This window comes from Ovis aries, chromosome 3, assembly GCF_016772045.2.
Source record: "Ovis aries strain OAR_USU_Benz2616 breed Rambouillet chromosome 3, ARS-UI_Ramb_v3.0, whole genome shotgun sequence".
Taxonomy (NCBI): Eukaryota; Metazoa; Chordata; class Mammalia; order Artiodactyla; family Bovidae; genus Ovis; species Ovis aries.
This window is the reverse complement of record NC_056056.1, coordinates 148038682-148327039: the sequence shown is the minus strand read 5'-3', so window position 1 is coordinate 148327039 and position 288358 is coordinate 148038682. Positions and strand designations below refer to the sequence as shown.

The following is a 288358-nucleotide window of genomic DNA, read 5'->3' as shown; positions in this document are numbered from 1 at the left end:
CCATTCAGGTATGACCGTAATCAAATCCCTTATGATTATACAGTGGAAATGAGAAACATATTTAATGGCCTAGATCTGATAGATAGACTGCCTGATGAACTATGGAATGAGGTTCATGACATTGTACAGGAGACAGGGATTAAGACCATCCCCACGGAAAAGAAATGCAAAAAAGCAAAATGATTGTCTGGGGAGGCCTTACAAATAGCTGTGACAAGAAGAGAGGCTAAAAGCAAAGAAGAAAAGGAAATATATAAGCATCTGAATTCAGAGTTCCAAAGAATAGCAAGAAGAGATAAGAAAGCATTCTTCAGAGATCAATGCAAAGAAATAGAGGGGAAAAACAGAATGGGAAAGACTAGAGGTCTCTTCAAGAAAATTAGAGATGCCAAGGGAACATTTCATGCAAAGATAGGCTCAATAAAGGACAGAAATGGTATGGACCTAACAGAAGCAGAAGATAGTAAGAAGAGATGGCAAGAATACACAGAAGGGCTGCACAAAAAAAGATCTTCATGACCCAGATAATCACGATGGTGTGATCACTCACCTAGAGCCAGACATCCTAGAATGTGAAGTCAAGTGGGCTTTAGAAAGCATGACTATGAACAAAGCTAGTGGAGGTGATGGAATTCCAGTTGAGCTATTTCAAATCCTGAAAGATGATGCTGTGAAAGTGCTGCACTCAATATGCCAACAAATTTGGAAAACTCAGCAGTGGCCACAGGACTGGAAAAGGTCAGTTTTCATTCCAATCCTAAAGAAAGGCAATGCCAAAGAATGCTGAAACTACAGCACAATTGCACTTATCTCACATACTAGTAAAGTAATGCTCAAAATTCTCCAAGACAGGCTTCAGCAATACATGAACCATGAACTTCCTGATGTTCAAGCTGGTTTTAGAAAAGGCAGAGGAACCAGAGATCAAATTGCCAACATCTGCTGGATCATGGAAAAAGCAAGAGAGTTCCAGAAGAACATCTATTTTTGCTCTATTGACTATGCCAAAGCCTTTGACTGTGTGGATCACAATAAACTGTGGAAAATTCTGAGAGCGATGGGAATACCAGACCACCTGCCCTGCCTCTTGAGAAATCTGTATGCATGTCAGGAAGTGCTGGGGTCCAGCCCCAGTGGATCCAGGGTGATTCGAAGGTGGGGTCGGAGTCGGTGTCCTGGAAAAAACTTATTTAATTACAGATATAGAGGGAGATTAGAAATGGATAGTGTAGTAGGAAGATTAGTGGAGAAAAAGAGGCTGAATAACTTGGATTACGTGGAATAGCATCCATGCTCCAGATGGGAATTCAGCCAGAAAAACGGGAGCAAGAAAGAAGCGACATGGGGGAATCAGTCTTTCTGGAAACTGATCCGATTTCTTTATTTTTAGGTTTGCTTATATACCTTTTGTTACACATAGGGATGAATACAGAGTCACGGGGGGGTGGGGGGTCAGCAGTCCTGACCTTTATCAAAATCAGGTGCTTCACATAAAAAGGTCTTAGGGATTTTATGATCCTTTCTTTCTGATAACCAAAAAACTTATTTTTTCCAAGGGTGTTTTTTCTTAAACCAGGCACCACCCTCCAAATAAAGTTACATTCCTATAGGGTGAGGGTGTAGTGAGTTACAATCAAGAAAGGAATTTATTTAACCCAAGGTTAACATGATTAGTCTTAAAGGTTAATACTTATTTCTCCTATATGTTAGTTATATTCATTATAAGGGTAGGAAACATGGAGATTTAGCAGCAAACATCAGCCCAACAAATGAAAATCCTTTCACCAATGTTCCCCTTAAGATCTATTTAGTCTTAAGATATGATAAAGTTACCTTTTTACATAGCAAGGACACAGTGATTTATAACAAAGCACAGTGATCTATTATAAAAGAGAAAATCCATTAACTCAAAAAGTCTAGTATTGCTAACATCAAACTACTATATTTCCTTTGCTATATTCCAAATACATTAATTAATATATTTCCAGGTGCCTAAGGATATGGAGGCCTGGTGGCAATCATTGACTCAACAAGAAGAAAAAGCCCTATGCTAATTAAGACTCTCAAAATACTCCAAAACTCTCTGTGCTGTTTATGGTTGAGAGGTAGTAAACAATCATGTGGCAGGAGTATGGATAATCCTGTCACACAAGCTAGTCTGTCAGCAGAGAGGTTTGACCTGAGACATCCTTGTCCCACCCAGAGCAGGGAATTAGCAGCGATTATTGACACAACAAATGAAAAACCCTTCACCAATATAATTCCTAACCAACCCATTATACTAATAATTTCTAACTCCCCAAAAGAATTTACCTTTAGTAAGTCTAAAACATCTCTGTGCCTCTCAGATTGGGAGGCTGTAAACAATCACATGTGGCCGGATGAACCTATACAGGCGGGCTAGATAACCTTCAGAGGAGTCCATAAGCTGAAACACTCTTGTCACGCCCAGGAATTTTTATTGCCTTGGAGCTACAGGTTTACTCCTTCTCCGAGAGAAACGGTTATGGGGGAGAGCCCCCCGTAAAGTCAGAGGTGTAGGTGAGAGCATAAAACAGACTCTGGTTTGGGGGTAGATGCTCAGGAACAGGGGGTTTCCTGAGGCTTGATCATGCCTTTGCGTATGCCAAGCCTCGTTCCTCATGACCTTTGCCATGGGCGGAGTTCCTCACGCTGGTTCCCGGCAAGGAAGCAATAGTTAGAACTGGACATGGAACAACAGACTAGTTCCAAATAGGGAAAGGAGTATGTCAAGGCTGTATACTGTCACCCTGCTTATTTAACTTCTAGGCAGAGAACCTCATGAAAAACCCTGGACTGGAAGAAACACAAGCTGGAATCAAGATTGCCAGGAGAAATATCAATAGCCTCAGATATGCAGATGACACCACCCTTATGGCAGAAAGTGAAGAGGAACTAACAAGTTTCTTGATGAAAGTGAAAGAGGAGAGTGAAAAAGTTGGCTTAAAGCTCAACATTCAGAAAACCAAGATTATGGCATCTGGTCCCATGACTTCATGAGAAACAGATGAGGAAACAGTGGAAACAGTGTCAGACATTTTTTGGGGGGGCTCCAAAATTACTGCAGATGGTGATTTGCAGCCATGAAATTAAAAGAGGCTTACTCCTTGGAAGAAAAGTTATGACCAACCTAGATAGCATATTCAAAAGCAGAGACATTACTTTGCCGACTAAGGTCTGTCTAGTCAAGGCTATGGTTTTTCCTGTGGTCATGTATGGATGTGCGAGTTGGACTGTGAAGAAGGCTGAGTGCCGAAGAATTGATGCTTTTGAACTGTGGTGTTGGAGAAGACTCTTGAGAGTCCCTTGGACTGCAAGGAGATCCAACCAGTCCATTCTGAAGGAGATCAACCCTGGGATTTCTTTGGAAGTAATGATGCTAAAGCTGAAGTTCCAGTACTTTGGCCACCTCATGTGAAGAGTTGACTGATTGGAAAAGACTCTGATGCTGGGAGGGATTGGGGGCAGGAGGAGAAGGGGATGACCAAGGATGAGATGGCTGGATGGCATCACTGATTTGATGGACGTGAATCTGAGTGAACTCCGGGAGTTGATGATGGACAGGGAGGCCTGGCGTGCTGCAATTCATGGGGTCGCAAAGAGTTGGACACGACTGAGCGACTGAACTGAACTGAACTTACCAGGTTTTTCATGACATCTAAAGCAGCTGAAACATTGCCAGATAAATCAGAAATATATACACAACATTCAACTTTAAATATAGCACAGGTTCCTCCTTGAGCAGCTGTGAGCATGTCCAAAACCATTCTATTTTGAATTACCGCTTTTGTTTCTATGAAACTGGTATTTACATATTATGTAACCCCATGACCTGAGTCTATTGACTGTAGGTCTGTCTTACACCAAGAGAGCAGGGAGAGATTATGACTGACAAGAGAAAGGAAAGTCCTAGAAAAGAGCAGAGTGGTTTAAAATCTCCTTGGCAGAGCGATGACACACGCCAGCAAAGTCCATCCATCATAGACAGAGGCACTGCGCCACATACACAAGAGATTGAGGTGTTGTGGAAGTTGGGTAGGAATGTGCATGTCAAAGAGGTCAAGCAGCAGGAGTTGATTATGCGGTTTCATCCTGAAGGGGCTCATCCGGGATCTTCTTTTCCTTCTTCTTAAGGATGGTCTTAGTCTCTTAAGGGTCAGTGGGGTCCCTCTGGGCAGTTCACTCAACAGTTTCTGGGTCTGTGTGGTATGATCTTTTCACCCTCATATAATGGATCCCAGGAGCAATACCTGCAACTTTAACTGCAGTAGGGGTAGTTAGAATAACAGTATAAGGGCCCTTCCACTGAGGGGCTAGTGAATCATGTTTCCAATCTTTGACCTATACTTGATCACCAGGCGTAAACTCTTGAATCTGTTCCCCAACGGGGAATGGCACCCTGTCTTGTACAAACTTGTTCACCTGATTTATTACCTTACCCAGTTCCATATGCTGAGAAATCCTATCTCCCCTTACCTGAGACAAATTTGTTGACACCTGTTTTATTATGGGAGAGGGCCTCCCATGCACAATTTCATATGGAGAATAGCCTTGGGACCGTGGAGTCATCCTGAGTCTGAGCAGAGCTGTCAGAAGCAAGTCCACCCAGGAGCAGTCAGTCTCTATTAAACACTTAGACAGTGTCTCTTTAAGTGTCTGGTTTTTTGTTCTGCCATCTCAGAACTCTGGGGCCTATATGCAATGTGCGGTTTCCATTTGATATTTAAATGGTAGTGTCAGTGAGGTTTCATTTCAGTGAAGTCCACTTCCAGGTGTTCAAAGGGCAGTGTGCCTTTCAGCTGAATCCCCAGAGGTTTTTGTCTGTGCTGAGAGGCAGCATTAACCTGTGAGCAGGCAGTGCAGTTCTGAGATTCTATCCTGCATAGGGAAGAGAAGCGGAGAACCGAGAAATATTTTTGAATTAGCTCTTTCAGTTTATCATTGCCTAGGTGGGTCACTTGGTGTGTTTGGCTTACCAGAGTGGATGCCAGCTCCTCCGGTACCAATAATTTGCCACTTGGCAATTCCCACAATCCCTTTTTAGTCTTGATGGCCCCTTCCATTTTGGCTAGTTGGTTTTGGGCTTCATTGTATTTTGGAGACTCCAGCATTGGTTCAGGCAGCTCCACCAATATGAGAGCTTTAATAGGGGCTTCACTGGTCACCCCCAAGCCCTTGGCTGCTTGTTTAGTGGTTTTATCTGCCAGTCTGTTTCCCAAGCCTGGGGAGTATCCTTTTTTTTTTTTTTTTATGTCCTCGGCAGTGTATGACTGCAACCCTTTCTGGTTCCCAGACAGCATCTAATAGGGTCAGAATTTCTTCTTTATTTTTAATGTCCTTTCTGTTGGCTGTCAGAAGACCTCTCTCTTTACATAAAGCCCCATGTACATGTAAAGTAGCAACAGCATACCTGGAGTCTGTGTAAATGCTTGTCTTCTTACCTTTTAACAGCGGGAGGACCCGGATTAGAGCATGTTTGACCTGTTGAGTGGACCAGTGTGATGGCAGAGAGCTAGCTTCAACAATGGTTACTTCCATGACTACTGCATATCCTGACAGTCGTTGTCCTTTTACCAGGCTGGTGCCACCGGCGTATTGGACCCAATCTGGGTCCGGGATTGGCTGGTCTCTCAAGTCAGGTTTGCTGGCATAAACTTCTTCTAGGATTTCCTTGCAATCATGTGAGGGCCCACCTTCTCCCACGGGAAGGAGAGTGGCCAGATTCAGGGCTTGACGAGGCTCAATAATAACATGGGGGTTCTCACATAACAGTCCCTGGTATTGAGTAATCTGGGATGTTGACAGCCATTTATGGGGTCCCCTCGCAGGAGAGTGTTAACTTCATGCAAGACTTTTATGATCAAATCTTAGCCCAAAATCAGCTTGCTTGCCTCCCAGACCAGTAAGGCAACAGCAGCAACTGCCCATAAGCATCCCAGCCTCTCAGTGGCAACATTGTCCAGCCATTTCAGGAGATAAGCCACGAGTCTGTCCCATGTCCCCATAGTCTGGGACAACACTCCCATAGCTACCTTGTCCTTTTCAGTCATGTAAAGAGTAAATGACTTAGCAGGGTCTGGCAGGCCCAAGGTGGGTGCTGACATAATTGTACTGGGTTTGAGTTCTATTACCACTGGGACCTGTTTTGCAAGCCTGGGAGGGATGTCTTCTGCCCAGATCTCAGGGAATTGTTGAGTTAACTCTCTCTCTCTCTCTCTCTCTCTCTCTCTCTCTCTCTCTCTCTCTCTCTCTCTCTCAACTGTTTAGCCCATCTGGTTTCCCTTCCAGGAGCTCGTGCTACCTCCTCATACTTAAGGAAGTGGTTGAGCCCACTCAAAAAGTGGTCTTTCACGGGGAGGGGTTGGGGAAGGTCACTTGTGCCCCCAATTTAGACAGCAAGTCTCTTCCCAACAAAGGTACTGGGCATTCAGGGATGTATAAAAATTCATGAGTCATTTGGTGTCCCCCTGTCTGACATTTTCAGGGTAGGCTTGAAACACAAAGGCTGCATTTATCACCATCTGAGACTCAGCAGCTTCTGGATCTATTGGCGTATAGAGTATACAGTCCTCATACAGTCTTTCATAGAACTCAAAGGGTGATTTGCTTTCCCTTTGAATCAATTCGGAGGGTATTGCCCTACTTATAGGTTTTTTTGGGTCCCCCCCTTGAGACCTTGTAAAATTGCTGCCTGATATCTCTCCAGGTGGCCTCTCTCTTCCTCTGTGTTACAGTCCCAGTTGGGCCTCTCATCGGGGGTGGCTGGTTCCGCCCACCGCTGCAGGTTTGCAGTACCCTCAGGTGCCATTTCTCTTAACCATTTTCTGGCCTCAGGATCCTGTGTCTGTCCGCAGTGCTGAAGAGGGAAACTAGAAGTTGGATTATGTCATCCATGTAAGGCAGTGGGTTCAAAAAATAGTCTCCATTAGCCTAATCTGGTAATAATAGGCTACAGGGGACTGATGGTAGCAGCCGTCTGCCCCCTGAACCGGAAGCTGCTATAACTCTCTGAGGGGCATTTGTAGCGGGTCCTTTCCTCTGGCTCCTTAGTGGAGTGTAGCCTCTGTTTGATTCTGGTGTCTCCTTTCCCCTTCCTGTCAGAACTCACCAGGAGAGGCAGGTATAGCTTGGGTGGTTTGGCTGGAGCCAGATCCTGGAAGTGTTGGCCAGAGGCTTCTGCCACTGGGATTGACACCTGCCAAAGTCGCGGCTCTATGACCTCCGAGAGAGCTGGCAGAGGAGCAGTGGCTGCTGCAGGAACTTCACCTGGCCCTGGATCGAGCATTGAGGCAGCCTCCGGTCCTGGTGGAGCACTGGGTGGTGGGTGCATCATCATCCAGTATGGGGCAGGGGCAGGTCATCCTTGTCCAAGTCCTGTCAGATCCCAGAGGGAGAAGGGGGATTGGTGTGTCTTCACCCGTGGGGCAGCACTGCTGAACCAGAGCACCACGTGGTCCAATACTGTTTCTCCCTTAAAGTCCGTTCTGCCTTGGTGGGCTTGATTAGGTGCAGATGAAAACACAGATGGGTTAAATATCCCACGTCCAGGCCTTCTCTGGAAAAGCCAATTCGTACTCACTTATGTATCCCCCTCCTTCTAGCCTGACAGTTCTGAGGGGGTCAAGAACGTCACAGCAGACAGGATACCTAGGGGAGGGTAGAATACGAGCACACAAGGACCAAGTTTCGTGTAAATCCCCTGGTGACTGCTTGGTAATAACTCCCCAAGATGGCATGGACACGCCTCCTAAATGACCTTCACAAATTTCCTTCCTAAGCCCTAACACACTCGTCGACCTACATACCAAGCAATCACTGCCACCTTCCTATTCCAGGCTCCTGTGGGTCCGTGCCCCTTCTAGTCCCTCCCAGGGGGTTGATCAGGCTGTAAGGCATAGTTCAGGCCAAGGCAGAAAAAAGAAAGGTGACTTCAACAGAAGTAGGTTACCTTTATTCACGCAAGGAGGGGTGACAGTCAGCCTAATGATTAGGCTTAGTGTGGAGAGGGATCAGGGAGGCTCCATATTTATAGGGAGGTTTGTGGAAGTGATAAGGAAAACGTTAATCAGGCGGGATGTTTTGGGTATTCCTTAGTTGAGATGGCATTTGTAGTTGGGCAGGGGGTGGTAAGTCTTCTGGGCAAGTGTAGCGGGTGGAAGGTTTCTGGACAGGGGGTGATAAGTCCCAGATAGATGCAACTGGCTTGGAGCCTCAGGGAAGAACCTAAAGTTCTGTTTTGTTTTCTCCGAAGTTAGATGATTCAGCAAGGGCCTTTGAGACTGTTGTTTTCTTTTCTAGGCCCAAAAGACTTCTTCATTCCAGACCCTGAAATCGTAAAAAAAAATGGGGAAAAGGGCGCCATATCTCTTCTGGCTACTTCCTGCTGGATAGGGGCGACGATTTGGGGTCTGGAATGGAGGATCGTCCTAGGGGCCAGGGTCTCCTTTTTCTGAGCTTGAGGTGAGGCCCTCAAGAAGAAGAATGGTCTTGACCTGATCTTGAGAGATGGCCCAAATCCGTTCTTGGAGAAACCTTTGAAAGACATTGAAGAGACAGGGTCCAAATAAGAGGAATAGAATGATAAGTACCAATGGTACCAGGAAAGGGAGCAACCAAGGGAGGACCTGTTGGAACAGGTTTTGGGGACTGTAAAGGTTTTGTAACTCTTTTCTGCAGCATTCAATTCTGTCTCTAAGTTCTTTGACTCTGCCTTGGACTATCCCCGTTTCATTAACAAAATAGCAGCAGTCCTCTCCCAGGAAAAGGCAGGTCCCTCCCTTTTCTGCGGTGAGAAGGTCCAGGGCTCGCCTATTTTGTGGGGCCACAGAAGCTAATGAGTTAATTTGTCTTTGGATTGAAACTAAGGACTCCACTACCTGCTCCATGTCTTCATTAAGTTCTTGGGACAGCTTACAGTAGAAATGGGCAGAGGTCGAGATGCCCCCAATCCTGGTACCTAGGGCTGCTGCTATGCCAGTCCCAATCAGGAGGGGGGCTATGACAGCTCGTCTTTTCCTATGCAAATGTTCCCCTTGGGAGTAGACTATTTGTTCTACCTCTTCTTCTTTGAGGAATGTTAGGCCCGGGGTCAGGAAGACCAAGATGCAAGGTCCAAGGGAGTCCAAGGGGAGACATGAATATGCACAGGTCCCACAGAAAATGAAGATTCCCGGATTGGTACAATTATTTGTGCTGTTCCAGAGAACCCAAGTGGAACAGAAGGAGGGAGCTGAGTTTGTAAGACCAGTGTAGTTGAGACTAGAGTAGTTAATACAGATTAGGTTTGAACAGGCTGAGAGTAGGACATTGTCAGATACAGGCCCAAAGAGTTGTGCAGTTTTTTGTTGGGAAGGGGAGGTATAGTTGCCCTGTAACAGCCAGGTTGAAGGTAAAGGAATTGCTTTGTGTGGTGAGGGAGACAGTGACATGCATATTCAACACTGGGATGTGTGTTGTGTGTACTGGAAGAATTGGAAGGAAGAGTTGAGAAGGCGGGTGAGGTGTTGGTTGCCAGAGGGAGGTTTTAGGAGAGGCCATAATTGGGAAAGGAGATCTAGGCTTTTACAAGGCTCAGGGGTCACCTATAACCAGGAAATTATGTTCTTTATGACTTGTTCTTGTTTCTTTCTCCAATTTTGATCTAGTACCCCACCCCCATCTGAGTACCCCCACTGGGTAATGGGATAGAAACATATGTCTCTTCCATTTGACTTATGGCAAGTACTCATGAAACTCCCTCTCTTTTGTACTTTAACAGTGAGTAGGGATTTGAACTTCCCGCCCCCACGGTTCATTGTGCATGGTTTTGGAGCTGTATTAAAACACGAGGAATGTACATAGGAATAAATGTCAGAGCAGGGGCAGGGAGTAACCAGAAGGCCGGGGAGTGCAGCAAGGATAAAGAACAGAGGAGTCATGGGGCTGTTAGTTAGGCAGTGCAGAGGAAATAGCACCCTAGGAGTAGAACCCAGCTAGCAATGTAGCCAATACCCATGCAAAGATGAAGGATAGGTGGCCAGTCCTGAGGGAAGACAGTTACTAGGCCTATAGCAAGGGTTAAGATTAAGAGTGCTATTATAGTTAGAGAGACAAGGAGAGGCTGGTCAGGGCGAGGGGGAAAAGGCCCCATGTTGGTGGTTGTTTGAATCTGAGGAGGAACAGTGTTCATTAGGATGTAGAATGATGTAGAGAATGAGAGTAAAGAAACCAACTTCTTCTGCAGCCAGGTTGTAGAAGGTTCCCTGGAGCCACGGTGGAGACACCAGTGTAGTCAGGTCTTTGAAGGAGGTTCCTGTAGGGGCGCTGGTCCAGAGGTCTTATAGTAGTTGGGTCAGGAACAGTTGTAGGTTGAAGAGAGTCCAGGCCATTCAGTGTCTTCTTGGATAGTTGACAGAGGTTGTCGCCAGGTGAATTTTAAGGAGGTGGGTCCTGTGAGGGAGACATGATAGGTGTCAGTTAAGGAGGGCAGCACAGAATTGGAGGTGACCCGTTTTAGGTGAGAAAGGTGTACCCAGGAGGTGACCTTCTCGAGTTTAGCTGCAGTTGGGTAAGGAGGATGATTTTGAATGGTCCCTGCCACTTTGGGGTCGGCTTTGGGGTCAGGGGCAGGCAAGTTGTGGTTGACGTATTTCCAGATGCATTGTGGAGTTCTACCAGCAGAGGAGAGTGTAAGAAGCTTGGTATGGGAGGAGGTTCAGGGAGGAGTCCAGGAGGGAGCATGGGCCTTCCATACATCACCTCAAAGGTGCTCAGCCCCAGGGCCTTTCTGGACAAAGCCCGTATTCTGAGGAGAACAATTGGCAAAAGTATAGTCCAATCCAGATGTACTTCGAGGGTTAGTTTGGTAAGGGTTTCTTTGATTATTTTATTCATTCTTTCTACCTTTCCCGAGGACTGAGGATGGTATGGAATGTGAAATTTCCAGGGTATCTGTAAGAACTGGACAAGCTGTTGGGTGACCTTGGACGTAAATTCTGGGCCATTATCAGACTGTAGGGATGAAGGTAGACCAAACCTGGGGATAATTTCTGTGAGGAGGATTTGGGCCACGGTGTGGGTTCTTGTTTGTAGTGGGAAACCCATCCCGAAAAGGTGTCCACAAGGACCAGGAAGTATCTGACTCTCTGGACTGGGGGCATAAGTCTATCTGCCAGTCCTGTGCTGGGAGGCTGCCTCGCATTTGATGGGTTGGAAAGGATGTCGGTTTAAGGTTGGAATTGGGGTTAGTACGTTGACATGTTTGACAGGAGTGGGTAAGGTTATCTAAATATTGTTGATCAGCATTGGATATGGGGAAGTGGTTGTGGAGGAACTGTTGGAGTGTCTTGGAGAAGGGATGAAAAAGTGAGTGTAGATAAGAGAGGATTTCTCTGGTATTGGGAGGGTAGGATGGAGTCAGAGCTAAAATGACAGGGGACTGGAGGGAAGGATGGGACAGTGCTATCTCCTTTGCCTTCTGGTCTGCAGCATTGTTGTAGGCTAATATGAGACTTCCCTTGGGATGTCCCCTACAGTGGAGGATGGCGGCTTTGTTTGGTAAGGATGCTGCCTCTAGAAGTTTGTGGATCAGGTCTGAATTAATAATGGGGGATCCTCTTTGGGTTAGGAACCCTCTTTCTCTCCATATTAGGATGCTTGAGTGAAGCATGTTATAGGCATATTTGGAGTCTGTGTGGATGTTAACCCTTAGATTTTTAGCCAGAGTTAAAGCTCTGGTGAGAGATATCAGTTCTGCCTGTTGGGAGGTCGTGTCAGGTGGCAGAGATGAAGCTTCAATTGTCTGGGTTCCGTGACTGTGACAAAATCCCCCTGGATGATGGCATATCCTGCTGCAAAGGGTGGGGAGTTTTGAGAGCTGTGTGGGGTGTCTGGGTCTAGGATGGGCTGATCTGTTAAATGTTGGAAGGAGTTTGGGGTAAGATCTACTGTTCAGTTCAGTTCAGTTCAGTTCAGTCGCTCAGTCATGTCCAACTCTTTGCAACCCCATGAATTGCAGCACGCCAGGCCTCCCTGTCCATCACCAACTCCCGGAGTTCACTCAGACTCACATCCATCGAGTCAGTGACGCCATCCAGCCATCTCATCCTCTGTCGTCCCCTTCTCCTCCTGCCCCCACTCCCTCCCAGCATCAGAGTCTTTTCCAATGAGTCAACTCTTTGCATGAGGTGGCCAAAGTATTGGAGTTTCAGCTTTAGCATCATTCCTTCCAAAGAAATCCCAGGGTTGATCTCCTTCAGAACGGACTGGTTGGATCTCCTTGCAGTCCAAGGGACTCTCAAGAGTCTTCTCCAACACCACAGTTCAAAAGCATCAATTCTTCAGCGCTCAGCCTTCTTCACAGTCCAACTCTCACATCCATACATGACTGTTAGGCTGCAGCCATTTAGGAGGGAGTCTGTTGTAGAGGACATGGGTAATAAGCTGGCGGGGTTAAGGGGAGAGCAGGGGGAGAATGAGAGCTGAGGGTTGAGGAGAAAGGCATGTAGGACCTATACCCTGGAAGGGGGAAGGGAGAGGAAAGCCTGATGTGATAGTAAGTCTCAGAGGGTGTGTGGAGAACAGACTGTTAAAGGGGCATGTCTAGAGAGTTTATTTGCTTCAAGTACAAGGGCTGTGATAGCAGCCATGGCCTGTATACAGGGAGGCCACCCCTTGGTCACCATGTCAAGCTGTTTTGATGGATAAGCTATGGGAGCCCAGGTGTCTCTGGCCCACTGACACAGAAGTCCCAGGGCCTGTCCTTCGTTGAAATGTGCAAAAAGAAAGAATGGTCTGGTGTGATCTGGCAGGTGGAGAGCTGGCACTTGGAGGAGGCTCTGGGTGAGCTGGCAAAGAGGATTGGCAAGTGAGGAGGAATTAAAGAGGGGCTCACCCAAACATCCTTTAGTTGCCTCATAGAGTGACTTTGCAATGAGGGAGAAGTTAGGGATCCAGATATGGAAAAAGTTTAGGAGGCCGAGGATAAACAGTTCTCTTTTCGTTTTTGGAAGTGGACAGTTAATTAAGGCCTGGATTCTATCTGGAGAAATAGTTCTTTGTTGATGGAATATGGAGAGCCCCAGATAGGTGACATTTGTCTGGGCTATTTGGGCCTTAGATTGGGATACCAAATAACCCCAGGATCCTAGGGCTCCAAGGAGTTTGGCAGTATGTTGGAGGCAGAGTTTTTGGGTTGGGCTACAAAGGAGGAGGTCATCTACATATTGGAGGAGATGACTTGGGGCTAGGTCGAATGTCTATAGGTCTGTTTGTAAAGCCTGTCCAAAAAAAATGGGGACTGTCTCTGAACCCCTGGGGGAGAACTGTCCATGTTAGTTGTTGGGAAATGTGAGTCTCAGGGTCTTTCCAGGTGAGGGCGAAAAGGGATTGGGAGGGGGGTAGAGGAGGATGGTGAAAAAGGCGTCTTTGAGATCAAATAACGTGAAGTGGGTTGCAGTTGGGGTTATGGTAGACAGAAGGGTGTAAGGGTTAGGGATTATTGGGAATGTCGATGTGAAGGCCTCATTGACTTTTCGCAGATCCTGGACCAGTCTCCAAGAGTTTGGTCCCTTCTTTACTGCCAGAATAGAGGTGTTGTGTGGTGAATGGGTAAGAATTAGGATAGAGGCTTGAAGACGGTCTATGGTAGGCTTAAGACCCTTGTGGGCCTCTGGGGTGAGAGAGTACTATTGTTGGGTGATTATAATCGAGGGGTCTTTTAGGGTAATGTGGACTGGGGGATGATATTTGGCTATGGATGGGTGATCAGTGTCCCAGACTTGGGGGTCTTAGGCAGGTAGATACAAGGGAAGGTCAGGGGTAAGGGATAGGGACCATCCAGGTGCCATCTGCATGCAAAATATAGAGACTGTACTGAAGAGGGGGTATGGTAATAAAGACTCCCAATTTGGATAACAAATGTCTCCCTAGGAGTGCCATCAGAGAAGGCAATGGCACCCAACTCCAGTACTCTTGCCTGAAAATTCCCATGGGTGGAGGAGCCTGGTAGGCTGCAGTCCATGGGGTCGCTAAGAGTCGGATACGACTGAGTGACTTGACTTTCGCTTTTCACTTGCATGCACTGGAGAAGGAAATGGCAACCCACTCCAGTGTTCTTGCCTGGAGAATCCCAGGGACGGGGGAGCCTGGTGGGCTGTGGTCTATGGGATCACACAGAGTCAGACACGACTGAAGTGACTTAGCAGCAGCAGCAGCAGGAGTGCCATCAGGCATTGAGGCTTTATGAGGAAGGAGTGTATAAGGGTCGATTTTCCAAATTGACAGAGTAATGGAGGGCTGATTTTTGGCCTTAGGGAAACTTCAGAGACCCCCTTGATTGTGAGTTTTGAGTCTTGAGTTGAGCCAGAGTAGGAAGTTAAGAGAGAGAAAGTGGCTCCAGTGTCTACTATAAAAGAGGTCTTTTTTCCAGCCACTACCCCATCTACCCTAAGTTCTGAGCTCGTGTTCAGGACACCAGCTGGGGGGCTGGAACCCGGGCCCCATCATTGGAACAACTCTTGTAGGGTTGGACTGGGGTTCTGGTGAGAAGGGGGAGTTCCCCCAGAGGCACCACGGCATCCCTGTGGACATTCTACTCTCCAGGTCTGGGAGGTGGGGATGTCCCCAGGGGTGCCAGAATGTCCCTGGGGACAGTCCATCTTCCAGTGTCCCCACTGGCCAAAAGTTGGGCATGCTTTTGTGATGGCTTGTGGGTTTGGGCATGCCTTTGCCCAGTGTCCTGACTGGTTGCATCGGAAGCAGGGTCCGGGGTGGTATTAAGCCCCGTTCTGGGATGACTTGGGCCAGGCTGATCTCATCCCTTAATTGCTGCCACCAAAAAGGCATATTTAGCTTTTCTCTCACGTTCTTTTTCTCTCTTAGCCTCCTCCTCTCTATTATTGAACACCTTGAAGGCTACTTCTAGAAGATCTCTTTGAGGGGTCTCAGGGCCCTTTTCTAGTTGTTGAAGCTTGTGTCTGATGTTAGAGGCGGACTGGCTGATGAATCGAATGTGAAGGTAGAGTGAGCCAGCAGGGGTGGTGATATCTAGGTTGGTATGCTTCTGGATTGCCTCTGTGAGGCGTGCCAAGAATAAGGCTGGATTTTCGTCTGCTCCTTGGGTGATTTCTCTGACTTTATCATAACTGACATGGATATGAGTATTTTTCTGCACTCCTTCTAGAATGCAGGTAATCATATTATTGAGTCTCCTGATACCTGGGTCACCAGGCTGGTAAGTCCAGTGGGGATCTAGCTGAGGCACTGCCTCATCAGCACCTGGGCTATCCTGGTCTTGGTTATGTAAATGATCAGCATGGGCTTTTGCCACTTGCTAGATATGGTCTTTTTCATCAGGGGTGAGAGTGGCATTTAGGGTATAATATACATCCTTCCATGTGAGGTTATAGGCCCGGGAGAGTCTCAGGAATACTTTTCTGTATCTGGTAGGATTTTCAGAAAATGATCCCAACTTTTCTTCTATCTGGCTTATATCTGACAATGAAAATGGCACATGGACTCGGGTGGGGCCCTCTGGTCTTGCCACCTCTCTCAGGCGAAACGTGTTGGGTATGTGACCATGTGGCAGGAGGGGAAGGAAGTGGGGAGGGGGAGTCGGGGAGATGGGGTAGCGAGGTCGAGGGGGAGTCAGGAGAGGTTTCTGGGCCAGTAGGTGAGTTGGATGAACAGGAAAGAGAGGATTGGTGGGGTGGGAGGTAGGAAGGGGCTCGTCCACGGGGTCGAACTCTGGGGGTGCAGAAGGTCGCGGTCTGCGGTCAGTTGAGGAAGAAGAGCCCTTTTGATTGGGAGGCAAGATGCATAGAAGGACCTCGTGGGTGGAGCAGGCCTTGCATAGCGAGGGCCTGCTCTGAAGGGCCCAAAAGGCTTGGGCATATGGGAGCTCCGACCACTTGCCATTCCATTTAAGGAAGTCGGTGAGATTTTGAAGAATGTTAAAGTCAAATGTGCCGCTTTAGGCTAGCAGTCTTGATTATCTAATTGGTATTGAGGCCAAATCTGTATACAGAGTTGTTTTAAACGGTTAGCTTTGAGTTCAGTGAATGGGAGTGGTTTGAGATTTTTGAGAACACAGATCAGAAGGGAATCTTTTGGGACAGATTGGCCAGATTCCATAATTGAAAGGCAAGCAGAGGCTCCTTTTGAGAGCTAGACTCATCACCCATAGTTGCAATAGGAGTTATGAGAAGAGAGCTCTGTGTTGAGGTGGAGCATCCCCCACCATTGCTTACAGAGTGGCCCTGGCCAGGGGGTCCCCAGGACCCAGAGAGGACTGAGTTCTAGGGTGCCTCTAGAACACCGTCCAGATCTTACCTAAATCTAGGGGCCAGCTTGAGTGGAGTGTTGCATGTAGAGCAGTAGAATGGCAAGAGTTCCCTATTCCGGGGGTCGTCAGAGAGAGAGGGAGGGAAAGCGGATTGAGCCTAGGCCTGGGGGTATGCAAAGCACCAATAAAGCCTTAGCACAAAGCTTGCACCTCACGAAGGCACTGGGCATCCCCGAGGGGAACTTGAGCCCTGGCAGAAAAGTGAGCTCAGGGGATGTTCCTGCTCCCAGACTCTGGGGAAAAGAGAAAATAATGAGAGAGAGGGAGAGTGAGAGACAGTGTGCCGAGTGCCTCACCTCTTCCTGGGTTTTGGCACCAAGAATATAAGGTATAGTTCAGGCTGAGGCAGAAAGAGGAAAGATGACCTCAACAGAAGTTCAGTTCAGTTTAGTACAGTCGCTCAGTCGTGTCCAACTCTTTGCAACCCCATGAATAGCAGCACACCAGGCCTCTCTGTCCATCACCAACTCCCAGAGCTCACTCAGACTCAATAAATAGAGTCAGTGATGTCATCCAGCCATCTCATCCTCTGTCGTCCCCTTCTCCTCCTGTCCCCAATCCCTCCCAGCATCAGAGTCTTTTCCAATGAGTCAACACTTTGCATGAGGTGGCCAAAGTACTGGAGTTTCAGCTTTAGCATCATTCCTTCCAAAGAAAGCCCAGGCTTGATCTCCTTCAGAATGGATGGGTTGGATGTCCTTGCAGTCGAAGGGACTCTCAAGAGTCTTCGCCAACACCACAGTTCAAAAGCATCAATTATTCGGCGCTCAGCCTTCTTCATAGTCCAACGCTCACATCCATACACGACCACTGGAAAAACCATACCTTTGACTAGATGGACCTTAGTCAGCAAAGTAATGTCTCTGCTTTTGAATATACTATCTAGGTTGGTCATAACTTTCCTTCCAAGGAGTAAGCATCTTTTAAATCCATGGCTGCAATCACCATCTGCAGTGATTTTGGAGCCCCCGCCCCAAATAAAGTCTGACACTGTTTCCACTGTTTCCCCATCTATTTCCCATGAAGTGATGGGACCGGATGCATGATCTTCGTTTTCTGAATGTTGAGCTATAAGCCAACTTTTTCACTCTCCTCTTTCACTTTCATCAAGAGGCTTTTTTAGTTTCTCTTCACTTTCTGCCATAAGGGTGGTGTCATCTGCATGTCTGAGGTTATTGATATCTCCCAGCATTCTTGATTCCAGCTTGTGCTTCTTCCAGCCCAGCATTTCTCATGATATACTCTGCATAGAAGTTAAATAAGTAGGGTGACAATACACAGCCTTGAGGTACTCCTTTTCCTATTTGGAACCAGTCTGCTGTTCCATGTCCAGTTCTAACTGTTGCTTCCTGACCTAAAACAGATTTCTCAAGAGGCAGGTCAGGTGATCAGGTATTCCCATCTCTTTCAGAATTTTCCACAGTTTCTTGTGATCCACACAGGCAAAGGCTTTGGCATAGTCAATAAAGCAGAAATAGATGTTTTTCTGGAAGTCCCTTGCCTTTTCCATGATCCAGCAGATGTTGGCAATTTGATCTCTGGTTCCTCAGCCTTTTCTAAAACCAGCTTGAACATCAGGGAGTTCACGGTTCATATATTGCTGAAGCCAGGCTTGGAGAATTTTGAGCATTACTTTACTAGCATGTGAGATGAGTGCAATTGTGCAGTAGTTTGAGCATTCTTTGGCATTCCCATTCTCTGGGATTGGAATGAAAACTGACCTTTTCCAGTCCTGTGGCCACTGCTGAGTTTTCCAAATTTGCTGGCATAATGAGTGCAGCACTTTCACAGCATCATCTTTCCTTGAGAACCCCATGAACAGCATGAAAACACAAAATGATAGGATACTAAAAGAGGAACTCCCCAGGTCAGTAGGTGCCCAATATGCTACTGAAGGTCAGTGGAGAAATAACTCCAGAAAGAATGAAGGGATGGAGCCAAAGCAAAAACAATACCCAGCTGTGGATGTGACTGGTGATAGAAGCAAGGTCTGATGCTGTAAAGAGCAATATTGCATAGGAACCTGGAATGTCAGGTCCATGAATCAAGGCAAATTGGAAGTGGTCAAACAGGAGATGGCAAGAGTGAATGTTGACGTTCTAGGAATCAGCGAACTAAAATGGACTGGAATGGGTTAATTTAACTCAGATGACCATTACATTGACTACTGCGGGCAGGAATCCCTCAGAAGAAATGGAGTAGCCATCATGGTCAACAAAAGAGTCCAAAATACAGTACTTGGATGCAGTCCCCAAAACGACAGAATGAACTCTGTTCATCTCCAAGGCAAACCATTCAATATCACAGTTATCCAAGTCTATGCGCCAACCAGTAATGCTGAAGAAGCTGAAATTGAATGATTCTATGAAGACCTATAAGACCTTGTAGAACTAACATCCCAAAAAGATGTCCTTTTCATTATAGGGGACTGGAATGCAAAAGTAGGAAGTCAAGAAACACCTGGAGTAACAGGCAAATTTAGCCTTGGAATGCAGAATGAAGCAGGGCAAAGACTAATGGAGTTTTGCCAAGAAAATGCACTGGTCATAGCAAACACCCTCTTCCAACAATACAAGAGAAGACTCTACACATGGACATCACCAGATGGTCAACACCGAAATCAGATTGATTATATTCTTTGCAGCCAAAGATGGAGAAGCTCTATACAGTCAGTAAAAACAAGACCAGGAGGTGACTGTGGCTCAGATCATGAACTCCTTATTGCCAAATTCAGACTGAAATTGAAGAAAGTAGGGAAAACCGCTAGACCATTTAGGTATGACCTAAATCAAATCCCTTATGATTATACAGTGGAAGTGAGAAATAGATTTAAGGGCCTAGATCTGATAGATAGAGTGCCTGATGAACTATGGAATGAAGTTTGTGACATTGTACAGGAGACAGAGATCAAGACCATCCCCATGGAAAAGAAATGCAGAAAAGCAAAATGGCTGTCTGGGGAGACCTTACAAGTAGCTATGAAAAGAAGAGAGGCAAAAATCAAAGGAGAAAAGGAAAGATATAAGCATCTGAAGGCAGAGTTCCAGATAATAGCAAGAAGAGATAAGAAAGCCTTCTTCAGCGATCAATGCAAAGTAATAGAGGAAAAGAACAGAATGGGAAAGACTAGAGATCTCTTCAAGAAAATTAGAGATGCCAAGGGAACATTTCATGCAAAGATGGGCTCGATAAAGGACAGAAATGGTATGGCCCTAACAGAAGCAGAAGATATTAAGAAGAGGTGGCAAGAATACACGGAAGAACTGTACAGAAAAGATCTTCACGACCCGGATAATCACAATGGTGTGATCACTCATCTAGAGCCAGACATCCTGGAATGTGAAGTCAACTGAGCCTTAGAAAGCATCACTACGAACAAAGGTAGTGGAGGTGATGGAATTCCAGTTAAGTTGTTTCAAATGGACCGAAGTAGGTTATCTTTATTCCGGCAAGGAGGGGTGACTGTCAGCCTAATGATCGAGCTTAGTGTGGAGAGGGATCAGGGAGGCTCCATATTTATAGGGAGGTTTGTAAACTTTAACCAGGTGGGATATTTGGGGTATTCTTTAGTTGAGATGGCATTTGTAGTTGGGCAGCGGGTGATAAGTCTTCTGGGCAGGTGTAGGGGTGGAAGGTTTCTGGACAGGGAGTGATAAGTCCCAGATAGATGCAATTGGCCTAGAGCATCAGGGCAGGACCTAAAGTTCTGTTTTGTTTTCTCCGAAGTTAAATGATTCAACAAGGGCCTTTGAGACTGTTGTTTTCTTTTCTAGGCCCAAAAGACTCCTTTGTAGGCCCCCTCTTCTATTCTACCAGGTGGGTTTCTCCTCACCTGAGTGCTCAGTTCCCCTGCTTCTGTTCCCTACCTGCTAATGTGAAAGGTCTGGGCGTTCAGAAGCAGAATCCTTCCAGAAGAGCGAAAGGCCTTCCCCCCGTCTAGAAGATTCAAGCTGCAAGGCCTTGGAGTAGTCCTAAATGGGACTTGTCTCCTCAAAGTGAGGAGTTTCCTGGCCAAGGCACCAAGTGTTGTAGCCACACGTTCTGGCAAACCAACTCACTCAGAAGGGCAATGCAGATAGTGAAGTGCAGTTTATTACACTGGCTGGCCCAAGGCAAAGTCTCCTCTTAGCCAAGGACCCCAACCAGTTTTTGTGAAAACCGTATATACCCTAAGTGTATGTATTCAAACCCACCTCCCCAAATTCTCTGAAACTAGTTTGAACAAAGGAAAAGAAAGATACAATTAAAGTTAACCTGTGTTTCATATGCCTTAAACCTGTAATTCATATGCCTTAAACCTAGGTAGTTTACAGCGGACAATTATCAATAGGCCTGTGGTCATACCACAATAAGCATAATAGAATTTATGATTCTATTCAGTTACACAGATAATTAGGGTATTCTTTTAGGTGAAGGTATGAGCCCTGGGGCTCTTCCATCTAGGGGGTCTGGTGTTCCAGTTGGTATATCCTTTCCATAGATACTGGGCACATAGCTCAAAGCCTGCAGCATGGCCCAAGATAGAGTCCTGCTTTCAAGATAGAGCCTGTTCTGTATGTCTCCTCCTTCACCTGGATATATGTAAGTAGTGGTGTCTAAAGGGAGGGTTTTTAATGTTGAGTTGGAAATAAGAATAGGATTCTTGCATTTTTATTGTGAAACTTGAGACAGTATATTAATGGAAAAGTCTTGAAATAATTATGGAAAATATAGCTTTTTTGTCTTTTATGGTGTAGTAGAAAGTATTAAATTATTTCCATGTGATAAACTTTGAAATACATAAAATCATTTCACCCTAAAATAAAATTGAGAAGTCTTTTTCTTTGTGCAGCATTTTTGTTTTTATTAGTATGAATATTTGGTCAAAGTTTGCAATCATTCTTTCCAGATAAATCAAAGCCAAATAAGTGAAAAATTAAAATGTAATACTGTTCAAAAATTTAATGGTGTAACGCAGGAGGGCCTAGAGAAGCTATCCCACGTTGAAGGTCAGGAAGGGTGGCAGTGAGGAGATACCCTTCCTCCAAGGTAACGAGCAGTGGCTGCGCTTTGCTGGAGCAGCCGTGAAGAGATACTCCACGCCCAAGGTAAGAGAAACCCAAGTAAGACGGTAGGTGTTGCAAGAGGGCATCAGAGGGCAGACACACTGAAAACATACTCACAGAAAACTAGTCAATCTAATCACACTAGGACCACAGCCTTGTCTGACTCAATGAAACCAAGCCATGCCTGAGGGGCAACCCAAGACGGGTGGGTCATGGTGGAGAGGTCTGACAGAATGTGGTCCACTGGAGAAGGGAATGGCAAACCACTTCGGTATTCTTGACTTGAGAACCCCATGAACAGTATGAAAAGGCAAAATAATAGGATACTGAATGAGGAACTCCCCAGGTCAGTAGGTGTCCAATATGCTACTGGAGGTCAGTGGAGAAATAACTCCAGAAGAAAGAAAGGATGGAGGCAAAGCAAAAACAATACCCAGCTATGGATGTGATTGGTGATAGAAACAAAGTCTGATGCTGTAAAGAGCACTACTGCATAGGAACCTGCCTCCATAAATGAAGGCAAATTGCAAGTGGTCAAACAAAAGATGGAAAGAGTGAATGTCGACATTCTAGGAATCAGCGAACTAAAATGGACTGGAATGGGTTAATTTAACTCAGATGACCATTCCATTGACTACTGTAGGCAGGAATCCCTCAAAAGAAATGGAGTAGCCATCATGGTCAACAAAAGAGTCCAAAACACAGTACTTGGATGCAATCTCAAAAACGACAGAATGAACTCTCTTCGTCTCCAAGGCAAACCATTCAATATCACCATAATACAAGTCTATGCCTCAACCAGTAATGCTGAAGAAGCTGAAGTTGAACGGTTCTGTGAAGACCTACAAGATCTTGTAGAACTAACACCCCCAAAAGATGTCCTTTTCATTATAGGGGACTGGAATGCAAAAGTAGGAAGTCAAGAAACACCTGGAGTAACAGGCAAATTTGGCCTTGGAATGCGGAATGAAGCAGGGCAAAGACTAATGGAGTTTTGCCAAGAAAATGCACTGGTCATAGCAAACACCCGCTTCAACAACACAAGAGAAGACTCTACACATGGACATCACCAGATGGTCAACACCAAAATCAGATTGATTATATCCTTTGCAGTCAAAGATGGAGAAGTTCTATACAGTCAGCAAAAACAAGACCAGAAGCTGACTGTGGCTCAGATCATGAACTCCTTATTGCCAAATTCAGACTGAAATTGAAGAAAGTAGGGAAAACCGCTAGACCATTTAGGTATGACCTAAATCAAGTCCATTATGATTATACAGTGGGAGTGAGAAATAGATTTAAGGGCCTAGATCTGATAGATAGAGTGCCTGATGAACTATGGACCGAGGTTTGTGACATTGTACAGGAGACAGGGATCAAGACCATCCCCATGGAAAAGAAATGCAGAAAAGCAAAATGACTGTCTGAGGAGGCCTTACAAATAGCTGTGAAAAGAAGAGAGGCAAAAATCAAAGGAGAAAAGGAAAGATATAAGCATCTGAATGCAGAGTTCCAAAGAACAGCAAGAAGAGATAAGAAAGCCTTCTTCAGCGATCAATGCAAAGAAATAGAGGAAAAGAACAGAATGGGAAAAACTAGAGATCTCTTCAAGAAAATTAGAGATGCCAAAGGAACATTTCATGCAAAGATGGGCTCGATAAAGGACAGAAAAGGTATGGACCTAACAGAAGCAGACGATATTAAGAAGAGGTGGCAAGAATACATGGAAGAACTATACAAAAAAGATCTTCACGACCCGGATAATCACAATGGTGTGATCACTCATCCAGAGCCAGACATCCTGGAATGTGAAGTCAACTGAGCCTTAGAAAGCATCACTACGAACAAAGCTAGTGGAAGTGATGAAATTCCATCCAGTAGAGCTGTTTCAAATCCTGAAAGATGATGCTGTGAAAGTGCTGCACTCATTATGCCAGCAAATTTGGAAAACTCAGCAGTGGCCACAGGACTGGAAAAGGTCCATTTTCATTCCAATCCCTAAGAAAGGCAATGCCAAAGAATGCTCAAACTACTGCACAATTGCACTCATCTCACATGCTAGTAAAGTAATGCTCAAAATTCTCCAAGCCAAGCTTCAACAATATGTGAACCGTGAACTTCCTGATATTCAAGCTGGTTTTAGAAAAGGCAGAGGAACCAGAGATCAAATTGCCAACATCTGCTGGATCATGGAAAAAGCAAGAGAGTTCCAGAAAAACATCTATTTCTGCTTTATTGACTATGCCAAAGCCTTTGCCTGTGTGGATCACAAGAAACTGTGGAATGTTCTGAAAGAGATGGGAATACAGACCACCTGACCTGCCTCTTGAGAAATCTGTATGCAGGTCAGGAAGCAACAGTTAGAACTGGACATGGAACAACAGACTGGTTCCAAATAGGAAAAGGAGTACCTCAAGGCTGTGTATTGTCACCCTACTTATTTAACTTCTATGCAGAGTACATCATGAGAAACACTGGACTGGAAGAAACACAAGCTGGAATCAAGATTGCTGGGAGAAATATCAATAACCTTAGATATGCAGATGACACCACCCTTATGGCAGAAAGTGAAGAGGAACTCCAAAGCCTCTTGATGAAAGTGAAAGAGGAGAGTGAAAAAGTTGGCTTAAAACTCAACATTCAGAAAACGAAGATATTGGCATCCAGTCCTATCACTTCATGGGAAATAGATGGGGAAACAGTGGAAACAGTGTCAGATTTTATTTTGGGGGGCTCCAAAATCACTGCAGATGGTGATTGCAGCCATGAAATTAAAGGACGCTTACTCCTTGGGGAAAGTTATGACCAACCTAGATAGCATATTCAAAAGCAGAGACTTTACTTTGCCAACAAAGGTCCGTCTAGTCAAGGCTTTGGTTTTTCCAGGGGTCATGTATGGATGTGTGAGTTGGACTGTGAAGAAGGCTGAGCACCAAAGAATTGATGCTGTTGAACTGTGGTGTTGGAGAAGACTCTTGAGAGTCCCTTGGACTCCAAAGAGATCCAACCAGTCCATTCTGCAGGAGATCAGCCCTGGGATTTCTTTTGGAAGGAATGAGGCTAAAGCTGAAACTCCAGTACTTTGGCCACCTCATGAGAAGTGTTGACTCATTAGAAAAGACTCTGATGCTGGGAGTGGTTGGGGGCAGGAGGAGAAGGGGACGACAGAGGATGAGATGGCTGGATGGCATCACTGACTTGATGGACATGAGTCTGTGTGAACTCTGGGAGTTGGTGATGGCCAGGGAGGCCTGGCGTGCTGCAATTCATGAGGTCGCAAAGAGTCAGACTTGACTGAGCGAATGAACTAAACTGATTTGAAGCAGCATCAATTTCCTTAATCATGTTCCAAGCTCTATTTCTCTTTCATTTTGATTACAAAGAATAAATATATGAAATTCTCCAAACATATAGCTCTTGATAATGATTATACACAAAAGTCATTATAGAAAAATGAATTCTAATTTGTATGCCCCAAAGTCACTTTCATCTTAATTACTACAACTAACTAATGTGACTCCAGGATCAATTTTTGTAGTTCTTCCCTATCAAAATGAAAATATCTGAATCTATCAACCACTTATCAACCATGTTATTGTACCCAGCTAGAGAAACTTCCTTTTCCCCCATTTGATCCCCATATTCCTTACAGGAGATTAGAAATTTATCACCATGTCCAGGGACTCCAGGCAGCATTTATGACTGAAGTGGGGTGACAAGATGAAAAACAGGAAATGGAATGAGTATTTCCACCGTAAACAGTGAATATTTCAGCCTCCTTCTCACACCTGTTCCCAGAAAACTGTAAACATGTGCATGAGCCGGATTCATTCTTTCAGAAACTGAACTACCTCAGACACTTAGTAGTTCCCCAAGGCTGGCAAGTTGCTTGACCTTCCTGCAATGAAGCCCACTTGTAGATCATAGATCTTTCATTGTATTTTCTGGTACTTCACTCTTAAGAAGGAGAAAAAGGGAACCTAAAGGATAGAGTGCCTGAAGAAATATGGATGGAGGTTTGTAACATTGTACAGGAGGTTATCATCAAAACCATCATCCTCAAGAAGAATAAATGTAAAATAGAAAAAATGATTCTCTGAGGAAGCCTTCCAAAGAGCTGAGAAAAGAAGACAAGCAAAAGGCAAAAGAAAAAAGGAAAGATATACTAATCTGAATACAGAGTTTCAAAGAATAGCAAGGAGAGATAAGAAAGCCTTCCTAAATGATCAATGCAAACAAATAGAGAAAAACAATAGAATGGAAAAACTAGAGATCTCTTCAAGAAAATTAGAGAAACCAAGAGAACATTTCATGTAAAGATGGGTGCAATAAAAGACAGAAATAGTTTGGTTCTAACAGAAGCAGAAGATATTAAGAGGTGACAAGAATACGCAGAAAAACTATACAAAAAAGATCTTAATGACCCAGATAACCATGATGTTGTGATCACTCGCCTAGAGCCAGACAGCCTGGAGTACATAGTCAAGTGGGCCTAATGAAGTATCACCATGAAGGAACCTAACGGAGGTGATGGAATTCCAGCTGAGCTATTTCAAACCCTAAAAGATGATGCTGTGAAAGTGCTGCAATCAATATGCTGGAAAATTTGGAAAACTTAGCAGAGGCCGCAGGACTGGAAAAGATCAGTTTTCATTCAATCCCAAAGAAAGGCAATGCCAAAGAATGTTCAAACTACGGCACAATCGCATTCATCTCACACGCTAGCAAAATAATGCTCAAAATTCTCCAAACTAGGCTTCATCAGTATGTGAACCGATAATTTCCAGATGTTTAATCTGGATTTTAGAAAAGGCAGAAGAACCAGGGATCAAATTGCCAACATCCATTGCATCATAGAAAAAGCAAGAGAATTCCAAAAAAAATATCTACCTTTTCTTCATTGACTATGCTAAAGTCTTTGACTGTGTGGATCACAACAAACTGGAAAATTGTTAAAGAGATGGTAATACCAAACCACCTTACCTGCCTCCTGAGAAATCTGCATGCAGGTCAAGAAGCAACAGCTAGAACCAGACTGTTTCCACATTGGGAAAGGAATATGTATCAATATAATCTATATTAGTGAGTTTCAGAGGGGCTTTTTTTTTTAACTATAGATTTTCTTTTTCTCAATAAAATCTTACTCTGGGCTTCCCTAATGCCTCAAATGGTAAAGAATCTGCCTGCAATGCAGGAGACCCAGGTTCAATCATTAGGTGGGGAAGATCCCCTGGAGAACAGAATGGCAACCTGCAAATACAAATGGTATTCTTGCCTGGAGAAGTCCATGGACAGAGAAGCCTGGCAGACCACAGTCCATGGGTTTGCAAAAAATTGGATATGACTAAGCGACTAACACACATAGTCTAAAGAATATTCACATAGAACTCAATGCATTCCTCACTAACAAGTACATGATTGTGAAGGCTGATATAACCAAAATCATTCCATTTACATTAGACCTAATAGGTCCCAGAATTTTGCAACTTATCTAGGCTGTGTTTATTGATGATGAAATATACTCTAGTCACCACCAAGGAAAATGCCAATATATGATTTAGTGTTCCAAACAAGGCTAAAATAATCACTGAAATGCTCAAGATCTGAAGGGTAGTAAAATACTGACTGATTACTATAAGGACAATCTTCCTTCATAATCATGTCCTTGTTAGTGAGGAATGCATTGAGTTCTATGTGAATATTCTTTAGACTATGTGTGTTTGTCGCTTAGTCATATCCAATTTTTTGCAAACCCATGGACTGTGGTCTGCCAGTCTTCTCTGTCCATAGAATTCTCCAGGCAAGTTGGCTCCTTGAGTTACCACAAAAATAATTATTTAGGAAAACATTTTATCATTCTTCATTCAACTTTAGAGATGTGTCATTATTTTTTGAAAATTTCTCTTTTCTGTGCCTGAAGTTATATTATACCTAGTGCTAAGCCAAGTGCACCATGTTTACCAAGTGTTATATGACTAGGATATATGTGTCTGTCATTTTTTTCCTGAAATATTTGAGTGAAGGATAGTATTAAAAAGAAGTTTTTCATTTGTCAGGGGAAAATATACTTGTGTGTTAAATAGAAGATAGGCATACTTTAATTGTATAAGAGTTGTCTGCCCATATCTGTTGGATTTTACAACACCCACATTTTGCTGAGATTGCAACACAAATTCCAGCTATGGATCCTGTCTCCTATCCCCAGATTAGATTTCTAGATATTGAGTTGACACGTATTTTGACTGTAGGATGTATGAGGTACTCTGGACTCAGACTTGGATTTAAATCTAAGCTTTGCAATGAAGAATTTATGGGACCTTATTCTTTATGATATTTTATATCTCATGCTTAAGATGGAGTTTAAGAGGGCCTTTTCAATAGGAATCATGAGAGTACTTGATGGTACAATAAATAAAAAGCACTGAGCATGATGCCTGGTAAGGTCAACAAAGAGATGGATTTTCCTGCCCAGTTTATACTATGAGTGTCAGGCTCAGCCATCCATTAGGACTCTGGCTTTGTCCTTCAGTTTGCCTGACACCCTGGATCCTGCCCACTCACATTTCAAAGCAAAGATGGTGATTGCATTTAGTTAGAAAAATGTCATGACCTACTATTGAGAGAAAAGCAATTTAGAAAAACATATAAACTACACAATGTGCTGGTACTTCCATGAGGTGGAATCCCAAGTTAGGGAATCATTCTGTTTTTGAAGAAATGGTTTGAAGAAACACTTTATCAAAATGACAGGATCCTAGATGGTAATAGTCAGAGTTCTTTGTAATTGGATAAAGCAAAATGGGCACACAGCAGAAGAGAGGGAGTCATACTGTTTTAGGAGATGAAATGTTTTAAGCCCTCTGTTAAGCCCAAAGTAAAAGATAGACATGCCATCTCTGCCCTTCTCTGAATACAGTTGTTACCACAGCACAGGGAAAAATACCTTCTTCATATACGTTATAACTCTTCTAACACATTTATTATAATATGTGGCACTTATTTGCTGTTTAATGATTTTGGTAAGCTCCTTGAGAATGTGGGGTCAGATGCTCCTTCTTTCCCTCTCCACTTCCTGAACTTATTACAGTGGTAAACATGCAAAACAAAGATACTTACCAAGTTGAACATGAAGTTATTTAAATTCAGACATGAATTATGTTCCACTGTGGATTTTGTTCATAGGTAATAATACCTATTAATCCTGAAATAAAAACCTACCAAAGCCTTTTGTGGATGGTATAAAATCTGAATTGTGAAGTAGGAGGAAACACACCAGAAGATAATGTATTATAAGATAATGTATTATAATCAGACACATGTAAGTCCAGAAATCTTTATGTAGTAGAAGAACAGAAATGGTCAAGCATAGAAATGTTATTTCCAGGTCTATTTTGACTCTTTCATTGGTCAAAGTTTACACCCAGGGCCAATTCCACAGCTGTCAAAATGATGCTGATTCTGGGAAGCTGTGGGACTGGTTTATCATGCTGATGCTTTAGGAAAATCATAAAAATTCAAAATTACACACACATGCAGATCAAATCATTTTCCGCAGCACTTAGGAACTTGATATGCCAACTCCTTTTAAAATAGATTTTTTAAAAGAATCTAATTAGTAACTGGAATTTATGCATTCCCACAGGTTCTTTTTTATCTGTCTCTTTTGTCCTCTCTAGACAAGTGGTTCTCAATTCTGGTTGCATATTAGCAATTACTGGGAAACTTTTAACATACCAGTATGGGAGTGCAAACCCAGGAGATGGCCTGAGTTAATTGGTCTAGGATAGAATCTAAGGTTCAGAATTTTTCCAAACTCCCTAAGTTACTCTAATGTGCAATCAAGTGTGGAGGAATACTCATCCAGCAATCTTATTGTTACCTAGAGCTTCAATTACTATTTATACTGAATCCAAAATTAGATCGTTGGTCCATCCTTGCTTCTAATCTCCTGATCTAATATTTGTTGACATATCTCTTTTGTCCTGCTAGACTATAGAGTTCATGAGGATGAGAAGCATGTTGATTTGCTGCTGTTCATTTTATCCCAATATCGTTCATAATTCTTGCCACATAGGAAAAATTTGTTTAATTTTTTAAATTACTTAATTTACCATTTTGGCCATCTTGCAGAATCAAGGCAGTTAATGTCTTTCAGGGAAAAAAATATCTCATTTTTAGCTGAACCAATAGCCTTCATTGGCAGGAGAGCAAGATAACTAGAAAGATCTAGGGCATCTAAGTCTAGTCTGGTAAATTTTCTCTCTTTTATTATATGTATTCAAACTTGAGATAATGATGGCATTTCCCTAGTTGCATTCTAGGGAAGTTTTGGGGGTAAATCATCCCATTTATTCAAAAATTGCTCTGAATTACTTACAAAAGCAGGAATAAAGTGAAAAAATGATAATTCTACTTGATTATTTATGAAGAAAATGAGTTACTCTAAGATTTTTAGAAGTTAATTCGGAAAAATTTAAATTTGACCTATTGCCAGTTAGTTTTCAAAACTGTCCTCTCAAAACAGAAATAAAATATAATGAAATGGTTAAATTTTTATGTATTAAACAGCTCTTTAACACATTATCATGTATATCTTCTTGACTAAAATTTTCATCTGGTCATGAAATCTTCAACTCAAGTTAAAACCACTTGAAGGATGTGCCTAGAAATGGAAAACAATGGCAGAGTAATCTGGACATTTTGTATTAATGTTCTACCCCCTGCAAAAAAAAAAAAAAAAAAAAGGAATTGGCCTTGTCATTTTTGTGACAGTGAAAAATAGCCTTGAGAATCTGGAAACTTCTATTGTTTCCCTGAATTTTTATTCTCAGCATGTTAGCATGAAAAGTCTATTCTACCTTAAACACTTGATAAGTGACTGAAACAAAAACCCAATTCAAGCATGTTTGTCTCCAAAACCTGTGCTTTTTCCCTTATTCCACATTACCACTATAAATGTCATCTTGATGGCATTAAGAGCCTGCTTTCCATCCTCTTACTAGAAGCTCCCTCTTAGAAGAATGATTGGATATCACTGGTGAGTGATCTGGTGAGTCTTCTTCAGCTCCCAGCTCCCAGTAGCTTTAAGCACATTGCTTTAGATGGCTAAGCTGACTTTCCATCTCTCTTGGTCCTCACTTTCCTCTATTGAGGAAAGCACAGGGTAGCTTTCATATCCCATTTCCTGTTTCTTTGTATCATCTAATGAGGAGAGATGAAGATCCTTTTATCTCCAAAAGCCTGAGAGAAATATAGTAACATCATTTTTAGACTTTTAGTTTTGTTCTTTCAGTTTTGCTTTCCTTTTTATCATGATTCAGTGGGAACTGAATCACAGCACTTGTGAATTTCTATAGTTGCTGAGGAAATGTAAGCAAAGAGCTATAATCACTCAAAAGAAATAGTGGAAAACAATTTCACAAGGAGAAACCTTTATTTACCTAAAAGTTTATTATTCTATTGATGACCGCAGTATATATATTATAGTAACTATCACTGAATTTGATTAGTTGTGAAAAAAGAAAAATTTGGAGAAATAAGAAGTTTAAGAGACCTAATAGCTAATCAAGAAAGCTTAATAATCTCAGAGTCATCTGTAATATATCTACCCTCTTAGAAAAAGATTCTCAGGACTTGCTGAATCAGAAACTCTGAAGATGAGCCTATCATTCTGTTTTTATAATAACAAGCAATACACATAATGCTGAAGCACCCAAAATTTGAAAATTACTGTGATAGAATAGTCTGTGGCTCATCCAGGTGTAGATTATAGGAATTCATTGGAAATATTAATAAAGGGTTACAGTTCTGGACTAGGCTTTGGTTGGCCTTGTCTTATTCACCTCTCTAAAAATAGAATAATTCCTTAGCTGAAAGATACGTATTGGGGCATACCCACCATGAATAAATCAAATGAAGTACAGATAAAGCATTTGGAATTTTTCTTGAAAAATTAGCAGATAATGGCTATAACTTCAATATTGGAGTTACACCACTCTAAATTACAGCAGTAAATTGTTTGCTTAGGACCTAGAATGCAAGGCTAGGGCCTCTCATGGTAAGCAATTAGGGCAATGATTCGGAAGAAATGGACTCTAACTTTGAAAAAGTTTTAGGAATACCAATTTATTTCATTCATGGTTTCCATTGCTGTTGCACAACATAATGTATGACCAAAAAAGTATAAATAAGCCTAGAAAATACAATTTCAATAAGTACAAAGTGCTAGTTCTAATAAATAAGAAGGTATTGTGATAGGGATTAATTGACACATTTGTTTTGCCATTAATGGTACATAAAAATAAAGATGCATGTTACAATTAATGAAATTTTAATTCTGATGAAACATGATTATCAGAGGGTCTCAGTTCAGTTCAGTTCAGACGCTTAGTCATTTCCGACTCTTTGCGACCCCATGAATCGCAGCACTCCAGGCCTCCCTGTCCATCACTAACTCCCGGAGTTCACTCAAACTCATGTCCATCGAGTCAGTGATACTCTCCAGCCATCTCATCCTCTGTTGTCCCCTTCTCCTCCTGCCCGCAATCCCTCCCAGCATCGGAGTCTTTTCCAATGAGCCAACTCTTCGCATGAGGTGGCCAAAGTGCTGGAGTTTCAGCTTCAGCATCATTCCCTCCAAAGAAATCCCAGGGCTGATCTCCTTTAGGATGGACTGGTTGGATCTCCTTGCAGTCCAAGGGACTCTCAAGAGTCTTCTCCAACACCACAGTTCAAAAGCATCAATACTTCGGTGCTCAGCCTACTTTGCAGTTCAACTCTCGCATCCATACATGGCCACTGGAAAAACCATGGCCTTTACTAGATGGACCTTTGCTGGCAAAGTAATGTCTCTGCTTTTGAATATGCTATCTAGGTTAGTCATAACTTTCCTTCCAAGGAGTAAGCATCTTTTAATTTCATGGCTGCAGCTACCATCTGCAGTGATTTTGGAGCCCCCCCAAAAATAAAGTCTGACACTGTTTCTACTGTTTCCCCATCTATTTCCCATAAAGTGATGGGACCAGATGCCATAATCTTCGTTTCCTGAATGTTGAGCTTTCAGCCAACTTTTTCACTCTCCTCTTTCACTTTCATCAAGAGGCTTTTTAGCTCCTCTTCACTTTCTTCCATAAGGGTGGTGTCATCTGCATATCTGAGGTTATTGATATTTCTCCTGGCAATCTTGAGTCCAGCTTGTGCTTCTTCCAGCCCAGCGTTTCTCATGATGTACTCTGCATAGAAGTTAAATAATCAGGGTGACAATATACAGCCTTGATGCACTCCTTTTCCTATTTCAAACCAGTCTGTTGTTCCATGTCCAGTTCTAACTGTTGCTTCCTGACCTGTGTATAGGTTTCTCAAGAGGTAGGTCAGGTGATCTGGTATTCCCATCTCTTTCAGAATTTTCCACAGTTTATTGTGATCCACACAGGCAAAGGCTTTGGCATAGTCAATAAAGTAGAAATAGACGTTTTTTCTGGAACTCTCTTGCTTTTTCCATGATCCAGCACATGTTGGCAATTTGATCTCTGGTTCCTCTGCCTTTTCTAAAACCAGCTTGAACATCTGGAAGTTCATGGTTCATGTATTGCTGAAGCCTGGCTTGGAGAATTTTGAGCATCACTTTACTAGCGTGTGAGATGAGTGCAATTGTGTGGTAGTTTGAGCATTCCTTGGCATTGCCTTTCTTAGGGATTGGAATGAAAACTGACCTTTTCCAGTCCTATGGCCACTGGTGAGTTTTCCAAATTTGCTGGCATGTTGAATGCAAAAAATATCACTTTATAAAGTTCTTCACTTTATTTTTTTTTAAACAGTACACCTTTCAGATTTCTCCATTTTTAACTTCATTATTTCAAATAGCTCCAAAATAGGACATTTTTTGAATTGATGCAAATTTTGGCTTTTCTTTTGAATTGATGCAAATTTTCAATTTAGTCTATTTTACCTGAATCTGTACTACTCAAAGTGTGTTCCATGAACTAGAGATATCAGTAACACCTGGAAATTTGTTAGAAATGCAGAATCTGCATTTTAATAAGATTCTGAGATGATTCTTATGAAAATTAAGGTTTGAGAAGAACTGATGTAAATAACAATAGAACATGCTCAGTGATCTCACTTGAAATAATCTAAAATATTTATATTGTATATAGATATAGAAACTTTAAAATTTATTTTTAAAGTAAAATTTTTTGCATAACTAAAAAAAGTTACTAAAGTGTAATAAGCATATCTCATAATTAGAGATTAAACACTAGAGGAGTAGAAAATGATTAAGAGATAATTAACAGATGTTTTCACAGTTGTCTTATTCTCTACTTAGTCTATTTGATGGCTTAGCAGTTTCAGAAAACTAATAAATAATAGTTTAGCTTTAGAAGGGTTTTGAATACTACCATAAAGACAAAACAAACCAACAAAACTCAGCTTGAAAAGTAACAGTTCAGTTCAGTTGCTCAGTCTTGTCCGACTCTGCAACCCCATGGACTGCAGCATGCCAGGCTTCCCTGTCCATCACCAGCTCTCAGAGCTTGCTCAAACTCATGTCCATCAAGTCGGTGATGCCATCCAACCACTTCATCCTCTGTTATCCCCTTCAATCCTTCCTGCCTTCAATCTTTCCCAGAATCAGAATCTTTTCCGATGAGTCAGTTCTTCGCATCAGGTAGACAAAGTATTGGAACTTCAGACTCAGCATCAGTCCTTCCAATGAATATTCAGGACTGATTTCCTTTAGGATTGACTGGTTGGATCTCCTTGCAGTTCAAGGGACTTTCAAGAGGATTCTCCAATGCCACAGTTCAAAAGCATCAATTCTTAGTTCTCAGCTTTATTTATAATCTAACTCTCACATCTATAAATGACTACTAGAAAAAACATAGCTTTAACTAGATAGCTTTGACCTTACCAACTAGCTCTGTTGGTAAAGTATTGTCTCTGCTTTTTAATATGCTGTCTAGGTTGGTGATAGCTTATCTTCCAAGGAGCAAGCATCTTTTAATTTCATGGCTGCAGTCACCATCTGCAGTGATTTTGGAGCCCCAGAAAAATAGTCTGTCAATGTTTCCATTGTTTCCCCATCTATTTGTCATGAAGTGATGGGACTGGATGCCAAGATCTTCATTTTTTGAATGTTGAGTTTTAGGACAGTTTTTTCACTCTCCTCTTTACTTCTTCTTCACTTTCTTCCATAACGGTGGTGTCATCTGTGTATCTGAGGTTATTGATATTTCTCCCGGCAATCTTGATTCCAGGTTGTGGTTCTTACAGCTCAGCGTTTCTCACGATGTACTCTGCATAGAAGTTAAATAAGCAGGGTGACAATATACAGCCTTGACGTATTCTTTTCCCAATTTGGAACCATCCCATTGTCCCATGTCCAGCTTTAACTGTTGCTTCTTGATCGGCATACAGGTTTCTCAGGAGGTGGTCTGGTATTCCCATCTCTTTCAGAATTTTCCAGTTTGTTGTGACCCACACAGTCAAAGGCTTTGACATAGTCAATAAATGAGAAGTAGATGTTTTTCTGGAACTCTCTTGCTTTTTTTATGATCCAGCGGATGTTGGCAATTCGATCTCTGGTTCTTCTGTCTTTTCTAAATCCAGCTTGAACATCTGGAATTTCACAGCTCAGGTACTGTTGAAGCCTGGCTTGGAGAATTTTGAGCATTACTTTGCTACTGTATGAGATGAGTACAAATGTGCAGTAGTTTGAACATTCTTTGGCATTGCCTTTCTTTGGGATTGGAATGAACACTGACCTTTTCCAATCCTGTGGCCACTGGAAATGGTTAGTTATACTAACCATTGTTTTAATTTGCTCTTTGTTTCCGAAGTATTCATGCTTTGTGTTTCTTCTGCTGACTATGACTTTATTAATACTACTAGCTATATTACTTATATCCTGTATATTTTATTTGTTGTCTCTTAAGTTGTCCTATGTATAAGCAGGCCTCCACAAAATTAGTGATGGCTTAATATCTTGAGGAAATAGATCACATTTATAACTCTACACAGAATAATTGTTTCACATTTATAACACTACACAGAATAATTGTTAAAGTGTGATTCTATGTGTGGGAAAAAGCAACAAGGAAAACATTTACTGAATCTTAACAAACTACCAAGACAGGAGATCCAGAGAACCTTAAATTATCAATCAGATCTAACCCAGAAATGAACACTTTGAGTGGCATATCAACAGAGTCTTTGACTAATCTAGGAATGAAATTTCTTAGCACCATGTGACAAAAATTGATCATGAAATGTTTCCAAAAGTGAAAATGAAGTCGCTCAGTTGTGTCTGACTCTACGACCCCATGGAGTGTAGCCTACCATGCTTCTCCATCCATGGGATTTTGTTTCCCAAATAGTGGTCAAATTTATAACCAAATTAAGGAACTGTAAATGGAAAAATGTTGCCTATATCAGTTAACAAAGGATGTTGCAGCTGTCAAGCCATCACATTACAGCCATCCTTAACAGTGAGCCCTGAGGAAACTCAGGATGGAAACAGGATGACCACCATCAAGCAGTTGGCATTGGAGCCATCCCCAAAGACACATTCTGAGGAGACTTAGGAAGAGAAAACATGGTCTTCAACAGCCCTAGATGGCTGAGGTGCATATCAAAGAAATGATTTGAGTAAGCCCAGACCCTATATCTTCTCATACATAGGAAAGGGTTAAATTCATTAACTTGAAATGTCTCATTTTCTTAAATTAGTAGTAATCTTTTGATGTTTTGACTACCTGGTTTTTGTTACAAAACTCCTACATATCAAGGCTCCTTCCTTACCTCTTTGGAGTAGTCTTTCAGAACTATCTGAGAGACTGTGCCCTCAGTTTTGACCACCAAATAAAACATAGTTCTCAATTTTTAGGTTGTGCATTTTTTTTAGTCAACACTATGCTTAATGAACCATTAGACCATTCAGGTATGACCTAAATCAAATCCATTATGATTATACAGTGGAAGTGAGAAGTAGATTTAAGGGCCTAGATCTGATAGAGTGCCTGATGAACTATGGAATGAGGTTCATGACATTGTACAGGAGACAAGGTTCAAGACCATCCCTATGGAAAAGAAATGCAAAAAAGCAAATTGGCTGTCTGGGGAGGCCTTACAAATAGCTATGAAAAGAAGAGAAGCAAAAAGCAAAGGAGAAAAGGAAAGATATAAGCATCTGAATGCAGAGTTCCAAAGAATAGAAAGGAGAGATAAGAAAGCCTTCTTCAGCAATCAATGCAAAGAAATAGAGGAAAACAACAGAATGGGAAAGACTAGAGATCTCTTCAAGAAAATTAGAGATCCCAAGGGAACATTTTATGCAAAGATGGGGCTCAATAAAGGACAGAAATGATAAAGGACAGAAAATGACATAACAGAAGCAGAAGATATTAAGGAAAGGTGACAAGAATACACAGAACTATACAAAAAAGATCTTCATGACCAAGATAATCGTGATGGTGTGATCACTCACCACCAGACATCCGGGAATGTGAAGTCAAGTGGGCTTTAGAAAGCATCACTATGAACAAAGCTAGTGGAGGTGATGGAATTACAGTGGAGCTATTTCAAATCCTGAAAGATGATGCTGTGAAAGTGCTGCACTCAGTATGCCAGCAAATTTGGAAAACTCAGCAGTGGTCACAGGACTGGAAAAGGTCCATTTTCATTCCAATCCCAAAGAAAGGGAATACCAAAGCATGCTCAAACTACCACACAATTGCACTCATCTCACATGCTAGTAAAGTGATGCTCAAAATTCTCCAAGCCAGGCTTCAGCAGTACGTGAACTGTGAACTTCCTGATGTTCAAGCTGGTTTTAGAAAAGGCAGAGGAACCAGAGATCAAATTGCCAACATGTGCTGGATCATGGAAAAAGCAAGAGCGTTCCAGAAAAACATCTATTTCTACTTTATTGACTATGCCAAAGCCTTTGCCTGTGTGGATCACAATAAACTGTGGAAAATTCTGAGAGAGATGGGAATACCAGGCCACCTGATCTGCCTCTTGAGAAACCTATATGCAGGTCAGGAAGCAACAGTTAGAACTGGACATGGAACAACAGACTGGTTTGAAATAGGAAAAGGAGTGCATCAAGGCTGTATATTGTCACCCTGGTTATTTAACTTCTATGCAGAGTACATCATGAGAAATGCTGGGCTGGATGAAGCACAAGCTGGACTTAAGATTGCTGGGAGAAATATCAATAACCTCAGATATGCAGATGACACCACCCTTATGGAAGAAAGTGAGGAGGAACTAAAAAGCCTCTTAATGAAAGTGAAAGAGGAGAGCGAAAAAGTTGGCTTAAAGCTCAACATTCAGAAAACGAAGATCATGGCATCTGGTCCCATCACTTCATGGGAAATAGATGGGAAACAGTGGAAACAGTGTCAGACTTTATTTTTGGGGGCTCCAAAATCACTGCAGATGGTGACTGCAGCCATGAAATTAAAAGACGCTTACTCTTTGGAAGGAAAGTTATGACCAACCTAGATAGCATATTGGAAAGCAGAGGTATTACTTTGCCAACAAAGGTCCATCTAGTCAAGGTCATGGTTTTTCCTGTGGTCATGTATGGATGCGAGAGTTGGACTGTGAAGGCTGAGCGCCAAAGAATTCATACTTTTTTCTGTGATGCTGAAGACTCTTGAGAGTCCCTTGGACTGCAAGGAGATCCAACCAGTCCATTCTGAAGGAAATCAGCCCTGGGATTTCTTTGGAAGGAATGATGCTAAAGCTGAAACTCCAGTACTGTGGCCACCTGATGTGAAGAGTTGACTCATTGGAAAAGACTGTGATGCTGGGAGGGATTGGGGGCAGGAGGAGAAGGGGACGACCGAGGATGAGATGGCTGGATGGCATCACGAACTCGATGGTCGTGAGTCTGTGTGTACTCCGGGAGTTGGTGATGGACAGGGAGGCCTGGCGTCCTGCGATTCATGGGGTCGCAAAGAGTCGAACATGACTGAGCGACTGAACTGAACTGAACTCTTATCTTCTGTTGGAATTCAGTTCCAAATCCACCCTAATGTTCATGGGCAGTCAGATTTAATCAGTTTTTCCCAGTCACACCATCTTCAAGTCAGAGATAAGTAAATATTGCTCTTCACCCATAATCACCAAATTTTAGAGGACATCGCTGCCCCCTGGTGGAAAAACTAAAATCTGTTTCTGAGACTGTTCTCATAAAGTTCAAAATCTAAGGACAAAAACTGCACGCTCAACAGGAAAAAACAAAAACAAAAACTAACCCGTTAGAAACCTACAAGTTAAAAAGGTTATAGGAGCTTAGTCACTATTATTCGATTTCTTTTTTTCCCCTCACCTACCTTTCAACCACTGATTTAGCCTCTGTGCTCTGCGTTGTCATTCAGTCGTGTCCAACTCTTTGCAGCCCCACGGACTGCAGCCAATCAAGTTCCTTAGGAGACCCTGGTTCGATTCCTGGGTTTGGAAGATATCATGGAGTCGGAATAGGCTACCACTCCAGTATTCTTGGGCTTTCCATGTGGCTCAGACAGTAAAGAATCTGCTTGCAATGTGAGTGACCAGGATTCCATCCCTACATTGGGAAGATCCCTTGGAGGAGGGCATGGCAACCCACTCCAGGTATTCTTGCCTGGGGAATCATACATTGCATCTATTTTGATTTAGCCTCAGTCACCTTAATTAATTCATCTTCAAATGGTTTCTACAATAAAAACCAAAAAAAAAAAAATTTTAGTGTCTGAAAATGAAAATTTAGTGTCTGAATTGAGATGTGCTATCAGTGTTAAATTACCCTAGGTTTACAAAAACAGTGAAAAAATAATATAAAATATCTCATCAATTTTTATTTTGATTTTATGCTGAGATAATATTTTGGATTCAGTTCAGTTCAGTCGCTCAGTTGTGTCCGACTCTTTGCGACCCCATGAATCACAGCACGCCAGGCCACCCTGTCCATCACCAACTCCCGGAGTACACACAGACTCACGTCCATTGAGTCAGTGATGCCATCCAGCCATCTCATCCTCTGTCATCACCTTCTCTTCCTGCCCTCAATCCCTCCCAGCATCAAAGTCTTTTCCAATGAGTCAACTCTTCGCATGAGGTGGCCAAGGTATTGGAGTTTCAGCCTCAGCATCAGTCCTTCCAATGAACACAGAGGACTGGTTTCCTTCAGAATGGACTGGTTGGATCTCCTTGCAGTCCAAGGGACTCTCAAGAGTCTTCTCCAACACCACAGTTCAAAAGCATCAATTCTTCAGCACTCAGCCTTCTTCACAGTCCAACTCTCGCATCCATACATGACCACTGGAAAAACCATAGCCTTGACTAGACGAACCTTAGTCGGCAAAGTAATGTCTCTGCTTTTGAATATGCTATCTAGGTTGGTCATAACTTTCCTTCCAAGGAGTAAGTGTCTTTTAATTTCATGGCTGCAATCATCATCTACAGTGATTTTGGAGCCCAGAAAAATAAAGCCTGACACTGTTTCCCCATCTATTTCCCATGAAGTTATGGGACCAGATGCTATGATCTTAGTTTTCTGAATTTTGAGCTTTAAACCAACTTTTTCGCTCTCCTCTTTCACTTTCATCAAGAGGCTTTTTAGTTCCTCTTCACTTTCTGCCATAAGAGTGGTGTCATCTGCGTATCTGAGGTGATTAATATTTCTCCCGGCAATCTTGATTCCAGCTTGTGCTTCTTCCAGCCCAGCATTTCTCATGATGTACTCTGCATATAAGTTAAATAAGCAGGGTGACGATAGACAGCCTTGACATACTCCTTTTCCTATTTGGAACCAGAACAACCATCCATTGTTTTTCCATGGATAGATTATGCTAAATAAAATATAATATTAAAAACAATTTACCAAGACGTCCCTGCTGATCCAGTGGTTAAGACTCTGCCTTGCAGTGTGGGGGATGGCGTGCCACGATGAAAGATCCTGCATGACACGATGAAGATCCTTCATGCTGCAACTAAGACCCAACAGAGCCAAATAAATTTGTTTTTTTTTTTTTAATTAATTTCACTTATCCTTTTTACTTTATTTTAATCTAACTGCTAAAAATTTTTTAATTATGTATGTTGCTCACATCATATTTCTATTAGAGAACACTGACTTACAAGAATTCTCCATAAAATGAATGAGTTGAAACCCTGCTCACATTTCACGTACTTCCTCATCTGACTCTAACCCAGCAGGAGACCTCTCCATGCAAAGGTCAGATCTGTATTTGATGTTTCCCATCAGTGTCATGGGGTTCTCCTAATATGTTTACACTTACAATTAAGATTATCATCTGATATAAGTAGCAAGGCTACAAAAGGGAAAAGATGCCTCAAATAGATTATCTCTGAAAAATGTGCCTTGTCATAGTTCCCACAGATACAATAATACAATGTCTAAATTATCCTAGCAGCAGAATTTAATAAGCAAATCCTGGGTGTTCTCAAATAATAACATAAATAAAAGAATACACAAACCCAAAATTAATAATAGTGTTTGTCCTCTATACAGAGGCGCCACTGTATCACTCTAGTTATCTTGTGTCATAATCTTTATTCAGCAGCAAAACACCAGCATTCTTTCTTGTGTTAAATAACTACAAAATAGATGTAATTGGTATCTTTTCCTATGGAGCTATTTGGTTTCAATAAAATGACAAATTGATAGGAATATATATTCTTTTCTGTGCTAGACAATTGTCAAGAGTATCAAAATTCACAGGTGAATGTCAAGTGTTATCTAGGCAACATTAATAGAGTATGACATTGATAATTTCCTTGCATGGTGACATTTTAATATTTTGAAGATTTCATGAATCTAAGTTTTATTGTTTTCAATTCTGAATAGGCTTCTTGATGTACATGACAAGATTGTAAATTAAGAAATTATTTAAAATTTTTTGTTTAATCAGAGCATTCTCTTTACTGCCCAGTGGCACAGATATTATATGACTTTGTGTTTGTGTTATCATTCGTGGTGATTATAGTAGGAAAATCCTATAAGAGAAGGAAGTCTCAAGTCAGCTCCACAGATATGGAAGTGACTCTTGACTAAGGATCTTCTCTAAGCCAGATAGCTGAAAAACTTAATATCATCAGATGTATCATCAGTAATTTCTCTGATTAGGTTTCCTCTTGTCCCAGGTAGTTTGATCTCTGTCTTAGTTTAATTCACAGTATCCACTTGCCCAGAGTTTGACAAAAATTTTGATCATGACCCACTGTAAGAAATACCTTGAACATGTCACCTCGACTCAGAGGCAAAAAAACAAATACGTACTTCACCAAAAATATTACCCTTACCAATAAAGATATTTTCATGTTTTCTATACTACTATTTGTTATTCATTTAAAAAATAGTAAATTGGTTTCAAGCCACTGAACTTATGTCAGAACACACTAAATGTTGGAACCCACTGTTAGAAAAACACAACCTTAGTTTCCTTTGAACATGGGAGGAACAGAGCTCTTCAAAGAATATTTTTTTAAAAACACCTTGTTCAGTCTTTGATACTATAATTGATCTTTCAATCAATGAAAATTTAAAATTTACATCATAACTTCATGATCAGTTCAGTTCAGTTCAGTTCAGTTCAGTCGGTCAGTCATGTCCGACTCTTTGCAACCCCATGAATCACAGCACGCCAGGCCTCCCTGTTCATCACCATCTCCTGGAGTTAACTCAGACTCACATCCATTGAGTCCGTGATGCCATCCAGCCATCTCATCCTCTGTCGTCCCCTTCTCTTCCTGCCCCCAATCCCTCCCAGCATCAGAGTCTTATCCAATAAGTCAACCCTTCTCATGAGGTGGCCAAATTACTGGAGTTTCAGCTTTAGCATCATTCCTTCCAAAGAAATCCCAGGGCTGATCTCCTTCAGAATGGACTGGTTGGATCTCCTTACTGTCCAAGGGACTCTCAAGAGTCTTCTCCAACACCACAGTTCAAAAGCATCAATTCTTCGGCACTCAGCCTTCTTCACAGTCCAACTCTCACATCCATACATGACCACTGGAAAAACCATAGCCTTGACTCGACGGACCTTAGTCAGCAAAGTAATGTCTCTGCTTTTGAATATACTATCTAGGTTGGTCATAACTTTCCTTCCAAGGAGTAAGCCTCTTTTAATTTCATGGCTGCAATCACCATCTGCAGTGATTTTGGAGCCCCCCAAAATAAAGTCGGACACTGTTTCCACTGTTCCCCCATCTATTTCCCATGAAGTGATGGGACCAGATGCCATGATCTTCGTTTTCTGAATGTTGAGCTTTAAGCCAACTTTTTCGCTCTCCTCTTTCACTTTCATCAAGAGGCTTTTTAGCTCCTCTTCACTTTCTTCCATAAGGGTGGTGTCATCTGCATATCTAAGGTTATTGATATTTCTCCCAGCAATCTTGAGTCCAGCTTGTGCTTCTTCCAGCCCAGCGTTTCTCATGATGTACTCTGCATAGAAATTAAATAAGCAGGGTGACAATATACAGCCTTGACGTACTCCTTTTTCTATTTAGAACCAATCTGTTGTTCCTTGTCCAGTTCTAGCTGTTGCTTCCTGACCTGCATACAGATTTCTCAAGAGGCAGGTCAGGTGCTCTGGTATTCCCATCTCTTTCAGAATTTTCCACAGTTTATTGTGATCCACACAGGCAAAGGCTTTGGCATAGTCAGTAAAGTAGAAATAGATGTTTTTCTGGAACTCTCTTGCTTTTCCATGATCCAGTGGATGTTGGCAATTTGATCTCTGGTTCCTCTGCCTTTCTAAAACCAGCTTGAACATCAGGGAGTTCACGGTTCATGTATTGCTGAAGCTTGGCTTGGAGAATTTTGAGCATCACTTTACTAGCATGTGAGATGAGTGCAATTGTGTGGTAGTTTGATCATTCTTTTGCATTGCCTTTCTTTGGAATTGGAATGAAAACTGACCTTTTCCAGTCCTGTGACCACTGCTGAGTTTTCCAAATTTGCTGGCATATTGAATGAAGCAGTTTCATAGCATCATCTTTCAGGATTTGAAACAGCTCAACTGGAATTCCATCACCTCCACTAGCTTTGTTCATAGTGATGCTTTCTAGGGCCCATTTGACTTCACTTTCCAAGATGTCTGGCTCTAGATTAGTGATCACATCCTCATGATTATCTTTGTCTTGAAGATCTTTTTTGTACAGTTCTTCCATGTATTCTTGCCACCTCTTCTTAATATCTTCTGCTTATGTTAGGGCCATACCATTTCTGTCCTTTATCGAGCCCATCTTCGCATGAAATGTTCCCTTGGGATCTCTAATTTTCTTGAAGAGATCTCTAGTCTTTCCCATTCTGTTCTTTTCCTCTATTTCTTTGCACTGATCACTGAAGAAAGCTTTCTTATTTCTTCTTGCTATTCTCTGGAACTCTGCATTCAGATGCTTATATCTTTCCTTTCTCCTTTGCTTTTTGCCTCTCTTCTTTTCACAGCTATTCATAAGGCCTCCCCAGACAGCCATTTTGCTTTTTTGCCTTTCTTTTCCATGGGGATGATCTTGATCTCTGTCTCCTGTACAACGTCACAAACTCCATTCCATAGTTCATCAGGCACTCTATCTATCAGATCTAGGCCATTAAATCTATTTCTCACTTCCACTGTATAATCATAAGGAATTTGATTTAGGTTATACCTGAATGATCCAGCGGTTTTCCCTACTTTCTTAAATTTGAGTCTGAATTTGGTAATAAGGAGTTCAGGATTTGAGCCACAGTCAGCTCCTGGTCTTGTTTTTGTTGACTGTATAGAGCTTCTCCATCGTTGGCTGCAAAGAATATAATCCATCTGATTTCGGTGTTGACCATCTGGTGATGTCCATGTGTAGAGTCTTCTCTTGTGTTGTTGGAAGAGGGTGTTTGCTATGACCAGTGCATTTTCTTGGCAAAACTCCGTTAGTCTTTGCCCTGCTTCATTCTGTATTCCAAGGCCAAATTTGCCTGTTACTCCAGGTGTTTCTTGAACTCCTACTTTTGCATTCCAGTCCCCTATAATGAAAAGGACATCTTTTTTGGGTGTCAGTTGTAATAGGTCTTGTAGGTCTTCATAAAACCGTTCGACTTCAGTTTCTTCAGCATTACTGGTTGGGGCATAGACTTGGATAACTGTGGTATTGAATGGTTTGCCTTGGAGACAAACAGAGATCATTCTGTCATTTTTGAGATTGCATCCAAGTACTGCATTTCGGACTCTTTTGTTGACCATGTACTCCATTTGTACTCCATTTCTTTTGAGGGATTCCTGCCCACAGTAGTAGCAAACTAAAACTAAAATGGACTGTAATGGGTGAATTTAACCTCATGATATGGCAACTATTTTTCAGATATATTTAAAAATTTAAATGAGTTTTTTTCTAAAGCTGCAAAGAAAAGAAATCAATCATGTTAAAGTGAAGGGTAAATAACAGGGAGGGAACACAGCCCCCCGCCCCCAGCCGCCCCATCAACAGAAAATTAGATTAAAGATTTACTGAACATGGCCCCGCCCATCAGAACAAGACCCAGTTTCCCCCTCAGTCAGTCTCTCCCATGAGGAAGCTTCCATAAGCCTCATCCTTCTCCATCAGAGTGAAAACCACAATCACAGGAAACTAACCAATCTGATCACATGGACCACAGCCTTGTCTAACTCAATGAAACTATGAGCCATGCCATGTAGGGCCATCCAAGACCCTCTGGACTGTAGCCCTGTGGCCTCCTCAGTCCATGGGATTCTCCAGGCAAGAATACTGGAGTGGGTTGCCATTTCCTTCTCCAGGGGACCTTCCTGACCCAGGGATGGGACCAGTGTCTCTTATGTCTCCTGCATTGGCAGGCAGATTCTTTACCACTAGCATCGCTGGTGGGGTTGGCTGGTAATGGGGAAAAGTCTCTTTAATAAATGGTGCTGGGAAAACTGGACTTCTACATGCAAAAGAATTAAACTGGACCACTCTCTCACATCATGTGCAAAAATAAATTCAGAATGAAATGAGACTTAAATGTAAGGCTTGAAACTATAAAACTTCTAAAAGAAAACAGGAAGTATATTTTTGACATCAATCTTGGATGTTTCCTCAGACAAAGGAAGCAAAAACTAAAATTAAAAAAATGGGAATACATCAAACAAAAAATGTTTTTCATAGCAAAGGGAACTATCAACTAAATGAAAAGACCTCTTACTGAATGTGAGAAGATATTTACAAACAATATGTCTGATAAAGAGTTGATATCCAAAAAAATACAAAAATTTTTATATTATTCAATATCACCAAAACAAATAACTTGATTAATAAATGGGTAAAGGATCTAAGAGACATTTTTGTGAAGAAGAAATACAGATGGGCACATGAAAAGATACTCAGCATCAATAATCATCAGATAAGTGTAAAGTAAAATCTGCAATATGATATCTCACACCTGTCAGAATGACTGTTGTCAAAAAGATAACAAGTAAAAAGTGTTAGTTGGTGAGGATGTGGGAAAAAGGGAATGCTTGGTCATAATGTAAATTTATGTAGCCACTATGGAAAATAGTATGGAAGGTGCTCAAAAAATTAAAAATAAGACTACCATATCATGCCACAATTCTACTGGGTATTTATCTAGATAATGAAAATATTAATTGGAAAGTTTATATGCCCACTGATTTTCATTGCAGCACTATATACAGTAACCAAGATATGAAAGCAACTGTAGTGCCCATTGATAAATGAATGAGTAAAGAAGACATGGCATTTGAGTGTCTGTATACATATACACTCGCCACATAAAAGAGTGAAACCTTGCCACTTGGAAGAACTTCAGTGGACCTAGAAGGCATTATGCTAAGAGAAATAAGTCAAACAGAGAAAGACAAGTACTGTATGATTTTGCTTACATGGCATACCTAAAAGACAAACAAATGAGCAAGCAAAACAAATCAGAAACAGCTGCAGGTATATAGAAGAAAAACGCAGTTGCCAGAGGGCAGGTGGATCAGGGAGGAAAGAAATAGGTGATGGAGATATAAGAGGTATAATCTTCCAATTTCAAATTAATTTCAAATAATATCAATTAATATTTCAAATTAATTTGAAATCAATAATTTCAAATAATAATATAGGGGACTTGATGAAAGTGAAAGAGGAGAGTGAAAAAGTTGGCTTAAAGCTCAACATTCAGAAAATGAAGATTATGGCATCTGGTCCCATCACTTCATGGGAAATAGATGGGGAAACAGTGTCAGACTTTATCTTTTGGGGCTCCAAAATCACTGCAGATGGTGACTGCAGCCATGAAATTAAAAGACACTTACTCCTTGGAAGGAAAGTTATGACCAACCTAGACAGCATATTCAAAAGCAGAGACATTACTTTGCCGACTAAGGTCCGTCTAGTCAAGGCTATGGTTTTTCCAGTAGTCGTGTATGGATGTGAGAGTTGGACTGTGAAGAAAGCTGAGCACTGAAGAATTGATGCTTTTGAACTGTGATGTTGGAGAAGACTCTTGAGAGTCCCTTGGACTGCAGGGAGATCCAACCAGTCCATTCTGAAGGAGATCAGCCCTGGGATTCCTTTGGAAGGAATGATGCTAAAGCTGAAACTCCAGTACTTTGGCCACCTCATGCGAAGAGTTGACTCATTGGAAAAGACTCTGATGCTGGAAGGGATTGAGGGTAGGAGAAGGGGATGACAGAGGATGAGATGGCTGGATGGCATCACCGACTCAATGAACATGAGTTTGAGTGAACTCCAGGAGTTGGTGATGGACAGGGAGGCCTAGTGTGCTGTGATTCATGGGGTCGCAAAGAGTCGGACATGACTGAGCGACTGAACTGAACTGAACTGATAGTCAATAATTATGTAATATCTTAGTGTGATGACAGATTGCAACTAGACATATCACGGTGATCATTCTGAAGTATATACAAATATGAAATCACTATATTGTGTAATAGGAACTAGTACAGTATTGTAGGGGCTTCCCTGGTGGTGCTAGTGGTAAAGAACCTGCCTGTCAAGCAGGTTATTTAGGAGACTCAGGTTTGATCTCTGGGTCCGGAAGATATCCTGGAGGAGGGCATGGCAACCCACTCCAATATTCTTGCCTGGAGAATTCCCATGGGCGGAGGGGCCTGACAGATTCTACAGTCCATGGGGTCACAAAGAGCTGGGACATGACTGATGCGACTTAGCACGCACACACCCATAGTGTTGTAGGTCAATTATATTCCCCATGAAACAAACAATGGAAAAGAGATCAGATCTGTGATTATTAGAGGTGGGGTTAGGGAGAGGAGGAATTGGATACAGTTATGAGATAAATAAAGACTAGGGATGTAATGTACAACTGATAGTTAAAACTGCTATATGCTATGTATGAAAATTGTTAAGAGAGCAAATCCTAAGAGTTCTCATCACAAGGAAAACATTTTTTCTTTTTATTTAATTTCGTATCTATATGAAATTGTGGATGATGCTCATTAAACTGTCATAACCACTCCATGATATATAAAACTCAAATCATTATGCTTACATCTTAAACTTATACAGTGCTAAATGTCAATTATATCTCAGTTAAACTGCAAGAATGAAAAAACAGTGGTAACTACTAGATCCAGACTTAGGATCCTTTATGTGTTTATACTCAGCTTTTACTTTCCTTTTGGCCTTTAGGTATGTATGGAGGAGGCAAGCAAGTACAAAAGTTACACTGTCCAAGTGCACATTTGCGGACTTTTTAGCGTCTTAGTGGAGATGATAGAAAGCAAGTGCAGCAAGTGTCCTGCCCAGTGGCTGCCATGCCACCACGTGGGATCCAGAGACAACATAAAACCTGTATTAAATAAAATTCTGATCAAAAATATCAGTTATTCACAGAACGATTGGTTACTAGCCACAGATAAACTATTAGTATGCCATCTCATCCAAATCTTTCCTTTCAAATAGTTATTTTTATCATTTTTAAAAAAGGTGTGAGAAGGAAAATATTGTGGTACTTAAAATTTTGATTTTTTAATGAAAAATTACATGAAGCCAGTTTCCTGAGCTACTAATAATTTTTAAGGAAAGAAATTCATTATTTTTTTAGTGGCCTTACATAACAAGGAATGGACATCAAAGGGCACTAGGCCATAGGCACCCCTTGTTCAAATTAGAAAAAGATGCCTTTCTTATCATAGTTTTTCTTCCATATGCTGAAGTTATCATTGTATTCTTCTACTTTTAATAACAAGTGACTTAATGTCATGTAAACTTTTAACAAATGTATAAATTGATCATTTCTAAAAGTGAATGGTATCTCTTTAGTTGTGCATTGCACAATCTGTGTAACCATGTTTGGTAGCCCTGAGACACTCCCTCTGTGCAGAAAACCTTTTCTAGAGCTTATTTTTTTAAAGTTCTATGTAGCTATATGTGTAACTCTATGTGTTATTGGTTGGACTGCTTTAACAAAGGATCTTAAAATTCAGTGACTCAAAAAAGATACAATTTATCTTTCTCTGCTATAACAGTTAAGCAAATTACAGCCTATGAGCCAAATTTGGTGCCCAGCCTCTTTTTGCATGGTCCTCAAGCTAAGAATTTTACATATTTAAATGACTGGTAAAGAAACAAATAATAAAAAATCAAATGTATGACAGGAGAAACATATGGCCTACAAAACCTGAAATATTTATTATTTGGCCTTTTACAGAAAAAAAATTTGCTGTCCCTAGTATATTGTCACCCTGCTTATTTAAATTATACGCAGAGTATATCATGAGAAACGCTGGGCTGGGAGAAGCACAAGCTGGAATCAAGATTGCTGGGAGAAATATCAAGAACCTCAGATATGCAGATGACACCACCCTTATGGCAGAAAGTGAAGAGGAACTAAAAGCCTCTTGATGAAAGTGAAAGAGGAGAGCGAAAAAGTTGGCTTAAAGCTCAACATTCAGAAAACAAAGATCATGGCATCTGGTCCCATCACTTCATGGGAAATAGATGGGAAACAGTGGAAACAGTGTCAGACTTTTTTTTTTTTTTTTTTTTTGGCTCCAAAATCACTGCAGATGGTGACTGCAGCCATGAAATTAAAAGACGCTTACTCCTTGGAAGGAAAGTTATGACCGACCTAGATAGCATATTCAAAAGCAGAGACATTAGTTTGCCAACAAAGGTCCGTCTAGTCAAGGCTATGTTGTTTCAGTTGTCATGTATGGATGTGAGAGTTGGACTGTGAAGAAAACTGAGCACTGAAGAACTGATGCTTTTAAACTGTGGTGTTGGAGAAGACTCTTGAGAGTCCCTTGGACTGCAAGGAGATCCAACCAGTCCATTCTAAAGGAGATCAGCCTTGGGATTTCTTTGGAAGGAATGATGCTAAAGCTGAAAGTCCAGTACTTTGGCCACCTTATGCTAAGAGTTGACTCACTGGAAAAGACTCTGATGCTGGGAGGGATTGGGGGCAGGAGGAGAAGGGGACGACAGAGGATGAGATGGCTGGATGGCCTCACCAACTCGATGGACTTAACTCCGGGAGTTGGTGATGGACAGGGAGGCCTGGCGTGCTACAATCCATGGGGTCACAAAGAGTTGAACAGGACTGAGCGACTGAACTGAACTGCAGCATAAAGGCTGTTGGATGCTCCAAACGAGAAAGAAGCCCTGTGCCACAAGGTCACTCCTCAGATTTATTCTATCATGTTGTTCTACTACCCCTCACCAGGATGTCATCTTCATCTGTATGGTCAAGGTTGGTACATTACCACTATTTCCACATCCTAGTCACTGCAAAGGGTGCAGTTAGAGTAAATGTCAAGCACTTCGTTTTTTAAAAGAAGACCAGACGTTTCATGTATCACACCCTCTTGAATCACATGGCCAGAAACATGGCGTTTTGCCATGGTGAACTACGAGGTTAGGGGGAAATGTAATCTGTCTGCACAGCCATGTGCTCAGCAAAAATCCTCAGACTTCTATTACTAAAAAGTAAGAGAGGCAATAACTGGTAGTGGGTAACTACCCATTAAGTTGGACATAATTTAACACCTGAACCACCATCACCATATCCCTCTACACTCCTAGCTCACCTCCTGCAATACCTGCCTTACATTTCCTCTCCAAGTAACCAAGGTTGCTATTATCCTGATCATTATGGGAATATTTTTATTTGTTTAATCATCTATGTTCAAATCCCTGTACTATATAGTTTAATTCCTTTAAATAGTAAGTTTCCTTGGTTCCTCCAGATTAGGTTATGGTTTACACTTTTCAAGAATATTTCACATCTTGTGTGTGTTAGTCATTCAGTTATGTCTAACACTTTGTGACCCCATGGACTGTAGCCCACGAAGCTCCTCTGTCCATGGAATTCTCCAGGCAAGAATACTAGAGTGGGTAACCATTCCCTTCTCCAGGAGATCTTCCTGACCTAAGGGTCAAAGCCAGGTCTCCTGCACTTCAGGTGGGTTTTTTAATAGTGAGCAAAAAAAAAAAAAAAAAAAGGAATGCATATGTAATGCTGAATAACAAAAAGATGCCTTTCTTTAAATCACACAGATAAAATAAACTTTTACAAACACTGCCCATTTTCATACTATTAGGAAAAGAACAAAAGAATAAAAATTATTCATAGCAACATGTTTATTTAAGCCCTAGCAAAGTTTTCATTTACAAGCAAATATTTTGGGGGGAAAGATCACAAGACAATATTTTCAAGTGTCATGTCACTCACATAAAAATTAAACTTGCAGAATTTACAAATTAATATTCTGAGCAGACATAAATTATACATCCTTTTGCAAAATCCAATCTACAGCATTTAAAATTCATAGTTACAACATAAGACATTCTTTCTTTACAGTCTACCTATTTACATAGCTTTTCCCACTGCAGATGATAAAGTTCTCATCATAGCTACCAAGGTTTGCAAACACAGTATAATTAAAATATATTTAGCAGCATATAAAAATTAGATTAAAAGGGAAAGAAATACTACTATTAAATAAAAATGAAATTAAAAGGTGAATAATAGAAACAACTCCATAGGAAAATAGATCAAAATGTATTTCTGTTAGGACATCAAAAATGTTTCCCATCACAGAATGTATGCACAGCACTAATAAAATAATTTAACAGCATTTAGTCCTGAGCACACAAAATAGCACTGCAAAACTTTGGTCAATACAAGTAAATGTCAAAATCTAACACAATCTGTTTAACATTCTTTGTTAGTAGATAAAAGTCAAATCCATTTTATGAAAAATCACTGTCAATAATATTCTCACATCTTTTTCATTACATTAAAAGAGCTTTTAAATTTGGGAACCCTCTGTAGACTGACATAAATACCAGACAAACCAATGTTTGACTAACATTCCCATATGATTTAAATATGTAAATCAGCTGAACAGACTACATGAATGAGATAACAGTGGGTGGCATTATATTCTAAGTGTATTTTCTGTCACAAAAGCAGACATTTTGCATTTCAGATAATTTGAAGATTTTTTTTATAGATAGGAACAAAAATCCAGCCATGGTAAAAGTGAGAATCAAGCAGTGTATCAATTATAGGTTATATATGCATTGGTAGATATTAAAATTTAGCACAGAGTACACAATTTCATTAGAATACCATTTATATTCAGTAGTTGGATTCATATATATCTTCCAGTTAACTCCATTCACAAGTTTTCGCCTAATAAATTCAGGACAACATTTTCCATAAAGAAGATAAAGTATCACAGTATTCAGTTTCTGACTATCTTCATTCATGTTTAATTACTGGCAATATCTTCCCCCAAATCTCCTGTGTCAGAGATTTGACCATCTTGCAAATTTCGAGTCTTCCAAATTCTTACAGTTCGATCACTACAAAATAATAAATTAAAAATGAATATGTGAAAACAGGTAGAAAGATACTGTTCTTAGAAATACTTATCAAGAAACATTTACAGAAAAGGTATTTAATAGATATAGATAAAAATATACATTTTCCCATAGGTATATCAAATAGGTACCCATAATAATGAAATTAAAAATAGTTTATATTATCAAAGAGTTACTATGTGCCAGGTGTTGTTACTATGTTCCCCTCACACCATTAATGCATTTTATTCTCTTTACCTACCATGAGATATAGATAATGCTATTATACCCTATTTATGATGAGCAAATTGGGGTCCAAAGAAGTTAACTAATTTGCCCAAGATCAAGCTTCCCTGGTGGTCCAGTAGTTAAGACTTCGCCCTTCCACTATGTATGCTGCACAGTGCAGCCAAAAAAAAAAAAAATCTGCCCAAGATCACAAAGTGACAGCACCAAGATTTGAAACCAGGCAGATTGACTCCAAGGCCCCATCTCTTAAGGCTATATTGATATAGTCCGTATATATGGTCAGAGGTCTTCAGGCATAAAAGCCCAGAGTAAGATCACAGTGAGGAGGCCTGGGCAGGGATTTCAGAGAGTTGGTGAATCTGTCAATATTCAGGAAGAATTATATTCAGGTGAAATCAGCATAAGCCCACAGAAAAAGCAGGCAGCTACTAGGAATCAGAGAAACACTCTACCTGTCATAGAACATAGACGATTCAATGCATTTCTGAGAAAACACTTTTATTCACCTAACATGTGGGTTCTGGGTACTAGTCATTAGACAGTTACATTTCTCCTGGCTCTAGAAAGACAGTGTTGCTTTTCTCCAATTTCTGAATAAACCCAAAGCCAAAAGAAAGAGTTGCCATGAAACTGTATAGTTTAAAAGCATTTCAAAGATTATGTAGCATATTTTAAGGATATAGAAAGTTTAGTGACTTGTCATTGTAACATTACAGAAGACAGAGTTGAGCCTAGAATCCAGGCTTTCTAGTGTGTAATCAATAATCTCCTCACCCCTAATTCTTACCACATGGGGGAAAAAAATCACATTTTTTTCTATTTTTAAAATCTACATGAGATGATGGATATTAACTAAGCTTACCACAGTAATCATTTCATTATATGTGTAAGTCAAGTCATTCTACTATTATACCTTAAACAGTGTTATATGTCAATTATATCTCAATAAAACTGGGGGAAATAATAATCTTTCACCAGCCCACACAGCACAGATAATTGAAAATAGCAAGGGGATATGTTCACTTGTCCACCCATTTATCCATTCCATTTATTCATTCAACCATCCATTCAACAAATATTTATTGGGAACTTGCAGTGTCCCAGGCATTATTCTAGGTGCTTGGGATCAATTAAAAATAAATAAATAAATAACAGAATCCTATGCCTTTGTAGATCATATATTCTAGCAAAAGGAGACAGACAATAAAACATGATAAAAATTATTAGTTTATTAGAAAGTAATAAATGTGACAGAAAAATTAAGGCATATGGCAAAGGGGATCAGGATAAGGAGTGGTAGGTGATAGGAGAGATTAAATTTTAAATAAAATCACAGGGTTATTCTTACTGAGAAAGAAAAATGTTAGAAGATCAGGATCTCTGAAGGCACTTTGGGCATGTGTCTTAAGGCTGGAATAAGCCTGATATGTTCAAGTCCAGCAAAGATATTATCAATGCTGTAAGAGAAGGAACATGCCAGAGGGTATTAGAAGGTTAAGATGAGAGATGACAAATGCTCAAAGGGTTTAGATCAAGTACAGCTCCTACTTTAGATAAAATGGATGACCAATACAAGTTTTTGAGCAGAGAAAGAACAAGATGATCATAATTTTTAAAAATTTTTAAAAATTACTCTGGCGTCCGTGTTGAGAATAGACTACATATGGGCAAGGGACCTTGCTTGTTTAGGAGGCTATTGTAGTAATCCAAGAGCTGATGGTAACTAGGGTCAGTGAGGTAACAAAAGGCAGGGTGAGAAGTAGTCAGATTCTAGATATAATGTAAAGGTAGAATACCAACATAGTTTGCTCATGAATTGGATATGGAGTATGAAAGAAAGGGAGGAATGAAGGTGTCTGTACTGAGCAACAGAAAAAAAAAAAGAGAAGCCTTCAGCTGACACGGAAAAGGGCATAGGATGAGCAGGTTTCTCAGGAAGGCTGGGGGTTTAGTTTTGGACATACAAAATCTAAGATGTGCAAACTTCCACTACTAGTCATGACGGAGTAACCTATGCCAGGTTAACACTTCTGTGAGTTAACACAAAGTGAAAACTTGACAAAATACATGGAACAACTATTTTCAGAAACTGGGGGATGGGTACTTTAGGCCTGTAATTCTTGAGAAAAGGGAAACAGAAAGTGAGCTATGTGACAGCCCTGGCTTTCCGTCTGGAGGCACTTGCCACACTACAGCAAGCAAGAGGGGAAATAAACAGAAGACCACAGGATCAGAGTTGAAAAGACAGTAATAAAAATCTGGGAAGTGTGAAATAGCTGTAATTTGTAAAACCAAATAGAGAAGAGGGGAGAGCTATGCAAAAAGGACTATGGAGTTATAGGGAAAAACATTCCACCAATCTACATACATAGGGGCCCCCTAATGGCTTTGACTGAAGGCTAAGCTGCACATGAGTAGAGTCAGACTACACGGCCAGACCAAAACACAGCTGTGAGAGTCAAGTTCTGACCAGTGAAGTAGAGAATAGCATCAAACATTCAAAACATTCAGTAAAAACCCAAGAGTTGAAGTCTCAAAAAGATGAGCTGAACCACAAGTAACTTACATAACTTTAAGTAAAACCCACTGTCTTTAAATGAATAAAACAAAATCCAGATACTCAAAACACAACACTACAATGTTCAGCATTCAATAAAATATATGACATAAAATCAGAAAAGAATAAGACCTATATCATAAGAAAAATCAATCAATGCAACAGATTCAGAAATCATATATGACAGAATTACTTATACAAGGACTGTGAATTACAAAGTACCTCAGTCTTCCCACCTATAAAATAGGGATTACAATAATAACTTTCTAGAGTTCTTATGAAGACTAAATGAGTTAATGCCTGAAAACACTTAGAACAATGTCTGGTAGATACGAAGCCCCATATAAATATTTGTTAGGTAATGAATAAGTAGAACTAATTTGAAAACAGGCCTTCTGATTTTATTGGTTATTTTCCTGATTTTATGTTACATGGTAAATACATCTGCATCTCATGCACCGTGGGTAAACTGAGGACATTTTCAGTTTCTCAAAAATAAAACTGTATCATGGAAGAAAAATATTACATCATACCTCAGTGATCAGACCTCAGTGAATCATAATAATTTTATAGTGTCCCACAGCTATAAGGGGTATTATTTCCCATAAATGGTCAAGGACAAATAAGTTTCAAAGGGAATAAACAAAAGTGATGAAACTTAAGAAAGTAATGTATCTCGGAAATAGCATCAATGCTATTTGCTATTTATGCAATAGCATAAGTGCTGTCGAAGCATTTAAGATAAGCATGTTAGAAAAACACAAAGGAAATCTTTGATGCATTTTAGAGATGACAGAAAGTAAATTTAAATGAGACGAGGGATTCAGTGGAAACAGCACAAATAAAAAGAGACACCACAGAAATTTAGCAGAAGTTTCAAAATAAAATCAGGGTAATTGTGTATTTAGGACAGATGAATCAAGAAGTGGCTCGGAGTGGGGAAAGATGGCGGAGTAATAGGACGGGAAGATCACGTTCTCCCTCACAAACTCCTCAAAAGAACATTTCAACGCCGAGCAAACTCCACAAAACAACTTCTGTAGGCTGGCAGAGGACATCAGGCAACCAGAAAAGCAGACCATTGTCTTCAAAAACAGGTAGGAAAAAATATAAAAGACGAAAAAGGAGACAAAAGAGGTGGGGAGGGAGCTCCGTCCCGGGAAGGGAAGCCCGTCCCGGGAAGGGAATTTTAAGAAGAGAGGTTTCCAAACACCAGGAAACACTCTCCCTGCCGAGTCTGTGGCGAGCCTTGGAAACACAGAGGGCAACATAACAGGAAGGAAAAATAGATAAATAATTAAAACGAACAGATTACAAGCCCACCAGTAACTCCCCCAGCGGAAAAGCAGCACAGACGCCTGCATCCGCCATTGGGAAGTGGGTGCAGGGCAGGGACGCGCGGGAGGCGCGGGCTGCAGTGCTTTGTAAGAATCGGGCAGGAACGCCCCACGCGCAACCAGAACGACCTAACTTGGGCTAGCAAACCAGACTGTGGGATAGCTACCACGCGAAAAGCTCGAACATAAGACACCGCCAGGACCGAGCACAGAACAAAGGACGGAACGGAAAAAGCCGGCTGCAGACCATCCCCCGCCGGGGACAGGCAGCCAGAGCCGTAAGGACTGGAAAGGGGCAATTGCAGACCCGGAGAGACTTTACTTACCTAACTGGAAGCAGGCTCCTTTGCTAAGACTCCTGGGGGTGCTGGACAGTCACAGTCTGCCTCACGGGCTGCGCCAGCGGTCCACCCAGAGAGCTGAGCGGCAGCGGCGGAAAAGGTGACAAGCCGCGGCGATCGCGCTCGCCAAACTCCTGAGCTACTCGGACCTGGGAAGGGCACAAAGTGCAGTCCCAGCCGCATTTGTGCCTCTGAGGGCTGCCTGAGGGCCGAACCTGAGCGGCTTGGACCGGGGAAGTGCACGCAGCCTAGGGCCGCCCCCAGACGGTTCCCGGCTGAGCATCGTAGAGCCAGAGCGGTTTGTGCGCCGCGAGAAAGGACAGGTCAAGCGGGGCAGAGATACTGTGTACACACGAGAGTGCTATTTGTTTGCAGCATCCCCCCTCCCCACAGCGCGACTGAACTAGTGAGCCTAAAAACCAGCAAACAGAAGAAGTTAAACAGAGGGAACCACCTTGGAAGTGAGCCCACACGGCCCATAACATCAGAGAAGAGCCAGATATATTTTTAATTTTTTAATATTTTTAAAATCATTCTTTTTTTTTTTTTTGCTTTTTGCTTTTTTTTTCCTTTTTTCCGAGCTTTTTTTAATTGTTAAGTCTTCTATTTCTCCTCTAATTTTTATTTCTATAACCTAGTATTACTATTTAAAAAAAAAAAGACTTTTTTTTTTAAGGCAAACACCATATATACTCTTTGGATGGTTGTTGGTGTTTTGTTTTTTTTTTTGTTTGTTTGTTTGTTTGTTTTTAATAATTCTTTTTTTCTTTCTTCCTTTTCCTTCTGCTTTTCTTTAATATTGTATCTTTGAAAATCCAACCTCTACTCCAGATTTTTAATCTTTGCTCTTAGGTTTTGTTGTCAATTTTGTACATTTAAAAACCCAAACTTCACTACCCAAGTTTACCTGAGAGCGAGATTACTGGCTTGACCACTCTCTCCTCCTCTGGACTCTCCTTTTCTCCACCAGGTGGCCTCTGTCTCTTTTCCCCCCATCTCTTCTCTATCCAACTCTGTGAATCTCTGTGTGTTCCAGACGGTAGAGAACACCTAAGGAACTGGTTACTGGCAGGATTTGTCTCTCTCCTACTCATTCCTCTCTCTTATCCTCCTGGTCACCTCTGTCTACTTCCTCCCTCTCCTCTTCCCCGTATAACTCTGTAAATACCTCTGAGCGGTCCAGACTATAGAGCGCACATAAGGAAGTGACTACTGGCTAGCTTGCTCTCTCCTCTCTTGATCTCACTGCATCTCATTCCAGTTACATCTAACTACCCCTCCATCTTCTCTTCTCCTTGTAACTCAGTGAACCTCTCTGAGTGTCCCTCAATGTGGAGAAACTGTTCATCTTTAACCTAGATGTTTTATCATCGGTGCTGTATAGATGGAGAAGTCTAGAGGCTACTGTAAAAATAAAACTGAAAACCAGAAGCAGGAAGCTTAAACCCAAAGCCTGAAAACATTAGAGAACTCTTGAATTCAGGAACATTAAGCAATAGGAGCTCATCAAATGCCTTCATACCTACACCGAAACCAAGCTCCACCCAAGGGCCAACAAGTTCCAAAACAAGACATACCACCCAAATTCTCCAACAACACAGGAACACTCCCTGAGCCTCAATATACAGGCAGCTCAAAATTATCCCAAAACCTTTGATGTCTCATAACCCATTACGGGTCACTCCACTGCACTCCAGAGAGAAGAAACCCAGCTCCACCGACCAAAACTCCAACACAAGCCTCCCTAACCAGGAAACCTTGACAAGCCACTGATAGAACCCCACCCAAAGTGAGGAAGCACCATAATAAAGAGAACTCCACAAATTATCAGAATATAAAAGGCCACCCCAAACACAGCAATATAACCAAGATGAAGAGACAGAGGAATACTCAGCAGGTAAAGCAACAGGAGAGTTGCCCACCAAACCAAACAAAAGAGGAAGAAGTAGGGAATCTACCAGAGAAGGAATTCGAATATTGATAGTGAAAATGATCCAAAATCTTGAAATCAAAATGGAAACACAGATAAATAGCCTAGAGACAAGGATTGAGAAGATGCAAGAAAGGTTTAACAAGGACCTAGAAGAAATAAAAAGAGTCAAAATATAATGAATAACACAATAAATGAGATCAGAAACTCTCTGGAGGCAACAAATAGTAGAATAACGGAGGCAGAAGATAGGATTAGTGAAATAGAAGATAGAATGGTAGAAATAAATGAATCAGAGAGGAAACAAGAAAAACGAATTAAAAGAAACGAGGACAATCTCAGAGACCTCCAGGACAATATGAAACGCTCCAACATTCGAATTATAGGAGTCCCAGAAGAAGAAGACAGAAAGAAAGATCATGAGAAAATCCTTGAGGAGATAATAGTTGAAAACTTCCCTAAAATGGGGAAGGAAATAATCACCCAAGTCCAAGAAACACAGAGAGTCCCAAATAGGATAAACCCAAGGCGAAACACCCCAAGACACATATTAATCAAATTAACAAAGATCAAACACAAAGAACAAATATTAAAAGCAGCAAGGGAAAAACAACAAATAACACACAAGGGGATTCCCATAAGGATAACAGCTGATCTGTCAATAGAAACTCTTCAGGCCAGGAGGGAATGGCAAGACATACTTAAAGTGATGAAAGACAATAACCTACAGCCCAGATTACTGTACCCAGCAAGGATCTCATTCAAATGCGAAGGAGAAATCAAAAGCTTTACAGACAAGCAAAAGCTGAGAGAATTCAGCACCACCAAACCAGCTCTCCAACAAATTCTAAAGGATATCCTCTAGACAGGAAACACGAAAGGGTGTATAAACCCGAACCCAAAACAATAAAGTAAATGGCAACGGGATCATACTTATCAATAATTACCTTAAACGTAAATGGGTTGAACGCCCCAACCAAAAGACAAAGACTGGCCGAATGGATACAAAACAAGACCCCTCTATATGCTGCTTACAAGAGACCCACCTCAAAACAAGGGACACATACAGACTGAAAGTGAAGGGCTGGAAAAAGATATACCACGCGAATAGAGACCAAAAGAAAGCAGGAGTGGCAATACTCATATCCGATAAAATAGACTTTAAAACAAAGGCTGTGAAAAGAGACAAAGAAGGCCACTACATAATGATCAAAGGAACAATCCAAGAAGAAGATATAACAATTATAAATATATATGCACCCAATATAGGAGCACCGCAATATGTAAGACAAATGCTAACAAGTATGAAAGGGAAATCAACAATAACACAATAATAGTGGGAGACTTTAATACCCCACTCACACCTATGGACAGATCAACTAAACAGAAAATTAACAAAGAAACGCAAACTTTAAATGATACATTAGATCAGTTAGACCTAATTGATATCTATAGGACATTTCACCCCAAAACAATGAATTTCACCTTTTTTCAAGTGCTCATGGAACCTTCTCCAGGATAGATCACATCCTGGGCCATAAATCTAAACTTGATAAATTCAAGAAAATGGAAATCATTCCAAGCATCTTTTCTGACCATAATGCATTAAGATTAGATCTCAATTACAGGAGAAAAACTATTAAAAATTCCAACATATGGAGGTTGAACAACACACTTCTGAATAACCAACAAATCACAGAAGAAATCAAAAAAGAAATCAAAATATGCATAGAAACGAATGAAAATGAAAACACAACAACCCAAAACCTGTGGGACACTATAAAAGCAGTGCTAAGAGGAAAGTTCATAGCAATACAGGCATACCTCAAGAAACAAGAAAAAGTCAAATAAATAACCTAACTCTACAACTAAAGCAACTAGAAAAGGAAGAGTTGGAGAACCCCAGAGTTAGTAGAAGGAAAGAAATCTTAAAAATTAGGGCAGAAATAAATGCAAAAGAAACAAAAGAGACCATAGCAAAAATCAACAAAGCCAAAAGCTGGTTCTTTGAAAGGATAAATAAAATTGACAAACCATTAGCCAGACTCATCAAGAAGCAAAGAGAGAAAAATCAAATCAATAAAATTAGAAATGAAAATGGAGAGATCACAACAGACAACACAGAAATACAAAGGATCATAAGAGACTACTATCAGCAGTTGTATGCCAATAAAATGGACAACGTGGAAGAAATGGACAAATTCTTAGAAAAGTACAATTTTCCAAAACTGAACCGGGAAGAAATAGAAAATCTTAACAGACCCATCACAAGCACGGAAATTGATACTGTAATCAGAAATCTTCCAGCAAACAAAAGCCCAGGTCCAGATGGCTTCACAGCTGAATTCTACCAAAAATTTCGAGAAGAGCTAACACCTATCCTCCTCAAACTCTTCCAGAAAATTGCAGAGGAAGGTAAACTTCCAAATTCATTCTATGAGGCCACCATCACCCTAATACCAAAACCTGACAAAGATGTCACAAAAAAGAAAACTACAGGCCAATATCTCTGATGAACATAGATGCAAAAATCCTCAACAAAATTCTAGCAATCAGAATCCAACAACACATTAAAAAGATCATACACCATGACCAAGTGGGCTTTATCCCAGGGATGCAAGGATTCTTCAATATCCGCAAATCAATCAATGTAATTCACCACATTAACAAATTGAAAATAAAAACCATATGATTATCTCAATAGATGCAGAGAAGGCCTTTGACAAAATTCAACATCCATTTATGATAAAAACTCTCCAGAAAGCAGGAATAGAAGGAACATACCTCAACATAATAAAAGCTATCTATGACAAACCCACAGCAAACATTATCCTCAATGGTGAAAAATTGAAAGCATTTCCCCTAAAGTCAGGAACAAGACAAGGGTGTCCACTTTCACCGCTACTATTCAACATAGTTCTGGAAGTTTTGGCCACAGCAATCAGAGCAGAAAAAGAAATAAAAGGAATCCAAATTGGAAAAGAAGAAGTAAACTGTCACTGTTTGCAGATGACATGATCCTCTACATGGAAAACCCTAAAGACTCCACCAGAAAATTACTAGAGCTCATCAGTGAATATAGTAAAGTTGCAGGATATAAAATCAACACACAGAAATCCCTTGCATTCCTATACACGAATAATGAGAAAGTAGAAAAGAAATTAAGGAAACAATTCCATTCACCATTGCAACGAAAAGAATAAAATACTTAGGAATATATCTACCTAAAGAAACTAAAGACCTATATATAGAAAACTATAAAACACTGATGAAAGAAATCAAAGAGGACACTAATAGATGGAGAAATATACCATGTTCATGGATTGGAAGAATCAATATAGTGAAAATGAGTATACTACCCAAAGCAATTTACAAATTCAATGCAATCCCTATCAAGCTACCAGCCACATTTTTCACAGAACTAGAACAAATAATTTCAAGATTTGTATGGAAATACAAAAACCTCGAATAGCCAAAGCAATCTTGAGAAAGAAGAATGGAACTGGAGGAATCAACTTGCCTGACTTCAGGCTCTACTACAAAGCCACAGTCATCAAGACAGTATGGTACTGGCACAAAGACAGACATATAGATCAATGGAACAAAATAGAAAGCCCAGAGATAAATCCACACACATATGGACACCTTATCTTTGACAAAGGAGGCAAGAATATACAATGGAGTAAAGACAATCTCTTTAACAAGTGGTGCTGGAAAAACTGGGCAACCACTTGTAAAAGAATGAAACTAGATCACTTTCTAACACCGCACACAAAAATAAACTCAAAATGGATTAAAGATCTAAGTGTAAGATCAGAAACTATAAAACTCCTAGAGGAGAACATAGGCAAAACACTCTCAGACATAAATCACAGCAGGATCCTCTATGATCCACCTCCCAGAATTCTGGAAATAAAAGCAAAAATAAACAAATGGGATCTAATTAAAATTAAAAGCTTCTGCACAACAAAGGAAAATATAAGCAAGGTGAAAAGACAGCCTTCTGAATGGGAGAAAATAATAGCAAATGAAGCAACTGACAAACAACTAATCTCAAAAATATACAAGCAACTTATGCAGCTCAATTCCAGAAAAATAAACGACCCAATCAAAAAATGGGCCAAAGAACTAAAGAGACATTTCTCCAAAGAAGACATACGGATGGCTAACAAACACATGAAAAGATGCTCAACATCACTCATTATTAGAGAAATGCAAATCAAAACCACAATGAGATACCACTTCACACCAGTCAGAATGGCTGCAATCCAAAAATCTGCAAGCAATAAATGCTGGCGAGGGTGTGGAGAAAAGGGAACCCTCCTACACTGTTGGTGGGAATGCAAACTAGTACAGCCACTATGGAGAACAGTGTGGAGATTCCTTAAAAATTGCAAATAGAACTACCTTATGACCCAGCAATCCCACTTCTGGGCATACACACCGAGAAACCAGAATTGAAAGAGACACATGTACCCCAATGTTCATCGCAGCACTGTTTATAATAGCCAGGACATGGAAACAACCTAGATGTCCATCAGCAGATGAATGGATAAGAAAGCTGTGGTACATATACACAATGGAGTATTACTCAGCAGTTAAAAAGAATTCATTTGAATCAGTTCTGATGAGATGGATGAAACTGGAGCCGATTATACAGAGTGAAGTAAGCCAGAAAGAAAAACACCAATACAGTATACTAACACATATATATGGAATTTAGGAAGATGGCAATGACGACCCTGTATGCAAGACAGGGAAAGAGACACAGATGTGTATAACGGACTTTTGGACTCAGAGGGAGAGGGAGAGGGTGGGATGATTTGGGAGAATGACATTCTAACATGTATACTATCAAGTGAATTGAATCGCCAGTCTATGTCTGACGCAGGATGCAGCATGCTTGGGGCTGGTGCATGGGGATGACCCAGAAAGATGTTATGGGGAGGGAGGTGGGAGGGGGGTTCATGTTTGGGAATGCATGTAAGAATTAAAGATTTTAAAATTTAAAAAATAAAAAACTAAAATTAAAAAAAAAAATAAACCCAAAAAAAAAATAAAATAAAAAAAAAAAAAAGAAGTGGCTCAATAAATTAAGTAACATAATCGGTAAACAAATGACATAAGGAGATTTTCATGAGAAATTACGTTTTGAATGAGATGAACACCTCACATTATCGTACATATGATTTCCTTTCCAAAAGTACTTATACATAATGTATTATGATATAATACATATTATGTCATTTTTATGGTCACATCTCTACACCTTCTTCAAGCATCTTCTTAAATGTCACTTTCTCAGTAAGATCTTCATTGTCCATTCTATTGTGCAACCCCAGTTCCTAGCGATGCTCTCATCTCCCCTCCCTGCTTGCTTTTTCTCCATAGTATCTCTTACCATGTAACACATTTTACTTGTTCATTTTTTCTTCTCCTTAGAATGAAATTAGGATTTATGTCTGTTTTGTTCAATTCTCTATTCCCAAGATTTTGGAACAGTGCCTGGCACACAGGAGATTCATAATGATGAGCAAATGAGCAAATAAATTAATCAATTCAGTCATTCTAAGGAAGAGGGAGTATATATTATTATTATGTACTTAGATTTTAAAGGAGGTGGAAGAGGCATAAAAGAGGTGTTTTTTTTTTTTTTTATGACTTGGTCTAAATGTGACGAATGAGGCAAGTTTTATACCTTTTCTGGAAAGACAATTTAGAAATTAATCACTTCTGAATGATTTTTTAAAAATTAAAACTGCTACAGGAAGATCTGGTAGCAGACTTCCTAGTCTAAGCAGAGAGCTGATACAGCAGTTACACTATTATCATATAACCTGGGGAGCCCAAACTCCGTGACCACAGTGCATCTCAGAAAATATAAATAAAATATCATAAATTGACCTGGAATGGCTGTAATAAAAGAAAGATTTCATATGTTCTACATTTCCAAATATTTACAACCTACATTATTTATTAAATCTGAACACAAGTAACCAATAGGAAAAACTTACTCAGCTGCAGTAAAAATGTGGGTGGAATTAACACATATGGCATTGATAGGACTCTCATGGCCTTTCATCTCTCCAACAGGCACAAAGGTGTCTATGTTCCAGAGTTTCAAAATGCCCCCTCTGCAGCCACTGAGCAAAACTGGGTGGCCTGGTACCACTGCCAGGGCACAGACCCAATCCTTATGTGCATTTGGAACTTGCTGAGAGAAAAAAGAAAAATTAGCAGCTTAAGGGAAGCCTTTCAAACTGACATTTTTGCACCAAAATAAGTTACCAAAGTTTTTATTGACAAATTCAAATTTTGGAACACTGAATTGGTCTGGAAACCATAAAAATTATTTTCTATTAAGTAACTCTTAGAGATTTAAACAGATAATCTGTAATTTGCTCCTCAATTTAATTCTCTAGTTATCATCAGTGTCATCAGTATTAAAGGCCTACAATGTTAAAAACTCTATAGAATCTAAAACACATGGCAAGTATACTGAAATTTTCAAACACCACTTCCTCTTCAAAGGAGTAAATATCTCACCTTTCTAGAAAACGTATCTCACACAACAAGTTTGAAAACTACACGTGGTATATAGAATATAAGGATTGTCTCCTAAAATTGCTGCCTTAAATTTTGCAAGAGAACATAGAGGCCTAAAGCTTTTCGAAGAAGGCTGGAGCTAACCCACATGTTTCACAATGTGTAAACAATACTTATGGGCTTTCCTGGTGGCTCAGTGGTAAAGAATCCACATGCCAATCCAGGAGACTCAGGTTTGATTCTTGGGTTAGAGAGACCCTCTGGAGAAGGAAATGGCAACCCACTCCAGTATTCCTGCCTGGGATATTCCATGAACAGAGGAGCCTGGCAGGCTACAGTCCACAGGGTCGCAAAGGAGTCAGACACAACTTAGCGACTAAACAACAACAAACAATAGTTATAAGCTCAGACTATATGACCACATTTTATGCACATATATATTCATATATATAATATAAAAGACATCCTAGAATGTATATCTATAAAAGAAAAGCTTTTGAGTGCAATGTATGTGCCTGTTGCCAGTTTTTTCTATTAACATTCATGCTACTTGTTCATTTTTTTTTTCATCTGATTGTAAGCAGGAAAGTGTGAGCAACTGCAATACATACATACACACTCATACATTTATAAGAAAAAGCCTGAAATTGAGAACAAGTCTTCTGGGAATTAGGAAAAGCTACTGATATTTGATTATACTGAAAAAACACTTCAACCCAACTATCATTCTATAGGAAATGAGAGAACCACCATTCTTGGATGTATGAAAATGAGATGAAGAATCATTTAGACTGCTTTGTCCTTAGCAAAACTTGGTACTCTGTGGAATATGTGTGAAAGTATTGAAGCATTAGTTGTTCAGTCATGTCCAACTCTTTGCAATCCCATGGAAAGTAGCCCACCAGGCTTCTCTGTCCATGGAATTCTCCAGGCCAAGAATACTAGTGTGGGTTGCCATTCCCTTCTCCAGGGGATCTTCACAACCCAGGGATCAAACTTGGATCTCCTGCATTGAAGGCAGATTCTCTACCATCTGAGCCACCAGGGAAGCCCTTGGAATATGTGTACATAAAAACAAAACAAAATGAGAAACTGACTTCTTCACTTCAGGCCTGTATTTAGTAAACACATGCACAGGGCATGGAGGCCTGGCGTGCTGCGATTCATGGGGTCGCGAAGTCAGACACGACTGAGCGACTGAACTGAACTGAACTGAACTGATGCACAGGGCAATCCCAGAGCTTCCAATTCTTATCAGAGTCTATTCTTCTCTTATCTACGAGATATCACTAAAGGTCTAATGTTGCCCTTTTCATAATTACTAACTCCGTTAGGTGATAATGAAACACTTTTTAAGAGAAAGCCCTGATTGATACCATCCCTAAATGCTGAAAATCTACATAGAGACTCTTTGTGTTTTTATTAGAATACTGATGACTTTGAAGTACCCACTCCATCTCATGAAAAGGTTTTGAATTACCTGTAGAAGATCTTTTTGAGCTAAATCCCATTTCTTGATTCCATTATCTCTGGACCCACTAAATAGGTTATCCCCATGTATGGTTAATGCTTCAATGCCATCATAATGAGGGGGCTCAAAATTGTGGGTGGGACTCACAGTTCCAAGGGCCCCTTCAGTTACATCAAACATCTAAATAAAAGCAAAATGAAAGTAGTCATCCTATTTAACTTACAAATAAGCACCTTAGGTATTCATTCATAGAAACATGTACACATGTATATTAACCAAATGTGACTTGTTATAAATATTTTACTAACAAAAATGACTTGCTTTGAGTGACTCAGGATGAACCTGAGCCCTAATTTTCACATGTCACATGCTTACATGTTTGTAACCTCTTAAGAAAGACAACCAATTTTTTCATGTGTAAGTGCACAAATGATATGTTAAACAATAAAAAGGTTACATATAACAATCCAGTTGAAACTCAGATAAATGATATGATTGTTATTTAAACACAGTCAGGCAGCTCTGCAATCTTGGTGGTCATCACAAATTCTCCAAAGCTGCTATGCGATTTCACTCTGCTCAGTTGCCCTCATTTCTCTTAACTACTGAACTTGTGAGTTTTTAAAAAGCCTAGTATAACCAAAAATAGACTTTCTGGACCATCCCTTCCCCTCACAGTTACAAAAGTTTCCTTTTATTCTCAAGCATTCTCTTATCCTTCCCTTCTTTTCAAGATACTAAAGTGTACTTACTTTCTCTCAAGGTACACATCTTTGATCTGATCTGATTCTTTTTTGATCTGATTCACCAATTACTACTACTTCACTCTTCACACTTTCCCTCTCCACTAAGCCCATTTTCTAACCATATAAACATGCTCAAGTCTACCAATACAAAACCCTCTTGCATTAACCATTCCATTTTCAAGTCATTAACCCACTTCTCATCGTAACAAAACTTTCTAAAAGAAGATTACTTACAGTCTTTCTGTCTCTTTTTATTACTATATTCTCTTTTTGTTTCTGTTGGTCCTTACAGGATTCCCCAAGGCTGAGTCATATCAATCTCTCTCCTTTGGCCATATCAACTACTCCTTAAACATCTGCTTCTATTTGAATGGCTCTGAAACATATGTGTCTAGTCATAACTTATCATGGACTTTGTACTTGCCTTTCAAATGGCATACTGGCTTACATGAAGAGGTCCTCTATTAGTATTTCAAATTTAACATCGCCAGAATCAAACTTTTCATCTGTCCTCATCTTATCTGCTACTGGCATAAAACAAACATGAAGACCATAATACGCTCAGTATAAAAGATGGGGGATCGTGACGATGAGCTTTAAGCATTAGTTGGATGACTGAGGTAAAAAACGTCTTTAAAATCCCTCCCAACCTATCCTCTATGAAAAAGTGAGAATACATTTTTAAATAAGATAACAAAATCAGGAACTGAGTGAGGAAAAGATCAGGAAGAAAAAGTAAAGTCTAGAAATGAGAAAAAAGGACTGATTAAGAGAAAAGCATCCTAGGTACATCTGAATACTTCAAACTTATCATTTAATAGGAGAATATAATTCAACAGCTTTATTATACACACTTTGATGTAATGATCCTTGGAGCCAGTGATGATTAGATCTTGTCCATTAGAAATCCGATCTACAGTAAGACACATAACAGGGCCTAGATGTCCTGTTAACTTTCCTGTGGACTGAAACCTTTAAAAAGAAAGAAAAATAATTTTGTTTAAAAATATTTCTTAGTATGCTGAGGCTAAGTCTCAACAAAAATAACAGTCTTTGCTAAAACTGTTCTTTTTTGATTTAACTCCACCTCTATGCAACTATCCTCAAATTAAGAGTCAAAAAATAGCCAAACTAATTGATTCTCTGATGGAAGTTTAGGAATCCTAAATAAGTTATTCCAAAGTGACTGATGTCATTCAGATAGTAAAAAAAAAAAAAAGCATCAAAAGTCCAAAAACTTGCTTAGGGTTAATTTTAACTCCAACCTAAGTCCAGATAAACCTTAATCTGTTAAATGTCTCAACATGTTATAGACATATGATTGATTTATTAGCATCAATTTTAAATTTGACTAAAACAACTATGTCACTGATATAATTAGAAAATAACAATTTGAAGAAAGTAAGATTATTTTATTACACACACATATAGTATCATATATATACATATATGTATATACATATATATATGCACACGTACATCATAAGTACACATGTATTACACATATAGTATACATATAGTATACAGAAAGTATACATATAGTATACATATAGTATACAGAAAATATAGTCCATTTCATCAGTTATTACAAAGGTATTAAAATGGCCAGGAATATATATGACTGGTAGAAAAGTGTGATGTCCGTTGTCAGGAGGTGGCAATGAACCTTTGTTTCATAATCCTACCTCAAATCAAGCTGCTGTAATACAGAGATATATCTGGCTTCTAGAATATTACTATTTCTTGTAACTCTTTTTTATAGTTAATTTGTTGAGATGAATCTGTACTTAATTATGTTGCTGAAAGCAAGCAAGTTTCAAAGGATCTAACTTTTCAGCAGATAAGAAAGTGTAGAAATTTTTAGAAGCTGGAATCTTTTCTGCCTCATGTCATGATGCTGAGTATCTTCTTCCATGGTACTCTGAATACAAGTCAAGTTTAATATCTTTAAGAATAAACCTGGTTCTCATCACATTCCAAATTTTCTTAAACAAGCACTGTTTTCAATTTTCTATTTTTTATCTCTAAAACGGTAGTCATGACTATGTTTCTTCTTTCTCATTTATTTATCTATAAATTATGCTTATTATACTTTTTCAGCCAACCATTAAAATATTACAAGTAATAAATAGTTACCCTCAAAATTTCTAAAATAAATTTCCCTTTGATTTACCACTGACAAAGTGAAGTGAAAGTGAAGTCGCTCAATCGTGTCCGACTCTTTGCGACCCCATGGACTGTAGCCTATCAGTCTCCTCCGTCCATGGGATTTTCCAGGCAAGAGTGCTGGAGTGGATTGCCATTTCCTTCTCCAGGGGATCTTCCCGACCCAGGAATCGAACCCAGGTCTCCCGCATTGCAGGCAGATGCTTTACCACCTGAGCCACCAGGGAAGCCCACTGACAAAACCCTTCTTAATGGGATTATTACCTGAATTACCAACTTTACTCAGAATCTTGTAATTGCCTATTTAGTGGCCTTTATTATCCATTACAAGATGAGTTCTAAGAAGGCGGACATCAAATTTGTCTTGTGCAATCTATATCTCCAGTATCTACCGTAGCGTTGGTATAATACCTGCCACAGTTGATGCTGAATAAATATTTGTTAACTAATAAATAAATATTCCCTTGTTGCCAACATTTTAATAACTAGAAAAGAATCTAAAATAAACACTCAAATGAAGGATGAAAGCTCCTACTTCATGGCAAATAAAAATCAAATCAAAGATGTAATGCATGGTATTCTTTTTACTCACTTCATCTTCTTAATACTTCATCATATATACATATATAATTTTATATTCATAAAAATCCTGTGAAGATTTATGATCAAACTTTTAAGGTTTATAAATTGAAAATTTTGAAATATAAGATATATAAGTGATGTTACAAAAAAATAATTCTTTCAAAGTTACTGATGTAACTAGCATGAGAATCTTGTTCTCTTCTTAGTAAACAATACAACTTATTGACAAATATTAATAAAGTCTATTTTGTTTTTTTCCCCCAGCAATGGAGATTAAAAGAAAGAAAAATGTTGAGTGTGCTAATGAGGACAGAGAAGACATTTAGGGATGCTGAATCAAACAGAAAAATCTAGGATTTTATATCAACTTCTGGGGTTATATAAATTAGATTGCACCAGCACTAATATCAATGTGTGAAAATTGCATTTGCCATATACAGGAAATACATTTTCTTTAAAACTCTACCTTTTAAGATCCCACATTCTGACAGCATTTCCAGAGGCTGCATAGAGGAAAGTCCCAGTTGGGTTTAACGAAATTTGATTGATCTGGTTTTCCCCAGAAGGAATAGCAACTGTTCGGCTAGTACTTGCAGAACAAGCATCTCCAAGAGTAACCTGACCTGAAGACCTTAACAGAGACGAAACAAAGTAAGTCACAATTCTGGACAAGAGTTAGTCATAGAATTCCTTAAATGCCCAGGAAACGGACTGTAGGCAACATCCGTGTTCTTCACTGTATGCACTACATCTAGCATAGCACTTCACATGCACGTAGGTGGCACTAATAAATGAAAGTGCCACCTTTGTGCCACCTTTCATTTATCTTCATTGACAGATAAGTGAAAAAAAAAATGAATGAAGAAAATAAGATGACATGGCTTAAAACTCTTACTTTGCAAGTTATAACACTAGGAATTTGGGGCTATATTAGTCACTGTGTCATGCTCAGTCATGTTCGACTCTTTGCTACCCTATGGACGGTAGCCCGCCAGGTTCCTCTGTCCATAGAATTTTCCAGGCAAGAATACTGGAGTGGGTTGCCATTTCTTACTCCAGGGGATCTTCCCAACCCAGGGACTGAACCCACGTCTCCTGCATCTCCTGCACCGAAAGACAGACTCTTTATCACAAAGCTACCTGGGTATCCAGGCTCTGGGCTCTACTAGAGATGACTTAAACATGATTCAGAAAAGACTAGATGACAAAGATAACAAAACTCAACAAATGATGTGTGAATGTGCTCAGTTGCTCAGTTATGTCCAACTCTTTGTGACCCCACGGACTGTAGCCCACCAGGCTCAACAAATGATACAGTGCCACAAAGTTAATTCATTTCCCTGCAGCTTGCAGAAGTCCACTGAGGAACAAACCAATATTTCTTTCATATATAAGATATGACCTTTTGAATAAGAGTTTTTGTATACTTTAACCCAATCATATATGGACTGTTCACTATGTGGAAAAGACTTAAACATGATTTATTTCCTCAGCTAAATTCTAAATAGCAAATATATTTTTCAATTTTGAATCATTTTATTAGCTAACTTCTAAAAAATCAAGTTAAAATTAACATTTTCCAATGATTTTAATGAGTCAACTGGATTGGTAAATTTCTAAGATAGTGTTTTTTCCTATAAAATTTCCCTCAAGAGACCTGTATTTAGCATAGTAAATACTTAGTAGTCTCAACATATAAAATAGCATTTAAGTGTTAATAATCTTCACTCTACAAATTAGTAAAAATTAACCATCCTTAAGCTCCTTTCTCTTATTTAAACCAATAGAATTCACCTTTTATTTAAAATTTTAATTATGTGAAATAGTTCATTAATCTTATGGGAAAAAGAATCATTTGCTGTACGTTTTAAAGACATATATAATAAACAGATGCAGAAAATAAACTCATTTTCCAATTGTCCAATCTACAATTATGAAACACAGGCTAACATCAAATCAGTGTGTCTTAAGAAAAACACTCCTCAATTATTTAATTATTTAATAGATGTTAAGGGAACTTTGCAAGTACTTCCTAATGGTCTATAATGGTGATTTCAGCCATTTTCCAAGGAGTGGCATTCATTTGAAACAAGTAATGCAAATCATTTTACTACATCAAGTAATAATGAAAATTCAACTCCTTAGTTTTGGGGAGGAAGGAAATATGAAATGTGTATTGAGTCACAGATTAAATATGACTTCTCCTTTTCTGTTTAATATTAAACTATTATATTTTATTTTCTCAATATTTTTTCACCTTATGTTATATACATTCTTATTGTAAGCATTTTAATATTCTTTGCAAGTTGGCAGGTATAAATAAACAAAAATGCATATATAGACCTATCTTTTCTTATATTTTATAAACAAGAACTATTTGCCCCTTATGGTATTTGTCTCTAAGTTACTTACGTCAGCGTTCGAACACACTTTGCTGAATCTCTGATATCCCACACCTTAATATAAGATGTTGACACAGTGAAGACCAAACTGGTATAATTACAATATTTTACAGATACTACATTGTTGGGATGACCTCCCAGTGACATTATCTCCTGCCCAGTCACCAGATTCCATACTTTACAAGTACGATCTAAAAGCAAATAAAAAAGAGGAAATATTGTCAATAAGAACTAAAATAGATTCTCTCAGCAATAACAATTTCTCTCCTATGAGAAAAAATGAGATAAGAAAATGGTAATTATTTAATTAACTTGCAATAGCATCCCAACTCTATCCTTGATACTTTGCAGCAGGTTCAAAGGCAAAGTAGGTATAAGGATTAGATGAAAGCTAGGATATCTGGTGTATGTATCAAGTGGTATTAAAGAATAATTATACAAAATTTTTTAATAGACATATTGATAGTCTTATTTCAAATTGTCCCTGAGTTTAAAATGGCCATTCCAAATCAGCCTCTTCAAAATATTTTGTTTTGATACTCTCTTCCCTTCTCATAACACTCCACATGCAGAACTACATACACATTTCTTTTCCAGAGATCACTAATTGACTTCATTAACACAATCATACACATGATCATTAAACTATTCTGTTCAAGACTTTGCCTTTCTGACATAAGTATCTAATTATCCTGGAGAAATAAATTTAATTTGAGTTATTGGAAAATTATACTTTAACAGAGCAATTTTTTTTTTAAATTGGGGAATTGCTTGCTATTATTTACAAGTGCTGACAAGATTTTTCCCTTTATCTTGTAATATCCTTAAGTGCTAAAAGGCTTTAACTAGCTTCCCAAATTCCTGCACATGTTTCCTTCTCATCTTTCCAGCCTCATTATCCACTACTACTACATATATTCTACTTTTCAAGCCAACTGGATTTAGTTTCCAAAACCATCTACCTCCATGTCTCTGCTTACACTGCTCTCTAATCTTGGTTGCCAATTTTTATTTGCCAATATCCAAACAATCCCAGTAAGGTTCACCCTAAGTGCCTCCTCATCAAAGCCTTCCTTCACAGTTTAGCATAATCTCTTTCTCTTCTGAAACCCCAAATATTTAGGTATAACTCTTTAAATCATTTATAGTTAATTTCTAGTTGCCTGCAAGTGCAGGTTTGGTGATGTGCTGACCTAGGTTTCTAATCCTGGCTCTTCCACTTATTAGCTAAGCTTTTCTGGAAAAATCATTTAATTCCTGGAATTTTCAGCTTCTTGATCTGTAAAATGAGGATGCAACATTGGCGTTGTTGTGAGAATTAAATGAGGTAAAATTTACACAGTGGCTAGTATAGTTTCAGACACTTATTAAGTGCTCAAGAAATGGTGGTTGCTACCCATTTTATTCTTTTACCACACTGTACATTGTAATGGCCTTTTATGGATTTTTATACAGCCTGCGTTACTAAGCTCAGGGCTTTGCATGCATTAGGTGCTCAATTACCAAATCGAGATGTATTCCTTCACCATTCTATTCACATAAAATCAACAGAGATTTTACTTTCTTCTCAACTATGTAATGATTTTATATTTTATATAATTCAGCAGTTGAACAATATCATCTTTCAGATTCTTATGAGTCTTAAGCAGCTTGAAATTTTTCAAAACCTGTTAAATGTAATCATTAAAAAGATCTGCTAAATAATCACATGACACAACGATTAGCACCTTTTGATCCAGTGAAAAGAAGATCATCAGTAGAATCCACACAGAGCACAGCTTTTGTATGCCCTTCAGCTATATGAACACACTGAAGTGGAGAAGTTCTGATTCCTTTTGAAGCTGGAAACGGGTTGATTATGCCCCTGAGGTGGGGGAAAAATAAGATTTTTTTCAGTAGCTATATCATGAAACTATTTTTTATTTCTCTGACTTTAAGAAGTTGTTCTAAATAATTGGTACTATATAAAAACCAGAGTCAGACACGACTGAGCAACTAAACTGAACTGAAAAACCAGATTGCTCCTTGTCTTTTTTTAAAGCAAAGGGACAAAGTGTGAAATTATAATAGTAGTGATGAAGTACATCAACTATTTAGGAATCTTCTAGCAGCTGTATTCTGCAAAGAGCGAAGTCAACAATACCTTTGAATTTTCTCACTAACAATTTTATCCCTTCAAAGTTTAGTGAAGTAATATTGGGAGCTATTCAAATATAGTAAATTATGAAAAAGAAGATGTATTAATGATGGAAAATTGGAAGATGTAACTATCACACTGGAATTCTATGTCAAAAAAAGACATTTTAAGGACGGTATAATACATACTACCTAAAATACTAAGAAAGCAGATTTCAAACAAATTTGAAGAAATACAAAAATGATTGCATAAATTGAAATCTAAAGGGACAATGGCTCAAAAATTAAAAAAAGCTTTTAAAATTCTAACAATCTCAAAGAAGATTTTTTAAAAAAGCATAAGATATTAAAAGAATAGTGATGCTCTTTGGAGCTTTCTCCTGTTTAACATTTTTTGAATTTCTGCTTTATGCCAGTGGACTATGAACTGTGGAAATGTAAAGTTTATCCAAACACTGTCCCTATCTTAAAGGAGTTTAAGACAGAATCTGAATTGAAATAATTGTATTGGAAAGACTAAAAATGAGAGTGAATTAAGGAAAAAAATATATATATATAAGTTAGACATATCTTTGCTCAGAGCAGGAAGAAAAGTTATGCTGAAATATGTCCATTTTATGGGCTTCCCAGGAGGCATCAGCAGTAAAGAACCTGCCAATTCAGGATATATGAGAGATACGAGTTCAATCCTTGGGTCAGGAAGATCTCTGGAGGAGGGCATGACAACCCCCTCCAGTATTCTTGCCTGGATAATCCCACGGACAGAGAAGCCTGGAAAGCTACAGTCCATAAGGTCACAAAGAGTCAGACACGACTGAAGTGACTTAGCACACATGCACGTGTGTCCATTATGTAAGACAGATGGCCTAATATTAGAACAGATTCAGAGATAAAGCTGTCTGTATCCACATTCTTGATGAATGAGAACAACTTTTAAGATGCCAGGGACAGAAATAATTCAGAAGAAATGTGAGCCCAACATAAGTTAGAACTGACAATGGACATTCAATGAGTTCAAGTATTTCTATTTTTAAATTATTATATCACAAGATTTTGAAAGTATATACCATTGTGGAGGCAAAAATCATTGTTGGTATGCTAAGAGAATCAGTAAAAGGGAGAAAATATGTAGATCCAATATTCCAGAAAGGAGAAAAAAAAAAAGTGGATTTCAGAAATTACAGATGGGTAAAACTTGTTGAGTTTCATAGAGGGAACCGTCAGTTCATGGGAAATAGATGGGGAAACAGTGGAAACAGTGTCAGACTTTATTTTGGGGGGCTCCAAAATCACTGCAGATGGTGACTACAGCCATGAAATTAAAAGATGCTTACTCCTTGGAAGGAAAGTTATGACCAACCTAGATAGCATATTCAAAAGCAGAAACATTACTTTGCTGACTAAGGTCCACCTAGTCAAGGCTATGGTTTTTCCTGTGGTCATGTATGGATGTGAGAGTTGCACTGTGAAGAAGGCTGAGCACCGAAGAATTGATGCTTTTGAACTGTGGTGTTGGAGAAGACTCTTGAGAGTCCCTTGGACTACAAGGAGATCCAACCAGTCCATTCTGAAGGAGATCAGCCCTGGGATTTCTTTGGAACGAATGATGCTAAAGCTGAAACTCCAGTACTTTGGCCACCTGATGCCAAGAGTTGACTCATTGGAAAAGACTCTAATGCTGGGAGGGATTGGGGGCAGGAGAAGGGGACGACAGAGGATGAGATGGCTGGATGGCATCACTGACTCGATGGATGTGAATCTGAGTGAACTCCGGGAGTTGGTGATGGACAGAGAGGCCTGGCGTGCTGCGATTCATGGGGTTGCAAAGAGTCGGACATGACTGAGCGACTGAACTGAACTGAACTGAACTGACTATTAAATACATAATTACAAAAACTACAAACACCTAACTGCTCATGAGTAAGCGATAGCATCTCATGAGGAGTTTTTTTTTTTTAATTAATAGGCAGCAAACTAGGGTAATGTCATATTCATAATGTATATCGACTCCAATAAAGTCCATACAAAAAGCTTTTCAAGTGATATCCCTACATTCATGGTGGGTGAGTTTGAAATTGTTGTAGTAAGGTAGTTCCATCAGTGGCGGTAAAATTACCCCTAGAATCAATGTTCCTCTCAATCTGGAAAAAGGTCTTCAATATCTAGTCAGTCTTTCCACTGAACTGAAGACAGATATGGCATGCTTTCTAAATTGACATATTAACGAGCTATAATGTCTACAAAATTATTCCCAAAATCTGTTTAAGTATGTACTTAGCACTAAAACATTCACTGGATAAAATTTAAACATGAAATTTAAGTTGAAGATAGAACAGAATGCTCCAAGTAGGAAAGGGGCTTAATTAGATTTTAAAAGCTAAAGAAATTTGTTTATTGAATATAAGATTAACGGATCAACAATGTATGATTCCTCTAACACTATTTTCAGTAACTTCTGAAATATAAGTAAATATTTCAGGAGAAAGAAATCAATAGAACTACTATACTCTGCCAAGGCTACATCTAGAATGAAGTGGAATTCTAGAGGCCACATTTTAAAAAGAGCTTTGAAAACCTGGAAATTTTCCAAAACAGTAGAAACAAGAAGGATCTGCAGACTATACCACATTAGAAACAGATTAAATTTATTGAGCTGATAAAAGAACTTTCATTGGAGAGACCATACAAAAGTACTAAATATTTAAAGAACTGTCATATGCATGCAGAAAAGATGTACTGGATTAATGCTAGTATAGCTCAAGAGGGTTGATGACAGACCAATGAACAAACTATTTAAAGAGCTAATAAATTAGGTTCAGGATTAAGAAATATTTATTTTTAGGATTTAGGTTATAATGATTTCAAAAAGTAAAGGGAGTTTCTCAGCAGAAATAAGACCAGGAACATGGATGGATCACATAGATCATCCATCACATGGATGAATAACTACAAAATCCAAAGCATTATTTGTATATACACATTAATTTGAGATCCTTGAAATTAATGCTCAGTAATTTGTGGGTTATCTAGAAATTTAACAGATTGAAATAGAAATGGTAGCAAAACCTCCTCCAAAGTCTAAAATTGGATTTTGAAATCCTATTATGTGGAGTTTATAGTTATGACCTGAAGCCATCAAATTTTAACTGTTGCTTCAGATGTTGAAAAGTTATGATCTAATGCATAGTCTATTACTATAATACTTACTTCCAAAACACTACATATATATGTATGTATATTTTAACAAGCTGATTATAAATAAAAGAATTCATTTTAACACTCTTAGAGCTGCTTTGATCTGTGCAAATGCAGACTAAATGACACAAATCATCCTAAGAAAAAAGTTAAAACAGTATCCTTGGTTATTTAACACTATGTCTCCAAAGATTTCCTTCCTTAAAATTACTATCTTTATCCTAAGAATCTGCTAATGTTCCCTTGATGACATAACATTCAACTCAATTCTGCCATATGAAAGGTTGTAAAATTACAAAGGTAAGTATCTACTTTCAATAACGTATGTATGGCATGCCTTAGAGACCAGGATGTCTCTTTTTCATTCTTATGTATTTTATTTATTCAGACTTCTGAAGAAAATAATTTCAACATTAAATATAATATTATATTCATTAGATACTGAAAAATACTCTCAAATATTCAGAATATTGGGGTTAATTTTTATAGCCTTAACCTGATACAAAAGATAATATTAATAGAAAAAAATATAGTAATTGGAAACATAAGTCAAAGGTATTTATTAAAAACCTATTTACATTATGAAATATATAACTCAACTTTAATATTGCAAACTTATACAACAGATCTGATGTCAAAGGGAAAAAAATGCTTTTTGGTCCATGAAAAACCAGTAAAGTCTTGTAATACTGTGAATGATATTGATTTCCTCTCCCTTCCCCTGCCTACCTTCTGGAGGATCTACTGATGATCAGGAAAATGGTCATGAAACATGGGAAAGTAGTGCAAAGAGAAAGAAGGAGACAATTGATTAGTAAGGACAGGAAATGAAAGGAAAAAAAGAGAAGTTAAGGGTCCAAAAAATCCATAACATGAAAAAATGCAACATTATTTTAAAAACAGCATCTAAAATGCTTAAAATATTATGTTTTAAAAATTCTTTACTTTCTATATTTTATGTACCACAGTATACTTTTTTCCCCTGGCATACCTTTTGTTTTAAAATCACAGAGCTTGCCATAAAATTTTATTTAAAATCAATAAATCAACATGAAAAAATACCTTATTCACTTCCTACAGTTTGGGGTGGAAAAAATGTCTGATGAAGAGCAAACCTTGACATTAATTTTCATAAAACTTCATTTCTTTTAAATAAAAGTTTTAGATTATAGACAGAATATGAATGGCACAAGTTTTTATACTATTATATTAAAAAAGCTTGCCATTACCTTGAAAGCTATGACTTCATAAAAGTATATTAAAATTAATGTTTAAAAATATTAGTGCATTTTTATGGCTTACAAGTTATGAGTGCAACAAAAATGAGACTTGTTTAAAGTTTCTTGGAGGGCATTTTAGAACATCAATGAAATGCCAGAACGTAGGAAAGATAGAAAGTACCTGTGTACCTCCGACAGAGAGGAATCACTTTCATCAGACCTACAGTGAAAGAGTTAGAATTATGAGGAAAAAGAAAACAGATGTCAACAGGTAGACACTGAGACTGAACGGATTCAGTACTATGAATAACAGAAATACAGCAAACATTTCCTTTATAGTGCATTCCTTTTCTATCTGCGCAGAATGTCAGCAAATTCATTGATAGCCAAATAAGTTAAAATTTTGTGCTTATGTTTTCTTCCAAAATTTTTTTTGGTGGGGACTTTCTATTACTGATCCACAGAACCTAATCTACTCTCACTTTCTAAAATACAGGCCCTGAAAAGGAACAGCATCAAGCTAGTGAAATACATCACCTCAAGACTCTAATTTGACTAGTACTAGAAACCTTTTCTGTCTCAATAGTCATTAATGAATTTTATTCCTCTTGATAATTACTTTATATTTAGACTCTTCATGTGGAAGTTGCACAAATACATCATATGTATATATGGAAAGCAAATCATTCAAAATTTAATAACCTTGGATTTTAATTCATCTCAAAAACATGGAGTTCTTCTGACTAGGCAGTCCCTTAGTAATAGTTAGGAGGTTTTACTGGAATTTAAAAATAGATGAGCTACTCTTGTCAGCCTTAACCTGAAACCTCCAGGACTGACAATAAGTCTAGTTACTATGAAAATCTATTTAGCTTGTATTATTATATAATATCTTGGGTTGACCACCAAGTTGATTTGGGCTTTCCCATAACGTCTTATGAAAAATCCCCAAACAAACTTTTTGGTCATTCTAATACTTGGGAAGAATGATGATAAAGTGATTACATAATACTGCATAGTATGTAATCAGAAACAATGTGTAGGACCTAATTCTATCTGGTAAAATATGCTAGTCTCAAAAAGGAGCCCAAAGAAAGTGATTCAAAAGTTAGGTGAGATTTTTGAAAGTGTAGTCAGTTATTCTAAATTTTACTTTATAGAGATGACAACAGAGTCAAATGATTGGTAGCTCATAAACAATTTCAGAAAATATGGAACTATGATTAGATTGTAAAGATTATCAAAAGACTGACACAAAAATTTTATGACTTTGAATGCAAGGGAGAGTAATTCTTCATATTGCTTGTGAAAATGGACTTCCTAAAGACATTCTTAATGTTCTACTCTTTCTCAATTAAATAAGAGATAGGATTTAACAATAACAATGTTCTCTTTTAAATATTTTTTTAAAAAACCAGCTAGATCATTTTAAAGGACATGGCTGTATCTACTGCTAAAACTATATTAAAATCTAATAAAAATGTATCCATAAATTAAGTAGATTAAACAATCTTTCAAAATGATGATGTGCTTACACATAGAGCCATTTAGCATGACCTAAACACGCCAGATGGATCTTAAACAATACCTTATAAATTTCAGAAACTGATATATACAGGGAGATTATACCATAAAAGACAAAGAACTGGTGTGGGATACTGAATATCTAGTATGTATATTATCCACAATGTTATCATTCAAACTCAAAGCAGAGAAGTCAGTTAATAAATACCTTACGGCAACACTGTTAGTAGGAAATTCTTGCAAAAGAGATTCTGGCTCAATGTGGGGATATTTTTTCACTTTAAATTTAATGAAAATTATATTTTCCATCCCTCTCCAACTTCTCTTCCCCAACAACCCAGAGTTCTATGTTCTCCACCCGCCAAAGTACTCTTTTACCCATACACTTATGACAATGGTTTTAGAAGATGATACATGCACCAAAAGTAAAATAATTTGTCTCTTTTCAGTGCAGGCTATCTGGATTAGAGGCTTTTATGGACTCAATAAAGCTGAAGAATCCCAAGAAATTTAAACTTCAAGTGATCTCAAAGATTTTCAATTCTAATTTACTTGTTAAAAAAAAAAAAAAAAAGCAAGACAAATGTGGAAGTACAGCAATGCAAATCAATAGCAGGGAATAATGTTCAGCAGGAAAATAAATTTCTCTAATTTTGTCTGTATGGTTCATTTTCCATTAGAAAAATACATGAAATATGGGAAGAGTTTACAAGTCAGACTCCATCTCCAACATAGAGAGAGGCTAAATGTTTTTTTGCAGACTGTATTGAAAGGTTCAGAATATTATAACAAATAATTGGGGCTCTTTTACTTAATGACTTACTTATCCTGCTGAACTGATGTGTTTCCCTGAGAAACAGTAAGACGATTAAAAACATTCAGCTCATTACGGGGCCGGCTTGGTGGGGAAGGAGGAGGTGAAAGACTAGCCTCTGAGGTTCCAGAATCTGAGCTACAAGAAAAAAAGAACATTACATAGGTGGCTTTAATTGGCTTTAATTTGTTAGAAATGTTATAAGAAACATGCTTTTATTTTTTAAAAAAGCTTTTCATTATAGAATTCCTTCCTTTCATCCTCTCTTCCTTCTCCAAACAATTTCATTGAAATTTTTTTCCACTGAATGTTGTCGCATTGGCCACATGATGGCACTAAATAAAATGTCTGCTAAAATCTGAAGTCAGTATAAATACAGCAAACCAAATTTAAAATTATACTATTTGAGAGTTGAGACCAAGTTGTTCACTTTACAGTTGGGGAAACAGACCCTGAGAGTTTAAGAAGAATTTGTCTATTCAGCTGATATATTCATTTATTTTTAAATTACATACTTGTCCTATCCCCTACCTCCTGCTTATAATTACGACATTCAATTCAGTAGAAACAGGTAAATTTCATCTCTAAATACAGGAAGAAGGTTAATTCGAAGAGTAATTTCCATGATCTTCAAGTCAGCTAAACCAGTGGCCAAAGTAGAGAGTGTACATGTTGGTACAAGGGAGAAGGAAGGTATAAGATCATCTTTGCAGGTACAGAAAATATATGAAAGCTTCTTTTTATAATTATTTTTATGTTAAAGAAATTTGCTTTACCAGTACTTAACTCTAGATTAGCATTGATATTCCTACTCAAGACATATGTCAGGGATCTACCTGCCATATGTAGCTCCTGAGGTGGCCTAAGGGAGCTCTCACTATGCCATAGAGTAGAAAGGTGACAGTGGTTCTAACCCATTTAAAACTTTCTGTCTGTTGTGTTACTGTGATTTACAAATATCCAAGTAAGTGGATCATCAGATTATACTCTGTACTGTTAAGTAAGCTAACCCTTACGAAACATACAAATAGCTATTAAAATAGTTTAACAAAAAAAACTGAGGATAGTTATCAATTTAAACATAAAAGAACAGAAATAAAATGGCACAATGGCACATATCTTCTAATACTAGATTTTTGTTAATCACTTTAAAGAGGTGAAATCAATGCCAGTTTTATCAAATAACAGTCAAAATTAATTTCAAACTTTTCTATAAGACCAAGTCACAATCCCAGAGTAAGCCTGAAAATAATTTCACCATTGTCCCTTAGCATCTAAGGGCAACAGACATTTCACATAATCTAGTAGATAAAGAGCGTGAATAGCTTACTGCTTATGTTCCTTTGCCTTTGATTTTTCTGCTTTCTCATATGCCTTTCTCCTTGTTATAGGGGAAGGCTCTGGTAGCTTTTTCTCTGACATGGATGACTGCCTGGAACTAAGAGAGAAGAAGACTCTTCAACTGTCTAATTTTAAATACATATACATAATTTTGGCAGATATTCAATTTTTAATAGATTAACACCTGGAATTTGAGAAAGATTATTTGGAAATGAAACAGAACTAGGATAGGAAAATATCACAAATTTTTAATTAATGGGATCTTGACAATTGTATATTTTAATTTTTAAATTGGTAATCTTGTCAAATATACATGACCATTATCTTTGAATGTAAACATCAATGCTATATTGCCAAATAGCTAAAATAATATTTTTCACTTTAAATACAAGTGTTTAAAAACATATGTGTATAAGTTTACTTAGAATTGCTTCAGTTGAGGGAAAATTGTCTTTACAGTTTTGCAAGAACAAAAATATTAGAATATCAGAGTATGAGAAACAATGAGATTCAATGAATTAATATTTACACACTCACAAAAGAATACTACAGGTAATCACAAAGAACCCACAATTATTTTAGTTAACTAGTATTTAAGCATTGGTTATATAAATTTTAGTACTAAAAATACCATTGTTTTATTATAGACTTTAAATGTTGAGTAGTGGCTATGTAATTAATAATTTAAGACTATGATTTCTGTGCATAGTGGTAACGAATTTTAATTGAAAAAATGAACTTTTGCTATCTTTGACTAGTTATATTAGTAAGAAAAGAAAAAAAAAAAAACCACTAAGGAATTAGCAAGTGGGATCCCTAGAATGGGCTTACAATGATTCCTATTTGAGAATGAAAACTAAATATAATTAAACTTTATGTGCCTGACTGTTTTAATTAGAGGAAAACATATTTTAGAAGTTCTGCATTATTTGAATCATAAGGCCTACTTGAGTAAATCATTTTACTTCATGCAATGGAAGTCATGTACTAATGAGTTATAAGAGTCACTGTACCAAGCAAATGACCAACTGTTAAATTTGTACAGAACTATACAAGCATCTTAATTTATGAAAACTTGATAATAAATCATGTGAAGAGACAGTGTCTAAAAGATATTTTCTACAACCTGTCATGAATGATACATTTTTAAAATGGGGGGGGCGGGGGAGGGGGGAAGGCAACAAGGAGGTATTACCTGCATTCTGGAATCCAGGTCATAGATTTAGTCTTGAAGTTCCAAAAGTCTCTATTCATCTGATAGACTAAATGCTGAACACATAGGAGTCTCTAAAATCTGTTCTCAGCTCTATATCACTACCTTCACCAAAAGCATTTTTTCTACTGTTATCAAAAAAGCACTGAAGCCATAAGCTATACTGGTTAGCAATCTCTAGTAGCAAATCCAATTATTAATTACATAAGTCACCTCAAGCACATGCAGGATAGCTCTGTCATCATTAATTTTGGAACTAAAGGTAGCAGATGGGCTTATTGAATGGAAGACAATGAAAATATCGGATGAAGAAAGTTATGGGAAACAGATATTCAGGTTGGGGTGGGAAGTTTGTTATATTTTATATTTACAGAGTCATACAGTGTATACCACTTTTTGGCAATATTTCTCAATGCAGTGATGCGCTCATCCAATATATCATTTGCAAGATCATATTTGAGAATTAGTTTGAAATAAGGCATTAAAAATCTTTACCAAGTGAACGATTGATATAATTTTAATATAACTAAGAAAAGACATATATACAAACACATGCCGGCCTATGTAGGGAAATCTTTGTTCTCAAGATAATTATGAAAAATTTCTAAATAAGATTTATTTTGAAAGGAATGTTTTTTGTTAAGATTATCATAGAGGAGAGAGGAAACAGTCCCTCCTTCACATCTTTAATAACACAGTATTTACACTTTGTGTGTACACTCATCCCAGACATACAATGTACTTCAAGGCAAAGAATTAGGAAGCTGCAAAATGTATTGTTTTTAACTGGTATTTGTACTTTTCTTCAACAGTTTCAGCCAAGGTTTATTATCTTGATCAGGCTCTTAGAACTAGGGTTTAACACAATTAAGAGCAAATTTAAAAGTCTTTTAAAGCTTCTGTTTATATAGTACTTTTATAGTTATAACTTTAATTTAGGTGTTTCTAAATAAATTTTGCCTGTAATTTATAGCTCAGCCTTTATAAAATTATAATCTTTAAGAAAGACTCTAAAAGTTAAATATCAGACAAACAATTCAACAAAGAACATCTCATTTAAATTATTTTGAATGTGCAAAAATTAGGGGATACAATACCTAACAGAAATTACTTGGAAAACTAGAGATCTTATTTATATAAGTTTTTAAAAATAGAAATAAGAAATTAGTAACATGCATAATATATATATATATATATATTTTTTTTTTAAAGAAAAGGCAAAAGAAAGGAAGTTAGTGTAGCTGGACCAGACTTACATGCTGCCTATCTTAGAAGGGAAGCCAGATGGGGGAGGGAGCTCTTTTTCCCTAGCAGAAGTACTTGGCTCTGTATTCATTCCAATCTCTTGCCCTTCTGCAACAGGTGTAAGAGGGCCAGGCAAGGAGGCATCTCCTGTACTAGTGTCTGAAGCTAGTTCACTGCTATCTGCATACAGCAATTCCATTTGAGTGGTGGTTCTCCTTCGGGCCTAGTCAGAGAAGGGAAGGAAAAGCAATCATATGCAAACTTCTGCAGAGAAGATGATTAGGCAATAGAGATTTAATATTAGTTTGAAATAGGTAAAACATTCAGCGTGTCTTTCTTAGCAAGTGTGTCGAACACAATATGTAAGATAGTGACAAGCCAGAGATACAGCCAGCTGAGAACTTTAGAGGTCATAATAATAGCTAATGTTTGTATTATACTTATTGTATGCCAGAAATTCTAAATAATTTACTATATTAGTATATACTATTATTATCCCAATTCACAACATGAGAGAATTAAAGCACAGGATAGCTCAGTCCAAAGTCAAACAGCTAGTAAATGGCAAAGTCAGATTCAAAACCACAGTCTGCCTCAATATTATTATGTTATCCTGATACTAATGGCCAGCTTTCTCGTTATATCATTTTAGGAAAAAAAAAAAAAGAAGGAATAAAGAAATTAAACCAAAAGATAGTTGCACTGGCATTCAACTAAATTCTGTTCTTTCCCAGGCTTAGATGACTTATTTAATATACATTTTAATATATATTATATAATATATAAATTTATTAATATAAATTTAAATTTTACATATCAATTTTTACATCTGTTTCTCTATTTTTATGACCCTGCTCCCCTGATGCCCTAACTGGCTGTTTAATCTCCCTGATGGATATCCAACACCAGCCCATATCAGTTTTTGGCATCATGGTAAGGCAGGTGAAGGTTATTTTATTTAAGCACTCCCTTCCATACTCCTAAAAAAAACAAAGAGACTACCTTGTTGTTAATACTTAGAGCTGGCTATTATCACTAATATATTAAAAGATAATCAAAGTGTTTACCAGATCATAAACCTCTAAATGGTATACACCCTGTTTTATTCAACTTTATATGGCTTGCATTTAATGTAGTGCTGGTACAAGTCTATTTAAGATATATAATCAATTTCATTTCTTTAATGAGTGAAAAATGAACAATATTCAATCCTTTTAGGCATCTATGGGCTTCCCTAGTGGCTCAGACAGTAAAGAATCTGCCTGCAATGCAGGAGACCGGGGTTTGATCCCTAGGTCAGGAAGATCCTCTGGAGAAGGAAATGGCTACTCACTCCAGTGTTCTTGCCTGGAGAATTTCATGGACAGAGAAGCCTGGAAGGCTACAGTCCATGGGGTCACAAAGAGTCAGACATGACTGAGTGACTAACACTAGGCATCCATGCAGTACAAAAGGAGTGATAGATATTACTAGAAAACTTGGAAAAAGGAAGCCTTATAGGCCAGCTTTTCACTGTATCAGTTTTCCCTATTGCCAACTGAATCATTTTCATGGGAATTCCTAATCACAGTGGTTTTTTTAAGGAGATAACCTTCAGGTTACCACTTCACATCTCTCTCTGGATTTCACAGGGCCTGAAAGACCAAGTTACCTTAAGAGATTCTCTCCTTCACGTTAAGACTCAATCCAAACTATATTAGAATGTTTTCTTTGAGATTGGGTAATTTCTGGTCATTTAGAATAATCAAACTCAAACCACATGGCACCAAACTGGTAGTTCAAGGACCATATATAAAGCCTGGAGATGTTTTTCAATTGGCTAGCTCAGTATTTTAAAGAGAAGGAAATTCTCCATTAAAATCTATATTTAAAGCTACTCTTTAAAGAGTTAAGGATCTGGTAGTCTTAGGGCCATATTCCATGACGGCAAAAATAAGCATTAGTTAGTGATGCCTATTTGCTTTAGATGGGCCATGTCCACCTCAGGTAATCATAATGATTCCTGTTAATTATCTTATATCTAGCCAAATTATTTATCTATATTACCTGGCTAACCACTGCAGGCCTTATATCCATCCTGTGCATTAGTACAGTACTATTCTTTCAGGTCTTGATTTCATCCATTCATCCAACAAATATTCACTAAGCACTGTAAGAATTCTTTGTTTTCAAGCATCTTAAAATGGATAGTTAACTCATCTAGTAACAAATGCTATCAACATGCAATCTGAAATATACCATGTTGTTTCTCACACCTGTAACAGCATGTACACTTTATTTTTTTTAAGCTTTACAAATATGCATTATAGGCTCAATTTTTAATACAATATGATGATTAAGAGTTGGCTTATTCAAACCATCTCAAGATATGTTAAAATAAATGAGAAACTTAGCAACATATTAGAATGTTAAAATTTCAAAAATCTCCTGTCATTCTAAATTATTTTAAGCATTGTTCTCCATAATCATATCTTGCCTAACGGAAAAAGTACAAGAATATAGTAAATAACAAGTTCCGCAGAGGAGAAATTTGTCAATATAAATTTTTTACAAGGGAGAATATGATAAAGAACTAAATTTCTATCATATGAAATCTTTGCCTATGCCCAAGGCCTATGCATTTAATAGTGATAATAAAGAACATCAGAAAAAATGTTTACCTGGTATTTTCTATTCTTACCTTGCTTTTTGGTTTCACTTCACCACAAAGCTTCATAAGGTCTGAAGACAGTGAGCTGTGTGCAAAAAAATAATTAATCATATGTATAAAAGGAAACAATATAGGAAACTATATGACTTCAAATGAGTTTAAGTATGGAAAAAATTTATAAGCTTATGGAAAACACAGAAAGACAAATTTAAAATAAAAATAAACTAATCAAAATAGTTCATTTTCCTTCCTTAAATATCTCAGTATTTTATTTTAAAATTTTTGATGGTTAAGCATTACTTAGTTTGGCTTCCATATTACTATTTCTACTGTTCTTCACTTAGCCATAAAATATAAAATTATTTGTTTTATGTTAATTGATTCAACAAGATAAAATTATTAAAAATATTACAGAAACAAGTCAACTCATTAAGTTTCTAAAGGTTCTCTTACCTTCCTTCTGATCCTGGGCTGTTTAAAGGTACATCCTCATCAGTGCTGTCCTCTACATTTTCTAAAAAAAAAAGTCCAAAATGTAAGCATTATCCATGTCACACTTTGAATGATTGTATGCCTATGCTATAATAAACACCAGTCTGAGGTCTCTCAACATGGGCACTTTGGTTTCAGTAACTGAGTCAAAATAGAAATGTAAAAAAAAAAAATCTAAGAAACTCTTTTTATTATATGTCCTAGGATGAGAAAACTGTGTTTAAGATAGGAAAACCGTGAGTTGAATGATAAAATAAGGAAGAACAGTGTTCACAGGATGGAAATGAGATCATGTATTTATCTGACTATGTGTAACTATTTAAATATATTTTCAGAGTATGTATTTATCCCACACCATCCATTTATTCCATGTATGAAAAACCACTGAGTAAAACATGAAAGATTAAAGTAAATACTGCACAAGCTCCTTTTAATCTACTGAGGCAACATCAAAAAATACATAAGTGTAAACATATACGTTGTATTTTATCAGTATTCCAATGTACTTATAGATTGTCTTCTATTTTTATTTTTGTTTTCAAGTAGAACGAGAGTATGTGTGTGTGAAGGTATTCCGAAGTTACACATCAGCATGCAGCTCATTCACATGTACATAAAAGACTAAAACTACAGGTTTCCATGCAATAGTTTTATAAATAAATACAAACAAACCACTGCTATTTCAGAACAGTAGCACACTGATGAAAAGAGAGAAAAGGGCAAACATATAAAACTAGTAGGAAGTCAGTAAATAAAACATTCACTTAAAGTAAATAATTTAAAATATCAGTGAGCCCCTAACACAGGTGCAAATTTTCAAAACTTATACAATTTATTATAAAGCCACTTCACAAAACTAAAGGCAATATTTTCAACAATATATGTTAATTTAAATATGTAGGATTAATCTCCTTTAACTTTTACTTTTATATCATACAGGTGTATTATGCTCATAAGTCATATTCTTAATTCCTTTCTCAGATGCTCCCATTCTTCCTCACTGTTTAGCAGACAACTGGATAGAGATTCTGTAATAAATGATAGCATTATCTAAAATGGAGCCCATCTCATAGGACCCACAAAAAAGGAGTTTACTTTTTGAAATGAGGAAAATGGTGGTCTTTAGGGCAATGTGTATCTCAAAGCCCATACTTAAAGGCTGGAGGATGTGCTTCACAGACAGGATACTGAGTGCTAATGTAACTGAATTAGTTAATAACACAGAAATAGAAAGAAATGACAAATCTAGTCTTTATTTTCCCATACATAAAAGCAGGCTAAGATTAACTGTAATTTTCTTGTAGGGAATGATGAAACCAGCTAGAAAATCAAACATCATATAAGTGCTTAGTAAAAACTATTTAGCTCCCGCATATGCGTGTATGCTTTATTTAGAGATGATTACAGTTTGGCATAACTAACCTAGCCAGAAGATAGAGCCCTTCACCGAGGCATTCACCAAATCACACACCTCTTCAAGACTGAGCTTTGTCTGTGGCACTATATCCATCTGGGCAGCAGGATATGCCATCATCTCACTGCTCTACTTTCAACTCTTAAGAACATAATTCCAGCCCAGTGCCAGCTTCTTTTCTCATCGTTAAGCATTAAAGCTAAAAGCAGTGAGATTTAAAACTCCAAAATGTCTTAAAGGCATCCATATCAGTACATAGTTGCATAATCTCACGTCACTAGAAGCTAACCAAACAGTTATTATGGAGAAGAGTTGACATAGTGTTTCAGGGAAGAGTCAATTATGACTCCACATTAGATCTGTTTATTTTACCTTAACCTTTGCTTACTGTTGATTTTGTTCACTAAAAGTATACTTAATGCCATACATAATGGCCTGCCTCAGGGAATCCTGCCCCTCTGTTTGAATGTTAAACCAAAATGCCTTTATTCAGGAGCCTGTCCACCTGTGGATGCCTATAGAAAGCAAGAAATTAACATATCCCCTCCCCAAGACTGGCCATTCCAGGTGATGTTTGTAAGGTTAATTGTCTTTTCACTTTATTTTCTCACCTCTCCCCATTTCTGTTCTACAAAAGAACCTGGCACCCAGATCCTGATATAAGACGATTATTTTGAGAGGTTAGTCTGCCATCTTCTCAGTCAGCCAGATTTCTGAGTAAAGTCGTATTCCTTGCCTCAACATCTCATCTGTTAGTTAATTGGTCTGTTGTGCAGCGATCAGAGGGAGTCTGGACTGGGTAACAATAGCAGCCCAAGACTACTATCCTTAGAAAGGCGTTCTTGCAAAGTTGGACTTTGTTATCTGGAAACTTGGCTCTCAGAATTTCTCTAGTCACCAGTTAACTAATATAGTTTGTAACACCTAGGATATTTGTGCAAACAATATGGCTTATGCTGAGAATTCCTGCTTTCCTTCCAGAATCTGGAATTCTGGTACTACTATATAAAAGGAATGTATGTGACTAGTACCCAGTAAAAACCTCAGGTGCTGAGTGTCTAATGGAATTCCCTGGATGTGAACAATGCATTCATGTTGCTGCACTTTCATTCCAGAGAGAAATGTATACCCTGTGTGATGCTTCCTGGAAGGAAGAGCATAAGAAAGCCTGGGTATGGATTCTTCCTTACTCCATCTGCATCTTTTCCTTTATAATACTGTTGTTTATCTTTCCTACATTGCTCTCATTAATCTTTACCATGAATACCATTGTATGCTGAGCCCCTTGAATCTTCTAGCAAATCCCTAAAGGTAGGGAAAGATCCTAGGAAGAACAACATAAACAAGGTAGAGGAATAAGAAGGGGGAAAATAAAGATGTTCTTCAATGGCTACAATAAGATACACCTATTAGCATGGAGTACTGGCCTCTAACCTTATGTTCATCATCCCAAGCCACATACTTGTTGCTCTAGGGCACCAACCTGCTTGAAGTCTTCCTACATATAATGTTGTGGCTAAATGTCCATGCTTTACCTTGCTCCCTGCCAAGAGTGTCTCTTCTGCCTAGCCCCTTTCTACCTTGTCTCTTGCCTAGCTAAATCTTTTCCTTCCTTTACGTTTCAACTCAAATTTTACCGGTTCCAGAAAGCCTTCATCAACTCCTCCATGTTTTTTAGGTAGCCCCATTCTGTGATCCCATAACTCCCTGTACATATCTCGTCTCTTCCCTGTCACTCTCAGTAAGGTATAGTCCATGAGAGCAAGATTCTGTATCTTAGTTATCTCTGAATCCCAGCACTCAGCCCAAAGCTCAAGATAAATTGAAATTAAACAATTTTTTTTAAAGCAAGGTACATATGACCATCTAGGTTGTCTGTATTTACTTCCATGTTTTTCTCCGTCTATGCTTTTCTTGCAAGCACTTCTGGGTCTAGATTATGGCCTTAGGGAAAATTTATGCCATGAGTAACAGGTTGTTATCAGTTGAATGGGTTCCTCTTCTCTGTTTTGACCCTTCTTTAAGCTATAGATAATTGAAAGTTGTGAAAAAGCAACAACACTCATCAAATAACAGTGTAATATTTTCTGCACAAAACGACATCAAAGAGGGCATTGATTTTTTCTTCCAAGTTACAAGAGATAATAGACTTAAATAAGAATTTACTTATTACGGCAAGTTGAGCCACTAAGATGAAGAAGCTCAAAGAAAAGGCAGAGGAGGGGGTGGGAAGAACAAAAGGATGGAGAGTGAAGAGGAAGAGGAGAGGAAATATACTTAATAACATATGAAATAGCAAAAATTCTCATTATATTCCAGGAATTTTGGCAGCCTTAACATGGTTCTTTAATATAATCAAAAATTTTTCTACCTCTTTGCTATAGCTTGAGCAGGTTAAAAGTTCACATCTGTATTACTGAGTTGATCTCAAGGAAATAATATTTTGAGATTTAACACACAGGGCAAATTAAGAAAGATCTAATAATACCAAACAGCTCAAATATTTTATTTGTGTAACATTCTACCATTTAAAATAAATTCAGATTCATAGACTGTTTAAGGACCCAGAGAGGTAATTACATTCATCTTTTAGCTACATTCTTCTCCTTCAAGAAAAATATTTTAGAAAACTTTGGACAGCTGTGTGATTAGGAAAAAAAGTTAGGATCAGATTTTGAAATAATTTTAAATAAAAACTGTTCAAAAATAATCATTCAGGAGAATTGCAAGCAATAAAATTACCCTGATACTCCTCATCTTTTATATATATATATATATATATATATATATATATATATATATATATATCTGCCAGGAGAAGCTCAGATATTATTCATGGGTGAGCATAGTTCACATAAATGTTGTAGAGGCAAGAGGTTGAAAATCTCAATACTCAAGTATCTCTTAAGCTCTTTCTAACTCAAACATATTAATTATAAACATTATTTTATTCCATTCATGTAAAATTCTTTGCATAGCTTTATTCAACTTAAAATATTAAAATATATGTACTTAATTCTATAAAATTTAAGAATAACTGAGAATCTATCAAAAATAAACCAAAGACATTATATATAAAAGATATATAACACAGAAAGATATTTATGAGGGTAAAATGACAAATGCATAGATAGATTTAAAAACTAAAAAGGAATATATATCCTATTTTTTCCTACAAGAAACAGAAAGAGGGGCTTATGAAACTAGAGCCAAAACTGAAGTTCAAATAATAAAACAGAAAACTATACTTCTTTAAACATCTAAGAATTTAAAAATCAAGAAATGTGTAAGACAAAAGACTTAGTATGTTTGTGGTCACAGATACATTTCAAAGAAGATCATGCAAAAACCAGCTGGCTGTCAATAAAAATGTTTTAAATAAGATGTACCACAATTAGTGTACATGAACAATTAGTAATTCATGCAGCTGTAGTGTACACAGAAAGCTAAACATACTTACCTAATGGTACGCTATCTAGATCTGTATAAATAACAGCAAAAAGGAAACAAAAAGCAATACTCCAATCAAAACAGATCCAATGTTAAGAACTCCCACATAAAACAAGATTATGTACCATTTATAAGATATGTAGAATAGATGCCATAGCAAACACTTATACATTTATTTTTAAGACAGATATACAGAATGAAGTAATGAAACGGTTAATAATTTAAACAACGAACTTAGAAACATTGTTGATCTTTTTTAATTCATAAAAATTATGTGCTTAATAATGCTAAGTAAGTATTTTTAAGTTACTAATCATTTCCTGTAATGACAATAATTACATCCCCCCAAATTTATACATGCAAATTAAAAAAGGAATAATTATTAAAAGCATAAGTAAATACAGCATCTATTCAATCAAGCTATAGAGGGAAGAGGTAGAGTACAGCATACTCAAAGAGCAAAGTTACCATGCAATTTATTTAACTAAAATTTAATCCAAATTACCTTGTAAAGCATGGCCTAGTAAAGCATCTAGCTCAGGATTTAATTCTGCTTTCTCTTTCAACATATGGAATAAGAGCTGGTTTTGTGTAGCACTGGTTATTTCAGTTTGTTTAAGCCGACCTTCAAGTATTTTAATTTGAGCCTCTTTCTGGGCAGCCTGAAGACCCTATAACATTTCCCCGCAGAAAAAAAATGTATCTTAGATCACACAAAACAGAATCAACTACATGAAGATCTGTATCAAATGGCAAATGCATATGATGTCGGACTTTGACATTAGATAGACCTTGATTATCATCTTTAACATTATCATCTTTAACATTTAAGCAGAAATTGCCTAAGATAAAGAGAGTGCAACTGTATTTGTTCCTGACTTTTTGAGTTGTAAAGAATCATTATTAAATCAAAATTATAACACTGAGTTTGTTTGCACACTAAGAGATTTTTCTTTTACCTTTTCCTTTGTTAAAGCAAAAAAGAAATGATTAAGTTGTTTACGTGTTCTAATACACAAGCAAAATAGATGCGAAGCTAACGGAATTGATGTAAATACTGCTGACTTTTCTTAACTCTAGAGAAAGATAAAAGGAACACTTTTCATTGTAAAATAATCTCCCTCCTTATTACAAAGGAAAGGGTCATTAGAAAAAGATAAACAAAACTGTAATGAATTAACAAAAGCTTAGGTTTTTCAATAATGGCGTAGTTAGATCTTACCTTATTGATGCCCATTGACAGGAAGTGATCTAGAAGGTATCGGGCTTCTGTAAGTGTGCAAGCATTAATGACTGCAGTGACATCCAATGTGTCTCCTTCTTCCTGCATCAAACCAACATATGATGTATCATTACCTTGAGCTGAATGTATTTAACAGAAGACAAACCCTATTGCTTCATGCATTTATTTGATATTATTGGATTAGCTAATGAGATTTCTCAGAAAAGCATAAAAAAATCCCTACTCTAAGAAACATATGGTCTAGTTTAAAAGATAAAACATTTAAGCAGTTAAGAATTCAAGATGGATTAATATATATGTTTTATTAATGATAAATAACATCACACAATCAGCAGAGAAATATAGAAAGCAGGCAGGAAGGGTATACATGCAAAAGCTGAGAATTATATTAAATCATAGATTAAAAAATCCCTTCATATAACAATTCAAGGTGCTTTTAATGACAAAAATATAAAAATACTTCTCATTAAACATTTTTTCTTAGTTACAAACCTTTGCTTCTTCCATCTGCATGATATTGGCTTGACAATCAGAAATGCTATCATTGATATAATCTATATTAGCAGTTAATGACTCCATCTCTTCATTGATGTTAATCACATTTTTATCTCCTTCTCCATTCTCCTTGACTATCTTTTCCCTTCTCTTTGAAAGTTTCTCTCGTCTTTTTGTGAGTTCTTCCCGTTGCTATTGAGAAAACAGATTAGACTTTAAGAAATTATGTTCATCTTGGATCTTGAGAACTTTATGCCAAATGAAATAAGTGAGTTACAGAAGGGGTAAATCCTCCAGGATCCCACTTCTGGGAAGCATCTAAATAGTCAAACTCATAGAAGCAGTAAATAGAATGGTGGTTACCAGGGATTTAGAAGAAGAGGAAATGGGGAATTGCTGGTCAGTGGATATAAAGTTTCAGTTATATAAGATGAGTAAGTTATAGAATTCTTTACAACACTGTGCTTATAGTTGACAACACTGTGCTATACATTTTAAAATGTATATTAAGAGGGCAGAGCTCATGGCATTTGTTCTTACTACAATTAAAAAAAAAATGATGTTCACTATTCATACACAATGCAATCACCACTGCCCAAAAAAACACAGCTTGGCAAATATTCAATTTATCCAGCAAACACATGTAGAAAACAAAAAATAAACAGCTAAGAGAGAGCAAATCTGCTTTCTACTTTTCACACCTTGAGCAGCCTATTCATATCAGCCTCCATATTGGAAATAGTCATTTTCTGCATGATGATGTCTGTGATCCTGCGTTCAAGAAGCTGCCACTTCATGCGAGCTGTTCTAGAAGTAAACACTCGGCCAGTCAATCCTTTCCTTTGATATTTTTTTCTATAATCATATAAAAACATACAAACATAGTTACTTATGTGCTTGTTTGATTATGTGACGCCAAATGATGAGCTGTTTTTCATGTAAGTCCAACATCCAGTGATGGAAAGATTACATCAGTAGGAACAGAAGAACATGCTTACCTGGTTCCATTTGCTGTGGGTGTAGGTAAGGCCTGGACTCTTGCCACAGGAATTCTCATTTTTTGCTGGGCTCCAGCCCTTAATGCATCTGTTTCTACAGCAGCTGCACTGGAACCTGTGTCCTGAACAGGAGTATCAGATGAGCTCAACTTCCGAGTGACTTTCCCAGCCACTTTATCTGACATGGGCCTTACTTGCCGACGAAGGGCTGTAACCTGAAATAGCAATGGAGAATGACTCATTCTCAGTCTATAGAAATACATCATTTATTTCAAAGCCAGAATGTTTCTTCCAAATGGTCAACTTGCCTCTTCTGTTTTGCGACGAAGAACCACTTCTTGGTTTCTTTTTTGGGCTTCTAGAAGTCTAAGTTGATGCTATAAAATAATATTGAATAAGTTAAAATAGTAAACTGAAAAATAAAATACTTTTTACCTCTTCATTTTTACTGTCCCATTTCACTGAGAACTCTAAGAATTCTCAGCAGCATCTGAGCTAATAATCACCTTGCATCCATTACTATGGACTTCGCAGGTGGCACTAGAGTTAAAGAACCCACCTCCCACTGCAGGAGACATAAAGAGACACAAGTTCTATCCTTGGGTCAGGAAGATCCTCTGGAAGAGGGCATGGCAACACACTCTAGTATTCTTGCCTGGAGAATCCCATGGACAGAAGAGCCTGGTGGGCTACAGTCCATGGGGTCACAAAGATTCAGACATAACTGAGTGACTAAACACAACACAGCAGTAATAAAGGGCTTACTATATGCAAGTATCTTCCTAAACACTTCACAAATATCTCATTTTTGTTTTGGTTGCTGGCTGAGGCATGAACAGGAAGAAACACAGTTTAGAATATTTTCAATAGAGGTACCTTACAAGGTATACAATAATTATAAACTCTGGCTTAAATAGAGAGAGAACATATATTAATTGTATTAGCACTTTATAATAACTTTGGAAATACTATGTTGGTTAATAAAATTAACTGGCTACCAATTTGTTTCTAGATAGTCTATATGATAAAGAAGATTATTAATTATTTTAAGCCATTTTATAGGGATATAATTTAGGAAATAATTTTGGACTAAAAATAAAACATGTTCTGGTTCTGTCATTTATTTAACTCTGTGATCATGGGCAAAGTTTGGAGTTGGATTTGATCACAAACATCTCTTCTAGGACTTTAACTCTGTAATGTAACAAATAGCTCTCTATGTTGTGCATCCCAAATTCAAGCAGATGATTCATCTCAAGTTTATATATATTCTTATCTTATCAGACAGGAATTCATTGAGAAAAGGACTCTGTCATCACTGTGACACCTTGCCTATACAATAATAGACATGGAAGGAAAGCTAATAAATCTTTTTAAATTAATGAACTATCTAAAACTAAAATTAACCTATAGTTTCAAGCTTGTTACTAAATTTAATTTCTTCATATTAAAAATCAAATCTCAAGCTCATTCATAATTTTTGTATAGCATACGCAACATATTTGGTTCTCTAAGGATTCAAATTGAATATTACAAGAAACACTTTAGACAGGAGTAGAATATGCACACAAAGCAACAAATTAAAGAGAGCAAGAAGTCTGAAATGGTAGCTTTTTATATGATTAGCTAGAAAAGAGACATCATATGTGTGGATAAAATTCAAAAGTCCAGTCCTGGGAATTAATTGTTCAATACTGATCTCTCTATACACCATATGCTGTTGTTTAATCGTTGTATCCAACTTAGTAATAAAGAAGTAGGTAGCATACACTGTAAGGAAATCATGCCTGTCATCCAAAAATTTCATTAAAAATGAAATAAATGGCCTAAAAGTCAAAACAACCAAAATGCCCGACAATTAAAGAATGGATTAGCAAAATGTGCTCTGTACATATAGTCATTTTAAAAAAATGTACTATTGATATATGCTATAATATGGATAAACCTTCAAAATATACTAAATGAAAGAAGCCAGACAAAAAAGGTTACATATTATATGATTCCATGTATATAAAATGTCTAGAATAGGCAAATACATAGGCAGGAAGTAGATTAGTTGCTGTCAGGAGCCAGGGAAAGAGAGGAATGGGAGTAATTGCTAATTGGTCTGGGGTTGCTTTTTAGAGTGATGAAGATGTTATGGAATGGTGATTGTTGTACAAATTTGTGAACATACTAAATACTTGAATTAAAACTTAATTTTATGGTATATGAGTTTTATCAATTTTTTAAAAAGCAGGAAAAAAAAAGAACAGACCATATGCTAGAGTGTGCTTCCACCTGATTTCAGTAACAATGTACTGACATAAACAAGATCTAAAATCACCAGGTATTAAAAATGATAAAATAGGCTGATTATTAAAATACACTAATATCTTGGGAAAATTAATAAATACATATAGTTATAAATATGGGAGTCATCTGACTAACATATTTATTTTCCTATTTCATTAGTCATTCTCTAGCTCCCTGATTTCATCTTTAGCTCACAAAACAGATTTCTGTTTTCTAAAATATCTTGTATATTCATGTTTTATTTAGGGAGAATTTAGAAAAAGTGGGGGGGAGGGAATGGAACCTAATTGATATTGTGGTAAAGAAGGTGATGGCTCCTTTTTTAAAAAAAAAAAAAGTCATAAATAACTATATTGTCAAAAATTTGGAAAGAAAAAATCCAATCAACTAGAACCTATAATCTTAATACAACTGAATTTAGCATATTGATATGCATCTTTTAAATTTTTCTGTCATTGTAAATAAGCATTCATATATAAAATGTTACTCTATACTTAGTGTTAAATCATAGCCATTTTTCATGTTACTATGCAGTTTCCAAATCCTAATTGTTAACAGATGAATAAATACTCATTAAATGGAATGAATTATAATTTATTTAACTGTTACCCCTACCGTCACATATCTTAGTTGGTTTTACATTTTTCATTACTACAAATAACCTAAAGTGAAGATTTTAACATACTGTAATCTAATTTTTCTTAGTTTAAATTATTTGCTTAGTCTGAGTTCATGGAAACATAATTCTTGGGTCAAAGAATACAAACATTTGTATAGCCCTTTGTAAAGTCTCTTCTAGTGAAGTCTGGTTATTAGTTAAGGAACATTCATAAGAATCTCTGTCTTTGGAACCATCTTAAAAATCACTATTTTACTGCAACTACTTCCTTGGTCTCCCCAGAAATAATCGGTTATTATTTGCCACTTTCTTCCATCTGATCATCTAGGAAATAAGCCTCCAGTAAAACTTTTAGGAATATTATACTGTTTTTCATAAGCTTTTATATTGAATTACTATAATCTACATACTATGCTGCTAAGTCGCTTCAGTCGTGTCTGACTCTGTGTGACCCCATAGATGGCAGCCCACCAGGCTCCCCCGTCCCTGGGATTCTCCAGGCAAGAACACTGGAGTGGGTTGCCATTTCCTTCTCCAATGCATGAAAGCGAAAAGTGAAATTGAAGTCGCTCAGTCGTGTCGGACCCTTAGCGACCCCATGGACTACAGCCTACCAGGCTCCTCCATCCATGGGATTTGCCAGGCAAGAGTACTGGAGTGGGGTGCCATTGCCTTCTCTGATAATCTATATACGATAATAAATGCCACATATAAAAATGCTTTATTGTCCCTCTTTTTCATAAAGTTATCAAAAAAGTCTTCATTTATTGAACAAATTATTGACGTACAGTATTTTTACATAACTGAGTCCACTCACATCTCTTTTACGTTGATCCTTTTTCAGTTGAGCAATCTCTCTGTTTCTTCTAGATTCTGTCAATCGGGCTTTTTCTTGTTCTTCTTTCATTTGTTTCATTAAGCGAACCTAAAATATTAGGTAAATATATCTACTGTGATTACCCTTTTACGATATTCATTAAATAAATCATATGTATGCATGTATACTCTGGATTCTGAATATTGAACCAGAAAAAATGCGGAGTTTTGCAACATGTTAAATGGTCAGTTCTTATTTTTGTAAGATTAATGTATTTATATTTTGAAAATACTTCTAACATATTAATTCAGTGAACCAGTGAAGTTGCTCAGTCGAGTCTGACTCTTTGGAATCCCATGGACTGTAGCCTCCTAGGCTCCTTCATCCACAGAATTTTTCAGGCAAGAGTACTGGAGTAGGTTGCCATTTCCTTCTCCAGGGGATCTTCCTGATCCAGGGATTGAACCCAGGTCTCCCACATTGCAGGTAGACACTTTACCCTCTGAGCTACCAGGGAAGCCCTTTTTAACATATTAATACTTCTACCAAATTACTTACTGTTCTAAGCTTTTTATATTCAATGTCCAGATGTTTTATTACTAGAATAAGTTTTTGGCATTTAACTTATTATCAGTAGTTGTGTGACCTTGAACTAGTTATTTAACCATTCCAGGCTTTGGTTTTCTAATGTATAAAATGGAGGTAATATTTCTATGGAATTGGATTCCTTTGAGAATTCAATGAGTTTATATGCACGCTGTGCCTATAACAGTGCCTGGCACATAGTAAGCACTTGTTATTTTAGCTATTTTTGCTGTCATCAGCAACTATACAACATAATGACCTAACTACTTTTTCGATCATTTCCATACTTTCTATTTTAAGGAAACTACGTTGATTTTCATGGCAAAATGTTAGGAATAATCTATTCTAAAACAAAAACAATAACAGACAAAAATTCACATACTCTCTTTGGTCAAGGGAAAAAAATGTGCAGTTTTTTATACATGGGAACAATAACCACCAAATTCAAGATAGTTGTTACCTCTAAGGGAAAGGAGACTATGATCAGGAAGGGATATATATGAGGTTTTGTACACATCTGTAATATTTAATACCTTAAACTAGACACTGAATATATTGTTCATTGTTATTATCTCTGACTTTTTGCATGTTTGAAATATTTTTACTTTTGCTAATCTGTGTAACAGTTTTAAGAAAATAAAGATAAATATCCATTAAAGTCAGAGAAGTCCTACTGACCACATGATTTTCAGCCATTTCAAAGCAAGACTCCAATAATGGATAACTATAGGAAGCAACTACTAACTGCCAAAGGAAGTGCATCATTTCTAGGTTACAGAAAGAATAAGGAATACAGAAAGAACCAAAATAATTTTTTTTGGTCCCAAATGACACAAATATTACCATCAAACATTAATTGAAAATATAATCAATACCTTAGTTTTCTTCATTTCCATCACATCCTGTTGTAATTTCTTCAATTGTTTTTCATATTGGGACTGATTTTTAAGCAACCTTGCATGCTCTTTCTGAGCTGCCTGAAGTCTCTGCAGTTCTTTATTCATGGCTTGTAGTTTCTTTTCATATTCAGACCTAACTTTTTTTGCCTTTTCTTCTGAGTAAGATTCGACTGAGCCTAAATGACCAAACAATACTTGTATTTGTTTTTGTGAGATACAGATATTTATTTTACAGATTTATAATTCATGACCTTAGAGAAGAGCTACTTCCCAAATACAAACCTCAGGAGGCCAGGGTGTCTTTTAATTACTCTCTCTTTTAATATTGATTCTTACTTAACAGCCATTGAATTTTTATCTTTCTAATTTAAAAAACATCCCCAGCATAAATCAAGGCATTAAAACAATTAGCCACAACTTTGGGGAAAAAAAAATAGCCTAGACAGATACTAGCATGAAATAACAAAATGAACAGTAATATTGAACATAATCAGATAAATTAGCATTTAATGTGACTTCTAATATAATTTTTTTTCCTGTAAAGGAAGATAAGATAAAAATCCAATGTGACAATTTAGTCTGAACTTTAATTTGAATTAAATATAATTCTTACCTAAGTTTTGAAGCACTTGGTCTCTTTCAAGCTGTGTGTCCCGAATTTTATGTTGTAGCATCATTAGCTTCTCTTCATACTGTTTTTTCAGCGTCTGCAGTCTTTTCTGACTATTTTCTAGTTCATCAATCAGCTTTTGCTTGATTGCAATTTCACAAGTAATGTTTGCTAAGTCTGCTTGATAATTGGCTGGCATAAAAGAAAAAAACAAAAACACTGGATAGGCTATAATCAAAGCATGAAAATCATCTCTACTTCAAGTATTCACTTGAAAGCTGCAAGGAAAATATCCTGAGTATACCAAAAACTAAAAAAGTGGCAACAAGATAAAGAGTGTTCACATTGGTCAAAGACAAGAAATACCACTGGTTCCAAATAAAAATGGAAGTCACATAATGACTAACTACAATAAAAGATGAGTCTTGGAGGGCATACAAGGATGAGATGGAGAGTGCTTAAATTTTTCAGTCATGTTTTAACAAATTTCCCAAAATAAATTTTTGTCCTTGCACCAAAGGACAAATACCTTTTTCATCTGATTCAGAATCTGATTCATCAGAGCTTTCACCCCCTTCAATGTCATCTTCTTCCTCCTCCTCTTCCTCTTCCTCATCTTCATGATCACTCACTTCTTGACTTTCTTCCTAAAATGTGATGTAAAAAGTGTCCATTAATAGCACAATATTGGCAAAGTAAACTGATTACCTCATTAAGAGAGACTACACAACAGAATTAGAAAAAAAATTTTACAATTTGTATGGAAACACAAGACCTCGAATACCCAAAGTAATCTTAAGAAAGAACAGAGCTGGAAGAATCAGGCTTCCTGACTTCAGACTATACTACACAGCTACAGTCATCAAAACGGTATGGTACTGGCATAGAAACAGACATATAGATCAATGGAACAGGACGGGAAGTTCAGAAATAAACCCATACACTTATAGCCACTTAATCTATGACAAAGGAGGCAAGAATATACAATGGGGAAAAGACAGTTTCTTCAATAAATGGTGCTGGGAAAATTGGACTGCAGCATGTGAAAGAATGAAATTAGAACACTCTCTGTCACTATATACAAATATAAATTCAAAATGGATTAAAAACCTAAATGCAAGGCCAGATACTATAAAACACTTAGAGAAAAATATAGGCAAAACACTCTGACATAAATCACAGCAAGATCTTTTTCAATCAACTGTCTAGACTAATGAAGACAAAAACAAAAATAAACAAATGAAACCTAACTAAACTTAAAAACTTTTACACAGCAAAGGAAACCATAAACAAAAAGACAGCCTTCAGAATGGGAGAAAATATTTGCAAATGAAGCAATTGACAAAGGATTAATCTCCAAAATATACAAAGAGCTCATGAAGCTAAATATAAATATCGAAAAACAAACAATCCAATCAAAAATGGATGGAAGACTTAAATAGAAATTTCACCAAAGAAGACATACAGAAGGTCAACAAACACATGAAAAGATGCCCAGCTTCACTAATTATAAGAGAATGCAAAATCTCACACTGGTCAGAGTGGCTATCACGAAAAAAAATCTACAAAGAATAATGCTGGAGAAGGTGTAGAGGAAACTCTCTTACGCTATTGGTGGGAATGTAAATTGGTAGAGACACTATAGAGAGCAGAATGGAGGTTCCTTAAAAAACTAACAATAGAGCTATCACATGACCCACCAATCCCACTCCTAAGCATATATTTGGAGAAAACCATAATTCAAAAAGATTCATGCTCCCTGTTCATTGTAGCACTATATCTAATAGCCAGGACATGGAGACAATCTAAACGTTCATTGGCAGAGGAATGGATAAAAAAAGTGGTACATATATACAATGGAATATTGCTCAATCATAAAAAAGAACAAAATAGTACCATTTGCAGAGATATGGGTGGTCTAGAGATTATCACACAGAGTGAAGTAAGTTAGAAAGAAAAAGTATAGTATATTAATACATGTATATGGAATTCAGAAAAATGATAGAGATGAATTTATTTGTAAAGCAGAATCACAGATGAAGAGAACAAATGTATGGTTACCAAGGAGGTTGAGGAGAGGTGGGATGATTTGGAAGATAGGGAGAGACATATATATATACTACAGATAACTAACGAGAACCTACTGTATATCGAATGGAAGTCTACTTAATGATCTATGGTGACCTAAATGGGAAAGGGAAAGTGAAAGTGAAGTCGCCCAGTCATGTCCGACTCTTTGCGACCCCATAGACTGTAACCTATCAGGCTCCTCTGTCCATGGGGTTTTCCAGGCAATAGCACTGGAGTGGATTGCCATTTCCTTCTCCAGCGGATCTTCTTGACTCAGGGATCAAACCCAGGTCTCTCGCATTGTATACAGATGCTTTACCGTCTAAACCACCAGGGGAAAGATATCTAAAAAAGAGTGGATATATGGATACATATAACTAACTCACTCTGCTGTACAGCAGAAATGAACAACATTGTAAAGCAACCACATTTTAGTAAAAAAATAAAATAAAGAAAAAACAAAAAATAAAAATCAGTTAGAATTTTTCTTTTTCCCTCAATATTATGGAGTGTGCCTAGCAGTATGATTTAATTTTGCCCCGCCTCTATTATGATACTTCACATATTAAAATTTGCAATCAAGTCTCACTAAATAAATACAAAAAAGAGAGACTGTGTGATTATGAAGTATAAGAGCATAAAAATTTCACTTCTTGGTAAAATAAATCAATACACAATTTTAAGGTTATTTTATAATAACTTTGTCTTAAATCAAAGAGTACTTTATCTCTTAGTACTCTATCATCCCATAGAAAATGTTTTCATAATGCATAAGACTATAAGTTGCTAATATTTCATAGCTCACATTTCTGAAGAAAAGAAATCCTCAAGAAAACAGTTTAAAATGGATGCATGATAACTGATTCTCTTTTCTACATACAGGTTAGCATAGTTATTAGCAACCAAGAATAACCTAATCCAGGAACTCAAAATTCCAGGCTCATTCTTTCATACTTACAACTTCTAATTCAATGTTTTCTCTTTCTGAAATATTCTTTCCTTCTTTCTTCTCTTGGTCAGTGTCTGTATTGTCCTCTTTACCAGCCACACTTCAAAAAAAAGAAACAAAAGCGTACAGTATTAAAGAGGAAAACTGTTCACTTTTCTCCTTACAGATTTTTAAAAACCATCAATTATTTCTGAAAACAAATGAGAAGAGTTCATCATTTAACAAAGAGCAAAGTTATGTCTGATGCTTCAGAGGAAAATAGAAACTGCCATTCAACTCATAGTGTAATGAATTTATATAATTGGAGAAAATCTTATTTTCTAGAAACACCGAGGAATAGATTATAACCTGGAGCATGACACCTGATAAGATATCTAAGAGCTACTCACAGTAACATTCAATAAGCTAGAATGCAGGCAAACTAATTTCAGTGGAAATTTAAAATAGTTTTGTTTTCTCATCTAAATATATAAATTTTTTCTCATCTTTATACAAAGATATAGAAACTTCATTTTTATCAATGTCCTAATACATTTAAGGATAAATCTGCCCATGGTAGGTTTGTTTACACTATCTGCATCTGTCGTTGTGTTCAGATTTCCCCTGGTAATAGCACTGGCTCCTTTCTCCTAGGTCATCCCTGTAGCACAGGGCTATTTTTCATAATGTTCTCACAGAAATGGATCTCCACACATCAAAACTGTCTGAAGTTCAGCCTGACCACTGATTTAATAGGAAATTCAAGGATCTGCCACAAGATTCACCAACTGAACAAAAGTCTCATTTTCAGGTATCAGTACAATAGCTCTAACTGCATGCTGCTGCCGCTACTGCTGCTAAGTCGCTTCAGTCGTGTCCGACTCTCTGTGACCCCATAGACGGGCAGGCTCCCCTGTCCCCTGGGATTCTCCAGGCAAGAACACTGGAGTGGGTTGCCATTTCCTTCTCCAGTGCAGGAAAGTGAAAAGTGAAAGTGAAGTGTCTCAGTCATGTCCAACTCTTAGCGACCCCATGGACTGCAGCCTACCAGGCTCCTCTCTCCATGGGATTTTCCAGGCAAGAGTACTGGAATGGGTTGCCACTGCCTTCTCCAAACTGATGTCAAATAATGTTATAGCTAAACTACTTCAGCCCTAGTAGAAGTTAGGGAAGCCCTAGTAGAAGCCCATGAGAAAAAGAAGAGTCCCCAACAAGAAAAAATTTTAAATAGTTAAAATCACTCTGATCCTTCTTGGTTTAGCAACCATGATTAATCATGCACAGAAGTTATACTTCTGTTTGTCAGACTCATATATTTTTATCAAGCTAGATAATATTAAGAAAATGAATTTCAAATGAATCTACATGTGAATATTTTCTTCTTGTGCTTTAGTAAACCTTTTTAAATCATTAAGAATAAAAAGAATATTTGAATAAAGCAATATTCTTGAAATAAAATTTCCTTAGAAACAGTTTTAAAATTTTATTAGAATGTCTTTATAACAGCTATCATTTCTTTCAGATATTCAGGTCCATTAAATAACTGCCCTAATACATGGACTTACTTTTAGCTTCTAGGCTAAAAAATTAATCTTATGTAGGCCCTGCTATTATTATTAATCTGTAATGTTTAACTCTAGCTCCCAATTCTCAGAGACATTTCTGAACTCAGAAAAGATGAATATAAATACTTTTCCTTTGAAAATTCTTAATTTTCATAATTCTTAATTTATGTTTATTTAGGTAGTTATTTCTTTAATTTCTATCTTCCCCACTAGATTGTTTAAGTCTCATGAGGGTAGGGATCATGTCTGTTTGGCTTAGCATTACATGCCCAGTACCCATGGTATGTGCATAATAAATGCACATGAAGGATTTATTAAACATATTCATCCCTATGACTGTGCATGAGCACCTCTGTTTGGCACCTCTGCCTGGTACCTCTGCCTGACTGAGTCTCACATACTAATTATGTTGGAGTAAAATTGTATAAATTAAAAGATGCATAAAAATGCATGGAATACAGCACATATTTAGAGTGAGTAGAAACTACTAGCAAGAATATCAATTAACTGGAGAGGAACCAAGTAAACTACAGCAAGGTTCCAAGAGTTTGTTAAATCACTTGTTAGAGAAAAATGCTGAATATACTTGAATGTTTATCATACATCACTTAGGATGTTGATTTTTCATCATCATGCATTTCAAGATGGAAATTTAGAAAGAAATTCCCCCTCATCCAGTCATCTGACTCAAAGGCCAGCACCTTTGAGTCAAGCAGTGCTATACTTGAGATAGACCTAAGGCTTAGAGCTAGGAAAAAAGCATGTGCATGGAGATATTTCTTACTCCCTCTTCTATGCAGTTTCCCTTTTCATCTGCAGCTGTTGCAACATACAATTTTTGTTATTATCAGTTCCTTCATTACTTCAGGTTCCAGCACAAATTTCCTTTTATTCAGGTTTATAGCCTTGTTCCAGATACTTGACCTAACACACTCTCCTACTTCCTCCAAATCACCAGAGTCCAGCTCAACAAATGTTACTTCCTCTTACATATGAAATTAATTCATACATTATAAGCTATTTGCACCAATTCTGATGCAGAAAAATCAGCAGTAAGTTTACGTTATTAATTTACCCTATATCACTTAAAGCTTCAGCTATTAAAGTACAATTTGATATTTAATGGTTATATACAGCAAATATTCATGCTTTCCTCAATAAACTGGGAAAATTTTATATCTAAAATAACTGTCTAAGCAGCAATGAAAAATATGTAAGTTTTCACTTGCCATAGAATCAGAATCTTTGATCTGGAAGACTAGTGATCAAGTGACTTAAAACCTTTGACATCTTGACCACCAACGTCAACATCTCTGTTGACAATGGAAAAAAGAAACTTTGCCATGGGGAAGTTTATCAACTCAAGGGGACTTAAAACCAGGTGTCATGACTCCAAGGCCAGTATCCTAGAACATTGCCTTAAAGTTTGGTTCACAGAGAGAGAAGCATCAGCATCATCCAGGAGCTTGTAAGATATGTAGAATCTCAGGCTCCACCTCAGTCCTATTGAGTTAGAATCTTCGTATTATCAAACTCCCCAGGTTATCTACATGCACATTCATGTCTAAGAAGCCTTGTCCTAAAATACCAAATAATTCTGCTTTTGTTATCCATTAGGGATCATATAAATATTAGAAGCAAACTCTGTTCATTAAGTACATTTAAAGGACTTAACTACTTGAAGGTGGGAAAATGTTTCTATTACACTACTTTAACTATACATTTTATTTTGATCTTTCAAAATAGAAAATTTTTCACATTTTATTGCCCTAATTTAATCCCAATGATAAACATAATATCCTAACCATAAACTAATTAGATGAGTCCTAAGATAACTTACAGATAGAATTATATTCTAACTATGTGAAAGTGAAAGTGAAGTCACTCAATAGTGTCCGACTCTTTGCCACCCCATGGACTGTAGCCCACCAGGCTCCTCTGTCTGTGCGATTCTCCAGGCAAGAATACTGGAGTGGGTTGCTGCTGGGAGCCAGCGTGAGGAATCCCACCCATGATAAGGTCATGTGGAGAGGCCTGATGGGCAAGGCAAGTCAGGCCTCAGGGTTCCCCCTGGAACTTCCTGAGCATGTACCCCCAAAACCAGAATCTGCCTGCCTTATTGTACTGTGCTTTTCCACTCTTCTGACACACTCTGGAAAAAGTTAACTCAGGGCTTTAGTCTTCTGCATTTAAAAGGGATGTTTCAGTTCAAACCCCCTCTGATAACTCTCTAGCTTGCCTAACAGGTTCCCTTGGACTTTTTACAGCTTGAGAATTGCTTACAGGCCCCCAACCGCGAGCGGCACAAAGCTTAAAGCATCTTAAAGATACAGAGCCTTTTCTAAAGAGCTAAAAATCATATTGGTGATGGGTTTTCACTGTTGACTCAATGACTGCCACCAGGCCTCCATATTCTTTATCTTTTAGGCACCTGGGAGGATATTAATCAATGTAATCGGGATATGGAAAAAGGTATATAGTAGTTTTGATGTTAGCAACACTAGACTTTTGAGTTAATTACTTTTCTTTTGTTATAAATCACTGTACTCCTTTTACTTGTTATAAATTGCTGTATCTTTGCTATGTAAGAATAAACTTTATTTAGTGCTTTCTGAGAGTGGCACCGGACTTTGGGAAGATCAACACAAATAAGTCTTCTGGTTGACAAACCCTTATCAGAAAAAAGGCTGCAAAATGTTAATTGGCCCTTTAGCTGGAAGATGATGTAAATCACCTAAGACTTGTGTATACAACTAGGTATGCAGAGAAAAAAGCCTGGTTTTGATAAGAGTCTGGGCTGCTAACGCTGCATAATTTTGTATTACCCATTGGTCTCTATGTACAATCAAAAAGATATATAAAAGGCCTTTCTAGACAATAGAGGCTGGGCCAGTCATTGGAAGGACTGGTTTCCCCGTGTCTCCTCTTTACTCTAATTTCAGGCTGAATTCCCATCTGGGACATGGAGGCTTGCCATGTCTACTTACTTGGCCCAGTTTCTAAGATCCATGAGCGAGGGAGCCCAAGGCAGGGCACTCTCCGATATACAAACAGATGCCAGTGGCCTAATGTAGATGGTGCAAATCTCTTGTCCTGAGATTTTATTGGCTTTCCACGTAAACCAAGTTATTCAGAGTCTTTTCTCCACTTAATTTTCCTACTACACTATTTCTTCCTAATCTAATATTATATTTCTGATTAAATAAATAAATAAGTTTTTTCCTCGCCTACTCTGTCTCCCCTTCAAATCACCCTAGATCCACCGGGGCTGGACCCCAGCAGGTTGCCATTTCATTCTCCAGGAGATCTTCCCAACCCAGGGATCGAACCTGGGTCTCCCGCAATGCAGACAGATGCTTTACCATCAAAGCCACTGGGGAAGTTCATTCTAACTATAGAATATATTAAATAAGTTCTAGAATAAATTATAGAAACTTTAGAATACAAGCTTCCCTTGTGGCTCAGCTGGTAAAGAATCCACCTGCAATGCAGGAGATCCAGGTTTGATCCCTGGGTTGGGAAGATCCCCTGGAGAAGGCTAGGCACTCCTGTATTCTGGCCTGGAGAATTCCACGGACTGTATTGCAAAGAGTTGGACACAACTGAGCGACTTTCACTAGAATACAATATGTAGAATATAATTGTGGAATGTAGATTATTAAATAACTTAAAGAAAATATAATTTTAAGGTTCTAGCTATTTAAATTAAGAGATTAGTTTAACTAATTGTTGCAAAATAAAAGTTCTCAAAAGGCTTATTTTAAGTAAGAAAATTTATAAAGTGGTGCTTCTAAAATATTTCATATTATTTTGAAATCAGTTTATGTTAATGATTTTGATTATGTAATCAGGAGATGTTTAGTAAAATCAATAGAATTTCTAATAAGTAAAACAGTACTTGACACATGGTTAAATAATCATAGTACTAAATGAGTAAACTGCAAATTTTTATTATTTTGAGAGTTCAGAACTGTGCTTCTAAATTTTGCTCAAATATCAAATGGAAAAAAAAAAAGAAAAGATCCTGCTTTTGATGTTCACTTTAGATACATTTAAATAGCAAAACTTGTTTTTCTTATTCAACCTTAAATATGCCTTATAAATCTTGTCTGTAGCAAGGCCACAGTTTCCTTTTGCCTGTTGCCATTTTAATGTTGTTTTCCCAACAAAGATACATAAAATAAGGAAGTGAAGAGAAAGAGTCCACCCATAACTTAGCATGTGCTCCAATAAAATGTCAGTTCCCACCAAATTAACAAATCTCTGTCTATTCACAGGTTTCCAAAAGATATGTTCTAAAAGTCTAATGGTGGGGTTCTTGGGTCATTTTTAGTCACAAAAATTATAATAGTCAATATTAAATTCACATGAAATTGCCTGAATTTTAACTCACATAACTGGTGTGGGCTTTTTTCTCAAAAAGTAATTTTCACATTTTCAATGTTTTTGTTAATTTTATAAGATCATCATTATTTTTAGGAACACCCAGCTAATATAGTCTGAAATATAATTCTACAACACATATCCTTGTGAATGGCAACTAAGTATTTAAATGACATTTTAATAAAAAACCTGGGAAATATTCCAACCTTCTTTCTTCTCGATTGCTTTCCTCAAGTTTCTGTAGCCTTCAAAATCACGAGGCACAGTATTGGAAGGCCAAGCCAATGAAGGACAAACCAGACAGTAAAAAGCGAAAGTGATAAGAAGGTAAAAATGATACATGAGCTTGAAGACTTTAAAATAAATTTTAAAAGATATCATCAAAGGACAATACACAGTAAAAAGGCAATACATTTTGTATAAATAAAAAGTAAGTAGAAAAACAAGCAGCACTATATCTAAGAAGAGTATATAGACTATTAGTTGAAATCACTCAGCAGTAAGATGTACATTCTCAACTTATGAAGCTGATAAACAGTACAAGTACTTGGATGCCATAGCTTTCTTAACCTGAAATGGATCAATTTTCTCAGCTTCCAAAGGGGGGTGGGGGTGGGGAAGCTCACTTTCAATGATACCATCTTCCTTTTAAACCTTTACAAAAGACTTTTTTATGGCATCATTTAAAGAGCTTCAAAAAGTAATGCCTTTATACCATAATATGAAAATACCATTAATACTATATACTAGGATACTAATTTTTAAACTTGTTTATAATTTTAATATACTACACATGAACATCACTAAAAATTCTATTTCAGAATTATATATGAAATGGTATTATGGTCAAATGAATATGGTTGTTATGATATCAGTGGAAAATTATAATTTTATTAACTGAAATTAATATCACTGTATTAATTACTAGACTATCAAAGGTTATATCTAAGGCAAAGGCAGCAGGAAAATGGGAAATGTAGTACTTTTCATTAGTAAGATTATTTTTTAACCAGGAAACTATGAGAAAAACTATAAATATGTATTTAGAAGTTTGAAGTTTAAAGAATATTCAATACACAGAATTGGGAATCTTTACTCAATGGAATGTACTGAATATCCATTGTCTCTCATGTAGACAAAAAGATATAGATAGATGTGCTAGGCTCTGATTAAGCATATAGCAATCTTTACATAGTACACTTCTGCTTGCAATTCCAAAAGTACTTTTCAGAATCATCAATGTTTTTAAACAAAGAGATGGAGTCTTAGTAATACATTATTTCATCAAGGCATTTCTCATTTTAATTTTATAATGTGATTTTAATTCACAGGTCTGTGAATGTTTTCACAATCAACATATAAACTGCTATTGCAAGAAGAGACTAGCAATCTTTCTGAGAAAAAAAATTTCGGAGTGATATTCATCAGGGATCAAAATGTCCAGTACAATGGCTAAAAAAGGGAAAGAAAAGCCATTGCTTAAGAAATCTCTAGAGTTTCTAGAGTTTCAACCTGACACCACTAAATACAAACATAATGCAGTCTGATGAATGAGTGATTTTTTTATTGATATAATGCAAATCATTTAAAGCTAGATATCCAAAATATGGGGATTACTGTGTGAAAGGCAAATTTTATTTATCCACATACACAAAAAAAGCAAAAAAAAAAATCTAATTTAGGCTTATGCTGACTATAATGAGCTCTAATGGCTCAAAGAATATGGTTCTCTGGCACACAGCCCTAATTTTCTATTTTCAACAGGAAGAAATTTTGTTAACCTTACATAAGAGAGCTATATTAAAACATATGGATGATGAGAGCTAATAAACAGGTAAACTTTAGATGCCTTCCCAATTGCTTCTTTAAAAAAAAATTGCAATCAATAGTTCCAAAAGACAGTAGAGGAGCAGAGATATAAACTAATAATCTGATAATTCTCCATAATTTAAAGGAGTACGGTCTTTATTTCATTTAGTTCCATTATTATGTTTCTTCCAAAGTTAAATGGCGTGGGGGACCTGTGACAAATCTTGCTAACCATTCTAACATTTGTATAACTAAATAATAAATATAGGCAATGTTGCCTATTCAATTATTCTTCCTTACCTGCTTACTATCTATACTTGGATTATTTTACAGTTCAACAGAAAATAAGCACAGAAAGGCAGAAGAGCCAACCTTAAACCACACATATTAACAATTGGTTGTAGTTTAGATAAAAACTTTGATGCAGAAGAGGGTGAAACGTTCACATAAAACATGATTTAGGGCATACTCCTTGAAAACAAACAGCTTCTGACTTAAAAATGATATAGTTACCATTCTTCCAACCAACACTTACAGTGTCAGAGGCCCTGTAGTAACTACAACCAAATGCTAACAACACAAAACAAAGTAAATTAAAAGACATGGAGCTTCTAAAAATTTTGCAGATTCAGTGGGAGGAATGAAAGCAGCTATGAGAACTGGGACAGCTGAGCAAAACTGAACCCAAAGGCCAAACACCAGATAGGTTTTGGAAAGTCTCAGCCAAAAAGGGGTGTAAAAAAAAAATCTTCCCAATACCATTTAATTTTTTTTTCCTCATGAGATTTCTGCCCACATTTTCAATAGTTGGATTAATGCTTTCTCTTTCAAAATTACAAATCTCCCTAGAGGAATCTTATTAGTAATAAGTCATTTCCATTGGCATGAGTTCCTTTAGTTAAATGGCTTTGTTTCCAACTTTGAATTTAAGGAGATGAGAGAAGTAGATGATTTTGAAGTTGGGAGTGCTTTGGGCTAGGGAAGAATGACATGAGAACTGACCTCATAAGGATGGAATGAATCAAGGCACCATTGGGACACAGGAGATCAGTAAGTAGGAATAAGAGAGACTGGCTAAGGCAGAAATTCATTTTTTCCCTCTGCTTTCCTTTTCCTATTCCCTTTTGAATTGCTTGTATTATACTATAAAATGAATAAATATCGTTTTATGTGTGTGAGGAAATCTGGACATCGTACATTTGTAACAATTTCTAGGGAAAAATTAGTTCCAAGTTGCAAACAATTTTAAATGGAACTCACTGTATATGCAAAATTGAGGTAGCACCAAATCTTGCAATGCTCTATTTGATAAATAAATAAATAGACAGCATGTAAGACAACTCAACCAGAATCAACACATCTAAACAGGACCTACTGCCTCCAAAGAGTTCCTACAGAGATTAATCATTAACTTCAGCAAAGCTGCTATCATTCTAAACATTTCTGGACCTCTTTGTTTCAACAGTAGCAAAAGACCCATTAGCTAAAATGAGAGCTTACTAACATTTTTAAAATAAGAATTTATATTACATATACATACAGCTAAAAGTTACTGTTGATAAATGAAATGTTTTATCAAACTGACTAAAATAGTAATATTTATCAATCAAAAAGCTTACAACTTTGCATTGTTACAAAAACAACCTGTATCAAAGGTATTAATTTATGGTACCTATAATCACTATAAAAATGTCAAAAGAGCCTAGGTTTCTAATGGGATTCCTATTATTTATTATTCATACCCAACAGGTGACCATGGTAACATCTCTAAATTTACCTCAAAAGGAAAGAGCAGAATCAACTCATGACCTTGAGAAATATATCCTTGCTTACTGTTCATGAACCCAAACTACCTACACCTTTAAAAACAAGTCATACCATTTCACATTTTGACCAACTACACATCTAAATTTTACAAATAAATGATAAGTTGTATGCAAAGGTCTCATTTTCATTTCCACAGTATGTTGAGTCACACCAGTTTTGATAATTCTGTGAACACTATTACAGTTTTAAGTGCCCTACATAAAAACTAATCATTATATATTTCTAATGCTGCCATAATCAACCACTCAAGCAATACCTATTAAGACATTAGTATCTCAAGGATGCAACTGCAATTACAATGCTCCTAAGACCATAGATGTGCAATTCCTGGTCTTAATTATTCTAATAATCCCTGCTTAACTCAAGGACACACAGCAGAATTAATTCTGAGAGTTTGAATCTTTAACAACTTTAGTCAACAAACTATTCAAGGAAGATATGCCTGGTTGCCAAAATAAATGTCTAAATAAACAGAGCAAAGCTGCACTAGATTAAATGTCAATAATAATTATAAAAAGTACACTTCTGTAACAAGCTATTTAACAAATAAGATATCCTATTCCCCTTTGGAATATCTAGCCAAAAATGCTTAAAATTAATTTGACCAGCATGTTTAAAATATATTCTATGTAAGTAATTTGACTGCACCATAGAATAAATACGTAAACATGTACACAATTTATGAGGTCTTAACCACTCGCACATTACAAGTGGTTATATTTTAATTTTCCTCCTCTTCTTTGCATCCAGTTGATTTCAGAGGGAGATACTACCAGGATGCAAGGAAAAGGAAACTTAGAGCAGTGGTGAAAAGCTGAGTAACTCCTTGTTGGAAGAGTCAGAAAGTCTGAAATAACATAAATAACTTTGACATAGTCAAATTAGAAGTCCTGTTGAAAATACTTAAGAGACCAAATGACATTAAATGACAGCCTGATGAATTAATTTAGCCTTTAGTTGAACTAATCTAGACAGGAAGCAAAATATATCAATGAGACTATTTAACTGCATTAGAAAATGGAAAAAAATGAAAATACTAAGTAATGATAGAACAAACTTTGCAGAAAAGATGAATGGAATGCAAAGGCAGCTATTTGAAGAAATAAGACAATAATTTCTAATAGTAATTTTACCTTGCCATAGTCTAAATAAAATTCACTACCGTATCATTGTAATTAATTTTTTACATATAAGGAAGAGATAAATCTTTAAAAGTATATAATTATAATCTACGTTAAATGACATTTCATTTTTTAATATGAGGTTATATATACTCATTGCAACTGCAAATTAAAAATATCCTTAAAAGTGAGAAGAATAGAGATTCATATAGAACTGATTTTATAATACTACCTTTTTTTCTTCTTCTTTTCTTTTCTTTTCAGCTTCTCTAAATCTTTCTTAGCTAGGTCTATAATCTCAATGGTCTCTTTATCTGAGGATACTATAGTAGGGGAGAAAGCTGATGATCCACTGAAATATGGTGATCTTGATGTGGCTCTTGTCAAGTTTTTTCGAAGATTCTCATTCACTGCTTCACTTTCTAATAATTTTGCCCTAGTGAATAAAAACATATTTCAGTTGTAAACATTTTATTACTGTGGTACATAATACATAAAATTTACGTCCCTAACTGTCTCTGAAGTGTACAGTTCTACAGCACAAAGTACATCCATACTGTTTTACAACCACTGCTACCATCTACCTTCAGACTTTTCCATCTTCTCCAGCTGAAACTCTGCACCCATTTTATAAAATACACTTTAACTTCTCATTCCCCTCTCCTCCCAGTCCCCAGCAACTACTATTCTACCTTTTATCTTTACAAACTGGACAACTCTAGGAATAAATGGAGAACACATTAAATGAGTTGTTTTGCAAGCTAAAACATTTCCCAAAACGTATTTCAACACTGCTACAAGGTACAGCTTTTTTAACAAACATGTTCATAAACATTAGTGTTTGAGATATTTTTAAAAATTTCCTGATTAAATCATTATAAATTTGAAGTAACATTCTATGCTCAAAAGTGCCAGTGATAATTAGATTACTTGCATTCTGGCCAATACACACTCGGTATTCTGGCTTTGTAAACCCATCATTTAAACTTAAAATGTACAAGCAGCATGGTTCCCTTCCTTCCATTCCTTATTGATCACACTATAATAACATTTCCAAATAGCTAGTCAAACATACCCCTAACTGGCTGAAAGATATCTGGTTCCTGAATATGGTAAGGAAAAAGACAAAAATCACCAAGGAAACCTGAGTCTGATAATTGAAAACATTCTTTTGTTTGCTCAAGTGGTCCTCACAATGACAGGAGAATAATGCATGTGCTGTTAGTAAAATGCAAAAACACTGAATGATGAGATCCTAAAAGAGCCTTGATTCTTGAGATTACAAGGGATTCAGAGACTACTCTAGGCCAGTTCCTTAAGTCCATTTAATTTAAACCACCATAAACATGATTATCTACCTCAATATAATACATTTCCCAGGTCAATTTGGTGCGAGGGTGACTGCGCATATGCTAAGTCACTTCGGTGGTGTCCAACACTATGCGACCCTATGGACTGTAGCCCATCAGGCTTCTCTGTCCAGGGGATTCTTCAGGCAAGAATATTGGAGTGGGTGCCATGCCCGTCTCCAGGGGGCCTTTCCAAGCCAGGGATAGAACCCATATCTGTTACGTTTCCTGCATTGCCAGGCGGGTTCTTTACCACAAGCACCACCTGGGAAGGCCAAGAATGATTGAGGCAGAGCTAAAGGAGAAAATGCAACGTACCAGTACTACCTATTACTACTAGCATGCACTCATCTCTGTCTCAAAACTATATTACTATGGACATTTGCATAAGTTCAAATGTTTCAGAGGAAGATGCTAGATTATTCGCAGCTACTGAGCTCTAGAAGACACAGTCAGCTCTGTGTTTTTTCACTGTCTACCAAAATTATTCCTGGAACTGCTGCAATCAGCTAGAGACAGAATATACACAAATCAGTGAATGTATTTTATGTGTTCTATACATTCTTTAATGAAATTGTTTTACTTTATATTCAGTGTTGCAACAGCTACAATGTTTTAAAATTGTTAAATTTTTTAAAATTTAAATGTTTACAGTTGTTTACAATTTAAATGTTTAAAAGTGTTAAATGTACACACTTCTAAGTTAAATGATTTCAAAATCAATTTAAAGAAGATTCTGAATATAATGCTGTTATTTTTTAATAAGAAGTCAACCTAAGTATAAAAACTCAGCTTAATGATAAAAACTCAAAGTCAAAATTTACACTTTTTCATATTTTCAATATCTAGCTAGAGCCTGAGTACATAATAATGAATGCTAAGAATGACTGAAAATTCAAATTAGGTATCAATAATGACCTGTTTTAATTGGTTCATTTATATAATAATCAGATAATCTGTGTTTATTAGTACCAGATTTTAACAGTTGCATTTGGTAAGGGCATATTTTTAATGCTTCAGTCCTGGTGCTAACAAAAGCTGAGACCCTTAGGGCTCACCTCCAACTCCACTAACCCCACACCACACTCCTGCTTTCTGTGAGGGCTGTAGAGATAACATCTCTCTCTTTGCAATTTCTTCTCTTTCCACTCACCCACCCACACATTTGTTGCTGTCTGCATTTAGTTAAATTGGAGACCAATCAGTGAGGCATAAGGAGAAGTACACAGGAAAACTGACAGTTCCATCTCAGCTTTATCACTCACTGAACCCTAAAACATGATGTTAAAGCTTCCACTTTTTCTTCCATAAAAGAGATGAAAATATATACTTCTCTAGCACAGTTATGAGGATGATACACAATGAATTTAAAATTTATCAAGGAATATTTTTAAAAATAGTAGCTATTATTAAAAAGTTGAAAAAATATAATTATCTAGCTGTAGGTGTTTGGTTAAATCAATTACAACCATGAGATAATCATGGAGCCCTGCAAAACTCATGTTAGAAAAAATATTTAATAGCATTTTAAAATGCTCCTAATATCTTATTACATTTCAAAGAATAGATAGCAAAGAAATATATACAATGTGATAAAAATTTTACCAAAGTATGCATTGAAAAAAATAAATTTTTTGTGATATACAAAAATGAAACATCAGTTCTTAGAATGATGACTCTGGATGATTTCAACTTTTTTAATACTTTCCTATATTTTCAGAAATTTCTACAAAAACTTTAAACCTCAGAAAACTAGGATTAATTAGTAACGATTATCATTTCACAACAAATAATGTGATGTATAAGTTTATTAAAAGGTAACTAGTTATTATTTTATAACTAAAACGATAAGACTTAAAATATAAACATTTGCATGTGGGGCAATACATTGACATAATTTGCATTAAGAAGCTGTGAATGAATGCTTTCGTAAGAGAAATTATTGATTAAAATATGGATTAGAGTAGAATTTGGTAGATAAAAACATGCTGTGAGAACTTATAACTAAATAGTAATAACACATGAGACCTTTATAGCATTTTTCAATTTAAGATTTTATACATCCTATTCTTTTATTAGAGACCCATAATAATTATTTCCTCTTCATGAATTACAGTTTTGTCATGGCAAAGGGGCTTGTGTAACTCAATGAAGCAATGAGCCATGCTATGCAGGGCCACCCAAGAGGCATGGTTCATAGTTCATGGTTCAATGTGGTCAACTGGAGAAGGGAATGACAAGTGGTGGTTTAGTCACTAATCGTGTCTGACTCTTTTGGAGCCCATTGACTGTAGTTCACCAGGCCACTCTGTCCATCGGATTTTCCACTCAAGAATCCTGGAGTGGATTGCCATTTCCCTATCCAAGGAGTCTTCTCCACCCAGGGATCAAACATGGGTCTCCCACACTGCAGGGTGATTCTCTACCAATTGAGCCACCAGAGAATGGCAGATCACTCCAGTATTCTTGCCACAGGAACCCCACAAACAGTGTGATAAGGCAAAAAGATATCACACTGGAAGATGAGCCTCCCAGGTCAGAAGGTGTCCAGTGAGCTACTGGGGAAGGGCAGAGGGCAATTACTAATAGCTCCAGAAAGAATGAAGAGGCAGGGCCAAAGTAGAAATGATGCGCAGTTGTGAATGTGTTTGGTGGTGAAAGTAAAGTCCAATGCTATAAAGAACAACATTGCATAGGAACCAGGAACGTTAGGTCTATTAATCAAGGTAAATTGGATGTGGTCAAGCAGAGATGGGAAGAGTGAACATCAATATCTTAGGAATCAGTGAACTAATATGGATGGGAATGGATGAATTTAATTCAGACGACCATTACCTTTATACTGTGGGCAATAATTCTTCAGAAGAAACAGAGTACCCCTCATAGTCAACAGAAGCATCTGAAATGCAGTACTTGGGTGCAGTTTCAAAAATGACAGAATGATCTCAGTTCATTTCCAAGGCAAATCATTTAAAATCATAATAATCCCAGTCTATGATCCAACCACTGATGCTGAAGAAGCAGCAGTTGAATGGTTCTATGAAGACCTATAAGACCTTTTAAAACTAAAACAAAAAAGAGATATCCTTTTCATCAAAGAGGATTGGAATGCAAATGTAAGAAGTCAAGAGATATCTGAAGTAACAGGCAAGTTTGGCCTTGGGGTACAAAATGAAGCAGGGCAAAGGCTAACAGAGTTTTGTTAAGATAACATGCTAGTCATAGCAAACATCCTCTTCCAACAACACAAGAGACAACTCTACACATGGACATCACCAAATGGTCAATACTGAAATCAGACTGATTACATTCTTTGCAGCCGAAGATGGAAAAGCTCTACATAGTCAGTAAAAACAAGGCCTGGAGCTGACAGAGGCTCAGATCATAAGCTCCTTATTGCAAAATTCAGGCTTAAATTGAAGAAAGTAGGGAAAACCACTAGGCCATTCAGGTGTGACCTAAATCAAATCCCTTATCATTACACAGTGGAAGTGATGAATAGATTCAAGGGATTAGATCTGTCAGACTGTGCCTGAAGAACTTCAGTTTGTAGTATGGTAAAGGAGATGGTAAACAAAACCATCCCAAAGAAAAAGAAATGCAAGAAAATAAAGTGGCATCTGAGGAAGCTTTACACATAGCTGAGGAAAGAAGAGAAGCAAAAAGCAAGGGAGAAAGGGAAAGATATACCCAGCTGAACGTAGAATTGGAGCATAGCAAGGAGAGTTAAGAATGCCTTCTTAACTAAACAGTGTAAAGGAGTAGAGGAAGACCATAGAATGGGCAAGACTAGATATGTCTTCAAGAAAATGGGAGATAACAAGGGAACATTTCACACAAAGATGTGTAAAATAAAGGATAAAAATGGCAAGGACCTAACAGAACAGAAGAGATTAAAAAGAGGTGGCAAGAATACATAGCAGAACTATACAAATTGCCTGGCTGGATGAATCACAAGCTGGAATCAAGATTGCCAGGAGAACTATCAATAAACTCAGATATGCAGATGATACCACTCTAATGGCAGAAAGGAAAGAGGAACTAAAGAGCCTCTTTATGAAAGTGAAAGAGGAGAGTGAAAACGCTGGCTTAAAACTCAATATTCAAAAAACTAAGATCATGGCATCCAGTCCCATCACTTCACGGCAAGTAGAAGAGGAAAAAGTGGCAGCAGTGACAGATTTTATTATCTTGGGCTCCAAAGTCACTGCAGATGGTGACTGCAGCCATGAAATTAACAGATACTTGCTCCGTGGAAGAAAAGCTATGACAAATCTTGACAGCATATTGAAAAGCCAACAAAGTTTCAAAGTTCTGTATTGTCAATGCTATAGTCTTTTCAGTAGTCATGTATGGATGTGAGAGCTGGACCATAAAGAGGGCTGAGATTTGAAGAAGTGATGCCTTTGAATTGTGGTGCTGGAGAAGACCCTTGATCATCCCTTGGACTACAAGGAAGTCAGACCAGTCAATCCCAAAGGAAAGCAACCCTGATTATTCAATAGAAGGACTGCTGCTGAAGTTGAATCACCAATACTTTGGCCACCTGATTCAAAGAGCCAACTCACTGGAAAAGACCCTGATACTGGGAAAGATTAAAGGTAAAGGAGAAGGGGGTAACAGAACATGAGATGGCAAGATAATATCACTGACTCAAAGGACATGAATCTGAGCAAACTCTGGGAGATAGAGAAGGACAAGGAAGCCTGGCGAGCTGTAGTCAATGGGGTCAAAAAGAGTTGAAAATGACCTAGTGACTGAACAACAATAACAACAAAAATTCTTTGACACTAGTGGGCATTATCTCATTTTTACAGATGAACACTAAAGATCAAAGATGTTAGGTGATTTGTCCAAGTTCATATACTTAATAAACAGAAGATAATAATAAACAGAATAATTTTTTATACTTAATAAACAGAATAAAATTTTCAATCAGATAACTCAACTTAAATTCAAAGCTTACTTTATTCCATATGTAAATTACATTTACATGACAAATTACAGTACTGAGATTGTAGAAGAATACTCCTTATGAGTGTACCAAATAAAAGTTGGGAAAGTGGAATAAACTCAACCCATATCACAGAAGATTTGATCACCAACTGAACTCAAGGCCTAAGAGTCATCATTGTTGACTTAGGCAATAGTCTTAACTCAAGAACTTGAAGAAAAAAAAGATATAAGATGCTTCTGTTAGCTACTAGAAGGAACAGAAATGATTTAGTCAGTTTTCTAGGAAATAGTGACACTAGTAAAGCCATTCATCAAATAGTGAGATCAAGCTTAGATCCAGTCTTAGAATAGCAGGATGGAAGACAGGAAATGTAGCCTAAGAACCAGAGTATGGACCAGCCTAACAACTGACCAATGCCAAGAAGATAAAAAGAAGCAAACAGGAGCAGAAAAAGAATCTTTAGGAACTAAAAGAGATTAGCTTTGTTAGAAGGAATGGTAAAGATGCACTTTAAAGAGTCAGTAAGGACTGGAAACTGGTCAGAGAACAAGTTTTTGGCAATGGGCAAGAAAGATCATTGCCAGTCCAAGATGGAAATTATAAGCCCAGGTTGGGTTGCTGACCAGAACTATAACCTAAGGCCACAAAATTCTCCATCAAAAAGGTAAAGTTTAGAAATATACAAACAGAATAAATTCAAACTCAACATTCAGAAAACTAAGATCATGGCATCTAGTCCCATCACTTCATGGCAAATGGACGGGGAAAAAATGGAAACAGTGACAGACTTTATTTTCTTGGGCTCCAAAATCACTGCGGACAGTGACTGCAGCCATGAAATTAAAAGACGCCTGCTTCTTGGAAGAAAAGCTATGACAAATCAAAGCAGTGTTATTAAAATTTAGCAGAGACATGACTTTGCTGGCAAAGGTCCATATAATAAATGTTATGGTTTTTCTAGTAGTCATGTACCGATGTGACAGTCTGACCATAAAGAAGGCTGAACATCATAGAACTGATGCTTTCCAATTGTGGTGCTGGAGAAGACTCTTGAGAGTCCCTTGGACAGCAAGGAGATCAAACCAGTCAATCCTAAAGGAAACCAATGCTGAATATTCATTGGAAGGACTGATGCTGAAGCTCCAATACTTTGGCCAACTGATGCAAAAAGTCAACAAACTGCAAAGGACCCTGATGCTGGGAAGACTGAGGGCAAGAAGAGAAGGTGGTGACAGAGGATGAGATAGTTGGATGGCATCATCACCTCAATGGATATGAGTCTGGGCAAACTCCAAAAGATAGTGAAGACATGGGGAAGCCTCACATGCCACAGTCCACAGGGTCGCAAAGAGTCAGACATAACTGAGTGAACAACAACAATTTGAGTATCTTTATTGCTACATCAGATGTTTTCTCATCAGTTTTTACTTTTTGAAGCATTTAAGGGATTTCTTCAGAAATAGTAGAAAAACTACTCATCTCTGTTTAAGTATCTCTAAAATAGCTACAGGAAGAGAAAGGGAAAGAGAGACAAACACAAGATAGAGAATTGTTAGGGTAGCTGTGAAAGATGATCTTTCACTTGATTATTTTCTGCATATGGATAGCAGAAGTGAGTTCTGAGTTATTTAGATGCCCTGATGGAGCTGACTGTAGTTTTACTTCAAGAGAAAGCAGCTCAGCCAACAGGGCAAATCATGGAATCTGAAAATATTACAGAAATAATTAGTGTTCTTGATCATCTTTCTGACCTTTATTCTCACAATCTGTGCTCAGTGGTCCCCTCCACATTCCCACAACAGGTGTGGGTGTTCCATTTACCAATTCTGGTCATGCCATTTGCTACATGTGACTATTTATGTAAGTTGACCCACCTAGGCTGTGAACTCCTTGTTTATGTCATACTTGTTCAATCCACGGCATGATGCTTGGCCTACAGTGACTATTTGCTGTACGTGTGTGAAATGTGAGTGATGAATGAGCTTTATATGTACCAACGGCAGGCAAATTATAGGGATGCAATAACTTACCCATAAAAGACAGCTGGGAAAGTATAAAGGAACAGGAATAATGGGAGATTTTAAAAATTAGGAATGACTTATTAATAATGAGCATTCCCAAATGGAGGGTGAGGAGCACAAGGAGGCAACTCCATTGACATGAATTATGCCTATCCTTATATAAGGTTTGGTAAGTTTCCAATTAAGGATACAATTAGAGCAGTAGAACACAGGAAGATAATGTGAGAAGAAGAAAGTAGTTTGTGACATTATGTTCCCATATGTTTCATTATAGGCAATATCTATTCCCCTAAAGTTAACCTGGCCAAAGAGCTGACATATCATTGTGAATAGTTACAACCCTATGGACTGTAGCCCGCCAGGCTCCTCTGTCCATGGGATTCCCCAGGGAAGAACACTGGAGTGGGTTGCCATGCCCTCCTCCAAAGGATCTTCCCAGCCCAGGGATCAAACCCACGTCTCACGTCTCCTGCAGTGGAAGGTGGGTTATTACTAGGACCACCTGGGAAGTCCTACACAAAATAAAACCAACCAAAGTTGCTTCAGTCATGTCCGACTCTGCAACCACATAGACGGCAAGCCCACCAGGCTCCCCCGTCCCTGGGATTTTCCAGGCAAGAACACTGGAGTCGGTTGCCATTTCCTTCTCCAATGCATGAAAGTGAAAAGTGAAAGTGAAGTTGCTCAGTCGCGTCTGCCTCTTAGCGACCCCATGGACTGCAACCTACCAGGCTACTCCGTCCATGGGATTTTCCGGGCAAGAGTACTGGAGTGGGGTGCCATTGCCTTCTCCGACACAAAATAAGCCCAACAAATAAATAGCAGCAATAATACTTCACTGAAAAACCCAAATATGTGCATTATATATTGCAGAATATAAACTATACCTGAGATCTTCAATTTCTTTAATATAGTTATGAATCATATTACTAATCTCCTCATTCCCTTCACCTGCAAGAAAAAATAAGGAAAAGGGGAAAGAATAAACTGGGAGATTGACATTGACATATATATATATATATATATATATATATATATATATATATATATACACTGCTATATTTAAAAACAGATATTAAGAACCTACTGTATAGCACAAGGAACTCTACTCAGTTCTCTGTAATGACCTATACAGGAAAAAAATCTAAAAAAGAGTGAATATATGCATATGTGTAACATTCACTTTGCTGTACAGCAGAAACTAACACAACATTGTAAATCAACTACATGCTCCAATAAAAGTTAATTAAAAAAAAAAAGAATTCCCTTTAAAATTCAACAGAAAAGAGTAAGAGAAAAACAAAGTTATGGAAACAAACAATAATGCTTTGAAACATAATTTAAACAGCAAATTTCCTGCCCTTAATTCCATGAGCAGAAAGATAATACGATGAAGCAAAGACACATTTCATTTCTATAAGAATGGATCATTCACAAATTAAACATTAACGTAAAATCACAGAAACTGATATTTTAACTTCAAATATTTCATGAAATTAAGAAACATGAAGAATATTTCCTGCCCTCCAAAAGTAATCCCTCACTCATTCCATAGCCTACACACGTACCTGCTCTGACAAGAACTTGGTTGGCCTGATCACTAACAAGCTGTGTGATTCTGGTCCTCAGTGCATCAACTGTCTCTTGCATGGCTTTAATTCTTACACGCAGGTTGTTATTTTCAGTCTGTAGCATTGCATTCTCATGAAACATGTCATTGATGCTTTCCACTCCCTCTTCGTCAATTATTCTTTTGCCCTAGAAAAGTTATTTCCTTGTTGGTTGAGATGTGCTACCCACGCAAGAGTTTTGTTAAAGAATACTGCAGGACTGTGTAATTCTACAACCAAGAGCCCTTTTGCCTTTAAAGCCTCAAGGCAAGAATTCATTTTCCCTCTACTACATCACTTCATTGAGCATGTCACTAAAGAATTTGATTGAGAAAGTAGTCTTTTGAAACAAGCGGCTGATCAAGTTGTTAGACTGAACATTATTAAAGGCTACCCACAAAGAAAACTATAGAATTCTACCCCTAAAAAGAAAGATGCCACCATTATGACAACAGACTCCAGAGACATACGTGAAAGCCATCACAAAAAGGCATCACTGTGTACACAAAATGCAAAATCAAAATCATTAACTTACTGTTTTATATTCCATAAGTTCCATCTGAAGTCGTGTGATCTCACTACGGAGTGCATTGATCTGCTGACTAGCTCTGTCCTGATTGACCATCACTTTGTTCTTGATATTTCTAGCTCGATTGGCATATTTCAGGGTATTTAAAGTTTCCATAAAATCTCTGTCTGAAGGGCTGACACATGCTATCATGATTGTTTGGCTGAAAGATACAAAAAAATAATTAGGTTTCTAGATAAAAGCAAATATAATGGCAAAATAATCATTTTAAATACCTGTCTTTTGAATAATATCTACTCTTCAAGATACCAAAAGACTGATATTACCAAACATAAAAATAAAAGCAAATTTTAAAGCCACAACGCTACCTTAAGGAAAAAAATTTTTTTTTATATTGTCCCTTTTTGATACCTAATACCTTGAGAAAGCAAAAGTGCATACATTTATTTCTCATCCCTTTACAAAAAAATTTTGAAGTGATATACAGAGAATAATTCTAAAATTTAATATACCTATGAAATGTTGAAATTCAAAACCCATTGCTTTCATTATCTGCTTAATATTTCAGGATTTAAATGTTTTCTTTTTTTAAATCACTTGCATCCTGATATTTTTCTTAGCAAAATATTTCACACAAAATTCTATCACCTGCTGAAGAAAAACTACTTAGTATATCCATATGCTTCACAATATGAAATACCATTTGTGACTGAGTGGTCAAAGTTCCAGAATTTCTGGTTAGATTACACAGGAAAAATGTGAAACATTATTTTACAGTCATGATGAATTACTTTATCAACCAAAGAATATTTTAATAAAATCCTTATTATGCCTAAGAAATTTCTGTCAATGAATCAGACGTGGAAATTCTAATAGGCACTTAAACATACTAACAATTAAGGATGTAATTTACCTGGGCTGCTCTGCAATTTATACCTATCAGTTCTAATCTATGGCCTCCCATCCTCCTGTTCCATTGTTGCCTTCTCCCGAAAATTTCAACAAAACATTCATAGTACCCCTTCTATTTTTTTCAAGCTTTATTTTTACTCATTTTAGAGAATATGTAGTAATGTCTCATTGTGTTTTTTCCTAATTTGTAAAAATGTTTACACAAGTTTTAAAGGTTACTTTCCATTTAGTTACTATATCCTTGAGCCTATCTTATACCCAACAGTTTGCACCTCCCACTCCCCCATCTTTATACTGCCTTCCCCTACACACAACTGGTAACCACTAGTTTGTTCTCTGTAACTGTAAGTCTGTTTCTTTTTTTGGTATATTCACAAATTTGTTGTAGTTTTCAGATTCCACATATAAGTGATATCATACACTATTTGCCTCTTTTCATTTAGCAGAAAGCCCCTCATAGTTACCCTTTCAAAGAGGGTCCCATTCCATCTATCTTTATTCCTTTGTGAACTCTTGCTCATCCTTACCCTTAGTTTTACTATTATTCAAAATTGAACTTAGAGATCTTCTAGGCTAAGAATCCAACCCTGAGCTTGGCTATACTTTTTTCTCTCTGTTTCCTCATACCCTCTGCATACCTCTTCTTTATGGATAATGATTATGACTATATTAAAATTTTATAGATCCAAACTCTTAGACACTAAACTGAGAGGAAAAGGATCATCAAATATTTTTTATTCATCAGATTACTTCATACAAGATAACTGGAACATATTCAATTCAGTTCAGTCGCTCAGTTGTGTCTGACTCCTTGACACCCCATGGACTACAGGACGCCAGGCCTCCCTGTCCATCATCAACTCCCAGAGCTTACTCAAACTCATGTCCATCAGGTCGGTGATTCCATCCAACCAACTCATTCTCTGTCGTCCCCTTCTCCTCCTGCCTTCAATCTTTCCCAGCTTCGGGGTCTTTTCAAATGAGTCATTTCTTTGCAGCAGGTCGCCAAAGCATTGGAGTTTCAGCTTCAGCATCAGTCCTTCCAATGAATATTCAGGACTGATTTCCTTGAATAACTGGTTTGATCTCTCTGCAGTCCAAGGGACTCTCAAGAGTCTTCTCCAACACCATAGTTCCAAAGCATCAATTATTTGGTGTTCAGCTTTCTTTATATTCCAACTCTCACATCCATACATGACTACTAGAAAAACCATAGCTTTGACTAGACTAGGACCTTTGTTGGCAAAGTAATGTCTCTGCTTTTTAATACGCTAAGTTGGTCATAGCTTTTCTATCAAGGAGCAAATGTCTTTTAATTTCATGGCTGCAGTCACTATCTGCAGTGACTTTAGAGCCTCCCCCCACCCCCAAATAGTCTCTCACAGTTTCCACTGTTTCCCCACGTATTTGCCCATCTATTTGGAACATATTAGGTCACCGTTATTTGTTTGGAACATATTAGGATTTGGAACATATTCAGTTCAGTTCAGTCACTCAGTCATGTCCAACTCTTTGCGACCCCGTGAAGTGCAGCATGCCAGGCCTCCCTGTCCATCACCAACTCCCAGAGTTCACTCAAACTCATGTCCATTGAGTCAATGGTGCCATCCAGCCATCTCATCCCCTGTCATCCCGTTCTCCTCCTGCCCCCAATCCCTCCCAGCATCAGAGTCTTTTCCAATGAGTCAACACTTCGCACGAGGTGGCCAAAGTACTGGATTTTCAGCTTTAGCATCATTCCTTCCAAAGAACACCCAGGACTGATCTCCTTCAGAATGAACCGGTTGGATCTCCTTGCAGTCCAAGGGACTCTCAAGAGTCTTCTCCAACACCACAGCTCAAAAGCATCAGTTCTTCCATGATCAGCTTTCTTCACAGTCCAACACTCACATCCATACATGACCACTGGAAAAACCATAGCCTTGACTAGATGAACCTTTGTTGGCAAAGTAATGTCTCTACTTTTCAATATGCTATCTAGGTTGGTCATAAGTTTCCCTCCAAGGAATAAGCGTCTTTTAATTTCATGGCTGCAGTCACCATCTGCAGTGATTTTGGAGCCCCCCAAAATAAGGTCTGACAGTGTTTCCACTGTTTCCCCATCTATTTCCCATGAAATGATGGGACCAGATGCCATGATCTTCGTTTTCTGAATGTTAAGCTTTAAGTCAATTTTTTCACTCTCCTCTTTCACTTTCGATTCATCAAGAGGCTTTTTAGTTCCTCTTCACTTTCTGCCATAAGGGTGGTGTCATCTGCATATCTGAGGTTTTTGATATTTCTCCCAGCAATCTTGAGTCCAGTTTGTGCTTCTTCCAGCCCAGCGTTTCTCATGATGGACTCTGCATATAAGTTAAATAATCAGGGTGACAATGTACAGCCTTGACATACTCCTTTTCCTATTTGGAACCAGTCTTTTGTTCCATGTCCAGTTCTAACTGTTGCCTCCTGACTCACATATAGGTTTCTCAAGAGGCAGATCAGGTGGTCTGGTATTCCCATCTCTCTCAGAATTTTCCACAGTTTATTGTGATCCACACAGTCAAGGGCTTTGGCATAGTCAAATAAAGCAGAAATAGATGTTTTTCTGGAACTCTTGCTTTTTCCATGATCTAGCATATTAGGTCCCTAATAATTATTATCATGTGTATATTTATTTATTTGAAGTGAGAAGTTAAAATAATTCATGCACCTCTGTTGATGAAGAAGATAAGGTAATCCAATAAAAGTGATGATTATGCACACTAATTAGATGTCAGTACTACTCAAAGTCGGAGAAGGCAATGGCACCCCACTCCAGTACTCTTGCCTGGAAAATCCCATGATGGAGGAGCCTGGTAGGCTGCAGTCCATGGGGTTGTGAAGAGTCGGATACGACTGAGTGACTTCACTTTCACTTTTCACTTTCATGCATTGGAGAAGGAAATGACAACCCACTCCAGTGTTCTTGCCTGGAGGATCCCAGGGACGGAGGAGCCTGGTGGGCTGCCGTCTATGGGGTCGCACAGAGTCAGACACAACTGAAGCGACTTAGCAGTAGCACTACTCAAAGTGTAGTCTCCAGTCCAGTGCCAGTCTGGGAAATTCATGACAAGTATAGAAATTGAGAGTAAGCATTTTAGAAACTTTTACAACATTTGAACTTGCTGTAATCAATTAACTCATTTTATTGAATAGCATATACAGCAGTTCAAGTGTTTTCAAACTCACATAATGGGATAAGCTGAATACAGTCATGTACAATACCAATCCACCATGACTGGGAAGTGGGAAAAGTAGAGAACTCTCCTTTACAAAAAGTACTGAGTTCAAGTGCTTAAGAATAGTGAAATTAGGAATGAGAGGAGCTAACATCTATCACATAGGAAAAAGGTCACATATCAAATAAAACCCAAAATGTACAAATTTCAAGAACAGTTTTATGAAAAATGTTTTTTAAATGAAAGTGGTTTATTTTTATATAAAATCATAACTGTCTTAAAGGAAGTCATATAACTTAAATATATTGGGTTGGCCAGGAAGTTCCTTTGGTTTTTAAGTAAAAATTAAAAGACACATTTTTCATTTTCACCAAAAACTTTATTGAACGACATATTCACCATTTTGTTCCGCTACCTTCTGCTACTTTTCATGCAACTTCATAATTCCACCTTCCCAAAACTTGTAATCTTCTTGAGCCAAGAACTGTTCCAGGTGCTTTGTATAATCCTTCTAGGGAACTGAAATTTTCTGCATTGAAAGCATTTTGTAAAGATTGAGATAAATGAAAATCTGAAGATTCAATATATGGTGAATAGAACTTCCTAGACAATAATAGTTTTTGAATGATCATCACAGAAACATATGGTCTTGCATTATCCTGGTGGAAGACTATGCATTTTCTGTTGTCTAATTCCAGATGCTTTTCTTTGAGTGCTGCTTTCAGTTGGGAGCAGTACTTGTTAGTATTAATCACTTGGTCTTCCAGAGGAGCTCATAAAAAGGACTCCCTTCTAATCCTACTATATATACAACATCACTTCTTTGAATGAAGACTGCCTTTCGTGTGGTTGGTGATGGTTCATTTCACTTGCCTCATGGTCTCTTCCATTTCACATCATTTTACAGTATCTGCTTTTCACTGCCCATTACAGTTTGTTTTAAAAACAATGTTTGGATTATGTTTAAGTAGAGAATTGCATGCAGAAATGTGGTTAAGAAGGTTTTTTCATGTAACTTATGTGTAACCCAAACATCAAAGCAATTAACATAACCGAGACGGTACAAATGATTTCCAGTCCTCAATTTTTATATTTTCAGTGTGTAAGCTACCTGCTGCATGGTATAACATGGATCTTTCTCAATTAATATCTTGATTTGACCACTATCAATTTCAACTAGTCTACCTGACCATAGAGCATCATCCTGAGAGAAATATCCAGCACAAATCTTATCAAATCACTTTTGATGCATTCAATCAGTCTCAGTACATTTTCCATATAGTGCACAAATTGTTTTTTGCATTTCAGGTGCATTTTTACCTTTCTTGAAATAATAAAGCATAATATGCCAATAATGTTGCTTTTTTCCTTCCATATTCAATATTAAAATGACTACACAAAAATTCACTAACTTTGATAAGTTTTTTAATGCATGATACAGTCTAATAAAATTATTTCAAATGAAGTAAAGACAACCAAGCACTACTAGAGCCATCTTATAGAAAAATTAACAAACCTTTTGATGACCCAGTATTAGGAAGTTCCCTGGTGGTCTAATGGTTAGGATTCAGTGCTTTCACTGATGTGGCCCAGGTTCAATCCTTTGTCAGGGAACTGAGATCCCATAAGCCATGCCATATGGCATAAATAAATAAAGTTATTTACCTTATATGTTAAAATATCATATTATATTATTCATCAGGGAGGAAATACATCACAATATTAACAATAGTTACCTACAGGTAGTAGAAATATGATTAGTTTTTATTCATATTTTATATTTTTCAGAGTTTTTGCTATAAACTTTTTATGTATTAAACATTATAAACATATAAAAACCAGGTTGGTTTTTTAAAAAAGTCACCAAATTGTTCATATAAATATATGCAACTTGTTTCCACAAATTGTCTTTAATTTTTCTTTAAGAGTAATTTGTACAAACATCACAAAATGAAAATGTTTTGTTCTCTAACGTTTATACGAACTACAATGCTTTTGAAAGAGGAGACTAATCTCACAATTTTAAGAGGGTGATTGAAAATGGGACTGAGCTTCCCCGCTGGTCAGATGGTAAAGAATCTGCCTGCAATCCAGGAGACCTAGATTCGATTCCTGGGTCAGGAAGATCCCCTAGAGAAGGGAATGGCTACCCACTCCAGTATTCTTGCCTGGAGAATTCCATGAACAGAAAGAAAGTGAAAGTGAAGTCTCTCAGTCGTGTCCGACTCTTTGTGACCCCGTGAACTGGGGGCCCCCAGGCTCCTCCGTCCTTGGGATCCTCCAGGCAAGAATACTGGAGTGGGTTGCCATTTCCTTCTCCAGGGGAACTTCCCGACCCAGGGATCAGACCCAGGTCTCCCGCATTGCAGGCAGACGCTTTAACCTCTGAGCCACCAGGGAAGCGAAGCCCTTAGCGAACAGAGGAGAATGGAATTAGAAGAAAGGCGTTACCACCCACACAGTTGGCTCAGACGATAAAGCATCTGCCTACAATGCAGGAGACCTGGGTTCGATCCCTGGGTCAGGAAGATCCTCTGAAGAAGAAAATGGCAACCCTCTCCAGTATTCTAGCCTGGGAAATCCCATGGATGGAGGAGCCTGGGAAGCTACAGTCCGTGGGGTCGCAAAGAGTCCAACACGACTGAGCGACTACACCTTACTTTACCTAGGAAATGGGTGAGGAACATCTGAGATTCTTTAGCTGTAGCTTAGATAAACCTCAAGAGGAATACAAAATCCATAGTGCAAATATCTTAGATTATTACAGGGCAAGCAAAGTCTCAGAAGTACTGAAGTATACAAAAGTATTGATACTGGTAAGGGGAATATGTTTACTCTCTCTTCTTTGTTACAAAACGAAGCTATACTATAAAGTAAAGAAATACACACAGTAAAAGGTTACAATTTAGCAAACTTTAATAATTTATATTTGGCTTAAAAAACAAAAAATTTTGTCCAGTTACAATAAGATTCAGATTGACATTGAAAGTCAAATGAAAATATAGAACAGAAGAAATATGGACAAATGGAAGCAATACAAAGGATATGCTAGAAGAGAGATGAGTCAAGACAATGCCAATATTACAAAAGAAGCAATATAAAAATGATACTGTTAAATTCTATAAAACAAAGCATTATTTCCAAATCCATCCAATCTCAGCTCAAATAAATTCAACATTATCAAAATTCTTTGAATAATAGTTGTTCAAAGAGAAAATCGACAACTTTAATTACTGGATTGTTTTACAGGATCAGTTTGTATGTAACGATGAACTATGCGAAGACTGAATTTAAAAGCCAAAATGTTTTCACTTTTAAAGTCAATATGCTGATGTTTATAAGAGGAATACATTACCAAAAGAATACATTTAGCTAATGAAATGTATCAGGATGATGCAAAATACAGAAGAGGAGGAATATCAGCGATTCTGGAAAAGTTAATAACCAGCAAACACCCTATATTTCATTCAATTAATATTTTTAAAGTTTTCTAAAAATGTAAAAAAATGTTTAATTTTTAGGAGACTTGTAAAAAAATTAATAATATTTAACTTATTTTTTTCAATTTCATAGAAGATAGCATTTTTCAACAAAATTTTATTAGGCATCAAGTATGTGCCAAGCACTCAGAACTGAAACTCTGTATAGTAGAGAGAATGTATGCCAAAGATTTCATATGCCAAGTGACTGAATAAAATACTTAATCTCTCTGAATTTTCTTATCTATAAAATAGGAATAACAATACCTACCTCAAGAGATGTTACAAGAAATATGTGAAATGGCATGCAAAAGCATTCATGCATTCGAGGCACTTAATAACTACTAGTTGCTCATTAATTTATTTTGTAATAAACAATTCTTATAAATCACTTTTCAAACATTTTAAAAATAAAAATAATTTAAATCCAAGAATATGGAGGATAAACACTTCTACATACCTATTGCCCCCAAGAGAATCCTGTAGTAGTCTTGTCAGCTTAGAATCTCTATAGGGAACATGAGTGGCCCTCTTGCTCTTGTCTCCCAATGCACTTATTACATTGCCAAGTGCCAACTAAAAGGTAGAAAGAGAGAGAGGAACATGATCAAAATGTACTAATTATAACATTTTAAAATAATGAAATCTTATAGAAAATAATACGAAGACATGGCAGAATTGAGACCAGTTCTGTTTGGTTTTACTTTACATTTGTATTTTGAAATACAAAGTAAACTTGAAGCTTCCATATAACTACTAAAAACTGACACCAATCAAAATTTAGTGCTATATAGATATCTATAACTCACAAATACTAAAACATCTATGAAGAGATTTTCTTTAGAAATAGGAATGTTATAAGATTGATGACTTCTAAACCATTCTTAGAATTATCAGAGCATCATGAAGCGTCTCTCACAAAACTGCCAATTCATGTTGCAAATTCTTCTCCTCAGATCTATGATGAAATAAACTGCTAGTTTCACAATTTCATGGAACTTTCTTTTACTATAGCTTCCTTATATGAAAACAAAATTTCTTTTAACCACAATAAACATATTAGTATGGTATCTCTGAATAAAGTATTATTAAGTATAGCAGCACTTAGAAATTCAATGAATCTATGTACTAAGCATCCAATATTTAAGAAATTAAGTCAAATTGTAGAACTCTTTAGTCCCTCCTCCTGCCACACGCTTCTACTTTTCCTAGTCACTGAACTAGCACCACAGCATAAGCATTTTCCTAAATGCTTGCCATACTCGCCCATAACCATATTTTTGTTAGAGCTAATGGATGCTGCAGAGAGTGCATCAGCATCACACTGTGTCTTAGTCCCCTTTTCTAGAGTCTGCAATTTTAGCCACTGGTCACACTGTACCTCTACCACGTGTCTGAACGTGTTTCAATAGCCTGAACAAGAAAACTGAGCAATGGCTTTTGTCTTTTCCAAACAGCACAAATGTAAATACCATATCATGATTTTATATCTCAAGAAATTCAAAACAATACACAAAGTCCAGGATCCTGCTCACTCACTCCTCTGACCACAGTATTCAACCATATGGTGGAAGCATCAGGATGCATGGTTGGAAAGACTGGCTCCCTCTAATCAGTCTCAGCTGATAATTCCCCCACAGAAGAGTTATAATCATGTAACAGCAAACATTGGGCAATGACCAAAGAAAAAAGGACCATATGCTTGGATCCCCTGCTTTAGGAAGAAAGGGAGAGAGGCAAAGCAGAAAACACCTGTCCTGATGCATCACAGAAATTTACAATGCCATTACTTTTAAGCAGGAACAAAGAACCACTTTTATAATGAAATCAATAAGAAAAAAAATTACATAAAAATTTGGTTCAAAACATTTTCTTTCAGATAATAGAAACTTTAGGCTAACTCCAACACAAGATGCGTTCCAATCAATCAAAAACACCACTAGATGGCAGGGTATTAAAGTTAATTCCTAAAATGAGAAAAGTTATCTTTCTGAAGTAATCATTATTAAATAACATGTTATTATAATTTCCAAAATAAAGTCTGTCATAAAAATGTTAGCATAAAACTACTTTAAAGGTCATCCCACATAATATTTAGTATTGAGTATATTTTTAAATTTGAGAATTTTTAAATCATTTCTATTATATATATATACCTTATGCACACATCATAAAACTTAATCCAATTAATTTTTTATACTTGAAGAAAACTTACAATGTGAAAAGGAGAAAAAAAGTTGAAAGCCTGACATCAAAATTCAATGCATTACTCATAAGTTTACAGTAACTTTAATTTTTCAGCTCAGTATATGAAGGATTTCCACTTGGGTATTATATATTATAAAATGGAAAAGGATAATAAAATAACCATGATATATTCCTAGCACAAAGTCTTAGTCTTACAAGTCCACAGTTGATGGAAATGCCTTCTTTTGCTCTCTCGCCTGTAGCTCCAGTACGCTTCAGTCTTTCTGAACCTGCCAGATCAACAAAATGGAACTTTGCAGTCAGAGTTTCAAATTCATTCATCTGTGATGATTCAGAAATCACTTTATTATCAGTTGCAGTTTCCTGTAATTGAGGGAAATAATTGAAAATACCTTATTAATGTGACACTAAATATCCTTCAACCCCATCTTGCCTTCATTATTCTTATAGCCAAGTACAGGCCTGTAGTCAAATAAATATAAGCACAAAAATGCCTGTTGCAACTAGAAGCTTAGACAAAGTTAGATCAAAGAGAGCTATCAACTGAGGCTTTGCTTATATCAAAGAGAAATTTGTAGCATACAGCCCTCAAAACCAAAAAGGGTCTCAAGTAACTAATCCATCACCGTACTTTCTGGCTACTGCAGACACAGAGTTAATTTTTAATTTCAAAATTTTAGACGGCTGGCCAGCCTTAGCTTAAATAAATCCAGGGATATCTTGTTAGGAAAAGGAAGGATTAAACAAACTAAATTTGACACAAATATTCTCTTTGATATCATGTGATTTTATAGAAATGAAATCTGAAAGTTTAAGACATTAGAACTAACTCACAGCATCTATTTGGGGACACATTCTGGTTTGACACAAGTGAATGGTAAAAATGGCATGTGAACGAGAGCTCTGAACATTCATTTGGGTACTAGCAGTTGTCCGAGATAAAGCACCCAGCTTCAAACACTGCATCATCTGGAAAAGGGAAAGAAAGAGGGATTTTACTTGAACAATACTTAAACTAAATCTACATAATCATAAGTCTGAGCTACTGGTTAAAATTCATCATATTAAAAGATGTACAAGAGGTAGACTATCTTATTATTTTATTTACCGGCACTTTTTGACCAGAAAGTATAATAGTGTTTGTTTTTTGTAAATAGGAGAAAACACTGAGATTCCATTGTTTGCCATTTGCTGCTGTCTGCAGCTTCTATCAAAACTATTACAGTATAACACTTTGGAACAAACTAAGCAATAACCTGAATTACTCAGGCTCTTCTGTATTTTCCTATTTGTAACTTTTTTTCTTTTTGACCACTCCATGTGACTTGCAGATCTTTGTTCCCCACCAGGAACTGAACTCAGGGCCAAGGTACTGAAAGCACTGAGTCCAAAACACTGGGCTGCCACAAAACCCCCCAGAGTAAGTTTTCCTAACAGTCCCTCTTTAGGATCCATAATACAGGACTACACGGTATTGTTTAGCCACTGTCATGTCTGACTCTTTCGCGACCATGAACTGGAGCCTGCCAGGCTGCTCCTCTGTCCATGGAATTTCCCAAACAAGAATACTGGAGCTGGTTGCCACTTCCTTCTCCAGGGGATCTTCCCGACCCACGGACTGAATCCGCTTCTCTGCATTGCAGGTAGCTTCTTTACCACTGAGCCACCAGGGAAGCCCCACAGCCTCCATGTGATATAGCAGAAAGCACAAAGGGCTGCGGTCTCATCCTTCACTTTGAATTATCTAACCCTCTTTTTCTAGGTGTGAAAGGAAACCATACATACAATGCTTTACATTCTTTAGATGTTATGATAAATGCACTGACTTTATCACAACTGTGACATTTTTAATAATAAAATCCTGGAAAAAATGATGAAGATAAAATTTTACCTCAATGCTACTCTTTAGGATACAAATTTCATATGGTGAGCAGCAAAGCTATTAAACAAAGCCAAATGTGCTCTAATTGTTTCCTTTGGCCGTGCCTTGAAGCTTGCAGGGATGGAACCCATGTCTTCTGCATTGAGAGTGCACAGTCCTAACCCTTGCATCACCAGGGAATTCCCCCAAACATGCTCTATTTTAACTATAACATAAATGTCACCTCGGATTCTGTATTCACTGTACGTGTTGTGACTCCCACAGTATAAATTCCTCCAGCTGAATCTTCATGAATCCTTATATTTGATTTTTTAGTTTTTGCATCAATATCACGAGTAGTATCAAATAAGTCAAGAACCTCTTCATTATATAGCTATCAAAAGAAGTAAGTTTAACATTAGCCAAAATTGCCTCATGGCTCTAAGAACACATATTGCATGTTATCTTTGAAACATATCTTAAAAGCTCTTCTAAATGACATATTTATTCAAACTAACACATAAAAATGACCACAGATAAAAATCGATGCCAGATTTCTTTACAAGGGTAAGAAGAGTAGAAGACTTAATCATGACTAATGAGTTAAGGACTAGATAAAATGATCCATTAATCCTCTGCAAGAGATAAATATTTATAAATACAAGTAAATTATAAAAAAATATGTATCAAATGTACACAAATCCTAAGCTTGAAAGTTTAGGGAAGGTTTTAAGAGTTTTTAGTGTTTGAACTAAAAGTATACTTCCTTTGGCTCTACAACCCTCCTTAGTGTGTCTAAAAATTAATACTTAGTATTTTTGCAAGATGTGCAATATATCAATAGACTCTGATGAGACTGTGCTACCACCTTCTAAGAGGATGTATATACCAATTTTTCTATCAATATGCTTAAAGTCACAATGCCTAATAACATTTACAGGGTGAAAGGGAAGATAAAAGAACACTGTTTCTTTCCTTTTTCCATCATTAGTTACCTTTCTTTTGGTAGAAACATATAATTATATTCTTCTTTCCTTTTATTCAATTGGAATGTCAATTAAAACTAGCAGTGAGATAACTGGTATTAATTTGAGTTGTTTTCTATTTTGTGCTATATAATGCTGAATAAAATGTTTCATAATTTGTCAAAATGATTTGCTTAGGTGATGTAGACTACAGTTAGACTAGAATGCTCATTGGACCAAGCGTACAGAATTATAATGGTACTGTCTACCCAACTGCAATACTGCTCAAATCTCAAATGTCTTCTTACTAGCATGACCTTCCTACCAGCCTAGACTGCCCTAAATTAATCCAAACCTGCCCTAATCTTTAGATACTTCATTAAAATATCCTCACATTCTTGTAGTAATACCAGCTTCTGCAGCCAGACTAGTGTTGCAACATTAATTGTATTATTCCTCATATTCTCTCCTTCCCTTTTGGTATTAGTTACTGAATTCCCAGCACTTTGTGAACCTAACTACATTACAAAAGTAATTCTCAGAAAAGAAAAAAAAAATCTGAAATCAGCAATATTAATTGTTTTACTCTATGGATGCTGGTCAAATATCTATAATTTAAATGCCAGTAAATAAGGAATACTTATTACCTATTATCTCTTGTTATTAGTGCCTATGTTAATTTACTCAAACAACATTTATTGAATACCATATGCCAAGCACTAAAATGGAAGCTGGACTATAAAGTCATAGGGCTATGGTCTTAAGAAATAAGATTTAAAGGAAACTAATGACACAGTTAAACCATTACCTCCAAGAACTGGGCATTCACTTTAAAATCTGGAGGAGGAAGTCCGTTTTTAATGGAAGTGTGCTTTTTTTCTTCAATACTCTTGAAAAGATGTTTAACAGCACGAGAAATAATACCCTGTTCTTCCTCAATGATGTTAACATCAAATCCTGTTCCCATTGTGTATGTTTTGCCAGCTCCAGTCTGAATAAAAGAATAGAGAAAAATAGATGCTTGATCTTAATAACATAATCTCAAGCAACAAAAATGAAAGTGGAACTGAACTAACACTTCTGAAAAGTTACAGCTTCTATGAAAATAATTTGATACTTACTTGTCCATAGGCAAAAACTGTAGCATTATATCCTTCAAAACAGCCCTCAATTAGTTTTTCTATGCATTGAGTGTAGATCTGCTCTTGTTGGGAGTCAATGTCAAACACATAATCAAAAGTGAAAGCTTTATCTTTGCCTAGGAAGACTTGAGGTTCTCCAGGTGTTACAGATGTACAAATATGGCATCCCTCAATCCTTTCTTTGGCAAGCTGTGGTCTTATTCTGTAAGGCAAAAAACAGGAAGAAATAAAATAAGATACAGTATATGGAAAAAAAGTGAAGAAGTAGGATTTTGAAAAGCCTAGCCAAATCTTTTAAAATCACAAATGTAATCTAGTATTTACACCTTGAGCTGAAAAGTTTAAGGTAAATAATACTGAGTTAACTTCAATATGAGTTACTTAATCCAAAAAAATCATGACTAAGAGTAAAATTAAACTTAAAATTAAATACTTTTGTGAGTGAATATCTTTTCTCAACTCCCTAAGAAGTAAAGACTCAGTTAAGTAAGTTCAACTATCAAAGTGCTATTTATTGTTATCTTCGTTTTAGATTTTTTTCTTTATTTCCAAAGAGGATGATATCCAAAAGTGAGAAATTAAGAACATAGCATTTATTTTGATACCCATGACTCACCATTTTTTGCAAACTCTTCACTAATGGTTCCCAAACTTATTTGACCATAACCTTCTGTTAGCTTAACATATTTAAGCATAACCCCAGAATATATAATCCCACATTGTATATTCACTTATAAATATATGCATGTACCATATTGATTTGTTATATGATATATATAAAAGCAGAATTTTGAAAAGAATTTAAAAATAAAAACACAAAAAATTTCTAAATATTTTCTCTCCAAAACTATCGAATCATCATTTACATCACAACATTATACTTGACCTACACCCAACTCTCATACTTCAGATTCTAGGATCTTCCTCTTATGCATTAGCATTCTGCTTTCAAGGCCAAGTTTTCAAAGAAGGAAAGTAAATATGGTGATATGTTACTAACAGAACAAAGGAAAACCTGGCCCTGTTTTATTCACTCCATAAACAGGACCATCAGGACATACATGTCACTGATTTATTCTACTTGGGTTTTTAAGAGGTTCCTATTTGCCATGGAGAAAGAGAAGCAATTTAAGGAAGAAAGTAAAGACAACCAGTAATAGAAAATATAAAATAATACAGACAGAAAACAGGATTTTAAAGAAATCTCATTTTCAGAAATAGAGATCTATAGAAGTGGAATGAGTTCATCTATTTGTTAGAAATAAAGCCAAGCCAAAGTCCAGATCACCTGAGTTTTAATCCTTGATAGTACTGAGAAGGGACTGAATTTCTGTAACCCTGGTTATCTTAAACAGAATTCTGTACTAGCATAAACGTGTTAAGTAAAGAATATTATTTATTTATGCAATTTTCCCTTCTTCTGTAATAATGATGTTTTTCTTCCATAAAGTCTTCAACTTCAATGATTTGTTTTAATAGCATGCAATGATCAATGGGGAGCTGGCTAGGTGCTGTGGAAAGAGTAATGAAGTGTCCATAGGAGACTTGGATTCTAATACTTATCTCACTCTATAGGTATCATGTGGTCTTCTCTTGGAGCTCCAATTTCCTCACCAGTTGACAGAAACTATCATTTTCAAGATTCCTTTCAGATCTAACATTATTTATCTGAAGAACACTGAGTAATAATATTTATATACTATTATAAAGATAAAATTATAAGAAATAAAACAAATGTTTCTTACAAGAAACTATATCCATGGACTATAAAAACAGCCCATTGTAGTAAGCAGCTTTGACTTTCTGGTTCCACATTTTCTTGAAGAGTTGTCTTTCTCAAAGTTAACATTCCCTTTTTCCAAACTCCCCTTTTCCTGTCACACTCCATCCATTCATGGGGATAAATATGATAAATACAATCCTCCTCAGGAGAGTCAAGAGGAGAAAAACAAATCCCCCATGCTCCTTGGAAGAATCACCATCCTGTCTGTTGGCCAGTTAGAAGAGTCAACTTCAATTACTCCCTATTCCATCTATCTAACCTATCTCTAAGAACTATTACTTATCTCAGAAATAGTTCATCCATTTTCTTCCCATTCTCACCTAATCAAGCCACCATTATCTCTTACTTGGGTTATTGCAAGTCTTCTCACCAGAGAGCCTGCGTCAAATTTTGCCCCCATCAATCTGTTCCACAGATTGGTACTGATATTTATAAAATATGAAGTTGATATATTTGTAAAATATGAAGTTTATATGATATTTGTAAAATATGGTTGATCACTGCCTTGCCTAAAACTCTTTGTGTGCGTGCTAAGCTGCTTCAGTTGTGTCCGACTCTTTGCAAGTGTGTGGACTATAGCCCACCAGGCTACTCTATCAATGGGATTCTCCAGGCAAGAATAATGGAGTGGGATGCATGTCCTCCTCCAGGGGATCTTCTAGACCCAGGGATTGAACACACATCTCTTATGTCTCCTGCATTTGCAGGCAGGTTCTTTTACCACTAAACCCATCTGGGAAGCCCAAAGACCCTCTAGTATACCCTTAAATCACTCTGCAGTCTCCTCTTGCCATGGTTAACCTTCCCATCAAAGGACTTTTGTTAGTGAAGGTAGTTGTGGTGATGGTTTATTTTTAGCTAGTTTCACTAACAAATTAAGCTCTCTCTAGCATCTATGCTTTCAAATATGATTTTCTCTCCTGGACATTCCTCTTTCTCAATTCCCAACTCCTTTTCCAGCCTGAACATCTTGTTTTCAATCTCTGTTTAGATTTCACTTCTTTCAGAAGGACTCACCTAATTCTGCATTCCACCATAAAGTCATATCTGAGCTGAGGCTATGTCTCCTGAGAGCTACTCCATTTATCCCCAAATTCTGCTCTCTCCCTGATTTATAGCTGCACTATGAAATTTAATAAACCCCATGTAATATAACAGATAAACATAAAAACAACTAAATGAAAATCAGCACTAGGCTACTGTTTAAAATCACTGCCTCATTAATTTTAAGTAAATGACTATGACCACAGGCCATCTTATTTGGCTATTAAAATACTTTTAATTTAGTTTCAACATAAAGAATAAGCACTATTTGAATTGCAGATACTACAGCCAATTTTAGAATGCCAGTGTCACTCAAAATTTACCTAACCTCTACTCACCTGCTTATTATCCTTGCTAATGGCAAGGAGGAGTACATTTGAAAGATGGATAATATGCATTCATACCATCTGCATGGGTGGGGAGAGTGACTTTAAAAACCAAAAAGATGGGTGGAACCCTTTTCTACCCAAAACAGGCAATGGCAGCTTCCCAGCAGTCTGAGAAATTCCCATCTATAAGGGGATGGTCTCTGGCACAAGCAGATAACTGGAAGCTGACTACACTTCAAAGTTCAGAGATATATTCATCCACCTTCTCAATTTCCTTTTGAAAATTCAGATTATAAACTTTCCAAATCTCTAACATTATACTCGTCAGGAATTCTCAGATAGTCTTAACCCAAATCAATTAACCTACTTTAATAATGTAGAGTCTGAAATTTACATGGCAACAAGCTTCCATTTAGAAACTATAATTTGATGTTATATATAGACAAAATATACCACTCTTCTGGGAAAAACAAGACTAAAACTAAAATCTGATATTTATTATTTTATATATTTTGAAATACCTTCTTTCTTAGTTTTTTATATAAAAATAAGAACATTAAATATACTCATCTAATCCCAACATTAAGAAATAATAAAAAGCCTTGCAGTCTTTTTAAAATGTTTATAATCAAACAACTAGATATATTAATATTTGAAACTGCTTCTTAAAGAAAAACAATTATGCATAAAACATGTCATAAATATTTAAGATATTTTAATACTACACAGCAATATTTAAAAAGCCAACAATGTGGGTTCTATCTAAAACAGTAATTTGCTAATGGAGATGGGTTTTTTTCAGATGTTACAGTGGACATGAATATAGGCAAGGTGGGGCCATTATGGAAAATAGTGACAGTTTCGCTAGAGAATATGCCCTGTTTCTTAGCATGAGATTTGGAACCTTTTATCCTTTGTGGGCTATTGACCAATAGGGTGGGATCTGAAAGGGAAAAATCCATGGAGAGCCATACAGAAATAAATATACTTTGTTATAACCAGTTTTTGAAGGTTGAAGGTTTGAAACAAAATATGATACAAGCTGTCAATTATTCAGTTTTAAGATAAAAGGACATGAACAAATGTATCCATGTTCTGAATCTTTCCATCAGCTTATAGCAGCTTTTTAGTTTCTGTTCTCACACTCTATTTAAACTGCTTAGACAGAAGGCACCAATGACCTTCTTATTTCCAAATACAATGGATCCTTTTTAGTCTTCTTCTTACCTGACACATTTGATCCTATTCACAACCAGTAAGGGAGAAAAAATCTTTTTTCCTCTACCCTTCTAGATTCTCCTGACTAGGACCCTTTTGACAAGACAGATAAACAACATAAAAACAAACAAATTTATTAACTTTTGTTTCGCGCATATACATGGAAATATTCAGTGTTGAGTAAATCAAAGAGTGGTTGCAACTTGAATTTATATAGCATCTTAACAAAAAGAAAAAGGGCTTTGAGTTTCTTGTACAACAAACTGTCAGCATATAAATACGTGTAGGAGCTAGTGGAAGATAAAGGCTAATTAAGTAAACTTTATTATGTAGGATACTTTGGTGCAGTCTCTGGTAATTAACTTCTGTCCTTGGAGCAGAGCAGAGGGAGAAAACCTTTTAAAAGCTAGGTCCTGCTTTTGGGCAAATATCTGTTTCTTTTCATTGCCTTTTCACAGCCCCAAACAATTCTTATGTCAAAATGGCATATAATGGGGTGGCATTTTCTGCTCCCCTACAAACACATTTCTCAGTAGTTAGCTTTTGTGACATTCCTTCTGAACTTATCTTTTCCTCCTGTATCTCATATGCCAAGTTGCCTTAAAATATCAGTGTTTTCCCTGCCACCAAAGTGTTCCAATTATTTAGCATGGTATCTATTCTAAGCTTTTCCTAATCTGAATTCTGCCTACAATTCCACTCTCAGATCTAGTTACACTACTCAGCTACATCAAACCACTGATCATTTTTTGATCAACTAACTACATACTTTCAGTCACTGTGCCAACCTACATGCTTTTTTCTCTACCTAGAATGCTGGACTTCTATGTCTCCGCATAGCAACTTCTCTGTAATTCTTTAAGACCTAATTCAAATATCAGTACATTTATAAAGCTTTCCCCTTCCTCCCAAATTTGAATTAGTCTATGCAGTTTATACAAGATTTTAGAATGTGCCAAATCGCTTCTGTCATCTTTGACTCTTTGTGACTCCATGGGCTGTAGCCTGCCAAGCTCCTCTGTCCATGGGATTCTCCAGGCAAGAATACTGGAGTGGGCTGCTGTTACCTTCTCCAGGGCATCTTCCCAACCCAGGGATCAAACCCATATTCCCTGTGTCTCCTGCATTGGCAGGCAAGTTCTTTACCACTGAGCCAACTGGGAGGAGATTTTAGAATAACAGATATCAAATTGAATTCTTATTGATCACTAGCAAATGAATTATTTGAGAACTGAGAATATAGGTTATTTAGGCATAAAGTTAATTCAGCAGATGTTGATTTACTGACTCCTATAAACTGCTCTAGTTACAGGGGAGGAATATTCCAATACTGGGCATGTGACTATCACAGTAACTTAACTTTTTCCCCATCAACTCTACTCTGTTACTAGAAACTTGATCTTGAGCAATCATTTAACTAATGTATGTATTAATTTCCTAATCTATAAGATGAATATAGGAGCCTATATTTAATACTCCTAAAGTTCTAACTTTAAGTTGTATTTTAATTATTCCCCTATGAAAAGCAAAATGCTGACTTTAAAAGGTATCAACAAACAACTATTTTCTTCTGCCACACCTTGTATCCACCATTAGTCACATTACTCATTCCACATTCTTTATAGTTCCTATTATTCTCTTCAGTTTTTATAGTAATTACTACTGTGGCCACAGGGACAAAGAACTTCCTTCATAAAAACATTATGATGGCTCTTTGCAGTGGCAGTATCTAGTGAAGACTAGAAGAGAATCTGAGAATAAGACCAGTAAGTTTCCTTAAACTGGGCCTTATTTTCTGTTCTCTGCCCAAATAATAATCATAACTGCATTTATCAAATAAGCTAAGAGGACTAGTTCAAGATGTCCTAGATAATAGAGAAATATAAGACAAGCATATTTGGCAGAATTGCACACAATGTGCTCAGTAACATTTGATTTTTTTGTGGCCACATGGATTGTAGCCTGCCAGGCTCCTCTGCCCACGGCATTCTCCAGGCAAGAATAATGGAGTGGGTAGCCTCTCCTTTCTCCAGGGGATCTTTCTGACCCAGAGATCAAACCTGGGTCTCCCACATTGCAGGCAGATTCTTTACCATCTGAGCCACCAGGGAAGCCCAGTAATATTTAAGGTCTAATTCTGCCACATATTCTTGGAAGAAGCATCCTATCATGAGATCTTAGCATACCTATACATTCTTTTTTTTAATTTTTAATTGAGGCGTAGTTGCTGTACAATGTTGTGCTGGTTTCTCCATACAACAACATAAATCAGTCATAAGTATACGTATGTCCTCTCCCTCTTGAATCCCTGAAAGTTCTTGCTCAATATGCCAAGAATGCAAAATCCTGGCAGCTCTTCTCATGGATCACTTCTCAAGGGTGCATTTGCAGCAAGCAACCATTAGGGATAATGTCTTGCTCCTGACAAAGAGTTGGCTTGCTTCAGCAAAACAATGGAAACAATGAATAAATAATAAAAACAGTGAATTCCCAAGTTCAGTGTTTCTTTTTGTTCCTATTTCATTGAGATATAATTGACATGCAAATTGCTTCAGTTGTGTCCAACTCTTTGCAACTTTATGGACTGCAGCCACCCAAGCTCCTCTGTCCAATGGGATTCTCCAGGCATGAATACTGGAAGGGGTTGCCATGCCCTTCTCCAGGGGATCTTTCCTGTTTCTCTTTGACCCAGGGATCAAACCTGTTTCTCTTATGCCTTCTGCATTGGTAGGCAGGTTCTTTACCACTAGTGCCACCTGGGAAGCACAGTAACTGATATACAGCATTGTATCTGAGAGTTTCCCACATGGTGCTAACGGCAAAGAATCCACCTGTCAATGCAGGAGATGCAAAAGATGCAAGTTCAATCCCTAGGTTGGGAAGATCCCCTGAAGGAGGAAATGGCAACCAGCTCCAATAGCCTTGCCTGGAAAATCCCATGGACAGAGGAGCCTGGTGGGCTACAGTACATGGAGTTGCAAAGAGTTGAACACAAGTGAACACACATACACACGCTGTATATAAATTTAAGGTATACAATATAGTGATTTGACTTACATACATTATGAAATGCTTACCACAATAGTTCAATGAACTTTCATCATCTCATATAGGTACTAAAGATACAGATATTAAAGAAATAGAAAATATGTTTTTTTCTTGTGATGAATAGGTTGCTGTTTCTTGATATCCCACTGTTTGCATAGCATCCATGGAACAGGTCTGCCTGCATTGCCTCTTTTGGATTAGGGGTTCAGAGATGGGGAATCAGTTCCAATCACCAGGAAACTCATGATGCTTAGTGTGTGGTGAATAATAAAAATTCTTTGCCCCCAACTCAGGAATCTTCTATCTTCTGCCATGATATATGAAGCAGTGGAAAGACTAGCTTGTTTACTTGTAAATAAGATAAAATCCCAGACTCTGTACAGGTCTTTTAAAAAGTTTTATTTTATTTATTTGGCAGCATTGGACCTTAGTTGCAGCATGTGGGTCAAGTTATTTTCATTTTTCCCTACAAATAGAAAAGGAATAGCACACAAAATGTCATGCTTTTTGCCGCAGGCCATTGCTAATCTCTTGTCCTGTTAGAAAACACCATAGTCCTTAATCTACTGTTTCATAATCGTGACAAAATTTTCCATTACCTAAATGTCTTTATAAATGGTCTCTTCTCTTTTTTGCTTGAGTTATTCTGATCTCATCCCCATGTGATTTTGGTAGTTGTCTAGTTTACTCTATAATCTGACCTGATTCCTATTTTGTGTGTCTCTCTTACTTGCAGCTATCTGTAACTAGCCCATTTGGCACCTTGTGAACACCTTCGTTCTTCTTACAGGACACCAATAAATCTGTTCCCTGAACAGATCTTTTGCCTTTTTTTAAATCTCATTTGTCAGTAGATGATCATTATTAGTGAACAATACTTATTAGTATTCAATGTGATACCTTAATGTGAATTATATCCTACTAATTTCCTCCATTCTATTTCTTCAAAGTAAGGGCATTCTATCACCACAACTATAAGTGACTGAACTTTTTGTCCCTTGTTTGATTCTCTCCTAGTTCATTCCAGTTAGTAGAAACCACTAAGAATTTTCACTACTTTAACCCTCTACCTTCTATTCTAGAAGAGACATTCTGACACACAAGAGGAACTTGCTACACATTTGTGGCCTTGCTGATTTATTTTCCTAAAAGAACAGGCACTGCCTTAATCATAAGTAACACAAATCCACAAAAATCTTCCCCTAAGTGGATCTTTAATTACAATTAGGTTGATGGGAAGAAACATATTTCTTCAAGACATTCACGAAAGAAGCACACCTCAGTAATTCCACTAAAGAGATTAATTTTGAAAAAAGCCTAAGAACAATAAAGAACAACAATGTGTACCAGGGATCAGGAAGTATACGCTTCTGTGAATAACAGAGATGGTGAGAAGAACATACTTTTTAATATATTAATGATGAATCACTTTTTAAAATTGCTCAGAAATCTTATCCTAACCTGTATGATTAGCTATGTATCCTATTGCCTCATCTCTCCATGGTCCAGCTGACTCAAGTTTTTTTCTTAGTTAGGAACACCAAAATATATGCTCAGACACATAGATTTTCAATGAAAATACTTAAAGCACAGTACATATACTACTTCTAGCTCAGGCAACATAACCAACCTCCTTAATACACAGAAAAAAAACTTACAGAAAATAGAAAAAATGAGGAGGCAGAGGAATATGTTAAAATGAAAGAACAAGATAGGATCTCAGAAAAAGAACTAAACAAAATAGAGATAAGCAATCTATCTGAGAAAGAGTTCAAGATAATGATCATACAGATGATCACTGAATTAGAGAGAAAAGGTGAAACAGATGATCACAGTGAGAATTTCAACAAAGAGTTAGAAAATATAAAAAAGAAGCAATCAGAGCTGATGAATATAGTAACTGAAGTGAAAAATACACTAGTGGGAAACAACAGTATATTACATGACCTTGGCATACCAAGTAGTTTCCAAATCGGTCAATATTTAAATTCTTTGCCTATTTTCGAGAAAATCACTGGATCAAAAATGTCGATAAGTGTGGTTATGCTGCTGCTGCTGCTGTTAAGTTGCTTCAGTCGTGTCCAACTCTGTGCGACCCCATAGACGGCAGCTCACCAGGCTCCACTGTTCCAGGGATTCTCCAGGCAAGAACACTGGAGTGGGTTGCCATTTCCTTCTCCAATGCATGAAAGTGAAAAGTGAAAGTGAAGTTGCTCAGTCATGTCCAACCCTCAGAGACCCCTTGGACTGCAGCCTTCCAGGCTCCTCCATCCATGGGATTTTCCAGGCAAGAGTACTGGAATGGGGTGTCATTGCCTTCTCCAGTGGTTATGCTAGAGGTTCCTTATTAAATCTACTATATTACATATTGAAAATAAGCTTTAATGTAGGGAAAGAAATGTCTCCCATTTGATTCTTAAAACACACACACACATACCAGATCAGCAATCTTGAAGACAAAGCAGTGAAAGTCAGCCAAGCTGAAAGGGTGAAAAGGGAGACTTTAAAAATGAGGGCTATTTTAAGGAACCTCTGTGACAACATCAAGAATACTAACATTTGCATTATTAAGGTTCCAGAAGGAGAAGAAAGAGAAAGGGGTAGAGAATTTCTATTTGAAGAAATAATAGGTGAAAACTTTCCTGACTTGAGGAAAGAAACATACATTCAGGTCCAGGAAGCACAGAGTCCTAAACAAGATGGACCCAAAGAGGTCCACACCAAGATACAAGTAAATGGCAAAAATTAAAGATAAACAGAGAATCTGCAAAGCAACAAGAAAAAGCAAGTAATTATAAACAAGGAAATTCCTATAAGATACTTGAATTTTCAGCAGAAATTTTGCAGGCCAGGAGAGAATGGCCCAATATATTCAAAGTGAATATATTTTTTCACTTTGAAAGAAAAAAACATACAACAAAGATTATAAGAATATTCTACCTGACAAGATTGTCATTCAAAATTAGAGAAGATAAAGATTACAGACAAGCAAAAAAAAAAAAAAAAAAAAAGACTGTGTCACCAATAAACTGGTCTTATAAGAAATATTGAAGAAACATCTCTAAGTAGAAAAAGCCACAACTAGAAATAAAGCAGTTACGAAAGGAAAAATCTAATGGTAAAGGCAAACATAAAGCTAGTAAGAAGGCTAAAAGACAAAAGAAGTAAAAGTACTACCTTGAAAAGTAAAATCATTAATAACTACAGTCAGTAGTTAAGGGATTCACAAAACAAAAATATATAAAATATGATGTCAAAAACACAAAATGTTGAAATGGGTAGGGGATAGTAAAAATGAAGACCTGTTATAATGTGTCAGACTAAGAGATTATCAACTTAAAATAGACAACTATTGCATAGACTGTAATATATAGGGTAACCACAAGTTAAAAACCTATAAAGATACACAAAAATTAAGAGAAAAAAATCTACACAAAACTCTAAAGGTAGCCATCAAATCACAGGGGAAAAGAGCAAAAGAAGAGGAAGGGAACAGAAGATAACTACAAAAATAACCAGAAAACAAGTTTAAAGGTGTCAATAAGTACCATATCTAGTAATAATTACTTTATATGTAAGCAGACTAAATGCTCCAGTCAAGAGACAGAATGGCTAACTTGATTTTTTAAAAAAGACCTATTATATGCTGCCTACAAAAGACTCCAGATATAAAGGCACACAGAAACTGAAAGTGAGGGGATAGAAAAAGGTATCCCACACAAATGGAAATCAAAAGAAAATGAAGGTGGCAATACTGATATCAGACTTTAAGAGACAAATATATTATAAAATAAAGGTATCAATCCAACTAAAAAATATAGCAAAGACAAATACATATGCACTCAACATAAGAACACCTAACTACATACAACAAATGTTAACAAGCATAAAGTGGAAATTCACAGTAACACAATAAAAGTAGGGGACTTTAGCACCCCACTTACATCAATGGACAGATCACCCATTGATCTGTTGACAGAAAATCAACAAGGAAAACATTGGCCTTAAATTTCACATTAAATCAGCCTGGGAATTAACAGATATACAAAAAATATTTTCATCCTAAAACATCAGAATACATTCTTTTCAAAAGTATACTGAGCATTATCCAGGATAGATCTCAAGTTAGGCCACAAAACAAGTTTCAATAACTTTAAGAAGACTGAAATCATATCAAGTATCTTTTCTAGACACAATGGTATGTGACTAGAAATCACCTAAAAGAAAAAAAAAATTGTTTAGCCATAAAAAAGAATAAAATCTTGCCATCTGCAACAACATGGATGGATCTAGAGGGCATTATGCGAAGTGAAATAAATTGGACAGAAAAGGATAAATTCCATATGATCTCACATACATGTAGTATCTAAACAAAGAAAATAAAATGAAAAGATATTCATAGATACAGGGAATAAACTGGCAGTTGTCAGACAGAAGGGAGAGTGAGACTGGGCAAAATAGATAGAAGAGGAACAAACTTACAATTATAAAATAAATAAATCACAAGGTTATACAGCATAAAAAATACAGTCAATAATACTATAATTACTTTGTTTGAGGACAAACAAACTATAACAACTTTTTCTGAGGACAAACAAACTAGGCTTATCATCGTGATCATTTTATAATGCATTCAAATGTTGAATCAGTATGCTGTACACCTGAAACTAGTATACTATTGTATGCCAACTAGCTAACTATACTTCACATACAAAAACAGAAACCTGCTTTTTGCTAATCAGTCCAGTTCAGTTCAGTTGCTCGGTCATGTCCGACTCTTTGTGACCCCCATGAATTGCAGCCCGCCAGGCCTCCCTGTCCATCACCAATTCCCGGAGTTCACTCAGACTCACATCCATTGAGTCAGTGATGCCATCCAGCCATCTCATCCTCTGTCGTCCCCTTCTTCTCCTGCCCTCAATCCCTCCCAGCATCAAAGTCTTTTCCAATGGGTCAGCTCTTTGCATGAGGTGGCCAAAGTACTGGAGTTTCAGCTTTAGCATCATTCCTTCCAAAAGAAATCCCAGGGCTGATCTCCTTCAGAATGGACTGGTTGGATCTCCTTGCAGTCCAAGGGACTCTCAAGAGTCTTCTCCAACACCACAGTTCAGAAGAAGGCTGAGCGCCAAAGAATTGATGCTTTTTTGCTAATAGTGTTTTCCATTTAAAATAAAGCCTAATAACAAGTATTAGATCTATTATTTTATAGCAATCTTATATTACATGTAGATATACACTAGACAGAACTAGACTAAAGTGCCATTCCTAGTAACTTTGGTTTCTAGTCATTGCAGTTAACCTTCCTCACACTATAGCAGTATAATCAGTGGTTCACAGGATGTGTTCAGACAAGAAAACTCAACAGAAGTTGACAGAAGTTGAAGTTTATAATCCTGATTTTGGATTGCATTCCCCACTCCACTCTTGTTGGACAAGACTACCCCAAACATGGACAGACACAACCAGGAGGAAGGGAGGTAAGATGTGGAATATGGGTTTTTTCCCCTCAAACAACACTGGATTCCTAACATCTAAATTGATTTTCTATTGCTATGTATCAAATTTCTATTAGCTTAGGGCCTAAGAGAATCCAGATATATAATCTCACATTTTCTATAGATGAGAAATTCAGGCTGAGACCTCTGGTCAAAGTCTCATCAGGTTCAAATCAAGCCATCAGCTGGGCAGCATTCTTAGAGTTTCAGGATTCTCTTCCAAGTGCATTCAAGTTGATGAAAAAATTCATCTGCTTGCAGTTGTAGGACTAAGGTTCTTTTTTCCCTGCTGCCACATGAGGAGCTCTCAACTCCCACATTCCACTGTCAGGTTCTAGCTGTACGGCCCTCTTAGAACATGACATCTGATTGCTTCAAAGCTACCAAGAAAAAGTTCCTGCTCCAGTCTGAAGCTGTCTTATATAACATAATGCAATTATGAGAGTGACTTCTCATCACTCTTGACAAATTCTACTGATTAGAAGCAAGTCATAGATACTGCACACACTGAAGCAGAGATTTCAGAATGGCATGAACACCATCCCTTTACTGTTGATCCAATGATCCAGGCAAGGATCACTGAATGTCACCTTAGAGTTTGTCTGCCACAGTCAAGAAAGTTCTTTCTCAGAGAATGTGATATTTGATTAGACACTTTAAGAATGAGGAATCAACTGTGTGAAAGCAATGGGCTAAGGAGGCATCCACTGGGAATACAGGGAAGGGGAAATGGGATAAGGAAGGAGACAGAACTGAAAATGACTCCTAGCCATAGCCATATTAGTTATCTTTTCATTTCATCACTTGGTGCTAATGAATGCAAATAAAGATACAGTGTAAGTTTTATAAATCCAACTATCCAAGTTCTTAAAAATTTCATACCCCAAGAGGTATGCATTAATGTAAGAGACACAGAAAAAATGATGTATGTCTTCCTGGAGAGGCAACTTTATAAAAAAGTAATGCACTCTTGTTAAAAACCAAACATATTTATAGAATGAGTATAAGAAATGGAGTATAAACTAATTTTTCAGATAAAACTCCCACCAAGAAATTTCCAATTTGAGAGGGTATTACACATTTTCTCTCTCTGCAATTAGGGGAACTTTGGTGGAAATGCTTGACACTCAATGCTATTTTGCTTCTGGTCTCTACTTCAAACTTCATTAAATATTAATGAGGGGGAAATTTACAAATCTTAAGAAATAAACTTCTCAGCACATAATCTCAAATGTAATACACAGGAGCATATTTACTGCAGTCTTTACAGGACAAGCTACAGACTAAATTGTTAAAAAAGACATTTAAATGTATATATCATGCAGTCATCCACACTGGAGTCTTGGGCATTGTTCAGTTCAGTTCAGTCTCTCAGTCATGTCCAATTCTTTGCGATCCCATGGGCTGCAGCACACCAGGCTTCTCTGTCCATCACCAACTCCCAGAGTTGCTAAAACTCATCCATCGAGTCGGTGATGCCATCCTACTATCTCATCCTCTGTCATCCCCATCTCATCCTGCCTTCAATCTTTCCCAGCATGAGGGTCTTTTCCAATGAACTGGTTCTTCACATCAGGGGGCCAAAGTATTGGAGTTTTAGCTGCAGCATCAGTCCTTCCAATGAATATTCAGGATTGATTTCCTTGAGGATTGACTGATTGGATCTCCTTGCAGTCCATGGACTCTCAAGAGTCTTCTCCAACACCATAGTTCAAAAAAATTAATTCTTCAGTGCTCAGCTTTCTTTATAGTCCAACTCTTACATCCATACATGACTACTGGAGAAACCATAGCTTTGACTGGATGAACATTTGTTGGTAAAGTAATGTCTCTGTTTTTTAATATGCTGTATAGTTTGGTCATAGCTTTTCTTCTAAGGAGCAAGTGTCTTTTAATTTCATGGCTGCAGTCACTGTCTGCAGTGATTTTGGAGCCCAAGAAAATAAAGTCTCTCACTGTTTCCATTGTTTCCCCATCTATATGCCATGAAGTGATGGGACCAGATGCCGTGATCTTAGTTTTCTGAATTCTGAGTTTTAAGCCAGCTTTTTCACTCTCTTCTTTCACTTTCATCAAAAGGCTCTTTAGTTCTTTGCTTTCTGCCATAAGAGTGGTGTCATCTGCATATCGGAGGTTATTGATATTTTTCCCAGCAATCTTGATTCCAGCTTGTGCTTCATCCAGCACGGCACTTCACCTGATGTATTATGCATATAAGTTAAATAAGCAGGGTGACTACTTAAAAGCAGAGACATTATTTTGCCAACAAAGGTCCATCTAGCCAAGGCTATGGTTTTTCCAGTAGTCATGTATGGATTTGAGAGTTGGACTGTAAAGAAAGCTGAGTACAGAAGAATTGATGCTTTTGAACTGTGGTGTTGGAGAAGACTCTAGAGAGTCCCTTGGACTGCGAGGAGATGCAACCAGTCCATCTAAAGGAGATGAGTCCTGGGTGTTCATTGGAAGGACTGATGTTGAAGCTGAAACTCCAATACTTTGCCCACCTGATGCAAAGAGCTGACTCATTTGAAAAGACCTTGATGCTGGGAAAGATTGAGGGCAGGAGGAGAAGGGGATGAGGGAGTATAAGATGGTTGGATGGCATCACGGACTCAATGGACATGAGTTTGGGTAAACTCTGGGAGTTGGTGATGGACAGGGAGGCCTGGCGTGCTGCGGTCCATGGGTCGGAAAGAGCTGGACACGACTGAGTGACTGAACTGAACTGAACTGAAGCAGGGTGACAATATACAGCATTGACACATTCCTTTCCTGATTTGGAACCAGTCTGTTGTTCCATGTTGGGCATTGTACTAAAAGCTTTTTGTTCACTGGTTGGTTGGTTTTGTTTTTGTTCTTGAAGATCCAAATGCATATCCTGTTTTGTGGCATAAATTTTTGACAATAGGCCAAAGTCTATTCTTTCTTTTCTCTTTAAAAATATTTTGCTATTAATAAAATTTTTATCTGAATACCCTGCATATTTCAAGCCTCCTAGCAGCTATGCTATGCTAAGTCACTTCAGTCATATCCAACTCTGTGCAACCCCATAGATGGCAGCCCACCAGGCTCCCCCATCCCTGGGATTCTCAAGGCAAGAACACTGGAGTGGGTTGCCATTTCCTTCTCCAATGCATGAAAGTGAAAAGTGAAAGTGAAGTCGCTCAGTTGTGTCTGACTCTCAGCGACCCCATAGACCATAGCCCGCCAGGCTGCTCCATCCATGGGATTTTCCAGGCAAGAGTACTAGAGTGGGGTGCCATTCCGTTCTCCGCTCCTTGCAGCTAGATGTGGCCATATGATTAAGTTTGGGTTAATGTGAGCAGTTAAATAGAATAGATGGCCTTCTCTCTCTCTCTCTCTCTCTCTTTTTTTTTCCCCTCTTCCCAGTGCCTGAAATGCAGAAGTGATGGTGATGTATCATCTTGACTCATGTGGACAAGAGCAACACTCAAAGGATGGTGGAGCAACAAAACAAGTATCCTGGATCTCCAATACAATGGAATATAGCTCTGGGCTGCGTATGCCCAGGCTGTAAGGTGGAAGGCTCTATTTTGATTAAGCCTTTGTAATTTAGGGTCATTGTTAGAGCAGCTGAATCCATTTCCTAACTAACACAGAATATGATAGCTGCCCTATCAGAACCTGGGCTTTCCAGGTGGCTAAACAGTAAAGAAGCGCCTGCCAATGCAGGAGATGTGGGTTTGAGCCCTGGGTCTAGGAGATCCCCAGAAGGCAGAAACGACAACACACTCTAGTGTTCTTGCCTGGAGAATCCCATGGACAGAGGAGCCTGGTAGGCTACAGTCCATAGGATCACAAAAGGTCAGACACAACTGAGCGTGCACACACATGCTATCGGAACCTACAATATGTGGTACTGACTTGGAGATTGAATGGTAGGTGATGATGAACAGAAAGCAAGAAGATAAGTTTGCTGACTCTTGCTTATGTCACAGCAAAATGTTTAGTAGAACTGTCATCTTGAAAGTTAGTACTTTAAAGGTAATAACTAAGACTCCAGCTTGAGAAAAAGTGAATGGAAAAAGTATGAATGGTAGTATGCATGGCTACCTTTTTGGTTCTTCCAACAACAGGTTTTAAAAGATATAAATGCAGCCTAAATAAGGAAGTCTTAAGCAGATATGGAAGATAATTCAGTACTGCTCATCCCACCTGTAGTTTGAAGCCTAAATTGACTGAGTGTCTAGTGAGTGTATTGCTACCTAATTCTTCTATATTCCAGTCACATAGAGTTAAAACAAAAGGTTCAGAAAGTATTGCTTAAGCTGATATGAACCTGAGATTCCAAGAGTTCAACAGTCAATGAGATTCAGCCCAGCAATCAGGAAGATATTAAGAGAACTTTCCTCTCATATAAGCCTCAAGATAACTGGCCTTGATTTAGACACTGAAGGATTTGCTGAACACAAAGGCCAACAATTAAAATCCAGTTCGTTATCCAAGAAACAAAATTGAATTGATTAATGTTTGGCTACGTTTACTTGCACTTGAAATTAATCAGTATAAATAGGCAGAAAATGCAGTAAGGTTTTGAGGGGATGTACTACACACACTGGCTTCCCAGTTGGCTCAGTGGTAAAGAATTCACCTGTCAATGCTGGAGATGTGAGTTCCATCCCTGGGTTGGGAAGATCCTCTGGAGGAGGGCATGGCAACCCACTCCAGTATTCTTGTCTGAGAAATCCCATGGACAGAGATACCTGGTAGTTTCAAGTCCATGGGGTCTCAAAGAGTCAGATAAGACTGAGCAACTGAGCGCACACACACACACACACACACACACACAGACTATAAAAGCTTATAATTGTTCAACACAAAGACAACCCTTTAGGCTCTCTTACCTGCACTAGCAGGAAGTCAACTTTGAAAGCCATCTAATCCCTACAAAAGGTATACTTTTTTAAGGCCCACTTTAGATCTACACTTGGAGAATAACAGACAATAAAGAATTTCCCAAAGGACAAGGTCAGGAACCATGGAGAAAAATTATTCCCCCTCAAGGCAGAGGGACAAGTTTGTCAAGAGGACTAACAAAGAAACTTTTCTACTACAAGGATAAAAATCTTTGTGATTCCTACACACAGGATTTGACCACTGCTAAGGGACTATTAGGTTTCCCATCTTCCCCTTTTCCAAATGGGAGTGTCTTATTCTGCTTCTCTTCTACTTCTGTCTTTTGTATGTGTTACCTTGCTTCATATTTACCACTGTATATTGGATATCTATGTGGGGGGAGGGGGGAGGGGGGAGCAGAGGGCACATAAATCTACTTTCAGATCAGATGTGCCAAATATAGGCAGTAATATCAGGGACTGAGAAAAAGAACTGACCTCACATTACACAGATATAATGAATTATGAGAAGAATGAGACTTAGAGATGGACTAGATAAGTTTCATGCTCAGGAGATAAGAGTACACATAGCAGAAACTATTAGATGTCTCCCCAAATCCATGTTCTTTTTTTCACAGTAATGAGAATTTTAGCTAGGTATATAGCATTCTTCATTGTCTAGCTTCCTTTGCTGCTACATATGGTGATATGACTGAATTCTGCCTAACACAGTGCAAGAAAATTGATGTGTGCTACTTCAGGCTCAATTACTTTGAAGAAAGGATAAAGTCCTCCCTTTTTAGTTTCTTGATGGGAAGTAACCATGGTGGTCTCCATCCATAAACAAGATCAACATTCAAGGGACAGCAAAGTGAAAATATGGTAGGTGACTGGGTCTTCTCCAGGGGTTCCAACCTCTGGGAATTAATGCCTGATGATCTGAGGAGGAACAGTTAGAACTGGACATGGAAAAACAGACTGGTTCCAAATAGGAAAAGGAGTATGTAAGGCTGTATATTGTCACCCTGATTATTTAATTTCTATACAGAGTACATCATGAGAAATGCTGGGCTGGAAGAAGCACAAGCTAGAATCAAGATTGCAGGGGGAAATATCAATAACCTCAGATATGCAGATGACACCACCCTTATGGCAGAAAGCGAAGACGAACTAAAAAGCCTCTTGATGAAAGTGAAAGAGGAGAGTGAAAAAGTTGGCTTAAAGCTCAACATTCAGAAAACGAAGATCATGGCATCCGGTCCCATCACTTCATGGGAAATAGATGGGAAACAGTGGAAACAGTGGCAGACTTTATTTTGGGGGGTTCCAAAGTCACTGCAGATGATGATTGCAGCCATGAAATTAAAAGACGCTTACTCCTTGGAAGAAAAGTTATGACCAACCTAGATAGCATATTCAAAAGCAGAGGTATCACTTTGCCAACAAAGGTCCGTCTAGTCAAGGCTATGGTTTTTCCATTGGTCATGTATGGATGTGAGAGTTGGACTGTGAAGAAAGCTGAGTGCTTGAAGAATTGATGCTTTTGAACTGTGGTGTTGGAGAAGACTCTTGAGAGTCCCTTGGACTGCAAGGAGATACAACCAGTCCCTTCTAAAGGAGATCAGCCCTCGGTGTTCTTTGGAACAAATGATGCTAAAGCTGAAACTCCAGTACTTTAGCCACCTGATGCCAAGAGTTGACTCATTGGAAAAGACTCTGATGCTGGGAGGGATTGGGGGCAGGAGGAGAAGGGGACGACAGAGGATGATATGGCTGGATGGCATCACTGACTCGATGGATGGGAGTCTGAGTGAACTCTGGGAGTTGGTGATGGACAGGGAGGCCTGGCCTGCTGTGATTCATGGGGTCACAAAGAGTCGGACATGACAGAGCGACTGAACTGAACTGAAACTGATCTGAGGAGGAACTGATGTAATAACAATAGAAATAAAATACACAATGAATGTAATACACTTGAATCATCCCCAAACCATCCCACCCTCCCTAGTCCATGGAAAAACTGTCTTCCACAAAACCTGTCTCTGGTGTCAAAAAGGTTGGGGACTGCTACTCCAGATTCCTTGCTAATTTTGGAGTAGCATAATAATTTCTATCGTATCTAAACAACTGAGGTTTTGGATCTCTGTGTTAGCAGCCAAGCCTGTATCCTTATACTTGCTTATAAAACTATACCATGAAACTTTTCAACACATGGTATAGATACATGTAGAGACAAATAGAATAGATTTAAAAGCCTATTCCAGCTAAACTGTTGGGTAATTTAGATCATGACTCAGTACTGAAAGAGTTAACTCTTGTAGATTGATACGAAGTCTGGGGCCTTCAAGGAGGAGAAAGGGGTCCAGGAAAGGAGGAAGAAAGGACAAACTTTTTTGCTACATTGCTTTATCTTAGTAACATAGATATTTTTTCTTAAACTCTGAGTTGTTATGACAACAATTTTTAAGACTAACTTTCTTTAAGCCCAGAGCTAACAATTACTCAACAAAAAAACTCATCTTGCTCAAGGGAGTTTTTTCTTAAGCTCTGTACTAATGATTAAATAATAACAATGTATCTTGCTCAAGGACATGTTTCCTCTTCTTAACAAGAAACTTCTGACAAATCTTGTTATATTAAGATGTATGTTGTGGGAGTGTGTCTAGTAAGACCTTTCTATTGTTAGTTCTAATCTTGTTAATTTAAGATGTATGTTGTGGGGGTGGGTCTGGTAAAAGTATATAATGCTTGATAAGACTAGTGAGTGGGGTGCTCTCTGTCCCCTCTCTGTCTATTTCAGAAGCTTTTCCTGTTCTTTTTCACTGTAATAAAACTTCTGCCACATGAAAGCTCCAAATGATCAAGCCTGGTCCCTGGTCCTGAAGCTAAATCTTCTTCAGAGAACACAAATCTGACATTGTTCACTTTAAGCTATCACTATGGTAATTCTATATTTTCTAAAACCATGTGCTACAAAATAATAATAGTGACTAAAATACAGTGATAAATTACCAAACTTTAAAAATTTAAGAACACCAAACAGTCTAAAATCTCACTGAAATGAAATATATTCTATATTAGAAATTGGTAAGCACAATAAGAATGCCCTGAATTATAAAATTTAGGAAATAACTTGTCAAGGTGACAATTCTTAATATACAATTTTTGTATTAGCACATACATGTTTTAGAGTCATTAGAACAGAAATTTTTCATCAGTTCATCTCCTCAATTAAAAAAAATAACTTTAAAATAAAAAAATACATATATGGAATTTAGAAAGATGGTAATGATAACCCTGTATGCGAGACAGCGAAAGAGACACAGATGTATAGAATGGACTTTTGGACTCTGTGGGAGAGGGAGAGGGTGGGATCATTTGGGAGAATGGCATTGAAACAAGTATACTAACATGTAAGAAACGAATCGCCAATCTATGTTCAATACAGGATACAGGATGCTTGGGGTTGGTGCACGGGGATGATCCAGAGAGATGATATGGAGTGGGAGGTGGGAGGGGGGTTCAGGATTGGGAACTCATGGACACCCATGGCTGATTCATGTCAATGTATGGCAAAACCAATACAGTATTGTAAAGCAAAGTAAAATCCTTTTACAAGGATGAAAATGATGAAAAGATGAAAATCCTTTAAATTAGAAATTCATAGAAGCTTAAATAATTTAATACCATTTCAATCGATGATTACATGTTGTAAAGATTTATAAGTGGTTTCCACCATGCAGCCTGTCCCTCTGTTGCTAGATCTTGTGGGATGTCATGCAGTCTAGGATTTGAAGACTTAACACTTTCTTCTTCCCTTATTCTACCTACCCCCACCACATACCTTACCTTCATGCAGTACATCTGTCTTTATCCCACACAAATTTCCACTCAAATTATACTTTTCAAAATATTCTTTGCTGCTGCTGTTTAGTCGCTAAGTTGTATCTGATTCTCTGAAACTCCATGGACTATAGCCAGCCAGGCTCCACGGTTCATGGGATTTCCCAGGCAGTGGGAGTGGGTTGGAGTGGGTTGCCACTTTCTTCTCCAGGGCAAATTATGCTTTAGGGGATGTTAAAACCTATAATATCTCTCACTTATCTTGTTGTGTCTCTCTTCTCCCATTTAGAACTATGCTTTCCACCGTACAGGTTCTTAGATGGGTGAGAGAGGGAAGACTACAGAAACAATTCAAAATGGCAAAAAGTGAGCTCTCTCCCAGCTGTGTAATCCACCCATGATACAACCTTTATACAGTATGGTATTCAGTTAATTCCTCCTACATTTTCATGATAGTTATTCAATAAATAGCTGACTGGTTGTCTTAAAGAAGGGGAAAACAATTTGTAAGCATTTAGTGAGATGATTAACAATATTGATGGAGATAATATTTATCATGTTCACTCTATATGCCAGTCACTTTACATATAATATTTTGTGCCTGCACCCACAGCATGCCTCTACCATCATTTCTTCCAGTTTCTGTTCATACAACTGTTGGCTGGTCCTCTCAGTTTGCAGTGATGTACATTTTGTTGTACATAAAGAAGGTTACCCTAGTTTTGAAGGTTACCCTTCAGCATTTCTTTGAAGACTCTCACTGAATACTTGCATTCCAATCCAACAGTTATTCCACTGTTTCTTTGTGGAAAGCTCAGCGCTTATACACCTTTTATCAATCATTTGTATTGGCCAGATAGTGAAATAAATGGCAGTATTCAGCCAAAGTAAAGTGCATGACACTTGGCACAGTTCCCTCAGCTCAAGGAGGAAGCTGGTGTTCTCATTAGCTAAAACGAATTGCAGCACAGTGTAATCACATTCAAGGAACAATTCACCACCATCTGCTGGGCTGGCTCTCATTGGAAAAGAGCATAAAATAAAATTCAGATCATGAGAAAATATATACTATACAGGAACTATACTAGATATTATTTATGTAAGGATTATCATTTCAAAAGAAAATGTTTCTGAAATAAATAGCAATAAAGAACCTGCTATGTACTAAACTCTGTTTTTTATTTTCTGCAGATGTTTCAGCTGCACTAGCATCATCTCCTAATACTTTCACCTATCCCAGCCTTACCTGGAAAGAGGGCTGGGCTCCTGGTGCTACCCTGGAACTGCAGCAGCATGGAACCAGACATGGTCTGACAAAACTCAGAGGCCCTGGCCCCTACCACTGCTTATAGACTCAAAAGATGAACTGCTCCATAGGTTGTAGGATCTGGCTTCCCAACAGTTGCCCAAAGGGCTGAGAGGAAGAACCCAGGAGAACAGGAGGCAGATACAGATCAATAAATGACAAGAGAGAGAAAGAAGAGGCAGATAAATTATTCCACTTTCTCCCTCCAAAAGACTACTGTAAAGTGAGTGTTTCCACACAGCTTATCCAGAGACATCTTTAAACACATGCCTATGTTTTCAATTCAATATATATACTTTATATGTACCATCCCATTTTCAAAGCTTTGCTTAATTTCCCCCTCAGTTTTGTTACCCTCAGACTGTACTCCTGGCAAAGCATCAGCATGCTACAAGGCTTTGCCTCAGCTCTGTTGTCTAGGAAATCAGGGTAAAATAAACAGCATTAAACTAATGGAGGCATCTTTTTTACATTTTCCCCAAAGGAATAAGAGGGAAGGAATAGCAGTTTAACTACCACTGTGCATACAGTAGAGTAAGGAGAAAAGGAATTAATACAGGTTGAACATTTACAATATACCTAGAACTATAATGGATTTTCAAGTTATTTCATATAATCTCATTTAATCTTTACAATATACCATGTAACTCTATCACTGGAAAACAAGGGAATATAAGAAAAGAGGTTAAGTTTTTAACTTGTATATAATACTGAGTTCAGCACAGCAGTACAGACATCACAGCTTGGATTCAGTATAATAGTCAGTCAGCTGCTTTGGTGGCTCAGATACTAAAGAATCCACCTGCAGTGCAGGAGACCAGGGTTTGATCCCTGGGTTGGGAAGATCCCCTGAAGAAGGAATGGCTACCCACTCCAGTGTTCTTGCATGGAGAATTCCATGGATAGACGAGCCTGGCAAGCTACAGTTCATGGGGTTGCAAACAGTCGGATAGAACTGAGTGACTAACACTGTTCAGTGTTCAGATGAGTCCAGGTGTATTCCAGAAGTTGAGAATCTGCAATGCTAAACCAAACTGCAGGAAATCCTTTAGCCCTCTTTTTCCTCTCATACTGAATGTGTGGTTTCATCATTTTCATTTCACTATTCAGATGCTAATCAAAGCTCTGCTGCTGCTAAGTCACTTCAGTCGTGTCCAACTCTGTGCGACCCGTAGATGGCAGGCAGCCCACCAGGCTCTGCCATCCCTGGGATTCTCCAGGCAAGAACACTGGAGTAGGCTGCCATTTCCTTCTCCAACGCATGAAAGTGAAAAGTGAAAGTGAATTCGCTCAGTCGTGTCCGACTCTTATCGACCCCATGGACTGCAGCCCACCAGGCTCCTCCGTCCATGGGAGTTTTCAGGCAGGAGTACTGGTGGGGTGCCATTGCCTTCAGAGGTAGCCAAATAGCACTTTTACTAAGCCAATTCTGTAAATTCAGCATAGCATGCAATACAAATGTCATCATCATATCAAATGTCACAGTCTTTGTCTACCTGCCTTTGTTAAGGACAGAATCTGTTGAGCTTCAACTAATTCAACTTCATTTTCTTTAACAAGGTCTTTAAAGGAATAAGGCTTCCCTGGTAGCTCAGATAGTAAATCATCTGCCTGCAATGTGGGAGACCTGGGTTCAATCCCTGATTTGGGAAGATCCTCTGGAGAAGGAAATGGCAACCTGCTCCAGTACCCTTGCCTGGAAAAGCCCATGGATGGAGGAGCCTTGTATGCTACAGTCCATGGGGCTGCAAAGAGTTGGACTCGACTGAGCGACTTCACTTCACTTTAAAGGAACAACCTGCGTTTCTATCCAAGCAATCTCCATAACTGTTATTGGTAAACCAATTTGCAAACAATCAGATATAAATAAATTATTAGCTTGCAATTTTTCAGAGCCACAGACAGAAAGATAAATGAAGAAAAATGAAACAAGTATACAAAATCTATGGGATAATATAAAAATCCCAATAAATACATAAGGGTTCAAGAAGGAGAAGAGAGAAGGAGACAAGAATGAATTTGAAGAAATTTTAGCTGAAAAGTTCTCAAAACCAAAGATAGAAACAGATTTAGGTATACAAAGCACAGAAGGTCCTAAACAAGATAAAACCAAACAAACCCACACCAAAAATTATCATAATTAAACTGGCAAAAGTTAAAGAGAAGATTCTAAAGGCAGCAAGAAAAAAAAAAAAAAGAACCATTTACAAAAGAACCACTGTAAAGCTAACAGCAGATTTCTCTGCAGAAAATTTGCAGGCCACATGGCAGTGGCATGATATATTCAAAATCCTTAAAAAGAAAAAATGCAATCTAGTATATTCCACCCAGGAGGATTATCATTTAGAATAAGAGAGATAAAGGATTTTTCAGACAAGCAATAACAAAAAGAATTCAGCAATAGTAGACCTACCCTAAAAGAAATGTTGAAGGGTTTTCTCTAAATGGAAAAGAAGCAAGAATCTATAGGAAATGGGAAATCTCATTAAGAAAGGCAAATATATGGCAAGGATTAAAGATCATATAAGTCAGTATGTAGATTAGAAAACAAAAAAAAAAAAATAAAAGCAACTATAACTACAATAGATAGTAAAAAAAAAAAAAAAAAACCAAGACATCAAAATTACAAAATGTGGGGGAGGGGTGAAACGAAGCTCTTTTAGAATTTGTTTGAACTTGAATGATTATCAGTTTGAAGCAAGTAGATATAGTTATGGGCCAGTATACATGAACCTCCATGGTAACCATAAATAAAACCTACAACAGATTCACAAAAAAAAAAAAAAGGAACTAAAATATACTACAAAAGAAAATCATCAAACTGCAAAAGGAAGAACAAAAAGAAGAAAGGAAGAAAGGAGAACTGGAAAAATCAACTGGAAAACAAGGGAACTGATGGCAATAAGTACATACCTATCAATAATTACTTTATTGTCAATGGACTAAATGCTCTGATCAAAAGACATAGGGTGGCAAATTGGATGGAAAAATACAAGATCCTGTAATATGTTGCCTATAAGAGACTCATCTCAGGGTAAAAGACACACACAACACTGGAAGTGAGGGGATGGAGAAAGATATTTCATGCAAAGAGACATTGACAAGAAAGTGGGGGTAGCAATACCTATATCAGATAAAATATACTTTAAAACACAGGCCTTAAAGAAAGACAATGAAGGGCATTATATAATAATAATAAAGGAATCAATACAAAAAGTAGGTATTTCATTCATTAACATATATACATCCAATACAGGAGCACCCAAATATGTAAAACAAATACTAACATAAAGAGACACTGACAATAATACAATAATAGAAGGAAACTTTACCATCCCAGTGACGTCAATGGACGTATCACCCAGACAGAAAATCATAAGGCAGCAGAGGTCTGAAATGACACGACAGACCAGCTGGACTTACTTGGTACCTACAGGACACTACATCTCCCAAAAAGGAAGATACATATTGTTTTCAAGCTCACACAGAACATTCTCTAGTAGAGACTACATCCTAGGTCATAACACAAGCCTCAACACATTTACAAGGATAAAGTTGTCTTTTCCAAACTATCACAGAGAATGAAATAAGGGAACACACCCAAGGGAACACACCCTTAATTTGATGAGCCCTGCATGATTCTGATGTAAACAACAGACCAAGACAATACAAAAGAGAAAATTACAAACCAATATCTTTGATGATTATCGATGCAAAAACCCTCAACAAAATATTACCAAAAGTTATCTGACAAAACATAAAAAGCATCACACACTATGATCATGCTGAATTTATTCCAGGGTCACAAAGATGGTTCTAAATATGCGAATCAACCCATGTGAGACACCACATTAACAAAAGGAAAGAAAAAAATACCACATGATTTTCTCAATAAATGTAGAAACTGCATTTGACAAAACTCAATACTCACTCATTTTTAAAAGTCTCTTCAAAACAGGGACAGGGGGAACATATCTTAATATGACAAACACCATTTACAAGAAACACACAGCAAACATTACTCTCAGTGGTGAAAAGCTGAAAGCCTTCACACTAAATTCAGGAACAAGACAAGGATGGCCACTCAAACCACTTCTATTTGACACAGTACTAGAATGACCACAGTACTCAGACAAGAAAAATAAAATATATCCAAATTGAAAGAGAAGTAAATCTGCGACTACTTGTAGATGACAGGACACTTCATATAGAAAATCTTAAAGTCCATACACAAAAACTATTAGAATGAATAAATGACTTCAGCAAAATAACAAGATTAATATACAGAAATCTGTAGTGTTTCTACACATTGACAATTAAATATCAGAAAGTAAAAATAAGTTTAAAATTTCAGCAAAATAGAAATAATTAAAATAACTAGGAATAAATTTACAAAAGGAGGTGAAAGAACTATATCCTGTAAGTTATATTGATAAAGGAAATTGAAGATGATAACCGTCGGGAGCTGCGTTAGGCATTATTGACAAAATGGAGGCATGGCTCCAACCCCCTCTCCTCATCCCACAGGCACGGTCCCAGGATGAAGGAGTTAGGTCCTGGGATTCTGACTTGTTCTTTCCTTTCTTCAGTTGAGTTGGCTGGAAAGTATGCTAAGGTGCTTATTGTTCCTGAGAGAGACATGAAAAAACACAAAGCCTTCTGCAGTTGTGCCCAGAAAATAATCTATAAAGTAACCATTGACATTTGTTCAAGGATCTTTACAAAGAATGTTCCAGGATGAGCACATAGGCCACAGCTTGAGGCCATGGGAAGGATTGTTATCTGAGACCTGTTTGTGAGGGAATTGTTTATGGCAAAGAAAGTTTGCTGAGTTTAGGGTTTAAAAATAATTAAAAATATTTTAAAACCTTTTCAAGAGATAGTGAGCTTAAGATACTAGGGGCAAGGAGGATTTAAAAAGTTAAAAAATAAACTGAGAAATGTGGTATAGGGCCCAGACATAAACATGAGTTACAATGTAATCACAAGTAAACACGATTCTGAGAGAATCCCTGAAACAGAAACTCTGTTTAAAGGGCAACAATGAGACAATAAATCTGGGTGAGGGGGAACTGAAAATGTCAAACCTCTGACCTAATGCTTTTGTCAAAGTATAAAATAAGACCTGATGTTTAAAATAAACATGTAGTCCCGGACCTCGAGTGAGAGGCTACATCGTTCTTCATCGACACCGCTCATCCCTTCAGGCTGATTCCCTGGCTGCTGGAGCTAGACTCCGGCAGATAACAAAAACTGAAAACACACCCCATGTTGCTTGCCTGGAATATGGTTAAAATGGCCATACTATTCAAGGCAATCTACGAATGTAATGCAATTCCTATCAAAATACCCATAGCATTTTCCACACAACTAGAAAAAAAATAATCCTAAAGTTGGTATGGAATAACTAAAGACCCAGAATTGTCAAAGTAACCCTGAGAAAACAGAATAAAGCTGGACTATAATACTACCAGAACTCAAGATTATACTACAAAACTATAGCAATCAAAACAGTGTGGTACTGGCACAAGAACAGACACATAGACCAACGGAATAGAGACAAGAGCCCAGAAAGTCCACATACCTATGATCAAATAATCTATGAAAAAAGAGGTAAGAATATACAATGGAAAAAAGTCTCCTCCATAAGTGATGCTGAGAAATTTAGAAAGCTATGTATAAAATAATGAAATACAACAATAAATGCAAAATGGTTTAAAGACCTAATTCTAGAAAAGAACATATGTAAAGCCATCTTTGACATAATGAGTAGCAATATTTTTCTTAAATCAGTCTCACAAGGCAAAAGAAATAAAAGCAAAATAAACAAATGGGACCTAATCAACCTTAAAAACTTTTACACAACAAAGGAAATAATGAATAGACAGTCAACCTATGTGATGGGATAAAATATTTGCAAATGATGGAACAAACAAGTGGTTAATATAAAAAAAAATTCAAAGAGCTTACAGAACTAATACCAAAAACAAACAAAAAAATTGGGAGAACTTTTGACTAGATATATTACAAAAGAAGTCATACAGATGGCTAATAAGAATATGAATAGATGCTCAATATCATTATTACTAGATAAATGTAAATCAGAACCACAAATTACTTCGCAACAGTCAGAATGGTCTATCATCAAAAAGTTACAAATAATAAGTGCTGGAGAGGATGTTGGTGGGAAGGTAAAATTATGTAACTACTATGGGAAAAATGTGGAATTTCCTTTGCTATTGTTCAGTCAGTCAGCCATGTCTGACTCCACGACCCCATGGACTGCAGCAGGCCAGGATTCCCAGTCCCTCACTGTCTCTCGGAGCTTGCTCAAACTCATATCGATTAACTCGGTAATACCATCCAACCATTTCATCCTCTGTCAATCCATTCTCCTCCTGCCTTCAATCTTCCCCAGCATCAGGGTCTTTTCTAATCAGTCTGTGCTTCACATGAGGTGGCCAAAATACTGGAGCTTCAGCTTCAGCATCAGTCCTTCCAATGAATATTCAGGATTGATTTTCTTCGGGATTGACTGGTTTGATCTCCTTGCAATCCAAGGAACTCTCAAGAGTCTTCTGCAACACTAAAGAGCATCCATTTGGTGCTCAGGCTTCTTTATGGTACAACTCTCAAATCCATACATGACTGAAAAAGCATAGCTTTGAATATATGGACCTTTGTTAGCAAAATAATGTCTCTGCTTTTTAATATGCTGTTTAGGTTTGTCATAGCTTCTCTTCCAAGGAGCAAACGTCATTTAATTTCATGGATGCAGTCACCATGTACAGTGATTTTGGAGCCCTTAAAAATAAAATCCCTCACTATTCCTATTGTTTCCCATCTAATTTCCATAAAGGGATTGGACTGGATGCCATGATCTTCATGTTTTGAATGTTGAGTTTTAAGCCAACTTTGTCACTCCCCTCTTTCCCTTTCATCAAGAGGCTCTATAGTTCCCCTTCACTTTAGGCCATAACGGTGCTGTCATCAGCATATCTGAGATTATTGATGTTTCTCTCAGCAGTCATGATTCCAGCTTGTGCTTCATCCAGCATGGCATTTCACACTGCATATAAGCTAAATAATGACAGGGTGACAATATACAGCCTTAACATACTCTTTTCCCAGTTTTGAATCATTCCATTGTTCCATGTCCAGTTCTCACTGTTTCTTGACTTGCATACAGATTTCTCAGGAGCAGATAAGGTGGCCTTGTATTCACATTTCTTTAAGAATTTTCCAAAGTTTGTTGTGATCCACACAGTGAGAGGAGTTAGCATAGTCAACGAAGCAGAAGGAGATGGTTTTCTGGAAGTCTCTTGCTTTTTCTATGATCCAGTGGATGTTGACAATTTGATCTCTGGTTCCTCTGCCTTTTCTAAATCCAGGTTGAACATCTGGAAGTTCTTGGTTCATGTACTTTTGAAGCATAGCTTGAAGAATTTTGAGAAATTACTTTGCTAGAGTGTGAGAAGAATGCAGTTGTGTGGTAGTTTGAACATTGATTGGCATTGCCTTTCTTTGAGATTGGGATGAAACTGACCTTTTGCAGTCCTGTGGCCACTGCTGAGTTTTCCATATTTGCTGGTATATTGACTGCAACACTTTCACAGCATCATCTTTTAGGATTTGAAATAGGTCAGCTGGAATTTCAGCACCTCCACTAACCTTGTTTGTAGTGATACTTCCGAAGGCCCACTTGACTTCACACTCCAGGATGTCTGGCTCTAGGTGAGTGATAACACCATTGTGGTTATCTGGGTAACTAAGATCGTTATTTTACAGTCCTTCTGTGTATCCTGGAGAAGGAAATGGCAACCCACTCCAGTGTTCTTGCCTGGAGAATCCCTGGGATGGGGGAGCCTGGTGGGCTGCCATCTATGGGGTCACATAGAGTGGGACACGACTGAAGCGACTTAGCAGCAGCAGTAGCAGTAGCAGCACCTCTTTTTAATACCCTTTGCTTCTGTTAGGTCCATACCACTTCTGTCCTCTACTGGGCCCATCTTTGCATGAAAGGTTCCCTTGGAATCTAATTTTCTTGAAGACATCTCTAGTCTTTCCCAGTCTACTATTTTCCTCTATTTCTTTGCATTGTCAACTTATGAAGGCCTTCTAATCTCTCCTTGGAATTCTTTGGAACTCTGCATTCAGATGGGTATATCTTTCCTTTTCTCCTTTGCCTTTTGCTTCTCTTCCTTTCTCAGCTATTTGTAAGTCATCCTCAGACAACCATTTTGCCATTTTGCATTTCTTTTTTCTTGGGGATGGTTTTGATCATGGCCTCCTGTACAATGTTATGAACCTCTGTCCATAGTTCTTCAGGCACTCTGTCTATCAGATCTAATCCCTTGAATCTATTTGTCACTTCCACTGTATAATCACAAAAGATTTGATTTAGGTCACACCAGACCATTAGGTATGGCCTAAATCAAATCCCTTATGATTATACAGTGGAAGTGAGAAATAGATTTAAGGGCCTAGATCAGATAGAGTGCCTGATGAACTATGGAATGAGGTTCGTGACATTGTACAGGAGCCAGGGATCAAGATCATCCCCATGGAAAAGAAATGCAAAAAAGCAAAATGGCTCTCTGGGGAGGCCTTACAAATAGCTGTGAAAAGAAGAGAAACGAAAAGCAAAGGAGAAAAGGAAATATATAAGCATCTGAGTTCCAAGAATAGCAAGAGTTCCAAAGAATAGCAAGAAGAGATAAGAAAGCCTTCAGCGATCAATGCAAAGAAATAGAGGAAAACAACAGAATAGGAAAGACTAGAGATGTCTTCAAGAAAATTAGGGATCCCAAGGGAGCATTTCATGCAAAGATGGGCTCAATAAAGGACAGAAATGGTATGGACCTAACAGAAGCAGAAGATATTAAGAAGAGGTGGCAAGAATACACAGAAGAACTGTACAAAAAAAGACTCTTCATGACCTGGATAATCATGATGGTGTTATCACTAAATCTAGAGCCAGACATTCTGGAATGTGATGTCAAGTGGACCTTAAAAAGCATCACTGCGAACAAAGCTAGTGGAGATGATGGAATTCCAGTGGAGTTATTTCAAATCCTGAAAGATGACGCTGTGAAAGTGCTGCACTCAATATGCCAGCAAATTTGGAAAAGTCAGCAGTGGCCGCAGGACTGGAAAAGGTCTGTTTTCATTCCAATCCCAAAGAAAAGCAATGCCAAAGAATGCTCAAACTACCGAACAATTGCACTCATCTCACATGCTAGTAAAGTAATGCTCAAAATTCTCCAAGCCAGGCTTCAACAACATGTGAACCGTGAACTTCCTGATGTTCAAGCTGGTTTTAGAAAAGGCAGAGGAACCAGAAATCAAATTTCCCATACCAGTTAGGCCATCAAAAAAGCAAGAGAGTTCCAAAAAAAAACACATCTATTTCTGCTTTATTTGACTATGCCAAAGCCCTTGACTGTGTGGATCACAATAAACTGTGGAAAATTCTGAAAGAGATGGGAATACCAGACCACCTGATCTGCCTCTTGAGAAATTGGTATGCAGGTCAGGAAGCAACAGTTAGAACTGGACATGGAACAACAAACTGGTTCCAAATAGGAAAAGGAGTACGTCAAGGCTGTATATTGTCACCCTGCTTATTTAACTTATATGCAGAGTACATCATGAGACGCGCTGGACTGGAAGAAACACAAGCTGGACTCAAGATTGCTGGGAGAAATATCAATAACCTCAGATACGCAGATGACACCACTCTTATGGCAGAAAGTGAAGAGGACTAAAAAGCCTCTTGATGAAAGTGAATGAGGAGAGTGAAAAAGTTGGCTTAAAGTTCAACATTCTGAAAACGAAGATCATGGCATCTGGTCCCATCACTTCATGGGAAATAGATGGGGGAAACAGTGGAAACAGAGTCAGACTTTATTTTTGGGGGCTCCAAAAGCACTGCAGATGGTGACTGCAGCCATGAAATTAAAAGACACTTACTCCTTGGAATAAAAGTTATGACTAACCTAGATAGCATATTCAAAAGCAGAGACAATACTTTGCCGACTAAGGTCTGTCTAGTCAAGGCTATGGTTTTTCCTGTAGTCATGTATGGATGTGAGAGTTGGGCTGTGAAGAAGGCTGAGTGCCGAAGAATTGATGCTTTTGAACTGTGGTGTTGGAGAAGACTCTTGAGAGTCCCTTGGAAAGGAGATCCAACCAGTCCATTCTTAAGGAGACCAGTCCTGGGATTTCTTTGGAAGGAATGATGCTAAAGCTGAAACTCCAGTACTTTGGCCACCTCATGCGAAGAGCTGACTCACTGGAAAAGACTCTGATGCTGGGAGGGATTGGGGGCAGGAGAAGAAGGGGATGACAGAGGATGAGATGGCTGGATGGCATCACTGACTCGATGGACATGAGTCTAACTGAACTCTAGGAGTTGGTAATGGACAGGGAGGCCTGGCGTGCTGCAATTCATGGGGTCGCAAAGAGTTGGACACGACTGAGCAACTGAACTGAACTGAACTGAATGCCTACTTTGGGTTTTCCTACTTTCTCTGAATTTGGCAATAAGGAGTTCACAATCTGAGCCACAGTCAGCTCCCGGTCTTGTTTTTCCTGACTGTATAGAGCTTCTCCATCTTTGGCCGCAAAGAATATAATCAATCTGATTTTGGTATTGACCATCTGGTGATATCCATGTGTAGAATCGTCTCCTGTGTTGTTGAAAGAGGATGTTTGCTATGACTAGTGCATTCTCTTAACAAAAACTCTATAAGCCTTTGCCTGATTCATGTTGCACTCCAAGACCAAATTTACTTGTTACTCCAGGTATCTCTTGACTTCCAACTTTTTGCATTTCAGTCCCTATGATGAAAAGGACAACTCTCATATACTTGGAAATTTCCTAAAAAAAAAGTAAAAATAGAACTATTGCTCATCCCCTCCTGCAAGAGCAATAAACTGCAACTAGATGTTGAACAATTATTAACAGCAGGATGCTGGAACCCACCAAAAAAAGATACCCAAAGTCCAAAGACAAAGAAGAAGCTGCAACAAGATGGAAGGAGAGGCACAAACATGATAAAATCAAATTGCATACCCAGAGGGTGGGCAACACACATTCTGGAGAACAATAATACCAAAGAAGTCCTCCCATAGTTGTGAAGGTTCTGAACCTCACATCAGGCTTCCCAGCCTGGGGATGTGACAAACAGACTGGGAATCCTCAAGGAATCTGACTTTGAAGTCCAGTGAGATTTGGTTACAGGACTTACACAGGACTGGGTGAAATCTAGATGACACTATTGGAGGGCACAAACAAAATCTTGAGTGTGCCAAGATACAGGGGAAAGAAGCAGTGACCCTACAGGAGAAGGAACCAGACCTACCTACTAGTGTTGGAGGTTCTCCTGTGGAGGTGTGGGTTGCCAACAGCTCACCATGGGGATTGAGACACTGGCAGCATCATTCCTAGAATGGGCCCCTTGGCATAAATCCTCTTGGAGGTCATCATTAATGCTACCATAGAGCCCATAGCCCCCAGGGCTGGGTCAACTCAGGCCAAACAACTAGTAGGAAGAAGCACAACCTAACCCTTAGTGGAAAATTGGGTTACAGTTTTACTGAGCACAGCTCTGCCTACCAGAACAAGACATAGATTTTCCTACCAGCAGTCCCATCCCCTTAGGAGGCTTATACAAGCCTTTTAGCCTCATCTTCCAGAGGGCAGACAGAAGTAAGAAGAATGCTAATTCCACAGTGGCTAGCAAAAAGCTACATTACAGAAAGTTAATCAGGATGACAGAGCAGAGAATTATGTCCCAGATGAAGGGACAATATAAAACCCCAGAAAAACAACTAAATGAAGTGGAGATAATCTTTCAGAATAAGAATTCGGAATAATGATAGTGTAGTTGATTCAGTATCTCAGAAAACAATGGGGAAGATACAAGAAATGTTTACCAAAGATATAGAAGAACTAAAGAACAAACAGAAATGAATAATACACTAGAAGGAAACTAGAAGATTAACTGATTCAAAAGAACAGAAAAGTGATCTGGAGGACAGAACAGTGGAAATCACTGCCACAGAACAGAATTTAGAAAAAAGAATGAAAAGAAAAATGAAGAGACCTTTGGGACAATATTAAACACACCAGCATTCACACTATAGAGGCTCAGAAGGAGAAAACAGAGAGAAAGGACCTGAGAAAATATTCAATGAGATAATAACTGAAAAGTTCCCTAACATGGCAAAAAAAATTCAACCAATCCAGGAAGCACTGAGAGTCCCAAGCAGCATAAATCCAAAGAGGAAAACACCAAGACACACAATAATCAAAATGATGAAAATTAAAATATTAAAAGCAACAAGCGAAAAACAACAAATAACATATAAGGGAATTCCCATAAGGTTATCAGCTGATTTCACAGCAGAAACTCTACAAGCCAGCAGGGAATGGCATGATATATTTAAAGTGATGAGGGCGAAGAAGGTACAGTCAAGAATCTTCTACCCAGTAAGATTCTCATTCAGATTTGATGGAGAAATCAAAAGCTATCCAGACAAGCAAAAGTTAAGAGAATTTAGCACCACCAAACGAGCTTTACAACAAATACTTCAGTAATTTCTCTAGGCAGGAAACACAGAGAAGGAAAAGACATACAGAAAACAAATAAGAAAATGATAACAGGATCATACATATCAATAATTTTCTGAACTATAATGAACTAAATGCACCAACCAAAAGACATAGACTGACTGCATGGATTAGAACACGTGCAGGTTTGCACTTCCACTCACAGCATCTCTACTGAACCCCCCAAATTGTATGTAATTATTTTATATTGTTAGGTTAACAATGTTTCCATTATGGCTGCAATTGTAATTATCTTTAAATTTTTTTCTGGCTGTTGATTGTGAAAACTGATAAACATCATACACTACTGTGATTATGTAATTATTATACACTAAATACCATTCTATCATGAATGATTAATGGAAAATAATATAACTCTATTATTTAATTAAAACTATCATTTAATTTAAAAAATTGCAATCACTATTTAAAATCCAGATGCAAAATAGAATTACCTTGGAATTTTTTGAAAAATAGAAATGCCCAGATATTGCTACAGTTCTCCAGAGTTCCAGATATGTTTCTAATGAGCAGCCATGTTTAAAAACAATGGAACTATATGATTATCTTTTAGTTTTATCTAGCTTGTTTCATTTTTTTCTATTTCATAATCAGTACTCCCATTTCATTTACTTTATGTATTTCAACTTCTCCATCTCTTTTTGTTGTTTCGTTGTTGTTGTTCCTAATCAAGCTTTGATCAAACCTGCAAAAAAGCTATTCTATGCATATATGCATATATATATTAGATAATTTATCAATTTTTGCCTAGCTAAAAAACTTTTTGACATTTTGATTCCACCTGTTTGAGTTAGTATGAATAGAATGCTACATTTCTAATTTATATTCACTAAAAAATTTGATATACTTCCATGTATTTTCACACTTAGTGTTACTGCTAAAGAAACTAGAAAATTTATTACCTTCATGATTTAAAGAAAAAAACTTAAATGAGGGTTGAAATTTCTAATTCAATTCTGAGAATATAAATAAATACTAAATTGTAAAAAAAAAAAAAAAAGAAAGAAAACAAAACAGAAAATTAATTAACAAGTGACCAAAACTATCCCTAAGAAAAGAAATGCAATAACCAAAATGATTGCCAGAGGAGGCTTACAAACAGCTGAGAAAAGAAGAGAATCAAAAGGCAAAGGAGAAAATGAAAGACATACTCATCCGAATGCAGAGTTCCAAAAAATAACAAGGAGAAATAAGAAAGCCTTCTTAAGTGAACAATGCAAAGAAATAGAGGAAAATAACAAAATGAGAAAAACTAGAGATCTCTTCAAGAAAATTAGAGATATCAAGGGAACATTTTATGCAAAGATGGGCACAATAAAGGACAGAAATGGTATGAATCTAACAGAAGCAAAAGAGATTAAGAAGAGGTGGTAAGAATACACAGAAGAACTGTACAAAACAGGTCTTAATGACATGGATAACAACAATGCTATGATCACTCATCTAAAGTCAGACATTCTGGGGTGTGAAATCAAGTGGGCTTTAGGAAGCATTACTATGAACAAAGTTAGTGGAGGTGATAGAATTCAAGCTGAGCTATTTCAAATCCTAAAAGATGATGCTGTCAAAGTGCTGCACTCAATATGCTAGCAAATTTGGAAAACTCAGCAGTGACCATGGGGCTAGAAAAGATCAGTTTTCATCCCAATCCCAAAGAAAGGCAATGCCAAGGAATGCTCAAAGTACCATACAATTGCACTCATCTCACATGCTAGCAAGGTAATACTCAAAACCCTTCAAGCTAGGCTTCAACAGTACATGAACCGAGAACTTCCAGATGTTCAAACTGGATTTAGAAAAGGCAGAGGAACCAGAGATCAAATTGCCAACATCTGTTGGATCATCGAAAAAGCATGAGAATTCCAGAAAAATATCTGCTTCACTGACTATGCTAAGGCCTCTGACTTTGTGGACCACAACAAACTGGAAAATTTTTAAAGAGATAGATGGAATACCAGACCACCTTAACTGCCCCCTGAGGAACCTGTATGCAGGTCAAGAAGCAACGATTAGAAAGAGACTTGGTTCAAAATTGGGAAAGGAGTACATCAAGGCTGTAATTGTCACCCTGCTTATTTAACTTATATGCAGAGTACATCATGGGAAATGCCAGGCTGCACAAAGCTCAAGCTGGAATCTACCTTGTGGGGAGAAATCTCAATAATCTCAGATACGCAGTTGATAACACCCTAATGGAAGAAACTGAAGAGAAACTAAAGAACCTCTTGATGAAAGTGAAAGAAGAGAGTGGGAAATCTGGCCTAAAACTCAAAATTCAAAAAACAAAGATCAAGGCATCTTGTCCCAACACTTCATGGCAAACAGATGGGGAAACAATGGAAACAGTGACAGACTTTATTTTCTTGGGCTCCAAACTCACTGCAGATGGTGACTGTGGCCATGAAATTAAAAGACACTTGCTCCTTGGAAGAAAAGCTATGATCAACCTAGACAGCATATTTAAAAGAAGATACATCATTTTGCTGACAAAGGTCCATATAGTCAATGCTACAGTTTTTACAGCAGTCATGTACAGATGTATGAATTGGACCATAAAGAAGGCTGAGCACCAAAGAAGTGATGCTTTCAAACTGTGGTGTTAGAGGAGACTCTTTCCTTGGACAGCAAGGAGATAAAACCAGTAAATCCTAAAAGAAATCAAAGCTGCATATTCATTGGAAGGACTGATGCTGAAGATCCAATACTCTGGCCACCTGATTTGAAGAGCCAACTCATTGGAAAAGACTGATGCTAGGAAAGATTGAGGGCAGGAGGAGAAGGGGACACAGAGGATGAGACAGTTGGATGGCATCATTGACTTAATGACATGAGCTTGAGTAAATTCTGGGAGATTGTGAAGGACAGGGAAGCCTGGCATGCTTCAGTCCATGGGATCACACAGAGCCAGACACAACTGAGCAACAACAGTATTATTTATTAGCTATTCAAATTTCACAAAGTTTTATGCTATGTCCATTATTTGTTTTCATAGAACTTCATATTGTGTTTAGTTGCACTGAGCAATTTCAGCTGCATGCAACAAATTCTGGTAAATTCTTTTCATTTTTATTCTATTACAATTATTTTCTAATTTTCCTTGTTATGTCTTCTTAGATACATCCATCATTTAATAGTGGACATTTAATTTCCAAATCCCTGGCTTTTGTTTAAAGTATCTTTAATATTAATTTCTCAGTTTGATACTCATTGCTTATTTAAATTCTTTCTTCTGTGAAATCACCCTCTTTTTTTTTCAGTCTAATTTTATTGAGGCTTTTGATGGCTAAGTTGAAGATCTCTATTGGTAAATGTCACATTGCATTTGAAAATATGTGGGTTATTTTCAAATATCTTTTGATATTGATTTCTAACACAATTCCACAGTGATAACAGAACAGACTGCATGATTTCAACACCTTTAGATCATGAAAATTTTGCACCTTGTTTGACACTGTTTCCACTGTTTCCCCATCTATTTCCCATGAAGTGATGGGACCAGATGTCATGATCTTTGTTTTCTGAATGTTGAACTTTAAGCCAACTTTTTCACTCTCCTCTTTCACTTTCATCAAGAGGTTCTTTAGCTCCTCTTCACTTTCTGCCATAAGGATGGTGTCATCTGCATATCTGAGGTTATTGATATTTCTCCCGGCAATCCTGATTCCAGCTTGTGTTTCTTCCAGTCCAGCGTTTCTCATGATGTACTCCGCATATAAGTTAAATAAGCAGGGTACTCTGCTTATAACCCATCAAAAACAAAAACATATGTCCATACAAAGACATGTGCAAATATACACAGTAGGACTATTCAAAATAGCCTAAAACTTAAGAACAATCCTAATATCCAACCAAATTGTAAAGAGATAAAGTACAGTATAGCCAGCAAACACATTATTAGTCTGTAATAAAAAGGAAGGAACTATTAACACATGCAACAAAGTGGATGAAACTCAAAAACATATTACAAATGAAACACCTCAGCCTCAAAAGACTAAATATGTTATGATTCCTTTTATTAAACATTTCTAGAAAAGGCAAAGCTAGAGACAGAACAGGCTTCCCTGGTGGCTTAGTGGTAAAGAATCCACCTATCAATGCAGGAGATGTGGGTTCCATCCCTAGGTCGAGAAGATCCCCTGGAGAAGGAAATGGCAACCCACTCCAGTATTCTTGCCTATAAAATCTCATGGACAGCTGGGTGAGCTACTGTCTGTGGAGTCACAGAGAGTCAGACACGATTCAGCAACTAAACCAACAACAACAACACTGCTAATCCACTTTAACCAACTCTTTTTCATAGCACTTCATAATCTCTAACATATTACAGTGCTGTTTGGTCGTTAAGTCATGTCTGACTCCTTTGGGACCCCAGTGACTAAAGACCACCAGGCTCCTCTGACCATGTGATTTCCCAGGAAAGGATACTGAAGTAGGGTACCATTTCCTACTCCAGGGGATCTTTCTGACCCAGGAATCAAATCCACATCTCTTGCATCTTCTGTACTGGCAGGCAGATTCTTTACCACCTTAGGAAGCCCTTATATTAGCCTACAGTTGGGCAAAACATCTAACACAAAGCCTACTTTATAGAAAACTATTGAAAAACTCATGTGAATTATTGAATACTATACTGAAAGTAAAAAACAGAATTGTTCTAAGTATAACAACTGCTCCCTCCTCTGATTAAATGGTTGACTGGGAGCTGTGCAGCAACGCCACTGCCTCACATCAGAAGAGTGTACCCTACTGCATGTTATTAGCCCAGGAAAAGATCAAAATAAAGGACAGTTTCTGCTGACTGCATATTGATTTCACCCCATCATAGAGTAGAAAAATCATTCAAATCACTATAAGTTGGGGACCATCTATATTATAGTCACTCAAATATTTGCTGAATAAATGAAATTTAGGTTCCTGCAAATCTGCCAAGTAGACCACCCTGAAGTGTACATCTTCCCTAGTTCTCAAAAGAAAAAAAAAAGGGGGGCATATTAACATTTGGGATCTACTGGCCCATGGGCAGCCCAGCCCTTTACTCATGGCCATACCAACTTGAGTGATGGGAAAAATAATCTAACAGCAAACACTGCCCACAATGATATAAATAGCTGTAGACTGAGCTTATAGACTTAACACAATGTTAGGTGAAGTGACGAAATTCCTCAGTTTTGGAGTATGACATACAAAGTTCTGCCTCAACTGCAGCCTGCAGCCACCCACACAAATCTAACATACTACTATTAGACGGATTTTTAAATTGTATCCCAAGGTGCTTTTATTTAGCCACAAGTCAAACTAACAACTAAAAAGGATTCTTCTTACTGGAATTTTAGCTGTAAACTCAAAGTAACTGACAGATTCTTATTTATCCATGGTGCCAACAATACTTTACACACTATTCAAAATATGCACTGTAGAGGACTCTGGGAAATTTACAATCCATGCTTAAAGAAACCATCTTAAGGAGGAAGGGTCATTGATTGATTCTTGTAAGCCAAGAACTGGCCATCTTTAAGATCAAATGATAGCTCATGGATAAGTTTTTACATAGAAATATAAAGAAATAAGGAAAAACAGACCTGTAATAGAAGACAATATCACAATTCCTCATCTGTCAAACAAAAATAAGTAGTATCTAATTTGGTTATTACTCAGATTGCAGTGAGACTAAAATGAAATTATTAGAAGGTACTTAGGAGCCCAAAGAAATACGTATATATTTTGTACTTGTAATATACATTTTTTACATTGTTCTCTTATCCTTCCTCTCAGATTCCTTGTAGACAGCAACTCTAACCTTTGCTCTGAAATGCGAAGCATTCACCAAACTACTATGCCTAAGGGTTCTCCATATATCAGTGCCATCAAAGAAACATTTTTAGTAGAATAAGAATTCTAAGACAAAATATTAAAAAGTCTTTTTCTCACTGCAAGATGCTTATCTTTATTCCATTATATTTAAAAAACAAATCTTATGTTTTGCAGATTCTCTATATACGAATGTTTTCATCTCATTATGACAACGAAGATGAAGGAAATGGAATCATGCATGAATGAACTATAAGAGAAAAAAGGAGAACAGACTTGCCTAAGGGAATTGAAATGTGGGGAATATGCCTTTTTAGACGCTATTAAGATGCTAATGTCTTTATTTTGTGCCAGTCATCTGAAATATTTTAACATATTTATATTAGCCACTGATGATCCCTCAGTTTAAGACTGAAAGCTTCAAAACACCTGAGAGATAAATTTCAGAAAGAAACCAGCTTAGATACATGCCACATCAACCAAACAGCTTAGAAGTTCATTAAGCTCATTTATTTGTCCTACATTTTTTGAACACTGAGTTAGATGCATGGGGCACAGGATGACTATAAACTAGTAGAGGTTAGAAGCATAAAAATGAATTATTGCAATACTGTGCAATATGTGGCAATAACAGAAACCTATATGAAGGTTATGATAAACCTGGTAAAAAAGAGAGAGTTATACATTTCACAGACAATATTAATGAACGGTAACAAAAATATCCCGCATTATTTGAGTACAAAACACTATTATCGCTCTTAAATTGCTACGATAGCCTTTATATTAGCCACTCCATTCTCTATTTTCTTTAATTGTTTTCTTGCTGGAGCCATCATCTCTCCTCAGAGACATTCCCATACAACAGACATTACTGTATTTCTAAAACATTATCTGATTATATTACTCCTCACGGTAAAACTTTCCATTCAAATTCTTTATTATGCTATGTACAACTTAATAATCCATCCTCCAAAGTCCAGATGGTGACCACCCTAGCATTCTAGGCCATACTGAATTTTTCCTTCTCTGAACTCCTACATCATGTATTTATTGGCTCTCTAATCCATCTTATTCTAAACTCTATTTTGTCATACACTGTCCTTTGCTATTTCTTTAATGATAATTTTTTCCCATACAGAACATAAAATCTTTAATCTCCAAATCCACTATTTGTACTTGTTTTGGAAAAAGCATAAATTCCATAAGTACTTGTTGAAATACATGGTAACTATTGCAAAAATTATTCTTTAGTTGATTTGTCATGTAAACACAGGTTCAAAAATGTTAAAGTTAATCATCTTTATGCTATCAGATAAATTTAAGAAAGTTATTGTATATTTTTTAAAAGTTAATATTTATTACATTTTTAACTCTCTCACATTGTAAAATGTTGCTTGACAGCCAGGTTAGTAGCTTCATGGCCTTTATAACCACAACTTTTCCTTATGCTTGTATGATTTTTTATAGAAGAAAAAGAATCCCACTATTTTTAAGTGACTACTCCAAAAATCATTTGGCTCCATATTCATTTATTTACTAAACAAATACTTATTAAATAACTACTATGTGCCAACCACTAGAAAAAGAACACTGAATAAAACAGATTAAAGTATCTAACCTCAAGTAGCTTAAATTCTAGTTAGGAGGAAGTCAGCAAATACCCAATGGTGATAAGTGAAAAGGAAAAAACTAAAGCAGAAAAGGGAATACGGGATCAGGGCTGAGGAAGCAAGCAGGTTACTCTTTTATATATAGTCGAGAGAGAGGGTCTCATGGTTAGTGAAATAATATTTGATATAACAATTGAGCAAAGGCTTGAAGAAAGCGAAGTCATGTAGATATCTGGAGGAAGAGCATTAACAGACAAAAGAGAACAGCCAAGTGTAAAGGTACTCTACAAGTACTTGCTTCTAAAAATATATAAAGATGAATAAAGTGTATAGTTTGTAAGACATAGGTAAGCTTTAAAGGTGTGCCTTTAAAGAAAAGTAATTAATGAATAGCTTGTAAGACACAGCTAGAATTCATAAGACAACTTGAATACACAAATGAAATTAGTAAGTAAAGCATGTGTCCCTAAACAGAGATAGGAATGTAAGAAGGACCAAGAGAAACCTAAATTCATGAAGCACTAAATATTCAAGAGGCTCTAGATATAATGTGATCCAGATCCATTCACAGTATACATGAATACTAAATAATCAAAAGACATGAGGTATTCTTTATGTATAAGGCCTTAATTTGGTTATCCCACATGTTCTTTGTCTGAGAAATACAAAGAAAACAGCTGCTTAGTGATCTCATTGGCAAGCTACAGTTAAGGCCAGGCATACTAGACCTGGGGCCCTCTTGTAGAGCAAGCATATGGCACCAGTACTACCAAGGCTAGGCCTCTCCCTCACTTCAAGTCTGGTCCTCTTTGAAGTTAAAGCAGAGAGAAAAAACAGCAAAACTGTGTCTCTCAAGATTAAGGGAAATGTGGTCCTAGACTTCCTTCTTCTTCTTGTTCAGTCACTAAGTCATGTCTGACTCCTTGCAACCCCATGGACCGCAGCATGCCAGGCGTCTCTGTTCTTCACTATCTCCCAGAGTTTGCTAAAACTCATGTCCATTGAGTCAATGATGTTACCTAACCATCTCATCCTCTGCTGCCCTCTTGTCCTCTTGCACTCAATCTTTCCCAGCATCAGCCTTTTCCAATGAGTTGACTTTCGCATCAGCTGGCCAATGTATTGGAGCTTCAGCATCAGTCCTTCCATGAATGTTCAGAGTTGATATCCTTTAAGATTGACTGGTTTGATCTCCTTGCTGTCCAAGGGTCTTCTCCAGCATCACAATTCAAAAGCATCAGTTCTTTGGCACTCAGTGTCCCTTATGGTCCAACTATCACATCCATACATGACTACTGGAAAAACCATAGCATTGACTACATGGACCTTTGTCACTAAAGTGATGTGCCTGCTTTTATGATGCTGTCTAGGTTTGTAATAGCTTCTCTTCTAAGGAGCAAGCGTCTTTCAATTTCATGACTGCAATCACCATCCACAGTGATTTTGGAGCCCAAGAAAATAAAATCTGTCACTGTTTCACTTTTTTCCCATCCATTTGCCATGAAATGATGGGACTGGATGCTATGATTTTTGTTTTGTGAATGTTGAGTTTTACGCCAGCTTTTTCACTCTCCACTTTAACCTTCATCAAGAGGCTCTTTAGTTCCTCTTCGCTTTCTACCATAGGTGTTTTGACATCTGCATATCTGAGGTTGTTGATACTACTTCCCACAATCTTGATTCCAGTTTGTGTCATCCAGCCCTGCATTTTGCATCCTGTACTATGCATATAAGTTAAATAAGCAGTGTGACAATATACAATTGACATATTCTTTTCCCAATTTTGAATCAGTCCATTGCTACATATCCAGTTTTAACTGTTGCTTCTTGACCTGCACAAGTTTCAGGAGGCAGGTAAGGTGGTCTGGTATTCCCATCTCATTAAGAGTTTTTCATGGTTTGTTGTGATCCACACAGTCAAAGACTTTAGCGTAGTCAATGAAGCAGAAGCAGATGTGGGTTTTTTTGGAATCCTCTTGTTTTTCTAGGAGCCAATTGATGTTGGCAATTTGATTTCTGGTTCCTCTTCCTCTGCCTTTTCTAAATCCAGCTTGTACATCTGGAAGTTCTTGGTTCACATATTGCTGCAGACTAGCCTGAAGGATTTTGAGCATTGCCTTGCTAGCCTGTGAAATAAGTACAATTATCTGGGAGTTTGAACATTCTTTGGCACTGCCTTCTTTGGGACTGGAATGAAAATTGACCTTTTCCAGTCCTGCAGCCACTGCTGAGTTTTCCAAATTTGCTGGTATATTGAGTACAGCACCTTAACAGCAACATCTGCTATGATTTTAAATAGCTCAGCTGGAATTCCATCACCTCCACTATCTTTGTTCGTAGTAATGCTTCCTAAGGTCCACTTCACTTCACACTCCAGGATGTCTGGCTCTAGGTGAGTGACCACATCATCATGATTATCCGGGTCATTAAGACCTTAATGTTTAGTCCTTTTGTATATTCTTGCCACTACTTTTTAATTTCTTCTGCTTCTGTCATGTCCTTGTCATTTCTGTCCTTTATTGCAACCATCTTTGCATGAAATGTTCCCTTGTTATCTCCAATTTTCTTGAAGAGATCTCTAGTCTTCCCTCATTCTATTGTTTACCTCTAATTCCTTGCATTGTTCACTTAAGAAGGCTTTGTTATCTCTCCTTGCTATTCTCTGAAGCTCTGCATTCAGTGAGGTATATCTTTCCCTTTTGCTTCTCTTTTCTCAGCTACTTGGAAGACCTCCTCAGACAACCACTTTGCCTTCTTGCATTTCTTTTTCTTGGGGATGGTTGTGATCACCACTTCCTATACAATGCTATGAACCTCTGTCCATAGGTCTTCAGGTACTCTGTCTACTAAATCTAATCCCTTGAATCTATTCATCACTTCCACTGTATAATCATAAGGGATTTGTTTTAGGTCATATCTGAAAGGTCTAGTGGTTTTCCCTACTTTCTTCAATTTAAGCCTGATTTTTGTGGTTTTCCTCTATCCATAACTGTCTTTACAGTGCTGGATGTTCAGCACCTACTTTAGGTAATGGAATAGGAAAATAAAGTCTGGGAATCTTTTAAACACTGGATCAGGAGGGTCTTCAACTGCTGCTAATTTCTTGCTAACTCACTGGGTATAGAAATAGAGAAAAGATGGTTTAGTATGAAACCATTCTTCTGGGATTTTATCTTGTTCCTTCATCTGAAATATATTCATCTAACACTTCATTTTGTCTAAATTTCTATTCGTATTTTGGGGATAGTTACATTTCTCAACCTGGAGAAGTGGCCCTCTGTAGGTGATGTCCTATGCATCCTAGCAATATACCTCCCTCTCATCGTACAAGGGTCAGGGACTATCTGGTCCTAGGACAGTGTCAGGCCAGTCGGACTGATGGTTTCTTGCTTTGGTGTCTGCTCCCTGTTGGGCAGAGCTGGGCCCTGGCCCTCTGGTAGATAAGGCCATGGCTAGGGGATGGCTGCGGGCTCTGGAAGTCTTTAGGCAGCTGATGGGTGGAGGGCTGGGCTCCTGCCTGGTTAGTTTTTTGTCCTGAGGAATCCCAACACAGAAGCCTACAAATTGTTGGGTGGGGCCACGTCTTGGTCCTAATAAGTCAAGCAAAATGTCCAACTCTGGGAGAATTCACGCAGATGGATTCTCCCCAATATGTCTACCAGCAGTTTTTATGACCCCAGTGTGAGCCACAGTACCCCCCTACCCCAGGGCTCCCCAGCAGACCTTCCAAGATCAGCAGGTAGGTCTGACCCAGGCTCCTATGAAGTTACTGCTTTTGTCCTTGGGTCCAGTGCATGTAATATTTTGTGTGTACCTTTAAATTCATGCTTTCCCCAGTCCTGAGGAACTCCTGCAATTAAGCCTCATTTCAAAGCCAAATGCTTTAGAGGCTCCTCTTCCCAATGCCAGACCTTTGGGCAGGGGGGCCTAACGTGGGGCTCAGAATTCTCACTCCTGTGGGAGTGCCTCTGCAATATAATTATTCTCCAAAATTCTGAAGAATATCTTATCTCTAAAACAAAAGAGAAATGAACCACCTAAGATATGCGTAAAGACGGTACATCAGAAACCAGAACCAAAAATAATCTAAAGAGAAAATGGTTAATTATACCAAAGGAGTAAAATATCTTTTGCATTAGTTTTATCAAGTATCATGAAAACAAGTGGCTTTATAGGATTATATTAATGGAAACCAAACTAAAAGATTAATTTAAGAGAATAAATATTTATTGAGCATCCACCTTGTGAAAAGTCCCATGTTTGATACTGGTGAGAAATAAAGGTAAGACAAGAGTTCATTCTCACCAAGCATGCATTTCAGAAAACATAGACACAGACCTTTTTAAATAAAAAAAAAAAAGACAAAATAAGTACTGAAAAGGAGAATCAAAAATGTTCCAGGAATCAAGGGGAATTACTGTTAAAAAGAAATCAGGAGCCAATATTTTACATTAACTTTAAAAGAAGTATAATCTATAAAATTTTTGAATCACTATGTTGTATAGCTGAAGCTAATATAATATTACACAACAACTATATCTCATGAAAAAAAATAAATAAAAATACTTTTTAAAAACCTAAACTTTTTAAACTATAAAAGTTGGGGCGAGGGGAGAAAATCAGAAAAAGGGCAGAGACTACGGTACAGTAAAAAGGAAAACTAGAACATTTGTAAAGAATATTTGCTACAGTAAGGAAGCTGTAATTTTCAGAAGAGCCAAAAGATCCAAGAATAATATGGGATAATAAACTTGTTTCTGGGTCAAAACAAATAAGAATAGATGGAAAGTAGAGTGTTTAAAAAAACAAAATTTTCAAATTTTTTGCCAAGTTGCTCTATTTATAAAATTTGAAAAACATTTAGCAATGTGACCCAAATTCTGAACTATAGTTACCTCATTTGTAAAGTAACTTACTTCTTGCATTTATTATGAGGATAAAATGAAACAGTGAGTTTTTACAAAGCAATATAGCCAGAGCACAGATGGTAAAGTAACTGCCTGCAATGCATAGCTTCCCTTGTAGCTCAGTTGGTAGAAAATCTGCCTGCAAGGCAGGAGACCCGGATCGGATTCCTGTGTTAGGAAGATCCCCTGGAGAAGGAAATGACAACCCACTCAAGTATTCTTGCCTGGAGAATCCCATGTACAGAGGAGTCTGGCAGGTTACAGTCCATGGGGTCACAAGAGTCAGACACTACCTAGTGACTAAACCACTACCACCAGAGCCAGAGCACAGGTGGTAAAGTACCTGCCTGCAATGCAGGAGACCTGGGTTCGATCTCTGAGTCAAGAAGACGCCCTGGAGAAGGGAGTGGCTACCCACTCTAGTATTCTTGCCTGGAGAATCCCATAGACAGAGAAGCCTGGCAGGCTACAATCCATGGGTCGCTAAGAGTTGGACATAACTGAGCAACTAACATTTTCACTTTCACACTGAAAAAAATGCTTCATATGAAAATTTAGCATTCCAAGGATTAAAAGGATGCTCATAATAAAATTTATCAACAACGGTAAAAGGCAAGTTCCCATAATTCTACAGATACTAAGACAAGTCAAAGAACTTGAGTGTTTGTTGGAGGAACACTTGTCTAAGTGCCAAACACTAAATCAAAATCAGTGCCTAGAATATCAATCAAAACCATGTCTTCACAAGAACTGTATAAAGTGTTTCCTCTAAATTTTTCTCAATTTTTTTTCAAGAAAAGTATTTTGATAGACATTCATTTAATAATGAATGTACTTATCAATTATATGCAATACAAAGAGAATTATATAGACACATGAAAATCAATGTATTTGGGTCAGTCACAGTTGATCCAGAACATCTTTCAAACATCTGAGTCAACACACTTTCTTGCCAAACTAGTTATGAATTGCAAATTTGAGCAGTAAAAAGAAAATCATTTGTATATTGGTAAGACAAAAACAAAATCAAACAAAACTAGTGGCACACACACAAAAAAAACCTGTGAATTGGGACATTCTAAACAATTGACATAAGGAATAATCTGATTCTAGGAAAAGAAAGGTAATTATGTCTCAGGAAATTTTACTCACTTAGGAAGGAACGCCAAATGCATTTTATTTTATATAACACAAAAGAATCTCTAGTAGACATATACCAGAATATTGGAAATCTTTCTGAACTACCAAAACTACTTGGATAGAGCAAGAGGTCAGTCATTTCTTTCTAGAAAGAAAGGCAAAATTATAATAGTAACTTAAAGGTTTGTTAGGTTTAGAAACATTTTCTTCAGATATTCTCTAAGGGGTTCTAGATTTTTAAAAAAATGAATGCAATCTTTTTCATATTTAGTGAAAATTTAGTTCTACCCTGGTAACACACATTGTATTACTGAAAAAAAGTGTGCATATGACTTGAAATCTACAGAACATTCTATGAAGAATTACAAAATAAAATCCCAACCATTATATGATTGTTGTGTTTCTTCATTAAGCACTATTTGGCATCTGCTTGTGAGAACTGGCTTAATATATGTATTCATGACTCAAGAATATGTGGCATCAGAAATTAAAAATCAAGAGCCCAATAGTGAGCTTTTCCTATTTTAAGACAAGAATATACACCAAAATTCTTCAAACACTACCTCTTGACACAAACACCTGAAGGTCTTTCATTTATCCATCCATTCATTTATCAAACACTTGTTAAACACCTGGATTCTCTTTGTAAATGAGTAGGTAGGCAATTAGAATAAAAAGATATATACAATCCATGTCCTTATACTGCCCAGTCTAGAGCTTGTAAGATAAAGCATATGTACTGTCTAAAACTGTGCTAAAATCTAGTCAGTATATTAACTTTTCTAATTATTAGAAAACTCCAACCATGTTTGATGATGTATATATATATGTGTATATGCAGGCATACCTCAGAGATATTGGAGGTTTCATTTCAGACCACCGCAATAAAGTCAATAAAGCATATCACACAATTTTTTTGCTTCCTAGTGCATCTAAAGGTTATGTTTATACTATACTACAGTCTACTAAAGTTTGCAATAGCATTTATGATCAAAAAATATAAATATCACAATTAAAAATATTTTGGTGCTAAAAATGTTAACCATCAACTGTTATAGTAGTAACATAAAAGATCACAGACTGATCACAGACCATCATTACAAATATAATAATGGAAAAGTTTGAAATACTGCAAAATTTACCAAAATGTGACACAGGAACACAAAGTGAGCTATTGGAAAAATGGTGCTGATAGACTTGCTTGATGCAAGGTGGCCACAGATCTTCAGTTTATAAAACATACAATATCTGAGATGCAATAAAGCAAAGTGCAATAAAATTATATGCCTGTATACGTAAGTATGTATACATGTGCGTGTACACACACACACACATACACTAACATATGCTTTTTAAAAAAAATCTTCAATTCTAGATAGCTTATATGGTATGATATGAAAAGAGCTCTGCTCTAGGAGTCAAGACCTACATTCTAGTTAGCTCAACTGTTTCTTAGCTACATGACCTAGGGCAGGTCACAACTTTCACCAGCCTGTTTCTCAACACATAAAATGAAAGTAATTATACTTGTTTTACCTACTTCACAGGCTTGTTATGAAGATTAAATAGGAAAAATATAACAGTGCATATTCAATTGTAGTTTTATTATTTTTTTCAATACTCATGTATGACTGTGAGAGTTGGACCATAAAGAAGGCCGAGGGCCAAAGAATGATGCTTTTGAACTGTTGTGCTGGAGAAGACTCTTGAGAGTCTCTTGGACTGTAAGGAGATCAAACCAATAAATTCTAAAAGAAATCCACCCTGAATATTCATTGGGAGGACTGATCCTGAAGCTGAAGATCCAATACTTTGGCCACCTGATGTGAAGAGCCAACTCACTGGAAAAGACCCGATGCTGAAAAAGACTGCAAGCAAAAGGAGAAGCGGGCAGCAGCAGTTGAGATTGTTAAATAGCATCACCAACTCAATGGATCTGAGCAAATTCTGGGAGACAGTGGTGGACAGAGGAGCCCTGCATGCTACAGTCCATGAGGTCACAGTCACATATGATTTAGCGACTGAACAAGAACAACAAATTAAATTATAGAACTCTATTCAAATTTAAAATGTATTATAATGCAAGTATGTAAACTTTTTATTTCTACTTACAAAGCTTTTAAAACTGCTAAATACCATCATGTAAGTTTTTCAAGCAATCTCAGTTTAATAGAAAAGTCTTAATTCCTTTGAAGAATAATGCTGAAGATGTAATGAGATTTGAGTCAATGCTACAGAAAACCCACTTGGCCAAAGTTTCTCAAAGAAGCAGATATATCCTAATCACTTAGGAGTCTGTTAAACATATTGACTTGTAAATTTGATTTCTAGAGGGCTGAGTTTGGGAATCTACAAGTTTATCAAGTACCCAGGAGATTATTTACACACATCAAAATATAAGAGCCACAAACCTATGGCGAAAGATCACCTATCCTTCTGCCTTTACTAGCCAATAAGATTAAGAAAAAAAGTGTTTTGATTAAAAAATAAAAGATCACATAGAAATACAGCTGCATTTTCCAGCTTCTTTAAAAATATTTTATTTAAAAATGTGTTAAATAATATGCTTCAGCAAGAATAATATTAAGAATAAATTAGTTTCACAACTTAAATAGTGCTAAAAATAAAAACTACATCCAAAAGCAATTGGGAAATATACAATAAGTATTTTGGGCCATTAATATAAAGTCTTTTTTTTCTATTGAAAGAAAACAATTTAGCATAAATGCTACCAACTCCTTGCAATGTCACACTAACCTTCACAGTTCATGATATAGATGACAAAGTAAAATAGTTCTGCAAGCATGCTTTCTATAATTTCAATGATAAATGAGAATTCTTACATGTTTCTAAATTGAATTTTCTATAAGTACACACAAAGCACTTCCCTGGTGGCTCAGAGGTTAAAGCGTCTGCCTCCAACGCGGGAGACCTGGGTTCAATCCCTGGGTCAGGAAGATCCCCTGGAGAAGGAAATGGCAACCCACTCCAGTATTCTTGCCTGGAGAATCCCATGGACTGAGGAGCCTGGTGGGCTGCAGTCCATGGAGTCACAAAGAGTCAGACATGACTGAGTGACTTTACTTACTTACTTACTTACACACAAAGAAAGTAATGGAATTGTAAGAGCTCTTCTTGGTAAATTAAATACAAAATTAGTAATACCTACTGCTATTGCAGTAAAAATAGTACCTATTTTATAGAGTTGCTGTGAAGATTACTATGACTATCATTATGATTATCATATCTTAAATTCATCACTTACCTTCATGCCTTCCTATGCCTACCACATTTTTCTAATTCCCATTATAGCAGTCTCAAAACAGTGGCAAATTCCTAGTATCTAATTCCTCATTCTCCCTTGAACCTCCTCCATTCAGGCATTTGTCACCATCATGCACTGAAAACTCACCATTCCAAATATTATACATTCTTTATTGAACCAACACAAATTTCAAGTGCACCAATGTTAAAGAAATTCTGCTTATGTAAACTAATTTTTCAAAAGCTGTTTCTTTAAGTAAAAAATACATAGTGGATGCTATTCAAATATGTAATAGAGAATTTAAAGCTATTTATGCAATGAAATTATAGTTGTGAATTTACTTTTTAAATTGTCTTAATACTAAATGCTATTCTAAAAGTGAAAAGATTAATTAGAAAAATATATAGAATTTGTTGTCCAAAAAATATACCAAAACAATTATAACATTTTTAAGGATGTCAGTATAAAACATACATTTATATAGTAAAACTATGCAAGATGTTTTGTAAAATTGTATCCATCTAATAAAACTGAAATGCAGAAAAATTTAAATAGTTGAATAAAAGCATTGCTAAAAAGCTTCATACAGTTCTTAAGATATTCCTTACATTAACTTTTAAGAAACAAAAACCTATACACACTTCTCCTTGCAGCTGCTTTATAAAAGTATATATAAAGTTCCAAAACAAACTATGAAGAAAGGCCCTATATTACTTCTGCATGTCTCTCACTAACAGACATTTCTCTGTTTGAAACAGAGGGCCTCCTGTTCACTGAAATGGCTAACAACGTGGAGTTGGTCATTCTTAAGTAGGCCATAAGGGGAAAAAAATGTGCAATTAGAAAAATAATAAATTTACTCAAATAATAGACAAAACAGTAACAAGACAGGTACAAACATCATTTTAATTTTGTAATTAATATTTCATTTTGTATACAAAGATATTTTCTTTATTTCATATATAAAGTACATTTCTAAATATTTCTTCCCTGGCTACTCTTCTTGTTCAAGTGACAAAGAAGGCTTAGAATACTAAAAAAAACTCCTGAAAGTTTTAACAGAAACCTGAAGTTACAGAACATAGCCTGTTAAAAAACATTATTCCTTTACTCCCTAGCATCATCTTGCCCTCCTAAAAAAAAAAAAAAAACAACAACAACAACTAAAAAATATTTTCTAATTTCAACAAATCTCCAAGCAATACATTTGGTATATAACATGAAAATAATTCAAGGTCATTACAATATGATTATATTTCCTTTAAGCATGACTGAAATGTATTTTCTTCAGAAGGAAATGTACAAATCAATGTTTCTATCTACCCAACTACACAGGAAGTACAATCCACAGACAAGGAATTCAAAGACTTGGTGAATACATCACAGTACTGAAACCAATAGCTCAGTTGGTAAAGAATCCTCCTGCAATGCAGGAGACCCCAGTTCAATTTCTTGGTTGGAAAGATCCGCTGGAGAAGGGATAGGCTACCCACTCCAGTATTCTTGGGCTTCCCTTAAGACTCAGCTAGTAAAGAATCCACCTGCAATGCAGGAAACCTGGATTTGATCCCTGGATTTGGAAGATCCCCTGGAAAAGGGAAACACTACCCACTCCAGTATTCTGGCCTGGAGAATTCTATGGACTTATATAGTCGCAAAGAGTTGGACAGGCCTGAGCAACTTTCACTTTCACTGAAACCAGAAATGCTAAATGTTTATCCTGTTGGCATCGACACACACTTTAATGCCCTATGATCACTTCCCACTAAAGCCACCCATGTTGCCCAAAGTGTTCACTCTCTCCCTTGAAGGGACAAAGCCTGTGATCTAGGTAATCTATCTAGCATTTATCTTTTTCTTATGTATTCTTTTAGGTATGGATCACTTAACTTTGTAGGTAGACTTTAAGCTTTCAAGGGAAAAGACTGTCTTATCCTTTTCTTGGCTTCATCAGGTTAATTTACCTTTTATTCCTTCTTAAAGATATTGGGTTGCTTATCTCCCTTTTCTCTCCAGTATCCACAATCCTCACTTTAAATCATTATCACAGTCTTCAAATAAGCCCTTAGCACTACCAGCATGCTCATCCATACCCAAGTTAATTCATTCATGTACTATACAAAATAACCATTTCTTCTCCAACATATCCAACCCTACTCTAAGTTGATCCTCTTGTTTTTTATTTCAATGAGAAACACAAGCTGTCAGAATATTTCTTAAGCATTTTTCCAATCCCAAAGCTACACACACACTTTGCTGTTAAAGTGAATGCACATTCCTTGTTCCTATCATAGGTCAATTTCTCCACATACACGCTGCATTCCATCATTTCTCACCTACTTGAAAACTTTATTCCTGGAAATATCCCTTCAACTCCTGCATTCTTCCCTCCCTACTAGATCACTTTCAGCATACAAACATTTTATAACTGCATTCCTATCTTTATGCTTCAGATTAAGTGGAATTAAAAATAGTACCTATTTTATAGAGTTGCTGTGAAGATTACTGTGATTATCATTATGATTATCATATCTTAAATTCATCCCTTACCTTCATGCCTTCCTATGCCTACCACATTTTTCTAATTCCCATTATAGCAATCTCAAAACAGTGGCAAATTCCTAGTCTCTAATTCCTCATTCTCCCTTGAATCTCCTCCATTCAGGCATTTGTCACCACCATGCACTGAAAACTCACTTGACAAATACACGAATGACTACCATGTAACCAAAGCCAATATTCCACCCTCATTTCTCAAGGAAATAATAGCCAACACATAATGGAAAAAATGGAAACAATGACAGACTTTATTTGGGAGGGAGGGGAGGGTGGCTCCAAAATCACTGTGGTGACTATAACCATGAATTTGGTCTTTAGAAGAAAAGTTATGACAAACCTAGACAGCATGTTAAAAAACAGATATCACTTTGTGACAAAGGTCTGTATAGCCAAAGCTATGCTTTTTCCTGTAGTCATGTACCAATGTGAGAGCTGAACCATAAGGAAGGCTGAGTGATGAAGAATTGATGCTCTCAAACTGTGGTGCTGGAGAAGACTCTTAGGAGTCTCTTGGACAGCAAGGAGATTAAACCAGTCAATCCTAAAGGAAATCCACACTGAATATTCATTGGAAGGACTGATCCTGAAGCTGAAGATCCAATACCCTGGCCACCTGAAGTGAAGAGCCAACTCACTGGAAAAGACCCTGATGCTGGGAAAGACAGAAAAATGAGAAGGGGATGAGGTGAGGATGAGATGGATGGATGGCATCACTGACTCAGTGGACACAAGTTTGAGTAAATTCTGGGAAATGGTAAAGCACAGGGAAGCTTGGCATGGTGCAGTCCATGGGGTTGCAAAGAGTCGGAAATGACTTAGCAACTGAACAACAACAAGTTGAACACTTACTGTCCTGCACACATGCTCATTTAACCCTCAGAATAACTCTGTGGGACAGATATTGTAATTATGTCATTTTAATGAAGAAACCAAAGCACCATGAAGTTGAGTAACTAACTCAATGTCACCGTTTACTCAATCTCTCAGCAAGTTTAGACAAAAATCCCACAATTTGTCTCTACTATTTATTTTAATAAATATTCCCTACTCAGGTCCTTCACAAGCAATAAGCCAGTGTCCTTGTGTCCCTACACTATACTATTCACAATGATTCTCAATCTTTCTTAATTCTATGCCCATTTCAAAGAAAAATCTTCTGCTAGTCTTTTATACATGATGCCTAGCATGAAATCAGTAATGTCAAGAAATGAACAGAAGTAGGAAAGTGCAGCCAATAATCAAGAGAAAAAGTGGATAACGGAAACAAATCAACACATGATCAAGATGTTGGAGCTAGCTAGGAATATCTTAAAATAACTATTTTATATATATATATATATATATATATATATAAAAGAGGAAAGAAAAGATCTACCGAAGATTAAAAGAGAGAATTTCAAGGGAGAATTCAAATTTTTAAAAATAGATGAATAATCTGAAACTATAAAAATACAGTATCTGAAATAAAAAACCAATTAAACAGGTTTAATAGCAGAGCATGAGATGGTTGGATGGCTTCACCGACTCAATGGACATGAGTTTGGGTAAACTCAGGGAGTTGGTGATAGACAGCGAGGCCTGGTATGATGCAGTTCATCGGGTCACAAAGAGTCAGACATGACTGATTGACTGAACTGAACTGAGACAAAGAAGACATGTTTGGCTAGCTCAAAAACATATCAATAGAAAATATACAATCTGAAGCACAGAAAGAAAAAAGAGTGAGAAGAGAACAAAGCATCAAGAAGATATGGAACCCACTCAATATATCACATAAATGTAACTGGAGTCCCAGGAGGAGAAGAATAAGAAAATGAGACCATAGAAATACTAGAGAAGACAATGGCCAAAAAATTTCCAAAACTATTAAAAGACATAAGCTCAGAGATTTAAGGAACTCAATGGACCCTAAGCAAATAAAGGACAATTTATGGCAAGAAATAGCACTAAAGATACATAAGAATATTTCATAATAATTACAGGAGTGTGATAGAATAATGCCCACCCCAAAATGTCCATGCCTAATTTCTGGAATTTGTGAAAGTGGTACCTTATGTGGCAAAAAAGGACTTTGCAAATGTGAATAAATTAAGGATCTTGAGATGAAAGATTTCCCTGCATTACCAGGAATCAGACATCATGTAGACATAATTAATCATAAGAGTCTTAAGACAAAAGGCAATGTAAAGATAACAGAGACTGAAGATGCTATTCTGCTGGCTTTGGAGATGGAGAAAGGGCAATGAGCCAAGGAATATAAGGATTACAACAGCAGAAGCTAGGAAAAGCAAGGAAAGGAATTCCCCTCTAGTGCCTCTGGAGCACCTTGGTTTCTACCCAGTGAAACTTATTTTGGACTTCTGATCCCAAGAACAGGAAGATCATAAATTTGCATTGTTTTAAGCTACTAAGTTTGTGGCAACTTGTTACAGCAGTAGTAGAAAATTAGTAAAAGGCTCTATAAAACAAGAAAATAAAATGAGCATGAATGCCTCCACCCAATAATACGACTTTAAATATAAAAAGCAAAAATTGACAGAACAAGCAAAATCAATAAATTCATTATCACAGTTGAAGAATCTTAGTTCACATTTCTTAGTAACTAGTAAAACAAGCACATTTTTTAAAAACAGTAAAGATGGACATCTAGGTTGTTTCCATGTTCTGGCTATTATAAACAGTGCTGTGATGAAAATCGGGGTACACGTGTCTCTTTCAATTCTGGTTTCCTTGGTGTGTATGCCCAGCAGTGGGATTGCTGGGTCATAAGACCGTGGAAACAACCTAGATGTCCATCAGCAGATGAATGGATAAGAAAGCTGTCGTACATATACACAATGGAGTATTACTCAGCCGTTAAAAAGAATTCATTTGAATCAGTTCTAATGAGATGGACGAAACTGGAACCAATCATACGGAGTGAAGTAAGCCAGAAAGAAAAACACCAATACAGTATACTAACACATATATATGGAATGTAGAAAGATGGCAATGATGACCCTGTATGCAAGACAGCAAAAGAGACACAGATGTGTAGAGTGGACTCTTGGACTCAGAGGGAGAGGGAGACGGTGGGATAATTTGGGAGAATGGCATTGAAACATGTACACTATCATATAAGAAACAAATCGCCAGTCTATGTCCGATGCAGGATACAGCATGCTTGGGGCTGGTGCACGGAGATGACCCAGAGAGATGTTATGGGGAGGGAGGTGGGAGGGGGGTTCATGTTTGGGAACGCATGTACACCCATGGTGGATTCATGTCAATGTATGGCAAAACCAATACAGTATTGTAAAGTAAAATAAAGTAAAAATTAAAATTTAAAAAATAAATTAATTAAAAAAAATAAAAACAGTACAGAATTAGAGATTTCCCTGGTGGCTCATATGCTAAAGAATCTGCCTGCAATGCAGGAGGCCTCAGTTCGATCCCTGGGTCAGGAAGATCCCCTGGAGAAGGAAATGGCAACCCACTGCAGTATTCTTGCCTGGAGAATTCCATGGACAGAGGAGCTTGGCAGGCTACAGTCCAGGGGTTTGCAAAGAGTTGGACACGACTGAGTGGCTATCACTCACTCACTCAAAGAATTAGAAGATTTAAGCAATGCTATTAGTTATCTTGACTTATTTGATATTTATAAAATACTTAAGGTGAATATTATAGAATACACACTTATTATACATGCATGTAACCAAAACAGGCCATCTGCTGGGTCATAAAGCAAGTCTCTACAAATTTCAGAGAACTGAAATCACACGAATTATATATTCTCTGACCATAGTGGAACTAAACTAGAAATAAACAACATAAAACTCTAAAACTCCTAAATATGGAAAATTAAACTACACAGCTCCCTCTCCCCTTCCCCCTCGCACCAAGTTCTTGTATATCAGAAGCTTGAAAGGACAAAGAAAGAGGGGGACAATGATTCTCCTTGCTCAAATGTCACTGCCCTCATTCAGACTCATCTTTGTCCTTAACACTGCTCTGTTCTATATAAAGCCTTCCCTTTTGCCTTTTCACCAATTCCTGTCTGCCTTCATGGCAGCTTTTAACCTTGTCTTTACATGAAGCAGTTCCTAATGATCTCAACTTTCCCTCACTTTCAAACTAAATATTGTCCATGTCTCCTTTAGCCTTCAGTTTCCTCTTATCTTGAAGTATTTTAAAAATATTTCACATGTATAAACACTAATTTTTCAATAACAATGTCAGTTATTTAATGATATAATCTATGAGTCAAGATATACAAGAGCAAGAAGACAGAGATAAATACAAATGTGTTCAAAGCAGTGCTTTAAGAAAGAATAATCTGATGGCAATGAAACAGATTAGAGAGGGGCGTAATATAAGGCAGAGAGCATAATAGGAAGAGCATGTAATTGAACTAAGGAAACCTGGCTCTAGTCCCTGTTCTTTTATTATTCTGACACTTTCAGAATCTTTGTTTTGTCATCTTTAGGAAAAAAAAAAAAGCTGATTACAAGGTGCCTAATCAGCTTCCCGGGTGGCACTAGTGGTAAAGAACCTGACTGTCAAGTGCAGGAGATGGAAGAGACACTGGTTCAATCCCTGGGCTGGGAAGATCCCCTGGAGGACATCATAGTAACACACTTCAGTATTCTTTGCCAGGAAAATCCCATGGACAGAGGAATCTGTCAAGCTCCAGTCCACAGGGTTGCAAAGAGTTGAACATGACTGAAGTGGCTTAGTACACATACAGCAATGAGGATTTACTCTCAATCTGCAAAGAGTCATACAAATGTTAGTTACTACAATCATTAGAGAAAAAAACCATAGCAAAAGGTCAGTCATTAAGCAGTAAAGACCAGAACTAGAGCAATCACAATGTGAATTACTAACGACTGGCAAGGAGAAAAGTATAAGAGACACCAATGAGAAAGAAGCAGCAAGATTTGGCAACAACCAGAGGTAGGTGAAAAGAGAAAATTTAAAAACGTAAGTACCAGAAGACATGATGACAACAGGCAGAGTAATGAAAAACTATTACAGTATTAAATTGTGGAAAAAATATTAAACATGAATATAACATCTAATAATACTAAAACCATATGCGTGTGTTTAGTTGCCCAGTCGTGTTCAACTCTCTGTGACCCTCATGGACTGTAGCCCACCAGGTCCCTCTGTCCATAGGATTTCCCAGCAACACCAGAGTGGGTTGCCATTTCCTCCTCCAGGTCTCCTGCATCTCCAGCATTGGCAGCCTGGTTCTTTACCACTAGCGCCACCTGGGAAGACCAAAATCATGTTAGGATGGCATAAGATTCTCAAGTGGATACAATTTTGTTCAGTCATGATTATACTTTGTAATATGATACTAGCACCTGTAGCTTTTCAAATCTTATTAATTTTGACCTATTTTTATGATATTACAAAACAACAAACAGTGAATGTTTGTTGAAGCAATCAATGAATCAGTTGGCTTTTTAAAATTTTTATTGAAGTATAAAATGTTGTGTTAGATTCTAATGTACAGCAGAGTAAATCAGCTATTCAGTTCAGTTCAGTCGCTCAGTTGTGTCCAACTCTGCAACCTCATGAATCACAGCACGCCAGGCCTCCCTGTCCATCACCAACTCCGGAGTTTACTCAAACTCATGTCCATTGAGTCGGTGATGTCATTCAGCCATCTCATCCTCTGTCATCCCCTTCTCCTCCTGCCCCCAATTCCTCCCAGCATCAGAGTCTTTTCCAATGAGTCAACTCTTTGCATGAGGTGGCCAAAGTTTTGGAGTTTCAGCTTCAGCATCATTCTTTCTAAAGAACATCCAGGACTGATCTCCTTCAGAATGGACTGGTTGGATCTCCTTGCAATCCAAGGGACTCTCAAGAGTCTTCTCCAACACCACAGTTCAAAAGCATCAATTCTTCGGTGCTCAGCTTTCTTCACAGTCCAACTCTCACATCCATACATGACCACTGGAAAAACCATAGCCTTGACTAGATGGACCTTTGTTGGCAAAGTAATGTCTTTGCTTTTGAATATGCTATCTAGGTTGGTCATAACTTTCCTTCCAAGGAGTATCTGCAGTGATTTGGGAGCCCCCCAAAATAAAGTCTGACACTGTTTCCACTGTTTCCCATCTATGTATATGTATATCCCCTTGTTTTTGTATTTCCTTCCCATTTAGGTCACCACAGAGCACTCAGTAGAGTTCCCTATGCCATACAGTAGATTCTCATTAGTCATCTATTTTATTCATAGTATCAATAGTGTATTTATCTTAATCCCAATCTCACAATTCATCTCATAACCCCCTCTCCTCTTGATATCCATGTTTGTTCTTTATGTCTGTGTCTCTATTTCTGATTTGTAAATAAGATTGTATAAACCAGCTTGTTCAAATCCACATATATGAGTTAATGTATGCTATTTGTTTTTCTCTTTCTGTCTTACTTCACTCTGTATGACAGACTCTAGGTCCATCCACACCTCCACAAATGACCCAATTTTGTTTCTTTTTATAACTCAGTACTATCCTATTATATATCATATCTTCTTTATCTATTCCTCTGCTGATGGACTTGCTGTTTCCATATCCTGGTTTGGATAGATGAGTCCACATATGGTTTTTCCATATTCCGGCTATTATAAATAGTGGTGCAATGAACACAGGTGCATGTGTCTTTCTGAATTATGGTTTTCTCTGGGTATATGCCCGTACAAGGATGGCTGAGTCAAATAGCATCTCTATTTTTCATCTTTTTTAATACTTTTCATCCTGTTTCAATTTTTTTCATATAAAAATAACAATATATTTTTCATCATTTAAGCAACCTCCATACTGTTCTCCATAGTGGCTGTACCATCAACCACATAAGAAGGTTCCCTTTTCTCCACACCCTATCCAGGATTTGTTGTTTATAGATTTTGATGATGGCCATTCTGACAGGTGTGAGGTGATACCTCACTGTAGTTTTGATTTACACTTCTCTAATGACTGAAGAGACTTAGTATGCATGCATGCAGGCAATGACTAGTGATGCTGAGTATCTTTGCATGTGATTTTTGGCCATCTGTATGTCTCCTTTGGAGAAATGTCTATTTAGGTCTTCCATCCATTTTATGATTGGATTAACTTTTATATATAGAGAGAGAACTGCATGAGCTCTTTGTGTATTTTGGAGATTAATCCTTTCTCAGTTGCTTTGTTTGCAAATATCATCTCCCTTTCTGAGGTTTGTCTTTTTGTCTTGTTTATGATTTTTTTTGCTGTGCAAAAGCTTTTAAGTTTAACTGGGTCCTTTTTTTTTCCCCCAATGGGGTGGGCGGCATTATTCTCATTACTCTAGGATCAAAAAAAATCTGCAATTTGTGTCAAAGACTGTTCTGCCTATGTTTTCCTCTAAGAGTTTTACAGTGTCCACCTTCACATTTAGGTTGCTAATCCATTTTTACTTTATTTTCATGTAGATGTTAGTGAGTATTTAAATTTCATTCTTTTACATAAAGCTGTCCAGTTTCCCAGCACCACCAATTGAAGAGGATATCCTTACTCAGTTGTATATTTTAGACTCCTTTGTCATAGATTAGGTGACCATAGGTGCATAGGTTTATCTCTGGACTTTCTATATTGTACCACTGATCTATATTTCTGTTTTCGTGACAGTACCATATTGGATTGATTATGGTAGCCCTGTAGTATACTCTGAATTCAGAAAGCCTGATTCTTCCAGCTCCGTTTTTTTCCCCTCAAGATTGCTCTTGATATTCAAGGTCTTTTCTGTTTCCATACTAATTTTTTTGTTGTAGTTCTGTGAAAAATACCATTGATCATTTCATAGGGATTACCTTGAATCTGTACCTTGCTTTGGGTGGTACTGTCATTTACATAATATCAATTCTTCTACTCCAAGAACGTGGTAGATTTATCTCTTTGTGTTGTCTTTCATTTCTTTCAGCATAATTTTATCATTTTCTGTGTACTGGTCTTTCATCTCCTTAAGTAGATTTATTCTTAAGTATGTAATTTTTATTGTTGCCATGGTAAAAGAGATTCCTTAATTTCACTTTCACTAATTGATGTTTCATTGTTAGTATAATGAATGCAAGAGATTTCTGTGTTTTGATTTTGTATCCTGTGACTTTACTCAGAGAAGGTAATGGCACTCCACTCCAATACTCTTGCCTGGAAAATCCCATGGGTGGATGAGCCTGGTAGGCTGCAGTCCATGGGGTCGCAAAGAGTCATACACGACTGAGCGACTTCACTTTCACTTTTCACTTTCATGCATTGGAGAAGGAAATGGCAACCCATTCCAGTATTCTTGCCTGGAGAATCCCAGGGACGGGGGAGCCTGGTGGGCTGCCATCTATGGGGTCGCACAGAGTCGGACACGACTGACGTGACTTAGCAGCAGTGACTTTACTAAACTCCTTGATTAGCTTTAGTAGTTTTCTTGGTGGCATTTTAGGATTTTCTATGTGTAGTTTCATGGCACTCTGCAAACAGTGACAGTTTTACTTCTTTGGCAGTCTGTATTGTTTTATTTCTTTATCTTTGATTGTCATGGCTAGGACTTCCAAAACTATGTTGAATAATAGTGGTGAGAGTAATCACCTTTGTCTTGTTCTTGATTTTATAGGAACTACTTCCAGTTTTTCACCACTGAGATTAGTGTTTGCTATAGCTTTGTCATATATGGCCTTTATTATGTTGAGATAGGTTCCCTCAGTGCCTACCTTCTGTAGAGTTCTTATCATAAATGGGTGTCGAATTTTGTCCAAAGTTTTTCCTGCTTCTATGGAGATGATCATATGGTTTTCATTCTTCAATCTGTTGATGTGGTATAAGCCTGGTGTGCTGCAGTCCATGGGATCACAAACAGTTGGACATAACTGAACAACAGCAACAATCACACTGACTGGTTGGCAGATACTGATCCTTGCATCCCTGGGATAAATCCTATTTGATCATAGTGTATGATCCTTTTAAATGTGTTGTTAGATTCTGTTTAGGAGTATTTTGTTGAGAATTTTAACATCTATGTTCATTAGTGATACTGGCCTGAAATTTTCTTTTTTTGTGTTTTCATTGTCTGTTTTGGTATCAGGGTGATGGTGGCCTTCTAGAATGAGTGGGAGTGTTCTTTTCTCTGAAGTTTTTTGGAAGAGTTTCAAAGGGTAAGTGTTAACTCTTCTCTAAATGTTTGATAGAATTCACCTGTGAAGGCATCTGGTTCTTAACCTTTGTTCATTGGAAGACTTTTGATCACGGTGCTTGCAACTTGTCTGTTCATATTTTCTATTTCTGATTCAGTCTTGGGATGATGTACTTTCCTATGAATTACATCATTCATTGTAGGTTGTCCATTTTATTGGCATATGGTTACTGATAGTAGCCTTTTATGATCCTTTGTATGTCTATGGTGTTAGTTGTAACTTCTGTTTGATTTCTAATGTTAGTAACTTGAGTCCTCTCCGTTTTTTTCTTAGTGAGTCTGGCTGAAGGCTTATCAACTGTGTTTATCTTCTCAAAAAACCAGCTTTTAGTTGCACTGGTGCTCACAATTATTTTCTTCATCTCTATTTCATTTATTTCTGTTATGATCATTATAATTATTTTTCATCTGCCAACTTTGGGTTTTGTTTGTTCTTCTTTCTCTAGTTACTTTAGGAGTAAGGTTAGGTTGTCTATAGGTGATTTTTCTTGTTTCTTGAGGTAAGATGGTATTGCTATAAATGTCACATTTAGAACTGCTTTTGCTGCCTTTTGTAGGTTTTGGAGTGTCATGTTTTCACTCTCCTTTGTTTCTAGGTATTTTATTTCCTCTTTGATTTCTTCAGTTATTTCTTATTTAGCAGCATATTGTTTAGCCTCCATGTATTTTTTTCCCTAGTAATTGATTCTAATCTCATAGTACTGTGGTCAAAAGAGATGCTTGAAATGATTTCAGTTTTCCTAAATTTACTGAGGCTTTGTGACCCAAGATGTGATCTATACTAGAGAACGTTCCACATGTACTTCAGAAGAAAGTGTGTTCTGTACCAATTAGGTCTACCTATTCTAATGTGTGTAATTTAAAGCTTCTTCTTATTTTCTCTCTGGATATTGGTGTAAGTGGAGTGTTAAAGTAGCCCACTATTATTGTGTTACTGTCAATTCCCTTTCTGTGGCTGATAGCATTTGCCTTATGTATTGAGGTGTTCCTATGTAGTGTGCATAAATACTTACCACTGCTATATATTCTTCTTGGATTGCTCCCTTAATGATTATGTAGTGGCCTACCTTATCCCCTTCTACCAATCTTTACTTTAAAGACTATTCTGACTGATATCAGTACTGCTACTCCATCATTCTTTTCATTTCCTTTTGCATGGAATATCTTTTGTCAGCCACTCGCTTTCAGTCTGTAGGTGTCCCTGGGTCTGAACTGGGTCTCTCATAGACAATATATATATATTTGAGTCTTGTTTTTGTATCCATTCAGCCAGTCCAGGATTTTAGTTAAAGTATTTAATCAATTTATATTTAAAGTAATTATTGAAATATATGTTCCTATTTTGTTGCTGTTGTTTAGTTCCTAAGTTATGTCCAACTCTTTGCAATCCCATAGACTGCAGCATGCCATCTCACAAAGTTTGCTCAAATTCGTATATATTGAGTTGGTAATACTATCTAACCATCTTATCCTCTGCCTTCCACTTTTCCTTTTTGCATCCATCTTTCCCAACATCAGAGTCATTTTCAATGAATAGGCTCTTCGCGTCAGGTAGCCAAAGTATTAGAATTTCAGCTTCAGCAATATTCCTTCAAATGAATATTCAGGACTGATTTCCTTTAGGATTGACTATGTTGATCTCCTTACAGCCAAGGGGATTCAAAAGAGTCTTCCTAAACACCACAACTCAAAAGCATCAGTTATTAGGAACTTAGCGTTTCTTAGAAAGGATCACTACGAACAAAGCTAGTGGAGGTGATGGAATTCCAGTTGAGTTATTTCAAATCCTGAAAGATGATGCTGTGAAAGTGTTGCACTCAATATGCCAGCAAAGTTGGAAAACTCAGCAGTGGCCACAGGACTGGAAAGGTCAGTTTTCATTCCAATCCCAAAGAAAGGCAATGCCAAATAATGCTCAAACTACCACACAAATGCACTCATCTCACACGGTAGTGAAGTAATGCTCAAAATTCTCCAAGCCAGGCTTTAGCAATATGTGAACCGTGAACTTCCAAATGTTCAAGCTGGTTTTAGAAAAGGCAGAGGAATGAGAGACCAAATTGCCAACATCTGCTGGATCATTGAAAAGGTTGCTTTTTCAATGGAGAGTTGATTTTTCAATGGAGAGTTGCTCCAAAAAACCATCTATTTTTGCTTTATTGACTATGCCAAAGCCTTTGCCTGTGTGGATCACAATGAACTGTGGAAAATTCTGAGAGAGATGGGAATACCAGACCACCTGACCTGCCTCTTGAGAACCCTATGTACAGGTCAGGAAGCAACAGTTAGAAATGGACATGGAACAACAGACGGGTTCCAAGTAGGAAAAGGAGTATGTCAAGGCTGTATATTGTCACCCTGCTTATTTAGCTTATAGGCAGTGTACATCATGAGAAACGCTGGGCTGGAGGAAGCATAAGCTGGACTCAAGATTGCCAGGAGAAATATCAATAACCTCATATATGCAGATGACACCACCCTTATGGCCGAAAGTGAAGAGGAACTAAAAAGCCTCTTGACGAAGTGAAAGAGGAGAGTGAAAAAGTTGGCTTAAAGCTCAACATTCAGAAAACAAAGATCATGGCATCCGGTTCATTCACTTCATGGGAAATAGATGGGGAAACAGTGGAAACAGAGTCAGACTTTATTTTTGGGGGCTCCAAAAGCACTGCAGATGGTGACTGCAGCCATGAAATTAAAACACGCTTACTCCTTGGAAGAAAAGTTATGACCAACCTAGATAGCATATTCAAAAGGAGAGACATTACTTTGCCAACAAAGGTCCGTCTAGTCAAGGCTATGGTTTTTCCAGTGGTCATGTATGGATGTGAAAGTTGGACTGTGAAGAAAGCTGAGTGCTGAAGAATAGATGCTTTCGAACTGTGGTGTTGGAGAAGACTCTTGAGAGTCCCTTGGACTGCAAGGAGATCCAACCAGTCCATTCTGAAGGAGATCAGCCCTGGGATTTCTTTGGAAGGAATGATGCTAAAGCTGAAACTTCAGTACTTTGGCCACCTCATGCGAAGAGTTGACTCATTGGAAAAGACTCTGATGCTGGGAGGGATTGGGGGCAGGAGGAGAAGGGGACAACAGAGGATGAGATGGCTGGATGGCATCACCGACTTGATGGACGTGAGTGTGAGTGAACTCCGGGAGTTGGTGATGGACAGGGAGGCCTGGGGTGCTGCAATTCATGGGGTTGGAAAAAGTCGGACATGCCTGAGCAACTGAACTAAACTGAACTGAGCCTTCCTTATGGTCCAACTGTCATATCCACACATGAGAATTGGAAAAACCATAGCTTTAATCATAAGAACCTTTGTCAGCAAAGTGATGTCTCTGCTTACTAATACACTATCTAGGTTTGTCATAGCTTTCCTTCCAAGGAGCAAGTGTCTTTTATTTTCATGGCTGCAGTCACCATTCAGTAATTTTGAAGCCCAAGAAAATAAAATCTGTCACTGCTTCCATCTTTTCCCCTTCTGTTTGAATGCTGAGTATTAAGCCAGCTTTTTCACTCTCCTCTTTCATCCTCATCACCCTCTTTCACGCTCTTTAGTTCCTCTTTACATTCTGCCATTAGAGTTGTATCATCTGCATATCTGAAGTTGATGGTATTTCTCACAGCAATCTTGATTCCAGCTTGTGAGACATCCAGCCCAGCATTTCACATGATATACTATGCTTAGAAGTTAAATAAGAACGGTGAACATATACACCCTTGTCTTACTTCTGTCCCAATTTTGAATCAGTCAGCTGTTCCACATCTGATTCTGAGTGTTGCTTCTTAAGTCACATACAGGTTTCTCAGGAGATAGTCAAGGTGGTCTTGTATTCCCATCTCTATGGATTTTATGCAATTTGTTGTGATCAACAAAGTCGAAGACTTTAGTCATGAAGCAGATTTTTTTCTGGAATTCTCTTGCTTTATCTATGACTGAACAAATTCTAGCAATTTGATCTCTGGTTCCTCTGCCTCTTTGAAACCCAGCTTATGCATCTAGAAGTTCTTGGTTCATGTACTGCTGAAACTAGCTTGAAGGATTTTGAGCCATAACCTTGCTAGCATGTGAAATCAGCACCACTGTATGGCAATTTGAACATTTCTTAGCATTGCTGTTGTTTGGGTTTGGAATGAAAACTGACCTTTTCCAGTCCTGTGACCACTGAGGAGTTTTTCCATTTGCTGAAATACTGAATGCTGCACTTTAACACCATAAACTCTTAGGATTTTAAATAGCTCAGCTGGAATTTGTCACCTCTACTAGATTTGTAGTAATGCTTCCTAAGTTCCACTTGACTCCACATTCCAAGATGTCTGGATCTAGGTGAGTGACCATATCACTGTGGTTATCTCGGTTATTAAGACCTTTTTTGTATATTCTTCTGTGTATTCCTGACATCTGCTTCTATTAAGTCCTTATCATTTCTGTCCTTCATCGTGCCCAACCTTACATGAAATTTTGCCTTGATATCTCCAATTTTCTTGACAAGCTCTCTAGATTTTCCCATTCTATTGTTTTCCTCTACTTCAATGCACTGTTCATTTAAGAAGGCCTTCTTATCTCTCTTTACTACTCTCTGGAACTCTGCATTCAGTCTACTATGTTTCCATTTGTTTCTTGCCTTTTATTGGTCTTCTTTTCTCAGCTATTTGTAAAGCTCCTCAGACAACCACTTTGCCTCTTTGCATTTGTTTTTCTTTGGGATGGTTTTGGTCACTGCCTTCTGCACAATTTTACAATCTTCCTTCCATAGTTCTTCAGGCATTCTGCCTACCAGATCTAATCCCTTGAATCTATTCTTCACCTGCACTCCATAATCATAAAATATTTGATTTAGGTCATACCTGAATGGTCTAGTGGTTTTTCCCTACTTTCTTCATTATAAGCCTGAATTTTGCAATAAGGAGCTCATGATCTGAGCCACAGTCACCTCCCTATCTTGTTTTTGCTTACTATAGAGAGCTTCTCCATCTTGGCTACAAAAAATATAATCAATCTGACTTTGGTATTGATCATCTGGTGATGTCAATGTATAGTCATCTTATGTGTTGTTGGAAGAGGGTGTTTTCTATGATCAGCATGTTCTCTTGAGAAAAGTCTGTTAGCTTTTTCCCTGCTTCATTTTGCACTCCAAGGCCAAACTTGTCTGTTATTCCAGGTATATCTTGTCTTCTTACTTTTGCATTCCAACCCTCTATAATGCAAAGGACATCTTTATTTCATGTTAGTTCTAGAATGTCTTATTGTCTTCATCAGGCCAGTCAACTTCACCTTCCATGGCATCAGTGGTTGGGGCACAGACTTGGATTACTGTGATGTTGAATAGTCTGCCTTGGAAACAAAACAAAATCATTCTATTGTTCTTGAATTTGCACCCCCATACTGCATTTCAGACTCTTTATTGACTCTAAGGACTATTCCATTTCCTCTAAGAGATTCTTGCCCACGGTAGCAGGTGTAATGTTAATCTGAATTAAATTAGATGAACATTAATTCCAATCCATTTAGGTTTGCTAATTCCTAAGACGTCAGCGTTCAATCTTGTCACCCTCTGCTTGACCTTGTCCAATTTACCTCGATTCAGGGAACAACATTACAGATTCCTATGCAATACTGTTCTAACAGCACTGGACTTTACTTTCAAGGCCAGACACATCCACAGCTGAGTGTCATCTCCACTTTGGCCTAGCTGCTTCATTATTTCTGGACTTACTAGTAACTGCCCTCCATTATTCCCCAATAACATATTGAACCCCTTCTAACTGGGGCCTCATCCCCCAGTTTCTTATCTTTTCGCCTTTTCATACTGTTCATGGGGGTCTCCAGGCAAGAATACTGGAGTGGTTTGCCATTTCATCCTCCAGTGGACCATGTTTTGTCAGAATTCTTCTCTATGACCCATCCATCTTGGGTGGCCCTACAGAGAATGGCTTATAGCTTCACTGAATTATGTAAGCCCCTTCACCAGGACAAGGCTGTGATCCATGAAGGGGATGTTCCAGTTACCATTTTATTAATTATTTATGATTTGTTTCTGTAGGTCATTTTTTTTCTCTTGTGTTTCTTGCTTAGATAAGTTCTTTTAGCATTTCTTGCAAAGCTGGTCTGATGGTGCTGAATTCTTTAAGCTTTTTTTATGTCTGTAAAACTTTTAACTTTTCTGTCAAATCTAAATGCTGGTAAAGTAATCTTAGTTGTAAGTTTTACCTTTTCATCATTTTAAATATATCCTGCCACTCCCTTCCAGCCTGCAGAGTTTCTGCTGAAAGATAGCTGATAACCCTACAGGGATTCCCCTCTATCTGTTGCTTTTTGCTTGATGCTTTTAATATTTTTTCTCTGTATTTAATCTTGATGGTTTGATTAATATGTGTCTCAGCATGTTTCTCCTTGGCTTTATCCTAAATGGGGCTCTCTGCACTTCTTGGATTTGACTATTTTTTTCCCCCATGTTAAGGAAGTTTTCAACTACAATCTCTTCAAATATTTTTTCAGACCCTTCTCTTTCTCTTCTTCTGGGACTCCTATAATCAATGTTTAATGTTGTCCCAGAGATTTTTAAGACTGTCTTGAATTCTTTTAATTTTTTATTCTGTTTTGAGCAGTTTTTTTGCACAAGTTCTAGCATCTGGCTCACTTATCCATTCTTCTGCCTGTTATTCTGCAATTTGTTCTTTCTAGTGTATTTTTAATTTCAGTTATTGTATTGTTCATCACGGTTTGTTCTTTAGTTCTTCTAGGTCATTGCCAAACATTTCTTGTATTTCCTCCATTCTATTTCCAAGTTTTTGAATTATCTTTACTATCATTACTCTGAATTCTTTTTCAGGTATATTACCTATTTCCTCTTCATTTATTTGGCCTTGAAATTTTTACCTTGCTTGTTCATCTGCAACATATTTCTTTGTCTTCCTGTTTTGTCTGACTTTCAGTGCTTGAGGTCTTCCTTCCATAGGTTGCAGGGTCATAGTTCCACTTGCTTCTGGTGTCTGCCCCAGGTGGGTGAGGTTGGTCCAATGACTTGTATAAGCATCCTCAAGGGAGGGATTGGTGATTGCATCCTGGTGGGTTCAGCTATGTCTTTTCCTTTTGATGGAGAGGCAGTGTCAATTGGTGTGTTTTGGGCTGTCTGTGACCTTAGAACAGCATGGTGTTGTGTTCCTATCTTCCTTGGTATTTGGTGTGGGATGTTCAGCACTGGAGCCTACAGCCAGTTGGGTGGAGCCAGATCTTGGAGCTGAGATCAAACTCTGGGAGAGCTCTTGCCAATTAATATTCCCTAGGGCTGGAAATTCTCTGGCATTCCAGAATCCTGCACTGAGAGCTCACACAGCACAGGTTCAGGCCTACCCTGCCATCATAATTAAAACCCAATAAGCCACATGGCTCTGCAAGGGGGAGGAAAAGAAAAGATAAAAGAAGATGGGGAGGAAAAATGTAGGTAGAATGAAAACAGACAAAATCTAAGACAAATAACAAAGACAAAAACAAGCAAACAACAATTAAAACCAACCAAATGAACAAACAAAAACCCAGACAAATGGTAAAAGACCAAAGAAAACCAAACAAACAAACAAAAGAAACACATGCACAGACAAAATAAGAAACAAAACAGAGAAAACACAAAACAAGAGAATAACTGGACAAATGAATCCCAAGGGGTGGGGGGTGGCGGGGGGGGGGGGACTAACAAAAACAAAAAACAAAAGCAGAATGCAAACTGAAGGATAAAGCAAACAAAACACACAAAATTATTTTTAAAATGTTAAAAAGATAAAGAAAAGAACACATAAAAGGAAAAAAGGTAAAAACACAGAACAAAGAGAGAAAAACAAGGGAAAATCACAGAACAAAAAATTAAGGTAGAAATAGAAATACAAAAATAAAATATATTAAATATTTTAAATGAAAACACAAAAGATAAAAATAAAAAATAACAAGAGAAAGACAACAAACAAAACAATACAAAAAATAGTAATAATTATATTTTCCTAAGGTTTCAGCTGCCAGTATCATTTTCTCTATTATGAGTCACCTCCACCCCCCCCAGGATGCTCTCTAAAACTTCTAGGGAGTTCTCTGGTTCCTCTGTGTGCACCTTGGTGGGTAGCTCAGACTCTGAGCTGGCCTAATACCCATGGGTACTAGACCCCCAAGTCTACTGCTGCTATTGCTATACCAGTTTCATTTGTAAGAACACTGATTGTCCATTCAGATATTCCATAGATGCAGGGCTTACCAAGCCAATTGCAGGGATTTAATCTGGTTTGTGTAGCTGCACAGAAATATTTTTGTTTCTCTTCCTTAGTCACCCCACCCTGGGTCTCAGTTGTGATTTTAGCCGCACCTCTGTATGTAGGCCACCCACAGGAGCCTCCTCCCAAGGCTACCCTGGAGCATTTGTGCCCTATCTCTACCCTGTAAGGACAGGGTACAAATGTGGCACAACCGCCTGTGTCACAAGGACCTGGTGATGACACGTGTGTAGGAAAGCCACAGGCCATGAGCATGAGAGATCCAGCACTAATGGGAGCCTTTCCTAGTGCCTGGGAGCAGGAGTGAGGTCAGCCCTTGCCGGGGCTTTTCTTAGCACCTGGAAGGGCAGGTGTCCAATGAGTGGGGAGAAAGAGTCTACAATGGTGGCTCCATCCCCGTGTGTCACTCAACAGTAGCACCTTGCTTCTGTGGCAGTCTGGATTTCCTCCACAAGCATTCCTGGTTGCAGATTTCCTCCCTCCCATCCCCTCTGGCTATCTCCTCACAGCCAACAGTAGTCTTCTTCCCGGGTTTACTCTTCAATCCTCATATTCCGGCTCTCAGCCTCCATGTACACTGGCAGACACATGTCCCAGTCTGGGGCATGCAGGGCTGTAGCATGACCTTCTGTACAAGTCTCACTCTGTCCTGTCTGCCACAGACCAGCTGTTTCACACTCCCCTGACAGCCTCAGATGCTCTCCTTCAGTCCCAACAAATCCTCTGCTGGTGAGAAGGCTTCCCCAGATGCAGGCACTTCTCCTCTGCTTCAACTTTCATGATGGATGGTCAGAGCATCATGGAAGGAAGGTCTGCTCTTCAGAATGGTCATATCATACTGGTCCACATTATTAATCAAAACACTGATGTAATCATATAGGCATTACATAATTTAAACGGGACACAGATCCCATCTCATTTCCTCTCCTCTTCTTTTTTCCTTCTTTCTTTCATCCTTCTCAGATATGTGGGGATCTTTCTTGTCCTTTCCAGTGTCCAACATCTTCTGCTAGCATTCAGTTGGTGTTCTGTGAGAACTGTTCCATCTGTAAATGTGTTCTTGATGCATTTGTGGAAAGAGATGAAGTCCATGACTTCCTACTCCTCCACCATCTTGGTTAACCTCCTCAGCTGGACATGTTTTAACTTATAAAGGGAAACTGCAGAGATACTTCTTCATATTACTTTGCAAATGCAGTGAACAAGGAAAAGGTATTGCTTTCTTCATCTTGTCAACTCTTTGGTTCTGGAAAGGCTACAGCCAACAAAATAATCCTTAATAACTCTAGATTTTATGGTCAGAGCAGCATGGAAGGAAGGTCTGCTCTTCAGAATGCTCATATCATATTGGTCTACATCATTAATCAAAACACCACTGTAATCATACAGGAATTACATAATTTAAAACCTCAACACTAGGTTGTTGCCAAAGGGATGGGAAAAAAATGGTATAGCTATAAGACAATGAAAACAACACACCTAACATGAATATGGAATGGCAAGGGTTCTACCACCTCGATTACACTGGTGTGAATTCAATTAGGTGCCCCTTCTGTGCAATGCCTAATTCTATCATTTGAATGAGCAAAGTGTAACTAGACAGAATAACATCCAGAAAACACTGGCTTTGTAAGGTCTAATATATATCTGGAGAAAGATGATTAGTAATAGCTTTGAGGACCACCTAGTTAGTAATTCTAGGAATGACATACATACATGAAGTGCCACATTCAGTAATGAGAGGCATAGTGTATAATGTTGACCAATCTCCTCCAACAGTTCAATTGATTCTTCTTCTCTTAACTTAGATACCTGATACATAAAAACAATATAGGGTTTCCTGGGGATATTCTATTAAGTTCATTGTCTGTTGACCCTATCTTATTATAATACCTGACCTGAACACATAAACATGAGGGCATTTGGAAATACTGGAAAACTACAGAAGCAAGAAAAAATATGAACCATAGCCATTTAATTCTTCAATGACTTCAACCAAAGCCAATGCTCTTCAATGACTGGTGAGTATTCACAAGTATTTACAGTAGCATCAGTGAGAATTAAAAGTAAAAGAAAGGCCTGATTCTGAAATAAGAACTGACTGCTTAGTACCTATGATGATGATATTTCATAATTATATTTTATTAATAAAGCACTCTGAGTACCCAGGAATCATCAAAAATTTAGCAATAATATGGTACAAACAGGGGAACTTAGGACATGTTCAACTGGCTTAATCGCCCTTAATACTTTTCAAGGAGTTACTATGTATCAGAAACTATACTTAGAATCTATTTCTGTTACTTTATTTGCTATTTGTTCAACTACCTTTTTCAATTGTGGTTACTTTCTCCTCTCTCTAGAGAAAAGATACATTATCTACCTTGTATGTGAAATCAATGCGATGAATGGATTCATATGAGTAAATAGAATAGTATTTGTTAAATGAATCAATTAATTACAAAATAATGAAAAGGGAAAGAAAGGAAAGGAATGGAGATATGGTAATAGTAATGATATGGTATGATATAGAATGTATGGTATATAGTATGCTATGGTATGGTACAGTATGGTATAGTATGGTGTGGTTGTTGTTGTTCAGTCACTCAGTCATGTCTGATGCTGTGTGACCCCATGGACTGCAGCACACCTGGCTTGCTTGCCCTTCAGCTCCCCGAGTTTGCTAAAACTGATGTTCATTGAGTCAATGATGCCATCCACCCATCTCATCCTCTGCATTCCCCTTCTCCTCCTGCCCTAAATCTTTCCCAGCATTAGGGTCTTTTCCAATGAGTCGGCTCTTTGCATCCAGTGGCCAAAGTATTGGAACTTCAGCTTCAGCATCAGTCCTTTCAATAAATATTCAGGGTTGATTGCCTTTAGGGCTGACTGGTTTGATCTCCTTGCAGTCCAAGGGATTCTCAAGTGTCTTCTCCAGCATCACAGTTTGAAAGCATCAATTCTTCAGTGCTTATCCTTCTTTATGGTCCAAATCTCACATCTGTACAAAACCATACCTTTGATGATACAGACCTTTGTTGGCAAAGTGATGTCTCTGCTTTTTAATACACTGTCTAGGTTTGTCATAGTTTTTCTTCTAAGGAGCAAGCGTCTTTTAATTTCATGGCTGCAGTCACCATCAGCAGTGATTTTGGAGCTCTAGAAAATAAAGTCTGTCATTGTTTCCATTGCTTCCCCATCTTTTTGCCATGAAGTGATGGGATGGGACGCCATGATCTTCGTTTTTTCAATGGTGAGTTTTAAGCCAACTTTTTCATTCTCCTCTTTCACCTTCATCAAGAGGCTCTTCAGTTCCTCTTCACTTTCTGCCATTAGGATGGTGTCATCTGCATATATGAGGTTATTGATATTTCTTCTGGCAATCTTGATTTCAGCTTGTGATTCATCCAGCTGGTAATGATAAGGTAATCCCATGGTATAGTACAGCATGATATGGTAATTGGATGGTATGGTATGATATGGTGATGGTATGAAATGTCTTGGAGATAATATGATATTAGGATAAGACAGTAATGGCTCTATTCTGAAAATTCCACATCCATGGATAATCTGTTGACAAGTTACTAGAGTGGTATAGTGGTAAGAAGTTTTTGGAAACTGACTCATCAATTTTAAAGACAGAATCTTGGAGGGAATATAGTCTAACTTTCATTTTAAATATAAGACCATGAGAAAATATAGTGATTTACCTAATGTAACAAAAAAATATGTGTTTTGCCTAATATAACTCATCTACTTACTAGGGGAAGCAGGGTTGAGCCTTAGGTCTTCTAACTTTCATTCCTGTAGTATAAACAGCTTCTCTTTTTCACCAGTCCCTTGGGAGCTGAGTGGAGCTCCTTTGTGAAGGAGACATACTGACCAGCAATACTTACTATGATATCACTCCACTAATTCATATAGTAAAATGCTAGCAGTTATAACAAAGAATGAAATTTTTCTTGTGGTCTCATAATTTCAACTACAAGCCTCAAGAAAAGTTTCTAGACATATCCCTACAACATTTACGAAGAGTTGACCAAACCAGCCCATCAACTATCAGTCCTAACCTCTTATCTTCAGGTTATTTAAAATAAGATTCAAGATCCATGGTGGAGATACTTTGAAGAGAATTCACAGATATAGAGAACACTGTTTTCTCTTTTCCTTTCCAAAATATAGTAAGGCAAAATTTTTCTCCTCTATCAAAACAAGTGAGTGAGTGATCCAAGGTTTTCTTTACTTACAGAGCTATAAGAGGACTGTAGCATTTCACTTCTGCAGAATGCACAGTATCCCATCTAAAATGCCCATATCATAAAGTTCAGGCCCATCTCAGAGTGCCCAGGAGCACTCAGAGAGGAGGGGGGAGAGAATTCCTGGGAAAATCTAATGTATGTCCTTTGGAATCTAGGTACTGTTATATATAAATACCTGGAAAATATGAAGATAGGAGGTAAAAAAAAATGGGAGGGTAGCAATTGAACATGCAAGTTGTACATCTGCTATTTAACAAGTCACAGATACATGATATTTTTCATTGTTCAAGTGGACAAAAACAAGAGCAGCCAAACAATAATTCATTTCACAGGAATTCTGCCAAGGAAAGTTGACTATCACCAAGGCAAATGGACATTCAGTGTAACAGACTATAGGTGTATGAGGAGGATAGAAGGGAAAAGGAGATAGAGCATCCCTTAAAAGGTCAAGCAGAGGGTTCAACTCTCATTACAGATGTAGCAAGGAGATTGTCCTCAAGGGGTTGCTCTACAAAGAACCCAAGGGCATAATGGTCAGTTAGTAAAAACCAAGGAAAAAAAACAAAACTACAAAGAGCACTGAGAAGAGAGGTACAAAGAATATGAAGTTTAAAAACATCTGTTCTTCTTCATTAAATGTCTCCCCAGTCCCTCTTTGGAAGGCCCAGAAGAGGCAGAGGAGGCAAAGGAAGGAAGGAAAAATGGAAGAGCAAACTGAGGCAAAGAAGGTGAACAAAGGGAGTCCCCCTTTCCAAAGGGAAATAAGCACTCAGGTCTGAGATGGATGAAAACAGAACAGTGAATTGGATATTTTTGGTTTAGACTGGGCAGTACTTTAATTCCTAAAAATGAGGCCATTCTTATAACTGAAAATAAACCTAAAAGTAATGGGATCTAATAAAAAGGAGATTGGAATGAAAAAATGTAACAAGGTTTTTAGAGGTAATTCTGACATTCATCCTTGAAAGGCAAATTTTGAGTGAAGCATAAAGCAAAGTTTCCTAGCTATAAGCTACCAAATTTAGCCCACTCAACAAATCAGTTATATAGGCTTAAAGAATCAGATTTGAGAATATCACTTAATGACCTAGGAAAATACTCAGGAAATTTAAAACTGTGAAGTGAAAAAAAAAAAAAAGATGAAAAACTATATATGCAATAAGATATAATTTTATTATTTTATATAAATAATATGACACTATATTTTAAAAATATGGGTTTCTCTGGTGGCTCAGATGATAAAGGTGGCTCCCTGCAATGTGGGAGACCTGGGTTGGATGCCCAAGTTGGGAAAATCCCCTGGAGGAGGGCATGGCAACACACCCAAGTATTTTTGCCTGGATAATCCAGTGAACAGAGGATCCTGGTGGGCTGCAGTCCATGCAGTTGCAAAGAGTTGGACACGACTAAGTGACTAAGCACAGCCCATATTAAAATATAATAACTAGATATATTTTCTTATTGGATAGTGAAATTCTTATAAATTTTCTAAAATGAACCAAAAATACTTTTTATAATCAGAAAAAATACATTATTAAAATGATTGCAAGTAACTTTGTGGAAAAATGTGAAAATTTTTACTATTTCAAAATCAACTTCTATCTTCTTTTCAGTGTCATTAGTTACTGTTCTGAATCTTGCAGCCAAAAGCAGTTGCTTTAATAATATCAGATAATGAGAAATACAACAATGCTTGAATTTCAGGGCCAGGAAGAGAAACTGGTCCATATTATGTTCATCCAAGATTGTCAAATGAGCTCTCTACAAGACAATAACATGGCAGAGCACTGCTACCAGAATATAATCAATTGCCCTTCTACCTCCTCTCAGTGGTGTCACTGGCTAACTCAAAATTTTCATTACTCACTTTCTACCAGCCCCCAGGAACACCAGCCATCTAAGATCTTCAAATTGCTCTTTGGTCCAAAATATAGAAAAAGATCATCAAACGTCTGTTCACCAAACTAGCCATCAGAAGTCCAAGCTTTCCAAATCATCCTTCAGTATAAAAATGCTCATTCAATACTACCTTGCATAGCTTCTAATTTGGTCCCACCCTCTGTCCTTCACTTCCTTTCTAAATGCTGTGTGTTAGAAATTACACTCCATCAGCAACAGTATAGACCAGTCAGTAAGCCTGGAACAAGGGCTTCCCTGATAGCTCAGCTGGTAAAGAATCTGCCTGCAATGCAGAGATCCCAGTTTGATTCCTGGGTCAGGAAGACCCACTGGAGAAGGGACAGGCTACCCTCTCCAGTATTCTTGGGCTTCCCTTGGGGCTCAGTTGGTAAATAATCTGCCTGGGTTTGATCCCTGGGTTGGGAAGATGTCCTCTAGAAGACAAAGGCTACCCACTTCTGTATTCTGGCCTGGAGAATTCCATGGACTGTATAGTCCACAGGGTCACAAAGAGCTGGACACCACCAAGTGACTTTAACGGTCACTTTCACTTCATTTTCACTGGCTGAAACCAAGTTCACCAGCCCTGTCACTTAAAGCTATGTGACCACAGGCAAATTGCTTAAATTCTCAATTTTCTCATTCATAAAGTAGAATTAATAATAGTACCTATAAGATTATCATTAGGTTTATGTGAGTTAATGTGTATTTAGAGTTTAGAACATTTGCTTCTCCCACATAATGAGTGTTTGATAATTCATTTATTTTTATTAGAAAATGCACCTTTACTCTCAACCTAAGCCTTACATGTTCATCCTGAGGACGTGGCTCTTCCTGAAGTGCTCCCAAGTAAGGCTATTTTTTTCTTTCACATCATGTATGTATAAGACACTGCCTGGAGATGAGGTTTCTTCTTGCTTCTGAGTGCAGTTTCCAGTCTATCGTTCCTCTTCCAAAGATCGCATCTTCTTTGAAGCACCTGTAGTCAGATCTTGCTACAAGCTGCTCTTTGCCATACTGCCTCATCCACTGATCTCACCTATGGGCCACTCTATCAGCTACTTCTATCACCACTACTTCTTTCAGCATTCTTAGTAACCTCAAACCCCTTAGGTAATACATCCAACTATTTTCTCACAATTCTTTGGCCTCCTTAAATTCAATTTCATTTTTGTTAAAAAAAAAAAAAAAAAAGAAAAAGAAGATGATGATGATGCAGTCAGAAGAGATCTACTCCATCTTCATCTTCATGTTTCCAGATCCAAACTATATTTCATCTATATTCACAAATTCTGGGAGGCTTTTCTGTTATAACATAAGTGTCACTGATTCTATTTAAGGCCACTCTCTCAACTTTTTCTCCTCAATCTCATCCCTATTCTCCGTCCCAAGGATTTTACTCCTACAAATATCTCTTTTTCTTATACCACCCATCTAAACAATTTACTTGATTTCTCTCTTTCCCTTGCACTCTTTATCAGCAAACCCTAACAGTTCTATCTCCAAAATATACCTCAGATCTACCGTTTACCACCTGTACTGCTCTTGCTTAGTCCAAGCTGCTTCCATCTGTCTCCTGGAACAAAATAACAGCATTCTCATTGGTCTTCCACCTCCATTTTTAACTCTTATAACACAATCCATCTTCTATATAGCAACAAGTTATCTTACTAAGATGTAAATCATATCTCCACTTAAAGCTTCCTAAAGCCTTCCCACTAAAATTAAGTCCCAAATTCCCATTCTAGACAACAAGGCTCTAAACAGTCTGGCTCCTGCCTATATCTCTGTCATTATTTCCATCCTCTTTTTCATTTACTGTATCTGGCTATCCTGCTCTTCTTCATTTCAGTTCAGTTCAGTCGCTCAGTCATGTCTGACTCTTTGTGACCCCATGCACTGCAGCATGCCAGGCCTCCGTGTCCATCACCAACTCCCGGAGTCCACCCAAACCCATGTCTATCAAGTTGGTGATGCCATCCAGCCATCTCATCCTCTATCGTCCCCTTCTCCTCCTGCCCCCAATCCCTCCCAGCATCAGTCTTTTCCAATGAGTCAACTCTTCGCATGAGGTGGCCAAAGTACTGGAGTTTCAGCTTTAGCATCATTCCTTCCAAAGAAATCCCAGGGCTGATCTCCTTCAGAATGGACTGGTTGGATCTCCTTGCAGTCCAAGAGACTCTCAAGAGTCTTCTCCAACACCGCACTTCAAAAGCATCAATTCTTAGGCACTCAGCTTTCTTCACAGTCCAACTCTCATATCCATACATGACCACTGGAAAAACCATAGCCTTGACTAGATGGACCTTAGTTGGCAAAGTAATGTCTCTGCTTTTGTCTCTAACTTTTCCTTCAAGGAGTAAGCGTGTTTTAATTTCATGGCTGCAATCACCATCTGCAGTGATTTTGGAGTCCAGAAAAAGAAAATCAGCCACTGTTTCCCCATCTATTTGCCATGAAGTGATGAGACCTGCTCCTCTTACCATCGCACTAACCATATCACCTTATTTTTCATGGCTCTGCATTTGCTTTTGCATAAAATGATGTTCTCTCTGATCTTCTCATGGCTCACTTTTCTATATTCACATTTAATTCAAATGTCTCCTTTCCAGTCATGACTAACTACCCTCAAGCATACAGTCTCATCTTCTCCACAGCACTTATCAACATCTGAGGCTATTTTTTTTAATGTTTATTATCTCTATCTTTACCCAACATTAACTTCCTGAAAGTAGAAACACTTGTCTTATATCTATATCCTCCACACCCAGACACCCTTTCTGGAACATCAATGGTGGTCAAATATTTCTTGACAGACTGATTAAAATCCTCATAATAATCAGGAGTAGACTATATTTTTCTTCTCTGGTATTGAGGGCCAGGTCTGACATGCCTGGGGTCAGGAATGTCCCCTGAAGTAGGAAATGCAACCTGCTCCAGTATTCTGGCTTGGAAAATTTCATGGACAGAGGAGTCTGATGGCTACAGTTCATGCTGTCACAGGTCAGACAGTACTGAACAACTGAGCATGCACTGACATGTCTACTGATGGGTTAAGAATTTCACAGAAAAGGAAAAATAAAAATACCCCTGCTTTTAAATAATTCAAGATCCATTTAAGGAAGAAGAGCTACTAACCCATGTCACTAAAATACTACACTTGGCCCTTGAACAACACAGGTTTTAACTACACCTGTCAATTCACTTTTTAAAAAATAAACATGTACTATTGTACTAAACAATTCAAGATCAGTTGAATCCATGGATGCGGAACTACAGATGAAAGGGCTGACTGTAAAGTTATATGAGGATTTCTGACTGCATGGAGGGGAAGGCTGGCGCCTCTAGCCTTGGTGTTGTTCAAGGATCAGCTGTATTTACAAAGTAAACTATCCTGTTCCATATGTTAGACTTACATATGTATACACAGTAGAAATCGGCAAGAGAGGAATCCTTAGGGAAAAATAATTCTATTAATATGAGTATATACCATTTTATAGATGAGGAAACTGAGGTTCAGGCAGCTCAAACAATTCACCCAAAGTTAAAAACTAGGGAAGACAACACTATCACTACAGTATTGTAAAGTAATTAGCCTCCAATTAAAATAAATTAATTAATTTTAAAAAAAACTAGGAAAGAGGTCAAGTTCAAACACACCTCTTGATGTCAAAACCCATTCTCCTCATAGGAACCTGTTTCGGTCAGGTCCTTACAACAAGAGCTGGCTACTACAAAAGATACATCTACCAGAGTACTATAATATCTGTCAGGGACATCTGGAAGTCTATAACTCCACCAATATTAAATTCCCAAAAGACTTGAGTCCTTGAGTCTTGAAATATAAAACAGATCATCAGTTCCCTGAAAAAAAAAAAAAAAAAAACAGAGCCTATTACCCACAGGACACTAGGACTGATGAAGTAAAAAGATTAACAGTTAACAAAAGGATTTTTAAATTTTATTCAAACTATCCTTAGAAGTGAGATGTTTTAGGAAACTTTCCATAGAAGCTTCCTGCCTCACTAAGATCCAAGCTAGCCACTCTGAATGAATTATTTATTAATTATACAGGGAAAAAATGTGTGTTTATGTATGAGTGTCCACAGATGTGCATGTATACAAGTCTTTTTAGGAGCAAATGAGCTGTTGTCAATAAACTTTTGCAATTAATATCTGATGAAAATAGGATGAAATTTATGGAAAGGGATTTTTTAATGGAATGAGCATGAAAATTGGGAAAGATGAGAAAGGATAAGTAACAGAGGGAAAATAAGCAAATAGATGAACATGGCTAAGTTAAAGATTAGGAGAATGGAAAGATTAGACGTCATGGGACAGATTACTAAGACTTTATGTTGCTGTTTGCAAAATAAAGAGTCATTTTTCTGTGTTAGAAAGTATGCTAATGTGATCACAATGTCTCTAGAGGTATACCACGCTAATAACTTGCATGTAATGTGTTTAAACTTAATTGTTGGCACGGTTCATGGGAAAGCCACCTTATAACTCAACTGGACTGAGTTTCTCAAGGGCAAGTTCCACATCTGATTCATCTTTCATTTCCCAGTGCCTAGCAAAGTGGTTTGAATGTACTTAATTATAGGGGTGCAATAACTAATAAATTGAATAGGACTAAACTGAGGTACATTGAATTTACTTGGTCAAATTAAATTAGAATGGTCAGGAATGGGAACTATTAATTACCCTCACAAATGCACTTTTATTCTTCCATTTTAGATACCAAAATATACTTATGTAAGTAACTTCTGTTCTACTTACAATGAGCTTAGTTTAGCCCTCTTTTTACACTTTTACTATCTATACTTTACAAAGAGGCTGTAATGTACATAGCAGAAGTATAATCCGCTTTATACATAGATGAAATTGAGTCATAGAGAGACATCATATTATTTTTCCACAGGATTATTTTTATATTACTGCCACATAAAAGTGAGTCAGTGGAACAAAAGAGATCTGAACTCAAACTCCAAAAGCATTACTTTCCTCACCAAAGTTTATCTTAAAAGATTCAATCATAAAAGCAAAATTATGTAATATGTAAATAAACATATTTGATAGTCAAAAAAAGGCACAAAGATGACTGCTTTCAGAAACAGAAGTTCCTGTTACTGCATTCTTTTTTCACATAAAATAGAGAGCATGGTTCTTATCAGAATGTACAAAGAACAAACATATAAGCAAGGGCAGGGAATCTACTGGATGATTTTGCAGAATACTCATCCTCTACTGCTGTGTTTATTATTTTGATAACTGATATTTGTAGTATTTTTCTGCTTGTCAAAGACAGCAAGTGGGACTAGTCTTAAGCGTTAAGGCAGTCTTAAATCATCTTCAATAGTTCACTTAACTTTCTATTACATATTTTTAAAATTCAATTTTTCATCACACTTTTATCTTTTTTACCAACTGAGGTATCAGGGAAGCTTTTCTTTCACAGTAAACCAATGTGTGAAGGACACAAAATGTATTTATTTCACCAGTTCAATCAATTTTGTCTTCTAAATAGGTTCGTTTCTATAAGTGAAACTTGTTTTCAAGATCATTTCTGTTTCTGACTTGGTTTGTTGATTCTGTATCACTCAGAAACCTGTTTTTCAATGCAAACCAAACTAGCCATCTACTCAAAGGTTTCAGTGGCTACTATTATATAAAAAGGAAGACCTGCATTTTGAATAAGGTCCTAAGAAAAAAAGAGTCACAAGTTGATTTTATTTCTCCTTTAATCACAGTAATTAAACTAAAACTTTGCAAAATAACATCTCATAATATGAATTACTAAAAACGGAAGGCTAAAATTAAGCCAATGTCTTTTTAAGTTAGCAAGGGAACTCTGTCACCTCAAATTTTTCAATTATCTCACATCAGGCATGGAAATAGTGAGATGTTTACCTAGAGATCATTTATAAAGTGAGTGTGTACATATCTGTGTATATGTGTATGAGCATGCATGTGTGTGTCCATGTGTATAAGCATGTGTGCCTATGTACATGTGAACTGAAGACATGAGCATGTGTGTATTTCTGATCACTTTTGAGGTCTTAGTAAAACTTCTGTTGGCATAAGTAGAATGTGCTCACGTTAACAATATAGCAAGGAATATACTTAAGAGTTTAAGGATTAAGGTGTCAGTCAGCTCACCTTACCAGGTGAGCACTTGGAAATCAATTAGTATTCCCATGTCCTTAAAGATAAACAGGAAAGAAATGTAATTCTTTATCTACAAAAGAGAACAAAGATTATTAAGAAAATATTTTATTTAACCTGGTCAAGAAAGCATAATGATCTGCCTTGACTTTTACAACTCAATACATTCATAAAGACAAACAATGGTATTCATTCTACCATATAAATACAATGCTGATAACATCAGCTGATAACACAGAGGCAATTTATTACTTAATATAAATGTACTCTTACCATCTTTTCTTACAGCTTTATTGAAATATTTTGTTGTTGCTTTCGTTTAGTCACTCAGTCGTGTCTGACTCTTTTGAGACCCCTTGGACTGTAGCAGGCCAGGTTTTCTCTGTCCATGGGATTTTCTGGGAAAGATCACTGGAGTGGCTTGCCATTTCCTACTCTGGAGATCTTCCCAACCCAGGAATCAAACCCAAGTCTCCATCTCTCCTGCATTGCAGGTGCATTCTTTACCACTGAGCCATGGGGAAGCCCTTAGTGAGATATAATTAACAAAATCATAAGATATTTACATTATGATGATCCTGATATAAACACGTGAAAGGGTTCCTCCCTTCAATTCACACAATCATTACCTCACATATTTGCCATTATTTTAAAAAGTACATTTAAGTTCTCCCAGCAAATTTCAATTATGCAACACAGTGTTAACAACTATAACTGCCATGTTATATATTAAGGTCTCAAGACTTATTCTTCTTACATCTCAAAGTCTGTGCCCTTTTACCAATCTCTTCCTATTTCTTCCATACCCCATTATCCCTTTGCTTTGTCTTTAGAAACAGATATAATACATTGTAAAAAGGGGCTTCAAGTAAAGACTCAAAAGAATCCCTGCTAAAGAAATAAATTTTTGCAAGTTAATGACTATAACTGACATTTATCAAGGCCTACTATATACCACTGGAGAAGAAGTGGCAACCCATTCCAGTATTCTTGCCTGGAAAATTCCATGGATAGAGGAGCCTAATGGGCTACAGTCCATGGGGTTGCAAAGAGTCAGATGCAAGTGAGCATACACACAAAATGACTATATGCCAAGCATTATTCTGAGTGCTTTATAAATATGTCAATTAATTCTCACTATCTTATGAGATTAGTACTGTTATTTCTCCATCTCATAGAGAAACTAAGGAGAGCAAGAGCTCACCAAAGAAATTATCCAGATCTTGAGGTGAATAGAAAGAAATTGTGGTTGGTCACTGTAAGTCTTATCCATAAGAGGAAAGAGTGAGATTTAAAGAGATGTGTGTGTGTGTGTGTGTGTGTGTGTGTGTGTGTGTGTACACACACACAGAGATAAGAGGTAGCAGGAAGTGAAGGAAGGAGCAATAACTAAAAAACAAATAAAGAATCTAACATCTCCCAAGTACTTTTAAATGCAAGGCATTTATAACATTCATATAATCTTAATAGTCTTATCAAGAATGTATTAACTCCATTTTACGGATGAAAAAATAAGGGTCATAAAGGTTAAGTGGCTGTCCTAAAATTTTGAACTCCAATCTTTGTGACTAAAATCCAAACTCTTTTCAATAAGCCATGCTGTAAAGGAAAATAAAATTAAGGCAAGGATGGAGTAAAGGGATAATAAAGAATGCAAATCCAGAAAAAAGACTGGAGATAAACCAGCTTTTAGAAGTTCTTTGATGGATACTGGGATAAGACAGAGCACTACTGTCACAGAGCTATGATGCTTTTAAACTAGAATGCAGGGCTGTCAGAAGCCAGAACGGCTATTTGATTTCAAGAATCAGTGCCCTTGATCTCTTCAACATTATTCTTCTTGCCTACCCTATCTCATTGTCAGGAAATCTGCTATTAAAAAAAGCAATGGCCGACTCACCTAGATTCGCTAGTTCCACACAGAGCAATTGCAGAGTGCCTACAAGTGGCCTGGCCTAGCTTAGCACACAGTCTTTGGACAGCTTTACCCAAACTGAGATGCCAGTCCATCAGTGTACATATGTTACATGGCCACAGCAGAAGCCACGAAATATTTTCATATTGATGTGAAGGTAGGTACAGTTCAGGCGTGACTATAATTTTCCATTTCAAAATGATGGCAATAGGACCACAAATGAGGACTCAAAACTTCAGTTTCCTAACAATCCCAATGTATCATTTTTGACCAAAGTATCATAAAGACAAGTTGAGAATTTTTGCCATCAACTTAGATTAAAAAATAAATATCAATTTATTTTGTTTATGAACATAAATATATTTTATACTATATTGGCCAGATTCATCAACTTCTAGTAGATTTTATCTTTTGTGGGAGGCAGGGGTGTGTGTATATGTGTGTTTATGTGTTTCATGTCAATCCCTTACCAAAATCACAGTTTGTTGATTTCAGGTAAAATCTGTTTCAAAACATACTGGGGCCTCCAGGTTGGCATGGATAAAGGGAGAAAGAAGGCTGGACAGCTAGCCTGGCCAGAGGCCTAGGTGACATGGAAGTGAAGTAAGGTCCAGAGTGACCCAGGTTTGATCACTGGCAGCACAGGTACAATATTAGATTCAACCTTATAAAGTGGTAAATATCAAGCTATAACAGTGTATACACATTGCAGCAATTTTAAAAAATATGTAAGTACAAACAAGAAAACAGATTAAAAATAAATATACCAAAATGCTAGTAGTAATTATAACAGGGTGGTAACCTATAATTGATTGCTTTTCTCATCTTTTCTCAGGTATTTTTTTTTCTAATTTGATTACATTATTTCATTAACAGGAAAAGAAATCAAATAAAAATAACATGAAATTAAAAGCTGATTTTGAAGATAGACTATGCCTGCAAGATCTATTTTCTGCTTCTAAGTATTAGCCTTTAAAAAAAATGCTTTCAGCTAAGTTTTCATATAGATCTGTCAATGAACTCTGCAGGAGCATTGCCCATCAGCTCTAGGTATGAGAAAAAAAATACAGAAAATTTAAACTCATTTTCAAAATTCTATGTCATTATTACTTCAGGTCTTTTTACTTAGTTTACCCCTTAAGATGCTCTTTAATCCACAGCTTGGTTTAGTGTATTGCTGCCAAGGTTGATGAGAGAAAGCAAGACAAGCACTGGCAACATTTGCAAAAATCTGGTGCAAGCCAGTTCAGAAAGAAAATTCACATTATTACTAACCAATTCAGTCATCAGTGTCTTACATCAGGTCAAGCAACTAACAGCAAATACAACAATATTATTGTTAATCTCACAAAGTGTGTTGTATTAACTGTAACTTTACAAACACTAAACACCATGCCAACTGAAAGTCTTGTGTGGGAAAAGAAAGAATAAAAATGGTGGATTATACTAAACTATATAAAAGGAATTTGGTAAACTAGAGAGGGATGGTATGTGATTTACATGTTAAAAACAAAATGAAAACTAAGCGACTGTTGTAACGAAAGGTTTTTAACTATTTATATACATTTCTGCTCTATTCATAGTGATATAAGGAATAGGCACTTAAAAAGCAAAAGAACAGAGACAACACCTATAATGTACTTCACAAATTGAAGTTATGGATTATATATTAGAGAATGACTAATCTAATTGCTAGGGAGAAGGCAATGACAACCCACTCCAGTACTCTTGCCTGAATAAGCCTATGGACGGAGGAGCCTGGTGGGCTGCAGTCCATGGGGTCGCGACTGAGAGACTTCACTTTTACTTTAGACTTTCATGCATTGGAGAAGGAAATGGCAACCCACTCCAGTGTTCTTGCCTGGAGAATCCCAGGGACGGCGGAGCCTGATGGGCGGCCGTGTACGGGGTCGCACAGAGTTGGACATGACTAAAGCGACTTAGCAGCAGCAGCAGCAATCTAATTGCTAGACTTTGAATTTAACCAATACACTCATTGTTGGTTATACATCCAACTTATCACTAATTATATTATTGCCTGTGTTTGTATAAAAACTATTTTCCAAATGCTTTCACATGGTTGTCTCTGCTGATCTTCTCCCAAGTCCACTGAAGTAAGTGGATATCAATACACAAAGCCATGTTTATCACTGGTTAAGACCAAAACATCTATTTCTGCCTTATTGACTTTGCCAAAGCCTTTGACTGTGTGGATCACAATGAACTGTGGAAAATTCTGAAGGAGATGGGAATACCAGACCACCTGACCTGCCTCTTGAGAAACCTACATGCAGGTCAGGAAGCAACAGTTAGAAATGGACATGGAACAACAGACTGGTTCCAAATAGGAAAAGGAGTGTGTCAAGGCTGTATATTGTCACCCTGCTTATTTAGCTTATATGCAGAGTACATCATGAGAAACGCTGGGCTGGAAGAAGCACAAGCTGGACTCAAGATTGCCGGGAGAAATATCAATCACCTCAGATATGCAGATGACACCACTCTTATGGCAGAAAGTGAAGAGGACTAAAAAGCCTCTTGATGAAAGTGAAAGAGGAGAGTGAAAAAGTTGGCTTAAAGCTCATCATTCAGAAAACGAAGATCATGGCATCTGGTCCCAGCACTTCATGGGAAATAGATGGGGAAACAGTGGAAAAAGTGTCAGACTTTATTTTTCTGGGCTCCAAAATCACTGCAGATGGTGACTGCAGCCATGAAATTAAAAGACGCTTACTCCTTGGAAGGAAATTTATGACCAACCTAGATACCATATTAAAAAGCAGAGATATTACTTTGCCAACAAAGGTCCATCTAGCCAAGGCTATGGTTTTTCCAGTGGTCATGTATGGATGTGAGAGTTGGACTATGAAGAAAGCTGAGTGCCTACTGTGGTGTTGGAGAAGACTCCTGAGAGTCCCTTGGACTGCAAGGAGATCCAACGAGTCCATCCTATAGGAGATCAGCCCTGGGTATTCATTGGAAGGACTGATGCTAAAGCTGAAACGCCAATACTCTGGCCACCTGATGTGAAGAGTTGACTCATTGGAAAAGACCCTGATGCTGGGGGTGATTGGGGGCAGGAGGAGAAGGGGATGACAGAGGATGAGATGGCTGGATGGCATCACTGACTCGATGGACGTGAGTTTGAGTGAACTCCTGGAGCTGGTGATGGACAGGGAAGCCTGGCGTGCTACGATCCATGGGGTTACAAAGAGTCGGACGTGACTGACCGACTGAACTGAACTGAGCCAAACTGAACACCGAAACAGTTTTCTAAATATGCAAAGTTCATTCTATTACATCCTATTGCTTCCAGCAGCTTTAATGCCTCTAACTTATGTGATTTTAATGCAAAACAGACATTCAATAATTATGTAATAAATGAATGAATGTTGATCTAAAAATGTAAATAACATTATAAAGAATATAACCTAGAGCAGAGGTACCTCATGCCTTATTAGTACACCATGTGCTCAACATACCACTTCATAACAGTTACTATAGCTTGACCCTCTCCAAGGCTCCTTGTTTCTGTTTGCTGAAAGAAAAAGTCTCTATTCTATGGAGCTATGTCAAATAATGTGAATAGCTACTGTGAAAAATATAATTCATTCATCCTACTCAGAAGAACTGATATTGTGATGCCTAAGTGACAGACATAGCTCCCCCAAATTGAGAATAAGGTAAAATCCAATCTCAAAAACTAAAATTTTACTACACACTAAGATCCAAGGAGTAGGGAATAAACTTTAAAGTATCCATGATTTAGCCCCTGGGTGGGCTCATGATGCCCACCTCGCTACACCCAAGTTTGAACAACTTCTTTGTTTTCTTGCTCTTATTGAAGAAGTAGATGGAAGTGTACAGTGCCCAAGTAAGTTGAGCCTAGGATTAAATCCTGAATGGCCTCCATTTCAAATCTGGACAGGCAAATACCACCTTGTTTCAATTCAGTAAATCCAATGTCCTTCAAATGTTCTAATAGTGCTTTCAGTATATTAGCATCTTTAAAAAAAAAAAAAAAGTCAAATATTCTCTCAGGTTGGGGGACATTTCAAACCAAACAGTGAAAATCATCATATTGTGTATACCTCTCACACCGGAATTTTAGAGAGAGAAAGAGAGAGAATCAGATAAATAAATAAATAAGGCCCCAGAAGGCAGAAGTTTCCCTGCATAAAGTTTAGAAAGGCTTCAAGCAGAGATGGGATTTAGGGTATTTTTTGGATGCAAGGCCAAGTGTATGGCCAAAATGTGTTGTATCCTCACATCCTTCTAAAGTAAGGATAGAAGGGACTGATGTTATTTTAAAGTTTAAGAACCACCTTTCTAGTGAAGTAATTCTCAAAGTGTTTTATTTTTAAACCACTTGGATGTCTACCTCCAGCTCCACTTTCAGATCCCAGTAAATATACCACACTGATCCTACTCTATCTCCACCTTTCCCCGCTTTCCAATCATCCCCCCTGACAGTGAGGTTGTCACTATTAATGGAACATGCTCTAATCATCAAATCTACTGAGGTAGGGGAAAAAATTTAAGAACCAAGGTGACGGCAAAGGGAGGTCACATGTCCCAGGCCTAGCATTCAAAAAAATTCTATTTACATGATTAATACTATTTCCAAATTAAGCTACCAGGATATTGTATTTCTGTGGTTGTTAAAGCATTAATGTGGTACATGCATATGCTGAAATCAGTCTGTTTTACCAATTTTTATAACCTACTGTTGGCATTTTTTCACAGTTTAATATAATAGGAACCTTAAAATATAACCTGGATTTCTACTCTAGGGATCCCTCTCGAGAGAGAGAGAGAGAGAGAGAGAGAGAGAGAGAGGTCCTTCTTAGAATCATTGGTCTAGTTTCTAGAATTGAGGCAATCATAAAGCCAAAATAAAGGGCACTGAGATTGGAGGCACTCATTTAAATGTTAAACTTTTAAAAGGGCACTTGAGGGATTAAAACTATAGTTTACAAAATACAAATTTATTATATTTCTGGGATTTTTGCCAGCAAAACATGAAATCCTAAAAAATCCAAAGCAACAGTTTACAGAAGACCTGAGCTGATAACTGCAGGGACCTTGAGAAATTCCCTCAATTGCTCTGGGTCTCTGTTACCTCAATTATCTTGAAGGGGCTTCAACCAGCTAGTTCCTTCACAGTCCCTTTCAGTCTTAAAATGTATTTCAAATCCAAGAATTACAGAGGTACTAAATCCTAAAGGAAATCAGTCCTCGGTGTTCATTGGAAGGACTGATGCTGAAGCTGAAACTCCAGTACTTTGGCCACCTCATGTGAAGAATTGACTCATTGGAAAAGACCTTGATGCTGGGAGAGATTGGGAGCAGGAGGAGAAGGGGACGACAGAGGATGAGATGGCTGGATGGCATCACTGACTCGATGGACATGAGTTTGGGTAAACTTCGGGTGTTGGTGATGGACTGGGAGGCCTTGCGTGCTGCAAATCATGGGGTTGCATAGAGTTGGGTACAACTGAGCAACTGAACTGAACTGAAAAGTTATACTCAATATATAAATGTCTAATAATTTCAAAACAAAGGAATCAAATATAATTCTTAAACATTAAGAACTATCTCATAATAATTGTAGAACTTCATAAAAATGGTCCCATTGGCTGTGTCATTTGCTTCAAATAAAGCCTGAGCCACGAGAAAACTATTTTAACACCCTGAGAAGATTAAATAGTTAATCCACTGGGAAACCAAGTTCAAAGACAGAATTCACAAATCCACTCTCCAGAGAGAAGCATTAAAAATAACAACCATACATTTTATTTTTAATAAAATCATTTTAATGACACACCAAATACAAATGATACCATCTAGCATGCATTTTCACTGATGTGTCTTCCTTCCTAAATCTGAAACTTAGATAGTTTCATATCTAATGTTGACAGAAAATAACAATTTATAAGTTAAGGTCACATAGGTGAGCTATCACATGTCTTGGGAGAAACTATCCATAATAATGGATATTTCAAGTTCATTTCTTTGAAGAGAAATGGATGAGAACTGGAAGATTGGTCACATTATGAAATTAACTACAAAGCTTTCATGGCTTCACTAAACTGGAATTTCTAGTGCATCATTTACAAACCCATAATTATGCATCAAAATATTAACTAATTAGCAGGTAAGAGGGTAAGAGCTCAAGGGGTAGTAATAATTAGACATTAAATCTGAACTTCTGTGGAGTTCCAAATAACAATCAGGCCTCCCACACTATAAACTTAATAAACCTTATCTGTGATTTGGGAGAATGACATTCTAACATGTATACTATCATGTGAATTGAATCGCCAGTCTATGTCTGACGCAGGATGCAGCATGCTTGGGGCTGGTGCATGGGGATGACCCAGAAAGATGTTATGGGGAGGGAGGTGGGAGGGGGGTTCATGTTTGGGAATGCATGTAAGAATTAAAGATTTTAAAATTTAAAAAAAAAAAATAATAAAAATAAACCTTATCTGAAGAAAAAGTATCAACTCATATTTAAATAAATAATTTCACTGACTTTAAGCTCATATCATCCACAAGCTCTTTAGTCTCCTCTGTTTCATTTCCTTTACTTTATGATCCAAATACAAAGGCATACAAGTAGGGTACACCTGCCACACATACAAAAATGGAAATATCTTTCTAATGCACAGGCTTTGGAGTCCAAACTTTGTATGACATGTGCTTGTAAGCGGGGCACAATTTCTGTTTTTTAAGTCACTGTCCTTCAGGAAAGTATGAACTAAAAAAATGCTATTGAAGAAAATAAGTGACAGATAAAAATTAAACTGCAACAACTTTCTTTAATTTCTAGTTTGTGTTACTGATATGTTTTATGTTAGATTCAAGAGTTTGTGCACTAAAAGAGCCTCACATTGCTAGGTCTAAGCTCCATGAAAGTGGGAACCACATCTCTCATGTATGTTCTATATCCTCAGTAGTAGGGATGTGTTCTGCACATAGTAGGCACATAATAAATACTTCATGCATGAAGGAAGGAATAAACAAATGATCGAACAGCAGATAACCATCTGTTTCCACAAAATATTTCTAAAAGCCTTGCTTATCTGCCTCCACATTCTTTAGACATTAAATTGTTTCAAATAAGTTACATCACATGTATATTTGTATTTTAGCTGGAAAGATCCTTATTATACTGACATTAATATGTGAAATACTTTGAAAACATTTGGAAATATGTTTAAGAATAAAGAAACAGGTACCAGAGGCCTGAGTTTGAGTTCCATTTCTGGTATTTAGTGGCTGAGAAACCTTGAACATTTTTCAAACATATATATATATAACACAGAAAATACATTAAATTTTCATCAGAAATAATTTAGATAATCTAAATAATAAGTATTTAGATTTGATAAACTTTACAGTTAAAAAACAGGTCCATATAACTACATTGTTTCAGGCATACCTACAAGCTTTCCAAAAACTAAATGGACAGTTTTAAAATTTAATTAACATTAAATAAAATTTAAAATTTATCTTCTAGTGTTGAAACCAAGCAACACTTCAGGGCCTTCCTGGGGACAGACACCTAGTATCTTTGAGACTCATTTCTCCATCTGTAAGATAGGGATAATATCTGTCCAGCCCATCTCATATGGTTTTAATGCATATTAAATAAAATATTGCATATTTGTATTACAGCCAGAACTGGACAAAGAGACCACAAAAGCTGAAAAGTTTCCTCTTAAGTAAGAGCAGTACCTACAATAAATATATTATGGGAAAGTCAAGTTTAAAATGTTAAAATAGTTCCTTCCTATCAATAAAGAGGCAGCACTAGTGCCAACAGTTTGGCTAACAACAACAAAAAAAACATACATTTAATATACTGCATATGGAAAGTTCTTACAACCCTTAATACCTCAGCATGAGGAAAAAGAAAAGTTCGAGGAGGTCACATTGCAAATCAGTGCCAGTGAAGGACTCAAAACAGCATTTACAATCCAATCAGCACTTAAGCTAGCTGAGCAATGTCACTTCTTCAAAATGCTGTAGTAAGGTAAAAAACACAGCAAATTAAACAACATTACACACTAATCCGAACTTGCTGTCAAGGATACGTCCTGTTCTCTGCCAAAGCTAAGCAAAAAATCTTAGCTCACAACCACATAGACAATGACATAAAAACACAATGGTCCTTTCTGCATCTCCATTTTCCTTCAGTTCCTCTCGTATTTTGAAAGCTAAAATTCTTGGGGAAAAAGTTTCAAATATTATATCAGCATCAGACCTGGAAAGTATGAACGGAGCCTTGCAGCAAGCACTGTACTTTCCTTCACATCATTTCATAAAGTTCCCGATTTAGAATTCAAAATGTTTGAGTTTAAAATGTGAACTGAATGGTTCAATTCAGTATACTATTAGGTAATAAGAATAGAATATACACTAAACCTCATTGCTCATTTTTGTAGATGGCATCTATCAGCTTACTACATTTTCTAGGAAGTCAGTTACCATCAACCTACTACCCATAACTTTCTATACCTATGCAACCCAGAGGGGAAAAATGTTACTGTTAAATCAAATCTTACATGGATATATGTACGTACATAGATACATATGTATGTGTATTTATATATACAACCACTCTAAAACAGACACCCAATATTTTGGTATTTTTTTAATCTACAGAAAATACCAGATGGTGGCTATGAACAGTTTTTTGGTTTTTCACTTTTTTATTGGAGCCTAGTTGCTTTACACTGCTGTATCAGTTTCTGCTCTACGGCAAAGTGAATCAGCCATACATATAAATCCCCTCTTTCGAGGATTTCCTTCCCTAATTAGGTCACCACAGAGCACTGAGTACAGTTCCCCATGCTATAGAGTAGGTTCTCATTAGTTATCTGTTTTATACATAGCAATGTGTATTTGTCAGTCGCAATTTCCCAATGCATCCCACCCCCTAATTCCCCCCTTGGTATCCATATACTTGTTCTCTACATCTATGTCTCTATTTCTGCTTTACAAATAAGATTATCTGTACCATTTTTCTGGATTTCACATATATGCATTAATATGTGATATCTGTTTTCCTCTCTTCTGACTTACTTCACTCTGTATGAAGTAAGTCAGCCTCTAATCCATTTATGTCTCTGCAAGTGACACAATTTCATTCCATTTTATGGCTAAGTAATATTTGTGAACAATTTTTTTTCTATACTGTTTCTCACATTTTTAAAAACCTGTAGAGCAGCACTATTCAATAGAAATATCATGGCAACAACATTATATTTAATTTTAAAATTTCTGGTAGCCACGTTTTAAAAAAGGAAAAGTTGATGACATTATTATAATGTTAATATTTTATTTAACTCAACATATCAAAATACCATCATTTTAATATATAATCAATATAAAAATCATTGATATATTTACATCCATTTTCTCATACTGTTTTTAAAGTCAAATATATATATATATGTAAAACACAGAAAATACATGTCAATCTGGAGACTAAATTTCCATCAGAAATACTTCATAAGTATTTAGATTTTATAAACTTTACAGTTAAAAAATAGGTCCATATAACTACATTGTTTCAGACATACCTACAAGCTTTCCAAAAACTAAATGGATAGTTTTTAAATTTAATTAACATTAAATAAAATTTAAAATTTATCTTCTTAGTAGTGCTGAAACCAAGCAACCCTTCAGGGTCATCCTGGGAACAGATGGGGGACATCCTGGGGACCCCACCCTATGTCACCAAGCTCTTGTTTGCAGAAAAGTTTTAGCCGTCCCCAAGTTCTTAAGGGCATATTTAATCACAGTAATGCAGATAGAAAGGAAAACCATCAAGCAAGACAAAGTACTAACAGGTCCATTTGTATTAAAACTAAGTCAAAGGCCATTAGTTTCTCCACAAGGGCTATAGATAATATTCTGAGACACAACCCTTAGTGGTTTTACAGATACTAAAACCCCCACCAAATGGAAGAAGTTAACCTCATGCTGACCACAAGCAGGTAGACCCCACACCAGTTGGAACCAGAAGGTTGATGATGTGAACTCCTGAAATATCACCCTGTTACCTCACCACCAACCAATTAGATAGATACCCAAAAGCTGATCCGGCACTCTGTGACCCTGTCCCTCACCTTGCCCTTAAACATCCTTCCCTGAAAGCCATCAGGGAATTTGCATCTTTTGAGCATGAACTGCCCATTCTCCTGCTTGGCCCCACAGTGGGTAGCCTTCAATAAGCTATCCTTTACTTTACCACAACCTGGTGTCAACAGATTGGCTTTGCTGTATGATGGGAGAGTGAAACCAAGTTTGGTTTGGTTACAGCATTAATCATCATTTGAGTGCTCAACAGTCACATGGGGTTGCATAGTGGTGGAGGGGGGTCCTAAATCCACATCTACACAATGAGAGAAAGATACCCTACAGAACACCTCCATGCATGCTAAATTGCTTCAGTTGTATCCAACTCTGTGCGACTGCATGGACTATAGCCCGCCAGGGCCCTCTGTCCATGGGATTTCCCAGGCAAGAATACTAGAGTGAGTTGCCATTTCCTTCTCCAGAGAATCTTTCTGACCCAGGGATTGAACCTGTATTTCTTAGGTCTCCTGCATTGGCAAGCAGGCTCTTTATCACCAGTGCCACCAACATCTCAGATATCCTCTACCCAAAGGCATTTTTCAGAAATTGAATTTAAAATGTTCTCCTGAAATAAGAAATTTTCTATTTAACTTCTTTTTCCAAAGGTCATATAATATAACCCACGCACTTATTTTGAGAAACCTAAAATACAGTCATCAACTTTAACACACTGGTAAATCTCCATATCTGATAAAATACAAAGACCTCTAGGACACTGTGCATTTACACAAGTACAGCCAACTTTCTATTACTTGTCATTACATTCATTGAAGGGTAAAAGTTAATCAACTGTTCTGAACATTTGTGTCTATGTGTTGATTTATTTACCCTGCTGATAAAGTCTATCACAAACTGGAAAGTAAGACTGGAGGTCACTGCAGAGATTTAAAAATCAGGAGAACAGTTTAGGTAAGTTCAGGTTTCCCTTTCTGAGCTCTATCTTTTCTAGAAATATAAGGCATAAAAATCCTGTCAAAGTCATTCATTTTTAATTAAACTAGTTCAGAACCAGGAAAAGGCAAGTGACCTTAAGCTAAGTAAAGGTTTGCAAAGGATGTTCTTGTCTCTCACCTGTATAGATTTAATGGTTAAGAATTTGAGCTCTAGAATCAAGCTGTCTAGAGTTAGAACGCTATTTCTGCCGCTTGCTACCAGTTTAACTTGGGGAAGATCACCTAATCCTTCTGTGTCTCACCTGTAAAATGGCCATAGTAATAACAGATCTAAGTCAAAGATTGTTATGAGAAATAAATGCAAATTCACAGCATATAAAACATCTTAACACACAGCACTGATCCTGGCACATACTGTGTGTCCAATAATTATTTCTATTTTTAGCTCAGAGGTTAGGACAAAAGATAGAACTTAATTTCAATAAGTATCTGTTGTAAATGGAAATTAATGCCCATATATTTTATAAATACAGAAGTGCTATCTAAGCTATTCTTATCCTATGCAAAATAAGTTTAACCAGTGAATCTATTCAATGTATTTAATAAAAATAAAACAGACCCTCAAAATATGGCTTACTTCACAACGTGTTTTTATAAAGCCTTTCTCCAACAAACAGACCCACACATATTTCCTTTTTAAAAAGCTAATATGCATATCAAAAGCAAATATAAGTTATTTATCTGTCAATATCACTTTGCGGTGATTCATTACTCTGTTTATCTCCATTGCAAGCAGCATCAGTTTTAACTGCATGGTCAATAAACTACCCTATGATATTCTACAGAATTCACAGATAAAAATATTAACTTTGTAACAACAGCTTTTTTCTCTGATAGCCAATTTTTTAAATTTTCATTACTATTTTATGCTCCTTCACCTTCTTTGACCAGATCTGCTAATTAACAAGACTGCTTCTTATTGAGTTTCTGCTTTTTCCTTTCCCTTCCTCTGTGGTGGTAGAGTCACTAGTAAGTGTTAAAAGGCTAAAAGAGAGATAGCAACAGTAAACAGGAGAAACAGCTAATCCAACAACAGAATAAATAGCCCTAAAATAACCAGAGAGGCCAAATTAAAACTTCAAAAGTTTTATAATAGGTGATTCTAAACAGTCATAAAAATGTCACCTCCATGGGTGGTTATCTCCTGGTCTGTAAAGGGAATGACAAATATCTTTGAAATTAATCTTATTCTTTAGAGTGATTAAAATACAAAGTATATATAAAACTACCATTTCTATAACTAACAAGATTTGTCACTAAATTGTCACTATATTGTTTAACACAGAAAATTAATTGTCACTGGTTTGTCACTATATTGAAATGCTGACATGATAGGGTAAGAACAGCTTTTCAGAAAGACTACAAGGGTGGAGAATTTAAAAAAAATAATTTCTCAGAGAAAACAGATTATTTTTATAATCCTATAAGGTGTACATAAAGAGAAATTAACTCACAGTAAAGTATCAGAGCTATGAAAGAAACGCACTTATTCTACCATGAAGCCTTCATTAATATTTCAGTGATGATGTTGCAATTTTCCATGAGCAACTGTCAGAGCTCCGCTTCTCGATACGTATCAAAACAATCCAAACTACGTTCGATTCTCATGTATCTGTCCTTGACCAAATTACAATTTTGATGTATCTAGTATTTAAAAACTCACACTCGGGAATGTGTAATATTATATTGTAACCACCCTGCTGAACCGCAGGATGTTTCTTTTTCACCACTCCCTCATTTAACCCTTCCACTTACTGAAGAGTCATCTTGCTTCTACAGACTGATCACCAATGAAGTTTCCCTAAAATATAATATCTCTTGCAACGCCAGAAATGTCTTCATCACCCACAAGCTGCTGCTATCTAGTCCCCGCCAGTGCTTAACAATACGTCCATTTATTTGCACAGAGATCTAGACCCCCGCGGTTGGCAGCGCTGTGTTGAGGCTTTGTCTCCTGCCTACGAAGGCCGGAGTTGCAGGTATCCTTACAGACAGTCACGTTACAAATACAAGAAGCGCACCACAACCCTTGGAAAGAGGCAGCTCCTCTGGGCAAAGCCCGACAGACGATCGCCCAAGGCGGCCAAACCTGAGGCAACTGTTCCTCACGTGCGCGACCCGGAGCGGGCAGAAGGCGATGGCTTCTCCCGCTGAGGAGTTAGGACGCCCCCCGGGACCCGGCGCCGCCCGTCACCTGCAAACGCCAGGGGGCCGAGGGCGCCAGGTTTTCCGGCCAGCACCCGGCCTCGCGCGCCAGGCCGGCGGGGACCCGCGGGCTCGGTTTCCAGAGCTCAGCGCAGATCCTCTCAGGGAGCCCGCAGCCTGCCCTTCGCCGCGTCCGTCCTTACCTGACAGCCACCCGCACGGAGCTCTCGTCCGGGGCGCCCCACATGCCGGCGGCGGGCGACAGCCGGGTCCCTGGGCCTCTGCACCGCAGAACTGAGGCGCCGCTGGAGCCGCGGCGGTCGCGCTCAGGAGGCTGGAGCTGCAGGGGGCGGTCGGCTCACCTCCGCCGCACTCCAGCCATGTTGGGCGACTGAATGGAAAGGTGGCGGCGGCTGAGGCAGGAGGAGGAGGTGGTGATTCACTGCTCGCGGGCGCCCGCCCCTTCTCCCCAGCTCAGCCCCCAGACTGGGGCGGAGACGAGGCGCGCTGAATGGCGAGCTCGGCGGTGGCGGCGGAGCCAGCAGGCCGCCGGCGGCCTGCTGTTGGCCGGGTGAGCGCGCCCTGCCCCCTCCGATGGGAACGCGGCCTGCGGGCGGCCGGGCTGAACCCTCCACGCCTGCCTGGACTCTCCCGCTGCTGGCCCGCACTGCGTCAGCGGCAGCCGAGCTGCCGGCCCCACCTATAGCGCTGCCCAGCCTGCGCCCCGCCCTGCCCTCGGTGGGCACTGCCAGGCGCTGCTTGCCGGGAGGCGCACGGGGGAGGGATGCTGGCCGCGGGTTGCCCACGCCCCGGGGTGACGAGCCCGGACCCCTGCCAGGCTGTGAGAACGCCGCGGCTAGTGCCCGCCCTGCTGCAGCCTGCGCCTTCTAAAAGCAAAGCTTGATTCCCCAGTGCAGAGCTTGCAGTCTGCCCGCTGCCGCTCTGGTTCGCCTTTGTTTCCACCCTTAGCTTATTGTCCTCTCTCCAGCTTGGACTCTGACCCTTATCCCCAGCCCCCTCTGAACGCCCTCCTTCCCAGGAGTCAGCCATTCATACCAAACCCAGCTCCCTGGTTTGGCCACTGCCTCTGGGCAGCTGGGTTGTTCCGCAGTCCATCGCCTGTGGGATGTGGTAATGATTGACTCTTGAGACCCTTGAATGCCTTCCTGTTAAATCATTTGTACACTGGTAAATCAACCGCACCCTGGTACTGCCAAGACTCCCCAGAACTGTATATCCACCAAGACCTGCTGTGTAGTACATCCTTCTCAACTGACTTTCCCTTCTGGCCTTCAAAAAGCACCTCCAAATCCCGTGATTATATCAACATTGACCCATTGTGATTTCTGCTTGCGGCTATTGTTCTTCGCCATGCCTTCAGATAGCTCTGTGAAAACTTTGCTCAGTTAGCTCTTTATTAACTTTGCCACAGAGTATCTTTTGTGGGTTGCCCCATATGTGTGTGTCTGTGTGTGTGTGTGTCTTCATATGAAAGTATAATACACTAAATGGCTCCATCCAAATAAAGACACTGACCCAAGTACCAACAATGGCACTTGTAATCATCCATATCAGAGACACAGCAGCATGGGTCAGGGGCAGTGGCACACATTGGGACGTACAATAAGTGTTCAGTGATCTTAAGTGAAGGCCTATGTGATATGTAATAATAGAAGTTTTAAATTTATTCCATCCCTTAACCTCAATACTCTTCTGAGTCCTAACAGACTAATAAGTAGGAAGTAAAGAGGGCAGAGTGGTATCTTGTGCAGATCAAATTGGTGGCAAAGCTCTCCAATGGCTGCCCTCTGGAGAGCCTCCTTTCCTTCACTGTTTTGTCTGTCAACAAATCAGAGCACAGTTTCCTCCTTCCCTGTCAGTCCCACATTTGGGTGGATCTGGTCTGGCCACCTTGCTTCTAAAAGCTACAAGGTAGGCAAGTAAAGCCAAACAAATATAGCAAGAAAACTGAGAAAAAAAAAAGTATAATTTAAAAATTTTTTATTAAAAAAAATTCTCATTTAAAATAGCAGTAGTACATTCATATCACATACACAAGTGTCACCAGGAGCCAGACAAATAATTTAAGTGAGTTTAGCAAGCAGAGTGAGAACTGTGCTAAAACAGAGAACATAGGCTTCTTACAAAGGCAACGACCCTCCTTGGCTCTGGTCAACTGGAATGCAGACCCAATGTTGCCAAGCTTTTTGTTTGCTTACATGTTTGTTACTTCTCAAGAGATAGAGAAAAGTAAGACTTTTTTGTGAAAATTCCTTAGTTTTAAACATTAATAAGTAATTTAGCACTATATTTGTATTCTATGCAAATCAATCAAAATAGGTCTGGGGCCAACTTCAATCCCAAACCATCAGTTTGGAAAAGTGAAAGTCACTATAGTGCATGGAATTCTCCAGGCCAAATACTGGAGTGTGTAGCCTTTCACTTCTCCAGTGGATCTCCTCAACCCAGGGATCAAACCCAGTTCTCCCACTTCACAGATTCTTTACCAGCTGAGCCCAAAGGAAGCCCAAGAATACTGGACTGGGTAGCCTATCCCTTCTCCAGCAGATCTTTCCAACCCAGAAATCCAACCAGGGTCTCCTGCATTGCAGACAGATTCTTTACCAACTGGGCTATCAGGGAAGCCCACATCAGTTTGGAACTTGCAGTGAAAATATTAACACCTGTAATAGCTGTGTCTTTGGATACATGTTGCATATGGATTCAGGAAGAGGTAACATAAAAATTGAAATTCCTATTGTGATTGAGTCAGTATTTTTCTCCCAAATTTCAACATTTTTAAATCAACTATATATTTTTTATTTGCTTCAGATTCCTTATGTCTGCTATAACCCCTTTCCTTTTGAATCTTCTAATTAATTATCTTAAGTTGAAGAAGATTCTGAGGAAACAGCTTCTACCATAGGAGTAGTTATTTTTCCTAATGATTCACTCAACAAATATTTAATAAGTGACTACAATATGCACGCCATGCTGGGCAACTAGTTATATGGAGAGAATTAAGACTGTCTAACAGTTTAGTTCAGAAAGACAAATTTGAAAAGCTGTAAGTGCATGAGAAACGCTGGTCTGGAAGAAGCACAAGCTGGAATCAAGATTGCTGGGAGAAATATCAATAACCTCAGATATGCAGAGGACACCACCCTTATGGCAGAAAGTGAAGAGGAACTAAAAGCCTCTTGAAAGTGAAAGAGGAGAGTGAAAAAGTTGGCTGAAAGCTCAACATTCAGAAAACGAAGATCATGGCATTTGGTCCCATCACTTCATGGGAAATAGATGGGGAAACAGTGGAAACAGTGGCTGACTTTATTTTTGGGAGCTCCAAAATCACTGCAGATGGTGACTGCAGCTATGAAATTAAAAGATGTTTACTCCTTGGAAAAAAAGTTATGACCAACCTAGAGAGGATATTGAAAAGCAGAGACATTACTTTGCCAACAAAGGTCCGTCTAATCAAGGCTATGGTTTTTCCAGTGGTCATGTATGGATGTGAGAGTTGGACTGTTGAAGAAAGCTGAGCACTGAAGAATTGATGCTTTTGAAATGTGGTGTTGGAGAAGACTCATGAGAGTCCCTTGGACTGCAAAGAGATCCAACCAGTCCATTTTGAAGGAAATCAGCCCTGGGATTTCTTTGGAGGGAATGATGCTAAAGCTGAAACTCCAATACTTTGGCCACCTCATGCGAAGAGTTGACTCATTGGAAAAGACTGATGCTGGGAGGGATTGGGGGCAGGAGGAGAAGGGGGCGACAGAGGATGAGATGGCTGGATGGCACCACTGACTCGATGGACGTGAGTCTGAGTGAACTCTGGGAGTTGGTGATGGACAGGGAGGCCTGGTGTGCTGCAATTCATGGGGTAGCAAAGAGTCGGACACGACTGAGCAACTGAACTGAACTGAAGTGCAATAATAGAAATTATGACAAATTCCATCTGGAAGGGTGAAGAGTTCTTCAGGTATAGACCACTCAGGATGATCTCCCTGAGTCCACTATTGTATCTGCACTGCAAAAAAAAAAAAAAAAAAAAAGATCGCTTAAAACATAAGTCATCTATGTTATTCCTCTGCCTGAAACATACCAATAGCTAACTAACACAAATAGCATGAATTCTTCTAGATTCAAAGCTCTTCACACTCTGGCCTCTCCAAACTCTAACCTTATCTTATGCCACTCCAAATTTTAAAAACGACTTTTTGGTGAAATTAGTTTTTTTCTGTTTCTTGAAAACAATTTCTTTGCCTTAGGACATTTGCTCTAACTGATCCCTCTACCTGAAATGTTTTTCCCTGAATCTTCCTATGGTTGGCTTCTTTTGGTCTTTTGGATGTCAGTTTAAATGCAATCTCTTCAGAGGGACCTCTCCTGATAAGTCAGTCTAAAGTAGCACTCCCAGAAGGCCAGCTCACATGATTTGCATGATCCAGTGCAAAGTGAAAATGCAGAGTATCTTATTATAAAAGCAATGTAATAATGTTATTAATGTTAGTAAAAAATAAAAGCTTTTTCTTTTCTTCTGAGCTTTCCCACTCAACTTGTCGTGGTTTTTCTTTTTTTTTTTAACAGTATTTAATGTTATTTTCCATAAAGAAAAATTAAAAATTTTAATTATTGGCAAAATTTACTATTCATCTTTATATTAATGCCAACTTTTAAATATGAATAGAAAAGCACTTAACACATTTGTGGAATTATAAATTATACAATTCCTCTAAGATGTCAGAGATCTTTTCTGTTTTATTCACTACTGTATCTGTAGCTCCTACAACAGTGTCTGACATATAGTACAGGTCATTAAATGTTAGCTGAGTGACTATGTGACTTTGGGCAAGATGCTTCTTTAATGCATTTTTGGCCTTATGAAGTTGTCTTGTAGATTGAGAGCTTTGCTTATCACATGTTAATCACAGCACTAACACAACAAGTGCACAATAAAGTTAGCTATAAAAAGGGCTACATACATATTTAATATACAATATAAATATATTTATAAATATAAATTGTTTTACAAAGCAGGTACTGATGCTTTAGCTGCACCTGCCTGAGGTGTATTTGGACGAAAGACACCTTCAAGCTTCCCAGATGGCACAGTGGTAAAGAATCTGTTTGCCAATGCAGGAGACGCAGGAGACTATGGGTCGGGAAGATCCCCTGGAGGAGGGCATAGCAACCCATTGCAGTATCCTGAAACTCACCAGGCTCCTCTGGCCATGGAATTCTGCAGGCAAGAATACTGGAGTGGGTAGCCATTCACCTCTCCAGAGGATCTTCCTGACCCAGGGATTGAACCCAGGTCTCCTATACTGCAGGCAGATTCTTTACCAGCTGAGCTGTCAGGGAAGCCCAGCACACCCTAAACGAGCATCCAAAAGAAAGCTACAACATGCATGAAAACAACCATCATCAGTTTTTTCCTTCTAGACTGTCTACTCTGTGTGTGTGTGTGTGTTTTGTTGTTTTTTTTTTTTTTTTTTGGTTTCCACATTCTAATCAGTCATTAAAATTTATTGGCTTCTAGCAGAAAGATTAAAAGAACTACTACTGATTACAACTCTATGTGCAAACAGCAGGCTTTGGAAGAGCATGCCCAGACAAATATTTCCTCAGAAATATTTTTGGAAAAAACCTTTAGAAGACTAATCCTTAATACCATAATCAGAAATATCAATTTTCCTTCAATGATTAGATTTTTTATACATTGTCCCTATTAATAACAATGCTAAGCATGTATAGGGCTTTTCCACCATGCTAGTGGAATGTGTTAAGTGACTGACATGCATTATTTCACTTGATTCAATGATTCTAGTAGATGGGTACAATTATCACTTCCATTTTGCAAATGAGTAAACAGAAGCTTCCCCAAAATCTCTATTAAAATCTTGTCCATGTGTCAGGCCCAACTCAAAAATCACTTCCTTCTTCAGACTTTTCCTGATTTCACTCCTCCTCTGGACCAGATGTATATTATTTTTCTTCTTCCATATCTCCTTTGTACTTCATATATGTTTTTGTTGTTGTTGTAATCATTACTTTTTAACTCCTCAACTAAATCATGAATTCCTAATGGGTGGAGTTTGTGGAAAATTCTAGAGTGCAGCCAATGCTTCCTTGTATAAATCAGTGATTCCCAGAAGGACATGGTATGCATCAGTACAGAACAAGTTTTCACTGTAGATCACCTGCTGTCCATTGGTAACGGTCCTCAGAGAGACTGTGTCCTGACCATAGTGTCCTGACCATAGAAGTGGCATGCAAACTATCACGAAGGAAACCAAAGCACCTGAGCTGAGAAAATGTAAGCAAGATTTCGTTAATTTTGGAAACAGAGGACACTTTACAATTCTAGTTCGCCTCTTTCATTTTACAGATAAGGAAACAGTTCTTGAGAGAATTGATCACCACACCAGTTCCCCCTGTTCCCAACACAAACACATATTACACAGTAAATTAATAGCAGAGCTAAATAAAAATCCAAGCATCTTCACTCTCTGTTCTGGACTCTTTGGTTTTCACTCTTGATTTCATTATATGTTTTATTTTGGAGACTTAGAAAATCTCAGCCTAAACTACAAGTGTTTGCATATGAAGAATATATTATTGAAAAGTGACACAAAGAGAGCTTAAATACTTATCATAGTAGTTTCTCTCATGATAAAAGAAGTTTAATATCTTGTAAACTTATTTTAATGACTAAAAGATCAAACTTTTACCTGTATACACTTTTTCCATTTATGTTTATTTTAAATACTGGTGAGAATTATTTCTGCGTGGAAAACAAAGGTTTAAGTGATTTTTTTCTTTCTTTGTATCTTGCTTGAAAATTTAAAAATAACATAAATCACTTTTTCAGAAACAGTGAAATTTTTCTTCTAAAAGAAAAAAATGGCAAGTAGGTAAACTTCTCTTTATTAAGAATAAACAATTAGATAGAGGTTATATTTCATTGTTTACACTTTAAATCAGAATTTGAAATCTAAAATTGCATTTAAAGTCTTGGACTTGAATTCCAAATCTAAGGGAAATTCAAATAAAGACTCTTCTCTCCAGTCTCTCCAGGGTTTGGACTTTCGTTGAGTTTTCAGCATATGTGTATTGCATGCAACTTGATTACCCCAAAGTACTGGCCCAGTTAATTGCATTCAAATGCAAATTACAGCTATTAAGTCATGCTGGTCTTGAGCCAACATCTTGTGCCAAGCTAGTAAGAGGAGTGTGTTTTTTCTAACTGTGCAGGACAGAACTTGATAAGCTATTTGGATCATCATTCACTAAAACCTCATTCTTTGTGTGTGTGTGTTTTTAAATTTGGAAATATAGAACTCAATCACCAAAAGATAATTTTATTAGTTTTTAATTGTAAACATTCCACTATTTACTAGCCCATCCTTTTTTACTTATTCATCAATACCACCAACCCCATATCTGTTGATTGAAATTACTGCCTCCATTTAATTTGTATTGGGGTACCGTTGCTTTGCAATGTTGTGTTAGTTTCTGCTGTACAGTGAAGTGAATCAGCTATGTGTATTCATATACTCCCTCCCTCTTGGACCTCCCTCCACCACCCCCATCCCATCCATCTAGGTTGCCACAGAGCACCAAGCTGAACTCCCTGCACAATACAGCAGGTTCCCACTAGCTCTGGTTTACACATGGCAGGCACGTACATCAATCCCAAATCTCCCAGTTCATCACCCTCTACCTTCCCCCTTGTCCACATGTTTATTCTCTATGATTGCATCTCTCCTCCTGCCCTCCAGACAGGTTCTTCTGTATCATTTTTCTGGATTCCACATACATGCATTAATATATGATACTTGTTTTTCTGAGTTACTTCATACCGTATGACAGACTATAGATCCATCCATGTTTCTACAAATGACCCAGTTCTGTTCTTTTTATAGCTGAGTAATATTACATTGTATATAAAAGTACCATATCTTCATTATCCATTCATCTGTCAATGGTCATTTAGATTTTTTCCACATACTGGCTATGGTAAACAGTGCTGCAATGAACATTATGATGTGTTGTGTCTTTTCAATTAGCATTTTCTCAGGGTATTTCCATGGGTCATATGGTAGTTCTGTTTTTATTTATTTATTTATATTTTTAATTAATTAATCTATTTTTATTTTTTTAAGGAACCCTAATACTGTTCTCCATAGTGGCTGTATCAATCTACATTCCCAACAATGCAGGAGGCTTCCCTTTTCTACATACCCTCTCCAGCAGTTATTGTTGGTAGATTATTTTCTGTTTTCTAAACATTTTCTTTTCTTATACTTCTACATGTTTATTTTTCAAATTCTCATAGTTCTGAATACCCTGAAACCAAAAGATTAATGAAGTTCTGTGTTTTCGTCCTTAATCTATTTTTAAAAGACCTAATCAAGATTGTATATTGTCACTCTGCTTACTTATATGCAGAGTACATTATGAGAAACATTGGTCTGGAAGAAGCACAAGCTGGAATCAAGATTGCCGGGAGAAATATCAATAACCTCAAATATGCAGAGAACACCACCCTTATGGCAGAAAGTGAAGAGGAACTAAAAAGCCTCTTGATGAAAGTGAAAGAGGAGAGTGAAAAAGTTGGCTTAAAGCTCAACATTCAGAAAACGAAGATCATGGCATCCGGTCCCATCACCTCATGGGAAATAGATGGGGAAACAGTGGCAGACTTTATTTGGGGGAGCTCCAAAATCACTGCAGATGGTGATTGCAGCCATGAAATTAAAAGACCCTTACTCCTTGGAAGGAAAATTATGACCAACCTAAATAGCATATTCAAAAGCAGAGATATTACTTTGCCAACAAAGGTCCATCTAGTCAAGGCTATGGTTTTTCCAGTGGTCATGTATGGATATGAGAGTTGGACTGTGAAGAAAGCTGAGCACTGAAGAATTGATGCTTTTGAAGTGTGGTGTTGGAGAAGACTCTTGAGAGTCCCTTGGACTGCAAGGAGATCCAACCAATCCATCCTAAAGGAGACAGTCTTGGGTGTTCATTGGAAGGACTGATGCTGAAGCTGAAACTCCAATACTTTGGCCACCTCGTGCGAAGAGTTGACTCATTGGAAAAGACCCTGATGCTGGAAGGGATTGGGGGCAGGAGGAGAAGAGGACAACAGAGGATGAGAAGGCTGACTCAATGCACATGAGTTTGGGTGAACTTCGAGAGTTGGTGATGGACAGGGAGGCCTGATGTGCTGTGATTCATGGGGTCGCAAAGAGTCAGACACGACTGAGCAACTGAACTGAACTGAAAGCAATTAAAAATATAATATTAAAGTTAATTATAATTTATAGCTATATGGTAAATATTTTATCAACTTTTGCAAAAAAAATGCTTAGATTTATCTCAATAAAAGTATCCATTTGATAGAATTAGAGCTTTTTAAGGGAAAACACACAAGTTAAATGTCATGAAACTTTACCTAAATCAATATCAATTCTGTTTTTATTTCCTTGATTTGATCAGTTTTCACAGTAGACTCCAGCAAGAAAAGCCTCTCAGACAGGAGAAACTGGTGACATTTGTATTTATTTTATGTTCCCAAGCCACCTCTTCAATTTTTGCAGAAGTGCAAAAGGGAAAAATTATTTCTGTTAAGAAAATTGTTGTTAAACTTTCTTTTTAGCCAAACAGAAGAATTTAAAAGACTTCTTTCTACTTCTGACATTGGCAACAGAGATATGTACACAGTAAGATGTCAATGGACAGTAAATTAGCAGCGAGTTAATGGCAGCCCCTAAATACATTTGCTTATGCATTCAGCATAAAAAAGTATGTTTCAATATCAAAGAGAAATAACATGGGTAGGATCTGGAAAGCAGAGGAGTTTAGACTGATGAAAGTAGAATATAAGATGACATTTAAATCTGTATGACAAGATTTAATATAATTATATACTTATTTATATAATTTATTGTCACCTTCCTTATTTAACTTATATGCAGATTATATCATACGAAATGCCAGGCTGAACAAAGCAAGAGTTGGAATCATGATTGCCAGGAGAAATATCAATAACCTCAGATATGCAGATGACACCACCCTTATGGCCGAAAGCAAAGAGGAACTAAAGAACCTCTTGATGAAAGTGAAAGAGGAGAGTGAAAAAGCTGACTTAAAATTCACCATTGAAAAACCTAAGATCATGGCATCTTGTCCCATCATTTCATGACAAATCAATGGGGAAACAATGGAAACAGTGACAGACTTTACTTCCTTGGGCTCCAAAATCACTGCAGATGGTGAGTGCAGCCATGAAATTGAAAGATGCTTGCTCTTTGGAAGAAAAGCTATGACAAACCTAGACAGCATGTTAAAAAGCAGACGTTACTTTGCTGACAAAGTTTCATCTACTCAGAGCTGTGGTTTATCCAGTAGTCATGTATGGATGTGAGAGTTGGACTATAAAGAAAGCTGAGCACCAAAGAATTGATGCTTTTGAACTGTGGTGTTGGAGAAGACTCTTGAGTCCCTTGGACTTCAGGGAGACCAAACCAGTTAATCCTAAAGATCAGTCCTGAATATTCACTGGGAGGACTGATGCTGAAGCTGAAACTCCAATAGTTTGGCCACCTGATGAGAAGAGCTGACTCATTAGAAAGACCCTGATGCTGGAAAAGATTGAAAGGCAGGAGGAGAAGGAGATGACAGAGGATGAGATGGTTGGATGGCATCACGAACCCAATTGACATGAGTTTGGACAAGCTCAGAGAGTTGGTGATGGACAGGGAAGCCTGGTGTGCTGCAGTCCATGAGGTCACAAAGACCTCAGTCATGTGGTCCGAGCAACTGAACTGACTGCACTAAATAAGACAGAAGCAGTATTTTAAAATAATAAACATTTATTTTATTTTTAAAATTAAAATTTTTAAATAGATAAAATGTAAAATAAAATTTTAAAAAGTATTCTGAGTCTGACCCAAGTCTGTGAGATGAATTTGGGAGGCTTACTCATACTAAATAAATGATATCATACTAAATAAATTATGATATGGTAAGGACCTAAACTAGGCATCTTAATAAACTATGGTGAAAATACAGAAGTAGGACTTAGAATTGAAAGACATCCTTAGGGAAGGATAATAGGAATTAGCAATATTGAGGAATAAAAGTGGATTTGATATTAAATGTCCAGCATAAGCAAGAAAAAGACTGGATAAAGAGATCGCCAAAAAAATGCATCAACTGGATAGAACAAGGGAGATATGTCAATTTTCCAGTAGTCATGCACAGATAAAAAAAAATAAAAAAGGCTGAGCGCCGAATAACTGATCCTTTCAAACCATGGTGCTGGAGAAGACTCTTAAAAGTCCCTTGGATATCAAGGAGATCAATCCAGTGAATCCTAAGGGAAATCCACCCCAAATATTCATTGGAAGGATTGATGCTGAAGTCGAAGTTCCAATATTTTGGCCACCTGATGCAAAGAGCCAACTCATTGAAAAATACCCTGAGGCTGGGAAAGATTGAAGACTGGAGGAGAAGGGGATGTAGAGGATGAGATGGTTGGATGGCATCATTGACTCAATGGACATGAATTTGAGCAAACTCCAGGAGACAGTGAAGGACAGGGAAGTCTGGCATGCTGCAGTCTATGGGGTCACAGAGTCAAACACGACTGAGCGACTGAACAAGAGAGTCCTTCAATCAAATACTGTGAATTAATAAAGTAGTTCAAAACTATCAATAAATGCCAGTGTCTATGAAAAATTAATAGTCTTAGAAGGAAATGGAAAATTTTATTTACTCCAACCTCAGGATTATAACTGAGGAGACAGTCTAACAGAGAGCTCTGAGAATTGTTCTGAAGAGGTAAAGCAGAGGCCAGTGTGTATGTGATTTTTGTGAAGGGAATATGTTCAATCATGGAGTCACAAAGAGTCAGACATGACTGAGCAACTGAACTGAACTGAATGGGCAATAAAGCACATATCTTGCTAGAATGTCACAGTTATTTGAAAGGAACATTCACGTTAGTTAATGGTTTTAGTGTTTTCTAAATATTGGGAAGAGGCACGATCAAAAATTTTCTCTGAAAAATATCTATCTGAGGGCCACTTCTGTCATTTTTCACAGAGCACAGAGTGTCTCATCCTGATCTTCACTCTGAATTCCTTTCAGGATGTATTGTAGGTCAGCAACTGCAGTGCCTAATGACTGGATTCTTGTAGAACTGGATGGTGGGCAACATTCTTTATTTTACATTCCCCTCCCTTTTTATCTTAATTTCGATCAAACTTTAGGAGACATCTCACAACCAATTTTTCCCAAGGCACTAAGAATGCTTATTCTCAAATTAGGGAAGAATTTCAATAATAGGACACTCAGTGTTCTATTCCTGGACTAGGTCATGTTGTGTGCATGCGTATTCTTGGCAACCCCATGGACTGTAGCCTGCCGGGCTCCTACCTTCATAAGATTGAGAAAGGAAAGTCACCTTCTGAGGAATTACATGGCTGGCACCAGAAGTAGAAAAATTGATCTTTATGGTTGAGAAGGTATTTCTGCCATTGGCGAAGTCTGGTTAATACATAATACAGAATCATAATGCACATTAGAAGGGAGGGAAAGGACAAAGGACAAAGAAAATATTTTATGTTTAAATTTTTCTTGTCTTGCCTTAATAGTTGAGTTTTTATTTCATCCTAGGTAGCTGAAAAAATAATTGCAGTGTTATTAATAGTTGAGTGGAAGGAAGAGAGAGCTCATCTGGTAGAAGAAAGCAGAAAGAAAAAGTGAATAGTCAAAAGACTTGGGATGAAGAAATATGACAAAAATAAATGTAGAGACAATGTCAAATGGTGGGCAGAACACAAGCATAAAAGCAGTGGAGATATACAGGGAAAGAGAACAGAGGAACAATCAATGGATCTATCAGATCAACACAGCTAGTTGTAAACATAGAGGGTAGCTTTAGAAGGACAGGGGAATGGAGAGCTAGCTGTCCAGGGAGCTAAGGATTGTTGACAGGAAGGCAAGAGGACAGTTATTCTCTTGAGGAGCTTGTAATGAAGATAAAAAAGAATTTGAACTAAATTTTATTTCTACTTATAAGTCATTAAATCAGTTAAAAAAGTGTTTTAGTACTTAAATGACATCATATTTAAAACGACTTTCATTAACTTATCGCCATTTTAACCCTTATGTTTTTGGCCAAATTCTGCCCAATCTTGAAAGTGTTCTGAGGCTCTTCTTTAAAAACCCTCACACTTAAATTAGATCAAAGAGACCCCCTTTATATATTCACATTGAACATGGGCATTATTAAAGTTATTAATTTTCTTTGAATTTATCTGTTTAACAGTGTTTCTCCCACTAGATTATAAGCTCACTATATTTGTGTCTCCAAATACATATTATTTGATGCTTAGTAAATGTTCATAAATGACTAAACATCCACCTTTATTGTTCTTGAATTCCAAATAGCAATTAATAGTTGACTGTGCTCTTTTATTCCTGAAATACTTGCTACATTTAAACCAGTAATTCAGATGACTGTATTTTGGACTTCTTTACAGGCCTTCACTTCCCAGCTTGTAAGGTTTGAAACTCGAAAGTCTTGGTCCAGGGCCCTTTTCTCTTTTCTTTTTATACTTTATTCCACTGCTTAAATTCAATCTGTATGGTGATTACTACTCATTCATGCAACCATTTATTCAGTATCTATAGTGTGTAAACCAGTTTTACACACTGGAAATACAACAGAAAACAAATGCACAAAAAGTTTTGCCTTCACGCAGCTTGCATTTTTAGGAGAGAGAAAGACAATAAACAATATAAACACAACACAATACATGTTTAACGATGATTAATGCTATACAAACAAAAGGAGTATACAGAATGCATGGGTGATGGTAATGTTTTGTATTTTAAGGAAAATAATCAGGAAGAATCTCAATAAGAGGATGACATTGAGTAAAGATCTGAAAAGAAGTGAAAGGATGACACATGAGGAAACCAGAATAACATCCCTGGTAGAGGGAACAGTAAATGCAAAGACCTGCAAGTGAAAACACATCTGATGTTTGTTTAAGGGGCAATGAAATGGCCAATATGACTGGATCCAGGAAGAATGGGAAATGAGATTACAGAAGTGGAGGATGGTGATAGTACAAGGTAGAAAAGGCCAAAGTGTCATCAAATTGTCATGCAAGGTATATCTTGTATGCCACTGAAATCAAGGAGTGAGATAGAATGCCATAGGATCACACTGAGCTAAGCGATGACATAACTCACTATGTTCTAATAGAGTCACTATGAAACTCCTAGAGGAGAACATAGGCAAACACTCTCCGACATACATCACAGCAGGATCCTCTATGAGCCTCCTCCCAGAATATTGGAAATCAAAGCAAAAATAAACAAATGGGACCTAATTAAACTTAAAATCTTCTGCACAACAAAGGAAACTATAAGCAAGGTGAAAAGACAGCCTTCAGAATGGGAGAAAATAATAGCAAATGAAGCAACTGACAAACAACTAATCTCAAAAATATACAAGCAACTTATGCAGCTCAATTCCAGAAAAATAAACGACCCAATCAAAAAATGGGCCAAAGAACTAAATAGACATTTCTCCGAAGAAGACATTCGGATGGCTAACAAACACATGAAAAGATGCTCAACATCACTCATTATCAGAGAAATGCAGATCAAGACCACAATGAGGTATCATTTCACGCCAGTCAGAATGGCTGCGATCCAAAAGTCTACAAGCAATAAATGCTGGAGAGGGTGTGGAGAAAATGGAACCCTCTTACACTGTTGGTGGGTATGCAAACTAGTACAGCCACTATGGAGAAAAATGTGGAGATTCCTTAAAAAACTGGAAATAGAACTGCTTTATGACCCAACAATACCACTGCTGGGCATACACGCCGAGGAAACCAGAATTGAAAGAGACACGTGTACCCCAATGTTCATCGCAGCACTGTTTATAATAGCCAGGACATGGAAGCAACCTAGATGTCCATCAGCAGATGAATGGATAAGAAAGCTGTGGTACATATGCACAATGGAGTATTACTCAGCCATTAAAAAGAATACATTTGAATCCGTTCTAATGAGGTGGATGAAACTGGAGCCGATTATACAGAGTGAAAAAAGCCAGAAAGAAAAACACCAATACAGTATACTAACGCGTATACATGGAATTTAGAAAGATGGTAACGATAACCCTGTATGCGAGACAGCAAAAGAGACACAGATGATTTGAATAGTCTTTTGGACTCTGTGGGAGAGGATGAGGGTGGGATGATTTGGGAGAAAGGCATTGAAACATGTATAATATCATAAATGAAACAAATCTCCAGTCCAGGTTTGACGCATGATACTGGATGCTTGGGGCTGGTGCACTGAGACGACCCAGAGGGATGGTAAGGGGAGGGAGGAGGGAGGGGGGTTCAGGATGGGGAACGCGTGTATACCTGTGGTGGACTCATGTTGACGTATGGCAAAGCCAATACAATATTGTAAAGTAATTAACCTCCAATTAAAATAAATAAATGTATATATATAAAAAAATAGAGTCACTATGAACAGTGGGTTGGAAATAAACTGAGAGAAGCTAGCAATAGAATGTGGGAGATGTTTAGGCAGCTATTTCTGTAATCTAAGCAGGAGATGATCTGACCAGTACCAGTATAGGGAGTGAGAACTGGTCAGATTCTGGAGATATACACATACACACATGAATGTCCGTTTCATTTATAGTTTTTTATTTTGAAATAATTTTAGGCCTAAAAAGAGTTGTGAAAGTAGAAGAAAGATTTCCCTTACGTTCAGCTCCCTTAATACAATAACATATATAAATATCCCTGTAGATCAGGAGGAGAAGGAGAAGGAAGAGAAGGGGACGACAGAGGATGAGATGGTTGGATGGCATCCCCGACTCAATGGACATGAGTTTAAGTAAACTCTGGGAATTGGTGATAGAGAAGCCTGCTGTACTGCAGTCCATGGAGTCGCAAAGAGCTGGACACGACTGAGCAACTGAACTTAACTGATAAATATCCCATAATTATCAAACCAGAGTATCAACATATTACATACTTGAAATACTCTTTTTAAAATAAGTTAGGGAGAACAAGATGGCAGAGGAGTAGGTGAACATGGAGTACATCTCTCTCCATGGATATATCAGGAATACACCTCCAGTCACAGAAGTGCATGCAGAACACCAGCTGAGAATGGACAGGAGTAACTGACCAGTGGAAACGAATATATAGAACCATGCAAAACTCAGTAGGATGAAGGAACTGGGACAGGGTGGGGGGAAACAGGAGTATTAGTAGGACTGGGCCTGCCCTCAGCAGGTGGAGGAACTGAAGCAGGGGTCCGATCCTCACATTGGAGCAATTGTCTGAGTCAGAAGAGAAACATTTAAGGCTGGGAGTGAAACAGCTGATCTGTGTAAGCCTCAATGGAATAAGAATCAGATAGTCCTTGCTGCAGCCATATATATCCCAAACAGGGATGCAGGTCCTCTGGAAGGCCCAGCAGCTAGGAGCTGGAATTTAGGAATTGTGGAGCAATCCCAGGGTGAGGGCTGCTGTTGACTGTGGAGAGAGATGGGATGCTGTTGACTGCGGAGAGACAAATCAAAGGGATGTGAGGGAGGAGATTGTGGTGTGAAATGCCTGTGGAGGAAAGTCAGGGAGCCATGGACGCAAGATAATACTGCTGAGTCACATGTAGGGAGTGGACCCATCACTATATCCTCTCTCTCCCTACATGCCAGCATTGGCAGCTGAACAATAGAGAGGCTGGCCCATCAACTCCTGACGCACTGAACTACAGGGTGGGACACGACCAAGGGTGCTCCTTTAAGTAACTGATGCGTAGAGCTACAGAGTAGGACCCTACCCAGGGTGCCCCATTAAGTGCCTGATGCGCCAGTCTACAGAGTAGGACCCCAGTCAGGGTGGGGGCGGGGAGACCTCTATGTGCCTGATGCACCGAACAATAGAGAAGGACCCTGGGAAAGGGAACCTTCTAAGGGAGCTCCGCCTGAATGGACAGAGCTACAGAGAAAGACTAGTCAAAGAGGCCTTTTGATCGCCAGATACAAGAGGCTTGAAAAATAGACTTAGATAGGGCCATAACTCCTGGGGCAGAGGCAGTCCGTGTCCCTGCACACGTTGTGCTGCCAGGGTCCCCAGAAGCCAAGCAGCCACGCCACCTTCATGCTCAACTCTCACTGGGGCAGAGCTGCCATAGGAAAAAAAAAAAAAACACAAAAAACCACAACTCTTGTGTCTATACGTGCAGGGTCACTTCCATCATGTCCAACTCTATGGGACCCTGTAGAGTGTGGCCTGCAAAGCTACTCTGTCAGGTTGGTTCTCCAGGCAAAGATACAGGAGTGTATTGGCCAATACTGGTTGCCATACCCTTCTAGAGCACTAAATTTCCTGCTGCCCTAGCCACCGACTCCCCTGAGTACCTGGTGCTGCCAGAACCCCTGTGACCCAGAACCCTCACCACCTCCACTCCTGGCCCTCACGGGGGCAAACCCAAGTCCTTGAAGGCAGCCTCAGGTGCAAACCCCACATGCAAAGGTGAAAATAAAACCACAATTGAAACCCAGGGGCAATGTGGCTAAGGAAGAAGACCCCAAACCTTCCCACCAGCTATACAAGCTGCAGATTAAATCCACATGATCAACTAGGCAGACTCTGTGTCTATGGAATATATAAAAGGACATTGAGAGCTCCCACAAAAGAAAACACACTAGTTCAGATAGCTGTGGACACTGGAGGCAAGAACAGATAGGGGTAGGACCAGATTAGAAACTGAGCTGCCCCCACAACAGGTCCAGAGATCAGCACAGTGTTGGAGGGCATCTTAGGGAGGTGAGGTGGACTGTGACTCTCAGCAAGGAAAGGACTCTGACAGCAGTGACTCAAGAAAAATATTTATTATTCTTGTTTTCATTTGCTCTGTATATTCTTTTGGATTTTTTTTCCTCCCTCCTCCCCCTGCCCCACCCCTGTTGTAGTTGTCGATTTTATTGGCACTATGAAATCTGATTAAGCTTTTGAGCTTTTTATTTTTTTTTTTCCACTCACATTTTGTACTGTCATGAACCTCTGCCTCTACATTGGGCTTTTGCAGTACTGTGTTTTTCCTTTTTTTCCTCTCTCTCTTTTTTTTAATTTTAATTTTTAAAACCTGTTATTTTTTTTTCTACATTTATGCCTATGTTTGCTTTTCGTACTCTTCTTTTTCCCCTTGCAACTAATCTTTAATGTATATAAAGCTTCTTTATCTACCTCTATTTAACTTGCATATCTATTCTTTCTTTCTTTTCTTTCTCTCCTCTCCTTTAAACATATTTGTTAGTTTTATTTTCATTGCTTTATTCCCCAATTGACACCTTGCTTTAATTTTGTTTTCTAGTTTGTGCTTTAGTTACTTTTATTCTTAACTGGTAGGTATAATTTTTGGTATCCTTTGTTAGCCAGGCCAACCTATGGTACTTTATTTTTGTTGTACTGCTTTGATTTTGCTTATGGGTGTATATGTATTTGTGTATATTCGGTCACACTTTTTATTGTTGTTATAAACCTCTGCCTCTATTTTGGGCTTTTTTGCAGTTCTGTGGAGTTTTCTTTTTCTTTTTCCTTTTTTTCTTTCTTCTTTATTTTTTATTTCTTTTCTCTTTTTTATAATTTTAATTTTTTAACCATTACATTTTTTCTACATTTATTCCTTTGTTTGCCTTTCCTGTTCTTTTTCCCTTGCAGTTAATCTTTAATGTATATAAGTCTTCTTCATCTACCTCTGTTTAACTTTGCATATCTATTCTTGCTTTCTTTTCTTTCTTTCCTTTCCTCTCAACATATTTGTTAGTTTTGTTTTCTTTGATTTATTCCCCAATTGGCACCTTGCTTTAGTTTTGTTTTCCAGTTTGTGCTTTAGTTAGTTTTATTCTTAACTGGTAAATATAATTTTGATTTCCTTTGTTCATCAGGTCAATCTACTGCACTTTTTGTTGGATTCTTTGACTTTGCTTATGGGTATACATGTATATGTGTATATTCCATTATTTTAATTATTATTTGCCTGATTTTGTAACTGCCATTTTTCTGGGGTTCATCTTTGGTTTCTCATTTTGGGGTACTTGTTGTTAATCTCACTTAATGTCATAACAAACCACTTGTGGAATCTTCATTCCTGACCAGAGATCAAGCCCTAAACCTTTGGAGTGGGAGCACTGACTCCAAGACCCTAGACTATCAGAGAAATAACCATAGGGAGTATCAAATAGTGAGAACTCACACAAAGGAAACCACTGGAATACAAGACCCAGCATCACCCAACCACCAGTATTACCCTGTGCAGGACGCCTCAACTAAAAAACAAGCAAAACAAAAATGCAAACCCAGTCATCAGCAGACAGGATTACCACCTCACTAAGCCGTGCCCATCAGAAGAAAAACAAACAAGAACTCAGCATAAATCTTGCACAAAAAGCTTGCACAAACCACTGGACCAAACTTAGGAGGGAAGAAACCAAAGGGAACTAAGAATTCAGCCTTGAAGTCTGGGAAAAGAAGACCTCAAACACTATAAGTTTTAAAAAAAATAATGAAAAGACAGAGAAATACTAAACAAATGAAGGAACAAATGGGAAACACAGAAGTCCAAATAAAGGAAGAGGATATTGGCAAACTACCTGAAAAAGAATTCAGAATAATGATAGCAAAAATGATCTAAAGCCTTGAAAAGAAAATGGAGAAAATGCAAGAATCAATTGACAAAGACCTAGAAGAATTAAAGAATAAACATACAGAGACAAACAATACAATTACTGAAATTAAGAACACTCTAGAAGGAATCAATAGCAGAATGTCTGAAGCAGAAGAACGAATCAGTGAGCTGGAAGATAAAATGGTGGAAATAACTTCTGAAGAGCAGAATAAAATAAAAAGAATGGAAAGAATTGAGGATAGTCTCAGAGACCTCTGGGACAATATCAAATGCATCAATATTTGAATTATAGGGGTCCCAGAAGAAGAAGAGGAAAAGAAAGGATATGGGAAAAAATTTGAAGAGATTATAGTTGAAAATTTCCCCAACTTGGAAAAGGAAATAGTAAATCAAGTCCAAGAGTCCCATACAGGGTAAACCCAAGGAGAAACACTCCAAGACACATACTAATCAAACTAACAAAGACTAAACACAAAGAAAGAATATTAAAAGCAGCAAGGGAAAGGCAATAAGTAACATACAAGGGAAACCCCATACATTTAACAGCTGATCTTTCAGCAGAAACTGCAGGCCAGAAGGAAATAGCAGGCTATATTTAAAGTACTGAAAGGGAAAAATCTACAACCAAGATTGTTGTACCCAGCAAGGATCTCATTCAAAATTGATGGTGAAATAAAAAGCTTTACAGAAAAGCAAAAGTTAACAGAATTCAGTGCCACCAAACCAGCTTTACAACAAATGTTGAAGGGACTTATATAGTCAAGAAATACAAGAGAAAGAAAAAGATTTACAAAATCAACCTCAAGCAATTCATTCCACACAACACTGTTGAAACACCAGAACAGCTGTCAAATTATCTTCAAATTAATTTGTCATTAAGATTTTGGAAATATTTGAGTGCTTAGTTAAAAAAATTAACATAGCAAATCAAAACATTAATAGTGTAATGTGATGTATACACAAGCATTTTTCTAAAAGAATACTTCCCCAAATAATCACTTTTTACTATGTCTATGAACCTGATAAAGATTCCACAGAATAGTGTTGTTTCCAAATTAAGATCAAAGAACAGTCTGGGGGACTTTCCTCATGATCCAGTTAAGACTCTGCCTTGCAATACAGGAGATGAGGGTTCTATCCCTGGTCAGGGAACTAAGATCCCACATGCTTTGGAGCAACTAAGCCTGCATGCCACAACTAGAGACAGTCTGTGCACCACAACAAAAGAGCCACATGTTGCCACAAAGATTCCTCATTCTGCAAGTAAAACCTGATGCAGGCATATGAATAAATCAATCAGTTATAATTATGCATAAATAAAAGTAAAATCAAAGAATAGTTTTATATGTATGCTTCTAAGACACATTATTTGTTATCTTCATCCCGGAGATTTCCCTGCCCTTTTCAGAATTCTCTGTCCTCTTAACAGTTTAAGCCTCCTGTTCAAACTTCCACCTTGATCACATCCATGTTACATGTTCTCTATCAAATCTTTGTCTTCTTCATGTATTTTGTTCCTTATCATTTGACTGAAAACTCTACTTGGGGCTTCCCTGGTGGCTCAGACATAAAGAATCTGCTTGCAGTGCAGGAGACCCAAGTTCAATGACTGAGTTGGGAAGATCCCCTGGGGAAAGAAACGGATACCCACGCCAGTATTCTTCCACTTGACTGTAATTTCCAGCAAATCCTGTGTCTTATTCACTCCTTTGCATCCAATGTCTACCATGGTGCAATAGCACAAGGTAGATGTTCAAGAAATATTTACTCAATAAAAGGATAAATGAACACCACTTTCTTTAAGCCCAAACATTAACTGATACAAACTTTAGTTAAGGAAAAGCTGCTATTCATGGAGCATAGGTATACCAATTAAGTTGCAGCACTTTTACTGAACATCCAGGGTATGCAGATGTGCCCAGGGGTTTTATTTTGATCTTGCTATTTTTTAATTTGAAAAACAGCTCAGGACAACATACAAAAAAAGATGTGGGGTGTTTTTTATTATGCCAAATATCTCTCATATTCTGAACTGAGAGGTTGGACTCAGATGCTAAATATAAACAAAATGTTGTGAGTTTTCATAGGAAAAAAGCACTCACATGTGTACTATGGTGCATTAGTAATTTTTTGCTTCTCATATTTTCTTATACCCTTCCTTAATACATATTTGATGCTTTTATTTAGTAACACATAATAACACTATCTGATTATTTAAAATAATTTTAATTTCTTAGTTAATCTAAATACAAAATTATTTTGTTTGGTTTTTCCTAGTGGGTGGAATGCTTTTAAAATGTCTTGTTTCTCCAAGTCCAGGCTCTGCACTTCCCATGTGGAACTCCAAGCCTAAGGTAAGGCCAAGGCCAGGACAGTAGTACCAAGACCACGTGCATGAAGTCTTTGCTGCCATCACCAGAGTTGTGGTATCCAGCATGCATCAGATGCTGAAGGACATAGACTTTGAAAGAAGAATCCAGTTGATAACCTTGAATGACAATGGCTATAAGGCTCCTTGTCATCCCAGCCATAATTGGCACTATTCTATGTATCATTCTTTCTAGAAAGGGTAGGCAAATGGTATGCCCCAATACACTGGGCTGCTACTGCCTGCACTGGGCCAACCACTGTGAACACACTGAAGTGGTACAGCTTCTGCTTTATTGTGGGCTAACCTCAGAGTTGCAAGATGCTACTTAGCAACTAAACAACAAGCCTCTGAAAGGCAGATGATGACACCATCTCTGCTCAACCCAGCCCTGAAGGTTATTTAGGAGGAAAATATGACCTAATGCCCAGGAATAGTGACTGTTATAGGATGAATATTGTGTCCCCCTCTAATTTATATACTGAAGTCCTAGACCCCAGTGTGTCAGTATTCAGAGATGGAGCTTTAGAAGAAGTTTGGGTTTACATGAACTCACAAAGTTGGGACACCCATGATGAGATTCAGTTCAGTCGCTCAGTCGTGTCTGACTCTGCGACCCCATGAACCACAGCACACCAGGCCTCCCTGTCCATCCAAACCCATGTCCATTGAGCCGGTGATGCCATCCAACTATTTCATCCTCTGTCATCCCCTTCTCCTCCTGCTCTCAATCTTTGCCAGCATCAGGGTCTTTTCAAATGAGCCAGCTCTTCGCATCAGGTGGCCAAAGTATGGAGTTAGTGACTTTTAAAAAGAGACACCAGAAAGCATTCTCTTTTCCAGTGTGCGCAAAGAGGAGGTCATATGAGCAAGCAGCAAGAAGGCAGCCATAGGAAGCCAGGAAGAGTTCTCACCAGGCACATAAGTCAGCCAGCACACTGATTTTGGACTTCAGAAACGTAAGAAATAAATTGCTGTTGTTTAAGCCTCCCTGTCTGTGGCATTTTGTTATGGCAGCTGAGCCACTTTCATAAGAAAGTAACCCGCTTATCCATTGGATTACCACTCTTCCATCTCACTGCCTCTCAATGGTACTCATCTGGATGTCCATGTACTGCCCCAGGGTTAGCTTCCATATGCAGGGTAGAAAACTAAGATTGGAAAAGAATTAATCAGATTATCTACTCTTATTTTTTTAAGAGGCTAGAGTATAGATAAGAGGCAAATTTGAGGGGATGTGAAGTGCAAGTGCTCAAACCTGGACAGATGACCAAATTCCAGATTATTCGTGTGAAGATTCCTATTCTTATGGGAACAAAAAGGGAGACCCATTTCTCATTCTATACAGAAAAATAAACTTCTAGGATATTAAATACCCACATATAAAAACCAAAAGTATGTAGATATCAGATGAAAATGTAAAACATGTGACATAAAAGCCATAAAGAAAAATCTTGACAAACTTGAGTACATAAAAATTTTAAACTAGAACAAAAAGATAGCTTGAACAAATTTAAAAGATAAATAAAAACTAAGGGAAAATACTGCTCTATATTACAATGGGTTCATATCCAGGTTGTTATAAAACTTCTATAAATCATAAAAACACCCAGAAAATGTATAAAGTGATCAAAGGATATGAATTGACCCATCAGATGAGATAATACCAAAAAACAAATAAACAAACAAAACAACAACACTACCAACAACAGCAACAAAAAAACACACTCAAGAAGATACCCTTACTAATAATTAGGAAAACGCAAAGTAAAACAGTCAATAGCATTTTTTATCCTTCAGTTTGTTAACAATAATAATAATGACATTCTGGTGGAATATTCAGTGCCAACAAAGGTTTGGTGCTGTTAAGGACTTCTTACAATGTACCACGCTCTCTTTCTAGTATTTTACATATATCAAAACATTTAATTCGCATAAGAACCCTGTAGGTAACTGTCATATTATCATTTTCACTTTACAGTTGAACTGAGGGACATGTTGTTCTTCAGTTGCCAAGTCATATCTGACTCTTTGTGACCTCATGGACTGTAGCATGCGAGTCCTCTGTTCTCCCCTATCTCCCAAAGTTTGCTCAAATTCAAGTCCATTGAGTCAGTGATGCTATCTACCTGATGGAAAACATTTTAGTGACATATACCAAGATCTCAGAGTTTGTAAGTGCTATCTACCTGATGGAACACGTTTTAGTGACATATACCAAGATCTCAGAGTTTGTAAGTGCCTCTCTATTCAACACTTCTGACCATTAGACTAGACTTCCTATAAGCTGGTAGTGGTTTCTCTGGATGGCAGTTTGGCTGTAATGAATATTTTTAAATGGACACACAAACTGTTGAGTCTTGAGTAGTCTGGGGTCTGAAACTAAATTAAATTCCAACTTAAATTCCAACTTAGGTTGGAATCTGAACCCCACTAATTACTAAACAAGTCCGTTTACATATCTGAGTACCAGAATTTTTATCTTTAAAATGGTTATATAACTTTTCCTATGTAAGTGTATTGTGAGAATTAAAGCACATAATGTATATTAAAGCATTTTTCAAACTGAAAGCATTGTAAGATGTTCTCATCATTTTACTGATTTTTTGTTCTTTAGGGAAGCATCTCTTCTTGGTGTTTGAGTGTTTGAGTTTGCTGAATAAAAATATTTTCATGGAAAACTAGTAGTTTTTCCCTGTTTGATGATTCCTATAGTTTCTTTTTTAATTAAAAAAATTTTTTGGACTTGGTCATCAGTATTTATTCAAAACTAAATACTAACATGAGAATTCACTTGCAATAAGAAGTGGCAAACAGAGGAAAAGGACTCACAATGATTTCACTTCAAAACTTGTCTTTGCCTTAGGATTACTTAACCTGCACCTTTGTGAATGAACATTTACAAAATAGTACAGCAACATGTAACAGGGTTAACATTCAGTTCAGTTCAGTTCAGTCGCTCAGTCGTGTCTGACTCTTTGCGACCCCATGAATTGCAGCACCCCAGGCCTCCCTCAGAGAAGGCAATGGCACCCCACTCCAGTACTCTTGCCTGGAGGCTCCTCAGTCCATGGGGTCGCTAAGAGTCGTGCACGACTGAACGACTTCACTTTTACTTTTCACTTTCATGCATTGGAGAAGGAAATGGCAACCCACTCCAGTATTCTTGCCTGGAGAATCCTAGGGACAGAGGAGCCTAGTGGGCTGCCATCTATGGGGTCACACAGAGTCAGACACGACTGAAGCAACTTAGCAGCAGCAGCAGCAGCAGCAGCAGCAGCAGCAGGCCTCCCTGTCCATCACCAACTCCCGGAGTTCACTCAAACTTATGTCCACCGAGTTGGTATTGCCATCCAGCCATCTCATCCTCTGTCGTCCCCTTCTCCTCCTGACTCCAATCCCTCCCAGCATCAGAGTCTTTTCCAATGAATCAACTCTTCACATGACTTGGCCAAAATATTGGAGTTGACATTAAGACAAAATTACAGTAAAGTTCTTGAAAGTAAAAGGTTATTTGGTGTCAGATAAGGCCTAATTCATATCTAGTTTTCTTTAGTTTCTTAAAATAGAAATAGCACCACCTACAAGGAAGGGTTATCTTGAAGATTATTTAGCATAAGTAAAATGCTTATTATACACAGTCCCTGGCATAAAGTAAGTGTCTATGCTATTAATTCTAGCTTCAAAGAGTAGTCAGAAATAAAAGTAGAAGAATGAGCACTCTTCAAAAATCAAATAGGGATTCAGTAAAGTGTACTTTCAAAAAAGGTATTCTAGAAGAAATGTGCTTAAAATATTCTTTAAGAAAGAAAAAGTAGAAATATTTTTCAAAATGCTACTCTCATTTAGAATGGAAATTTTTACATACTGGAACAAATGAATCTGAGAATGTGAAGACAGCACCAGCAGCTAAAATTTAAATGTGAGAATTGCAATTTTGGTGAATAATAGAAAATATAAAATCATATTGCTCCACCTATTCATTTACATTTAGATCGCAGTGCATAAGCTGTTATAAAATTTCTCACACTTTAGGCTTCTGGTTTAAGATGGCCAAGTAGAAGGATGTGTGCTCATATCTTCCTGTGAGAACACCAAAATTGCAACTACCTGTTGAACAATCAGCAAGACAACATTAGAATCCACCACACACTCACACACACACAGAAAGACACCCCATGTCCAAAGACAAAGAAGAAGTTGCAGTGAGACGGTAAGAGGGGTGCAGTCATGATAAAATCAAATCACATGCCCACGAGGTGGTGACCCACAAACCGGAGAACAATAGTACCAAAGAAGTTCTCCCACAGTTGTGATGCTTCTGAACCTCATATCAAGTTTCCCAGCCTGGGGATTTGGCTAAGGGATTGGGAATCACCAGGGAATTAACCTTGAAGGCCAGTAGGATTTGATTATAGGATTTCCACAGGACTGGAATAGACAGAGACTCTGGTCTTGGAAGACATAAACAAAATCTTGCTCACACCAAAACCCAGAGGAAAGGAGCAATGACCCCATAGGAGACTGAATCAAAAAAACCCTAATTGTGTTGGAGGGTCTCCTATGGAAGCGTCTGTCAGCAGAGGCATAGCACAGCACAAAGGGACTGGCAGCAGCAGCCCTGGAAGGACTCCTTTTGTGTTAGCCCTTTTGGAGGCCACCATTAACCCCACCATACAGCCTGTAGACCCCAAGGCTGGGTCACCTCAGGCCAAACAACTTACAGGGAGTGCAACCCAACCATCAACAGATAATTGGATTAAAGCTTTACTGAGCAAGGCCCTGCCCACCAGAGTAAGACCCAGTTTTTCCCAATGCCAGTCCCTCACTTCAGGAAGCATACACAAGCCCCTTAGCCTCATCCATCAGAGGGCATACAAAGAAGCAAAAAGAACCGCAGTTCCACAGTGGTTAGAACAAAAGACATCAGAAACTTAAACAGGATGGAAAAGCAGAAAGTTATGTCCCAGATGAAGGGACAAGATAAAACCCCAGAAAAACAACTAAATGAAGTGGAGAGAGGCAACCTTCCAGAAAAGGAGTTCGGAATAATGATAGTGAAGATGACCCCGGAACTCAGAAAAACAATGAAGAAAATGCAAGAAGTGTTTACCAAAGATCTAGAACTAAAGAACAAGTGAACACAGATGAATAACATACAAGAAGGAATCAATAGAAGAAAAACTGAGGCGGAAGAATGAATAAATGATCTGGAGGATAGAACGGTGGAAATTACTGCTGTAGAACAAAATATAGAAAAAAGAATGAAAAAAAAAAGGAGCCTACAATACCTCTGGGATAACATTAAATGCACCAGATTTGCATTATAGGGGTCCCAGTGGAGAAGGCAATGGCACCCCACTCCAGTACTCTTGCCTGGAAAATCCCATGGGCGGAGGGGCCTGGTAGGCTGCAGTCCATGGGGTCGCTAAGAGTCAGACACAACTGAGCGACTTCACTTTCACTTTTCACTTTCATGCATTGGAGAAGGAGATGGCAACCCACTCTAGTGTTCTTGCCTGGAGAATCCCAGGGACGGGGGAGCCTGGTGGGCTGCTGTCTATGGGGTCGCACAGAGTCGGACACGACTGAAGTGACTTAGCAGTAGCAGCAGCAGAAGTAGAAGAGAGAGAAAGGACCTGAGAAAATATTTGAAGAAATAAAAGTTGAAAACTTTCCTAACATGGGAAAGGAAATAGTGAGTCAAGTACAGGAAGCACAGAGTCCCAGGCAGATAAACCCAAGGAGGAATCAAACACAGTAATCAAACACATAGTAATCAAACAGACAAAAATTAAAGACAAAGATAAAATATTAAAAGCAGCAAGGGAAGATGACAAATAGCATACAAAGGAACTCCCATAATGTTATCAGCTGAAAGGAATGGCACAATATATTTAAAGTGATAAAAGGGAAGAACCTACAACCAAAGAGAAATTTTCTGATGGAGAAATCAAAAGCTTTCCTGAGAAGCAAAAGTTAAGAGAACTCAGCACCATCACTCCAACTTTACAATACATACTAAAGACACTTCACTAGGCAGGAAAAGATCTACAGAAAATAAACCCAAAACAATTAAGAAAATGGTAATAGGATCATACATATGGATAACTACCTTAAATATAAATGGATTAAAGGCACCAACCAAAAGACATAGACTGGCTAGGCAAATGAAAACATACCACATCACTCTGCTTGACTATCCCCCAAACTGTATGTAATTATTTTGTATTGTTAGGTTAATCATATTCCTATCATAGCTTGCAATTATAATTATCTTTTATTTTTTGTCTGACTATTGATTGTGAAAACTGGTAAACATCTTTTACTATTGTGACTATGTAACTGTTATTCACTTAATACAATTGTATATGATTGGTCAACAGAAAAACAATAGAATTCTTTATCACTAAAACTACCTTTTAATAGGAAAGCCTGTAATCACTTTTTAAAATCCAGATGCATATCAAAATTATCTTGGAATTTTCTGAAAAATACAAATGTCCAGGTATTGTTTTCTTTCTCCAAAGTTCCAGATATGTTTCTAATAAGCAGCCATTTTTAAAAACAACTGAGTTATGATGATCTTTTACTTTTATCCGGTTTCTTTCACTTTTTCTATTTTATATTCATTGCTTCCATTTCATTTACTTTATATTCTCCAATTTCTCTGTTTCTTCTTTTTTTTTTTTTGACGTTCTTTCTCAAGCCTTTATCAAGTGTAGTAGTAAAGTTTTTGTATGCATATATGTAAATAGTAGGTATTATATATATATTAGAAAACTTATGAATTTTTGCCTAAAATTTTTATGACATTTTGTTTCCACTACTTTGACTTAGTATGAATAGAATGCTAATTTCTAATTAAAAAATAGATATACAAAATTTGTCACACTTTATGAAAAAGTATAGTAACCTCTCTGATTAAAAAAAAATCATGTTTTACAGAAAAAAAGGCAACAGTGACATCTTCCATTATTAAACTGAAGTTGTTGTTGTTCAGTCTCTAAGTTGGGTTCGAGTGTTTGTGATCTCATGAACTGCTGCACTCCAGGCATCCTTGTCTTTCATTTATTTGTATGTACAAGTGAAGACCCAAGTAAAACTTTAGATGAACCTTGAATTCAAAGTTTCATGTTTTTTTAATTAACTGATGTTATTTATTTAACATTTTTAGGTTTATAGGGAAATTGAGTGGAAAGTACAGAGTTCCCACATACCTCCTCAATCCTCCCCAGATTCCTGTATTAATAACATTTGGCATTAGTGGGATACATTTGTTAAAATCAATGAGCCAGTATTGATACATTGTTATTAAGTACAGAGTTTATACAATATTAGGATTCATTCTCTGTATTGTATATTCTATGCATTTTGATAAATGTATAATGATGTGTGTCTCCATTATAACGTCATACAGAGTACTCTATCTGCCCCCAAAATCTCTCACATACTCATCTTTCCCCTTTATAAACCCATAGGAATGGCTAGTTTTTCACAACTGCCTTCATAGTTTTACTTCTTCCATAAAGTTGCCTTTTTTTAAACAAAATATTTATGTCACACCTTGGCTGAGAAACCTAAAATTAGCTACAATAAACACTGAACTACTGGGAAATTATTTTATGAATAACAAAGATATTTGTCACTTAACATCAATATTATCACAAAGGAAAAGGATATATAGTTGAATGAATATGTGCCATGTGTGCTTAGCCACTCAGTCATGTCCAACTCTTTGTGACCGCATGGGCGGTAGCCCACCAGGCTCCTCTGTCCAAAGGGATTCTCCAGGCAAGAATACTGAAGTAGGTTCTCCAGGGGATCTTCCAAACCCAGGGATCAAACCCAGGCCTCCTTCATTGCAGGCTGATTCTTTCTTATCTGAGCCACCAGGGAAGCCCTGAATGAACATGGATTTGGATAACTAAGTAAAATTAGTTATGTGCTAAATACAAAGCAAATATTGATATCTGTGTGGTATATATATGAGAGAGAAGGGCTTGATAATTTTATTTTGTTATGGAAAACCTATACCACTAGTGGAGAGATTTTCCTTTGCTGTGGAAAGTGTCATTCAACATATTTTTGATATAGGAAGTTTGCTAGTGGAATAGAATTTTAGTGCAGAATAGATTTTTATTATTTTTCTAATTTAGAATCTCAGACACACAATTTTTTCCATTTTCAGTGCCTTGGTTGACTCTCTTCAATTTTTTATGTACATGTCTATTTCTCCTACTAAATTACAGTTGTCCTTGAAAGGTTTATTTATCTTTACATTTGCCAGTGCTTAATATGCAAAGAGTTGACTCATTGGAAAAGGCTCTGATGCTGGGAGGGGTTGGGGGCAGGAGAAGAAGGGGACGACAGAGGATGAGATGGCTGGGTGGCATCACCGACTGGATGGACGTGAGTTTAGGTGAACTCCGGGAGCTGGTGATGGACAGGGAGGCCTGGCGTGCTGCAATTCATGGGGTTACAAAGAGTCAGACACAACTGAGTGACTGAACTGAACTGAATATGCTAGTACGTAGACAACAGATGTCTGCTATGTAAACTTTTATGAGTAAAACATGTATTGAAAATCTACATTTGCTCCTTTATTTCTCCTATATCCTGAATAAAACTGATCCATTTCTTCGTAAACACTAATTTTGAAAAGCCAAGAATTTTTCAAGATATTGGAAATAATATATTTGGAATATATTTTCATGGTAAAAAAAAAAAAGAGGAAAATATAAAACAATATAAAGGAAAACAAATCTTTCTTCATCATCTCATGATTTCCATTTCCCAGATTAGCTGATTTATGCTTAGTCTTTCAGAAACTTGTTAGGCATATAGACTTATGCTGCAGTCCATGGGGTCGATAAGAGTCGGACACGACTGAGCGACTTCCCTTTCACTTTTCACTTTCATGCATTGGAGAAGGAAATGGCAACCCACTCCAATGTTCTTGCCTGGAGAATCCCAGGGATGGAGGAGCCTGGTGGGCTGCCATCTATGGGGTCACACAGAGTCGGACACGACTGAAGCGACTTAGCAGCAGCAGCAGGATTGATGCTAAACCTGAAGCTCCAATACTTTGGCCACCTCATGCGAAGAGTTGACTCATTGGAAAAGACTCTGATGCTGGGAGGGATTGTGGGCAGGAGGAGAAGGGGACGACAGAGGATGAGACGGCTGGATGGCATCACCGCCTCGATGGACATGAATTTGGGTGAACTCCGGGAGTCGGTGATGGACAGGGAGGCCTGGCGTGCTGCAATTCATGGGGTCGCAAAGAGTCAAACATGACTGAGCAACTGAATTGAACTGAACTGAACTGAAGATAAAAGTATGTACCTGGAAATTAAATCTAAAAAAAGAACACAAATGTAGCACAGAAAGACAAAAGATGAAACAAAGTTAAAGAGATCTTAAAAATGTATGAAGGACATGGTGAAAAGACCTTTTATATGTTTCATTCTAAGGCCCAGAAGGATTAAAGAGAACGAGAAAGTTATGGATTGACTTTTACTTATCTTGCTTATAACCTTTCAGCTTCCTGAATCTCATAATGTATGACTGTCAATCATTCATGAAAATTATGTTTTTCATCTTTTAAAATATTGCTTATGTTGATAGTGGTCTTCCCTGGTGGCTCAGTTGGTAAAGAATCTGCCTGCTGCAATGAAGGAGACCTGGATTTGATCCTTGGGTTGGGAAGATCCCTTGGAGAAGGGGACAGCTACCCATTCCAGTATTTTTGCCTGGAGAATTCCATGGACCGAAGAGCCTGGCAGTCCATGGGGTCACAAAGAGTCAGACATGACAGCAAATTCAGCATGATGATAGTAAATATTTTCAGGTTTTATTTGCTTAAAATGTTTTTCCTTCCTTTTAAAAGAGTATTTCATTGAGTTAGAGAATTTTAAATTTGCTAGTATTTCTTCTCAACATTTTGGAAATGTCATTTCAATATTTTTTCATAACTAGTATTGTTCTTGGGGCAGCTGTCAATCTAATGGTGTGCTGAATTTTGCAGGTGTGCTGAATTTTCTTTCCTCTGTTTTTTAAAGATATTTGAAATACAACTTTATTTTGATTCTAAATAAAAAGAATAGGAATAGCAGTAACAAACAAGACTCCACCACTGAATACGGTGATGTGACTGTAGCAAGGAGGAAACGCTGTTCCAAAGTAGCTCAATATGCAGATCTAAAAAATGAAGGTATTTTAGCTGCCACATTCACTCTGAAGCCCATTCATCTCCTTTAGCATCCCAAAGATTAAGCACATGTTCTATTTAGCTATTCAATAATGTGGCAAATGCTGGAGTGCCATAAAACTAAACTTCTGACTCTGGGCTCCAGCTTTACTTTCTCACAAGTCATCATCTTCATTTGGGAGAGCTGTTTTCTGAGCAACCTCCAGCTCATGCTCATGTGCTGCCAAGACTGGGGCCATGACTATCTCTGGTGTGGCAAGAGCATGCATGGAGATGAACTTCAAGTTACTGTCTCTAATCAGTTTTCTAGCAAGCCAGAGGAAGGGCTTTTCAAAGTTGTAGTTACTTTTGACAGAAATGTCATAGTACTGAAAATTCTTCTTTCAGTGGAAGACAATTGACTTTGCTTTTATCTTTCCATCCTTAATATCCACTTTGCTTCCATACACCACACTGAGGATGTTTGCACATAGTCTTATCACATCACTATGCCAATTAGGCACATTCTTGCAAGTAATTCTTAATGTTACATCAAACATTATAATGGAATACTGAGCTTGGATATGATAGCCATCTCTCAGTTCACCAAATTACTCCTGACCAGTTGTAACCCATATATTGAAGTTAATAGGTCCTCTGTTGGAATGGAACACAAAGAGATGAACTTCAGTACCCAAGGTAGCTATTGCATACACTTTCTCAAATTCACCAGTCTGATGCTGTTTCATGAATGTAGTTCTTCCAGTACCACCATCATCAATCAATACAAGCTTGAGCTGAACTTGGGGTTCTCCTTGAGCAGCCATTGTGATGTTACTTCCATACCCATCTCTCTTTCCTATATGTTTAATATCATCTGTTTGGTATTCTACAGAAATTCAATAAAGAAATTTGAGGGGGGGGAATAATCCCAGATATCCCAGAGATGCTAGAGGAATGATGAACAAAGAAAAAAAGTAGATATAATTAAAGCTAAATAAATAATAAAATGTATAATTATTGGCATAGGAGCCAAATAATTATTGGTAGACAGGGCAGGAGATGTTACAAAGCCCACTCTTGCAGAGGGGCTTGGCAGATGCCTCCATAGCTAGAGCTTGCATAGGAACTTGGAATGTTAGGTACATCAGTCAAGATAAATTGGAAGTAGTCAAATAGGAGATGGCAAGAGTGAACATCGACATTTTAGGAATCAGTGAATTAAAATGGCCAGAATGGGTGAATTTAATTCAGATGAACATTTTATCTACTACTGTGCCCAAGAATCTTGTAGAAGAAATAGAGTAACCCTCATAGTAAACAAGAGAGTCCAAAATGCAGTACTTGGGTGCAATCTCAAAAACAACAGAATGATCTCTGTTCATTTTCAAGACAAACCATTCAATATCACAGTAATTCAAGTCTATGCCCCAATCACTAATGCTGAAGAAGCTGAAATTGAATGGTTCTATGAAGACCTACAAGACATCCTACAACTAGCACCAAAAAAAAAAAAAAAAAAAAAAATGTCCTCTTCAATATAGGGGACTGGAATGCGAAAGTAGGAAGTCGAGAGACACCTGGAGTAACAGGCAAGTTTGGCTTTGGAGTACAAAAGGAAGAAGGGCAAAAGCTAACAGAGTTTTGCCAAGAGAACACACTGGTCATGGCAAACACCCTCTTCCAACAACACAAGAGAAGACTCTACACATGGACTTCATCAAATCAATTCCAAAATCAGATGGATTATATTCATTGCAGCCAAAATGGAGAAGCTCTATACAGTCAGCAAAAACAAGACTGGGAGCTGACTGTGACACAGATCATGAACTCCTTATTGCAAAATTCAGACTTAAATTGAAGAAAGTGGGGAAAACCACTAGATCATAGATGTATTACCTAAATCAAATCCCTTACGATTATGCAGTGGAAGTGAGAAATAGATTCAAGGAATTAGATTTGATAGAGTGCCTGAAGAATTATGGATGGAGGTTTGTGACATTGTATGGGAGGACATGAATAAAACCATCCCCAAGGGAAAAAAAGGCAAAATGGTTGTCTAAAGAGGCCTTACAAATAGTTGAGAAAAGAAGAGAAGCTAAAGACAAAGGAGAAAAGGAAGGATATATCCATCTGAATGTCGAGGTCCAAAGAACAGCAAGGAGAGATAAGAAAGCTTCCCAACAATGAATGCACAGTAATAGAGGAAAACAATAGAATGGGAAAGACTAGAGGTCTCCTCAAAAAAATTAGAGATACCAAAGGAACATGTCATGCAAAGATGGGCACAATAAAGGACAGAAACAGTATGGACATAACAGAAGCAAAGGATATTAAGAAGAGGTGGCAAGAATACACAGAAGAACTGTACAAAAAAGATCTTAATGTCCCAGATGACCTTGATGGTGTGATGACTCACCTAGAGCCAGACATCTTGGAGTGTAAAGTCAAGTGGGTTTAGGAAGCATCACTATGAAAAAAGCTTGTGGAAGTGATGAAATTCCAGCTGAGCTATTTCAGATCCAAAAAGATGCTGCTGCTAAAGTACAGCATGCAATGTGCTAGCACATTTGGAAAACCCAGCTGTGGCTACAGGACTGTAAAAGGTCAGTTTTCCTTCCAATTCCAAAGAAAGGCAATGCCAGAGAATGTTCAGACTACCAAACAATTTCACTCATTTCACACGCTAGGAAAGTAATGCTCAAAATTCTCCAAGCTAGTTTTCAACAGTACATGAACCTCGAACTTCCAGATGTTCAAGCTGAATTTAGAAAAAGCCAAGGAATCAGAGATCAAATTGGTAACATTTGTTGGATCATAGAAAAAGCAAACAAATTCCAGAAAAACATCTCCTTCTGCTTCATTGACTACACTAAACCCTTTAACTCTATGGGTCACAACAAACCATAAAAAATCCTTAAAGAGGTGGGAATATCAGACCACTTTACCTGCCTCCTGAGAAACCTATATGCAGGTCAAGAAGCAATAGTTAGAAACCAGATATGGAAAAATGGACTGGTTCAAAAGTGGGAAAGGAGTACAACAAGGCTGTATATTGTCACCTTGTTTATTCAACTTATATGCAGAGCACATCATGCAGAATGCTAGGCTAGATGAAGCACAAGCTGGAATCAATATTGCCAAGAGAAATATCAATAACCTCAGATATGCAGATGATACCACCCTTTATGGCAGAAAGTGAAGAGGAACTAAACAGCCTCTTGAGGAAAGGGAAAGAGGAGAGTAAAAAAGCTGGCTTAAAATCCAACATTTGAACAACTAAGATCATGGCATCTGGTCCTATCGCTTCATGGCAAATAGATGGGGAAACAATGGAAACAGTGACAGACTGTATGTTCTTGGGCTCCAAGATCACTGCAGATGGTGACTGGAGCCATGAAATTAAAAGACGGTTGATACTTGGAGGAATGCTCTGACAAACCTAGACAGCCTATTAAAAAAGCAGAGACATTACTCTGCTGGCAAAGGTCCATCTAGTCAAAGCTATATTTTTTCCAGTAGTTATGTTTGAATGTGAGTGTTGGACCATAAAAAAGGTTGAATGCCAATGAAAAGGCATCAGCCTTTGTGCTGTGATGTTGGAGAAGACTTTAGAAAGCCCCTTGGACAGCAAGGAGATCAAGTCAGTCAATCCTAAAGGAAATCAGTCCTGAATATTAGAAGGACTGAAGCTGAGACTCACAATTGAAAAATAATAGGAGTGAATAAATGAATAATAAAAACAGCAAATATTTAAAATATTCCAAAAATCTTATCACAAAAGATTTAAATATATGTAAAATAGACAAAGTTCTAGAAAAATAGAAATTATCAATCTAAAATAGAAATCTGTATCTTTATAAAGCAAGAAATAGAGCATCTATATGCCCATTAGGAATAAAAGAAATTGAACCCCTAGATTGAAATGGTACTATAATAAAACCCTAGGCCCAGATAGTTTTATGAGTCCCACCAATAATTTAAGAAACATATAATTTTGATTTTAATCTATTTTCAGATAGTATAAAGGGGGGAACACTTGCCAACTTCTTTAATAAAAATGAAAGGAGCTTTATATCAAATTCAGACAAGAACACAAAAAAAGATAATTATAGTAGAATCTCTCTGCTGACTAAAGAATCGATTCTAACTGAGATATCAGCAGATTAGCCCTCTAGCATACTATTAAGGCAATATATCAAATTGAAATTGGATTAATTAGAGGAATAGAAAGTTTGTTCAGAATTAGAATATCTAAACATCTGCATTAAAATTTTGATGTAGAAAAACTATTATTGCAATAGATGCAGAAAAGAGCATTGCATAACATTTAACAACAATTCTTGATAAATGTTCTTATTGAAATAGAAGTTTCTTTGATTTTATGAAAGATATCTACACACATACACACAAACACACAAAATGTAACAAGTATCCTACTTAACAGTGATGCCTCAGAAGCAAGAAGTGGTTCCTTTTTCTATTTTTTCTTCCAGTTTTATTGAGATATAATTGACATACAGCACTGTGTAAGTTTAAAATATAATGATTTGACTTATACACATCATAATATGATTATCATATTCAATAAGTTTAGTGAAACCCATCATATGATATAGCTACAGAATTAAAGAAAAAATTTCTCTCTTGATGCGAACTCTTAAGGTTTACTCTCACTTCACATCTAACATATATAAAAGTTAATTGTATTTATCTTTTTGTTCATTACATCCTTAATACTTATTTATCTCATGACTGCAGGTTTATACCTTTTGACTGTCTTCATTCAATTCACCCTGATCTCACCTCTCCTAACCCTGGTAACCACAAATCTGATCTCTTTTCTTGTCAGTTTATTTGTTCATTCATTTTTGAAATAGTGACCTGCAACACTGTGTTAGTTCCTGTTATATAACAGAGTGATTTGGTATTTCCATACATTCCAAATTATTGACCAGAATAAGTCTAGTTAGGATATGTTACCATACAAAGACATGAAATAGTTATTGGCTATATTCTCCACACTGTACGTTACATACCTGTGACTCACTTATTTTGCAACTAGAAGTATATATCTCTTAAACTCTCTCACCTATTTCTTTCCTCCCCTATCGCACTCTCCTCAGGCAACCACCTGTTTCATTCTCTGTGTCTATAATTCTGTTCCTGTTTGGTTATGTTTGTCTGTTTGTTTTATTTTTTTAGGCTTCACTTGTAAGTGAAAACATACAGAATTTGTCTTTCTGTCTGATTTAGTTCATTTAGTGTAATGCCTTCTAGTTCGTTCACGTTATCACAAATGGCAAAAATTCATTCTTCTTATGGCTCAGTAATATTCTGTTTTATATATGTATACCACCTCTTCCATATTCATTCATCTGTAAATAAACACATTGGTTGATTCCATATTGGCTATCCTAAATAGAGCTGCAATGAACATAATGATGCACATATATGTTGAAACTAGTGTGTTTTTGTTTTCTCTGGACAAATATCTGAGAATGGAATTGCTGGATCACATGTAGTTCTATTTTTAATTTTTTGAGGAATATTTTCTGTTTATTCATTTTTCTTTTCAGCTTCAGTGATTTTCACTTCCCTCTCTTTCATCAGGCCAATCTGATCCTCTGTTTCATCTAATGACTATGCCAAAGCCTTTACTGTGTGGGTCACAATAAACTGTGGAAAATTCTGAAAGAGATGGGAATACAGACCACCTGACCTGCCTCTTGAGAAATCTGTATGCAGGTCAGGAAGCAGCAGTTAGAACTGGACATGGAACAACAGACGGGTTCCAAATAGAAAAAGGAGTACGTCAAGGCTGTATATTGTCACCCTGCTTATTTAACTTCTATGCAGAGTACATCATGAGAAATGCTGGACTGGAAGAAACACAAGCTGGAATCAAGATTGCCGGGAGAAATATCAATAACCTCAGATATGCAGAGGACACCACCCTTATGGCAGAAAGTGAAGAGGAGCTGAAAAGCCTTTTGATGAAAGTGAAAGAGAAGAGTGAAAAAGTTGGCTTAAAGCTCAATATTCAGAAAACGAAGATCATGGCATCTGGCCCCATCACTTCATGGGAAATAGATGGGGAAACAGTGGAAACAGTGTCAGACTTTATTTTTGGGGGCTCCAAAATCACTGCAGATGGTGATTGCAGCCATGAAATTAAAAGACGCTTACTCCTTGGAAGAAAAGTTATGACCAACCTAGATAGCATATTCAAAAGCAGAGACATTACTTTGCCGACTAAGGTCCGTCTAGCCAAGGCTATGGTTTTTCCAGTGGTCATGTATGGATGTGAGAGTTGGACTATGAAGAAAGCTGAGCGCCAAAGAATTGATGCTTTTGAACTGTGGTGTTGGAGAAGACTCTTGAGAGTCCCTTGGACTGCAAGGAGATCCAACCAGTCCATTCTGAAGGAGATCAGCCCTGGGATTTCTTTGGAAGGAATAATGCTAAAGCTGAAACTCGAGTACTTTGGCCACCTCACGGGAAGAGTTGACTCATTGGAAAAGACTCTGATGCTGGGAGGGATTGGGGGCAAGAGGAGAAGGGGACGACCGAGGATGAGATGGCTGGATGGCATCACGGACTCGATGGACGTGAGTCTGAGTGAACTCTGGGAGCTGATGATGGACAGGGAGGCCTGGCGCGCTGCAATCCATGAGGTCGCAGAGTCAGACATGGCTGAGCGACTGAACTGAACTGAACTGTTGATTCCTTCTACTGTATTTTCCACTTCAGTTATTGTATTTTTATCTGTTTTGTTCTTCTTTATATTTTCTTACTCTTTGTTAAAAGTTTCTAATTTCTCACTCTATTCCAGTTTTCTGCAAAGTTGTTTTTTTTTTTTTTTTTAATATCTTCACAATGTCCACCTTGATCTGTTAAGGTTTCTAGACTGCCTAACTTCATGTCATTAGTTCTTTTTCTGGGGTTTTATCTTGTTCATTCGTTTGAGACATATTCCTCTGTTACCTCCTTCTGCCTGATTTGTTGGGTTTTTCTCCCATGTATTTGGTAGGTTAGTTATGTTTCCTGACCTTGGGTAAGTGGCTTTTTGTAGGAGGCATCCTATGTGTCCCAACAGCATACTCCCTTCTGGTCATCAGAGCTATCACCTCTAAGGGTACTCCCTACTGGGGCTGCATGAGTCTGTCGTGGCAGGTTGACTACTGTAGGCAGTTTATTAGGTATGGCTGGCTTTGTCCCTTTGGTTTCCAGGCCCTGCCTTGTGTAAAAGCTGCTGGTTACTGATGGATTGGGTAGGATCCCAATACTGCTGGCTGAGAAGTTTCAGTGGTCCCAGGGTTATTGCTGGCTCATTGGTGGGCAAACACAGGTTCTGGTGTGGTTGCAATGCTGGAGGTCCCAGATATAGTGTCTGCCTGCTTGTGCTTAGGGCTAGTTCCTGAAGCCACTGGTTATGGTGTCTGTAGGTCCCAAAGCTGGGAAATTGAACATTGGGATGGGGCTGAGAACCCAGGGTGTCTCAGAGCTGGGGTTGGACTGCTGGTGGGTGGACCTGGAGCTCCAGAAGGTCCTAACCCTTGTGTTGGCCTGCTCTTTGGTGAGGCTGGGTTCTGGCAGGTCCTGGAGCCAATGTAGGCTCATTGGTGATTGGAGCCCTGTTCCAGGGTCTCTTGCTGCAAGGCTCTGGGAGTTCTGGAGCTGGTGTCAGCCAACCAGTGGATAAGGCTGGATTCTAGCGTGGCTGACTGAGGGTCCTCAGGTGTCCGAGTTGGTGGGTCCTGGAACTGGTGTTAGCCCACTGGTGGGTGGAGCTGAGTCCCAAGGGTCTACAGGTTAGTGCCGGGTCACTGGTGGATGAGTATGATCTTGGGGCTAGTGTCAGGGTGCTGGTATGCAGGGCTGGGTCTCAATACAGCTCTTAAAAGTACTAGGTCTGGTAGGTGGGCCTGAGGTGTCCCAGCACTTGTGCCCCACAGGCTAGTGAGAGGGTCCGGCACCAATAAACTAGAGGAACAATTCCACAAATGGCACTTGGCAGCACCAATATCCATTTGGTAGAACAAGCTCCCCAAAATACTGCTGCCAGTATCCTTTGCCTCTTACCTCTCTAAGAGGCTTTCCAAGATCAGCAGGTGGGTCTGATCCAGACTTCTTTCAAATTACTTCTTCTTCCCTGGGTCCTGGAGTGTGTGAGATTTCATGTGTATCCTTTAAGAGCTGAGTCTCTGTTTCCCAAAGCTCTCTGGCTCTTCTAAAAATAAGCCCCACTGGCCTTAAAAGACAAACATTCTTCATTTTCAACTCCGCAGTGCAAGACTTCAGGGCTGGGGAGCCCAATGCAGGGCTTGGACTCCTCACTCTTTGGGGAGAATCTCTGCAGTTGTAAATATCCTATTTGTGGGTTGCCCACTTGAGTGTATGCATCTTAACCATACCATGCCTCCACATCTCCTACCATCAGGTTGTGGTTCCTTTTACAAAAGCTTTACTTGCAGAAAGCCTTTTCTACTGGTATTCCAGTTTTTCTCATCAGTAGTTGCTCTGGAGGTGAAATTTTGGTGTGCCCATGGAAGGGGTCTTCACACTCCACCATCTTGGCCATTCCTCCCAATGACTCTTGTTTTCAACATTGTCCTAAAGATCCTAGCAGCTGCAATCCGGACAGAAAAATAAATAAAATGTATCAAAGTAGGCAAGAAAGAAATTAAACTGTTATTATTTGAAAATGACTGTCACTATTGAAAACAAAATAATCTTTGGGCAAATTATTAGTATTAAGATGACTGTCAACTAGAAATCATCATTGAGAAGTCAATCACATCTCCACATACCAGTAACAGATAAAGTTTTATTAAAGAGAAAGAATGATTTGAGTACCAATCTCAGAGAACATCCCACAATTAGTAGACATTTAATCTGTGCTGGAGATGGCACTGGAAGAAAGTGAAGAAAGGACAAACTTTCTCATAAATGGCATTTGGAAAAATATGAATAAGAAAAATAGGAAAATGAGCTCTAGCTTCAGTACTAAAAAACATAGTTAATTTAGGCACAGTAAAGATCTAAATATAAAAGGCAAAATTATAAACATTTTAGAAGTTATATAGGAGACAGTATTTAAGATCTCAGGGAAGAATTTCTTAAATAAGAATTTAAAAACACACTAACTATAAAGGTAAATATTGATAAATTTGACTACATTAAAATAGAACTTCTCTCTGAAAATACAGAATCAGTGAATCTGTAGTTGTCTCAAAATAAAGTTTTTTTAAAAATTGCCTAGTTAAATTCAAACACATTATCAGAAACATAAAGATAAGCAAAAACCTAGGAAAAGTGACTTGCTCACATAAAGGTGACAATGAATTAGGATACCATATTCCAATAGTAGGTATACATAACATATTCTTATTCGGTTCAGTTCAGTTCAGTTGCTCAGTTGTGTCTGACTCTTTGAGACCTCATGGACTGCAGCAAGCCAGACTTCCATGTCCATCATCAACTCCTGGAGTTTACTCAAACTCATGTCCATTGAGTCAGTGATGCCATTCAACCATCTTATTCCCTGTAGTCCCCTTCTCCTCCCATCTTTAATCTTTCCCAGCATCAGGGTCTTTTCAAATGAGTCAGTTCTTTGGATCAGGTGGACAAAGTATTGGAGTTTCAGCTTCAGCATCAGTACTCTCAATGAATATTCAGGACTGATTTCCTTTAGGATTGACTGGTTGGATCTCCTTGCAGTCCAAGGGACTCTCAAGAATCTTCTCCAACATTACAATTCAAAAGCATCAATTCTTCAGCACTCAGATAATCCAACTCTCACATCCATACATGACTACTGGAAAAACCATAGGCTTGACTAGACGGACTTTGTTGACAAAGTAATGTCTCTGCTTTTCAATATGCTCTCTAGGTTGGTCATAACTTTTCTTTCAAGGAGTAAGCGTCTTTTAATTTCATGGCTGCAGTCATCGTCTGCAGTGATTTTGGAGCCCAAAAAAACAGTCTGTCACTGTTTTCCCCTCTATTTGCCATTAAGTGATAGGACCAGATGCCATGATCTTAGTTTTCTGAATGTTGAGCTTTAAGCCAACTTTTTCACTCTCCTCTTTCATTTTCATCAAGAGGCTCTTTAGCTCTTCACTTTCTGCCATGAGGGTGGTGTCATCTGCATATCTGAGGTTATTGATATTTCTCCTGGGGAATCTTGATTCCAGTGTGTGCTTCATCCAGCCCAGCGTTTCTCACGATGTACTCTGCTCATAAGTTAAATAAGCAGGGTGACAATATACAGCCTTGACCTACTCCTTTCCCAAAATGGAACTAGTCTGTTGTCTCATGTCCAATTTTAACTGTTGCTTCTTGACCCAAATACAGATTTCTCTAGAGGCAAGTAAGGTGGTTTGATATCCCTGTCTCTTGAAGAATTTTCCATAGTTTGTGATGATCCACACAGTCAAAGGCTTTGGCATAGTCAATAAAGCAGAAGTAGATGTTTTTCTGAAACTCACTTGCTTTTTCAATGATCTAACAGATGTTGGCAATTTGATCTCTTGTTCCTCTGCCTTTTTTAAAACCAACTTGAACATCTGGAAGCTCATGGTTCACGTATTGCTGAAGTCTGGCTTGGAGAATTTGGAGCATTACTTTACTAGCGTGTGAGATGAGTGCAACTGTGTGGTAGTTTGAGCATTCTTTGGCATTGCCTTTCTTTGGGATTGGAATGAAAACTGACCTTTCCAGTCCTGTGGCCACTGCTGTGTTTTCCAAATCCGCTGGCATATTTAAGCCAGAACATGGTAAATATAAAGATGTCTGAAATATAAACATCTGGTCTTGGAAATAGTCTTGGAAACATTTCAAATAGCAATGAATGAAGAGTACAATAGATAAATTGTGGTACACTAGGATGTTAAACAGGGAAATTTAAAAATTAACCTTTACCTTGGATATAGCGTAAATATTTCAATGCAATGATGTCAAATAAAAAAATTTTAATATAGTGGAATATACAGTTTTACTTTATTTAACAAATATTTTAACATGTAATTACCATGTTAGACTAGTCATTTTATGAATATTGATTTATTTAATCCTGTAAGCAATTCAACAGTATAAACTTTATTTTTGGCTTCAGTTTACAGATGCTGAAACTGAGGCATGGAAAGGTTAAGTAACTACTCAATATCACATATCTAGTCATGGGAATGGGCAATGTGGTTCCAGGGTCTAGAGTATCATTCCATTCATGAAAAATTCAAAAGCAGGTACAGCTAAATAGAGTATAAGTATTATATATATAATATATATACATATGTGTATATATAATATATATATATAACTATTTCAAAATGTTAAAAGAAAGATTAACACAAAACATTAAGAGAGTCAAGGAAGTTGTCAATATTCTCTTTCCTTTTCTCCCTCTAGTTTTATTGAGGTACAATTGACAAAACAACACTGTTTAATATGTTTGACATTTACAGTGTAATATGTTTAACATATACAGTGTAATCAGTTGACTTATGTTACTTAAATGATTACCACAATAAGTTTGGTTAACACAGATCATCTCTTACAGATATGAAAAAAAAAAGGGAGGGGGGAAGAATTTTTTTTCCTTGTGGTGAAAACTTGTAGCAATATTTTGTTTCTTAAGAGAGCATCTGGGAGGTGTGTATATGGTTGTCAATTTTATTATTACTATTACTGTTCTCTGAACTATACATATACATTATATATGGTATTTCTCAGTATGTCATACTTCTCAATTTTAAAAAAGGTTAAAAGAGAGAGGTTGATCCTGAACAGAGGGTCCTTGAAGTGAAGTAGAAATCTGTACTTTCAGAACTTTTCTGTGAGTTAAGCCTTTGCCAAAGAAGACTGAATTATCCTGAAAGAACCCTACCCAAGAGGACAGCCATGCAAGGTGAGGGAACCCCAACAGAAAGAGGGTGAGTGGGTAGGATAGGAGAAGCTGTGGCCTGTCTGAGGGAAGACAATGTAATGAGGGCACTGGGCAGTTGGAATAGGGAGAGGTGCCCAGAGAGCTCACAAAGACAGCCCGAGAGAGAAGAGCTGGCATCTGAACTTCTGCCAGACTATAACCGCATCACAAAACCAGGTGGCAGAGGTAGTAAAGAGAGAAGAGATGAAGGTAGAAGCATAAGGCAGAAGAGTAAAGAATTGAAGGCAGAGGAGAGAAGCTTTGAACTGGATAAGATTATTTTTGATATTAGATTGGCCTGGACTTTATGATGCTTACAAGTGAGGCTTTTTGGAAATTCAAGCTAATGACAGGGAAAAGTTAAGGGGCTTTGTCTGAGATATTTTCCAAAATGGAAGATCTTGCAGTGCTTGTTTGAAGTCTACTGGGGAGAATAAATAAATTTGTTTCCTTCTTGCACTTTACCAAGTTCAATAAACTAACAAATTTGAATAATACATAAATCACTATCCCATTACCTATTAAAATAATAGCTTTACTGAGATAGGATTCATATAATTTAATATTCAATTTTTAAAGTAAAAAAAGATCAGTGGTTTTTAATACATTCACAAAGTTGTAAAGTCATAATCATTATCTAATTCCAGAATATTTTCTTACCCCCCAAAAAGACATTATAAAATTATCAATTCCACCTGTGACAACCACTAATCTATTTTCTATTTCTACGGAAAATGTCTATTCTGAACATTTCGTATAAATGGAATCATGCAATATGCAGCCTTGTGTGTCTAGCTTCTTTTACTTAGCAAGGTGTTTTCAAGGTTCACCGATGTTATAGAATATCCATCATGTTCTATCCTTTCCCTGGCTATATAGGATACCATTGTGTAGCTATACCATATTCAGTTATTGTTGAAAGACATTTCTGTTTTCACATTTGGGCCATTACGAATAATGCCACTATGATCAAAAATTCATAAGGTTTTGTGTGAACTTCTACTTTTAATACTCTTTTGTATATACCTAAGAGTGGAATTACTGTAACGTATGGTAAACTATTTTTAACAATTCGTGTGACTGTATAATTTTACAACCTCATCAGCAGTGTTTGAGAATTCCAATTCTCCACATTCTCCCAAACATTTGTTGTTCATCTTTTATTTTTGGCATTCTACTGGGAGCAGTATCTCATTATGATTTTGATTTGCATTTCTCTGATGACTAATGATGTTGAATGTCTTTTTGTGTGCTAAGTAGACATTTATATATCTTCTTTGGAGAAATGTCTATTTAGGTCCTTGGCCCATTTTTAACTGGTTGCCTTTATTATTGGTGTAAGAGTTCTTTATATATTTTGGATGCCAATCCCTTATTATATAGATAGTTTTCACGTCTTTTCTCCCATTCTATGTGTTGCCTTTTTACTTTCTTTGTGATGTCCTTTGGAACCCCAAATCTCTTCATTTTGATGAAGTTCTGTGTCTGTATTTTTTTCTTTCATTGCTTGCACTATCTTTAAAAAAAAAAAAACCACACAAGTAAAACCATAGTATACTCAGAATTATTCAACTCGTTATGTCTCCATAATTCTTGGGCATCTTTTCATATCTCTCTACCTCCTTGTCATCTCTATCTCTTTATCTATAATATATATTTTTAAAGACTTCAGATTATCATTTTATGGCTGTAATTAACAATTTCTTCATTGACGGACTTTTAGTTTTTTGCAACTTATTGCTATTAGAGCAAACATTCCTAAAAATGTGTATATTATTATATACATATGTGTACATGTAGTGTACTTCTAATTATAAGAGTGTTGGTTTAAAGAGTGTTTGCACTTAAAATGTCGAGAAGTACTACCAAATTATCTCTAGTGATTTATATATATATGTATCAATTCAGTTCAGTCGCTCACTCATGTACTACTCTTTGCAACCCCATTGACTGCAGCATGCCAGGCTTCCCTGTCCATCACCAACTCTCAGAGCTTGCTCAAACTCATGTCCATTGAGTCAGTGATGCCATTCAACCATCTCATCCTCTGTCCTCCCCTTCTCCTATTGCCTTCAATCTTTTCCAGCATCAGAGTCTTTTCGCATGAATTGACTCTTCACATCAGGTGGATTGGAACTTCAGCTTCAGTCCTTCTAATGAATATTCAGGACTGATTTCCTTTAGGATTGACTCGTTGGATCTCCTTGCAGTCCAAGGGACTCTCAAGGGTCTTCTCCAACACCACAGTTCAAAAGCATCAATTATTTGGCTCTTTAACTCAGCTGTGATATTTGAACCTTCATATTTGGAGAGAACTCTTTAGTTCCAGAAGTCCTCAAAGGTTCCTAGGCATCAGTCAAAAGGGTGTTTTCTAAAAATGAGTGAAACCTGAATATATATCATTCACAGCAAAAAGAGAGTTTCAATATGTTCAGGCAAGAGATTAACTGGAGAAACTTTTTAGTAATGAACAGAAGTGTCTTCAGTTTGGAGTTCAATTAGTTTAACTATTACTGGAACTCTACTAAGTCTCTTTGCTGTTTTTTGTTACAACAGGTTTCCCTAGTGGCTCAGCTGGTAAAGAATCCACCTGCCAAGTGGAAGACCTGGGTTCAACCCTTGGGTTGGGAAGAAGGGAACAACTACCCACTCCAGGATTCTGGCCAGGAGAATTCCACGGGGTTGCAAAGAGTTGGAAATGAGTGAGTGACTTACTTTTATGTCTGCAAAATTGTGTCACAAATAACAACAGACATTTTTCTGTACTCTTGATCATATATCCAAAACCCTGGAATTACTCTTACAAAAATATAGTTTAACTTTTGGTTATTAATAATGCCATTTTGAACTCCATAGGCAGTTAGTGATACCATTTTTCAGAGTTTTGCTTCTAAAATTAAACAATTGTATTAAAGACATATAGTTATTAAAAAAATCTTCATGGCAATAAGATTTGGAAATGAATCTATAAGGGAACTGTGCATAATAATGGGTCATACAACTAAGAGCTAAATAGGGCAAAACAATTTCAAAAGTTTTATAGTAAATCAGTATAGAATGAAATGAGGAGGTTGAACTGAATGATTTCTAACCTGATGCTGTACAATTTTTTTTTTAATTCAAGGGAATTTTATAGGGATTTCCTTGGCAAATAGAAGACTCTGTGCTTCCACTGCAAGGGTTTTAGGCTTGATCCCTGGTCAGGGAAGAACCCACAGGTCTGGCAGCACAGAAAAGAAAAGAGGGGTTTATAGAAAAACAGAATTTAGGATAGGTAAAGGGATACTTGAAACTTACACACATGGAAAACTACAGGAGAAAGCTTCAGTTCAATGTACAACCAAAAAGTAGAAAGTGTGATTTTCTGTGTGTTTGGAGGAAGAAGGCTGAAGGGATTACATGAAGGTGTTGGCAGGTCATGGAGGCCTAACTATAGAGGCTGGAGGCAAAGAGTGGCTACTCAAAGCCCTGAAGTGAAAACCAAAATCAGAATCTGAGCTGTCTGACCCAAATTGGGTGGTATCTGGGAAGACAAATCAAATTATTTCATACCCAAGTTTAAACTTCTTTTATAACTCCTTACTGTCTGATAATGAATTCCAAACTCCATAAAAAAGTCCTATGAGGTCCTTCATACTATGGATACAAGTAACCTTACTGTATTTATCTTCTAATACTAAGAAAACCTGTACTCCATTCATTCCATATTTGCTCCATGCCTTGTCCATGCTATGTTCTTTTATTCCTCCATGTTTTTCCTGCATAGTTTGTATGTCTGCTTTTATCTTGGCAATTTTTGCAACCTTCATTTCATCAAATCCAACTTTAATGGCTCCTCTTGGAAAGTTTATGCTATTATGATAACATTTCCTCTTCCATTATTTTGTGACAGTGTTCATTCTGGTAGTAATGCTTTTTAAAAATTTTTTACATTTATTTTTACATTTATTTTTGGCTACCCTAGATCTTCTTGCTGCATGCAGGCTTTCTCTAGTTGTGGTGAGTACAAGCTACTCTCCATTGAGGTGCATGAGCTTCTCAATGCAGTGGCTTCTCTTGTTGTAGAGTGTAGGCTCCAGGCATGTGGACTTAAGTAGTTGTGGCACATGGCCTCAGTAGTTTCAACTAGTGGACTGTAGTGCATGGGCTCAGTATCATGGCACAAAGGCTTAGTTTCCCTGAGACATGTGGGATCTTCCCACACCAGGGATTGAACTGGTGTCCCCTGCATTGTAAAGTGGATTGTTTTTCCCAGAAAACCCTGGAAGTCCCAGTAATTACTTTTTATGGACCTTCCTCCCCATCTACTTAGAGCTACTCAAACTCAGATACCACATCATATTCATGTTTGTATTTCTATAGATTTTAGATCCAAGTCATATGATAGAAAGAGCTCTGTATTGGTAGTTATAATATTCCCCTTAAAAAAAAAAAACAAATATCAGAGAAATTGGATTAGTCCATGAGAAGCTGTATTTATAACTTGGATTCTCCTAAGGTAAGTCTCAAAGGCAGGACCGACTGTCTTCTGCTAGTCTAATGGTACAAGCCTCCTCAATATAACAATCTAATTTGATGTGATATTAAAGG

General features: G+C 37.7%; 1 protein-coding gene and 1 pseudogene across 42 annotated transcripts; both read right to left on the bottom strand.

The window, feature by feature from the left end:
• Positions 1-50979: 50979 nt before the first annotated feature.
• KIF21A (kinesin family member 21A) lies at positions 50980-240201 on the bottom strand. 42 transcript variants are annotated; one of them, XM_042246879.2, is made up of 38 exons: positions 239731-240201; positions 139722-139944; positions 139409-139591; positions 137880-138029; positions 136609-136743; positions 135970-136137; positions 134027-134142; positions 125982-126177; positions 125405-125594; positions 124724-124787; positions 115742-115945; positions 110959-110997; positions 104835-104925; positions 102336-102453; positions 101810-101998; positions 101173-101372; positions 99713-99820; positions 96290-96358; positions 95982-96196; positions 95685-95838; positions 94981-95175; positions 94468-94569; positions 93751-93916; positions 93256-93276; positions 88343-88403; positions 87920-87974; positions 85251-85462; positions 82771-82878; positions 81450-81578; positions 79284-79322; positions 78612-78626; positions 74279-74415; positions 72562-72742; positions 70616-70780; positions 68256-68373; positions 66665-66835; positions 64653-64852; positions 50980-52227 (listed from the first exon to the last, which is right to left on the bottom strand). In XM_042246879.2, exons 1-38 carry the CDS (start codon positions 239772-239774, stop codon positions 52134-52136), a joined length of 5025 nt encoding a protein of 1674 aa, XP_042102813.1. In that variant the 5' UTR covers positions 239775-240201; the 3' UTR covers positions 50980-52133. The 42 variants fall into 42 exon arrangements, with proteins under 42 accessions (XP_042102813.1, XP_042102832.1, XP_042102815.1 ...); XM_042246898.2 differs by lacking the exon at positions 66665-66835; XM_042246881.2 differs by lacking the exon at positions 78612-78626.
• Positions 240202-272015: 31814 nt separating this feature from the next.
• LOC101119709 (GTP-binding nuclear protein Ran-like) lies at positions 272016-272666 on the bottom strand (annotated as a pseudogene).
• Positions 272667-288358: the final 15692 nt, after the last annotated feature.

Bases quoted from the DNA above. Each gene is read 5' to 3' on its own strand.
- KIF21A (XM_042246879.2), bottom strand. From the start codon at position 239,774: ATGTGGGGCGCCCCGGACGAGAGCTCCGTGCGGGTGGCTGTCAG. The intron at 85,463-87,919 runs GTAAGAATAGAA...TTCTCTGACTAG, and splicing joins AAGTGAAACCAAAAAGCAAG to GCCCGAAGGAGAACCACCAC. The intron at 82,879-85,250 runs GTAAGTCTGGTC...CTTCTCTCTTAG, and splicing joins CCTTCTAAGATAGGCAGCAT to TTCCAGGCAGTCATCCATGT.